This window comes from Heterodontus francisci, chromosome 12 (genome assembly GCF_036365525.1).
Source record: "Heterodontus francisci isolate sHetFra1 chromosome 12, sHetFra1.hap1, whole genome shotgun sequence".
Lineage (NCBI taxonomy): Eukaryota > Metazoa > Chordata > Chondrichthyes > Heterodontiformes > Heterodontidae > Heterodontus > Heterodontus francisci.
The window spans coordinates 27834549-28122906 of NC_090382.1; the positions used below are offsets into that span (position 1 = coordinate 27834549).

At 43.9% G+C, this 288358-nt stretch overlaps 2 protein-coding genes and 1 pseudogene across 7 annotated transcripts; all 3 read left to right on the forward strand.

The window, feature by feature from the left end:
* Positions 1 to 34719: 34719 nt before the first annotated feature.
* Positions 34720 to 85498, forward strand: LOC137375557 (B-cell receptor CD22-like). Its single transcript, XM_068042904.1, has 9 exons — positions 34720 to 34836; positions 35096 to 35214; positions 43062 to 43424; positions 45896 to 46204; positions 57322 to 57600; positions 66214 to 66468; positions 72149 to 72259; positions 74396 to 74457; positions 83903 to 85498. The coding sequence occupies exons 2-9, from the start codon at positions 35163 to 35165 to the stop codon at positions 84035 to 84037; spliced, it is 1566 nt and encodes a 521-aa protein (XP_067899005.1). The 5' UTR covers positions 34720 to 34836; positions 35096 to 35162; the 3' UTR covers positions 84038 to 85498.
* Positions 85499 to 99619: 14121 nt separating this feature from the next.
* Positions 99620 to 222502, forward strand: LOC137375791 (sialic acid-binding Ig-like lectin 14). Of its 6 annotated transcripts, XR_010976059.1 has the most exons (12): positions 99621 to 99751; positions 106744 to 106862; positions 146887 to 147246; positions 147379 to 147672; positions 152439 to 152720; positions 167671 to 167952; positions 174438 to 174677; positions 187278 to 187373; positions 195664 to 195725; positions 204858 to 205058; positions 213070 to 215976; positions 222484 to 222502. XR_010976059.1 is itself a non-coding variant. In XM_068043248.1 (11 exons), the coding sequence occupies exons 2-11, from the start codon at positions 106811 to 106813 to the stop codon at positions 213241 to 213243; spliced, it is 2043 nt and encodes a 680-aa protein (XP_067899349.1). In that variant the 5' UTR covers positions 99621 to 99751; positions 106744 to 106810; the 3' UTR covers positions 213244 to 219165. The 6 variants fall into 6 exon arrangements, 5 of the variants coding, with proteins under 5 accessions (XP_067899352.1, XP_067899354.1, XP_067899349.1 ...); XM_068043248.1 differs by lacking the exon at positions 222484 to 222502 and having other exon boundaries at positions 213070 to 219165; XM_068043250.1 differs by lacking the exon at positions 222484 to 222502 and having other exon boundaries at positions 213073 to 219165.
* Positions 222503 to 233485: 10983 nt separating this feature from the next.
* LOC137375793 (UDP-glucuronosyltransferase 2C1 pseudogene) lies at positions 233486 to 237571 on the forward strand (annotated as a pseudogene).
* Positions 237572 to 288358: the final 50787 nt, after the last annotated feature.

The following is a 288358-nucleotide window of genomic DNA, read 5'->3' on the forward strand; positions in this document are numbered from 1 at the left end:
CTGTGATGGGTGTGGAAACAGGTGATTGTGTGTCAGTGTCCATTGTTGAGGTGTTTGGCTCTGCCAGTGTGACTGGACATTAAGAGGAGGGCTCCTCAGGTGAGGGAAGTGAAGCTGTGAACAAGCACGCTTCAGTCTGGTCCTTCAGCTCATTAGGCTAGGAGATGGGACCTTCAACATCCATGGAATGTGGCACGAGGCTGATGTCCACCTTGGGGCCACCTCCATCTGAAGGTGCCTCCGGGCAATTGTTGGCCAAATACCTTGGGCCCACACCTTCATCAAGAAGCTCCATCTCATCTGACAGTCCTTGATGCCAGCGGAGTGTCTGTTGCCGCAGCCAGTCCAATTTTCAAATGAAAAATGCCGTTACACTCTGCAGAATGACCTGTTGTAGCTGATACAATTGGTCTGAAAGCAAACGGTATTTCTCATTGTAGCTGAGGGGCCTTGGCTGTTCCTCAGTAATCGCAATGGCAGCAGTCATGTCTGAAATGCGCGGCAGTGGCAGTTGGGGGCAAGCTTCACCAAAGACAGGCCGAGATGCCTCTGCACAACAGTAGCATGTTTGCAGGGCAATGTCTGAATGGAGAAGATGCAGCTGTGGGTAGCTCGGCCATTATGTGTCTGCAGTGTGTACTCTTTGGCACCGGAATTCATAGTCACAGTACCTGCATCCTTCTGCTTGACACTTACTCAATGAAGGTGGCTATGATCCTGATGTGACTGGTGAACCCTGCATAGAATGATTGTAGATCTGCTGGTGCCCCTGCAATGACCTTGAAAGAGGCTCCCTGCAGGAATGTGGAATAGGAGCACTCCCGATCCAGGACATCATTGTGGAAGATCAGCACTGAGATGCATTCCTTCATGGATGAGGAACAGTGGAGCAGGTGCTTTATCTTGCCATTCTCTGACTTAATGCGGTTGTTGATGTTGTTCCCAAATGTTAGAATGTTACCGCGTGAACATGATGCCCACATCTTCTTCTGTGGAATCCAGTTTGTAAGCAGGGATGGGTAGAGGTGTGAATTCCTTTGTACGTAACTTGTTATTTTATCCTCCAAAGGTGTATAAACCATTTCCTTGCAGGTCATAAACAACTCATCCCTCAGTTTGCTGATCAATAGGTAGATGCTGATCTTCCTCCTCATGCTCTGCATTACATGGAACTGACAGAACAGAACCGTGGCAGCTGGGAGATGCTTCCTGATCGCATTGAACTCATTGATCTCCTTATCTTCAATGGCCATCCTCGCATGGCTGGCACTGGATCCCATGAATTCGACAAAAATACCCACAATCTCGTCCAGCATCTCAGCCGTCTCATTCCTCACCATGGCATAGAACACAGCCCTACCCCTGCCAACATTGTCCTACACCATCACCTGGCACAGAGGGTAGCCGCATTTGTTAACTTTGTACGTTCCGTCCATGAACAGCAGTTCAGGAAAGGCCTGCAGGTGGACCTTCATGGCCAGTGTAATGAAGGCAATGTAGAGGTTGTTGTTACCTTGCAGAACAACATGCACCATGGCCCTGCCCTGCTGAATTTTCTCCAGTGTATCACACAGTGCATCCATGTTGTCATCCCCTGTTTTGAGCCACGTCTTTACTTTTCTGATGTCACTAAGAGTCACGGTCTTGTTGAATGAATGCTGGATGTAATCCTTCAGCAGTTTGTTCCCGGCCTACAGCTTGACCAACTCTACTACCTTCTGCCTTTCATCCTGGTTCAGTTGCCATCTCCTTGCATTGAAGCATAAACATTCTGGATCTATGACTGGTAGGTACAAGATGGTTGGCAAACAAGTCTGTTTTTGATCGCATCGATTTCACAGTGATGAAGGCCTCACAGCCAAGGGCAAGATACCTGAAAAGTTATGCAGAAATTCAATGAGCACATCCAAGTTCCTCAAGCAATCAGCAAAACCTCAGCCATCCCCAGGTGTGTTGATGGCAGCAGTTTACAGACACACTATGACAAGGTTCCAAAAGATTATGCTGCCTGGTTCGCAGTGCAGAGGTGGTTGCGCAGAGGCAGTTCACCATTCATTGCTCCATTCAGGACGTAACAAAGAAGGCACTCCGTAGAAACTTAAGAGAAATGAAATTCACCATCGGAGAGGGCTGCGTACAAGTGGCTTTGTGGGCACAGCATCTCACTGCCGAAATGTATTTGATGCTGCAAATCTAATCTTGGCTCAATGTACATCAAGGCACAGCGTAACAGGACTAACATATTACACAACTGAAAATGTACTGACTGCAGCATCTACTGCTGATTTGGTCTCACCCCAGTGGACACAGCACAGCCTCACCGAGGCAGACTTAAAGCAGCTGGGAATTTCGATTTGCCGTCTCCCTCTCAAGCATATGGGTGCTACTTTTTTTAATAGACTCCCCATTGCCTGTAAGCACAACAGCAACGCGCAGTTAAGCAGCTGGAAAACTGTTCCTAGTTGTGAATGGATTTCAGTGCAGTGTGCTGGACTGGAGCTCACATTCTGGCTCTACACAGCCCCAGACAGTGGAAATGAAATATATCTCAGAGCAAACAATAGCAGATCAACTCACCTTCAAGCAATCTTGAAAGTAAAATCTCCAAAATGATGATGGCTGACAGAAAACTCTCCTTTTTCCAATAAAAATGCCAGAAAAGACAACGACTATGATCACAAAGAAACTCTCCTCTTTCCACTTTCAGAAACTCGTGCCGAACGTTGACGCATGCCTGAACACCAGCCAAGTCGGGGGGGTGGGGGGAATGGGGCTGGATACACGATGACGTTGCAGTATGTGATGACGTTTGCCCGCGCACGCGCGAATTAGTCCTAGCAAGATGTAGGCTGTGCATGGCAGCATCTTACTGACAGCAAGAGACCATTTGCGTTTGTGCGCAGCTTGGTGCGCTCTGATGACATCGGCGTCCGTTTTGTTATCAGGAGTCACTTTGTATTTTAAACACCTTGTTCAGCTCACCAGCAGGAAATTGACCCCAGGAAGCTATTCTCATTTTCCACTCACTCCAGTGTTAGTGAAGGGTGAGGTAGAATGCATCCCCTTTAATATAAGCTGAAATATTCAAAAAGTATGCACATGATGGGAATTTGCCATCCAGTTTAGTTCCCGACATTTTTGCCTTCGGAGCAAAGGACAGGGTTTTAAATTTTAAAGGACCCACAGTTAGGTTGCCAACTCAGGTGGACGTATTCTTGGAAATTTCATCACATGACTTCCCACCTCCAATTGCTCTACCTCCACCATTGGCCACCCAATATGTCAATCCTCAGTGACCACATACGTCTCTTTCGTACCAAATTGGATGATTCTTGACTGTCAGCCAAATGGCCTTTTTTCCAAATCCGATACTCTTATAGCTTATGAATAAAATTGCTCTAAGTAAATGAGAAAAGCACATGCTATTGTTTTAATACCCCTGTGAATTTTCTGCCAAGTTTCTTGCAGCAGAAGATTATTTTTTAATTCCCAGAGACTCCAGTGAAATCTTGGAGGGTTGTCAACCATAGTGGGAAGCCTTTGGGAAATGAGAGGAGAAAAATGTAGCTCTTGAGGATGACGGGAATTGAACAGCAAAGGTACTAACACATCTATCTTTCAGCAAGTCCTAACTCAAAGCTCACACGTGAGAGTCCTCAGCCACTGACTGGGGAAGAGTAGCTGAAGTGGTTTCCTGTTGTCTTCCACGTGGATTTTAATCTTTTCCGTACCTTTTCCTAAGTGGGTGGCAGCCAAAGCTGAAGAGCCCCTCCTACTCTTCACAATGGGATGCAACCTGCACCCACCAGACACAATTACCTCTGCTGGACATAAGCCCAGTATTGACCTCTGATTGCCACTAGCTGGGGGCAGTCTGGAGTGTTTAGTCTCAAAGGTAGATGTATTACCAGTGATCAGTGGTCACTCCATGCAGATGTGAATAACTGCTGGCAATCAACCCAATATTTAGAGACCTTATTCTAGTCTCTGCTAGCTGGAGCTATTTGGATGGATCGCTTCATGTTCTGGCTCAGAAACAGGAATACTACCATTGAACCAAAGGCTCAATCTGTTACAGATAGCTTGGGGCAAATTCACACAATGGATAGTGGGTTGACTCTGGTCACTATAAGAATATCCATTTCACTCTGACAGAAATACCTGTGTGGGACTGATGTTGATAACATTCTTTGGTGGATAGAAATGAAACTTTCAGATCTTGTTCTAGGTGATGAAATGCAAAACAAGGGAATTGCCCACAATTTCATCAGCAATTCGAAATAAAGTATGGTTTAATGAGTAACACTAGACTAACCTCCCTTCGACAATCCTACAGGTGTCTATTTGTAAAACAGCAAGCAAACCTCCCTCACAAACAGAATGGAAATAAATTGCCTCTGTTCACCAGCCACAGTTAGAGGGAGTCTTAAGCTTCTTGATCCTCCCCCAAGGTCAGACAATGGACAAGTTAAAATAGTTTTACTCCAGTTTAATGGTAGGTGATAAAAAGTACTTTCATTTATAAAGAACCTTCCATGTTTTCATGACATGCCAAAGTGTAGTCACTGTTGTTTAGTCGACAAAATGGAAGCCAATTTGTGTGCAACCAGATCCCAAAAACAGTATTGATGAATTCACTTTAGTGGTGTTAGTTGATGGATGAATGTTGGAAAAGGCACAGAAAGAATTCCCTGCTCTTCATCAAATAGTCTTTGACATCAAGGTTAGATGAGGCCTCATTTTACTTTCGACTCCACATCACAGCACCTCTGACAATGCAGCACTGAAGTATCAGTTTTCTATGCTCAGGTCTGTGGAGTTGGTGCTTCAGCCTCAAATATAAGAGTGCTATCAACTGAGGCAAGGCTGACAAGAATCACTTACTTAAGATGCTCAGCAAAAATAGATTATCTTTTTTAATGAGTGATTCCAGATATGGCAGTGTACTGGAACAGTGTGGATGGATTATTTGCACTACCACAGGAGGACTCCATTGTTATAACCAGGTGTTAAGGGGCGTGGATGGTTCCAACTGTTCACCTCCCAAATGACCACAACAAGTGTTTTTGTTACCGGAGTTTTAACCCCTTGTGTTTTATTTGTCAAATAAACAGACAGTGACAGGTTTTCTTGTAAGTTTAAAACAGAAGATTAACTATATATTGAACAATACTCATTCCCGAAATGGTCACAACCATAGCCACACAAGCATTCACTCGCTTACACTCACACATACACACACACACACATACAAATGCACACAAGAATAGATAGATAGAGAGGAAAAGAGTAAGTGGTTTGAAGTGAAGTATGTGTTCGGGGTTCACAAGAAACCTGTTCAATATTCTTGGTGGACAATTTCTATTTTAAAGTTGCAGGCATAGTTTGTTTGTAGATTTTTTCTGGTGGTTGAGACTTCAGTCTGGATATGGTAGTCACTTTCAGTTCTTTGATGCACCGAGTTGATGGGTAGAATTCACAGGACATTTTCTTTGGTTTTCTGGATCTCTCAGCTCTTGGCCAGACAGGCATTTGTGATATTGTGATTTTTCCTCTCTCTCTTCAGAGCTATTTTTTAAGGTAAGGAGACACAGGGCCCCCTCCCTGTGCTGACCAACAATGGACCAGGATTTGGCTACTTCACACCTTCTTTGTTTCAGAAGAACCTGTTTAATTCAATCAAACTGCAAGTCTTTGGCTGTGGGAGGAAACCAGAGCACCCGGCAAAAACCCACGCGGTCACAGGGAGAACTTGCAAACTCCATACAGGCAGTACCCAGAACTGAACCCAGGTCACTGGAGCTGTGAGGCTGTGGTGCTAACCACTGCGCCACTGTGCCGCCCCTTAACAGACGGTAAGACCGTTTGAATATACAGGGCCAGGTCTTCTGACCTTCAGTGGCTATTTTGCAACACATTGCGCACCGTTTTAAAGGAAAAGTCAATTTTTATAACTCTTCAGTTTAGGTTCTTATTTTCATCACTGCATTTCCTGTGAGCGTGACACTGTTGTGAAGGGATCATTGAGCCTTATTGGCCAGTGGCTGACCTTGATATAAGCAGCTATAGAGACAAACTAAGAATCATGTTGTTCATGGATCTTCATACTCTTCTTTTGGAGAACAGTGCAAAGTAGAGGTAAGATTCTGACATTTAGCACATCCCTGATTTTAGTCTCTCCACCATTGGTGGCCATACCTTCAGCTGCCGAAATTTTGGAATTCTATCTCTAAACTTTTTTGTCTCTCTATTGCTCCCTTAAGACTTTCCTTAAAACATATTTCTTTGACCAGGTTTTTGGTCACCTGTCTTAAAATGACCTATATGGCTCTGTGTAAAATATTCATTGATAATTACTTCTGTGAAGCACCTTGGGACATTTCACTATGTTAAAGGCACCATATCAATACAAATTGTTGTTGTTGTTGATTCTTAGGCTTGTCATGATCTATCCTTTTTTTTTCGTCAGGAAATATTGCAGTCCGTCCAAGGCAGCAAAAGATCAATACTTCTTTAAGGCAGCCAGCTTCATAAGTTACCGAGTGAAAGTGCATCTTGGTTGCCCTGGATACAACCATACAGAGAGGAGGAACAGGACATACAATATTGCCGTTTGACATTGAAAACTGTTTTTTGTTCAGAGACAGTTGACACAGCTGTGTGTTAGCACCAGAAAGGAGGGCTCTCAGACCATTTAAACTGAAGGAAGAAAATTTAGTTTGTTTATTTATCCCTCAAAATTCTAAAAGTTAAACCAGATTGATTCTTTTGAAAGTGGTAGCAAATTGTTGATCTGCTGTGTTCATTGCTGGAAAAGAAGAACAACACTTCAACTGCTGAATCAGACTACTGAATTTCCTATCGTTGAAGAACCTGTTTTTTCCCCATCGGACAACTGCGAAGACTTCAAGCAACCTTGGACTGCTTCTACATTGAAGACTCCATTTTTTCAGGAGTGTAATCTGAAAAGACTTGATTGTTATTTCTATTTTTTCGGGCAGCTAATTAAACAACAAAAATGCGATTAGTTTGGGTATATGTATACGAACGTGGGAGTTAGATTCTTTAAATAAAGTATAAAGTCTTTAGATATTGGTTATCTTAGCAGCAATTAAGATTTTAGTTTTTTCTAATAAACAGCTAATTTGTTGAATCTAAAGATACCTGGTTTGGTTCACCTCATTTGGGGGTTACTAGATTGTTCAATTCAGCTGCTGCTTTCTTTGATTTCTTTGGCCTCCTTGTCTTGAGAGACAATGGGTAAGCATCTAGAGGTGGTCAGTGGTTTGTGAAGCAGTGCCTGGAGTGGCTATAAAGGCCAATTCTAGAGTGACAGACTCTTCCACAGGTGCTGCAGATAAAATTGGTTGTTGGGGCTGTTACACAGTTGGCTCTCTTCTTGCGCTTCTGTATTTTTTCCTGCCAACTGCTAAGTCTCTTCGACTCGACTTTATGGCTGTCTGCCAGCCTTGGCGATCACTGGCAATTGACTCCCACAACTTGTGGTCAATGTCACAGGACTTCATGTCACATTTGCAGACGTCTTTAAAGAGGAGACACGGACGGCTAGTGGGTCTGATACCAGTGACGAGCTCGCTGTACAATGTGTCTTGGGGGATCTTGCCATCTTCCATGCGGCTCACATGGACAAGCCATCTCAAGCGCCGTTGGCTCAGTAGGGTGTATATGCTGGGGATGTTGGCCGCCTCAAGGACTACTGTGTTGGAGATACGGTCTTGCCACCTGATGCCAAGGATTCTCTGGAGGCAGCAAAGATGGAATGAGTTGAGACGTCGCTCTTGGCTGACATACGTTGTCCAGGCCTCACTGCCATAGAACAAGGTACTGAGGACACAGGCTTGATACACTCGGACTCTTGTGTTCCATGTCAGTGTGCCATTTTCCCACACCCTCTTGGCCAGTCTGGACATAGCAGCGGATGCCTTTCCCATGCGCCTGTTGATTTCTGCATTGAGAGACAGGTTACTGATGATAGCTGAGTCTAGGTAGGTGAACTCTTGAACCACTTCCAGAGTGTGGTCGCCAATATTGATGGATGGAGAATTTCTGACGTCCTGCTCCATGATGTTCATTTTCTTGAGGCTAATGGTTAGGCCAAATTCATTGCAGGCAGCCGCAAACCTGTCGATGAGTCTCTGCAGACTCTGTGTGGGAAGTTAATGCAGCATCGTCAGCAAAGAGGAGTTCTCTGATGTGGACCTTCCGTACTTTGATCTTCTCTCTAAGACGGGCAAGGTTGAACAACCTGCCATCTAATCTTATGTGGAGGAAAATTCTTTCTTCTGAAGACTTGAACGCATGTGAGAGCCGCAGGGAGAAGAAGATCCCAAACAGTGTAGGTGCGAGAACATAGCCCTGTTTCACACCACTCAGGATTGGAAAGAGGTCTGATGAGGCACCGCTGTGCTGAATTGTACCTTTCATATTGTCATGGAATGATGTGATGATACTTAGTAGCTTTGGTGGACACCCGATCTTTGCTAGTAGTCCGAAGAGACCATGTCTGCTGACGAGGTCAAAGGCTTTGGTGAGATTAATGAAAGCAACGTAGAGGGGCATCTGTTGTTTGCGGCATTTCACCTGTCGTTGGCGAAGGGAGAACAGCATGTCAATGGTGGATCTCTCTGCTCAAAAGTCACACTGTGCCTCAGGGTAGACACGCTCACCCAGCTTCTGGAGTCTGTTAAAAACGAGCAAAGACTTTCCCCACTATGCTGAGCAGGGAGATTTCATAGTAGTTGTTGCACTCACTGCGGTCACCCTTGTTCTTATAGAGGATGATGATATTGGCATCGTGCATGTCCTGTTGTACTGCTCCCTCATCCCGGCATAGGCAAAGCAGTTCATGGAGTGCTGAGAGTATAGCAGGCTTGGCACTCTTGATCACTTCAGGGGTAATGCCGTCCTTTCCAGGGGCTTTTCCACTGGCTAGAGAATCAATGGCATCACTGAGTTCCGATTTTGTTGGCTGTTTGTCCAACTCATCCATGACTGACAGAGACTGGGCTACATTGAGGGCAGTATCGGTGACAACATTTTCCCTGGAGACAACATTTTTTTTGATTTAGGAAAGCTTAAAGATATGCACGATGCAACCTGTGGAATGATGGAACTGAATTGACAGTACATTGCTCCCACCACAATCAGAATCATATATTTTGATTGGGTGCTTTGTCTTGAGCGGTCATGCCATAACAGGCTGAATAGCAGTCTGGCATGATATCAATGTAATTGTTTTTGTATCGTCACACTCTTTCATTGGAAAATAGCGAGAAGCAATAGAAGGATTTTTAGGTTGATTGACAGGATTTTCACACTTTTCCCTTCCAGAATAATTACATAGGGGAAGGCTTCACAGTCTGAACTGAACACCTTTCCCATGCCAGCTATCCTTGTAGCATTTGATACCTCCCATTCAGTGGGAGGGTTTTATGGGCTCACAAAACTCATATGATGAGGGATGAGGGGGCATCCAGATTCACCTGGCACGGTGGCTGGGATTTTATTCATGTGAACGGGGTACATACAAACATGTGAATTAGGAGCAGACGTCGGCCATTCAGCCCCTTGAGCCTGCTCCGTCATTCAGTAAGATCATGGCTGATCTGTTCTCGACCTCCGGCAAAAGCATGGCCAAGAACCCTACATTGACCCTTCTGTAGGAGGCCTGCCAAATCAAGGGCCAAATAGGCACTTAACTGGACAGCATCGGGCCTTCCACGCGATAAGGACCCCGGTGACAGTAGTCCCGCCCTCTGAGAGCTGCCGGCCAATCAGAGGCCAGCAGCTCTTTAACTGAGCAGCACCACCATCAGGTGGTGGCTGCTGCTGGTGGAGCACCCACCCGAAGCCTAGGAGCTGTGCTGGAACCAAGCCACAGGTAGGTCAGGGAGGGAGGGGTTTCACAGGGTGGGGGTTTTTGGAGAGTAGGGTGTGGGTGTGGGGGTGGGTGTTGACTGCAAGGGCAGGAGGGTGGCTCTCAGAGGACCCGCCTCTTCATGATGCTGGATCCCTCACACAGGCACTAAGTGCGTTTTAACGAGGGACCCCACCACCCCCCCACCTCCCTTCCAGAGCTGGCAAGCAACCTGCACGTTTTTCTTGTGGTGGTCCCCATTCCCCATCCTCATGGGGTGACAGGCCAGCATTAATTGCCCACTTAAGGGCCTCAATTGATGGCCATTCAAAGGCCTTCCCACCCCAGACAATTACAGCAGTGGTGGGAAACTGGTGGGGTCCCCACCTGCCACCATCCCATCCGATTACACACTCTCCCCACCTTCCAACCCACTGCGGGGATGAGCACAAAACTCCCTTCAGCCCCCCGACTCCGGTATCCCACAGGACCACAACAGAGAATTTAGAAATGTTGGGTGCAATTTTAAAAAAAGACACTCAAAACAGAATTAAGGTAAGAAGGAAAATTTCCGATGTCCCAATATGTGTATGGTTGGTGGACTAAATTGCTTGCAACAACAGTTTCTTCTAAATGCCCCACTGTTCCGCCTACCCCCCTTCCACAGTGGTTGCCATATTGACAAGCTCTTGTCTTTCCAAGGCATTAGAGTGCCATTCATTGGGCTGAATTTTCAGGCCCTGCCAATGTCAGGAACGATGATGGATGGGCCTTAAAATTGTGAGGCCATCCGTCGTGCTGGCTACATGACCATGTTCCCTACATTGGTCATTTTAACTAACGCGGGTTAGGCGTCCGAAAGGCTGCCCACCCCCACAAGTTGGGCAGTCAATTAGCCTTCTTAATGGTAGGTAATGGAGGTCGAATGGGATTTTCCAGTCAGCCAGCAGTTTCCCGTCAGGATGGGGGCTGATCAACTGCCTGGAGATGGGCATCCAGCGACAGGCTCCTGGCTGGCCTACAGACCCTCCCGGCCTGTCTAGGTGTTGGTACAGCCAAAGATTGCCCTGTAGAGGTCTTCCCCCAGTCCCCATAATAGTGGTCTGGCTGTTTATTGTATTTTTTATTTAAGTTTTTAAAAAATTGCTGAGATAGCATGTTCTTATTGAAGCACCCTCCCAGTTAATTGTACAGAAACTGGGTGCTCCTCTGAAGCTAAAAAGCTTCTCTCTGATTGGCCCTTCAGCTTCGAGTGATCACCCACCTCCCTCAATTGGACAGGGAATCTGTCTCCATGCCAGTTAAGGGCTTACCCCCATGAAAATCATGACTTTAATCAGTTTCCCACCGGAGGCAGGTTGAGGATCCGAAAACAGTCCCAATTCCTGTTTCCCGCCTCCATGGGGAAAATTTAATCCATTGTCTCTGCCCAGCACAAAGACAATGTAGGATCGACCTGGAATTAAAGGACTGAGGTAACAGACCAAGCAGAGCTATGGTAAGTTGCAAAAGGAGAAGGGGAACACTGAACGTCATTGGAGCCAGAGTGATAACATACTTTGTGCTGTAACCTTTCTCAGAGGCTCATCTGGGTCGGAATCTGTTAACTGTGGTAATAAATTGGTTCCAAAGTTTCTGCCAGATCCAGAAATTACAAAATAAATAAAAGATTTGTGCACAGCACAACGTTCGTGGATAGCTAGCACCATCACTGAGAATGTTTTAGCTTCAAGATCACAGGAACTTCGGGCAGTTAATGAACTTCAGTTGGCATATTTTTTCTCATTTGGAACAAATGCCGCAAATAAGAGAAATAAGACATTTTTCCCTGTCGCTGTTCAATATTTTTTAAGGACAGATGGAATTAAACATGGCTTACTTGATTTTCACCATGGTAACGATAAAACAAATGCCAATGCTGCACGCCTTTTTGAACATTTTAGATAATAATGGCTTTAGTATAAAGTGCACTCCATCCAATGTAGCTGATAATGTCTTTGTTAATTTTGGGAAGAACAAGTCTGTTTACCAGAAGCTGAAACTGCTAATTAACAAAATGATTCAGGTTCGATGCAATGAATGTTCCCTCTAATTTTCCTCTGTACTAGACAGACAACAAACTCTTCTGAATACTACTTTTTTTGGTCCATGGGCAGACTACATTTCAAAAGTCATGACTTACACTATGATGGAAATTTCTCTTGCTAAACTGATGAAGTTGTGAGCGGCCTGTTTATTTCACTATGTGGTACATTCCAATTTGCTGCATGGCCATGCCTGCACGCATCTTACAAGGAACCCTGAATACAAGTTCCATGTGTTATGATCGAGGCAGGAGGATGCACTGTTTCTTCTAGTCCGATTTCTCCATGGGTCACAACATATTATTTTAAAGTCCCCTTTTTTACCTTAACCAAATTGTAACATCCCATTTTATCTTAGCCCCTTGACCGTCACACACACACTTATACACCAGTTAACCGGAAAAAAAATTGCATTAGAGCTCTGTTACAGACAAAAAGGACCTTAGTTTTGAAGAAAACGGCAGATGACACATGTTGTTCCAAAACTGGCATAGAGTCTAACCTCCAAGTACATGTAAAAGGTCAATAAGATCTTCCAGAACAGTTCTTTTCAGGCAGCGTTAAGAATTATTTTTAGCAGGCTTTCTTCAAGCACAGGAAACAAAATGAATTGACACAGTGGACTTCACAGAGTCTTTTAGGGAATTGCTGGAAAGTAAGCTGGGTTGTAGAATATGGCTACTCGACCAGAACCCGACGGGACCCAACAACATGTGTTGGGTTCGGGTCAGGTCGTTCCTCCGGGTCTGGCATTTGGGCTCGGATCAGGTCGGGCCGGGTCGGAGACACTCTATCACCACCACCGGTATGTGGCTCCAATGTTAATGTACTTTTTGGACTTGAAAGGTTGTTTAGTTACAGATTTTTTAAGCTTGTGCAGATAAGCAACAAAGCGAAAAATGGAAGCTAGGTTAACTGATGGTCAGGCCGGGTCAGGTTGGGTCGGGCATGGGAAAAAATGACATGACTCGGGTCAGGTTAGGTCGGGTCGGGCTGGGTTGGATGTGGTTCTGTCGGGCTCAGGTCGGGTTTCATTTGCAGACCCGAGCCAGCCTTTACTGGGTTGTCGTCTCTGTCGTTCCTTGACACTTCAGCAGACTTGACTTTATCGCACTCCAGAAGGTAAAACCACACACACTAACTGCCTGACAACCAAAAAGCTTGTCAGTTTTCTGCCCATCCCAGATGCTCTGCTGCTACTGGGCTTGTCCAATCAAAGGGACACTTGTCACTTCTCTGCCCCGTTACCTGTTGCTGGGGCTGGTGTTCTAGCGAGCCGCATAACTATGGAAGTAGAGAGGGTTTTAAACTGAATATTGGGGGCAAGGGATCAAATTTGGGAAGACATGGTAAATCAATGATTAGAGACAAGGCAAGAAAGAAAGGTAGTAATATGGGAAATGATAAACAGACTGTGACAGGAAGGGACAGAGCACCAATCTAAGAGTAAATCAACAGATAGGGCTAGAGAACAAAAAGATAATAAAAGGACAAAACTAAAGGCTCTGTATCTGAATACATGTAGCATTCGAAACAAAACAGATGAACTGAGAGCACATATAGAAATAAATAAGTATGATCCGATAGACATTACAGAGACATGGCTGCAGGACGACATAGATTGGGACCTGAATATTGAAGGGTACATGGAATTTAGGAAGGACAGGAATCTTGGAAAAGGTGGAGGGGTAGCTCTGTTAATTAATGATGGTATTAGCGCAATAGAGAGGGATGACCTAAGTTCAGGAGACCAGGATGTAGAATTAGTTTAGGTAGAGACGAGAAATCATAAAGGCAAGAAGTCACTTGTGGGAGTGGTGTACAGGCCACCTAACATTGACCACATTGTAGGATGGGGTATAAAGGAGGAAATAATAACAACTTGCCAGAAGGGTACAGCGATAATTATGGGGGATTTTAACCTATATATAGACTGGAAAAATCAGATGGGCAGAGGTAGCCTAGATGAGGAGTACATAGAATATTTTTGGGATAATTTCTTGGAACAATACATTCTGGAGCCAACCAGAGAGCAGGCTATACTAGACCTGGTATTGTGCAAAGAGATAGGATTAATTAATGACCTCATAGTTAAGGCGCCACGAGGTAGCATCGATCATAATATGATTGAATTTTACATTCGGTTTGAGGCAGCGAAGAATGGATCCAAGACTAGTATATAAATATAAATATAAAGACAGACAGTAAGAGTTTCTATAGATATTTTAAAAAGAAAAGAGTTAACAAAGTGAGCATTGGTCCTATAGAAAGTGAGTCTGGGGAATTAATAATGGATAATAAGGAGATGGCAGATGAATTGAACAGATATTTTGGATGGATCTTCACAATTGAGAATACAAGTAACATCTCAGTATTAGCTGTAAGTCAGGAAATGGAAGGGAGGGAGGAACTCAAGAAAATTACAATCACCAGGGAAGTGGTACTAAACAAACTGTTGGAGCTGCTGGCTGACAAGTTCTCGGGTCCTGATGGACTTCATCCTAGTTTCTTAAAAGAAGTGGCTAGTGAGATAATTGATGTATTAGTTTTAATTTTCCAAAATTCCCTAGATTCAGGGAAGGTTCCATTAGATTGGACAATAGCAAATGTAACTCCTTTATTCAAAAAGGGAGGGAGGCAGAAAACAGGAAACTACAGGCCAGTTAGCTTAACATCTATCTTAGGGAAAATGTTAGAAGCCATTATTAAAGACATGATAGCAGGGCATTTAGAAAAATTTAAGGCAATCAGGCAGAATCAACATGGTTTTGTGAAAGGGAAATCATGATTAACCAATTTATTGGAGTTCTTTGAGGGAGTTATATGTGCTGTGGATGAAGGGGAACCAGTGGATGTATTGTACTTAGATTTCCAGAAGGCATTTGATAAGGTGCCACCTCAAAGGTTATTGCAGAAAATAAAAACTCATGGTGTAGGGGATAACATATTAGCATAGGTAGAATATTGGCTAGCTAACAGGAAACAGAGAGTAGGCATAAATGGGTCATTTTGTGGTTGGCGAGAAGTAATGAGTGGTATGCCACAGGGATCTGTGCTGGGGCCTCAACTTTTTACAATTTATAAAATGACTTAGATGAAGGGACCGAAGGTATGCTTGCTAAATTTGCTGATGACACAAAGATAGGTAGGAAAGTAATGTGTGAAGAGGACATAAGGAGGCTACAAAGGGATATAGATAGGTTAAGTAAGCGGGCAAAGATCTCGCAAATAGAGTATAATATGGGAAAGTGTGAAATTGTCCACTTTGACAGGAAGAATAAAAAAGAAGCATATTATCTAAATGGTGAGATATTGCAGAGCTCTGAGATGCAGAGGGATCTGGGTGTCCTAGTGCATGAATCACAAAAGGTTAGTATGCAGGTACAGCACATAATTAGGAAAGCTCATAGAATGTTATTGTTTATCGTGAAGGGAATTGAGTGGAAAAGTAGGGAGATTATGCTTCAGCTATACAGGGCATTGGTGAGACCATATTTGAAGAACTGTGTACAGTACTGGTCTCCTTATTTAAGGAAGGATGTAAATACGTTGGAGGTAGTACAGAGAAGGTTTACTAGACCAATACCTGGAATGGGCGGGGTGTCTTGCGAGGAAAGATTGGACAGGCTAGGCTTGTATCTGCTGGAATTTAGAGGTGACTTGATTAAAACATTTAAGATCCTGAGGGGTCTTGACAGAGTGGATGTGGAAAGGATGTTTCCCCTTGTGGGAGAATTTAGAACTTGGGGTCACTGTTTAAAAATAAGGGGTCACCCATTTAAGATAGAGATGAGGAAAACATTTTTCTGTTAAAGGGTCTTGAGTCTTTGGAATTCTCTTCCTCAAAAGGAGGTGGAAGCAGAGTTTTTGAATATTTTTAAGGCAGCGGTAGATAGATTCTTGATAAGCAAGGGGGTGGAAGGTTATCGGGGGGAGGTGGAAATGTGGAGTAATCAGTTCAGCCATGAACTTATTGAATGGTGGAGCAGGCTCAAAGGGCCAAGTGGCCAACTTCTCCTCCTAATTTGAATGTTCATATGTTTGCATGTTTCTGTTCTATCTTTAACCTGAGTGATGTGACAACCAGTAACATTGTTGCCAATCTGGCCTCCTCTGTGTCCTCTTGATTGCTTTCTTTTTTAAAAAAAATACTGGTCTAACATTTATTCAGTTTATCTATAAATTCCTTTAAAAAAGTATTTTGACAAAAAACAATCACTTTCAAAACACATGTTATTCATAAATGTTAAAATTGGCATGAAAGCTATGCGTTTTGATGTGGAAGGTCTTATTGTGAAAGTGTATAATGAGTTCTCTCTCTCTGATAAAAATGCAGAATCTCTTTATTCATTTTTCAACTTTGTGGAAATGGAGTACAAAGAACTTTCTTGTTGTGTGCCAACAAGGTGGTTGCTCCTTCTGCCTGCAATGCTAGCCTACATTGAAGGCATATTTTGTTTTGGAGAAGGAAGAATGTGACAAGATTATATGGGAAGCATTCAATGACAATGACCAGGAGTTTCTTCCTCTTTGTTACATTTACTTTGGACATAATATGATGGTAATGCTTCATGAAACACTCAGAAAACTAGTACATGAACAGAACTATACTGTGTCAGGGAAGGTTTTTTTATAGAAATTAGAAATGTTATTAGAAATTGCAGAGTAGGAAAGAGGAAAAGTTCTTTGGACTATTAGCTCAGACTATTTTGCACAATGTCTCTATTGAAGAGGAGAAAATATGATGAGGAAACAGATAAGGCCTTTCAACGCAATGCATACCTTGAGAAACGGTATGCTTTGAGGCTTGTGTTTTCCAACAAATGTCAATCCTCTCACAGAATGATGAATTGAAATGCTCTGCTGTTGAGAAGCTGACTGAATGTCTTTGTGTTGAGACTCATTTTGACAAGCGATAGGGATGACTGCTGCATTTTACTTAAAATTAGAGGAGATAGAATTTCTAAGGAGAATAAAGTTGATCAAAGATGCGTGGAAGTTTTCCAACATGTACCACAATGTCAAAATAGCCAAATTTTTATACTTGTATTGTTCACACTTTCAATCCCAGTCTCAAACATATGGTGCAAAAGCTTTAATGACATAGCTTTGGAACAAAGAAAGGAACCAGTAAGATGAAAGTTTTGTAAAAGAAGAGTTATGGATGTAGCTGAACTACAATATGCCTTGCATTGGCTTTCACAAATATGTCAAAAAGTCTCCAAATCTTGCTGAAAGCAGCAAGAAGCCAACTTAAGTGCAGGTTTAAGAAGAAAAAAGCTGTGAGCAAATGTAATGAATTATAGCGGACCCCAAATTTATAAGGTCGGTGCAATAACATTTGTAAATTGCAGCAACTGTGTAATGTGTCCTAACCAAACGTCCAGAAATGCTTCCAACCAGAGTTGGCAACCTTCGCCCTGGTCTCAAAATGGCTGAAGCCAGTAAGAAGTATCAGCGAGCTATCCGGCTTACTGCCTGGATAAAATTGGTGAAGCGTTATGGGATTTTAGCCAACTAAGAGTTAAACCTGATACATTGTATTGTGAAAACAAGCATTTGCATTCATTGAAAAATGATCTGCACAGAGACTTCTCTTATATCACTCATGTACTGTCCTGGTTGCCAAATACTATAAATCACTCTAATTTACATAGGTCAGCTGCTTCATTTCTATTTGATAAGTGTCATGCAGACCCCCCGCAACTGCCAAGAATGAGGCATATTAATTTGGTCAAATGAACGTTGATTTTAAACTGTTGCTGGAACGAGGAAATTTCTTGTGAAACATCAGCCGTGGCTGGAAAGAAAAATTGCATACTAACAGACAGTGCTTGCAGGGACAAAAGGAGCTATTCCTTGCTGCAATTTAACCCACAATGGACTTTGAGCACCAGATATTGTGTGTATAAAGAGATATTCCAGGGTCGGCTAAGACAAGAGAACCCACAAAAAGATGTGGTCAGACCAGCTAGTCACATGACTAACTTGCTTGGCAACCTGAGTTTTCCTGAACTGTACAAAAAGTTTGAACTGAGAAAGACTGTTTGCTCCTGAAGTGAGAAGACCTCTCCTGTCTGCTCCCATCGCTTTCCACAAGCCTCTGGACCCACTGAGTTCATATGAACTTCAAGAGAGAAAAGTCTCCTGTATTGAACAAGGTTTAAGAAGAATACTGGCCCCAATGAAAAGCAAGACCTATCTACAATCAAGGCATTTACAGCAAGCTCGAAGAACAGTAACCAAAACCATCTTTAGATATTGCCTCAAACTTTTCAACTTTATTTCTTCTGCTCTTTTTTGTCTCCATCTGCATGTGTGTATTGCGTATGCATGCTAGCGTGGGCACATCGTGTATCCATTGGTGTTAACTGAATTAGAGTTTAAATTTAATAAAGTTGAACTTTTTTTTCTTTAAACCTAAGAAAACCTGTTTGGTGAGTTTTGTTGCCTTATTGGAAGTTAGTGAACAAGGATTCACAAAGTGGGAGCTAAAAAAAATGATGTGTTTAAAATTAAATCTTGTTATGGTAAGACCAGGTGAAGACTGAGAGGGATCCCTGGACCCCTTTCTCACCTGGTCGTAACAATAAGGCAATAAATTTGAATACTTTCAGCTATGGTCAGAATTAGATTAATGAATTTATTGCCAGTTGTAAATTAAGTTAAACGGACCAGCATATTTGGTATTCACAGCTCGAAAATAAGCACATGTGATAACCAAGTGCCCATTGTGCTCTCACATCCAACACTCCTTCGGACTGTGATGCTGCTTTCAAGTGTACTCAAAGACATAACTGAAGAAGATATTAACAAGGAAGAAAAATTAGTTCCCGTAGGGTAAAGGAGAAAGGTGAAAGGTGATGGGAAACAGTGGGATGACTCTAAGAAACCACTTTGAGAGGGTTATTAGGAGGAACAAAAGGGATGCTAAATATATCAGTCAGAGATTCTCTCGATATGGTAATAGTAAGAGGCGGGCAGAGGGAAGGTGAGATGGGGGCATTTTCACTTTCAACGGGCAGAAAATTGGCGATGGTGGGTCACCACCCCCACCCCCACCCCCACCCCTGTATATACCATGCCGATTTTACTTTCTACTGAGGCCCATCAATCCCGAGGTCCTGAAGGAAGATAATGAGATTGAGTATAAAGAAAAAAAGGAATTGTATTTATATAGCCCCTTTCGTGACTGCAGGACATTCCAACATGATTTACAACCAATGAAATACTTTCGAAGTTTAGTCGCTGTTGTAAACATAGCAGCCAATTTGTTTACAACAAGGTTCCACAATCAGCAAGGAGATAAATGACCATATAATCTGTTTTAGGTATTGGTTGTGGGATAAATATTGATCAGGACTCACAGCAAACTCACTTGCTTCTCTTTGAATAGTGTCATAGAATCTATTATGTTCACCAGAGAGGACAGATTAAGACTCGATTTAACATCTCATCCAAAAGATGGCACCTCTGCTATTTTCGAAGGAAGGTATAGGCAGCATGCCCTCCATGATCAGTGTTAACTCAAGTAAAGCAAGAAAGAAAGAACTTGCAAGTTATATAGCATCCTTAATGAACTCAGGATGTCCTAAAATGTTTCACAGCCAATGAAGTACTTGTGAAGTGCAGTCACTGTTGTAAACACATTAATCAATTTGTGCTCAGCAAGGTCCCACAAACAGCAATGAAATAAGTGACCGGATATTATCCGTGTTTTTAATGATGTTGACTGAGGGATAAATATTGGCCAGGACACTAAGGAGAACTCCCCTGCTCTTCTTCGAATGGTACTGTGAGATACTTTATGCCCATCTGAGAGGGCTGATGGGGCCTTGGTCTCGTGTCTCATTTGAAAGATAGTACGTTCGACAGTGCTGCACTCCCTCGGTATTGCACTCAGTAGCAGATTGTAATATCTGTCGTGAGACTCGAACCCATCACCTGATTTTTATTTCATTAATATTGGATTCGGATTCTAACTGGTCAAGTTCACAGATGACGCCAACTTTGAAGCAATAGTTAAACTCGGACAGACTGTTAATGACCTATTAATGATTTTTAAGTGAGATGGATAAAATATGTAAATGAGAGACAATTGAAGATTATGTTGAATCATCTAGAATTACATTGAATTTACAGACCTTGCAGCTTAACAAGTCTGTTCTTTGTTTATTCTCCACACCAGTCTCCTCCCATTTTACTTCATCTCACCCTACCTACATATCCTTCTATTCCTTTCTCCCTCTTTTATGTATCTCACTTCACCTTATATGTATCTATGCTATTTGCTTCAACTGTTCCCTGTGATAGCAAGTTCGACATTGTAACCATACTGGGTAAAGAAGTTCCTCCTGAATTCCTTATTAGATTTATTGGGGACTATCTTATATTTATGGACCTTATTTTCCTCACAAGATGCATTTTTCACATTGGTAAGACCATAAAGTATTGCTAATTTATTTATTAATAAATTTCTTCTGAATCTATACTTGACATTCCTATTTCTTATTGTCATGCTTTTGTGACATTGTTAAAGTGTAGAGGTAATGATTAAAGTGAAACACATATAGTTTCTTCTATTATGTTTGATCAGTAACACTAGCACCTGCACTACTGTCCTCCCACCATTGGCTGAGTTATTGTACAGGTGTTATCTGCCTTCTGGCTTGATCTGCCCACCATTTTGGCCTATTACAACAAACACAACTAGGTCCTGCTCCAGGTCCAGGTAAAGTCCATACCTGTATGATTAAAGAGCTAGGACAGGTTCTTTGTGAGCCTCTGTACCTTCAATAGCATCAGTGCACAGTGTACAATAAATCCCACAAACAGTATGAGAGAATGTTGGTCAGTATACTGAGGAAAAACGCTCCTGCTCTTCCTCCAATTATGTTATGGAATCGTTTACATTCACCTGAGAGGGCAGACACAGCCTCAGTTTAATTTCTCGTCCAAAAGACCGTGCAGCCCTCCCTCAGTACCTCAGTGTCAGCCGAGATTATGTGAACATGAGCGTTTATGCAAACTAGATGCATCTGATACTCAACTAAACCCAGTTAGGAACCAGGACAACTAAAGGAAACTAAGGCTACTATTAGATCAGCTCAAAGGATAATGGAGAAAAGGATTATAGATAACTGGGGAAGTAATGGGAAAAGCTTTATCAGTGCTGTGAGAAGTCAGAGAACTGTAAAGGACTGTTTTGGGTCATTGAAGGATACTTGAGGGCAGGTTATGAAGGACTCCCGGGTATAGTGGAAATATTAAATTGGCACTTTGCATGGGCCCTCACTCTTAAAGACTATGCTCATGCACCTTGGGACATTTTACTACATTAAATGTGCTATATAGATAAAAATTATTGTTGTTGTTATTTAATGTTGAATTAGGAACCTTAAAATAGAGCAGCTACTCCAGACGATATCCACCCGAGATTCCTCAGAGAGATGGATACATGCTGTATTAGCCCCTTTCCATATTTTTAGTAGCTCACCGCACTCTGGAACAATTCCTTTAGGCTTGAAGGAGGCTAATCTTTAAAAAATGAGACAAGACACATCAAGTAACAGTAGTCCCATTAGATTGACATCAGAAATGGGGAAGATGATTTGTGGAATCATTGATTTTAAAATATATGACTACTTGGATAAAAATGAACATATTAGGGATGTCCAACATGCTTCAAAATAAGGATCATAGCCTCGAAATGTAATTGTTTTTGAAGAATTCATAAAGATGTTGGATGAGGGAACATTGCTTGAATTTTCCAGAAAGCTTTTGACAAGATAACACATAAGAGTTTTCTTTACAAGACCAAAGGCTCCAGTATTACTGGTAATATGTTTATCTGGATTGACAACTGGCAGTAAAACTGTAAGCTGAATGTAGTTATAGATGGATTTGGACCTGCTTGGGCACTGGTGACCATTAGTGTCCTGCAGGATCAGCACTCCGACCATTGTTCTTATCTATTTTTATGAACGATCTAGATTTTGGGGACATGATGTGCTAGACAGAAGATAATACTAAAATTTGTGCAAATTTTAGGCCTGTAGAAAATGTGTGACTGCTTCAGGTGGATCTTAATGTATTGTGGGATTGTGTTCATGACTAGTAAATAATGTTTAGCATATAAAAGTGCAGTGTTATGCATGTGGGCAGGTGAATACTGAATATAGGTACATCTTTCAGGGAAAAGCATTAAAGTAGGTAGAGAAAGAAAGAGATCTGGACATTCTAGTGAACCTCTAAAGCTTCATGAGTAATGTGGTGAAGCAATAGCTAGGGTGTTGAGGTGTATTTATAGGACAACTGACGATAAGACAAAAACAAGTATTTTCTCCTTTTACAAGAGCATGGTCAGGTCTCAGTTAGAATATTGCGTAGAATAGTATAACAAGGGTCTGGCAACTCCATCTAAAGCAATGCTGGATAGATTAACTTATAAAAGAAAAAAGTAGGTACTTTGGAATGTCCTGAGGTTGTGAAAGGACCTATATAAATGCAAGTTCTTACTTTTTACTTTTATATTTACACAGCACTCTCACATCACATAAAAGGAATGCTGTTTGATAGCAGCCATTTTGTATAGCAAAGTCTCAAAATGACCACTTATAGAATCACAGTATCTTACTGTACAGTAGTGGGCCATTTGGCCCATCATACCTGTACCAGTTCTTCGAAAGAATGATGCAGTTTAGAACATTACAGCGCAGTACAGGCCCTTCGGCCCTCGATGTTGCGCTGACCTGTGAAACCATCTGACCTACACTATTCCATTTTCATCCATATGTCTATCCAATGACCACTTAAATGCCCTTAAAGTTGGCGAATCTACTACTGCTGCAGGCAGGGCGTTCCACGCCCTTACTACTCTCTGAGTAAAGAAACTACCTCTAACATCTGTCCTATATCTATCACCCCTCAACTTGAAGCTATGTCCCCTCGTGTTTGCCATCACCATCCGAGGAAAAAGACGCTCACTATCCACCCTATCTAACCCTCTGATTATCTTATATGTCTCTATTAAGTCACCTCTCCTCCTCCTTCTCTCCAACGAAATCAGTTAGTCTCAATCATTCACTCTATACCTATAGCTCTGAAAAGTTTTCCTTTTCAAGTGTGTATCCAATTCCATTTTGAAAGTTACTATTGAATCTCCTTCCACCATTCTTTCAGGCTATGCATTCCAGGGATGAGGAACTTCAGTTATGTGAAGAGACTAGAGAAGCTAGTAACAATTTGCTGCATAAAAAAAAATCACCCATTAGCCTTCTAGTTGTTTTGCCAATTATCTTACACTTGTGTCCTCTGGTTAACAACCTGCCTGCCAACAACCTGCCTGCCACTGAAAACAGTTTCTCTCCATCTCCTCTATCAAAATCCTTCATAATTTTGAACACCTCTATTAAATCTCCCCTTAACCTTCTCTGATCTAAGGAGAGCAATCCCAGCTGCTCTTGTTTCTCCACGTAATTGAAGTCCCTCATCCCTGGTAAGATAAAGCTTTGTTGGATATATAAGAGTGTAGGGGAACTGAATAGCCACAGAAAATCAGAACTAAATTTACACTGTAACCAAGACTGTAAGCTATTGAAAAACCCACAACTTGTGTGGGATTTTACATTTTTTTACAATGCCTTTGAGAGGTCAGTAAGTTTAAAATGGTGAAATTAAAAAACCCAAAGAAATATTTGGAGCATATCCCAGAACAATCTAAAAGATTAACTCCTTCAGGCAGGTTGGCATTTGAGCTACCGTTACACCGAGGTAAGAAAGAGGTCAAGGGTTCCCTTTCAACCTTCACCTGGTCTTACTGTAACAGGGTTTAATTTTAAACACACCATGCTTTTAGCTCTCCCGTGGTGAATCCTTGTTCGCTGCTTTCCATTTATAAGGCAAAGAAACCAGCACAAACAGGCTTTATCAGGTTTAAAGAAGAAAAGTTGAAATTTATTAAACTTAAAATCTAATTCGTTTTTTTTATTCATTCATGGGATGTGGACGTTGCTGGCCAGGCCAGCATTTATTGCCCATCCCTAATAGCCCTTGAGAAAGTGGTGGTGAGCTGCCTTCTTGAACTGCTGCAGTCCATAGAGTGATAAAGCACTGAAACATGCCCTTCGGCCCACTGAGTCTGTGCCAACCAACAACCACCCATTTATACTAATCCTACATTGATCCCATATTCCCTACCACATCCCCACCATTCTCCTACCACCTACCTACACTAGGGGCAATTTATAATGGCCAATTTACCTATCAACCTGCAAGTCTTTGGCTGTTGCAGGAAACCGGAGCACCCGGCAGAAACCCACATGATCACAGGCAGAACTTGCAAACTCAGCACAGGCAGTACCCAGAACTGAACCAAGGTTGCTGGAACTGTGAGGCTGCGGTGCTAAGCACTGCGCCACTGTGATGCCCATGTGGGGTAGGTACACCCATATGCTGTTAGGAAGGGAGTTCCAGGATTTTGACCCAGCGACAGTGAAAGAACGGCGATATAGTTCCAAGTCAGGATGGTGTGTGACTTGGAGGGGAACTTGCAGGTGGTGGTGTTCCCATGCATTTGCTGCCCTTGTCCTTCTAGTTGGTAGAGTTCGTGGGTTTGGAAGGTGCTGTCTAAGGAGTCTTGGTGCGTTGCTGCAGTGCATCTTGCAGATGGTACACACTGCTGCCATTGTGCGTCGGTGGTGGAGGGAGTGAATGTTTGTAGATGGGGTGCCAATCAAGCGGGCTGCTTTGTCCTGGATGGTGTCGAGCTTCTTGAGTGTTGTTGGAGCTGCACCCATCCAGGCAAGTGGAAAGGATTCCATCACACTCCTGACCTGTGCCTTGTAGATAGTGGACAGGCTTTGGGGAGTCAGGAGGTGAGTTACTCGCCGCAGGATTCCTAGCCTCTGACCTGCTCTTGTAGCCATGGTATTTATATGGCTACTCCAGTTCAGTTTCTGGTCAATGGTAGCCCCTAGGATGTTGATATTAGGGGTTCAGCGATGGTAATGCCATTGAATGTCAAGGGAAGATGGTTAGATTCTCTCTTGTTGGAGAGACTTGTGTGGTGCAAATGTTACTTACCACTTATCAGCCCAAGCCTGGATATTGTCCAAGTCTTGCTGCATTTCTACACAGACGGCTTCAGTGTCTGAGGAGTCACAGATAGTGCTGAACATTGTGCAATCATCAGCGAACATCCCCACTTCTGACCTTAGGATTGAAGGAAGGTCATTGATGAAGCAGCTGAAGATGGTTGAGCCTAGGATACTACCCTGAAGAACTCCTGCAGTGATGTCCTGGAGCTCAGATGATTGACCTCCAACAAGCACAACCATTTTCCTCTGCATTAGGTGTGACTCCAACCAGCAGAGGGTTTTCCCCCTGATTCCCATTGACCTCAGTTTTGCTAGGGCTGCTTGATGCCATACTCGGTCAAATGCTGCCTTGATGTCAAGGGCAGTCACTCTCACCTCACCTCTTGAGTGCAGCTGTTTTTTCCATGTTTGAACCAAGGCTGTAATGAGGTCAGGAGCGGAGTGGCCCTGGCAGAACACAAACTGAGCGTCACTGAGCAGGTTATGGCGAAGCAAGTGCTGCTTGATGGCACTGTTGATGATACCTTCCATAACTTTACTGATGATTGAGAGCAGGTTGATGGGGTGGTAATTGGCCAGGTTGAATTTGTCCTTCTTTTTGTGTACCGGAAATACCTGGGCAATTTTCCACATTGCAGGGTTGATGTCGGTGCTGTAGCTGTAATGGAACAGCTTGGCTATGGGCGCGGCAAGTTCTGGAGCACAGGTCTTCAGTACTATTGCCGGAATATTGTCAGGGCCCATAGCCTTTGCAGTATCCAGCGTCTTCAGTTGTTTCTGGATATCATGAAGAGTGAATCGAATTGGCTGAAGTCTGGCATCTGTGATGCTGGGGAGGCCGAGATGGAACATCAACACGGCACTTCTGGCTGAAGATTGTTGCAAATGCTTCAGCCTTATCTTTTGCACTGATGTGCTGGCCTCCCCCATCATTGAGGATGGGGATATTTGTGGAGCCACCTCCTCCAGTTAGTTGTTCAATTGTCCACCACCATTCACGGCTGGATGTGGCAGGACTGCAGAGCTTAGATCTGATCCGGTGGTTATGGAATCGCTTAGCTCTATCTATCTCAGGCTGCTTACGCCGTTTGGCACGCAGATAGTCCTGTATTGTAGCTTCATCTGGTTGACACCTCATTTTGAGGTATGCCTGGTGCTGCTCCTGGCATGCCCTCCTGCACTCTTCAGTGAACCTGGGTTGGTCTACTGGCTTGATGGTAATGGTAGAGTGGGGGATATGCTGGGCCATGAGGTTACAGATTGTGGTTGAGTACAATTCTGCTGCTGCTGATGCCCACAGTGCCTCATGGATGCCCGGTTTTGCATTGCTAGATCTGTTCGAAATCTATCCCATTTAGCACGGTGATAGTGCCACACAACACGAAGGAGGGTATCTGCAATGTGAAGGCGGGACTTCGTCTCCACAAGGACTGTGCAGTGGTCACTCCTAGCAATACTGTCATGGACAGATGCAGGCAGGCAGATTGGTGAGGACAAGGTCAAGTATGTTTTCCCCTCTTGTTGGTTCTCTCACCACCTGTTGCATACCCAGTCTAGCAGATATGTCCTTTGGGACTCGTCCAGTAGTGGTGCTACCGAGCCACTCTTGGTGATGGACCTTGAAGTCCCCCACCCAGAGTACATTCTGTGCCCTTGCCACCCTCAGTGCTTCCTCCAAGTGCTGTTCAACATGGAGGAGTACTGACGCATGAGCTGAGGGAGTGCAGTAGGTGGTAATCAGTAGGTGGTTTCCTTGTCCATGTTTGACCTGATGCCATGAGACTACATGGGGTTCAGAGTCGATGTTGAAGACTCCCAGGGCAACTCCCTCCCTACTGTATACCACTGTGCCACCACCCTGTTGGTGGAACAGGACATACCCGGGGATGGTGATCGCAGTATCTGGGACATTGTCTGTCAGGTATGATTCCGTGAGTATGACTATGTCAGGCTGTTGCTTGACTAGACTGTGGAACAGCTCTCCCAACTTTGGCACAAGCCCCCAGATATTAGTAAGGAGGACTTTGCAGGGTCGACAGGGCTGGGTTTGCCGTTGTTGTTTCCAGTGCCTAGGTCGATGCCGGGTGGTCCATCCGGTTTCATTCCTTTTTATTGACGTCGTAGCGGTTAGATACAACTGAGTGGCGTGCTCGGCCATTTCAGAGGGCATGTAAGAGTCAACCACATTGCTGTGGGTCTGAAGTGACATGTCGGCCAGACCAAGTAAGGACAGCAGATTTCCTTCCCTGAAGGACATTAGTGAACCAGATGGGTTTTTACAACAATCAACAATGGTTTCATGGCCATCATTAGACTAGCTTTTTAATTCCAGATTTACTAATTGAATTCAAATTCCACCTTCTGATGTGGTGGGATTTGAACCCATGTCCCCAGAGCAATACCCTGGGGCTCTGGGTTACTAGTCCAGTGACAATACCACTATGCCACTGCCTCACCGGTTAACGCCTATGGATACAGGCCGCACCCCACGCTAGCATGCATACACGATACACAAGTGCAAATAGAGACAGAAAAGAGCAGAAGAAAAAAATAAAGTGGAAAGGTTTGAGGCAATATCTGAAGAGTTGTTGTTATGGTTCTTTGAGCTCACTGTAGAGTCCTTGATTGTCGGTAGATCTTGCTTTCTTTGGGGCCCAGTATTCTTCTTAAACCTTGTTCACTGTAGGAGAATTTTCTCTCCTGGTGTTCATGCGTCTACAGTGGATTCAGAGGCTTGTGAGAAAGAGATGGGAGCAGGCAGACAGACAGGAGGTCTTCTTCAATCTGGGAGCATTCTGCTTTCTGCAAACTCTCAGTTCAAACTCTGCAACAGCCAGTTAGTCCTGTGACTAACTGGTCTGACCATGTCTGTCAATTGAATTAGAGCAGGGAATAGCTCCTTTGTCTACAAGCATGGTCTGTTAATATGTAAATGTGTCTTACCATCCAGGGGCCTGGCAACCCCTCTCACAGGACTTCTCTTCCTCCCAGCAACAATATGAAATTTAGTGTCCATGTAGCAAAATTAATGTGCCTCATTCTTGGCAGGTGGGGGCCTGCATGACACTACCATAATTGGCCTCAGCTCCCTGGCTAGGAAAAGTCCACACTCCCAATCGATATACAGTAACCCTTGCTGGGAAATGCATGCTCATGGCTGGCAATGAAAGGGTACATCTGAGATTGATTGTACTGCTCTATTTGGCCTAAGATCTTGCAATGTTTGTCGTCCAGGCTCACACATGAGGAACAGACATGTGGGCTGGAATGTTAAGAACCCTTTAGCGTTGGAGGTCATGGCAGGGGGGCCTGGAATATTCTTCCAGGAGAGGCCTGCTATGACTTCCAACATTGAGAAGGCTCTGTAATGATTTACCGGCGGTGGCGAGGCCTCGGAGCAGCCCCTCGCTTCCGCCACTTGGCGATGGGACCTTCATTTAAATATTAAAATGAATTGAAATAAATGCAAAACAACTCACCCTGTCCCGTTGGCCATCCCACACCGATATTCTAGCTGCCAGCTGGAACTCCCATGCCTTTTTGTTTTGGAGTTCCCAGGCATGGCGCTGGTGGGAAGGCGGGAGGAGTGAAAATTTCAGGGCTGTGGGGAGGAGCAGGGAAAACCACTCCAATTGGGTGTGCGGATAGTGGGAAGAGGTTGAGGGTCAAAGGTGCTGAAGTTGTGGCTGGGGGGTGAAAGTTCGTTATTTTACAAATTGGTTTTCCAGGGGGATGGGTTATTTTATTAATTGATCCCTCAGTGGGTGGGGAGGGGTTGGAAAGGGGATTGAAAGTATTTTTGAAATTTTATTTGTAATTTCTGGGCTCTGGCACCTTTAAAAATTTGATGGTCCTTGAAGGGCTTGAAGCCCTTTAAAATTGGCGCCATGGTCCATGCGGTGGCACTGGACGCTGTTGGTGGGGATGGAGTGGCCGCCCCCTCTACATCATTGGGGGCTGCCACTCCGTCACCTCCATTTAAATGAGCCCTCGCACAAAATATCACGGGGGCTCAGCGACGGCGTAACTGCACCCGAAGGCCACCAAGATGAGAGCGCACCACCGCGATTTGCGGCATGTTCATAAATTTCCAGTGGTGGGGTGAGGGGTCACCTGGTGCATATGGACCTGTAACCCAGTAAAGATCACTGCTTTCAGGAACCAAGGAAAGAAAATTTTCATTAAAATTGCCTAAAGTTTTTCATTTTAAATCAGCTTACAGAAAGCACTTATTACTGCACATTGGAACATAGGAACAGGAGTAGGCTATTCAGCTCCTTTAGCCTGTTCTGCCATTCACTGAAATCATGGCTTATCTGTGAGCTAACTCCATATACCTGCCGCAGCCCTAACACCTTGAGTTAATAAAAATCTATCAATCTCAGAATTAAAATTAACAGTTAACAACAACGTCAATTGTTGCTTCAGAAGAGAGTTCCCAACTTCTGCCACCCTGTGGGCTGGATTTTGTGCAACCTGTGGGGCTCCCGGTGCCAGGTCGGAAAGGGAGGGGAACTCTGCCTCAGCCTTTTCGAGCCCACCTGACGTGATCCTCCATTGTTCCGAAAGCTAAGTTTCTGGTTCCGGGATCCCTCTCCCTTTAAAGACAGGGATCCTGCCTGCAAGAACCACTGGCCAATCACAGGACCTGCATCTCAACAGTGTATGCAGTGCCGCTGGGAGCAGTAGCCACTGCCGCTGCAGAGACTTTGGACCCAGTGTCAGCGCTGAAAACCCAGACCTCCGGTAAGTGAGGCAGGGTCACTAGGGCCAGTCCAGAAGGCCCTGGCATGGGAGGGTGGGTGAGTGCTGTGAAGTCTGGGGGGGGGGGGTGCGATTCCATGAGGGTGGAGGTTTTGCTGGTGGGAGTCCTCCGTGCTCCACAGATTACCTACAGAGAAGGGAGCCCCCCCCAACCTGAGACTGCAGGAAAGACACCTCGTATTACTGGGCCCCCTTCCCACATGGTTAATGGTCGGCCTATCCCGGCCCCCCCAAAATCTTTTGGCAGTGGGGCGCCAATGGGCCATCCACCCGCCCCCTTTTTGTCGTGATTCTATGAGCACCCCCCTGCCTCCAACCCCACCTCAGGAGGGCTCATAAAATCCAGCCTCCAGTGTGTAGAAGTGTTTCCTAACTTCACTTCTGAATGGCCTGCCTCTAACCTTTAGGCCATGTCCCCTCATCCTCGACTCCCCAACCAGTAAACCTACCTATCCTATATGTTCCTTTAAATAGCTTGAAAACTTCAATCAAATCACACCTTAGTCTTCTAAATTCCAGGAAATACAATTCTAGATTGTTTAATTTCTTCTTGTAATTTAGCCCTTGGAGTCCAGGTATCAATCTAGAAATTCATCTTAGGGAGAATGTTTATTACCTATGTGGGCATAGCTGGCAAAGCAGACATTTGTTGTGCATCCCTTATTGTCCTTGAGAAGGTGGTGCCAACCACCTTCTTGAACTGCTGTTGTGGTCCAATGCTGTAAGGTGGGGAATTCCAGGATTTTGACCCAGTCACAATGCCCTCATCTCTTCTTTCCTCTTTTCCTTCATCCATCTATCCATACTAATCTTGAATTTTGGTCCAGTTTCTGCATCAACCACTAACACTGGAAGTGAATTCCATAGCCCCTCAACTCTCTGTTCTCCCGCTCTCTTTTCTTTTATCTTCTATCTATGGCCCCTCAATATCTGGGAAGTCTGCATCTATTGAACTTGTTCCTTCCATTCACAATTTTAAACACTTCTCTATCAGCAGCGCAAAGTGGATCTTTTTGTTTAAAAATTGAATCTTATTGCTAGAGTTTGACACATTGGGTGTAATTTTGTCATTGTGTAACACGGGGAATAGTGGAAATAAAAATGGGGAGAGATGGATAACAGGTTGCTGATCATCTATCACCTGTGTATCACGCAAAGTCAACATCTACCACAATATGTCAGACAGCAAAATTGGAACACGCTGAGAAAATCCAAATGCTAGAGCACTCAACAAAAAGTGATCCATTTTCAAACTACAGGGCTGACTTCACCAGAGCAGGCGATACCAGGGACAAACTGGGAGCAGAGAGAAGGATTGGCTCAGACCAGGGGCTGCATTGTATTGAAATTACTGAGGCTGCGTCTGCAATGGGTAGTACAAACAGTTGATTGAGAGTGGCCCACTCTCAGACACGCTCTCCCTTGCATGCTGGAGTGTGCCCATCATGCAAACTGTGCCTCTATTGTGGTTTCTTCTCACATTTCAGAAGCCTTTCTTTGTGAGTGGTGCGGAGCTGGTGGTGTGATACTCTGTCTGCATTGTACCATGCACACCCAAAACCTCTAACAATCCCTTATGGTGCTCAGCAACCTACACCGTAGAAGTGGACAGCCTCCAAAGCATCCTCTGCAGGTTGGGAATTCTTATCAGTTTGTTTTTTGTATTGCGTTAGCTGAAAAAAATTCTTAACTTTAAAGAAAATGGAATTTGAAAAGTGCGAATGAATGACAACATATAGGCAATAATGGAACATGCGATTGATGTCAGAAGTATTAATGATGTCTCTTGTTGTCTGGTTGACTGGGAAAGAAATTGAACATATCTTAATAATGACAAAGTAAGAAATAATTAATGATTTCTGTTAAATGGTAGCACTGTATGGAAATAAAGCAAAATTCAGTCATCGAGCAAGGAAAGATGTCAACAAGTCTTGTGTGGCCTGTTCGTTCAACATTATAAAATGTCAAATTGCTGTGCAGAATTACCATTTCAAAGCCTCTTAGAAAATGACCATTTTTATGCTCTGGCTTGCATTGACTTTTTTTTCTGATATATGAAAGGAATTACTCAGCTTTTGTGACATTTGAGGTTATAATCAGTTGCTCCAATAGACAAACAGATCATACAGCACAGAAGGAGGCCACTCGGCCCCTCATTCCTGTGTCTTGGGATGAGAATTTCTCCCTTTGCTGTCTGTATTTCTCTCCGTCACTGCCCTATTCTTATGACTTGAGAGTTTCCCCTCATTTCAAAGGAGTAAGGATCCAACTGTAAGTATAATTTGCATTTTTACAGCAAAGAATCTTTTTTTACTTTAAGGAAAGCTGTGCATTTTATATAAAGCGAATATTAATAATTCTGCTTCCTGTGGGTATCGCAGATTCTTGCAATGGAAATATTTGGCCTCAGTTTGGTTTATTTGCAATCCAGTTTTATTTTTCGGGGTTGTTTGTTTTACGGTGCATTTCCTCTCTATTGTTAAGATATGCCGTGAATTCACACCAGCAGGATGTCATCTTGTGTTTAACTGAGATTGCCAGTTGGTAAAAGAAAGACTTGCATTGATATAGCACCTTTCACATCCTCAGGACATCCCAAGTTCTTTATAATCCTTGTACCTTTCTTGAAGTGTAATCACTGCTGTTATGTAGGAAATGTGGCAGTTAATTTGCACACAACAAGAAAATCTGTTTTAATGATGTTGGTTGAGGGACAAATATTGGCCAGGACACCAGGTGGGTGTTTCCCTGCTCTTCTTCATAATAATGTCATGGGACCTTATAGGTCTACCTGAGAAAATAAATTTGTCCTTGGTTTAACGTCTCATCTGAAGGACAGCACTTGACACTGCAGCACTCCCTTCGTTCTGCATTCAAATGTTCCCCTAGATTGTGCTCAAATATGACTTGAACCCTCAGAGGTGAGAGTGCTATTAGCTGAGCCACAGCTGACGTCCATTGCCGGGTGTGATACCAACCAACACAAGCCAAGAGGGCCTGAAGTCCAACCCTTGGTTAGTGTTGAGCAATTGGAGGACCACACATCTCCTTAACACTCCCAGCTAAAAAAATGGACCAAACCAGGCAGAGTTCCTGCTCATCATTGCTATTCAATAACCCCTGTTGGATTCACATTGGGTGAATTTGGCATCAGCCTCAGCTGGCACATGAAGAAGGACCACGTGAACCTCCACCAGAGGGGAGTCAGAACCTGTGGATGTCAGTAAGAGTTAGAGGAGACTACTAGGGGGGCAAAAACAGGCCAAAGTGCAGCTCCACGAAGACTGGGATATATTTTAATCAGACTCAGACTTCCACTGAGGAGCCTTATAATCCTTGGAAAGCGATCCCTGGGCCTCATCAGCATGCTTGCTATGAACTGCCAGTGCTGGTCATACTCCTGCAGGCAGCTCGCCCGAGCAACGAAGTCAATATTGCGCCTTGCTGGCAGCCCTAAAGCAAGTCCTGGGAGCGGAATTGGAATGGAGAATTGGGGAAGGGGATTGGAGCAGGGACCAGGGAGGGGGATTGGAATAAGGTGTAGTGAAGAGGGATTGGAAAGGGGTGTAGGGGAGGGGACGAAACCAACTTCTTTGGAATCATGGGTGACCACTCCTACTTTTCAAAAATGTGATTTTTAAACTTGCTCCATTACTCTGAATTTGTATTGATTTAAAGCAATTCTGAGTCCAAGTTTAAAAAGAACAGTTGCAGATACTACAAGAGAGCGTAGTCTCAGAGAGGGAGGGTGAAAAGACAGTCTACAGAAAGTGAATGTATGCGATGGAGTACAAAATGGGTTTTGGGAAAGTTCAAAGTCTCTTATATAACTGGAGAAATAAAATGATCAGTCGGTATGACAAGTAAAAGAAAAACTTGCATTTGTATAGCACCTTATGACTAAAGATTATGCCCCCCTTGTTCTGGACAGCCCCCACCAGAGGAAATAGTTTCTCTCTATCTACCCTATTCACTCCTTTAATCACCTACAACACCTCAATTTTGAAATTGAAGACTTTTTCTTGCTTCTTTCTGCTCAGCCTCGGAAGAGCCTTGGATGTCCCAGGTGGGGCGGTAGTGAGCCACTTTATTCTACAACATGACATTGCAGTGAGCGCAGCTGAAGTATGTAGAGTTGGGTCGCAGATCAGCCATGGTCTCATTGAGGCTACAAGGTCTACTCCTGTTCCTATTACATCATCCCTTAATCTTCTGTACTTAAGGGTATACAAGCCTAGTCTATCTAACCAGTTCTAGACTATCTAACCTCATAATTTAACCCTTTCACCCTGGTCTCATTCTGATGAAATGCCAATGGAATGAAGTCATGCTATGTCATATGAGCAATACATGCATTGATTAAGGAAAGTAGGAGTAAAGGAATTGTGTTTAACTGGATTAGTCTATATATTGTAAATATTAAAGGTAAAATACCGTGGATGCTAGAAATCTGATAATAAAAGCAGAAAAATAAGTAAACACTCAGCAAATCATGAAGCAAGTGTGGTGACAAAAACAGAGTGACAATTTTAGGTCAATGACCTTTCATCAGAACTGATTTAAACATTAACATGCTCACTGATAACAGCCCAATTTCAACCCTTATGTTGAACGGGGCTTCCAATCTGAGCTAAAGTTTCTCTCAGTTGACAGGCCAGCGGACCTCCTGTGAATAATTAGCTGCTAACTTGGCTGTGCCTCGCAAGTAATTGTTAGTTCACAAGGTTAGTTCTAAACCACGCAGACCTAGAATGTTCTGGTTACCTCACCTCCAGCCAGGTTAGAAGTGGCTGTTCTGAGCTCGGGCACTATCATTGGTTACTTGATCTATGATCCCTGTCCCTGATTTTTATCCAGTTACCCAGTTATGTGCTGGTATCAGATGAGAATAGAATCAGGCTCAGCCACCATGCCCTCCACAGTTGAATTGCCTGTCATACAAGACTGGCCACAGAACCCTGTGTAAGGAGCAGCAAAACTGGGGAAGAGTGGAGAATTTCAACTGTGTGTAAGGGTAGGAAAGCACAGAGTTGTTTTTGTTTCATAAAATACATATTTGTAAAATTTCTATTTTGAAAAATTGTTGTTATTTCAGCCCTGCAGGTTCATGACTGCAGGTCCTGCAAAGGGGCTGGTGGCAAGGAAAAAGAATTTGAGAGTACAATGAGAGTTCAGTTCTTGGTCTGACAGATGTGGGAGTTTGTGCAGCATCCATTGTTAAACAAGATTTAAATCATCTCTTTGTTAACTGTGGTCTATTGTCTATTGTGCAGGTATCAATGTGTCTGATTGTCCTCAGCTGCTGTGTGTACATGTCCCATCGAGGGTGAGATCTGCACCATGAGCACATCACACTGCACCCTGGCACTTATAGCTGTGTGTCTCATCCAGGGTAAGTATCAAATTCCACCAATCACTCTGTCTGAAATTTAGAGATCATGGGATGTTACAGGAGGAGGCTATTTGGTTTTTTGAAAGGACCATTTATTCCCACTTGCCCCTCTCCAGTCTCACTCTCACATTTCCCCAGAGCCCTACAATTCTTTCCTTTTCATATATTCGATTCCTTTTTGAAGCGTACGATTGAATCTGCTTCAACACCCTTGCAGACAAAGCATCCCAGATCAGAACAACTTGTTACATGAAAAAAAAATTCACTCAACCACCCCCTCTGGTTCTTTTGCCAATTACCTTAAATCTATGTCCTCTGGGGACCGACCCTCCTGCCAGTGGAAACAATTTCTCCTTATTTTGATTTGTTCTGATCTGGCGCGCGCTGCCTGAAAGGATGGTGGTAGCAGATTTAGTAGCAAGTTTCAAAAGAGAGTTTGATATATATTTGAAAATGAAAATGAAAATTTTGCCAGGCTATGGGAAAGAGGATACTTTCAAAGAGCTAGCACAGGCATGATGGGCTGAATGGCCTTCCTCGGTGCTGTTAGATTCTCTGATTTTATTCTATAATAATCTATCAAAACCCTTCATAGTTTTGAAAGTCTCTATTCAATCTCCCCTTAACCTTCTCTGCTCGAAGGAGAAAAATCCCAGCTTCTACACTCTCTCCACCTGACATAAATATTTTCCTTTGTTATCATTCTTTTTCTCCCCCGCCTCTCCCGACTGTTACTGGGCTACAATCGCATGGGCAATGGTCACCCCAACCTATTTGGCTGTTCTTAATGTGCTAGCTCAAGCTGGGCTGATGAAAGGAGAGGAATCCGTCCAAAATTCACAACCTCAGGAGGAATGGGGAAACAGAACCAAAGCTGCAGATTTCTATTCTCCTGATTACCATCCAGGGACCCTTCTGGAATAAAAGCAAAATACTGTAGATGTTTGAAATCTGAAATAAAAACAGAAAGTGTTTGAAATACTCAGCAAGCCTGGCGGCATCCCCTTCTCAAGCACCCTTTCTGGAATGTCTGAGTGTATGTGGGACATCAACTCAGAACCAGGGATGAGTGTGATCCCCACTGTGGTGGAATAGCCCACAGACTTGGCTCACAAGAAAATAATGGGCAGAGTGTGTCAGAGGGCCACTGTCACCTGACGGACTGTACCCTGATCAGAATAAAGGGAGAAAAGATGGAGAAAATATATGTTAATATACTGTGGATGTCAGTTAATTAATTTTACTAGGTTGTGTTAGTTTGTGATTACCTGACTGTTAATTGGAAAGTGCTCTGTTAATTTGTCATCAGTTGTTTATGTCTCGCTTCATATTTATGTTTACTGCCTTATGGACAGGACCAATTATAGCAAGCCAATGTGGGTGGTGTGGTAGGTCAGAAGATTGGTTGTTCATATGGCATCTAGATTCAGTCTGGTGGATGTAGGGGTGCTGTGTGAACTAATGGACATAGACACTAACTACCCTGATTTAACAGCACCAGCAAGGATAATAAAGAACTTGCATTTATATAGCACCTTTCATGACCTCAGTTTGTTTGGATGTTGGGGGCAGGTGAGTTAGGATATTCCTCGTAGTCAAACAGTCGACTTACTACGCACTATCCTAGGCTCATTTATGAAGGATTGCTAATTGTATTTGTCATGAAGACCCCCACCTGCCAAGAATGAGGCCAATTAATTTCATCCCATGAACATTAATGTTAAACTGTTGCTGGAGTGGAGGGATGACTTGTTTAAAGAGATCAGCAGTGGCTGGCAAAAAAATTGCATTCTAAGAGACAGTCACCTAGGAAAATACGATGGGAATTGCTCACTGATTCAATTAACAGCAATTGGCCTGGGCAATGGTGATCAACATCTTGTCAGTGTAAGACACAGCACTACATCCCCCAACGAGAGCTTTGGAATCCACAAACGCAGGAGTCTGTTAGAAAAAAGTGAGTCACATGACTAACTTGCTGGCCCACATCTTGTTTTGAACTGCTCACAGGATAGCTTGGGTCAGACTGCAGATTGCAACTGAACTTGGAAGAAGAGAGCCACTCTCTCTCTTGCTCTCTCTTGCTCTCTCACTAATCTTGGGATCCACTAAAGCAATTAAACCTCAAGAGAGAAAAGACTCCTACATCGAAACAGGTTTTAAAGCGTGCACTGGGCCCTCACAAAACGGCAAGACTTACCAGCAACTAAAGACTCTACATCAAACTCAAAGGACCGTAAATAGAAACCCAGCTATTGCCTCAAACTTGTCCCCTTTATTCTTTCTACTTTTTCTGTCTCTATCTGCGTCTGTGTTTATCACGTATGCATGCTAGCATGGTCGTGACGCACATTCGTAGTTGTTAACCGAATTAAAGTTTAAGATTAATAAACTTCCACCTTTCTTGATTAAATCTAAGAAAAACTGTCTGATTTTTTTGCCTTACAATTGGAAAGCAGTGAACAAAGATTCACTGAAGGGGAGCTAAAAACACGGTGTTTTTAAAATTAAACCCTGTTATGGCTAAACCAGGCAAAGGTTGAGAGGGAATCCCTAGACCCCTTTCTCACCCGGTTATAACAGAAATTTGGGGGCTAGCGTCCTGGATCTGACTCACAGACAAACGAGAAATTGGAAGTGGAAAGTCAGTTTTTTTTTATTCATTCATGGGATGTGGGCTTCGCTGGCTAGGCCTGTATTTATAGCCCATCCCTAATTGCCCTTGAGAAGATGGTGGTGAGCTGCCTTCTTGAACCGCTGCAGTCCATGGGAGGTAGATACACCCACAGTGCTGTTAGGAAGGGAGTTCCAGGATTTTGACCCAGTGACAATAATCCCAAACAAAAAGAGAAAAGCTTTCAGTACAGGTTTTCTTGTGGTTGTGTGTGCTAGAATATTAACATGTCTGTGACTGAAGCTAGTAGCTCCCCAAACAAGGGTAAATTAACTTGGGATAAGTTAAAAGCACTGTCAAGAGATGAGTTGTGAAAAATGGCTGAGCAGTGTGGGATCACTGTCCGTGCCAAGACTAGAACGTCTCAACTCCTAAGATTAGTGGCCAACCAATTTTCCCTTGAATCTGAAGAAGCAGAAACAGGGTTAGAAGTAGATCTAGACAGGGTATTGCTAGCGAAAATACAACTGGAACAGAGGAAACCTGAATTTGACGAAAGAGAAAAAGAAAGAGAGAGACAGAAAGAACCTTCCAGAAGGAACATGAAGAAAAAGAGAGAGGAGAGAAAGCAAGAGAGGAGAGAGAGAAAGCAAGAGAGGAGAGAGATAAAGAGAGAGCATTCCAGAAGGAATGCAAACAGAGAAAGCTGAGGCAGCTTGAATTAACTAGGGGGTGACAGAGTAATCCTAGTGAAAGTATGGGAAATGTGGAGGAGTGCAATTCAGGGATGGGGACAGAATTGTTAAAACTTTCCCAATTGATCCCAAAATTCAATGAGGGAGATGTGGAATCCTTTTTTGTGTCTTTGGAAAAACTGGCAAAGCAGTTAAAATGGCCAGCTGAGGTTTGGAGTCTCCTGTTACAAAGCAAGCTAACCAGAAAAGCCCATGAGGTTTATTCCATGTTACCAGATGAGAGTTCATCCAATTATGAACTGACAAAAATGCTATCCTAGGGGCATATGAGTTGGTACCAGAAGCCCATTGCCAAAAGTTTAGAACCCTCAAGAAGCAAGCTGACCAAACTTACCTGGAGTTTGAGAGAAATAAGCAGCTGGCTTTTGACCAGTGGCTGAGGGCTCTTAAAGTGCAGCTCAGCTATGAAAATCTCACAGAGGTAATTCTGCTCGAGGAATTTAAAAACTCTCTCCCACTCTACATAAAAGCACATGTAGAGGAACAGAAGGTTCATAGAACCCGGCAGTGCTGGCTGATGAGTTTGCTTTAATCAATAAGCTTAATCAATAAACCTTTCCTAGTCACCCCCACAAATCTGAAAAGGAAAAACGGTGGGAAGGTGATAGAAGCCTAGGCAATCCTGGGAGGGAAAGAAAAGCAGGAGACACAGGCGGCCCTCCTCCAACCAAAAAGGAAGGTGCTGTAAGTAGAAGTGAGACCCGGAGACCTGTGTGTTTCTATTGTAATAAAGTAGGGCATTTAAGAACTGATTGTTGGAAACAAAAGGGAAAACCTGTAGGATTAATCAGGGCACACCCGTGCAATCAAGGATAAAGGACCCTGATGGAAAGCACAGCAGAACAAGGTGTGTCTTTAACTGCAGTAAGAGTCAGACCCAGGAAGCTTACGGCTGCAAGTGCAGGAATATTTAATAGGATTCCTGAGGGTTATCAGGGTTTTGTGTCTGAACAGAGAGTAACCCCATATTCCTCAGATGGGGCAAGCAAGCCCATAGTAATCCTCAGGGACACAAGGGCCACTAGATCCCTTTTACAGGGAAAAGGCCTGACCTCTTCCCCAGAGTGTGCAGTAAACACCAGAATGGTGGTGAATGGTATTGGAGGGCAGTGTATGCCTGTACATTTACACTGGGTGCACTTGGAGTGCGACCTAGTTTCGGGACCGGTGACCATAGGGATTGTCCCTAGTTTGCCTGTGGACGGGGTGGACCTGCTCTTAGGTAATGATCTGGCAGAGGCAAAGGCGGTAGCTTCCCCAGTAGTGGAAGAGAGTCTGCAGAAGGTCAGAGAGACAGGGCAGTGGCAGGAGACGGTCCCCTGAAGTTTCCCTGAAAGTGTAGTGAATGGGGCCATGGACTGAATTGGCACTGCAGGCAGATGACCAGGTCTGTCTGTCTGAGACTTTCTTTGGAAAGTTAGAAGACCCAGGGAATTAATAAAATGAATCTTCCCTAGTTGAGGCTCAGCGAGCTGATCCAGTATTGTGAGAGTTAACACAAGCTACCCAGTCTGAGATTGAAGCAGAGGGTGTCCCTGATTGCTACTATATAAAGAATGAGGTACTGATGAGGAAGTGGAGTTCTCCTCACAGACCTGAGGGCAAGGAGTGGACAGTGTTTCACCAGTTAGTGGTGCCGCAATGGTACTGTCGAAAAATATTAAGAGTGGCCCACGAGATTACAATGGCTGTACATGTCAGTAAACCAAAAACCAAAGCCCACATAAGACAGCAGTTTGACTGGCCAAAACGTCACAAAGATATGGTGGAGTACTGTAGGAGTTGCCACATGCACCAGGTTGAGGGGAAACCCCAACCTACGGTGAAATCTGCACCCCTAAGTCCTGTATCAGTTTTTGGAGGACCCTCCAGCAGAGGGCTGGTGAATTGTAAGGGATCCCTGCTGAGAACAAAAGGGGACAGGCAGGCACAAAGCTGGCAAAAGATTAGAAAGGAAAGAGAAAAAGCGGATCAAGAGGGCAGGTTAAAGGAAGTCCAGGAGGAATCCCAGATCAAAACCCCTACTATCTGGTCAGTCAACCCTGAAATATTTGAATAGTCAGATCCCACATCCTCCTGTGTAAATGCAGACACCAGAAGCACCCCACCAGAATTGCTAACAGCATTTACAGGAATCTGCATAGACAAGGGAAGTCATCAAGATGGCAGAGAAACTGTGAGGGTGATGCCTCACCTAGTCAAAGCGCCACAGGGGATTGCAATAGAATCTTGGCAAATACCTGCAAGCAGAATTGTCCCAGAGGACAAAGGGAAGATTAGAAAAGAATCGTCCACCGCATTCAGGATAAAAGGGAACCAACCATCCCCGAGGGTGAAAAGTCCTTGCATGACTCATCAAAGCACTGAGAGTTCAGAGTGGTTCCACCGACTGCCACCACCCATGAGCAGAACTTCAACCTAGGGCTAGCAGAACTTCAACCCACTGCAGACCTCAACAGGAACAAAGACACCCTAGGCAGTCCTGGAAATATGCAAACTGAAAAACTTTCCCAAAAACCACATGTTTATTGAGATGCCAAAAAGGGCAGTTTAAAGCAGCACTGCTACCAAGAAAAGACAGGCTGTAACAATTTTTAGGATTTCTGAATTAATGAGATGCATATGTATTTTCTTGTACCTACTCTTCTCTCTATTCCCTTTTAATGAAATGCTCTTTTAAGAAATCACATTTAATTCCGCTGGGTGTGGCGGTGTCAAAAGGACCCCCACCTGTCAAGAATGAAGCATATTAATTTTGTCCATTGAACATTAATGTTAAACTGTTGCTGGAGTGGAGAGATGACTTGTTTGAAGAGATCAGCAGTGGTTGGAAAAAAATTTGCATTCTAAGAGACAGTTGCCTCGGAAAAGACAATGGGAACTGCTCACTGATTCAATTAACAGAGATTGGCCTGGGCAATGGTGATCCACACTGTGTCGGTGTAGGACACAGCACTACATCCTCCCACCGGGAGCTTTGGAATCCAAAAGTGCAGGAGTTTGTTAAAAAAAGCGAGTCACATGACTAAACTGCTGGCCCACATCTCTGGTTTTGAACTGCTCACAGGACAGCTTGGGTCAGACTGCAGATTGCAACTGAACTTGGAAGAAGAGAGCCATTCTCTCTCTCTCCCTCTCTCTCTCGCTCTCTCACTAATCTCGGGATCCACTGAAGTCAGTTAAACCTCAAGAGAGAAAAGACTCCTACATCGAAACAGGTTTTAAAGCGTGCACTGAGCACCAACAAAACGGCAAGACTTACCAGCAGCCAAAGACTCTACATCGAACTCAAGGGATCATAAATAGAAACCCAGCTATTGCCTCAAACTTTTCCCCTTTATTCTTTTTACTTTTTCTGTCTCTATCTGCGTGTCTGTTTATCACGTATGCCTGATAGAGTGGTCGTGTCGTATATTCAGAGTTGTTAACCGAATTAGAGTTTAAGATTAATAAACTTTCACCTTTCTTGTTTAAATCTCAGAAAACCTGTCTGTTTGATTTTTTTGCCTTACAATTGGAAAGCAGTTAATAATGATTCACTGAAGGGGAGCTAAAAGCACGGTGTTTTTAAAGTTAAACCCTGTTCTGGTTAAACCAGGCAAAGGCTGAGAGGGAACCCCTGGACCTATTTCTCACCTGGTCGTAACAGAAATTGTAGTTGAGTATTTAATTGTATTCGCGGGTGAGCATTAACTGGGGATTCAATTTTTCTGCTATATATAGGAGCAGACTGAAACTATGGTGCTTGGGTTTAGAGTTTTTTTTTAAATTGTTTCATGGGATGTGGACACCGCTGGCAACACCAGCAATTGTTGCACATCCCTAATTGCCCTTGAACTCAGTGGCTTGCTAGAACATTTCAGAGGGGAGTTAAGAGTCAACAACGTTGGTATGGGTCTGGAGTCACATGTAGGCCAGACCAGGTAAGAATGGCAGATTTCCTTCCCTAAAGGACATTCGTGAACCAGATAGGTTTTTACGATGATCGACAATAGTTTCATGGCACCATTACTGAGACTAGCTTTAATTCCAAATTTTTATTCATTAATTGAATTTAAATTCCACCAGCTGCCATTGTGAGATTTGAACCTGTGTCCCCAGGGCATTAGTCTGGGCCTCTGGATTATCAATCCAGTGACATTACCACTACACCACCATCTCGCCCCACCTCTGTAGATAAAAGCTTATAAAGTCCGTAAAGATTGGGTTCCAGTTCTATCTCCTACCACCAGGCTTTTTAAAATAGAACAAAGATGGCCATTGGGCTGAGGTAGCAGAAGGGCAATGGACTTGTACCAATCTGAAGTCAGCCCCTTGGGAGGGAAGGACAGAAAATGTTGCAGGGACATTGGTGGTCTTGTAGCACTGACCTGTGCCCTTATAAGCGATATTGTCCCAATTCAAAACAGGTAGATTCGGACTTAATCACAGCCAAATGATAAACAAATCATGACCTTCTTATTGTTTCATCCCTGCAGGGTCAGTCTGCCAGTGGTCTGTCTGGGTGGATAATTCTGTTTACGTTTGGGAAGGAGAGTCCGTGATATTGAACTGTTCCTTTCAGTATCCTGACCCGCTCCGAGACCCCTCCACTGTAACTGCCAGGTGGCTGAAGAACTCTCCCTTTCCAAATAACAACCAAGCCGCTGAAATATACAACAGCAGGAATTTAGAGAGAGTTTCGCCTGATGTGCAGCTGATCGGAGATCTGAATGAGAGAAACTGCTCCCTCCAGATTGACAACATACACAAAGCAGACACTGGGACTTACTACTTCAGATTTGAACTGGGTCAGGGCAACAACTGGTCGGGAGAAGATGGAATCAATGTCTATGTATATGGTAACTTGGAAGTTTTAAATTGTATGCGAATTATGTCAATGCAAAACTGGTATTATATAGCACCTTTCACAACTGCAGTAGATCCCAAATGCTTTATAACTATTGAAGTATTTTTATAGTGCAGTCAGAGTTGTAATGTAGGAAACGTGGCAGCCCATTTGAACACAGCAACATGGTAATGACTAGATAACTATGTTGAGTAATGTTGTCTGTGGGATAAATATTGATAAGGATACTTAGTAAAACTCCCCTGCGATACTTCAGAATAGAGCTCTGGGAGCTTTTATGTCCACTTGAGAGGGCAGTCAGGGCCTTGGTTTTACACTTCATCTGAAAGACAGTATCTCCGACAGTGCAGCACTCCCTGAGTACTGCACTAAGGTGTCAACTCAGACTTTCTGCTCAGATCTCTGGAATGTGACTTGAACCTAACTTCTGACTTAGAGGCAACAGTGCTACCACTGAACCACGGCTGACAATCTGAATGGAGGAACATCAAGGTGTGGGATGTCAGTACCAGGGAAATGAAACATCATCTTAGGCATCCAGTGGAAGTATTAAGCACTCCCAGAGTCATTTCGTGCAAGCCTAGATCTTCTAATATGGGTGCAATTAAAATCTGAATGATTAGAAGAAGACAGAATTGACTGGGAGTGTACTGTTGGCATCCCATTTTCCTCAGTCAGCTCATAAGCACTGCTCTAGATTTCACATATGGGTGGGCATATGAAGCACAGAAGTGACAGCACTGGGAATTGTGCAAGAATCTAATTGAAAGGAGTCAGGACAATTGAAGGAAAGTGGAACAATATTGTGACAAAAATTCAGGTGCTCTCTGGAAAGCCTCAAAAAAGCAATTCAATCTATCAGTCAAGGCTTAAGAAGAAATGGGAAAAAGTGGAAGGAGAGGAAACCCAAGGTACACAACCGAATCCACATCAAACAACAGTGCAGCTAGGTATCCTGTTTGTCAGCTTTTGAAGTGGGGGGAGGTGCTACATATTGCAATGTGTGGCTGGTAGACCTCTTTGCCATCCCATAGCGCAATCTGGCTGGGTCAGCATTTCAACGTGCATACCAGGAGATTGTGATGGGTTGGAGTCTGCAACTAATTGACACTCTCATTGGTGGCATGGTAGCTACAGGTGTCCTAGTAATGGATGGCACAAGCCTTCCTCTGGACCTCTGCTGCCCTGTTAAAGTTGTTCTCCCACAGTCAGTACCAAGTGTGTCCAACAACATATGCAGATACAGTTGTTAGCATCTTCAGCATATGTGACCAATCAGGGTGTATTGGGTTTTTGCTCACCCTGTCATGCCCTGCTTTCATTCAGTACCATGGTACTCTGTGATTAGAATGCTTCCCAATGAGGCGAAGATCCAACATCAGGGCTGGTCATGCATTCATGTATAGCAGAGGTGGCTGTTAGTTAGGATCCTCCTTGGAGTTGGGGCCTAGGAATTGGAGCCTTACCTTAACATAACTGTGTCTTTTGAATAATCTTGTGTACATGTAGCATAACTGGATAGTTAATTCATTGTCTAGTACACCAGAACATTGGGAAATGGCATTGAGGACGTCCCTGCTGCCCTGTTGATTTTCAAATAAGGCTCCCATCTGTTACAGATGTGTGCTTCTGCTAGCAATTTGGAAATGGTGATGGAAAATGGGTTGGAAGCTAAGATGGTGAAGTTGAAAGCAGATCAGAAATCCAACGTAAGCTGTCTGATTTACTTTGCTATATTGAGCAGTTCTAATTGGCCTATCGAAATTGCAGAATAGAGCTCCCTTTAACTCTGCTATACTCAGATGCACGAACCACCCTACTGTGCCAGCATGCCATTGCTCCACTTGCTACACCAGCCAAGCTGTGGCCTCTTAAAGTGCATCCATTGATTAGAGTGACTATTTGAGGTATTGATGTGTTCAATGCCTAACTCATTCGTTTGAGATTCCACCATTTCAATTCTCATTTCTAATCTTCAGTCAGTTGGTGCTGAATGATTACGTCATTTATTCTCAGGATAGAATCATAGAATCGAAGAATAGTACAGTACAGAAGGGTGCCATTCAGCCCATCAAGTTTGCACCTGCTCTTTCGAAGAGCATTCCAGTTAGTCCCACTCTGCCACACTTTCCCTAAATCCCTGCAATTCTTTTTGCTTCATGGATTTATCCAATTCCCTTTTCAAAGCTACTATTGATTATCCACACAGCTAGAGTTTCAGCAGCAGATGGGCTGAGGCAGGGGCTGAGGCAGGGGCAGAGACAGGCAATATTATGGAGATAAGCACTGAAACACGCATCTGTAATCAAACCACTGCACGACCAGATCTAGTGTATAGGTGTCTGTTGTACACCCATTGCCTGTTCAGGACTGAGGATGATACTGCATAATTCTTCATTCTTTGAACTAAAAGTTTTGTGAAGCATTTGTTCTGTAAACTTGTTTCATTTTCCTACTGTACAGGTCGGCCTACGAAGCCATACATATCTGTCCCAGCAGAAGTGCTTGAAGGTGACGAATTGGTGACTTTGACCTGTTCCTCCACCAACATTGACCAAAAGGGGAGAGCCACTTTGAGCTGGGATGGTATCTCTGATCTGACGGAATGGGTCCCCAGGACCGAAGAACAGTGGGCTGGATACTCCTGGTCACTCACGAGTAATTTTGCATTCATCCCATCTTACCAGCATCACAACCAGATCATCAAATGTATGGTCAATTACATACCATACCCATACTCCGATGAAACCTACTTAACATTACAAATAAGATGTAAGTTCAGGAGGATTTCAAATTACTCTCAATTACAAATAAAGCTCTGGGGCATATTAATAGCACTGGTTACAAGGACTTTTGTGAAGACTATTAATGGTTTGGTTAAACAAGAGAAATACCATGAAAGAGATTGGTCTTGTAAATCCATATTTGATCAATGTAGGGCAAAAGGACAAATGTGGTCTTTAAATTTTGGGACTGTTGTTGCATGATTAATCACGTTGCACACTGATTTGTAGTGTTGGGGAGCTTCTCCAATTTTTATGGTTAAAAAGACAAGGGTTAGCTGTGGCAATGGATGGAAAGAGAAAGGAGGAAATTGGACAGGAAATAGGCAGAGATCAAGGGAGGAAGGAAGTTAGGGAAGGAAGAAGTAGTGAACGAGGAAGTAAGAAAAGAAGCTGGCAAATATAAACGGCATAGAAAAAGAGGAAGTGCAGGTTCCAGGGAGGGAGAAAGGAAAGAGGGGAAGGAGTTATGTAAAAGCATGCAGTGATAGCCCTGTTACCTATAGGTGGTATAAAAACAAGTAGGGAAGGAAATTGTAGATGCTCCAGTCATAAATTTTCAAAGCTGCTTTGATTCAGGAATTGTCCCATTGGATTGGGAAAATTCCACTGTCACTCCATTCTTTAATGGTAGGATAGATAAACTAGGAGATTATGGGTCTATTAATTTAATGTCTATGGAAGTTACTACAATCTGTTATTAGGAACAGAGTGACTGAACATTTTAACAAATATAAATTGATCAGAAAGAGCAAGCAAGGATTTTTAAAGGGTAAGTCATATCTAATTGCTGATTTTCATTTGAGGAGGTAACTAACATGGTAGATAAAAGAATGTCTAAGAATGCTATTTATATGAACTTCCACATATGAGATTACAAACAAACATGAGAAAGCATGGAATTGGAGGCAGCCTATTAACATGGGTAGATTGTTGGGCTTAGGAGATAGGAGACTGAGAGTCGATATAATGGTAGGTGCTCAAATTGGCAGGATGTAACTAGGGATCTGTAATGGGACCTCAACTTTTCACCATATTTATAAATTACTTAAATGAAGAAATTGGGAGCTGTATATCCAAGTTTGCTGACAACACCAAGCTAGGTAGCACAGTAAGTAGTGTAGATGGGAGCAGAAAGCTGCAACACCAGAACACAAGAATTAAGAGCAGGAGTAGGCCATGCAGCCCCTCAGGCCTGCTCCACCACTTGATAAGATCATGGATGATCTGATTGTGGTCTCAACTCCAATTTCCTGTCTGCCCCCAAAAACCCTTGATTCCCTTGTTGATCAAAAATCAGTCTAACTCAGCCCTGAGTATATACAATGACCCAGCCTCTTCTGCTCTCTGGGGACGAGAATTCCACTAACAAAAGAGCCTCTGAGAGAAAAAACTTCTCATCTCTGCCTTAAATGGGAGACCCCTAATTTTTAAACCATATCCTCTAGTTGTAGACTCCTTCACAAGCAGACACATTCTCTCAGTAACCACCCTGTCAAGTCCCCTCAGGATCTTATAAGGTTCAATAAGATCATCTCTCATTCTTCTACAAAGGGACAAGTGAGTGGGAAAAACTGTGGCAGATGGGGTTCAATGTGGGGAAGTGTGAGGTCATCCACTTGGGACCTAAGAAAGATAGATCAGAGTATTTTCTAAATGTTGAGAAGCAAGACATTACAGAGGAACATAGAGATTTAGAACTCCCTGTACAGAAATCACTAAAAGCTAGTGGGCAGGTTCAGAAAAAAATTAAAAAGGTTAATGGAATGTTGGCCTTTACCTCAAGGGGGATAAATAGGAATGGGGTGGAAGTTATGTTACAGCTATATAGAGATCTGGTTACACTCCATGTAAAGGGTTATATTCAGTTCTGGGCACTGCATCTCAGGAAGGATACATTGGCCTTGCAGAGGGTACAACACAGGTTCACCAGAATTATATCAGCAGTAAAAAAATTAAATTATAAGGACAGGTTGCATAGAGTCATAGAGTCATGGAGTCGTACAGACCTTTCGGCTTATCGCGTCCATGCCGACCATAATGCCTATCTATACTAATCCCACCTGCCTGCATTAATTCCATATCCCCCCTATGCCTTTTTCATTCAAGTACCTGTCCAGATGCCTCTCAAATGTTGCTACTGTTCCTGCCTCCACCACCTCCTCTGGCAGCTCATTTCAGATACCCACTATTCTTTATGTGAAAGATTTACCCCTTTGATCCCCTTTAAACCTCCTCCCTCTCACCTTAAATCTATGCCCTCTAGTTTTAGTCACCCCTACCATGGGAAACAGACTCTGGCTATCTACCCTATCTATGCCTCTCATAATTTTATATACCTCTATCATGTCCCCTCTCAGCCTCCTTCGCTCCAGCGAAAACAGACCCAGCCTATACAATCTCTCTTTATAACTCAAGCCCTCCAAACCAGGCAACATCCTTGTGAATCTTTTCTGCACCCTCTCTGGCTTAATCACATCTTTCCTGTAGTGCGGTGACCAGAACTGCACACAGTACTCCAAATACGGCCTAACAAACGTTATGTACAACTGTCACAGGACGTCTCAACTCTTGTACTCAATGCCTCGGTCGATGAAGGCAAGCATGCCAAAAGCCTTCTTCACCACCCTGTCTACCTGTGTTGCCACTTTCAGGGAACTATGTACTTGCACCCCAAGGTCTGTCTGCTCAATAACACTCCCCAAGGCCCTGCCATTCACTGTATATGTCCTGCCCTGGTTTAACTTCCCAAAATGCATCACTTTGCACTTGTCTGTGTTAAATTCCATTTGCCAATCCCTTGCCCACTTTTCCAGTTTATCTATATCCTGTTGTAACCTTAGACAACCTTCTTCACTGTCCACTATACCACCAATTTTTGTGTCATCTGCAAACTTACTAATCATGCCCCCTCCATCACATCCAAGTCATTAATATATATGACAAACAACAGAGGGCCCAGCACTGATCCCTGCGACACACCACTGGTCACCGGCCTCCAATCTGAAAAACAACTCTCCACTACCACCCTCTGCCTCCTATCGCCAAGCCAATTTTGTATCCAATTTGATAGCTCACCCTGGATCCCATGTGTTCGAACCTTCTGGACCAGCCTACCATGCAGGACCTTGTCAAAGGCCTTTCTAAAGTCCATGTAGACAACGTCCATCGCCTGCCCTCGTCAATCCTCTTGGTCACCTCCTCGAGAAACTCAATCAAATTTGTGAGACATGATTTCCCATGCACAAAGCCATGCTGACTATCCCTAATCAGACCTTGCCTTTCCAAATGCATATAAATCCTGTCTCTCAGAATCCCTTCCAAAAGCTTTCCCACCACTGATGTAAGGATCACCGGCCTGTCGTTCCCTGTCTTATTCCTGCTGCCCTTCTTAACGAAAGGCACAACATTAGCTATCCTCCAGTCTTCCGGTACCTCACCCATGGCTAACGATGATACATAAATCACTGCCAGGGCCCCAGCAATCTCCTCCCTTGTTTCCCATAGCATCCTAAGATACACCTGGTCAGGCCCTGGGGATTTATCCACCTTAATGCGCTTCAAAACCTCCAACACCCCCTCCTTTGTAATGTTGATATGCTCCAGGATATCGGTGTTCCCTCCCTTGAACTCACTAGCCTCCATGACCTTCTCCACGGTAAATACAGACAAGAAGTATTCGTTTAAGACCTCGCCCATTTCCCATGGCTCCACACAATTACCACACTGATCCTTAAGGGGACCTACTCTCTTCCTAGCTACCCTTTTACTGTTAATATACTTATAGAATCTTTTAAGGTTCTCCTTTATCTTATCTGCCAGGGAAATCTGATGGCCCCTTTCGCCCTCTTAATTTCCTTCTTAAGTGTATTCCTTATTCCCCTATACTCCTCGAGGAACTCACTTGATCCCAGCTGCCTATACCTGACATATGCCTCCTTCTTTGACCTGACCAGACCCTTAATATCCTTCGTCAACCAAGGTTCATTAAACTTGACAGCCTTGCCCTTCCATCTAACAGGAACATGCCGGCCCTGAACTCTTCCTATCTCACTTTTAAAAGCCTCCCACTTGCCAGACGTCCCTTTACCTGTAAACAGCCTCCTCCATTCAACTTTTGAGAGTTCCTGTCTGATTCCATCGAAATTAGCCTTCCCAGAATTTAGGACTTCAACCTGAGGACCCGTCCTATCCTTTTCCATAAATATCTTGAAGCTAATAGGGTTATGGTGACTGGTCCCAAAATGCTCCCCCACTGACACATCAACCACTTGCCCAACCTCATTTCCTAAGAGGAGGTCAAGTGTAGCCCCTTCTCTAGTAGGGCCATCCACATACTGCTTCAGAAAACTATCCTGGACACACTAAACAAATTCTTCCCCATCTGATCCCTTAGCACCAAGCCCGTCCCAGTCAATATTAGGGAAGTTAAAATCAACTACTATTACAACCCTATAATTCCTACACCTATCTGTGATTTCCCTATGCTGCTCCAATTCTCTCTGACTATTGGGGGGCCTATAGTATAATCCCATCAAAGTGATCACCCCTTTCTTATATCTAAGTTCTACCCAAATGGCCTCGCTGAAGGTTAGACCCGGGATATCCTCTCTAAGTACTGCCGTGGCGTCCTCCCTAATCAATAGTGCAACTCCCCCTCCTCTCTTACCTCCACCTCTGTCACACTGGAAGCATCGGTACCCCAGGACATTGAGCTGCCAATCCTGCCCATCCCTCAACCAAGTTTTCGTAATAGCTATAATATCACAATCCCATGTACCGATTCATGCGCTGAGTTCATCTGCCTGACCTGTAAGGCTTCTTGCATTAAATTAAATGCAGTTTAGCCTACCAGACCTTCCACGCTCCCTGTCCTGCCCCTGTCCGGCCTTCCTACTAGACTTGCTTGCTTTAACCTCTACATTTGCCTCCACGATCTCATCGGAGAGACTACTACTTTGGGTCACATTCCCCTGCAAGACGAGTTTAAACCCTCCCGAGTAGTACGAGCAAACCTCCCCGCAAGGATATTGGTCCCCTTCCAGTTCAGATGCAACCCGTCCAGGCTTGTATTCCCTTTCCTACAGAAGATTGAGGAGGATTTAGATGATTAAAGGATTTGATAGCATAAAAAGAAAATCCCACCAGAAGAAATAGAGGCCAGACAAGGAGTTATAACCTTGATATTAGAGCTAGGCTGTGCAGGGTGATGTACGTGAAGTGGTGTTGCTTGTACATATAGCTGGTATAGTGTGTATAGGCCTGTATTGTTATGTCTAGTACCTGAACATGAAGTTGTATACCTGTACCTACAGGTGATGTATTTTATATAAACATGGAGCTAAAAATTGGATAAACCCTGTTAGTGGGCACAAGAATTGCAAAGCATAATTACCCTGCACCCAATGGATGTGATACAAACTTCATGCTGCCTGTTCATCTCCATGATTACATTCTGCAGCCCAGTGCGAAATGTGCTGCTACCTGGCTATACACTCAGCACAGGCCCAGGTTCACACAAGTCAAGCTCCAATTTCATATGAACATACGAATTAGGAGCTGGAGTAGGCTACTCGGCTCCTCGAGCCTGTTCCGCCATTCAATAAGATCATGCCTGATCTAATTGTAACCTCAACTCCAGATTCCCGCCTATCCCTGATAACCTTTCACCACCTTGCTTATCAAGAATCTATCTACCTTTGCCTTAAAAATATTCACAGACTCTGCTTCCACCACCTTTTGAGGAAGAGAGTTCCAAAGACTCATGACCCTCTGAGAGAAGAAGTTTCTCCTCATCTGTCTTAAATGGTGACCCCTTATTTTTAAACAGTGACCCCTAGTTCCAGATTCTCCCACAATGGGAAACATCCTTTCCACATCCACCCTGTCAAGACCCCTCAGGACCTTATATGTTTCAATCAAGTCGCTTCTTACTCTCCTAAATTCCAGCAGATACAAGCCTAGCCTGACCAACCTTTCCTCATAAGACAATCCTCCCATTCCAGGTATTTGCCGAGTAAACTTTCTCTGAACTGCTTCCAACGCATTTACATCCTTCCTTAAATAAGGAGACTAATACTGTACACAGTACTCCAGATGTAGTCTCACAATGCCCTTCATAAATGAAGCATAACCTCCCTACCTTTGTATTTGATTCCCCTCGCAATAAACAATAATCTATTAGCTTTCCTAATTACATGCTGTACCTGCATACTAACCTTTTGCAGTTCATGCACTAGGACACTCAGATCCCTCTGCATCTCAGCGCACTGCTATTTCTCATCATTTAGATAATATGCTTCTTTTTCATTCTTCCTGCCAAAATGGACAATTTCACATTTTCCCACATTATACTCCATTTGCCAGATCTTTTCCCAGATCTATATCCCTTGACAGCCTCCTTCTGTCTCTTCACAACTTACTTTCCTACCTATCTTTGTGTTATCAGCAAATTTAGCAACCATACCGTCAGTCCCTTCATCCAAGTCATTTATATAAATTGTAAAAATCGGAGGTCCCAGTACTGAACCCTGTGACACACCACTCATTGCATCTTGCCAACCAGAAAATGACCCATTTATGCCTACTCTCTATTTCCTGTTAGCTAGCCAATCTTCTATCCATGCCAATATGTTATCCCCTACAACATGAGCTTTTATCTTCCACAATAACCTTTGATGTGACACCTGATCAAATGCCTTCTGGAAATCTAAGTACTGTACATCCACTGGTTCCCCTTTATCCACAGCACATGTTACTTCTTCAAAGAATTCCAATAAATTGGTTAAACATGATTTCCCTTTCACAAAACCATGTTGACGCTGCCTGATTACTTTGAATTTTTCTAAGTGCCCTGCTATATTATCTTTAATAATAGCTTCTAACATTTTCCCGATGACAGATGTTAAGCTAGCTGGCCTGTAGTTTCCTGCTTTCTGTCCCCCTCCCTTTTTGAATAAAGGAGTTACATTGGCTATTTTCCAATCTCATGGAACCTTCCCCGAATCTAGGGAAATTTGGAAAATTAAAACCAACGCATCAACTATCTCACTAGCCACCACTTTTAGGACCCTAGGATGAGGTCCATCAGGAGACTTGTCAGCTCGCAGTTCAAACAATTTGTTCAGTACCACTTCCCTGGTGATTATAATGTTCTTGAGTTCCTCCCTCCCCACCATTTCCTGAATTACAGCTATTTCTGGCATGTTACTTGTATCCTCAATAGTGAAGACTGATGCAAAATATCTGTTCAATTCATCTGCCATCTCCTTATTATCCATTATTAATTCCCCAGACTCACTTTCTATAGGACCAATGCTCATTTGTTAATAAAAGCAAAATACTGCAGATGCTGGAAATCTGAAATAAAAACAGAAAGTGCTGGAAATACTCAGAAGGTCAGGCAGCATCTGTGGAGAGAGAAGCAGAGTTAACGTTTCAGGTCTATGACCTTTCATCAGAACTGGCAAAGGTTAGAAAAGAATTAGGTTTTAAGCAAGCGAAGGAGGCAGCGGGGGATGTTTCCCCTGGCTGGGGAGTCCAGAACCAGGGGACACAGTCTCAGAATAACAGGCAGGCTATTTAGGACTGAGATAAAGAAGAATTTCTTCACTCAGAGGGTGGTGAATCTTTCGAGTTCTCTGCTCCAGAGGGCTGTGGAGGCTCAGTCTTTGAGAATGTTGAAGACTGAGATCGATAGATTTCTAGATATTAAAAGCCTCAAGGGTTACGAGGATAGTGCAGGAAAATGGTGTTGAAGTAGAAGGTCAGCCATGATCTCAATGAATGGTGCAGCAGGCTCGAAGGGCTGAATGGCCTACTCCTGCTCCTATTTCTTATGTGCTTATGTTGAGAGGAGATTTGATAGAGGTATTCAAAATCATGAGGAGTCTGGACAGAGTAGCTAGGGAGAAATTGTCCCAGTTGGTGGAAGGATCGCGAACCAGAGGATCCCGTTTCAAGGTAATTGGTGAAAAAAAGCAATGGTGACATGAGGAAAAACTTTTTCATGCAGCGAGTGGTTAGGATCTGGAATGCACTGCATGAGATTGTGGTGGAGACAGATTCAATCAAGGCATTCAGGAGGGAATTGAACTATTATCTGAAAAGGCAGAATGTGCAGGGTAACGGGGAGAAAAAAGGGGAGTGTCAGTAGGTGAATTGCTCTTTCAGAGAGGCAGCACAGACACGATGGACCAAATGGCCTCCTTCTGTGCTGTAACCATTCTATGATTCCATGATTGTATGATAAACAAGCAGTTGGTATACCCTCTATGTGCAGGTGGTGTGTTGAATATAATAATTTTTCAGTGTCTCTCATATCCCAAGAGCAAATAATATTCAAATTTACTATTAATAAACAATTCAATGAGTATTGCTTCAGATGTACTGAATGACTGCCTCAATTTTTGCTAAAGACGATAATGAAATAGACACTTCACTAGAGGTTGAGTTCAAAATGAATATTAATAAAGGTGGATTTGAAAGAGAGAAATAATTGACAAACTAGCAAAATTTTAAAACTAAATGAGGATAAAGCCCATTCCAGGTGTTATGCACCAATGCATACTCAAGGAGACTAGGGAAAAGATAGCAGAGGCACTATATATATAGATGTAAATAAAACCTAAAGTTCTCGAGAAGAGGAGAGTAGTGCCAGAGCATTGGTGGACAGCTACTATGATTCCTATGTACAAAAAGGGAAATAGAACAAAATCTGGGACCGATAGACCAGTTAGCTTAATGGGAAGTGATAGCAAAGATACTGGAATCTATATGAAAAGAAGTGATAGAAAAGCATCTAGAGACAGAAAATATAACAAAAGTTAGTCAGCGTGGATTCTGAAAGGATAATCCATGCTTAACTAAACTGATGTAATGAAAAGATTAGACAAGGGTAGTGTAGTATATGTCATAAACCTGCATTTTCAAAAGGCCTTTGATAAGGTACCACATAGTAGGCATATGTAAAAGGTCAGGGCATGTGGAATCAGTGGACAAACAGCAAATTGACTAAAAAATAGATAACAGAGAGAAGCAGTAAAGGGTAGTTATTCAGATGGAAGATAGAAGAAGTTTTCCACAAAAATCAGTGTTGGATCACTGCTAGTCATAATTTACGTAAATGATTTGGACTTAGGAACAAGTTACTCGATATAAAACTGTGCACTGTCCTGGTCTCCATCCTACAAAAAGGAAAGAGAAGCACTGGAGAAAGTGAAAAATGATTTACAAGCATGGTGGCAGATCTAAGAGATTACAGCTACTGAGAAAGATTGAACAGGTTAGGAATTCTTTTTTAGAAAAGATAAGACTTCAAGGTGACCTGACAGAGGTTGTTAAAATTATGAATGTGTTAGACAGGACAGATGTGGAAAGAAACAATGTACTTGTAAGAGAATCCAAAACTAGGGACTATCAATACACAAGAATTCAATAGGAAAATAAGGAGACATTTCTTCTCTCAGAGAATAGTTAGAATGTGGAACTCACTACAACCGGAAGTGGTTGAGGCAATTAGCTTAAATGCATAAGAGAAAAGGGAATAGAAAGATACACTGAAAGACTGAGATGACGTAGGTGGAATGTCAGGAGATTCGTGTGGAGTATGGACACCTGCCTTAGATTAGTTGGGCTGAATGGCCTGTTTCTGTGCTCTATATTCTTTATAATTCTATGCAGTAGCATACCTGACACCTATAGGTGGTGTATTTTATATAAACACGGAGAGGTATTTCTGGTACCTAGAGATGATGCACTGTATATGAACAGAAGTGGTATCCCTGGTTATGTATTACGTCTGTATATGCGGAACTGTACCTTGTTGCTACAGTTGGTATATTGCGTATAAACATTGTTACGGCCATGAGCTGAGGGGTTTGGATGGTTCCCACTGTTCAACTCCCACCTCACTGCAGCAAGTGTGTTTTGTTATTAGGGTTTAACCCCTTTGTGTTTTGTTTTGTCAAATAAACTGACAGTGAGAGGTTTTCTTGTAGATTTAAAACAGAAAACCAATTATTTATTGATCAATATCCCTTAACCCGAAATTTTCACAACTGCATCTGTTCATGTAATTGCTCACACACATACACACACAGAAGAGACGGATAAAGAGGAAAAAGGGTAAGCGATGGTAAGTGGGGGGTAGGTTTCGAAGGGTCACGGTAAACCTGTTGAATTCTCTTGGAAGTCAAGTTCTCATTGGTTGCCAGCCGGAGATGTTTGTAGGTTTCTTTCTCGGTTGAAAGTTCAGTTGAAGACAGTGGATCACTTCTAATTCACTGCAGTGTAAGTAGAAATATAGAATTCTACAGCAGGCTGTGTTCCTTCTGGCTAGCTGGATTTTCTCAGCCCCTTTAGCTGGAAACAAGCTTCTTTCTGGATGTCTCTCTTTTCGAGGGCTGCCCTTTTAAGGTAAAAATTTTGTCACATCATTTTCTGGAAGGAGACACTTTGGGCACGCCCATGATGATCACATAATGGCCCAGGATGAGAATAATCTGGTTATGTTTCCACTTTATACCTTCTTTTTTTCAAAAGAACCCATTCAATTCGGGAATATTTCAGGATGGGTGCAATATAGGTTTGAACGTATTCTTTGCTCCTGTCAGACAGTTTGACTATACAAAGGCCAACTATTTTAACCTTTGGTGGCCATTTTGCAGCACATTGTTCACTTTTTAGAAGACAGGTCCATTTTTTAAAAGACAAAGACAATTTTTATAACTCTACAGTTTTAGTCCATAATTTTTCATTGTTGCATGTGTGACAACATGCAGCAGTATTTCTGGTACCAACAGGTGGTGAATTGAGTAAACATGCAGTGGTATCCTTGTAATGACTGGTGTTTTATATAAACATACAGTGGTGTTCCTGCTATTGTGTTGGTGTAATCTAGATGAAGGTGTGACAAACATCTAAATTGTAAGTTGCATGAAATCAAAACCTATCTGCAGTTGCACCTATGACATCCATTATGGTGATTTACACCATTAGCCACAACAGACTCCTCCAATCCTGCATTATATCATCACCCAATGGCTATAATGCATTGTTTCACATTCTTTAAATTTCACGAACCAGTGATTGTTTTTGTACTTCTAGATCCTCCGAAAAACACAGTCCTCCTCGTAAACGGATCACAGGAAGAAATAAAAGAAGGTGATTGCATTACACTTGTGTGTGTTGGCAACAGTTTCCCTGAAGCTAACTATACCTGGTACAAGAAAGATCGATTCACAAATGGAACAGAGGTTCTGAATATTGCGAGTAGCAATATGTTATTTCAAAAAATATCGAGGAAGAATTCTGGATTTTACAACTGCATGGCCACAAACTATTTGGGAAGCAGTCTATCTTCAGAAGTGGAAATTGATGTGCAATGTGAGTATTTGGGTTTTTGTGTTCCCAAAGTTTAAGGGATGTATTTGGAGGGTATGGTAGGGTGATGGCTATATGGTACTGGACCAGGGTTTCATCATGTGCAAGTTGTGATTCAATACAACTGGTAACATTCGAGCTGGCACCAGCAAAAAAAGATGGTGAAACATGTTGAGTTGTTGTTAAAACTCCAGTTGGTTAATTCATGTCCTTTAAAGAAGGGGATTTGCCACTCCTGTTTGCTATGGTCTACGTATGACTACCCCTCACATCTTGAGGTCTTCTGAGCCTGCTCTTTTGAATACAAATTGTTGCTATATTGAGAACTACCCATGAGCCTCTATCAGTATAACTCTATGAGCAGGCAGCAACATGTCTAACAAAGTGGTAGGTTGAAGATTACTAGCTTGAGCAAATGTTGGGAGCTCATCTAATGGGTTTGTATGGCAGGGTGCTGTCTTACACAACAAAACCCCAATTCTCCACAGAAACCAGTTCCTGATATCAAGAGTCAAAGGGTGGAGAGCATCACTCTCACGATAAAACCAAGATCAAGCATAGAATGTATCTCATTTACTGGCAGTGGAGGGGGCCGGGGGCTGGGGGTGGGAATAGCGGCTTTGTATGGGTTGAGTCCGACTTTCACTTTCCTGTTGATGGCACAACTAAAGTATGCAATTTATCCCACAGAGAATCAATTGTGTCATTCCACATCCAATTAGTTCTTGACGGCAACATGTGAAACATCCCCGTGCCTCAAACAAATAACTCAAATTTCTTCTCTGCATTGCACCCAAGAGCTCCAATGCACCTAGCAATAATAATAGGTTACTCTGTTTCATATTGATTTGTTCACACTTAGTTTTGTAATCACAAATACTTCTGGCTTTTCAATTCTGCACTGGGGCAGAAAATGAAACATGGACAAAAGAAGTAGATAAACACCTGTCGTTGTGAAGCAATTTAATTTTGTAATAAAAGGGTAGGTTCTACTTTTTCCCAAACGTTTGTAATATCCATTGCAACCTTTGTTTATACGTTTATTCTATATGAAAAATAATGTTTGCCATCAGTAGACATCAAGATGAAAAGTAGCTTTGAAGAGAAACTGGAACATTCCTTCCTCCTTTCATCTCGTGATGGTGTCAACCTCTCTTAGGTTAGGAGTGGAGAGAGGCTACGCATGGCACAACTCTCTCTTTGCAATTGACAACATTAACTGTAGTGTAAGGCTAGCTGTAGATTGGTAGCATTCTCAATTATAAGTCAGAAACTCATGGATTCAAGTCCCACTCCAGCAATTTGTGCTGACACTTCAGCACAGTAATGAGAGAACACTGCACTATCAGAGGTGCTGTCTTTCAGATGAGGCATTAAACCAAGGCCCTATCTGTCCTTTCAGGTGATCCCATGACACTATATCGAAGAATAATAAGAGGTGTCCTGGCCAATATTCATCCCTCATCTTAGATCATTAAAACAGCAGATTATCTGTTCATTATTATATTGGGGGGTCTTTCTGTGTGAAAGTTGGCTGCTGTGTTTCTTACATTACCAAAGTGACTGCACTTGGAAAGGGCTTAATTGGGATGTCCTAAAGTTGTGGAAGAGGCCAAAGAAATGCAGATCTCTTCTTTTTGAACAAAACGTATGTTGCATTGCAAAGACTAGAGAATAACTGGTTTCAAATCAAATACATCACTGCAGCTATTATTTAAAGGGGCAGTTGTTAAACCACAGATGGTTATGCCATAATTATTATTTCATAGCCCTTTACTACTATTGCACTGCTTCATTGGAGCATCCTCCATGCGTCGTTAATGTGATCCTGTTAATCTTATAAATTATGCCTGGGGTCAGAGGAAATTTGTACAAGTTGGCAACATGCAACGGGCATGGAAAGATCTGCTAGACACCAAGACTATCAGACCATTCACAATCCAGGGTTGCCTCTTGAGTGCTCTTGCACCTTGTACTGTAGAGAGGCCTAAAAGGACTCCCGATCTGTCCAGGAGCTGCAACATAATAATGTTGGACTGTCAAATGGAAAATTGGCTTGCTCTGGACTAGATACATTGCAGCAACTTATCAAGGGTACTTCGACAGCGCGTTCCAAACCTTTACCAACTAGAAGAACAAGGGCAGCAGGTGCAAAGGAAGACCATCACCTCTAGTTTCCCCTCCAAGTCACATAACATACATACCTAGACATATATCACTGTTCCTTCATCATCGCTGAATCAAAATCCTGGATTTGCTTACCTAAGGGAGTACATTCACCACATGGGCTGCAGAAGTTCAAGAGGAAGGCTCACTAGCACGTTCTTAAAGGCAACTAGGGGCAATAAAATGCTGGTCCTGCCAAAGACATCCACATCCCAAGAATGATGAATAAAAACTTCCAGCTTGGTGGAAGATACTGGTCATATTTTTATAAGGAGATAGGCTTTGCCGCTCCAAATTTGGTCATTTTTGGGGACGAACAAGGAACAAATATTGCTCTCATGGATGAGGAGCCATTCCTCCATGATTGGATCACACCTGTTGGTATTAGTTTTTCACTTATTTGTTCTTTCTCCCAGGTAAGTGTAGACTCAGGTCTGAGAGCAGCAGCAACTGTTATCAACCAGTGGATGTCAGAATCATAGTATCGTACAACACAGAAGGAGGTCTTTTGGCCCATCATGCCTGTGCCAGCTCTTTGAAAGAGCTATCCAATTAGCCACACTCCCTTTCCACATATCCCTGCAATTATTTTCCTTTTCAAGTATTTATCCAATTCCTTTTTGTAAGTTATTAAATCTGCTTCTACTACTCCTTTTAAGCAGTGCATTCCAGATAAAAACAGGTTGTTGCATAAAAATTATTCTTGGTTCCAGGGATAGTTAAAAGGTTAGGTTGGAGAAGCTGGGGTTGTTCTGCTTAGAAGAAAAGAAAATGAGGGCAGATTTGATAGAGGTGTACAAGATTATGATAGGCTTGGATAAGGTCGACAAGGAGAAACTGTTCCCATTAACTGCTGGTGCAAAGACTAGCGGACACAGATTGATGATTTTGGGCAAGAAATGCATGGAGGAACTTTTTCACGCAGTGAGTGGTAATGACCTGGAACTCGTTGCCCACGAGGGTGGTGAAAGCAGAGACAACCAATTATTGCAAAAGGAGATTGGATGGACAATTGAAGGAAATAAATTTGCAGGGCTACGGGGATCGAGCAGAGGAGTAGAGGAGTAGGGCTGACTGGGTTGATTGTGGAGAGCCGGCATGGCTCGATGGGCTGAATGGCCTCCTTCTATGCCATAATTGGCTCTATGACTCATCTTCCTTCTAGTTAATTTGCCAGTTACCTGAATCGATGTTCTCTGGTTACTGACCTTTCTAACAGTAGAAGCAATTTCTCTATCAAAACCACACATTAATTTTGAGTGTCTTATTAAATCTCAACTTAATCTTCTCTGCCCTAAAGATAACAATCCCAGCTTCTGTAGTCTCTCCACATAACTGAAGTCTCTCCTGTCTAGTAGCATTCTAATAAATCACTGCAGTGTCTCCAAGGCCTTGAGATCCTTGCTAAAGTGTGATGGTTTGAATTGGACACAAAGGGTTGAATTTTGCCACAAGCGTCGAAAATCCAGTGCCGGCACCGTTTCCAGGTCCTGATCCTGCACATTTCAGTACTGCCTTACTTTTATCAGAGGCAGGCAATAGTAGGCTGCCTCCAGGTTTTCTGTCCAATTAGGTATGGCGGACAGGCTGTGGAAGCGGGAAGGCCAAACAGATCACCAGAAGTGAAGGGCAGCCGGCAGCCCCATTGGGAAGGTTGTGTGTTGCTGATCTGTATGGAGCAGGGGAGGGCAGCACGAGATGGAGGTGCAATAATGATAATGTGTCGGACAGCCAATCCCTCCTGCCCATCACCATCTAAAGGATCTGTCTGCAGGTGAGGCGCATCCATTTGCAAGTCTTTGCAGGCGGATGGCCTGAGGATTGCTAGTTTGGTCCTTCAAAGTTAAAACTTCATATTCATTGGATGGCGCTCTGACCTCCTACTGTGCTCTTGCCTCCTGTGTGTAGGCGAGCTACAGACAAAGCGGGGGCCCTATGCTCCTTCAGCAAAATTGCAATCTGTTCGAGAAATGCTCACTAATTACCTTTGGGGTCATAGACCTGAAGCACTCTGTTTTTCTCTCCACAGATGCTGCCTGACCTGCTGAGTATTTCCAGCATTTTCTTTGTTTGTCTAACTTTGGATGCCCCTTCTTTCTCACTCCTAGGAATGTATTTAGTCTGTTTATGAACTATCTCCCCTTTGAAGGCATCCTGTTGCTCATTTACTGTTTTACCTGCCATACTTGCCAATTTATCTGTGCCAGATCCACTTTCAACTCACTGAATTTAGCCCTATTCCAGTTGAGAATCTTCACCTTTGATTGTTTCTTGTACAGTGATTGCTGAAAAGCTATTATACCATGGAAGCTATCATGGCAAAGCATAATCCTTACGTCACCTGATGTTCATTATCTTTGCAGCATCAGTTATGAGAGGATGATCTGTAGCAGGAATCATGGCTCTTTTCAACCCTTAATAAACAGGCCATCAAGGACAAAGGCGAAGCTCTCATTGCCTCTCAGCCTTAGGTCAGCTAGCTGAGGACAGACCAGGGCCTGGACTCCAGAAGGTCAAAGGGAATAAAGGAACTTCCTGATCTTTGTAATGTGGGTATATGCTATACAGTCTGCCTTTTGGTTGTGGCGTTAAACTGAGGCCCCGTCTACTCTTCCAGGTGAATGTAAAACATCCCGTGATACTATTCAAAGGTGTTCTCCCTGGTGTCATGACTAATATTTATCCTACATTACTAAAAACAGATGATCTGATTATTACCACTTTTCTGTTTGTGGGATTTTTTTAATTTGTTTATGGGATGTGGGTGTCGCTGGCTGGACCAACATTTATTGTCCATCCCTAATTGCCCTTGAGAAAGTGATGGTGAGCTGCCTTCTTGAACCATTGTAGTCCTTGGGGTGTGGGTACACCAACAGTGTTATTAGGAAGGGAGTTCCAGGATTTTGACCCACCAACAGTGAAGGAACGGTGATATAGTTCCAAGTCAGAATGGTGTGTGGCTTGGAGGGGGACTTGCAGGTGATGGTGTTCCCATGCATCTGCTGTCCTTGTCCTTCTAGGTGGTAGAGGTCACGGGTTTGGAAGGTGTTCTCGAAGGAGCCTTAGTGAATTGCTGCTGTGCATCTTGTCGATGGTACATACTGCTACCACTGTGCGTCGGTGGTGGAGGGAGTGAATGTTGAAGGTGGTGGATGGGGTATCAATCAAGCAGGCAGCTTTGTCCTGAATGGTGTTGAGCTTCTTGATTGTTGTTGGAGCTGCACCCATCCAGGCAAGTGGAGAGTATTCCATCACACCCCTGACTTGTGCCTTGTAGATGATGGTCAGGCACTGGGGAGAGAGGAGGTGAGTTACTCACCCCAGAATTCCCAGCCTCTTACTGTATGAAAATGTGCTGCCATGTTTCCCTACATTATAACAGTGACTATACTTCAAAACTACTTCACTAACTGTGAAGCACTTTGGGGTACCCTGAAGTCATGAAAGGTGCTACAGAGATGCAAGTCTTTACTTCCTTCCAGTGCACTTACCTCCTGAGTTCTTTGAGTGATTACAATTGGTGAATTAGCTAAGATGTAACAATGTGCCTGAGCAATGTTATTAGTGATATGTTTCTACATCTATATAATCTAAAGCCTTGAATCATTTGTATTATGGCATCAAAAGTGTCATGCCTGAACGTCTGATTGCAGAGACGTCACTTTTTTTGTCACACTTCAGGGTGTCACACCTCAAAAATCCATCGAGCAATCATGAAGTGATCGACTAAGATGAAATTCAATCTGTTAATTTATCAATCAAGTCTTTGATTAGCTCAATGTGAACGAGTCAAGAGCAGGTTGAATCAATTGGTAAGGAACAAGTTAGCAGCTGAAATGTGAGAAAGAAGAAAATGGATCATTTTTTCCCCCCCTAAAGCTACTCCCTCTGAACTGGTAAATAGCAAAAATCGAACAATCAAATAGCTTGATTAATTTTGTGAACTTGTTTGCAGAATCATCTTAATTTTACAGCTATCTGAAAATGCCAGTATAATTAACCTGTATAAGATCAGCAGCCCATAAAACAGTTAATAGTTCAGCATAAAATACTTCTTGCTCACAGAGTTGTGGCCTAACCCTTTGTTGAGAGCTGCAAGATATGCCCTGGAATGCCTATGCATGCTTGAGGACAAGGAGAGAAAAATCCAACAAGTAGGAAAACACTCATGCCGCAGCTGTGGTACCACTTGATACCTAAATCTTTAATTGTCACTCAGATGTGTAATGGAGGTTTTGCTCATTTTAGTCTGTTAGCTTCGATGTCTCTTAAAATGCTGAAATAAAAAGTAGATAGACATGAAATGGCAGCTTTACTAAGGGAACAATAACAGTGATGAGTCAAGATGGGGAGTATTGAATTATGAAGTAATCATTTTCATACCATTGAAATATAATGAATAAACTTTAAATCATTATTAGATGGTTGAAACTAGATAGAGTGGAGCAAATCAGGATGTTTATGATACCTTGTTAAATGGTTGATGAACTTTGAAGTACTTAAATTGTTAACACTTAATGAAGTTATCAATTGCATGATTTTACAATTGATTAGAGGAAAGCCACACCTAATTGCAGGCATATCAGGACACTGTAGTCTGTGTAAGTTAATGGCTGAAATGAATCAGAATGCAATGAGTTTCATGCGCTGGAAGAATATGCACAGGGCCATAAGGAAAGGGATATAATAGAAAGAGCACAAACAGAACAAAACACAGCAGATTTGAACAAGACTGACTATGCTGTACTGCTGTTCAAAGACTCAGATCCAGTAATACTGACCTTGATTCTACTAACTGTAGCTTGAATACTGTGTGTATGATTGATTCTGCTAATATTACACTAAGACTTATTATACATCGTTGGGGTTGCCAAGCCGAATCACTGACAGGGTAACATAGGGTTGAGCGTCCCCAACATTAGGGAACCTATAACACAGCTTTGGGAAATACTGACTGGGAGCTTTCATTCTCAAATTGGATTTTTTTTTCCTCTCTGCTGATACCTTGCTTCATCCCAATTGGCCGGCATCCATGTCGATCACAGTAAACAGGTCCAACACCTTCCCTCTTCATTTAAGCCAAAGGATATTGTTAGAGCAGCTTCCATTTTGGGTCTCATAAACAAAAAATTTGGAGTTGCAAAGGATTTTCTTTCTGATTTTTAGGGAGACTAACAATTTGCAGAGCATGCCAAGACTTGCTGTTTGTAAGCCCCTCCTCCTGACTGTTCAACTAGCAATGGACTGACAACACAAAGCAGCTATTATAAGCAAGCAACCTAGTTGTGAAAATGTATGTTTCTGATGTAAAATCACCAAATCAACATAAGGCATAGACTTTTGAACTTTATCTGAGATAACTTTTATGAGAAAGGTTGTTTATGTAGCAGCAGCGTATCACATTCACAGATTTTATTTATAAAGTTATGATATCTAAGTGGAACAAATCTATTTAATCATCTGCCTTAACAGCAAGAGTCAATTGAGAAACAGTTCACTGTCTCTTTACAAATATATCTCCAATTCATGTGCATTCTCCCTTCCAATACCACAGAAATCAGCTTGTTACTTCTAATTCCTTATTAAGTATTTTCATTTTCTGAAATATATTTTTATAACCTTTATTTCCCCCTCACCCTGGCTGCCTCCCCAGTTTTCATCCCTACCCTCCCTGATGAGGTAACTTATGCTGAGGCACAGTTGATCAACTACGCCAACTCTTGCTCTTTATCTAAAGTTCTTTCGTACACATGCATATGCATAAACACAGATAGACAGAAAGACACGAATGCACATAACATGGACACATATGTGCACACACAAGCAGACACATGTATACACATACCCACATGAAAAGAAATGGACATTCCAGCTGTGTTTTTTTTTTAACCCAGAGGCTCTGTGGCCAGTTTAGTTTAGTTTAGTGATGCAGCACTGAAACAGGCCCTTCGGCCCACCGAGTCTGTGCCAACCATCAACCACCCATTTATACTAATCCTACTCTAATTCCATATTCCTACCACATCCCCACCTGTCCCTATATTTCCCTACAACCTACCTATACTAGGGGCAATTTATAATGGCCAATTAACCTATCAACCAGCAAGTCTTTGGCATGTGGGAGGAAACCGGAGCACCCGGAGGAAACCCACGCAGACACCGGGAGAACTTGCAAACTCCACACAGGCAGTACCCAGAATTGAACCTGGGTCGCTGGAGCTGTGAGGCTGCGGTGCTAACCACTGCGCTGCTGTGCCGCCCCATGGGGCAGTTCTAGCGCTGTTGCTGTTGTTTTGGCTGAGATTAGTTAATTCAATATGGAAGACTCAAACCCAGGACCTCTTTGGTCTGCATGGTCCAGTGTCAACTTTGGGGAGCGCAGTAACCTGATGAGCCAGCAGTTCATTCTTTCTAAGAAAGATCTCCAATGGGTTTAATTTTCTCTTGCAGACAAACCTGACAAGGTCACAATCAGCCAAGAAGTTCTGTACAAGTGCATTGCTGAGGCCAGTCCTCCTGCAGTCATCACGTGGAAGATCAGTGACGACAGTATAAATCTCACTGATCCCAGGGTCAGTATAATGTCAGAATTCAATGGCACTCATTCAGTTAGTACACTGAGACTGGAAACAACAGCAAGCTTTTGTGTTTCGTGCCTAGCTCAGAATAAGCATGGAGTGTCAGTGACGGAGAGGTGCCCACCTGGTAAGTATAAAAGGTTAACAAAGAGTAAGTACCTCAAATTCATTCATTTTAACTAATCCTTGGATGGTCAGCCAGTCCCAGGAAATTTCAGTATTCCTGGGCTGGCTTTTTGTTTCAAGCTTCAACTCACACACTAAAAACAAACTCTAACATTACAATCATAATTTGTCTCAAACATTGGTAATTACTTTACTTCTGTTACACTCAGATTATACATTTAAAATGAACACTCAAAGAAGTAGTTTTAGAACTATGTGCTGATCTGAGTGGAAAATAATGTTAAATTTAGATTGAAGTATGTTTAGACCACACCTGAAGTACTCACCATGAGAAATTCTGGTCTCCACGTTACCAAAAGAATATTGAAGCACTGACGATTTACATTAGCAGAATTGAGTTGGTGCAACTACCAGAATGAGTAGACTAGAACTCTTCTTTTTTCAGAAAAGAGAAGACTAAGAAGAGGACTAATAGAGGTCTTTAAAATTATGAAGGTGTCCAATATGATGGATGTGGAAAAATTGTTCCCACTTGTGGATGACCCCATAACAAGGAGAGCATAAATATAAGATAGATGTTAACAGATCCAATAACCTACTGCCACATGGAGTGGTTGAAGCAGACAGCATTAGAAACACAGAATCACAGAATGATGCAGCACATCATGTCTGTACTGGCTCTTTGGTAGATCTATCCAATTAGTCCCACTCTCCTCTTTCCCCTGTAAATCCTTTACCCTCAAGTATTTATCCATTCCTTTTGAAAGTGACTAATGAAACAGCTTCCACCGGCTTTTCACGCAGTGCATTCCTAATGACAATAATTCACTGCATAAAAAATGTTTTCCTCGTGTCAGCTCTGGTTCTTTTGCCAATCACTTTAAATCTGTGTCCTTTGGTTACCAACCCTCTGTTACTGGAAACAGTTTTGATTTATTTGCTCTATCAAAACTCCACTTAACCTGCTCTGCTTTAAGGAAAACAATCCTGGCTTCTCCAGTCTTGCTATACAACTGAAGATCTTTATTCGGAACATAGGAATATAGGAACAGGAGTAGGTCATTCAGCCCATCCAGCCCGCTCCACCATTCAACTAGATCATGGATGATCACCTACCTCAATGCCACTTTGCCACACTATCCCCATATCCCTTGATGTCATTAGTATCCAGAAATCTATTGATTTCTGTCTTGAACATTGAGTTGCCACAGCTCTCTGGGATAGAGAATTCAAAAGATTCACCACCCTCGAGTGAAGAAATTCCTCCTCATCTCAGTCTTAAATGCCCTACCCCTTATTCTGAGACTATGTCCTCTGGTTCTAGACTCACCAGCCAGGGGAAACATCCTATCTACATCCATCCTGCTACACACTGTAAGAATTTTGTAAGTTTCAATGAGATCACCTTTCATTCTTCGAAACTCTAGAGAATCGGGGCGGCAGAGTGGCACAGTGGTTAGCGGCGCAGCATCACAGTTCCAGCGACCCGGGTTCAATTCTGGGTACTGCCTGTGCAGAGTTTGCAAGTTCTCCCTGTGACCGTGTGGGTTTCTGCCAGGTGCTCCGGTTTCCTCCCACGGCCAAAGACTTGCAGGTTGATAGGTAAATCGGCCATGGTAAATTGCCCCTAGTGTAGGTAGGTGGTGGTAGAATTGAGGGAAAGTGAGGATGTGGTAGGGAATATGGGATTAATGTAGGATTAGTGTAAATGGGTGGTTGTTGGTCGGCACAGACTCGGTGGGCCGAAGGGCCTGTTTCAGTGCTGTATCTCTCTATGACTAATACAGGCCCAGTTTCCTCAATCTCTCCTCATAGGACAATTCTACCATCTCAGGAATTAGTCTAGTGAACCTCCATTGCACTTCCTCTCTAGCAAATATATCCTTCTTTAAATGAGGAGACCAAACCTGTACACAATACTCCAGGTGTGGTCTCACCAAGGCTGTATACAATTGCAGCAAGACATCTTTACTCCTGTATTCAAAACCCCTTGCAATGAAGACAAACATGCCATTTGCCTTCCTAATTGCTTACTGTACCTGCATGTTAGCTTTCAGTGACTCATGAACCAAGGACACCCAGATCCCTTTGGACATCAACACTTCCCAACCTCTCACCATTTAAGAAATACTCTACGTTTCTGTTTTTTTTCTACCAAAGTGGTTAACTTCACACTTATTCACACTATATTCCACCTGCCATGTTCTTGCCCATTCACTTAGCCTGTCCAAGTCCCCATGAAGCCTCCTTGCATCCTCCTCACAACTTACATTCCCACCTAGTTTTGTGTCATTCGCAAATTTTGAAATATTACAATTGGTCCCTCCATCCAAATCATTTTATAGATTGTGAACAGCTATGGCCCCAGCACTGATCCTTGTGGTGTCCCTCTAGTAACAGCCTGCCATCCTGAGAATGACCTGTTTATTCCTACTCTCTGTTTTCTGTCTGTTCACCAAGTCTCAATCCATAGCAGTACATTACCTCTGATCCCATGTGCTCTAATTTTGTTCACTCACCTCCTGTGTGAGATCTTATCAAAAGACTTCTGAAAATCCAATACACCATATCCACTGGTTCTCCTTTACCTATGCTGCAAGTAACATCCTCAAAAAACTCCAACAGGTTTGTCAAGCATGATTTCCCTTTCATAAGTCTATGTTGGCTCTGCCCAATCATATAATTATTTCCTTTATAATAGATTCTAATATTTTCCCTACTACTGAAGTCAAACTAACAGGTCTGCAGTTCCCCGTTTTCTCTCTGCCTCCTTTCTTAAATAATGGGGTTACATTTGCTACTTTCCAGTCTGCAGGAACCTTTCCAGAATCTATGGAATTTTGAAAGATAAGCACCGATGCATTGCATTATCTCTATAGCCACCTCCTTCAACACTTTGGGATGTACTCATCTGAGCCAGGGATTTATCAACCAATCCAGTTAATTTTTCGAGTACTAACTCTTTATTAATACTAATTTATTTCAGTTCCTCATTTTCACAAGTCCCTTGGTTCCCTAGTATTGTTGGGAGATTTTCTGTATCTTCCTCCCTGAAGACAGACACAAAGTAGTTGTTTAGTTTTTCTGCCATTTCCCTATTCTCCATTATAAATTCTCCTGTCTCCGCCTGTAATGGACCCACATTTGCCCTTGCTAATATTTTCCTTTTCACATACCTAAAGAAGCTTTTACAGTCCACCTTTATGTTTCTCTTATTGTTGCATTTCAGCTAGGCTTGATGCATATGTGGCAAAGAAGGGAATAGAAGTTTTTGGGATTAGAATGGCAAGAGGCTTGTATGGAGTATAAATGCTGGCATAGAACAGTTAGGCTGAATGACCTGTCTCTCTCCTATACCTGCATGCTAACTTTTAGTGACTCATGAACAAGGACACCCAGGTCCCTTAAGTAAGGAGCAACCCGGAACAGGCCAAATTCAAGGCAACAAACTGTAGATCCAATTTTTGACTGCTGTTCATTTCACGGTCAGCTCCATCTAGGAGATGGGGATTGGTGGACTTACTTCTACATCATAGGGAATCCCATATCTACTGTAATATCCTCAAAGAAGTCAAAGATGTTTGTCAGATCCTCTCCATCTATATCCTTTTTGGCTGCCTTTAATTAAAGCTGTAGAATAAGGTTCTGACAGAGTTTATGTTGGAGACCATGACAGCAACCCCTCCCACTGTAGTGATGATGATGTAACAGTCACATGGTAATGGGCTTTGGGAGAAGAGAGTAGCAGCATGAAGGATGCTAGCTAGCGAAGCTTGTGGAGAGTGTAAATAGTGATGTGTAAAAAACAAGAATTATTAGTTGACCTTATTCAGACTCCAAGACTTTATCAAGAATGCCCTAACTATGCTACTACTACAAAAACACACAGCAAAAATGATAACTTCTTCAGGCAATTCTTTGATCTATTGTTTAGAATGAGTTACATTTTTGAAACCCCATTGATGTTAAAGTAACGAGCTATAGTTATCTGGAGTTTTTTTTAACATTTGTTCATGGGATGTGCGCATCGCTGGCTAGGCCAGCATTTATTGCCCATGAGAAGGTGGTGATGAGCTGCCTTCTTGAACCATTGCAGTCCTTGGGGTGTAGGTACAACAACAGTGCTGTTAGGAAGGGAATTCCAGGATTTTGACCCAGCGACAGTGAAGGAATGGTGATATAGTTCCAAGTCAGGTTAGTGTGTGGCTTGGAGGGGAACTTGCAGATGGTGGTGTTCCAATGCATCTGCTGCCCTTGTCTGTCTCGGTGGTCGAGGTTGTGGGTTTGGAAGGTGCTGTCAAAGGAGCCTTGTTGAGTTGCTGCAGTGCATCTTGTAAATGGTACACACTGCTGCCACTGTGCGTCAGTGAATGTTGAAGTGGTGAATGGGGTGCCAATCAAGTGGGTTGCTTTGTCCTGGATAGTGTCGAGCATCTGGAGTGTTGTTGGAGCTGCATTCATCCGGGCAAGTGGAGAGTATTCAATGACACTCCTGACTTGTGCCTTTAGATGGTGGGCAGGCTTTGGGGAGTCAGAAGGTGAGTTACACGCCACAGAATTCCCAGTTTCTGACCTGCTGTTGTAGCCACAGTATTTTGTGGCTGCTCCAGTTCAGTTTCTGGTCAATGGTAACCCCTAGAATGTTGATAGTGGGGGAATCAGCAATGGTAATGTCATTGAACATTAAGGGGAGATGGTTAGATTCTCTCTTGATGGAGGTGGTCATTGCCTGGCAGTTGTGTGGCACAAATGTTATTTGCCACTTATCAGATCAAGCCTGGATGTTGTCCAGGTCTTTTTGCATCTGCTTCGTTATCTGAGCAATTATCCCATCTATTGGAGTAAAGCTGCTACTTTTGGCTGCAGAAGCTCACTAATGGAAGATTTTTCAATGATAATTGGCAGTTTTCTTTCCTCCTTTTTTATTCTTCTTGGGATGTGGGTGTTTCTGGCAAGGCCAGAATTCATTGCCCATCCCCAATTGCTCTTGATCAGAGTCAACCACATTGCTGTGGGTCTGGAGTTATAGGTAGGCCAGACCAGGTAAGGACAGCAGATTTCCTTTCCCTAAAGGGCATCAGTGAACCAGATGGGTTTTTAATGACAATCAATGATTGTTTCATGACGCCATTACTGAGACGAGTTTTCAATTTCAGATTTTAAGTAATTGAATTTAAATTCCACAAACTGCCGAGATGGGATTTGAACCCGTGTGATCAGGGCATTGGCCCAGGCTTCTGGATTACTAGTCTGGTGACATTGCCATTATGCCACTGTCTCCCCCATTCCCCAAATATTATATTTGCAATCATATTCAACATCCTTTGATTATTTTTTTACTGTTCAGACTGAAAATCCAGACTGAAAAATGGTATGACTTATAAAGTCCATTGCTATGTTGCCTTGGCATGCAGGCTGGGTCTGTGGTGGTGTTGGTGGGCAGGTTGGGCTGGGGTGGGCAGGAAAAGGTGGAGGAAGGAGGTAGATGTTCCTCCTTCCAATGATATAAACAGAAAGGTCAACATGAGTATGGATTCTATCTTGTACTCATTCCTACCTTTCTAGTTTAGTTATCGACAGGATGGATTCCATTTCACTCCTGCGATCATTACTTCCATGTGTAAGGTACTCAGCCGAGTGCGTCTCACCTAACTCTACGCTTTTGCCATTTTGATCGGTAGGTTCGTTTACAAAGTCGTTGCTTCTAGCTGTTGGGGTCATCGCCAGTGGAGTGGTTGTAATCATCATTTTTGTAATTGTTGCATGGAAAAAGAAGAAGCAAGTGATTGAAGGTAAATTTGCTGCAATGCTAGTGCTACTCTCACCCTCTGGGTCACCAGCTCCCAGGGAGCATTTCAAGTAGGCCTCAAGCCCCCTTCATTTGTATATGCAAAGCACGTAAAATCTGCTTCAAGTGTGGGTAAAGGACGCCTCTCGTTTGACCTCACCAAACATGGCAGTGTTGCACTTCCGGTCAGTGATAGCCATGGTCACTTTTGCTTCTGGGTCACCATCTTAAGGGCTCAAGTCTCACACCAGGCCCACACCAGGCATTTGGGTACATCATCTAAGTGAATGGATTTTGTTCTTTGTTAATTTAGTCAAACACGGTAAAGGGAGGGACATGAAATGTGGATGATATTTGGGGATCTGCTCATTAGTATGATGTGCAATATTCCCTTTCATTTTTTGACTCATTAATGATTGAAAGGTCTGTCATCAGAGCCATCTTGAATTCTTTCAATCTGAGGAATGCTTTAAAAGGCTGTAGCTCTGAATGAAGATCTAAACACTGTGGAAATTCATGAGCTACAACATCACATCAGGAAGGACTGTGAGAGACTATGGGCTGAATTTTTCGGAGAAGCTGTTGCCAGGGGCAAAAGCAAGCGGTGGCCCTGCTCTGGCGGGCAGTGGGACACTGGGGTGGCATTTTGCTTCTGCCAGCCTGTTAACTGGCCGCTGCTAGTGCAGGCGTCCAATTGAGGACAGTGGTCTGCCCCTAAGAAATTCCGGCCCAATCAGAGGGCTGGTAGCTCAACAGCTTCGGCAGCACCACCGCTAGCAGTGGCCGTTACTGAGGCTGCAACACCAGAGAGAGGGCACATCAGTGGCCGGGCACCCTTGAGGATCAGGTAGATATAGGGAGGAAGCCAGGGCCAGGCAAGCAGGCCCCTTCAATCGTGGGGGGTGTGGTCATGGTGCGCCATCGCTGCAGAGGGCAGCTGTTGTCGCCGGGGAACCACTTCATGGGCCAAGGAGCACCCATCAAGGAAGACCCCCGCCAGGAACATGCTGGAAGGCCGCCAGGGTTTACTTTGCAGTCTCTCCATGCCGCCGTGGCCTCTCCTCATGCAGGCAAAATGTCCGCAGGGGCTGGAAGTGGCCCTTAACTGGCTCTATTAGCCACCTGGTGGGCAGCCGAGCCACTGAGGTGCCCACTGCTGGCAATATGCCATGGCGGTAGAATGCCATCAGGCTCCGGTCCCGACGCCTTTCCCACCATATTGCCAGCCCTGCTGCCTCCCAGCCCAACCCCAGTGTGCCTGAAATATCCAGCCCTATTTCATTGAAAACTTTTAATGCTTGTGAAACTTTGTAAGAAGTAGGTTCTAAAGAGGGAACTCTTACGCTTTGTAAACTGATTGTTTTTAAATATAGTTTGCTCAGTGTCTCACTACTTCTATGTACTATTCAACTTGTTCTTTTAAAAAATTTCGACTGTGAGCTAGAAAGTAGCACACACTGAGGTAGATCTTGACTTTGTACGATGGTGTAAAACACATGACAGTGAGTTGGCACCCTGCTTTACATCGCTGCAGGTTTTATTCCCATTTAAGTTAGTGCAAATACAAATGGGCAAATAAAAACATAGAGAGATGTGTTAAATAGGCTGTTGACTCACTATCACCCATTTTATACTGTTGCACTAAGTCAAGACCTACCCCACTGTTGGCAGTGAAGAATAAGACCAGACATGTGCATGAACTCAGGAGTTAGGATTATTTACAAAGTGAATTTGGAATATCTGGTGATATATGTCGACTATAAAAGAGAAAGCTGAGGGCTGACCTGATGGAGGTCTTTCCAACTATGAAGGGGTTTGATAGGATAGACATGGAGAAGATGTTTCCACTTGTTAACTATAAATATTAGTAATGAACTTCATTTAGCTGTATAAGACAGTCACCAAAAAAAATCCAGTGAGGAATTCAGGAGAAACTTCTTTGTTCAGAGACTGGTTAGAATGTGGAACTTTGTACCAGATGGAATAGTTGAGGCAGGTCAGAGAATTGGGGCTAGGAGATTGTAGTTTTAAGTCCAGTACACATTCCCTTCAAGAGTGGGTTTTTTTCCTGGGGGCAAAGGTGCATGGGAGATACCTTTTGATGTTTACTTATTAATTGTTTGCTTTTATATTGTCACAGGGCAAGAGTTGGAAAGTGAGTCCCAACCAGTGATCTATACTGAAGTGCAGACACCAAAGAAGGTTTGTAAAAGTGCTTCCAATTAAGGCAGCCCCTTTTCTTTGCATTAGTGTAGCACCTCTGATGTAGAAAATCATCCCAAATCACTTCACAGAGAGGGGAGATAATAATTGATACGAGGAATGGATGCTGAGCTTAAGATGATCGTTAACAAGATGAAAAGGCTGTTAAATGGTGGGGACTGAAGAGGAAAGGTTGAGATGTTTATTTATTTATTTAGAGATACAGCACTGAAACAGGCCCTTCGGCCCACCGAGTCTGTGCTGACCATCAACCACCCATTTATACTAATCCTACACTAATTCCACATTCTTACCACATCCCCATCTGTCCCTATATTTCCCTACCACCTACCTATACTAGGGGCAATTTATAATGGCCAATTTACCTATCAACCTGCAAGTCTTTGGCATGTGGGAGAAAACCGGAGCACCCGGAGGAAACCCACGCAGACACAGGGAGAACTTGCAAACTCCACACAGACAGTACCCAGAATTGAACCCGGGTCGCTGGAGCTGTGAGGCTGCGGTGCTAACAACTGCGCCACTGTGCCGTCCTTTAGAGAGGGTGTTCCAGATAGTCCGGGCAGTGGGAGGGGGCAATCCACAAAAGGCTAGAGTCAGAAATCTGAAGGGTGTAGGAGATGTTGGGATGGAAGAATTGTGGAGGTAGGATAGAGTACGGATGTCAGAGGCATTTGAAGACAAGGGCAAGGATTTTAAATTTACTGTGTGGGGATTGCTGGATTTAAAACGACCAAGGTCCATCCAGTTTACCTTCTACAATTCTGGTAGTCACATGATACTAGGAAAATGAGTTGTTAACTAATAATGTCGACCAGACTCTACTATTCATTCTACACCAGACCCAGATATGAGGTGAGTGATGCAGAGCTTTGGGAAGCATAGGTTAAAATTATCTGTTGCTCCCTCAAATGCTACACTTCAATTATCTGTTACTTTCCACCAGTTGCAACTGGATGATGATCAGGAGCAGTATATCTTTCACTTCCTAACCTAGGGATACTGAAAGCAATGGTAGCTCCCTACCCCTGCCTCCCACTGCTGCCTTGTGAGTGTGATCAGCAAACTCAATAACAGATCAACAACTAAAATAAAAGCAAAATACTGCAGATTCTGGAAATCTGAAACAAAAGCAAGAAATGCTGGAAATACTCAGCAGGTCTGGCAGCATCTGTGGAGAGAGGAGCACAGTTAACGTTTCAGGTCAGCGACCCTTCATCAGAACTGACAGATATTAGAAATGTAAAAGATTTTAAGCAAGTAAAGCAGGGGGTGGGGCAAGAGATAACAAAAGAGAAGGTGTTGATAGGACAAGGCCCCAAACGCTCCTTTCAGGTGAAGCAGGGATTTACTTGTACTTTTAATTTAGTATACTGTATTCGCTGCTCACAATGTGGTCTCCTCTACATTGGGGAGACCAAACGCAGATTGGATGACCACTTTGCGGAAAACCTCCGCTCAGTCCGTAAGCATGTCCCCGAGCTTCCAGTTGCTGGCCATTTCAACACCCGCCCCCACCGCTCTCATGCTCACTTCTCTGTCCTGGGATTGCTGCCGTGTTCCAGTGAACATCAATGCAAGCTCAAGGAACAGCATCTCATTTACCAATTAGGCACACTACAGCCTGCCGGACTGAACATTGAGTTCAATAATTTCAGAGCATGACGGGCCACCCTTTTTATGTTTAGTTATTTTTTCTCTTTTTTATTTGGTTATTTTATTTTTGTTTGTTTAGTTTGTTTCTGCTGTGCCTACCCACAGTTTCTGGGTTTTTTTTATGTTTGTGCTTGGAGTGCTTTGTGCTTTACAGTCAATTCACACCCTCTCTGTACTAACGCTTTGTCTTTCACCACACTATTAACATAACGTTTGCCTTTGTTCCATGACCTTCTGGTCAGTTATTCTCTGTGACCTTGTCCTATCAACACCTTCTCTTTTGTTATCTCTTGCCCCACCCCCGCTTTACTTGCTTAAAACCTTTTACATTTCTAATATCTACCAGTTCTGATGAAGGGTCACTGACCTGAAACGTTAACTCTGCTTCTCTTTCCACAGATGCTGCCTGACCTGCTGAGCATTTCCAACATTTCTTGTTTTTATAACAGATCAACAACAACTTGCTTCTATTTAGAGTCTTAGACATAGTAACCACTCCAAGGTACTTCAGGGAAGAGAAAAAATGAATAGTCAGCAGAGCTAGGGGAGATGACGGAAGGCATAGCCTAAAAGATATTTTTTGAGAAGGTACTTAAAGGTGGGGAGTGATGTAGATAGAAATAATAGGCGGGAAAGAAATTTCAGAGAATAATGCAAGGAGCTGAAGGTTCTGCCAATAATGGTGCAGCAGGGTAGGATAGATAGAAGGCTGGAGTCAGAGGGCTGGAGGACACGAGTTCACAGAATCATATAGAACAGGAGAAGGCTATTAAGCACATCATGTCTGTGTCGGCTCTTTGAAAGAGCTATCCAATTAGAATTAGAATTAGAATTAGAATTAGAACATTACAGCGCAGTACAGGCCCTTCGGCCCCCGATGTTGCGCCGACCTGTGAAACCATCTGACCTACACTATTCCATTTTCATCCATATGCCTATCCAATGACCACTTAAATGCCCTTAAAGTTGGCGAGTCGACTACTGTTGCAGGCAGGGCGTTCCACACCCCTACTACTCTCTGAGTAAAGAAACTACCTCTGACATCTGTCCTATACCTATCACCCCTCAACTTAAAGCTATGTCCCCTCGTGTTTGCCATCATCATCCGAGGAAAAAGACTCTCACTATCCGCCCTATCCAACCCTCTGATTATCTTGTATGTCTCTATTAAGTCACCTCTCCTCCTCCTTCTCTCTAACGAAAACAACCTCAAGTCCCTCAACCTTTCCTCGTAAGACCTTCCCTCCATACCAGGCAACATCCTAGTAAATCTCCTCTGCACCCTTTCCAAAGCTTCCACATCCTTCCTATAATGCGGTGACCAGAACTGCATGCAATACTCCAGGTGCGGTCTCACCAGAGTTTTGTACAGCTGCAGCATGACCTCGTTATTTCTACTTCCCTACTCTTTCATCATTCCCTACGAATTTCTCCTTTTCAAGTATAGATCTAATTTCCTTTTGAAAGATACTATCAAATCTGCTTCTTCCACCCCTCCAGGCAGTGCATTCCCAATCCTAACAACTCGCTGCTTAAAACAGGTACTCTTCATCTACCCCTCTCCTCAGTTCTTTTTCCAATTATTTTAAATCTGTGTTCTATGGTTACCAAGCCTCCTTCCGCTGGAAACAATGTCTCCCTATCAACGCTAGCTGTACCCCTCATGATTTTGAACATCTGTATCAAACCTCCCCTGAACTGTCTCTGCTTTAATGAGAACAGTTCCAGCTTCTCTGATTTTGCTACATAATGCCTTGGGACAGAAGAGTCCAAGCAGATTGCAGAGGCAATAACTTATATTGTCATAGAAACATAGGAAATAGGAGCAGGATTAGGCCACTCAGCCCTTCAGGCCTGCTCCACCATTCAAAAAAGATCATGGCTGATTGTCTAATTCAGTACAAAGTGACTCTTGACAATGCAGTCGGCCGCTGATGTCATCAGACTGCACCAAGCTGCACACATGCACAAACGAGCTGCTGCTCTCTGCTCATGTGCAGCGTTCCACATTGCCAGGACTGGTTGGCATATGCGCAGATGACGTCATTGCGTAATGCGGGGAAGCGGGGAGAGATCGGGGGGACAGCGAGGAGAGAGCAGGGGGACAGAGGGGGGGGAAGTGAGGAGAGAGCAGTGGGGGGGGGGGGGGGAGGAAGCGGGGAGAGCGCGGCTGAAGATCTTTGTGGCAACGGGTGCAGGTGACCTCTCCTCCTCCTCCCCCCCCCCCCACCCCGCCCTCTCCCCTCCCCCAACCCCACCCGCTCTTCCCCCGCCCGCTCTCCACACCCCCACCCACTCGCTCTCCCCTCCCCCCACCCGCCCGCACTCCTCCATCCCGCCCACCCTCCCTTTCTCGCACCCACCCGCGCTCTCCTCCCACCACCCGCCTGCTCTCTCCCCTCCTAGCCACTCTCCCCCCGTCCACCCCGCCCCCTCTTTTTCCACTCCTGCCCGCTTCCCCCTTCCGCCAATTACCCGCTCTCCCCTTCCCCACCCCGCCTGCTCTTCCCCACTCCTGCCGGTTCTCCCCTCACCCCACCTGCCCGATCTCCCCATCACCCGCTCGCTCTCTCCCTCCTACCCGCCCGCTCTCTACCCCACCCCCTGCCGCTCATACCCCCTGCCCACGCTCTCCAGCCACTCACTCCCCGCATCCCCAGCCCTCTCCAGCCATTTTGTGTTGTCATGGGTTTACGTTGCCTTTGTGTGATTGTTTGAGCAGCACCATCTTTAGTCCTGGCAGCTGCCTGAACATCGCAGACTGTGACGTTTTAGTGGAACAGGCTGCATATGCACACGTGCCAGTGCAGCGCTGCCTAGTGGTTGCGTTGTCAGCAAACACAGCCAATTCAGTACCCTGCTCCCTCTTTCCCCCCATATCCCTTGATCCCTTTGGCATTAAGAAATATATCTATCTCCCTCTTGAATATATTTAATGTTTTGGCCTCCACTGCCTTCTGCGGTCGAGAATTCCACAGCTTCACCATACTCTGAGTAAAGAAATTTCTCCTCATCTCAGTTCTAAATAGCAAATGCTGCATCCTGAGAATGTGACCCCTGGTTATAGACTCCCCAACCATCGGGAACATCCTCCCTGCATCTAGCCTGTCTAGTCCTGTTATAATGTTATAGGTTTCTATGAGACCCCTCTCATTCTTCTAAACTCTTGTGAATATAGGCCTAGTCAACCCAATCTCTCTTTATACGTCAATCCTGCCATCCCAGGAATCAGCCTCGTAAATCTTTTTTGCACTCCCTCCATGGCAAGAACATCCTTCCTCAGATAAGGAGACTAAAACTGCACACAATACTCCAGATGTGGTCTCACAAAGCCCTGTATAACTGTAGTAAGACATCCTTGCTCCTGTACTCAACTCCTCTTGCAATGAAGGCCAACATACCATTCGCCTTCCTAATTGCTTGCTGCACCTGAATGCTTGCTTTCAACAACTGGTGTACAAGGACAAGCAGGTTTCGTTTCACCTCCCCCTTTCCCAGTCTATCACCTTTCAGATAATAATCAGCCTTTCTGTTTTTACAACCAAAGTGGATAACCTCACATTTATTCACGTTATACTGCATCTGCCATGCATTTGCCCACTCACCCAACTTGTCCAAATCACATTGGAGCCTCTTTGCTTCCTCCTCACGGCTCACTTCACTTCCCCCACGGCCCCCCCACACCCACCCCCGCCCCCAAGTCATCAATGTATATTATGAATAGCTGGAGCCCAAGCACTGATCCCTGCGTTACCCCACTAGTCACTGCCTGCCGCCCAGAAAAAGACCCGTTTATTCCTACTCTCTGTTTCCTGTCTGTCAACTAATTCTCAATCCATGCCAGTATATTGCCCCCAATCCCATGTGCTTTAATTTTGCACACTGACATCTTATGTGGGACCTTATCAAAAGCCTTCTGAAAATACAAATACACCAAATCCACCGGTTCTCCCTTGTCTGTTCTATTAGTTACATCCTCAAAAAACTCCAGTAGATTTTTTCATAAACCCATGCTGACTCTGCCCAATCCCGTTTATGCTTTCCAGGTGTTCTGCTATCACATCCTTTATAATAGACTCTAGCATTTTCCCTACTACTGATGTAAGGCTAACTGGTCTGTAGTTCCCTGTTTTTCTCTCCCTCCTTTTTAAATAGTGGGGTTACATTTGCCACCCTCCAATCTGTAGGAACTGCTCCAGAGTCTATAGAATTTTGGAAGATGACCACCAATGCATCCATTATTTCCAGGACCACTTCCTTTAGTACTCTGAGAGGTAGATTATCAGACCCTGGGGATTTGTCAGCCTTTAATCCCATTAATTCCCTAGCACTATTTTTTTTACCAATACTGATTTCCTTCAGTTCCTCCCTCTCATTAGACCCTTGGTTCCCTAACATTTCTGGGAGCTTATTTGTGTCCTCCTTTGTGAAGACAGACCCAAAGTATGTGTTTAATTGTTCTGCCATTTCTTTGTTTCCCATTATAATTTACCTCATTTCTGACTGTAGGGGACCTAGAAGCTTTTAGTCAGTTTTTATGTTCCCCGCAAGTTTACTCTCATACTCTATTTTCCCCCACTTAATCAACCTCTTTGTCCTTCTTTGCTGAATTCTAAACTGCTCCCAATCCTCAGACTTGCTGCTTTTTCTGGCAATTTTATATGTCTCATCTTTGGATCTAATACTATCCCTAATTTCTGTTGTAAGCCACTGTTGAGCCACCTTTCTGGTTTTATTTTTGTGCCAGACAGGAATGAATAATTGTTGCAATTCATGCACATGTTCTTTAAATATTATGCATTGCCTATCCACCATCAAACCCTTTTAGTAAAGTTTCCCAATCTACCATGGCCAACTCGCACCTCATGCCTTCATAGTTTCCTTTATTTAGATTCAGGACTCTAGTTTCAGATTCAACTACTTCATTCTCCATCTTAATGAAGAATTCTAACATGTTATGGTCACTCCTCCCCAAGGGACCCCACACAACAAGATTGTTAATTAATCCTTTCTCTATTGCACAATACCCAGTCTAGGATAGCCTGTTCTCCAGTTGGTTCCTCAACGTATTGGTCTGAAAAACCATCACCTACAGACTCCAGGAAATCCTCCTCCACAGTATTCTTGCTAATATGGTTTGACCAATCTATATGTAGATTAAAATCACCCATGATTACTTTATTTATTTAGAGGTACAACACTGAAACAGGCCCTTTGGCCCACCGAGTCTGTGCCGCCCAACAACCACCCATTTATACTAACCCTACAGTAATCCCATATTCCCTACCACCTACCTACACTAGGGGCAATTTACAATGGCCAATTTACCTATCGCCTGCAAGTCTTTGCCTGTGGGAGGAAACCGGAGCACCCGGCGAAAACCCACGCAGTCACAGGGAGAACTTGCAAACTCCGCACAGGCAGTACCCTTATTGCATGTGTCTCTAATTTCCTGTTTAATGACATCTCTTACACCTCCACTACTGTTTGGGGGCCTATTGACACCCCCCTCTAATGTTTTCTGCCCCTTGGTGTTTCTTAGCTCCACCCATACAGATTCCACATCATGATTTTCCGAGCCAATATCCTTCCTCACTATTGTATTGATTTCCTCTTTTACTAACAGTGCTACTCCACCTCCTTTCCTTTTTTGCCTAACCTTCCTGAATACTGAATACCCCTGGATGTTCAGATCCCATCCTTGCAGTCATGTCTCCGTAATCGCTACTAAATCATAACCATTTATATCTAATTCTGCTGTTAATTCATCTACCTTATTGCGAATGCTCCGTGCATTAAGACACAATGCCTTTAGAATTGTCTTTTTAACATTGTTAGTTATCCTAGCTTTATTTTGCACTACGGCCCCCTTTGTTTCTTGCCGTTGTTTTCTCTGCCTTCCACTTTTGCTTCTTGCCTTTCTGTCTTTCATTTCTATCCTTGTTTCCTCTCCTCTGTCTTCCTTCTCAGATTCCCATCCCCCTGCCATTCTAGTTTAAACCCTCCCCGACGTCACAACCAAACACCTCCCCCCCACACCGAGGAAATTGGTCCTGGTCCTGCCCAGATGCAACCCATCCAGCTTGTACTGGGGTCCCACCTTCCCCAGAACCGGTCCCAATGTCCCAGAAATCTGAATCCCTCCTCCCACACCATTTCTTCAGCCATGTATTCATCTGATATATCCTGCTATTTCTGCTCTTGCTAGCATGTGGCACTGGTAGTAATCCTGAAATTATTTCCTTTGAGGTCCTACTTTTAAATTTTCATCCTAACTCCCTATATTCGGCTTGTAATACCTCATCCCTTTTTTTTACCTATGTCATTGGTACCAATATGTACCACGACAACTGGCTGCTTGCCCTCCCCGCTCAGAATGTCCTGCAGCCACTCAGAGACACCCTTGACCCTTGCACCAGGGAGGCAACATACCATCCTGGAGACTCCTTTGCCACCGCAGAAACGCCTGTCTGTTCCCCTTACGGTTGAATCCCCTATCAATATAGCCCTGCCACTCTTCTTCCTCCCTCCTCTGCTGCAGAGCCACCCATGGTGTCATGAACTTGGCTGTTGCTGCTTTCTCCTGAGCCATCTCCCCCAACAATATCCAAAGTGGTATATCTGTTCGAGAGGGGGATGGTCACAGGGGACTCCTGCACTACCTGCCTTCCTCTACTCTGTCTGGTGGTCACCCATTCCCTTCCTGCCTTTGCTGCATTTGCCTGTGGTGTGACCACCTCATTAAACATGCTATCCACGATGATCTCAGCATCATGCTGGGGCCTTCATTACAAAATTGGGGGGGGGGGGTCATACAAAAGATGCTCGGAGTCCTGTTGTGGAACTACCTCAGCATGCCACAATTGTTTGACCAGTTCCTTACTGGGCAATTGTGCTTAGGCAGGAAACAGCATCAGTGCATCTCCTGCTGGTGGATTGAAGATCACCATTCTGGGTAGTTATGGAGAAGTCATGGCACCTGCATCTCCCTACACATCATGCAGTTGCAGACTCTACTACTAGGTGGTTCTGTGAAGTTCTAAAACTGAGGCAGGAGTGGGATTTTCTGCTGTCAACAGTTTTTTGAATTCATTGTGAGCAATCAGGGTAAATAATGCAAGGTTAGGCTCACAGTGATCAGCCCCACTCAATGGAATGGAAAATCAGATATTGAGATAATTAATTTTAATGGCATTAACTTTCAGTTCTGTACTTTAGTTGACAGATTCTATGATACAGGGATCCTGAGCTCACAAAATGTACCTTTCCGGAACAACTTGCATTTATATAGTGCCTTTCATGTAGTAAAACATCTCAAGGTGATTCACAGGAGCGTTTTCAAACAAAATTTGACACTGAGCCACATAAGGAGATATTTGGACAAGGAACTGAAAGCTTAGGCAAAGAAGTAGATTTTTTATGAGCATCATAACAGAGGAGGGGTAGACAGGCCGAGAGGTTTAGAGAGGAATTCCAGAACTTAGTGCCTGAAGGCATGACTGCCAATGGGAAAGCGAGTAAAATTGGGAATGCACAAGAGGCCAGAATTGGAAGAGCACATAGATCTCAGAGGGCTGGAGGAGATTACAGAGGTAGGGATGGATGAGACCATGGAGGGATTTGTAAAATGAGGATAAGAATTTTAAAATCAAGGCAATGTTGGGTCGGAGCAGCGAGCACTGGGATGATGGATAAATGGGACTTAGTGAGAGTCAGGATGCAGGCTTTCTAACTTTTGTAGCATTTTGAACTGTTCCTCTCTCTGCAGACTCAGGCAACTCAATCTGAGGCCAGCGGCAGGAGAGAAAATGAATTTGCCTATGCCAATTTGCAGCACGAATCAATCGGCCAACAGCAGGCAAAAGGTCAGAGTGACAGAGTGGAGATCCTAGGGACTGTGTGAAAGAATGTGGAAGTAATGCCTGCAATCAGTTCAGGAATACAGATGACAGAAAATCGGCGAAAAATTAAACAACACTGAACAAATTGAGTGTGGTAATTTACGGGTAATTTGAAGAAGAACCCGGCCATATTTTTGTGCAATGAAATTTAAAACAGTTACGGGCCATTAAATGTATAATGTATCAAACCCTTGCACATTGTGTGCATGCCTGTAATTTACTTCCTGTCGTACTTTCTGTCACACTCTTTCTCGTTCCACTTTCTCCCGTAACATCTTCTCTCATCCCACCATTCCCCTTCACACATTTTCCTGTCATATAGTTCCACATCACAATTTCCCCCTGCACCGAGTGTGCACTCTTGTAATTTACTTCACTTTCCTCCTCACACTTTGTTGTTTTCAACCTTATTGATTTGAAGCAGCATCTGCTCTGACTCTTTGTGATCAATGCCACAGGACATCTGCTAATATTCCATAAAAGGATGAATACATTTTAATGTAACTTGGAACATTGTAAATTCTTACAAAGCTATTGCACATTTTAGATGGAAGCTGGATCTACCCTGCTTTTGTACATCATCATTTTTTCTTAAAGTATTGTAAATGTATAAAAGGGTCAGGACCGGATAGTGCAATGGATGAGGCCTTGTCCTTCCACCTTTTGGAGTCTGAGCACAAGTCCAGCTCAAATGGGTAGGATGATAATCTTCTCAGTCTATTGACTGTTAGGGGTACTATTAAAGTGAGTTTGAACAGTCTTATTCCACCTTTTACTTACTGTGAGCCTGCAGCACAGATCTGACAATAATTCACACTTGCTCAAAGAGGCTGAGCATTACTTAGTGAGGCTCTTCTAAGATTGGGGCAGAGTAGCAGGAGCTTGGAGGTAGTTTTGCTCTTTATCTAATTATGCTATATCTGGCCTGTGAGTACTTGATGCTGACACTTGAGGGCTGATGTTCCAGAAGTGCCTGCTCACCAGGAACACGCATCGGGAAATCAATGGGTACTTAGATAGAAAAGCAAGGGCAGTGCGCACGCAAGACTCCTCAACATGCTCTCGCAGTGGGCACCTATCCTCTCTATAGAAACATTCCGAAAATCAACTATTTGACTTCTGAAGTCTTCCCAGCCCTGCAATAACTTCCCTCAACTTTAGCGAGAACAAAATTAGAAAAAAACTGGCAAGAAACACACATAAACATGTCAATTAATGATTAAAAGCAAGTTTAAAGAGGAGCATTCACTGGAATACAAGACTCTACATCAGAAAGTGACGAGTGCATATTAGGTGACATCGCAAGGTGAAGATGAATCATGTCATCCATCTTATTACTTATATACACGAAGAGATCAGAAATGGGTATTTTAGCTACAATTTCTTTTCCTGTTTACAACTCATGCGGCAAATGAGTGCCAGGGCGGCACAGTGGCGCAGTGGTTAGCACTGCAGCCTCACAGCTCCAGGGACCCGGGTTCGATTCTGGGTACTGCCTGTGTGGAGTTTGCAAGTTCTCCCTGTGTCTGCGTGGGTTTTCTCCGGGTGCTCCGGTTTCCTCCCACAAGCCAAAAGACTTGCAGGTTGGTAGGTAAATTGGCCGTTATAAATTGTCACTAGTATAGGTAGGTGGTAGGGAAATATAGGGACAGGTGGGGATGTTTGGTAGGAATATGGGATTAGTGTAGGATTAGTATAAAATGGGTGGTTGATGGTCGGCACAGACTCGGTGGGCCGAAGGGCCTGTTTCAGTGCTGTATCTCTAATCTAATCTAATCTAATCATGCACATAGCTTCATGCACTTCTGGAGCTATGAAAAGTCAGTATTTCTCAGAAATGTAGCACCCACATTAGGCTGGGTCTCAGTGGCCTGGGACTTTCCCTTCACAGAGAGGCCTCTCTTTAACATATGCACATGCAAATATTCTCAGACAGACATATGTAAGGTTCTCGTGTCTGCCAACTCCTCAATCTCATGTTTTTATTTCCTGACATTTACTATTGTGCTTCTCCTCTTCCACTTCCGTCTCCAACTCAATTGACTGGCTTTGTGTTGTAGGGTTGCCAAATCTGCTTGGACATATTCCAGGTGCTTTTATCACATGACCAATAATCGCCTTGCCCTCATGCTTCAACTATTGGCCACCTAACGCATCCATCCTTGCATGGCACCAATTCGAAAGCGAACAGACTGTTCATTACCTGCCTGAATCATTCGTGACTGTCAGTTAAATAACCTTTGTTCCATTGCCCAATATTTATCTTGTGCCTCTGATTTTTCTCTTGGATTCTCTTCGATTGCTCACAGCAGTGTCCTGGAGATTAATCTTTAATGCCTGGGGTCTCCAGGACAATCCGGGAGGGTTGGCAACTGTAGTATTTTGGTCTTTCTATGTTGCTATCTACTTGTATTTCTTTGTATTTCTTTCTCTCTATCTTTACCTCTCTATATATCTAAATACCTATTTCTTTATCTATATATTCTTGTGTGTTTATCATTATTCCTATCTATCTTTCTCCAATCTATCTTTCTCCCTATCTATTTCTCTACATTACTCTTGCTATCTCTTTATCTCTCACAATCTTCTCTTGTTATATGTAATCCATGTCTATATTTCTCTCTTTCTCCCTATGTATCTGTCTTTCTCCCTATCTATCTTGCTACCTCAGTCTCTTTTTCTCTCAATATATATCTCTCTATATATATTTCACTATTTCTCTGATTTTCTTTGTTCTCATTAACCTTTTTTTATTAAGAGTTAGTATAACATTCCACAATAGAACTTATATAAAACTAATCTCGGCATCCATTGGAATAATTTCAATTAAAATAAATGTAGGGAGAAATCTAGAATTAAAAAAACTAACATCAAAAAATACAGGAACCTAAATTAGCAAATAATGTTTGAATAATGAATAAGCATTTTATCAAATCAAAATTAATCATCTTAAGTTTTAATTTGCTGTTGTTTAGATACAACAATTGATTTCAGTTATTAGAAGTGTTCAAAGTCTCCAGACACTGAATCTCAGGAATGAAACATGCTGCCATTTCTGCGGAAAATAGATCTGCATATCAGATAAACATTGTTTTAATATTCTTAATTTGAATAATTACAAAATGATTCAAATCATTAACTGGTCTGCAGAAAGGACGAAGTACATCCCTCCAGCTGTATCTGGCTAGAGTTTAATACAATGAAATACAGGACAGCTGTGGCTCTATGGCAGTGTCAAACTGTATAATACAGAGTGCAAATCTGGGCAGTATTTTTAATTTTAGGGTTGGTGATATTGAGTGGTTCCCAGTATATAGCCTGCCTGATCCTCCTTTCAATGAAAGTCAATGGAAGAGACAATCAGACAGCGTTATAATGGGCAGCAATTCGATATCACCATCTCCCAAAGTTAGAATTACCCAACTTTGTTCCTCACACAAGCTGCCATTGATTGAGAGGGAGCTGGGGCCTGGGGATGGGTGGCATGTTACAGTGTCTTTTTTAATATATATATTTAGTGAAAATACCTTTATGACTGTACAGCTGTGGGCTTTGTCTATGAATTGCACCATGTTGGTCAAAATATTGTAAAAAAAAAATGTGTAAATCGAGTAATTCTGGGTTAATTACTAACCAGAATATTCCACTTTGAGAAATAAATAAAACACGTGGATTATTAGGAGTCACTGTTGTGTCTGCTCAAAACGACAGGTTGTGTTGCCACTTGGTATGCCTATTTATGAATCAATAAAAAGTGGTGATGCTCAGCTTCCCTCAGCATTCACTGGCTGAAGCTTGGGAGAAGATGAACTATATGGACTGTTTGATTCCAGGTTTGATTCCCTGCAGCAGCGTTGGGGCAATAAGTTTTGCTCATAGGATTAGGTCATGGGGAAATCTGATATTTCTATAGTGCGTTTCACTTCCTCAGGATGTCTCAAAGTGTTCAACAGCCAATGAAGTACTTTCTTCAAGAATGATTTAAAGAAACTTGGCAGCCAATTTGTTCAAAGCAAGGCCCCACAAACAGCAATGAGATAGATGACCAGCAGGTCAGATAGCATCAGGAGAAAGAAACAGAGTTAGTGTTTCAGGTTGATGACCTTTGGTCAGAACATGACTCCATCAATGTAATGTGTTTCCAGCATTTTTCTGGTTTTAGTGATGTTGATTGAGAAATATATATCGGCCAGGAAACCAGGGAAAACTCTTTAATAAGACTATGCTCTTTAATAAAAAGAATGACGTGCATTGATATAGCACCTTTCACAACCACAAGACATCCCAAAGTGTGTTGCAGCCAATGAAGTACTTTTGAAGTGTAGTTATTGTTATAATGTAGGAAGCGCAGCAGCCAATTTGCACACAGCAAGCTCCTGCAAACAGAAATGAATATATGGCCAAACAATCTGTTTCTGTGATAAAAACGGAAAGTGCTGGAAAAATGCAGCAGGTCTGGCAGCATCTGTGGAGAGAGAAGCAGAGTTAACGCTTCAGGTCAGTGACCCTTCTTCACTGTGATGCTGATTGAGGGACAAATATTGGACAGGACACCAGGGATATCTTCCCTACTCATCTTCAAAATAATGCCAATGGATTATTTATGTCCATCTGTGAGGGCAGATGGAGCCTCGGATTAATGTCTCATCTGAAAACGGCACCTTAGAAGTGCAGCATTCCCTCAGTAGTAAATTTCTCATGCAACCTTTTATAGCTACCTGCCATCTCAGACTTTAATTTCTCATTTGAAAGACAACACCTCTGACAGTGCAGCACTCCTTCATTGCTGTGTCAGCTGAGATTGTGAAATTCTGCTTCAGAGGTAAGAGAACAGCCCACTGATCCATAGCAGGCAACCAGCAGCCAGCTCCTGATGATTATCCATTGACCCCTGCTGGAAAGTGTATGTGTGCGCACTTAGGACTCCAGCATTAAGCCTAGTCAACATAGTCTAGCAAGAACATTGGACAAACATGGGAAACCAATGGCTTGGAAATTCTTTGGAACAATTGGAATTTCTGCTGCACATCTAGTCGAGCAGGAGCAACTCCAAGGGATATCCCACCTATATTGGCTCAAACTTACAAATGTAGACTTTTCAATATTGGGGTCAGAGTTCCAGTTTATATAATACTCCTTTGTTTTAGGGTAGGTTTTGTGCTAACTTTCTCCCCAACTTATCCTTTCTCTGCAGGCGACAGCTGTGATGTATCCAGCAGCAATGCAGAACCTGTCTAATTGGGCGAATCTACCCACTGAGTGCCAGCAAACTCTTTGATCAAGGGTTGAGGGAGGGAGTGGGGATAGGGTGTGGTGTGGCACATTAACATTCGGCCTTTTTTTCCATTTACCAATATTTATTTTATGCCCCTCTGATTTTATTTTCCTGGGTTTCAAGTGTACATATGTGTGTGGATTAGTCTGCAAGCATTGATGGCTGTGAGTCCATCATCTTTCATAGATGGAAGGATGCCAACCATCCATCTGCACGAAAGACCATACAAGTGTGTCTCTTTGTCTGTACACTTGTACATATGCATTTGTGTTGACACAACTTTTTTCATGCAAGCTCACATATAAATGGGTGTATGCAGGTTTATCTGTGTGTGTGCACGCGTGCGCGTATGCACCTGTGTGGGTGTGCACCCATGTGTGTGTGCAACTCTGTGGGTATTTATGTCCCTGTGTGAGTGTGTGAGTGCACCTGTGTTGGTTTGTACTCCTGTGTGGTTGTGTACGCCTGTGTGGGTGTGTGCGCCAGTGTGGGTGTGTACACATATACTCACATATACTCTCTGTGCCCATTTGTCTCCAATTCTTCTTCTGCATGACTCGTTCTTTCTGGAGGCCATGTACATTGGAAAGCCAGCAGTGTTGGTGGGGTGGGGTGGGGGGATGTGGTGTTGTGAGGGGAATTGGTTGGTGAGGGCCAAAATCGAAGAATGAGTATTTCAACTGCTTACTGATCTCTCTCTGACACTGACAGGTGCCTGTTGCCAGGATTGCACTCTCCTCACTGGGAAATGTGTGGTGCAAGGAGACCTAAAAGGAGAGAGACATCTAATGATATCCAAGCTGGGGTTGCTTCAAGCTGGCACTGGTCTTTTAGAATGGAAAATGTTTCAATTCCTCACATTGAATAGATTTAATGAGCTCAGTTTTCACATACAAATTCACAAAAAAAATAAAGTGATTTTAATTTTAGGACATGACTCTAATTTGTTTGGACTCAACCCTTGTTCAGTTCGTGTCCAGTCATTTCAGGTCAAAATTTCCTGGGGAATGCATACAGAAAATGTAATTTTCTCATGATCAATGAGTGAGTGTATTCTAGATTATGGTCTCTAAATACTGAGTTGACATCCAGTGGGGAACTTACATCTGGCACAGTGGTAGTATTCATGAGTCAAAAACAGAAGATGATGGCTTTGAGTCCAACTCCAGACAGATCTGATGAGTGGAGACTAGAATAGAGTCTCTAAATACTGGGTTGACATCTAGCAGGAGATGTGCATCTGAATAGAATGACCAGATGTAGTTTTCCTGCATTGGCGTCAGTAGCTAACAGCCCCAGTGAGCAGAGACCAGAGTGTTGGAACTGAATACAGAGTTGACGTCATGCTTGTGCCCGTTGAGTAGGAGTGACCTGCGCATCATGACGAAAAGTCTTGCTTGCAGCCCTTCGAGGTGAAGGTGCTCTGAAGATAAAAATTGTAAGGAAGGCTAGGGGAACCAGGTCACCTACTCTTCTCTAGTAAGTGGCTCAAGAATCTCATTTGTGAGACTCAAGATAGAACCCTAAAAAAACAGCCACAGATTTTTCTCACCTTCAATATTCCTCTCCTGGAGGCCATGATTCCAGCTAGAGTACAACTCCATGAGCATTGCCTGCCTTCCATTAGCTCAACCAAGTGAGCATACTGTATGAACTGAACAGCAAGCAGGTTACTTCACCCATGGATGTGGATTGATTCTGTTCTCACAGATTTACACAAACGTCCCACAGGACTCACTAGATAGTATTCAGGTTTGGAAGGACCTTCAGGGCCTAACAGATGCTCAACTAATTAGTACTGTTAGCAATAAACTTGTTAAAATTAAAATAGATGAGGATTTCATCTTGGATAGAGCAAGGAACACTAAAATAGATCAGCTGCCATCCCTGATCATATTCACCTTTAAAGAAATGGTACAGGTGCTATGTGAGCCCTTTGCCACAGGGATCACAACTTAAACCAAGGAGAGCAAAGTATTACTTATCAACCTTTGGAGGCACCGAGGACTCTCGTCTCGGTGGTGCCAGCTTTCCAAGGACTGGAAAGTGAAGGCGCGTGAGCGCCACACGTCAAGTTCAAGATTGGGAACGGATGGTAAGAGCACATTCAAGTGGATGCAAAGAGGTACTCACCAGATTTAAAGTAGGATCCCCATCGCAGAGCTGCAGAGGGGCCGCCACGGAGCTTCGCCGCCCCCGGGAAGATCGGAACCAGCAATCCCGATGTCGGGTTCCGTGGCGGCCACTGCTGCTCCGATTCTCTACCCATCCCCACCTCGAAATCCGTCGAAATCCGTCGTTGGGGGGAAAACAAAATCCAGCCCCTAGAGTACTGCGTAGAGTTTTGGTCTCCTTACTTAAGGAGGGATATACCTGCATTGGAGGCTCAGAGAAGGTTCACTAGGTAGATTCCTGGGATGAAGGGGTTGTCTTATGAGGAAAGGTTGAGCAGATTGGGCCTATACTCATTGGAGTTTAGAAGAATGGGAGGTAACCTGAATGAAATATATAAGATTCTGATGGGGCTTGACAGGGTAGATGCTGAGAGGATGGTTCCCCTTGCGGGGTATCTAGAACTAGGGGCACAGTTTAAAAAGAAAGGATCTCCCATTTAAGATGGAAATTTCTTCCCTCAGAGGGTCATTAATCGTTGGAATTCTCTTCCCCAGAGAGCAGTGAGGCTGGATCATAGAATATATTACAGGCTGAATTGGACAGATTTTTTTGATCTGCAAGGTAGTTAAGGATTATGGTGTAGGAGGGTGGGCATTCAGGAAAGTGGAGTTGAGGCCACGTTCAGATCAGCCATGACCTTATGGAATGGCGGAGCAGGATCAAGGGGCCGAATGGCCTACTCCTGCTCTTATTTCTTATGTTCCCTCAGATTGGAAGGAGGGTAACAGTCCCAATTTGTAAAAAGGAGGAAAAGGCAGAACTGGGTAACTATAGGCCTATTAGCGACTTCAGTAGTAAGTTAGATGTTTGAGGGTTTCATTCGGGATGCCCTACATGACCATGTAGACAGGGAGGGCTTTATCGGGGAAAGGCAACATGGCTTTCTGAAAGGAAGGTTGTGTAAATCAGTTTGAGCTGTAGCTGAATCAAACAGGATTCTAGGTTATATTCACAGGACAATTCATTATAGAACAAAATATGCCATTTTGTCCTTGTACAGGGACTCCATCCCTCTCCCTAGCAACAGTCTGAAATTAAGCCTGTCTGTTCACAACCTCGGTGTCACATTTGACACTGAGATGAGCTTCTGACCTTATATTCGTGCCATCACTAAGACCGCCTATTTCTATCTGCATAACATCACCCAACTTCGTCCCTGTCTCAGCTCATCTGCTGTTGACACCCTCATTTATGCCTTCGTTACTTCTAGACTTGACTATTCCAATGCACTCCTGGCTGATCTCCCACATTCCACCCTCTGTCATCCAAAACTCTGCAGTCCGTGTCCTTACTCCTACCAAGTCCCGTTCCCCTATCACCCCTGTGCTCGCTGACCTACATTGGTTCCTGGTCAAGTAATGTCTTGATTTTAAAATTCTCATCCTTGTTTACAAATCCCTCCTTATCTCTGTAATATCCTGCAGCCACAAAACTCTCCAAGATATCTGCACTCCTCTAATTCTGGCCTCTTGTGCATCCCTGATTTTAATTGCTCCATTATTGATGGCCATGTCTTTAGTTGCCTAGGCCCAAGCTCTGGAATTCTCTACATACACCTCTCTGCCTCTCTATCTTGTTTACCTCCTTTAAGACACTCCTTAAAACCTACCTCTTTGGCCAAGCTTTTGGTCATCTGACCGAATATCTCCTTATGTAGCTCCGTGTCATAATTTGTTTTCTAATGCTCCTGTTAAGATCCTTGGTACGTTTTATTACGTGAAAGGCCCTATATAAATATGTTGTTGTTGTTGTACAAGACCTTGGCTGGGCCTCAGTTCAAATACTGTGCCCAGTTTTGGTCTCCTCATATGATAGGGGAATATTGAGGCCTTAGAAAGGGTGCAGAGGAGAGCCACATGATTAATTCTGAGTTTAAAACATCTGAGCTACCCAGATAGGCTCAAAGAGCTGGGTCTGTATATTTTAGAAATGTCTAGGCTCTGAGCTGCTTTGATTGAGGTTTATTAAATAATAAAGGGTCTAGATGATTTTAAGCAGATAGGCTTAGGAGGACCAGAGATCACGCTTACATGTTATATAAATGTAGAACTAGGTGAGATGTTAAAGCAGTTCTTTTTCCAGAGAATAGTGGGCCTGTGGAACAAGCTGCTGGCTTGTGCAGTGAATTCTGATTTGCTGAATTCTTTAAAGAAGGATTTAGATCTGTCTCTGACTGGGGCAGAGATCACTTTGTACAAGAGGTGAGTGCCTATAATGTGAATCAGAGTGTATGTAGTTTCCTGGTCTATTTTCAACCACCTACGAGTGTTGGAGGTTGGAGGGCAGTTGGAGAGGAATTTTCCAGAGCCAGATAGATTGGGGAGTCTATATTTGTGATGGCACCACTACTGCATGTAGCTGCTCTTTTCCTATCTGCAATTTTTGTCTGTTATGACACAGGCAGACTTACTGATGTAATCCCCTTTTAAACCCAGTGACAGTGTTGAAGCCCCATGTCCTGTGCCAGCTGTGACGAGCCGACCTCAATTCCGACTGGGGATGAAGCCTAGGACCTTGATCAATTTCAATTAATTTCCACCCTCAGTGACAATGTCATGAAAACTTTCAGTCACATATTCTGACAAGGATACGAGAACTGCAGCTGGCTGAGCAGCAGTAATCCACAGCTGTGTCGACTGCCAGTAAGAAGCTCCTTCAGAGTTTCTGGAAACGAAGACAGATAAACATGTGAGATTGACCGACCTCATGATGTGAACAGAGTTGCCTCATTGAAGGATTTTGGTTCTTAGGTTTGGTCAGATCTACATCCTGTGGCTCAGGAGTAGCACTCTCATCTGTGAGCCCGAACAACAACAACTTGAATTTATATTCCATCTTTAATCTAGTAAAGTGTCCCAAGGGACTTCACAGGAGCAATTATGAAACAAAATTTGACACTGAGCCACCTAAAGAGATAGTAGGGCTAATGATCAAAAGATTGGTCACAGAGATAGGTTTTAAAGGAGTATTTTAAAAGAGGAGAGAGAGGTAGAGAAGGGATCAGTGGCTTGTGAACAGAGTTTGTGATGGGGACTGAAGACAATGGCCTCTGTCATGCCAATATTTAGTCGGAGAAATATTTTGCTCATTCGATGCTGGATGTCAGACAAGCAGGTTGAAAAAACAGAGACAGTGCAGATGTTGAGAGAGGTGATCTTGAGATTGAGCTGGGTGGCATGAGGGTACCTATGGAAACTGAGGATGAGTTCATGGATGATGTCATTGAAGGGCAGCATGTAGATGAGAATTAGGAGGAGGTCAAGGATAGATCCTTGAGAGACTGCAGAGGTAACATTACAGGAACAGGAAAAGAAGCCATTGATAGTAATTCTTTCACTACAACTGGATAGATAAGAATGGAGCCAAGTGAGTGCAGTCCTCCCAGCTGGATGATGAAGGAGAGGCATTAGAGGAGGATGGTGTGATCAACTGTTTCAAAGCCTGCAGAAAGTTCAAGAAGGATGTGGAGGAATAGCTTACCATGGACACAGTTATGTAAGATGTCATTTATGTGCCTGATATGAGCTGTTCCAGGACTGTGGTGAGATGGAAACCTGATTGGAGGGATGTAAACATGGAGTTGTAGGAAAGATGAGCACAGATTTGGGAGGCAACAACACATTGAAGGACTTTGGAGGAGAAGGGGAAGTTGAAGGTGGACATGTGTTTTCAAGGACAGAGGGTTTTTTTTGACAGCACATTTGAAAGTGAAGGGGCTAGCAGCTGAGGACAGGGAATTATTTACAATATCAACTAACTTGGGAGCCAGGAAGGGAAGTTGAGTGGTCAGCAGTTTAGTAGGAAGAGGTTTTGAGGAAACAGGATGTGTGTCTCATGGACAAGATGAGCTCAGCGAGGGCATGAGGGGAGATAGAAGAGAAACTAGAGAAAGATCCGAGTTCAGGGCAAAACTTCAGGGAATGTTTGGCCCAGTGGGCTATGGGAAGAGAGGGAAGCGATAGTTGCAGATGAGCTGATAGACTCCAACCTTGTGATAAATAAGTTCCTGAACTCCTTGCACTCCTTGCTGGAAGTGAGGATCGAGAAGGCGAGGGAGAAGGGTTTCGCGAGATGATTTGTAGTGGAGAAGAAGCTGGAAATTGCCTGTGCATTCCAGGATGATCCTGAAATAGTGAGCAGTTTTGGTAGAGGAGAGCAGGACCCAAAAACATTCGATGTGGTCTCAGCCAAATCCGATGATGATTGGTTAAACCAATTATTGGCCATAACAGTTCAAATCTCCGTCTGTTTAACTTACGGGAGTGGAGCTGAAGCCCACATCAGTGGAACGACCCGGGTGAGAGAGAATAAGGGTTTTAATGGGGGCAAAGGCATCAAAGGATGTGAAGGTGCGATTGAGCAGAAATGCTCCAAAAATGTTGTGGTAAATTGAAGGCCAACTGTTAGAAAGTTGGGAATAAAAATTAAGTTTTAAGTGACTTGGGACAGAGGTTTTTCCAGGGGCAGGCACAGAAGGAGGTGAGGTTGGGAGGGTATGGGGGAATGTGGACGGAGAGCAATGCAAAGCAGTGATCAGAAATTGCCTTATCTTCGATTGACATAATGGGAGTTGTGAGTTCACGTGAGATAGTAAGGTCAAGAGGATGGCTGTGAATATGAATAAGGAAGTTTACATGGAGGGAGCGATGAAGGGCTGATAGGAACTCAGCAAAGACAAAGCATGATGAATTGATGAGAAGTCACTCAGTGAAGAGATAGAGAGAGAAGGCAGTGAATATATTTCAGTGTGAAACTCAGGCTGGTACTTGGGTGGGTGGTCAAGGTCAAGAATTTTAAGTGAGAGGTAAGAGAGGTGGAGCAAGGTGAGATGCAAGAGGAGATGCCAAAGGAGTAGGGGACAGATAAGCTATAATTTGGTAATAAGAGCCACAGCACCATCACAGCTGTTTGGACGGGGCAAATGGTAAAAGATGTAGCCAGGAAGGGAGGCTTCATTAAGCAACAAGGTATCATCACCTCTCACCCAGGTTTCCATCAAGGCTATGATGTCAATCATCCACAATATGCCTATGTGCTGCACCTTGACTATACAGCACTGAAACAGGCCAACCAATAGGTCCATGCTGGCTTTTATACTCAAGAAATATTTTTTGTTTTTCCATTACTGATTGTGGTTGTAATCCCAAACGGCAGTACATTCCATATTCATAAGACAAAAGTGGTTGCTGATCACATTTGGCCTAGCTCCCCCAGGGAGCTGAATCAACAAAGGAATTCTCAGATCCACAGTGACTCAAGTATTTCAGACAAGTGGCTTTTATTTTGATGTGACTTGGAGGGATGAGATTGAGCAACATTCACAGCCACAACACCACAGAAATTGTGAGGAAGTAACTTTCCATTTTTGGTGCGAAATGCTGATCTATCTGCTGTGCATTTTAAAAGCCCCAAATTGTTCTCGGGCCTTGGTTCGAGGATGGTGATGGGGGTGTGGTGGTGGGGTGGGGTGGGGTGGGGTGGGGGGGGCGGGTTTGCGAGGGTGCTGGGGCGGGGTAGAGGGAAGTTCCCTGCCCCACCCGCAGCGGACCAAGTTAACTGCCTGTCTACTCACTTCATTTTAATTTTTATCGGACCTAAAATCACTCGGACAGAAATGAATACTGATGGTAATTGTGGATACATGCTCAACACATTCACTTGACAGTTTGCTATGTTAATGAAAGTGTCAACACATGAAAAATATATCAGTTAATTAGAACAATGAGCTTCAGTAGGCTGATTGTAGAATACATCAGTTATAGAAGATTAAAAGGTAATCGGATTGAGGCATTTAAATTGATTAGAGAAATTGATTGGGTACATCTGAATGTTTATTTCATTGCTGTTTGTAGGAACTTGCTGTGCATCAAAATGATTGCCATGTTTCTTATAGTGCAACAGTGACTGCTCTTCAAATAAGCACTTCATTGGCTGTAAAGTGTTTTGGATTTCCTAAGGCCTGGAAAAACATGATATAAATGTGAGTCCTTTCTATTTGAGGTAGTGCAGAGCAATGTGGCAGAGTGTGGGGTGAGACCAGCAAATGACTCATTGAAGAATGATGAAATGTGCTCAGGATTATCAATCTGAAACAAGGCTTACATTGTCTGGCCACCTGATCTAAATGTGGGAATCCAGTTATCAAAATAATTAGGCAGTAGGAAAAGTTTAAATCTAAAAAGCTTCTTTCACAGCCACAGGATGTCCCAAAGCTTGTACTTTTGAAGTGTAACGTAGGAAACAAAATCATGAATTTGCACATGGCAAGGTCCCACAAATAGCATTGAGATAAAGGCCAGATAATCGGTGGTGGTGATATCTGTTGAAGGATAAATATTGTCCAGGATACCAATAAGAAGTTCCCTGCCATGGGATCTTTTAGGGTAGAAAGAGAGGGTAGATAGGACCTCTGTTTAACATCTCATCCAAAAGGCGGTTCCTCTGACAGTGCAGCACTCCATGAATACTACACTTGAGTATCAGTCTAGATTATGTGCTGAAGTCTTTAGAGTAGGACTTAAACCCTCACAGGGTGCACTACAGCAACTCACCGAGTCTCCTTTGACAGCACCTTCCAAACCCATGATGTCTACCACCTAGAAGGTCAAGGGTAGCACATGCATGGGAATACCACTACCTGCAAGTTCCCTTTCAATTAACGCACTATCCTGAGTTATCGTTCCCTCACTGTCAAAATCCCGGAACTGCCTTCCTAACAGCACTATGAGTGCATCTATACTAGATGGACTCCAGTGGTTCTAGAAGGTTGCTCACCACCACCTTCTCAAGGGCAATTGACTACCATTTCTCCTGCCTCCCAACTACCATCTCCTTCCCTAACCACAATCTCAATCCCCTTGACCACTATCTCCCTGCTTTTCCCCAACTCGGCCACCATCTCGCTCCCCCAGTGATGTGTCCCCACTTGGGCCCCCTCTGACCATGATCCCTCCCAGCCTCACTACTTGCTCCTTTGCTGCATCCTTCTCCCGCTAGCTTTTCTGCCCAACAGATAGCCAACCTACAAATGAACCATCCCTGATTTTAATTGCGCCACCAACAGTGGCCGCGCCTTCAGTCGCCTAGGACCCAAACTCTGGAATTCCCTCCCTACGCCTCTCCACCTCACTTTCCCCCTTGAAGACACTCCTTAAAACTTACCTCTTTGACCAAGCTTTTGCTCACCTGACCTAATATCTCCTTGTGTAGCTTGATGTCGTACTTTGTTTTACACTGCTCTTCCGAAGAGCCTTACATTGAAGGCACAAAATAAATATAAATTGTTGTTGTTTCTTTTTGTTGTTGTTGAAGCTGGCTGTCGAACGGGATAGCTGAAGAAAAATTTTAAAAGGTGTTTGGGAAATCCACACTTCCAGGTTTCCTGCCCATAACCTCTCACCGTGGCACCCTGTAAATATCAGGCCACACAGTCTGAACCAAGAATAACTATAAATTAGAATATTTAATGCATTGTAAAATTATGCACTGAAAGCAAAATAAAGTGAGAGGAAGAAAGATGATTAAGAAAGAGACAGAAAGAAAATGTTATTTTAATTTTTAATATTTTAAATGTCCAACAATAATTAAATTCTGAAAGAATGAGATTCCACACTTATAAAATTCAATTTCCCATGCCAGAAAAGCTGTTTGGCAGTTAAGAAAATTTACCTCACTGTTAAAAAATTCACCTAGACCCCAATGTACCAGCCCTAACTTTTTTTTCTGCTGTATTTAGTGGGTAACTAGTGGGTGAGTACAGCAGGTTTCTGGATTTCAATAGTGAGTCTATCGGTGAGATACGAGAGGAGCAGAGTAAAATACACAGCAACTTCCAGACTCCTGCGCTTTCCTGTGCTTGTGCAGGCTCAGGACAACTAGGCAATAATTGTGTGCTCGGTGTCAACTTTTATTTGATAAGGCTTCTCTGAAACACCTTGGGATGTTTTACTCCATTAAAGGTGCTATATAAATGCAAGTTTTTGTTGTTTTTGTTGTTGTTGCTCTAAGGCACGTGTTACAGGCTGTTTTCGAGTTGTCATCATTTTATGCCAGACTTTGTTACTTTTTGAGGTAGGCTCGTACACACAATCTACTTCCTTGTTTTTTTTTGGTGCCAGTTACTGTGAATTGCATGTCAGTGCTGCCCTGTTTTAAAATTGCGTCTGTTTCCTTTTCCTGCAGTACTGGTGGATCTAACTACAACGTACCTTGACTTCAGAGGACTGGTCCACGTAAAGGAAACTTTGTGCCAACTAAGGTGATAAAGGTGAATAGCAAGGAGATTTTCTTCTTTTCATTAATATGAAGTCAGTAAATGTTTTGAATATGTAAAATGTATGTTTACTCTAGGTAAATCATTATGAATACCATGTCGTCACTTTTTGTCTGAGTAAATGTTGAATAACAAAATTCTTACCTCTCCTGATATGATACGGAGCCAGAAAATATGTTTAGAAATGCTTTAGGAAATTCTGAAGAATTATATTGTGTGTTTAAAAATAATATAATGTGGAGACAACTAGAGGGCACAGATTTCAGATAATTGGCAAGAGAAATAGAGGGAGAAATAAGGACGATTTATTTTTTTACACGAATTTCTCTGATCTGGAAAGCACTGCCTGAAAGGGTGGTGGAAGCAGATTCGATAATAACTTTCAAAATTGTATATAGATTTGAAAAAGGAAATATTTCAGGGTTATGGGGAATGAGCAGAGGGACTAACTGGATCACTGCTTTGAAGAGCTGGCAGATGTTTGTTGGGCTGAAAGTGCTGTAAGATTCTATGATAGTTGATGTACAACAGGTTTGGGTTTTCAGATGGAAAATGCTTTCAACAAGACTATTTGACAGTTGGGGTTTGAGGGCGTGTAGAAGGGTGACTTCAGTGCTCGTCAAGGTGAAGAATGCCAGGGTGGGTGAATGAAATACTTTTCCATTCTGCCAGCAGCAGATTGGACTACCCGGCCATTTGCCCCAACAATGAGCTACAACCCCATCGACTAAAACCCATTTGTGTACCCATGCATTCATTTCCATCAGGCCCTCATTGGTCTGGAGTGAGCTTGAAAATATTCAAACAATTTGCACTGAATTAGGGGCACCTATGTGACGTGATCTCATGCCAATTGGGAACAGGAATAAAACTGCCCCAATTCATCTCTCTTACAGCACTGAGACTGTAATTTTTGGCTCCATATCACTGCTAGTGCCAGTCGTCTGGAAGCCCTGAAGCCGTACAATGGCGCAGACCATGCTGCTGGCTACTTGCAGTGCAGCAGGCACAAGTGCCCCATGTTGGGCAAGGCAGTGGTGTGGGCATACCATACGTGCACCAGGTGGGTTAGAAGAGGTCTGATCATCAATCAGTTTTGGCTAATTTCAGGCACTTTTCACAAACATTGTTTGCACCTGTGCTAATCACTGTCAGCTGACCATATGTTCAGCAGCACCAGGAACCGCCTCCAGCGCTATTTAAAGGGCCATTCATCCAACCTGTAGGTGAGGTGCTTTTGATTGAACTCTGCTGTGGCAAAGTTAGTGGAAGTACTGTGGCTTACATTTCAGAGGTTTTGAAGTGACCCATTGTATACATTCAAAGAGACCAGAGGAAATGGTTACCCAACTCCACATGAGGAATGTGGGTTCTGAGTGCCTCTGGGTCTGCAACATGACTGAGAAATGGTGCTGAGTGTTGAGAGGGGTATCTGTGCGAAGAGTGAGGAGGAGGGCTCTCCACAGAAAGCCCTACCCACCACCTGTTCTTCAAGAGAGCACTTCTCATAGTTTCACCTCAACCAGGAGCAATGTCTGAGGCCCGACAAATTCAACAAGGAGGTGGTCACAGAACTGTGTCACCTCCTTCAACTTGACCTAGAGCCTCACACCAGGGCAAGGACGGCACTGCCAGTGCCCATCAAGTTCATGGGGGTCATTGAACTGGAAGCAGGCATCATATCCATCGGGAAGGTGACGGAGGCCATCTATCCCAGGAGATACGAATACATTGGTTTCTCCCTCAGCAGGAAGGAACAGAATGAGAGGCCACATGATTTTACCAGGATAGTGGCTTACCCAATGGTGCAGGGAGTCATCGGCAGCAGACAAGCAGCTCAGCTGGCTCACCATGCCAATATGGAGAGGTATAGGAACTGCAAGGGCTACCGTTGCATCAATGCATAGTCGGTGTGCGACCATGCACAGTACAAGCGCATGTCGGTGAATGCAAACTCTCCTGGCAGCAGTCACGATGTCGTCATCCTCAGTCTGTTGCCCCACCGTCTTCACACCTCCAGAAAAAGCAGAGGGTGTCTGCTTGGACATAAGAGATACCCCCTGTACACCTGGCTGATGACACCTTCCCCTCCACCATCGATCACATAACGGCAACGCATGTATAAAAAGAGCCATGGAGCCACTAGGAGCATTGTGGAACAGACCACTGGTGTACTGAAGTAGCGTTTCCAATGCCTGGACTGCTGGAGGCGGACCTTCAGTACATGCTGGACTGACTATCCAAGCTCATGGTAGCCTGTTGTGTCCTCCATATCATCGGCATCATGAGGGTGCAACCATTGTCACCAGGAATGTGGAGGCCACCTGGTGAGGAGGAGGTATGGAGTATACATTCCTGGACCTCTTTGCTCGGATGAGCTGTCCGAGGACACCTGCTCAGACTTCGCTTCCCTAAGGAGAACTTCCCTTCACCACCATGGATTCATCATTCCCCAGCGTAACACCCATATGGGATACCCCATCACACTGTGTCCTTGGCCAAGATTCTGCACTAAAAACCTTTTCATTAACATCTTTATCCAACAACAGATCTAATTATACAAACAAAACTGAACTATTCACCCTTGTGCATTCCCTTAGTGCCTGTCTTGTTGGTACAGTTGGCCTTGGCGGATGCTCTGAAGCAGCTCAGGGCCTCCTTCACCACAGCATGAGTGTCAGCAGTCTGGGCTGGCTGGCTGAGAGGGCAACGGCAAGGGCATTAGCAGTGTGGCAGTAGTTGGAGCACAAATGGTGTTATCCTGAGGGAGGACAGCAGATCCATGCTCCACGCTACCACTCCCGCAGGATCACACTGAGATCCAGAAGGCAGTCACACCCCTTACGCTAGGGTCTTCTGATTTAGTCCATAGCAAGGGACAAGAGGGTGAGACTGCAAGTGAGGCAGATATGGGGATCAAGAAGGTAGCAGTAGAGGAACCTCAACCCTTGCACTTGCCCACATGTTTGAGGTTCTCGCAGCTTGTATGGATGAGAGTGAGGGCTGCAGGGTGGATGAGCGAACTGACCATGGCACCATGGTGCAGGGAATCATTCAAGCAGTGGGAGTAAATAGGAATGTAGTGCTAATAGGGAACAAGGGGATAAACACAGTTCTCTGCAGCCAAGAGCGAGAGCACAGAAGGCTGCGTTGTCTGCCCGGATCCAGGGTTTGGGATATCTGCGCTGGGCTGGAGAGGAACTTACAATGGGAGGAGGAGGATCCAGTAGTCATGGTCCATGTGGGTACCAACGACATAGATAGGACTAGGAAGGAGGTTCTGCTTCGGGATTATGAGCATCTAGGGCCGAAATTAAAAAGCAGAACCACAAAGGTAATAATCTCGGATTACTACCCGAGCCACGAGCAAATTGGTGTAGGGTAAATAAGATTACAGAGTTAAATGCGTAGCTCAAAGATTAGTGAGGGAGAAATGGGTTTTGATTCATGGGGCACTGGCACCAGTACTGGGGAAAGTGAGAACTGAACCGTTGGGACAGTCTTCAGCTGAACTGTGCTGGGACAAGTGTCTTGGTGAGTCGTATAACTAAAGTGGTAGAGAGGGCTTTAAACTAAATAGTTGGGGCGAGGGATCTTGTGCGGGGAGATGTGGTAACTTAAAGATAATAGTGCAGGGTAGCGATACGGGTAAAGGTAACCAGAGTGTTCCAGGAAGGGACAGATCATATAAAATGAAGAGTGCACCAGCAGTTTGCAAGAATGGTAAAAAGACAGATCTAAAGGCTTTGTATCTGAATGTCTGCAACCTCAGCCTCTAGTGAGCAGGCACACGAACTGTCCATCCCCCTCGCCTGGCTGCAACCACTCATGCTCGGTAACTCACCATGTGCAGATCCCAAGTCTATACTAGCCTCTCAGATACATGCAGTGCCAGTATTTGAGCTGATGGCTGAAAGTGTCAGATCAAGCGACAACGTTTCTTTATCAGAGGTCTGATGTAGCTGTAACCCTTCATCATGAAGCTGCAGTGGTTGTCCAGGCAGCAGCTCTTGGGTATCTGAAAGCAGAAATGCAGAAGGAGAGGTTTGGGCGACGGAAGTGGGGTAGGTGGAAAGCTCAAGGTCCTTGTTGACACCATCTCCAGCTTGCACTACATGCCAGATAGCAGGATGAGGGTGAAGTGGGATTTGAGGAGGGGCATAAAGCAGGAACATGCCATCATCCTGAATGTTCTCAATGACACCAGATGCAAAGGGCCATGATGCGAATCGTCATCTCCTCCAGAGGGCTCAGGGGTGCAGGCATGCCTGTCCTTCACCAGTTCCATGCTGCTTCCTACAGTTATGGGCCACCTTGTCCTGCAAGAGAGAGGGAAGAATATCAGTGAGTGTGTTGCAAAGTATTTGAATGATGTGCCTGTATGAGCTGAATAGCTGGAGGTATGTGGAAGCAGCAAGAGGTGGCCGCATTAATAGGTGTGTAGATGAGCTGGAGTATCTGGATGTTCGGCATGAGATCTGAGTGCCAGGGAATGCTGATGGCTGAGTGGTGGGGGTGTGGTGCATTGAGCAGCTTAAGAGGTTGGTGGAGGGGAGAGTAGGATTTGTCATGTGATGATGCATTCACTGACCTTGACCAATCTCATGAGGTCATTGAATTTCTTCTGGCACCATTGCCAGATCCTCAGGACCAGACTCCAGGAATTGACCATTCTGGCCACCTGCTCCTGCTCCCTTCTCAAGGTGGTCCTTGAGGGCCTCCTGATCCCCAGCAGAAACATTGCATCTCTCCTCCTTTCCAACGACTGGACTAATGCCTCCAGCGCTGCACCAGAAAGCATGGGAGCCTTCTCTCTTGTCTGTTGCTCCATTTTAATGAGTCATAGAGTCATAGATTTATACAGAACAGAAACAGGCTCTTCAGCCCATCATGTCTGAGTCAGCCATCAAGCACCTAACTATTCTATTCCCATTTTCTAGCACTTGGCCCATAGCTTTGTATGCTATGTCGTTTCAAGTGCTCATCTAAATACTTCTGAAATGTAGTGAGGGTTTCTACCTCTACCACCTCTTCAGGCAGTGTGTTCCAGACTCCACCCACCCTCGGAGTGAAAAATATTTCCTCAAATCCCCTCTAAACCTCCTGACCCTTACCTTAAATCTATGCCCCCTGGTTTTTGACCCCTCCGCTAAGTTTCTTCCTATCTAACTTATCAATGCCCCTCATAATTTTGTATAGCTCAATCAGGTCCCCCCTCAGCCTTCTCTGCTCTAAGGAAAACAACCCTGGCCTTTTCAGTTTCTCTTCATAGCTGAAATGCTCCAGCCCAGGCAACATCCTGGTGAATCTCCTCTGCACCCTCTCCAGTGCAATCACATCCTTCCTATAGTGTGGTGCCCAGAACTGTACACAGTACTCCAGCTGTGGCCTAACTAGTGTTTTATACAGCTCCATCATAACCTCCCTGCTCTTATATTCTATGCCTCAGCTAATAAAGGCAAATATCACATATGCCTTCCTAACCACCTTATCTACCTGTGCTGCTGCCTTCAGTGATCTATAGACAAGTACATCAAGGTCCCTCTGACCCTCTGTACTTCCTATGATCCTACCAGCCATTGTATATTCCCTTGCCTTGTTAGTCCTCCCAAAATGCATCACCTCACACTTCTCAGGATTAAATTCCATTTGCCACTGCTCCACCCATCTTACCAGCCTATCTATATTGTCCTGTGCTTTAGCTTCTATTCAAGTCTTTCACAGGCAGTTTGCAGAAGTTCCTCTACAATGAGTACAGCTCCCTTTTAATAGACGCCGGCTGCCTTTAGCTGTGTGTCTTGTTAGTCATACATGTTACTGGGCCCCCTGATGAGCATGCAACCAGTCAGCAATGCATTCTGTGTAAGGCTGCATACTGAAATCATTTAGATGAGGCAGGCAGCATGAAATTTGCATGTTGCCTGCCTCAAAAGGAGCGGGTGGGGGTGTTAAGCACGCATCACGAATCCTGTGCCCGAAAACAGGCCTTGATGAATTTTTTTGCCCTAAGTTCCTTAAAGTGAACAGAGAGAGAGAGAGAGAGCGAGAGAGAAAGAGTGACAGCTTTAACCACATCATTGTGGGATGAAGTGAAACCAAAATATCAAAAGTAGCTGGACACTGTGTCTAGCCTATTGCACCACTCAGCTCCCCTGTTGCTATGGACTTATATTTGTCATGATGCATTTTGTCTACAATGTACTGGACGTAAGGCATAGGAACATAGGAACAGGAGTAGGCCATTCAGCCCATCGAGCCTGCTCCAACAATCAACTGGATCATGGCTGATCATCTACCTCAACACCACTTTCCCACGCTATCTCCATATCCTTTGATGTCATTAGTCTCCAGAAATCTATCAATTTCTGTCTTGAAAGGAAAGATCATGTTTGACAAACCTGTTGGAGTTTATTGAGGATGCTACTTGTAGCATAGATAAAGGAGAACCAGTGGATGTGGTGCATTTGGATTTTCAGAAGGCTTTTGATAAGGTTCCACATTGGACCTCCTCTAGGCTTGCCAACTCTGTTTGGACATATTCCTGGAGACTTCATGACATGACCTCCCACCTCCAACCGTCCTGCCCAGTCAAACAGCCTTTACTCCGCCATCTCCAATATTTCTATGACTAATGAATAAAAGCCTTCAAACAAAGTAAAAAAAAAACAATTTTAATGCCCCTGTGAGTTTTCTCCTGTGTTGCCCCCAGCAGTGTCCAGAATATTAATTCTTAATTCCTGGCGACTCCAGGGCAATCTGAGAGGGTTGATAATTGAAACTGTCTGTCCCTCCCCATCAACGAATTATTTCTTTCCAGTAGTGTTACTGCAACATCCTGAAGGGGCTGGTGGAGAGGAGTGAGAGTTTGAGAGTACAATGAGAGTTCAGTTCTTGGTCTGACAGATGTGGGAGTTTGCGCAGCATCCATTGTTAAACAAGATTTAAATCATCTCTTTGTTAACTGTGGTCTATTGTCTATTGTGCAGGTATCAATGTGTCTGATTGTCCTCAGCTGCTGTGTGTACATGTCCCATCGAGGGTGAGATCTGCACCATGAGCACATCACACTGCACCCTGGCACTTATAGCTGTGTGTCTCATCCAGGGTAAGTATCAAATTCCACCAATCACTCTGTTTAAGCTTTCTTTCCTCTCTCTCTTCTGATGGAGCTGATTGTTGCTGGACTATTGACCCATGGACCATGGGCACCCTCTGGTATCTCATCCATGTGCCTAATCTCCACATGCTAACCTAGGCCGGGCACATGGGAGATGAGTAGTCTGTCCAAAATGTTTTGCATGGCTTACACATCATCAACGGCTTTACGCTGGGGTCCTCAAAGGGGACTGGAGTTGAGTGTTCCCCAGGGGTTTGTTCTGGGGCTTCAGCTTTTCACCATATTTATCAATGACTTGGATGAAGGAATGGAGCATTGTATATCCAAATCCGCAGATGACCCTATGCTAGGAAATACCATTGTCCAAATCTTGCTGGGAAAATCATGGTGTGTTTACATGCAAGCGGTTATTGACAGGCAAATCAGCAGTAAATTCAGGTGAAGAAGAGATATGCTGCGAGTTGTGAATCACCATAATTTTCTGCTCAATTTATGCCGCTCCACCTTTGACCTCGACCTGTTACTTTTAAAAGCTTGCTGGATTTGCACATTAAACTTGAATTAAACTTGCCACAGAAAGGTGGAACTGGTACTTAACAGAGTAAGTATCCTTTTAGTTACACGATAATTGTTAATACAATGCTAATCTTCCCATCCAGCCCAGATAGGGAATTATTTATACTGTTGATTCTCATTTCTTCAAGTAGTAACCTCTGCATAGAGATTTTAAAAGTATTAAATGCCATTTTTTTTCTACTTTTCCTTTCTTGTCCCTTTTAGATCTATAGAACCATAGCAAAATTACGGCACAGAAGAAGGCTATTCAGCCCATCGTGTCTGCACCAGCCCAAAAAACTAGCCACCCAAACTAATTCCACCTTCCACCACCTGGTCCATAGCCTTGCAGGTTACACCATTTCAGGTGCATGTCCAGGTAACTTTTAAAAGAGTCAAGCATTTCTGCCTCCACCACTGTTCCTGGCAGTGAATTCCAGACACCTTCTGGGTGAAAGGTTTTTCCTCATGTCCCCGCTAATCCTTCTACCAATCACCTTAAATCTGTGCCCCCTGGTAATTGACCTCTCCACTAGGGAAACAGGTCCTTCTTGTCTATCTAGGCCCCTCATAATTTTTTACCAAATCTCTTTTTTGTCTCTTTATTTCTCCATCTGTACCTAATTTGCTAAATTCACCCTCCTCTTCTATTGTTTCTCTGTTTCTTTCTTAATCCTTAATTCTCATTGGTTAAGGAGATAGGCTGTTGGCCCCAACGCATTCACGAAGGTGCTAGATATTATCAGCTCACACTTCCAGAAATCTGAAGGACAAAAAAAAATTCAAGCTGAAAGGTGCAAAAAAACTAATGATGCATGCTGAGGTGTCCTGCTGTGGCGTGATTTTTGTCTTGTATGTTGTAGATGGATTCAGGAAGTTACTAAGTGATGTAGACAGACTAAGTGAGTGGGTAAAGCTATGGCAAATGGAGTCCAATGTGGGGAAGTGCGAGGTCATCTACTGTTGATCTGAGAAAGGCAAAACAGTCTATTTTCTTCATGGCGCAAGACAATGAGCTTTGGAAGAGCAAAGGGATTTCGACACAAATCTGAAAGGTAATGCACAGGAATAAAAAGTAATCAAAAGGGCAAATTACATTTTAGGCTTTATCTCAAGGGAGTTGGAATATAAAAGTAGGGAATTGATGCTTCAGCTGTACAGATCCTTAGTCAGACCCCATCTGGAGTATTGTGTTCAGATCTGGGCTCAGCACCTCAGGAAGGATAAGTTAGCTGTGAAGTGGGTGCAACACAGATTCACCAGAATGATATCAGGGCTTAAAGTGTTAAATTCATGAGACCAAGCTGCATTAACTTAATTTGTATTCCCTTGAGTGTAGAAGGTTGGGGTGATCTGATCGAAATGCTTAAAACCATAAAAGGATTTGATATGATAGATATAGAGAAATTATTTTCTCTGGTTTCTCCAGGACAAGGGGAAATAATCTTTGTCCTGCCATTAGCATGCTGGCAGCTGCCACACACATGGCATTAGGTAAGGGGAAATTGGCCAATGGTATTTGATTGTAAAGCTGCCTGGAATATAACACGGACTTTTGACTTTAGATTTAACTTTAGATTTATCAAATATATTAAAAAAATTAGGAAAAATTTAACCTGTCCTTCTGCCAGGACTGTATCTCTAATTATTTAATCAGCTTTACAGAAAATAACATTGAGTAATCTATTGTTTCCTATGTCTTACTATCTATAACACAGTAAAAGCCATGCTTCAAGCATATGTTTCCCTTCGGTCATGCTTTATTGATCATGCTGCAAATCTCTTTCTGTGGCATTTTTTTTAAGTATAAAAATGTTCAATTGGAACATGCAAAGTTTGTCAGCATTTGAAAATTCTTTAACTGATGCAAGAGCCATATTATCTGTATATTGCTTGACCTTATTAACAACATTTTAAAAAAAGAAATCCAGGGTTCTGAGCTGCAGCTTGAGCAAATAAATTCTGAACTCACCCAATGTTTACTTAACGGAAATAAGGCTTTGTAGCCTTAAAGTGAAATATTAGGAAAAGAATAATACATAGTGCGTTGTCAGGTATAATGTTGTTTTGTAACATTGGGCTGCATTTTAAGACTCCATCGCCAAAGTTGGCTGCGGATGTAACAAAATGTGGCCCGCGTTCATGGGAGCCACGTCATGGAGCCGCCATAATTTCAAAGGTGGCGGCTCATTTGCATGGCCATGGCACCCACGTCCCTCGATGACCTGGAGGGGACGGTCTAACCGCCGCAGGCAACAGCATCCGGTGCCAATGTGCAGGCATCCAGCGCCATTTTTAAAGGGCATATAGCCCTCAATGGAGATTTAAAAATTAAAGGGCCAGGTCAGTTCATTTACCAAAAAGCAGAATTAAGTTACCGTTAAATTAATTTCACCTCCCCCCCCACCCCCCTCCCCCCCACAAATGGCATTTCAAAACATTCCTGCTTTTTCTGCCACCCCCCCCACCCAGAATTTGACCTCCCCCCCCCCCATCTTTGCCCTTTACCCCTTCCCATCATCCCACCACCAATCCACAGCGATGTCACCCCCACTCCCCCCTCCTGCACAGAGAAAAAAACCCTCCTCCCCCTCCCGACAGGTGTCACGCCACGTTTCCCCAAACAGGGATTCGAAGGCGCAGCATTGCCGGCCGCCAAAATGACAATCAGTGCGGTGCTCAAAGACGTGACGGAACCCTCATTAAATCAGGTATGTAAATTAGTTTACATATTCAAAAGGGGGTCCCATCGCCGAGTTGCGGGGCAGCCGCCACGAGGCCTCGCCGCTGCCGAAATCGGCATGGGGCCTGTCACCATCGGGGTCGGTGGTGGGCCTCCATCACACCGATCTTCATTGCTCCCCCACCCCCCGCCAACGTTCCCGACGGCAGAGGGGCTTTAAAATCCAGCCCAGTGTATCACCTGTTTGATAACCTGGAATGGTGTCTATATTATAATTAAAATGGAACAGCTGCATACATTTCCTGCTTTCAGTCACATTTGCTTTGTCACACTCTGGTGTCACACATCAAATCATTCAAAATATTCTGCATCATGTTTGCACTTCACTTGCTGAAATCTCATGCTCATGAGCAGCTGAGCTGTTTGACCAAGTTGCAAGCTGTTGAAGCAACCAACTCATTCAAAATCACAACAGAAAATTCTGGAAACACTCCGAGGGTCAGACAATATCTATGGAGAGAGAAACAGAGTTAACCTTTCAGGTCAATGACCTTTCTTCAGAACTAGAAGAGATTCATGATGAATAGCCTTTAAGGAAGTACAAATGAAGGGAAAAGGTGAAGGTGTGGCGAGGAGGAAAGAACAGAGGAAGAGGTCTGGAGGGCAAGACTGATTCAATGACTAAAGGGATGATAATGAGACAGTGTAAAAACAAACAATGAGATCAATATCATGCCCCCCCCCCCCGAAAAAGCGAGATGGTGGCAGTTGTGGGGGGGCATAAAATGGAGCAGGAAGCTCCGGGAGCCCTTCCCGATCCGCTCCTGCTTCCGGCGACGGCGGCAAAAAACGGCCTGCCCACCCCAGGCTAATCAAAGCCCTTAACTGGCCACTTATTGGCACTTAAGGGCCTACGCCCGCCTCCATGGGGATTTTACCCATGGCTGGTCGGGTGGCCCAGGCTTGAGCGAACCGCCTGCCAAAAGCAGGTGGCTCTCTGACGGCCCGGCGTGGGGCCCTCGTGAGGCACCCAAAACTTCCCCGACAGCTTCTTCTTCAAGCTGAGCTGTAATCCGAGCAGTGGCTACCACTCCGGCAAAATACGTGTCGGATCCCCGGGTGAGGCGGAAGCGGGTTCGCCACCGACTTTTCAGTCAGTGGCCAGCTCCCATCCACCCAGGGTTCAATCCCGGCCAATGGGTCCAGGGGAGGTGTAAGTAGTTACAGCAGAATAGCAATTCACTCAAAATATTTTTAAAAACTCTTTTCTGGAACCATGTTGTTTCTGATTGATGTCACCACACAGTTATTAAAAAGGCTTTATAAGATATTAAAATGATAAGATGTGAAACGTCATTGCATAATTTCTCACTTATCTACGCTGCCTTTTTATTTTGTTTTCATTCTTTGGGGAGACGAGTAGAATTTTTTTATACTCAACAGGCTGTTGTCATCTGGTTTGCACTGCCTAAAAGGATGTTTGAAGCAGATTCAATAGTAACTTTCAAAAAGGAATAATATATATAATTGAAAAGGAAAGAAGTTGTGCAGGCCTTGGGAAAAGAGTAGGAGGCTGGGACTAATTGGTTAGCTCTTTCAAAGAGGCATGAGAGGCCAACTGGCCTCCTTCAGTGCTGTATGATTCTATCTTTGGTGTTGACTGTGCAGACTGTACCTATACAGAATCCAGTTTTAATTTTCACACATTTTATATGTATTTTTCCCTTTTTGTTCACTGTTTTACATCACTTTCGAAACTACCTTTCTTTTGCCTGCAGCTCTTGGCAAATGAAAACAAATGGGCAACAATTCAATTCCTCCCTCAGATTTGTTTCCTGAAGTCATTTGGGGTGGCTTACTCTTCAAGCACTGTGCTGTTCTTTTTATTTCTCTCCATCTCAACAACAACTTATAAAATCAAATGTCCATGGCGCTTCACAGGAACATTATAAAACAAAATATGAGACTGAGACACATAAGGAGATATTAGGTCAGATGACCAAAAGAGGTAGGTTTTAAGGAGTGTCTTAAAGGAGGAAAGAGAGGTACACAGGTAAAGAGGCGTAGGGATGGAATTCCACAGCTCAGGTCCTAGGCAACTGAAGGTGGGGCCACCAATGGTGGAGAAATTAAAATTGGGGATACTCATTTAGGATGAGTGCAGATATCTCGCAGCTTTGTGGGACTGGAGGAGATTACAGCGATAGGAAGGAATTTGAAAGCAAGGATGAGAATTTTAAAATCAAGACGTTAGTGAAAACAAAGGTGAACAGAACTTGGTGTGAGTAAAGACATGGGCTGCAGAGTTTTGGATGACCTTAAGTTTACAGAAAGTAGAATGTGGGAGACCAGCCAGGAGTGCATTGGAATAGTCAAGTCTAGAGGTAACAAAGGCATGAATGAGAGTTTTGGCAGCAGATGAACTGAGACAGGGGCAAAGTCAGGTGATATTGCAGAAGTCAAAATAGGTGATCTTAGTGATGGCTCGAATATGAGGATGGAAGCTCATCTCAAAAATATATGAGATTACAAGCAGTTATTAGCTTTATAGACAATAACCTCAAAATCTACATTGATGCCCACATACTGGTACTCTTACCTTAGTAAAAATCTTTACTTTGTGCTTTTAAATTATACCCACTTATCTTTGAATGTAGAAAACCTACCTTTTCAAAGTGTAAAGAAATAAGAAGAACATGGTTATGACCAGGTGAGAAAGGTATTTAGAGGTCTTTTACTGTCTTCACCTGGTCTTATTGTAACAGAGTTTAATTTTTAACACACTGTGTTTTGAGCTCCCCTTTTGTGAATCCTTGTTCACAGCTTTCCAATTATAAGGCAAAAAATGAGCACAAACAGGCCTTCATAGGTTTAAAGAAGAAAATTGAAATGTATTTAACCTTAAACTTAAACTCTAATACAGTTAATGCCTACGGATATATGACATGCCCACGCTAGCATGCACACATGATACACACATGTAAATGGGGACAGAAAAGAGCAGCAGAAAAACAAAATGGAGAGGTTTGAGGCAGTCTCGAAAGGAGGTTTCTTGTTACTGTTTCTGTGTTTCCAGCTCACCGTAGATTCCTTGATTGTAGGCAGCTCTTACTTTTCTTTGGGGCCCAGTATTCTTCTTAAACCTTGTTCACTGTAGGAGATTTTTCTCTCTTGGTGTTCATATTTCTTCAATTGTTTCCGAAGCTGGTGAGAGCTAGATGAGAGCAGACAGGAGAGAGATGTTCTCAGTCCAGGAGCTAACCGTCTTCATAATTCAAATTCCTTGTTGGAAGCTCAAATTCAAAAACCGCCAACAGTCAGTCATGTGACCAAACTGGCCTGACCACGACTGTGTATTCAGCCATTTTAGCAGTTAACCTGGAATGTTAGTCTTTCCACCTTCAATGTCTGGTAATCAAAAGTCCATTGTGGATTAAATTGGAGCAGGGACTAGCCCCTTTGTTCTTTGAAGTATTGTCTGTGGATATGCTAATGTCTCTCTCCAGCCAAAGTTTCCAATTGTTTTTTAAAGCAAGTTCTTTCTTCACCATCAGCCATTTAAAATCAATGTTCATGTGGCGAAAGTAATTTTCCTCATTCTTGGCAGGTGGAGGTTTGCCTGACAACACAAAGAACCAAAGACAAACTGTGCATAGCCTAAAAAGCACAAGACATATACACTGAATCAAGAATACAATACAAGTATTACATAGAATTACAGGGTTTGTAGGATTGGAGGAGGTTACAAGAGTAGCGAGGGGTGAGGCCATGGAGGGATTTGAAAGCAAAGCTGAGAGTTTTAAAATTTTAAACAGTAAAGATTGAGTTGCTGCTTTTTCCTCGTCCTAATATAATCATGAAAAATATGCTTCATGATCTTAATTCCACTTAAAATAATGCAAATCAATCATCCCTGTCAATTTCAGCCTTTTTAAACCGCTGCCACCTCCTTTGTGAATGTCTTTCAGAAAAGTGACATTTAGTAAGGCAGTCATGCAAATACATTAAAATAGTGCTGCAGGAAGAACAGCAGTGAGCTGGTACGGAAGGAAGGTAACTATGAACAGCTGCTTGAACTGCCCAAAATAGCTTGCCAACTTAACAAGGTTTAATTGGACCCTTTGTAATTTACCTATGTAATGGCAAGTTGTCAGCACTATTTGCCGGATGTTGGGAACTGCCCATGATAAGCGAGGACAGAGACTTGGTGGGGACAGTATAGAGATACATTTATTTATTTATATATAAAAAATACAATGTAAATTTACACTTTTGTCATGTTATTTCTGTTGCATAATACAAATTATTGGATAATTGTATTATTTTAAGTGTTAAGAAAACTATTCTGAAGTATCAAGAATAGACTGAAATGGTAGGATATATTCTATAATGTACTTCTATTCATTTTTACAGTTACATGTAAATATTTTAGACATTGTGGATGAGAAATTGGGCTGTGTAGCTCCTATTTTTCAGATGCTAGGTGACCTAAGAAGGAAGTGCTTGTACACAGCTAGCCGGAATTGCGACACCCACTGCTGTATTATTATATTATCAGAAAATTATTTAGGGACTATATTGTTCATGCGTATGTATACATATATATCCATAATACCACATCAACCTGTACTAGACATACATTGTACATACCACCACACTTTTTTAAAATTTGTTTTTGGGCGTTGCTGGCAGACCAGCATTTATTAGCCCATCACTAATTGCCCTTGAACTGAGTGGCTTGCTAGGCCATTTCAGAAGGCAGTTAAGAGTCGACCATATTGTTGTGAGTCTGGAATCACATGTAGGCCAGACCAGGTAAGGACAGTAGATTTCCTTCCCTGAAGGACATTAGTGAACCAGATGGGTTTTTATAACAATTGACAATCGTTTCATGGTCATCATTAAACCAGATGTATTAATTGAATTCAAATTTCAGCATCTGCCATGGTGGAATACGAACCCATGAGCATTAGCCCAGGCCTCTGGATTACTAGTCCACTGACATTACCACTGTGCCAACGCCTGCCCAGAGATGTGTAAAATATAAGAGATGCAAGCTCCAGTATCTGAGTTATAAAGTGTGATTATTTCAGAGCTCTGAGAAGCACCAAGATATAACACCCACTATATTTGGGAAGAACAAACAAGAGGCATTCTTTACCCACACATAAAGCAGGCGTTAGAACCTCTGCATATGCAAATTAGGGGTCTAACACCTGCTTGAGGTCCCCATTCCAGCAGTTTTGCCCTGAGGTAACCAGTGCCATTGTGGGTTCATTCAGGGAGATCAGTCTTAGGAATTGCCTGCCAACCAAGAAGTTGGAGTAGTTCCTGTTGACCAGTAATTTTGCAATTCACAGTATAAAATGTCTTTGTATTTACATTTCATTTTATATAATATGCATTTGCATTCATCCAAATCTATATTCATGTTTAAATATTTAATTATTTTGTATTTTCTACATTGAACATGTTTAGTTCTCACTCCTTACAGATATTTATCTATGTGGATTTCCATTATATTTGCATTTGGTAAGGTGATCTTGATGATGATACTGTAGCTGATTGTGTTTTCAACTGATTATAAGAACACATGAACAATGACAGGCATTGATCAAGGTCCCAGGCTCCATCACCAATCGGTAATTAGGTCTCGGTAATCAACCTGCTCTCGGCTGACATAGTATTTGGGACATCAACTGGGTCCAAAAGGGGAATAAATCAGCCCAAACATACCAACATTCATTGACAAACAGGAAATGACCCTTTGGTCCATCCAGCCTCTCCCCCACAAATGCAATACCTTGTGCTTCACAATATGTACACTCCCTACCCCACCCGAAAGCCATGTGACCTCCTGGGCGAGGCGAAGAAACAGATTAAAAACCCAGGCCAATCAGGGTTCAAAAAATATGAGTAATTCTTCTTCGACCATCGTAGGTGATCAAAACTAGACCAGGATCTCACTCTGGTTCTGATTAATGATAGGCAACGTTTGTACTAGGTGATCTCCACCCCAGCCAGAAACAGGTCCGGCTCTCATTTGAAGGAATTAAGTGAATCAGCGTCCACCACACAAGCCAGTAGCCTGCTCCTGACGCCCATTATTCTCAGAAAAAAACCACCTCATGACATTGTAACTTGAAATTGTGACCTCTGGTGCTCCCTAAACAATTCAATTGAAACAAGCTATCTGCACAAACACAATCTATTCCCTTCATTATTTTGTAAACCTTGATCAAATCACCCTTCAGTCTACACATCTAAAATGCAGTGTCTCAGTACTTTCAGCCTGTCTTGATAACCAAGATGCTTCAATCTGTAAATTAATTGTATGGCTCTCCTCAGCACCCTTTCCAAGGCTCAATATCACCCATAATATGATGAAACCAAAACTCGATACTGTTGTCTTTATTCTGGGTTTAATTTTGATATCCGATTTAACTATGAGCAATGCAGATATCATACTGTGTGAAATAACCAACTGGTTTATTTAAAGAACATTAACAATAAAAGATCTTGTAGATTGGAGCACACATCATAACAGCAGCCTGTGTCCATGAGACAGATTCCAAAATGTCTTTTGGAAGCCTCCAGAAATCTCCCATAATTCTACTTCTGCTCTCTAGCTCTACCCAGAGGTTAAACAATCAAACTGATCAGCCAGACACTACAGATACAGTATTCTAGCTAAGGTCTGACGCAAAACCCTTTGTGTGAGGCAGCATGCTGTAGCAGATTGCAGATATCTTTTGAGTCATGGGGACATTCACAGGTGTTTACCTTGTGGAGAGGACATGCCTCCCATCCTTCTGTGGTAAAACCCTGATGCTTTTTGTCCCATTAAAATCAAGCAACATAGGTCAAAATCTCACCCACCTCCCCCAAAACTTGACAATAGTTGTGACTGTTGATACACTTGAGGCATTTATTATTTTATGAGTTGCTCTCCATGCAGTTGCACATGGAGAGCCAGGACCAGGTATAGTCTTCAAGTAAAGTGGAGCTGAGAGGGTGCGGGGTGATTGTACTGCCTATAAACAACATATGGAAGTACTCGTTTAGTTAGGAAAACAAGAGTTGAAATTAATTTTGGGTGGTGGTGCAAAATGGCCGACAACGAATCAACTGCCTGCTTTTCAGCTGTTTATACTAAAATCTAAGACAAATTTCACCCCTGGGCTGTATATTTGCATTGAATAGGGTTCTCTTAATGCTGAGACTGCAGCTGTTTGTGGTTTCAAACAATCATAAGAACATACAGACAATGACGGGCATTGATTCAGGTTCCAGGCTCCATCATCAGTTGGTAATGAGGTCAGCTGCTCTCGGCTGACATAGTATTTGAGGCTTCAACACTACCACTGGGTCAGAAAGGGGAATAAAGTAGTCCTTCACCCATTTCTCTAACCAAATTTCAACAACTTGCATTTCCATGGCACCATTAATGTAGTTGCTTTCTGAAGGCAAAAGGGAAAAACAGTCAGCAAACTAGGCAGAAGATATTAGGGAAGTGTGTGGAGAAGTTTACTCAAAGAGATGGGTTTTAAGGATGGTCTTAAAGGATGGAGGAAGGCATCTACGAAGGCAGTTTTAGCCATGGGCCTGGCAGCGGAAAGCAGAGCCATCAGCAGTGGGACAAAAGAGAAGCACAAGAGGCAAGAATCAGAGGAAATAGAGAGTTTGGGAGTGGAGAGTTATATGGGGCTGGAAGAGGGGGGTGAGACAATACAGGGACTTAAACACAAGCATGAGAATTTACAATTTTGAGGCACTGAGGGGATGATGAATAAATAGTGCTTGCAGCAGGACAGGATATGAGTAGCAGAGTTTCAGCGGAGAATTTTGTGCTCTCCGCTGCAACAGATCAGGTGGCGTGCAGGGTGATATAATTAGGCGGGAGATGTTTTTCGGATTTCCGACAGTGGGAATTAAGTTGGTGGCTGGTTTGTGGCGTTCCGGGGCTCCCCCAGCACAGTGGTGGATTTCAGCTTTGCATTCATTTAAATAATACGAATACTCATTGCCATATGCATAATTACAATTTAGTCCTACCTGCCAGATTAAGTGAACAGTAAGGGATATTCCCATGCCACCTGGTTCACAATTGTTTCAACGTGGCGTGCAAGGATTTGTGTTGTTGAGTCTCAGGACTGTGCTCTTCTCTCTTTAACTCATCCGCTAAACTAAAGTCAGCATTGGAATGGATGTTTGCCTTCAGGCTCAGCACCAGCAAGGGTGAATCATCTCAGGGAATGGCAGTGAAGACGTGTGTGGGGGCAACATGGAGGAGCAGGGGATGGTAGTCGGAGAGGGAAAGGTGGAGCAATTGGGTGCATGGAGGACCAGGGAAGGGTAGTCTGGGAGGGAAGGCTGGGGCAACCGGGTACATGAATGAGCAGGGGAAAGGACTCGGACAGGGAAGGGTGGGGTTGATTAGGTGCATCAAAGACCAGGGGAGGGTGGAGCATCCAGGTTGTTGAATGGTTGATTTTGATGCTGAAGCTGCATATTGGCAGTTGTGGGGGAGATGGGTGAATTAAATCAGTACAGTGTGAAGATATTTGGCAAGGGCCTAAAGGGAGGGATGAGTGCTGTCAACATCAGGGAACTGTGGGGCAAATTGAGGGTACTGGCTAGCAGAGGGAATGGTCACAGTCAATGGGGGAAAATGGATTCTGTACGGAGGAAGGTCAAGTCTAATGGGTGGGTGTTCGACAGCTTCACATGGAGGGGAATGGGACTCGGCAACAATGGTCAGTTCGATGTGAGGAGGGTCGAGGATAAGAGTCAGCATGTTGATAGCAACAGGAATAGGAACAGTGGGGAGGGATGGCATGAATACATTGATGATTACACTGTGCACAGTAATGGGGAGGCTCAACGGTTACGGAGGGAAGTGAAACAGTAACATTGGGTGGGTCAAGGGTGATGGGTTCAAGCTGGAAGGTTGCAGGAAGAGGTTGGAGGTGGGGGGAACTTGCTCTTAATTCTACGCGCACCATTTTCTGCAACGATAATGGAAACCACATGGACAGTCAAGGTTTGCAAGGAGCGTGGGAGGAGGAAAACGACAATAGGTGTGTCTTCTATCTGGCTGCAATTTGTTGGCAGATATGAGGGAGCTGTTCATTGCCTCGATATTTCAGCTCAGTGTCAGCAAAGGGCTGAAATGACACACTCTGCTTATTTATTGTTCAGAAAAGCCACAGCGGTCATACACCCAATTTGAGAGTTCTTTTCCCTCAACTCATGATGCCTGAGTCCCAGCAACAGGCAGAACAGGAAGGTGAGGATGCTCCGAATGATGACATCCAGGAAAGGTCTTATCAAAGATGGGCACTGGCATGTCATCGCATCCTCAATTTACCTTCAAATGTCAGAGAGACAATGTCAGAGAAACCTAAGGATGTCACGTGAAATGGTAACGAAATTTGTAGGATCCTGCGGCATGACCTACAGCTGTTCAGCTTCACTGGGAATCCCATGCCTGTTGCCCTCAAGGTGACTGCTGCACTCAATTCTTTTTTTCCAATAGCTCCTTCCAGGGATCCATGGGCGACATATGCGGCATCTCGCAGTGTGTGACCCACATATGAATCAAAGAGGTGACCAAAGCCCTTTTTCATCGTGCCAATGATTTCTCAACTTACCTGTCGAAGTCTGTGGCCTTCGGTGCCACCGCTGGTCTCCCTGGAGTGCAATGGGTGATCGGCTGTACTCATGTGGCCATTAGAGCTCCCTGGGACCAGCCTGCTGTCTTTATTAATCGCAAAGGCTTCCACTCTTTAAATGTGCAACTGGTTTGCAACTACATGAGAAGAGTCATGCATGTTTGTGCACATTTCCCAGGGAGCTGTCATAACATTTTGAGGAACTGCTAGCTGCCAGCTGTCTTTAAGGAACCAGCCAAAGTGGACACCTGGATCCTGGGTGACAAGGGTTACCCGCTTTGTACATGGTTGATAACACCTGTACATCATCCCCAAAGCACTGTTGAAGAGAGGTACAATGTCACCCAGGCATCCACCAGAGCCATCGTTGAACATACCATTGGCATGCTGAAAATGTGATTCCATTGCCTTGTTTGTTCTGGAGGGGCTTTTCAGTACGCGCCACAGAGGGTGTCATGAATAATTTCCATCTGCTGTGCATTGGACAACCTTGCAATTAGACATGGCAACTTTCTGCAGGTGGAAGAACAGGAGGAACACCAGTCCTCCTCAGATGAGGATGACAATGACGAGGGCTAGGGAGAGACTTGCAAAGGACAGCAGGGAGAAACTCATGTATGCACGTTTCAACCAACAATAAGCCACATCATCAAGGAACGTTGGGAGGAGAAACATAACAACTCTCCACAGAAATTACTTTTGCATGAGTTCTTATTCATCACTGCAATTTTAACCAAGTGTTACTGCACTTTCATGTGATTGGCATTTGGAATCATCTATGGACTACGATGAATGCGACTGCACAACACTGCAAGCAGCGTTAAGTTATGACCATGGAAAACAAAAGTCAGGCATGACAGTATTGGAAAAAGTTATTAATCATCAATAGGAAAACAGCCATCATTGAAGAGTGAAGAACACTGGCATTTCCTGAGATGCTTTGCAAACATCATTTCATTCCTGATATAGGCCTCCAAAAATTACTGAGTTGGATCAAATTTTGCATGAAATAAAAATATATTAATAAAGTTTTTCAATTGTCATAATTTGTACAGCACACCTTCATGATCAAAACTCTTTCAGTTTCCTTTTTCGACCATTACGTCCAGGTGCTACCCCGACATTAGCAGCTGAGATGGAGGCAATCTGCTCAGTGCACTGCCCCGTTACTGTGGATGACCGTGGCGGGCATCCTCTGGAAGAATGGGGCTTTGATGGCTCCATCCTACTGGGTTCTGCAGCAATGGTGCTTGAGTATTCCCAGTGTGCCCGCCTGCTGGAGGTAAGGGGGTTAATGTCAGGGGGAGGACGAGACGTTGCTGAGAGGAAGGTCCTAGGACAGCTGGCACACGCTCCTCCTCCATCTGTGTGCACAATGGCACCTGCCTGTCTGCCTGAGGGGAAAGAGCACCTGGAGAGGGGTCCAGGTTCCTCGACCCCCTCTCACTTAGACTCTGCTGCAAGGAGCCAACGACAACAGTGATGGAGTGTGGGCAGGTTGCATATGGCTTAAGTGCTCAACCAGATTCGCCATGGAGCCTGCCAGACTCTCGACTGAAGAAGCCATATGCTCAAATGCCTGGGATATGGCAGACGTCATGGCTTGCATGGACTCCTCCATGGCATGCGCAAAGCCACGCATGACCTCAGGCATCTCCGACATATTTTCCACATGGCTTTGCTGCACATCCAGCAGACTTCCCATAGCAACAGACAGAAGATCATTATGAACATGAGGCTGAGCAGGGGGCTGATCGCCAGCAATCCTCTGATTGTCAGGGGACCTGGCTGACACATGCCCCCTCAGCTGCTGGGACGTGTCTGCATCGTGACCACTAGCTTGTGACCCAGCTTCTAATCTTAAACCCCTGCAGACCTTGTGGATGTATCTGCACTGGCGGAGGTGGCAGACAAGGCAGGTGATGGATACCCTCTAGGCATTGGCTTCATCTTCCACTCCAGAGGAGGAGTCTTGGGCCATGCGGCATTCTGTGACTTGAGTGTGGGTACCTGCAGTGGAGTTACAAACAAAGGCACTTCAAGCATGTGCTTCACATAGGTTCACACAATTTCCTTCAGTTTCCACATATGGCGACAAGAATAGAGATGACACTTCATCCTTACACCTTGTGACTCCTGCCTTGCCATCTCAGCTTGTCCTGCCTCCCTCCTCTCTTGCGATCTCCGACGCCTCCTCCTCAGCCATGTTCAGCAGCTTTATGTCAGGGACCCCTCCTCCAGTTCTAGCACACTCATGCTGGTTGTGCCTTTGTTTATCCTGCAGAGACAGTGCAGATTTAATGACATAGAATACAATACATCACAACAATTGTATACATGGATTAACATCACTCATTCTAGATTGGCTTTCGCATGACTCATCCAATCACATAAACAATGCCAATCTTCATCTTGGTGAATCATTTAGTGAATGGTACCAAGGCTTCTCACGCATGCCACTGCATTGTCTTCCCTCTGCCTTAAAGACACGGAGCCATGGAAGAAAACAATGGAGCAGCTTCACCAAGACCACTTACCCTCACCAATATGAGCAAGTCATTGATGCGCTGGCCGCACTGCACTCATGTTCTACGAATTACTCCATGGTTCGAGGCTACCTCCATCCAGGCTGCGTAGATGAGGTGGAAGGATCTTCGCACTCCATCTGCAAGGAAGAGGACCTCCCGCCTTTCCCTGACGGCCTGGAGGAGAACCTGCAGGGAGGCATCACTGAACCGGGGGCTGGTCTCTGCTTACTGGCTGACATGTGATTCACTTTGGTGCAGGTAAAACAAATGATGTGAAGTTGGTAGTGACTTTCACAAAATAAGTGAGACAGAAACATTTTGACTTAATTAAAAGCTTAAATTAAGGTAGTCTGAAGATACGTACATGAAAGGAAGGCTGCTGATCCTTCAGGCTGCAAGTACGGAATGTTTTCTATTTAGTGATCATCACGCTTGGGGCAGTGATGGTGGGTACCACCAATGAAAGGCCATCGCTACTGCATGATCCCATCTGACCCCATGCCTGTTGCCGCATGACTAATTACAAACAAAATCACGTGGGAAACGGAATTTGCGGTGGAAGCGGATGTAACAACAATTTCGCGTCCCACTATCAGGAGCGGTGCAACACTCATAAGAGTCCATCCTTCAACAAGTTGAAGTTTATGAAGAGTGGAAGCCGGTCAAGAATTACAATAATCAAGAACTGAAAATGGTAAGCATGGATGAGGGTATCAGCAGTAGATAGAATGAATGAATCATAGAATGGTTACAGTACAGCAGGAGACAATCGGCCTATCATGTACATGCTAGCTCTCTGCAAAAGCAAAGCAGCTAATCCCATTCATGAGTCCTTTCCCCATAGCCCTGCAATCTTTTTTCTCTTCAGCTGCTTGCCCAATTCTCTTTTGAAAGCCATGTTTGAATCTGTCTCCAGCACACTTTCAGACACTGCATTCCAGATCCTAAACACTCACTGCGTAAAAATATTTTTCCTCATGTCACAATTGCTTCTTTTGCCAAGCACCTTATATCATCTGTTTCTCCACACTTCCGCCAATGGGAACAGTTTATCTTGTTCTGATCAGGTGAGGAGGGGTTTAAAGGCTCCCCTCTTGTCCCTTTCCTTGTTTGACTGCAACAGGGTTTATTTCTTTTAGACAGTGGATGCGCTTATCAATTCAGTGAGTGTTTAACCCTTTATGTACTATGGTCACAAAAGAAGCAATTGGATAGGTTTTCTTGATTTTGAACAAGAAAGAGTTTCGTTTATTGTAATTAAAACCAACACTCGATCTAAATAAAATAATAAACTACATTCCAACTTTCACATACACACACAAGAATCACACACACACATATAGGTTACAGAGTGAAAAAGAATAGACTGGTTGGAATAGAGTCCAGAACAAAAAAATGAATATACAGTCTGTGGAGTCTGGTAATTCAGTGGTCTTCCGGCTGAACTCATGGTCCTGATGCTTCTAGCTAGTAGAGGGGGCCATCTGGTTCAGGGTTTTCTTAGAGACAGTGATATAGATGGCTCTCTGTCTGGGAATCTTTGTCTGCAGCAACAATAGACTTGGATGTTTTGCAGCCCGCAAGCTGGGTGTGAACTTATAGCATTGCCTAGACAGACAGAGAGAGACAGACTCCACTTCTGCCCTTTACTGGTCAAACTCAAGTGCTTGTCTGCTGTAGCCAAAAGAAACTGCAAGTTTTCACACAGATAGAGAAACTGTCTCATGACTGTCCACTGTAATGTCTCTTTTGCATATTAATGAATTCAAGTCTTAAGAATTCCAATTTCTCTCTGGGGTCCCATTGTTCCGGTGTTTACCCTTTGAGGTTTGTCTCCACCAGTCTTAATGTTCCAAGATGGCTTTGAATGTCTTGTTAATGGAGGTGAGGCAGGTAGCTCATTCAAAATTCGTAAACCACTGTTCAGGTGGGATATTAATCCAGATGTTCATCTCCACCTTGACACCTTGATATGTGAGGTATTTCAATGCAAATTGCAGTGGCCATTTTAGCTGCTTTGTTTTTAAAAGTTCAATTCAAGTTCTTTGTCTCCTGCTTTCTTTTTAAAGTTTGGTTTAAGTTTTCAACCGATGGATTACAAAAAAAATCATTTGGCATAGCACATGTTCATAATGTTGTCTATCTACTCTGTCTATACCTCTCATGATTTGGAAAACTTCTATCAAAACTCCTCTCAACTTTTTCTTCTCAGAGGACAGCAGCCCCAGCTTCTCCAATCTATCTGTGTAACTGAAGTCCTTCATACCTGGATTCCTTCTTGTGAATCTTTTCTGCACCCTCTCTAATGACTTCACATCCTTCCTAAAGTGTGATGCTCAGAACTGTACACTATGCTCCAGCTGAGGCCGAACCAGTGTTTTATAAAGGTTCATTATAACTTCTTTGCTTTTGTACTCTATAGCTATATTTATAAAATCCAGGATCCCATATGCCTTTTTAACAGCTTTCTCGACGTGTATTGTCACCTTCAATGATTTGTGCATATATATCCCCAGGTCTCTCTGTTGCTGCACCCCTTTAGAATTGCAGCCTTTAATTTATATTGCCTGCTTTTATTCTTCCTACCAAATGTATCAATTCAGACTTCTCTGTATTAAATTTAATTTGCCATGTGTCCACACATTCACGATGTCCTCCTGAAGTCTATCACTATCCTCCTCACAGTTCACAATACTTCCAAGTTTTGTATTATCTGCAAATATGGAAATTGTGCCCTGTACACCCAAGTCTAGGTCATTACTATGTATCAAGACAAGCAGTGGTCCTAGTACCGATCACTGGGGGACTCCACTGTATATCATCCTCCACTCTGAAAACAACCATTCACCACTACTCTCTGTTTCCTGTAACTCAGCCAACTTCAGATCCATACTGCCACATACTGTCCATTTTAGTCCATGAGATTCAACTTTGCTGGTCAGTCTATTATCTGCCACTTTATAAAACCACCTTTTGGAATTCCATGTGCCCCACATCAACTACATTACCCTCATCAACCCTCTCTGTTAAGCTGCGAAAGGAAGATGTCTGGTGATGTGGATGTATGCGGCCTTTGTAATGAGCAAGACATGTGATCAAAAACCCAACTCAGATTCAAATAAGACGCCATTTTAATTGACAATCTGGTTCAGCCTGAGACAGTAGACAAGCAGAGTGATAGAATCTGTAGCAATCAAATGGAGTGTTTGTCGAGGGCTAAAGGCTTTGATTTTCCCAATGTTTAGCTGGAGGAAGGTAAAACTTATACAGGATTAGATGTCGGAGAAGCAATCTGACAGTACAGAGTAAGTGGAAAGGCTGAGAGAGGTGATGGAGTGATAAAGCTGGGCCTCTTCAATGCACATGTGGAAGCTGAATCCATGGATGAGGTCACCAAGTGGCAGTATATAGATGAGGAGGTTGAGGGGATTAATAGATCCTTGGGGGATTCCAGAGGTGACAGTGTAGGATTGGGAAGAGAAGTCATGACTGGAGATGCTGTGACTTTTATTGGATAGTTAAGAGTAAATCCTGCAAAGGCAGTCTCACCAAAATGGAGATGTTGGAGGAGAATAATATGGATTGTCATGTTGAAGAAGCAGAGACAGTCACATTGATTGTGACTTTGATTTGGGCCATTTCAGTGTTGTGGGAGGGTCAGAAACCTGACTGGAGGGTATCAGACAAAGGAGTTGTGGGAGAGATGGGCATAGATCTGGGAAGGGACAAGTTGAAGCAACTTAGAGATGGGACATGGTTGGCAAGGATAAGGAGATGAGGGTGATTTTTTGGGAGAGTGGAATGTTGATGGCAATTTTTAAATGGAGGTGGGCAGACTGGGCAGCTAGTTTGTTATCGGCCAGCACAGACATGACGGGCTGAATGGCCTCCTTCTGTGCTGTAATTTTTCTCTGGTTCTAAAGGAGAAAAGTTTACAATATCAGTTAGCATGGGCGCCAAAAGGAGAAATTGGGAATGGGGTTGAAGGAACAGGAGGAGGATCCCCAGGAGAAGAGCTACTTGTAAAGGCCAGGGTAAAGTGATAGGAGAGAAACTACAAATTCAGGCCTGGCGTAAGTCCAGGACTGAGCAGATATTTGCCTTTGTGGGCAAGAGGAAGAAGACAAAAGGAAGGGTAGGAACCAGCTGAACAGATAGTTGAAATTTTGATGACAACAAATACTCTGAGCTCTCCACACTTGTATCGAAATTCATAAAATTGTATTAGAAAAAGAAAGAAAACCAGTCAGTTGCAACCTATAGACAAACTCTTCCAACAACAGAAAACGCCTACTGAGGTAGCAATAAGAATGTCTATTACCACTAATTCACTGTAGCAATCAAGCTTAACAATGGGAAGAGAAATAAAGTTCAAGATCTCATATTGCTTTCTGAGCTGCAGCCTGAAATTTACAATAACCTTCCAATCTGCAATTTATCTCACCAAAGAGCATTTCTACTCTGATTGACCGCTCTCTATTTAACATTAGTTGTACTTATAGGAACATATGAACATAGGAAATCGGAGCAGGAGTAGGCCATTCAGCCCCTTGAGCCTGCTCCACCATTCAACTAGATCATGGCTGATCTTCTACCTCAACGCCATTTTCCTACACTATCCCTATATCCCTTAATATCTTTAATGTCTAGAAATCTATAGAGCTTTGTCTTGAACATACTCAATGACTGACCCTCCACAGCCTTCTGGGGTATAGAATTCCAAAGATTCACCACCCTTTGAGTGAAGAAATTCCTCCTCATCTCAGTCCTAAATGGTCTACCTCCTATTCTGATACTGTGTCCCCTGGTTCTAGATTCCCCCAGCCAGGGGAAACATCCCTCCTGCATCTGTAATAATTTTATAAGCTTCAATGAGCTAGTTCTTCTAAACTCTAGAGATTATAGGTCCAGTCTCCTCAATCTCTCTTCATAGAACAATCCCGCCTTCTCAGGGATTAGTCTGGTGAACCTCCATTGCAGTTCCTCTATGGCAAGTATATCCTTCCCTAGGTAAGGAGACCAAAACTGTACATAATACTGCAGGTACGGTCTCACCAAGGCTCTATTGCAGCAAGACCTCTTTACTCCTGTACTCAAATCCTCTTACAACAAAGGACAACATACCATTTGCCTTCCTAATTACTTTCTGCACCTGCATGCAACATCTCAGTGAATTTTAAACAAGGGCACCCAGGTCCCTTTAGACATCAACATTTCCTATTCTCTCACCGTTTAAGAAATACTCTGCATTTCTGTTTTTCCTACCAAAATGGATAACTTCACATTTTTCCACAATATATTCCATCTGCCATGTTCTTGTCCACTCATTTAGCCTGTCTATATCCCCATGAAACCTCTTTGCATCCTCCTCACAACTCACATTTTCACCTAGTTTTGTGTCATCACCAACTTGGAAATGTTACATTTAATCCCCGCATCTAAATAATTGATATAGATTGTGAATAGCTGGACCTCAAGCACTGATCCTTGTGGTACCCCACTTGTCAAAGCCTGCCAACCTGAGAATGACCTATTTATTCCTACTCTCTGTTTTCTGTCCATTAAACAATTCTCAATCCATGCCAGTGTATTACCTCCAATCCCATGTGCCCTAATTTTGTTTACTAACCTCCTGTGTGGGACCTTATCAAAAGCTTTCTGAAAATCCAAATACACCACATCCACTGCTTCCTCCTTATCTATTCTGCAAGTTACATCCTCAAAAAATTCTCTCAGGTTTGTCAAATATGATTTCCCTTTCATAAATTTATGTTGACTCTTTCCAATTCTACCATTATTTTCTATGTGTCCGGTTATCACATCCTTTATAAAAGATTCTGGCATTTTCCCTGCTACTGATATCAGACTAAGGGATCTGCATTTCCCCTTTTTCTTTCTTCCTCCTTTCGTAAATAATGGGGTCACATTTCCAAACTGCAGGAACTATTCCAGAATCCATGGAACTTTGGAACTTTGACCACTAATACATCTCCCATCTCTACAGCCACCTCTTTCAACACTCTGAGATGCAGATCATGAGGTCCAGGGGATTTATCAACTTTCACTTCCATTAATTTCTCCAGTACTACCTTTTTACAAATACTAATTTCTTTCAGATTTTCATTCTCGCTAGCCCCTTGGTGCTTGAGTATTCCTGGGAGGATTTTTTATATCTTCTTCTGTGAAGACTTGGGAGTTTTAAAGGCACATAGGCTCAGCTTAGCAGCAAAATTATACATTGTACACTGCATTGTATAATTCACCAATCTTTACATTAAAAAAGCACATCTAATTTAGGGTGAGGAATGACAAGGAAATTCTCTAATATGAGGATCACCTTCATCCATGTGATCTCCTGGACAGGTTTTGATCACTGGAAGCATTTGAAGGGGAATTTTCCAGAGCATTTCACTTACCTTCACTTACCAGATGTCTGGGGCAATGGCAGGCAGTGGTGGACCTGGAAGGAACAGGGACTGGAGCAGAGCTATAAAATAAAGAGCGGGGCTCAAGGCTCTTCACTTACCTGACAGGCAGGCTCTCTGACTATGTCGGCCGGCACTCTGTTTTGATAAGTGGGGAAAAAAACTAATAGTGACATCACTGAAATTCTGTGGGCTGATTGGGTTGGTGGGCGGCAGCTGTTATTGCCTGTGGATAGCTGACATAGGCTAGAGTTAAAAAAAAGTTCCTTTTAAAATAAAACCCTCGGATAGCCACCTGTAATTTATTAGTAATTACTAGCTGTACTCGTGCTGTTTGCACAGAGTGAGGCTGTAAGTTGAGTGTGGGTATTTTCGCTGGCTGGGCATGGCGGGGTGGGGGTGCGGTGGAAGGTGTTCTTTGGTCTCTTTCTTTTCTGCCTTCTCAGCCTCAAAGGCACAGGGGATAAAGCTGATTGTAAATAGCTGGTAAGTAATTACATTAGCAAAATTTCGTTGTAAAGTTCAGTAATGGCAGGGCAGCTCGGCCAAGCGGAATGTGCCTCCTGTGCAATGTGGGAAATCGTGGACGTGCCATGTGACCTTGGCGAACATGTCTTCAGAAAGTGTCTCCGGTTGCAGAAGCTTGAGCTTTGGGTTTCGGGGCTTGAACGGCAGCTGGAGTGGCTGTGGCACATCCGCAAGGTAGAGGATTACTTGGATGGCACGTTTTAAGAGGTAGCGAGCACAGTCAGTAGGGGACTGGGTGGCTGCCGGATGGACAAAGAGGTCAGGGCAGGTAGCACAGGAGTTCCCAGAGGAAATCCCACATTCTAACTGGTATTCAGTTCTGAGTACCGATGGGAAAGAGAGTTTCTCTGGAGAGTGCACTGAGAGTCATAACCGGAACATCATGGGTGACACAGCTGTGCTGGGATGGAGAAAAAGGGACAAGAGGGCAATAGTGGTAGGGGATGCTGTGGTTAGAGGAACAGATAGGTATTTTTGTGGTCGCAGACATGATTCCAGGATGGTATGTTGCCTCCCTGGTGCAAGGATCATGGATATCACCGAGCAGCTACAGAGTATTCTGGAGGGAGAGGGTACATAGCAGGAGATCATGGTCCACATTGATGCCAATGACATAGGTAGAAAGAGGGATGAGGTCCTGCAAAAAGAATTTAGGGAGCTAGGTAGTAGATTGAAAAGCAGGACCTCAAAGGTTCTAATCTCTGGATTACTCCAGGTGCCACATGCTAGTGAGTATAGGAATAGGAGGATAGAGCAGATGAATGCATGACAGGAAGGAGGGCTTTAGATTCCTGGGTCACTGGGTCTGTTTCTGGTGAAGGTGGGATCTGTACAAGTTGGACGGGTTACACCTGAACTGGAACAGGACCAACATTCTTGCTGGGAGGTTTGCCTGGGGTGGGGGTGGGTGGGTGGGTTAAACTAATTTGGCAGGGTGATGGGATATAGAGTGGAGGTACAGTAGGGGATGATGCACAGTCAAATATAGAAGAGAAACTAAGTCAGTCTGGAAGGCAGAGCAAATATAGGCATGTTAAGGCACAAGCGAATAATGCAAGGCTGGATTGTATCTATTTTAACACAAGGAGTCTTACTAGTAAGGCAGATGAATTGAGGGTGCTGATTAACACATGGGATTATGATATTATTGCTATCACAGAGACATGGTTGAGGGAGGGGCAGGACTGGCAGCTCAATATCCCAGGGTATAGAATCTTCAGACATGACAGAGGGGAGGGTGTAAAAGAGAAGGTGGCATTGTACTATTGACCAAGGAGTCAATTACTGCAGTAAGGAGGGATGATATCTTAGAAGGTTCCTCAAATGAGGCCATATGGGGAGAACGTAAAAACAAAAAGGGGGCAATCACTTGGCTGGGAGTGTACAATAGGCCTCCAAACAGTCAGGGAGAGATAGAGGAACAGATGTGTAGGCAAATCTCAGAGAGGTGTAAAAATAATAGGGTAATAACAGTAGGAGATTTTAATTTCCCCAATATTAGAGGGGATAGTATTAGTGCAAAATGCTTAAAGGGGACAGAATGCTTAATGTGAATTCAGGAGATCTTTTTGAGCAGCATGTAGAAAATCCTACATGAGGAGGGGCAGTACTGGACCTAATCCTAGGGAATGAAGCTGGACAAGTGGTAGAAGTGTCAGTGGGGGAGCATTTCGTGGATAGTGACCATAACTCTGCAAGATTTAAGGTAGTTATGAAAAAGGACATAGAGGGACCGGAAATAAAAGTACTGAATTGGGGGAAGGCAGATTTCAATATGATAAAACAGGATCTGGCTAAAGTGGACTGGGAGCAGCTTCTTATCGGAAAGTTGACTTCAGACCAGTGGGAGTCATTCAGAAAGGAGATAATGAGAGTTCATGTCCAACATGTTCCCGTAAAGGTGAAGAGTAGGACCAACAAGTCCAGGTAACCCTGAATGTCAAGGAATTCAGACGATTGGGTAAGGAAAAAAAAGGAGGCTTATGGCAGATTCAGAGCACTGAAAACAGCAGAGGCCCTAGAGGAGTATAGAAAGTGTAGTGGGGCGGGGGGGGTACTTAAAAAAGTAATTAGGAGATCGAAGAGGGGGAATGAAAAAACGCTGGCAGACAAGATAATGGAAAATCCCAAGGCATTTTATAAGTATATTCAGGGCAAGAGGATAACCAGGGAAAGAGTAGGGCCCATTAAGGACCAAAGTGGCAATCTGTGTGTGGAGCCGGAGTGTTGTGTCTAATACGCACTTACTCTTAAAGAATCCACGGAATCCAATTGGTGAAAGATAGATCAATATTTTATTCACACACTAAATCATCAAGTACAAGCTCTCACTATTTGCACAGTATCAAAACTCATCAAAGTACAAGCTCTCACTACTAGCACAGTATACTACCCGTCAAGGAACGAGGTGATCAGTCTCGGACTTACAGCTTCTCCGAGTCCTTGGCTCAGGGGTGTCTTCTCGACTGTTCTTCCCCAGAGTTCTCGTGCCTTTCCCAGTTTCAGTCAGGGGTTAAATCTTGTTTCCAAGACCCTCCCCTCTTACTTACTCATAGGGATCTGGTATAATGACATAATGATAATTCCTTATTGGGCTCGCTGAGAACCTGTTCAACATTTTACAGTTTCCCATTGTCTACTATAGGTCTAATCATATCTGCTGTCCATGACGACTCCTTCATCTGCTACGTGCAAGGACAGTGTCTAGGATCCTCAATATGTCTTTTCTCTACTGTCTACAATTCCTCAGCTGTCTGTGTGCTGTGGCCTCTTTCTACCCAGCCCCCCTATGCTTGAACACAATTCGTTGTTGTGTGATTAGCCCCTTTGTTTCAACTAAGTTCTTATGTGTTTTTACTGTATGTGTTTTACTGTGTCTGCAGTCCCCCCTTTGATCCTGCAGGGCTATGTCCAAGGGATCACACTCTCATGTCTCTTAGAAAGTACACTTGTGCAATTACAATTTCATTTTCAAAACAAAAGCATAAACAGTGTAATGTTAAAGAAAACACCATTTAAGCATCACTATTACATAATCAATCACTTGTGCGAACATAATATAGTCGTAACTTCATTTTTAGAGTACATTGATCATACATTTATTCATTTTAAGTATCCACCAATAGGTTGTCTTATTATGCTTGTGTTACATAATCAATTGTCTATCTTTTTATTGGGCAAGTTCAAATACTGATTGCCTTTAAGGTAACTGTCCCACCTGTGTTCATACATCCTCCCACATTGCTTAATCAATTTCTTAAGTTTCCGAATTAAGTCCATCACATATAACACCATGATACCCGAAACCACTATCAGGACATGGAAGATAATTCTAAACCAGGGGTATATCTGCACGTTTGACCCCCAGTTCCATAAGTCCTCCCATCAAGTAGAATCATTTATCTCTTCAATCTCATGTTGCAGCTTCTTTGACTGTTGCTCCAGATTGTAGTACACTACAGCAATGGCTTCTAGCTGCTGTTTCTCTTTACCCAAGTGTGTGGGCAATGGCTGAATAGTATATTCGTATTCCCAGAGGTAATTTATCAAGGTCTGTTAATACTTCTGTCACAGTTATCATTTCTGCCTTTTGTTTATGTATGTTTACCAACTCCATCTTCCCTACTCTACTCTGGTTGGTATTTGTGGGTTGAAATAAAACGTACTGTTGCTCACCGGACAAGTCCGGTTATGTCTGTACTGGTATTCCTTCGCCATGGTGGTTAAGCAATATCTCCCCTTTCCCATATAGGCGACATGGGTTAGCCCTGACAATGCTTTGCTAGTTTCTATGGTGCAATTTACAGTGGCATTAAATCCACATTTTGACTCTGCAGTTTTATACATAGGATGAGGACATATGACTACCTGGTTTTCCAGACTACACTCAGACGATGTTGTTCCAACTATCTCTTTTCCAATTTCCACAACATAGGGTAATATATCATAATATTTTATGTACTCTTTTCCCCTTATCACCCCTATATTTTCTACTTCATATAATTGCATCCCTAACTTATCTTTCAGAATTACAGGTATTCCCAATACTACTCCAATACTCATAGATCCTGTATTTACACACTCCTGACCTTTCCATACCTTAGGTTTTCTGAGTTGGCACCTGGTAATTTTATCATTTGTGTGATTAGCTAAGTACTCCAACTGGGTGTCATTGATCCAAACTGGTACCTGTCCCGCATCAATTTGCCTCAAATCTGTAATATTGACAATTGAAGTTCCCGTATTAAAAACTGTAGCTGCGTCATTCACTGAACTACATTTATGTCTCTTTCCCTTTATTATTCCCTCATCACCAAATTCTTGTCTCAGCAATTGTTGTAATAATACCTTGTACAACTCTTGGGTCTTCTCAGGGCAACAGTCAGGTAGCTGGATATATGAGATATTCAATATTACCAGTACCAACTCATGCTGTATATTATCATATACAATTTTATTAGTTTTTATTATCACAAGTCCATTTTCTGGTCCTGCAGTTAAGGCAGGGCAAGGGAGATCAGTCACTTGTGGCTGCTGGGTCATAACCTTACTCGTTGGTAATTCGGATGTGGGGGTAACCGTGGGGGTTGGTGCTTCTTGTCTGTTTAATCTCACGACCTGGAATAGGAACTGTCCTTTATTATTTTCCCCAACACAATAGAGCCAATCGCCCCTATCATTGTATGCTTTCACACATATTGATCGGTTTTTACAGTCTTTATCATCGCACTGACATAAAGGAAACTCGGGGGCCCCCTGGTGGGTCCCTTTTGGGCATTCGACACATATCCACTGTCCGATAGTAACGTTTACAAGAAAGACCCATCGCAATTCGTCCCTGAGTCTGGGACTTCCATCCTCCTGTACATGTAATCCACATCCTGTCCGCCCAAACCCATCCTCTCCTGTAGAGGAACCGTCAACAAAAACTTTGATTGCTGGTTTGATTGCAGGCTCCTTCCCTTGTACACCCCCCAATGATTTTGACACAAAAAGTCCATTGAGGGCCTTTGCTGTCAAAACCTGACACTCATGGGGTTTGCCCTGGTAGACTAAATGGTCCGCCAGGCACGTAGTAGTCCTTACTTAGGAGATCATATAAAGGGGCTGGCTTTCCGGCAAATCCATCAGTATGGTTCCTGCGATACCCAACAAAGCCCAAAAAATGATCTCAAAGTCTTAGTATCTTGTGGTAGGGGGAGTTTGAGGATTGTCTGTACTCGCATCTGCTCTATCTCATGCTTTCCCTGTGTTATTACTATTCCCAAATAGGAAACCTTTTCCTTCATTATCTGTGCCTTTTTAGGCTTAACTTTCACTCCGGCCTTCTGGAGGAGTTGAAGGAGCTCCTCCAGTAGCTCTAAGTGCTCCTCCTTACTCTGTGCCAACTGCTGGTGGAATATCGACGGACTATTATGAAATCCCAAGGGGAGACACGTCCAGGTGTACTCTTGTCCCTGGAACGTAAACGCAAATTTATATTGACACTCTTGTGCCAGCGGTATGGACCAGAACCCATTGCTAATATCCAACACAGTAAACCACTTAGACTGTTTTTTTTTCGAAAAACTTTGATTGTCCTCTTAAATATCAGATAAATTTCCCTTTGAGTGCTTTAAATAACCACTCATATCAATTACATTTTGTTTATTGATTCCAATTTCTTATGCCCAGACTTGATGGTATTGCATTTTTTTTTACATTAAAGACAGAAGTGCTTGCAACTATCTCTCCTTCTCAAGCACTTTGTCTCATTGATAAAGATGCTGTGACATTTGATGTCTGCAATTAAGTTCTTAAATTCTTAAAGCTGCTGGATCTCTTGCTGTGGCATCAGTTCTCATGTGGCCTTGGAACCTACCGTCACCTGCTTAAAAAAAACAGAAAGAATCCATTGTGGCTCTGCCCCTGAGCCCAATGGGTTAATTTGTCCAATTATATCTGTCAATTTAGAAATTTAAAATTTAATAATGTCCAATATATATAAATTTTACTCTCAACAATTCAAAAATTGTGTGGTGGATTAAATGGAAAAACAATAACTGCAGCAGGGTTAATTTCTGGGGGCGGAGCAAAACATTCTCAGCTGCGTCACTTTACGTAACCTTTTTTTTCTGATCGAAAAGAGCGACACTCCATTTGAAACTTTTTTTTTCAATCCTTTTGGGATCCTTAGGGTTTGAAAACAACCAAATAATTAGTAACATTATCAGCTTCAAAGGAAAGCATCTCCATCAGGAAAGACAGCATTTTAGATTAAACTGCAATTGTTTTCAAACTTTTAGCATCTTTTGTAAGAGGTTTCTAATCCAAGGATTTTTAAAAATATAACAAAGATGATTCCAAATTCCAATTCACTGCAATAAATACTTAAAAATCAAAACTGCCAATGTTACATGAACGAATCTTATGTTTGGAATTAAAGTCTCCCCCAAAACCTGACAGAATAAACTTGAAAGTTCATTGTGGCCACAAATGAAATTTCCAGTTTTTCAACTTAGCAGGTCAGTTAACCTTAATAGTATAAACTTAGACTTATTAACTTTATAATACTTATTAACTAGACACAGAACAGAATAGCACGTGCTTTTTTAAAAAATAGGTAAATTACATCATTTTTCTTGTTCTTTCTTCAGGCTCCTTTTCAAATGACTGTAATAAAACCAAAAACTAAAGAAAAAGTTATTTAACATTCTTAAAACAAAAGATTTAACACCAGCTTCTGAAACAAACTTTAAACAGACATAATCTTTCCCATATCTCCTTTGTTTATCCTTCTCTCCCTTAAACCAATATCCAATTCCTGTCATTTGCTACTTAAAACAGTCAGTAAAACATGTCTCTAACTTAAACTCCAAAAAAAAGCAGGAACAGATTTTAAACTGGAATTCCAATTAAAGCAGTGTTGTAAATTTCAAATTTGATTTCTACCAGATATCTTCAGACCTTCAAGGCTGAAGCTTACCTCTTAGATAGGGGTAGGCATAGTGGTATTATCACTGGAGTAGTAACCCAGAGACCCAGGGTATTTCTCTGGGGACTTGGGTTTGAATCCCACCACAGCAGAAGAATTTGAATTTAATTAATAAATCTGGAATTAAAAGCTAGTCTAATGATGGCCATGAAACCATTGTCGATTGTTGTAAAAACCCATCTGGTTCACGAATGCCCTTTAGGGAAGGAAGTCAGCTGTCCTTACCTGGTCTGGCCTACATGTGACTCCAGACCCACAGCAATGTGGTTAACTCTTAAATGGCCCAGCAAGCCACTCAGTTGTACCTAACCGCTACGAAGTCAATAAAAAGGAATGAAACCGGACGGACCACCTGGCATCGACCCAGGCACCGACAACAGCAGACCCAGCCCTGTCGACCCTGCAAAGACCTCCTTACTAACATCTGGGGGCTTGTGCCAAAGTTGGGAGAGCTGTCCCACAGACTAGTCAAGCAACAGCCTGACATAGTCATACTCACGGAATCATACCTTACAGACAATGTCCCAGACACTGCCACCACCATCTGTCCTGTCAGTGGGACAGGACATACTCACCAGAAGTGGTGGCACAGTGGTATACAGTAGGGGGGAAGTTTCCCTGGGAGTCCTCAACATCGACTCCGGACCCCATGAAGTCTCATGGCATCAGGTCAAACATGGGCAAGGTAACCTCCGACTGATTACCACCTACTGCCCTCCCTCAGCTGATGACTCAGTACTCCTCCATGTTGAACACCACGTGAAGGAAGCACTGAAGGCGGCAAGGGCACAAAATGTACTCTGGGTGGGGGACTTCAATGTCCATCACCAAGAGTGGCTCGGTAGCACCACTACTGACCGGGTTGGCTGAGTCCTAAAGGACATAGCTGCTAGACTGGGTCTGCGTCAGGTGGTGGGAGAACCAACACGAGGGAAAAACATACTTGACCTCATCGTCACTAATCTGCCTGCCGCAGATGCTTCTGTCCATGACAGTATTGGTAGCAGTGACCACCGCACAGTCCTTGTGGAGATGAAATCCCGCCTTCACATTGAGGATACTGTCCATCGTGTTGTGTGGCACTATCACTTTGCTAAATGGGATAGATTTCGAACAGATCTAGCAATGCAAAACTGGGCATCCATGAGGAGCTGTGGGCCATCAGAAGCAGCATAATTGTACTCAACCACAGGTGTAACCTCATGGACCGGCATTTCCCCACTCTACCATTACCATCAAGCCAGGAGACCAACCCTGGTTCAATGAAGAGTGCAGGAGGGCATGCCAGGAGCAGCACCAGGCAAACCTCAAAATGAGGCTGCTCTGCAGCCCTGCCACATCCAGCCGTGAATGGTGGTGGACAATGAAACAACTAACTGGAGGAGCTGGCTCCACAAATATCCCCATCCTCAATGATGAGGGAGCCCAGCACATCAGTGCGAAAGATAAGTCTGAAGCACTTGCAACAATCTTCAGCCAGAAGTGCCGAGTTGATGATCCATCTCGGCTTCCTCCTGAAGTCCCCAGCATCACAGATGCCAGTCTTCAGCCAATTCGATTCATTCTGCGTGATATCAAGAAACGACTGAAAGCACTGGATACTACAAAAGCTATGGGCCCTGACAATATTCCGGCAATAGTACTGAAGACCTGTGCTCCAGAACTTGCTGCGTCCCAAGCCAAGCTGTTCCAGTACAGCTGCAACACTGGCACCTACCCTGCAATGTGGAAAATTGCCCAGGTGTGTCCTGCACACAAAAAGCAGGACAAGTCCAACCCGGCCAATTACTGCCCCATCAGCCTACTCTCAATCATCAGTAAAGTGATGGAAGGTGTCATCAACAGTGCCATCAAGCGGCACTTGCTTAGCAATAACCTGCTCAGTGACGCTCAGTTTGGGTTCAGCCAGGGCCACAGCTCCTGACCTCATTACAGCCTTGGTTCAAACATGGACTAAACAGCTGAACTCAAAGAACAAAGAACAAAGAAAATTACAGCACAGGAACAGGCCCTTCGGCCCTCCAAGCCTACCCCGATCCAAATCCTCTATCTAAACATGTCGCCTATTTTCTAAGGGTCTGTATCTCTTTACTTCCTGCCCATTCATGTATCTGTCTAGATACATCTTAAAAGACGCTATCGTGCCCGCATCTACCACCTCCACTGGCAATGCGTTCCAGGCACCCACCACCCTCTGCGTAAAGAACTTTCCACGCAAATCCCCCCTAAACTTTTCCCCTTTCACTTTGAACTCGTGCCCCCTTGTAATTGAATCCCCCACTCTGGGAAAAAGCTTCTTGCTATCCACCCTGTCTATACCTCTCATTATTTTGTACACCTCAATCAGGTCCCCCCTCAACCTCCGTCTTTCTAATGAAAATAATCCTAATCTACTCAACCTCTCTTCATAGCTAGCGCCCTCCATACCAGGCAACATCCTGGTGAACCTCCTCTGCACCCTCTCCAAAGCATCCACATCCTTTTGGTAATGTGGCGACCAGAACTGCACGCAGTATTCCAAATGTGGCCGAACCAAAGTCCTATACAACTGTAACATGACCTGCCAACTCTTGTACTCAATACCCCATCCGATGAAGGAAAGCATGCCGTATGCCTTCTTGACCACTCTATTGACCTGCGTTGCCACATTCAGGGAACAATGGACCTGAACACCCAAATCTCTCTGTACATCAATTTTCCCCAGGACCTTTCCATTTACTGTATAGTTCACTCTTGAATTGGATCTTCCAAAATGCATCACCTCGCATTTGCCCTGATTGAACTCCATCTGCCATTTCTCTGCCCAACTCTCCAGTCTATCTATATTCTGTTGTATTCTCTAACAGTCCCCTTCACTATCTGCTACTCCACCAATCTTAGTGTCGTCTGCAAACTTGCTAATCAGACCACCTATACTTTCCTCCAAATCATTTATGTATATCACAAACAACAGTGGTCCCAGCACGGATCCCTGTGGAACACCACTGGTCACACGTCTCCATTTTGAGAAACTCCCTTCCACTGCTACTCTCTGTCTCCTGTTGCCCAGCCAGTTCTTTATCCATCTAGCTAGTACACCTTGGACCCCATGCGCCTTCACTTTCTCCATCAGCCTACCATGGGGAACCTTATCAAACGCCTTGCTGAAGTCCATGTATACGACATCTGCAGCCCTTCCCTCATCAATCAACTCAAGAGGTGAGGTGAGAGTGGCTGCCCTTGACATCAAGGCAGCATTTGACCGAGTATGGCATCAAGGAGCCCGAGCAAAATTGAGGTCAATGGGAATCAGGGGGAAAACACTCTGCTGGCTGGAGTCATACCTAGCGCAAAGGAAGATGGTTGTGGTTGTTGGAGGTCAATCATCTCAGCTCCAGGACATCACTGCAGCAGTTCCTCAGGGTAGTGTCCTAGGCCCAACCATCTTCAACTGCTTCATCAATGACCTTCCTTCAATCATCAGGTCAGAAGTGGGGATGTTCGCTGATGATTGCACAATGTTCAGCACCATTCGTGACTCCTCAGATACTGAAGCAGTCCATATAGAAATGCAGCAAGACCTGAACAATATCGAGGCTTGGGCTGATAAGTGGCAAGTAACATTCGCACCATACAAGTGCCAGGCAATGACCATCTCCAACAAGAGAGAATCTAACCATCTCCCTTTGACATTCAAAGGCATTACCATCGCTGAATCCCCCACTATCAACATCTTAGGGGCTACCATTGACCAGAAACGAAACTGGAGTAGCCATATAAATACCGTGGCTACAAGAGCAGGTCAGAGTAACTCACCTCCTGAGGCACAAGTCAGGAGTGTGATGGAATACTGTCCACTTGCCTGGATGGGTGCAGCTCCAACAACACTCAAGAAGCTTGACACCATCCAGGACAAAGCAGCCCGCTTGATTGGCACCCCATCTACAAACATTCACTCCCTCCACCACTGACGCACAGTGGCAGCAGTGTGTACCATCTACAAGATGCACTGCAGCAATGCATCAAGGCTCCTTAGACAGCACCTTTCAAACCCGCGACCTCTACCAACTGGAAGGACAAGGGCAGCAAATACATGGGAACACCACCACCTGCAAGTTCCCCTCCAAGTCACACACCATCCTGACTTGGAACTATATCGCTGTTCCTTCACTGTCGCTGGGTCAAAATCCTGGAACTCCCTTCCTAACAGCACTGTGGGTGTACCTACCCCAAATGGACTGCAGCAGTTCAAGAAGGCAGCTCACCACCACCTTCTCAAGGGAAATTAGGGATGGGCAATAAATGCTGGCCTGGCCAGTGACGCCCACATCCCATGAATGAATAAAGAAAAAGAAAATTGTTCATTGCCTTTTCACAGTTGCAAAACCAACTTTTAAATTGAAAATAAAACGCAGTGGCGTAATGGTTGGGCAGCACAGTGGCACAGTGGTTAGCACTGCAGCCTCACAGCTCCAGCGAACTGGGTTCGATTCTGGCTACTGCCTGTGTGAGTTTGCAAGCTTTCCCTGTGATCACGTGGGTTTTTGCCGGGTGCTCTGGTTTCCTCCCACAGCCAAAGACTTGCAGTTTGATTGGTAAATTGGCCATTATAAATTCCCCCTAGTATAGGTAGGTGGTGTGGGGATGTGGTAGGAATATGGGATTAATGTAGGATTAGTGGAAAATGGGTGGTTGTTGGTCGGCATAGACTCGGTGGGCCGAAGGGCCTGTTTCAGTGCTGTATCTCTAAATAAATAAAAAATAATTCAATTTTATATCCCATTCCTGGGTGCACAAACTTAAATTGAAATGAATACACTCCACAATCTCTTTTCACACTTATTCAATTCCAAACAACTTAGAAAATTGAACCCCAACAGACCCTTCACCCGTGTACTGTTTAACTGCAAACTCTATCCACGAGGGCCACTTGCCCTTCAAATATTTCTGGAGCTCCAACTCCACAATAGCCTTGCCAAGGCCATATTTACTCAAAGTTTCACCAATCCGATCCGTCAGACTCGTAACTTTGTTTATAATTTAGTTTGAACGCGGCGAGGCTATTCAAAATAACTTTAAATAGCACTGCATCCGAGTCCCTGTTCAGGCGCCAATTATGTTGTGCCTAATATGCACTTACTCTTAAAGAATCCACGGAATCCAATTGGTGAAAGATATATCAATATTTTATTCACAAACTAAATCATCAAGTACAAGCTCTCACTACTTGCACAGTATCAAAACTCATCAAAGTACAAGCTCTCACTACTAGCACAGTATACTACCCATCAAGGCACGAGGTGATCAGTCTCGGATTTAAGGCTTCTCTGAGCCCTTGGCTCAGGGGTGTCTTCTCGACTGTTCTTCCCCAGGGTTCTCGTGCCTTTCCCAGTTTCAGTCAGGGGTTAAATCTTTTTTCCAAGACCCTCCCCTCTTACTTACTCATCGGGATCTGGTGTAATGACGTAGTAATAATTCCTTATTTGGCTCAGTGAGAACCTGGCCAACATTTTACAGTTTCCCATTGTCTACTATGGGTCTAATCATATCTGGTGTCCACGACGACTCCTTTATCTGCTACGTGCAAGGACAGTGTCTGGTATCCTCAATATGTCTTTTCTATACTGTCTACAATTCCTCAGCCGTCTGTGTGCTGTGTTCCCTTTCTGCCCATCCCCCCTATGCTTTAACACACTATTCATTGTTGTGTGACGGAGCCCCTTTGTTTCAACTAAGTTCTTAGATGTTTTTCCTATATGTGCCTTTACTGGGTCTACAGGAGGACATAGGTGAGGTTTTAAATGATTACTTTTCATCTGTGTTCACTATGGAGAAAGACGATGTAGGTATAGAGATCAGGCAGGGGTTTGTGACATACTTGAATAAATTAGCATTCAAAAGGAGGAAGTATTAGCTGATTCACTGGGCTTAAAGATGGATAAATCCTCAGACCCAGATGAGATGTAACCTAGGCCGCTATTTTAGGCAATGGAGGAGATAGCAGGGGCTCTGGCACAAATTTTCAAATCCTCTCTCGCCACAGGAGAGGTGCCAGAAGATTGGAGGACAGCATATGTGGTATCATTATTCAAGAAGGGTAGCAGGGATAAACCAGGTAATTATAGGCCAGTGAGTCTAACGTCAGTAGTAGGGAAACTATTGGAAACATTCTGAGAGAGAGGATTAATCTCCACTTGGAGAGACAGGGATTAATCAGGGATAGTCAGCATAGCTTTGTCAGGGGGAGATCATGTCTAACAAACTTGATTGAATTTTTCAAGGAGGTGATTAGATGTGTAGATGAGAGTTAAGCAGTTGATGTAGTCTACATGGACTTCAGTTAGGCTTTTGATAAGGTCTCACATGAAAGATTGGTTAAGAAGGTAAGAGCCCAAGGGATCCAGGGCAATTTGGCAAATTGGATCCAAAATTGGCTTAGTGGCAGGAGGCAGAGGGTGATGGTCGAGGGTTGTTTTTGCGAGTGGAGGCCTATGACCAGTGGTGTACCGCAGGGATCGGTGCTGGGACCCTTACTGTTTGTAGTGTACATTAATGATTTAGACATGAATATAGGAGGTATGATCAGTAAGTTCGCAGAAGACACAAAAATTGGTAGTGCCGCAAATAGTGAGGAGGATAGCCTGAGATTACAGGATGATATAGTTGGGCTGGTAAGATGGCCGGAGCAGTGGCAAATGGAATTTAATCCTGAGAAGTGTGAGGTGATGCATTTTAGGAGGAATAACAAGGCAAGGGAATATGCAATGGATGATAGGACCCAAGGAAATACAGAGAGTCAGAGGGACCTTGGTGTACTTGTCCATAGATCACTGAAGGCAGCAGCACAAGTAGATAAGGTGGTTAAGACGGCATATGGGGTACTTGTCTTTATTAGACGAGGCATATAATATGAGAGCAGGGAGGTTATGATGGAGCTGTATAAAATACTAGTTAGGCCACAGCTGGAGTACTGTGTACAGTTCTGGTCACCACATTATAGGAAGGATGTGATTGCACTGGAGAGGGTGCAGAGGAGATTCACCAAGATGTTGCCTGAGCTGGAGCATTTCAGCTATGAAGAGAGCTTGGATATGCTAGGGTTGTTTTCCTTAGAGCAGAGGAGGCTGAGGAGAAATCTGATTGAGGTATACAAAATTATCAGGAGCATTGATAGGATAGATAGGAAGAAACTTTTTCCCTTAGCAGAGGGGTCAATAAAAAGGGGGCATAATTTAAGGTAAGAGCAGGAGGTTTAGGGGGGATTTGAGGAAATAAAATTACAAGCCTAATCGACCCAATCTCTCTTCATACATCAGTCCTGCCATCCCAGCAATCAGTCTGGTGAACTTTCGCTGCACTCCCTCCACAGCAAGAACATCTTTCCTCAGATAAGGGGACCAAAACTGCACACAATACTCCGGATGTGGTAGCACCAAGGCCTTGTATAATTGCAGCAAGACACCCTTGCTCGAATCCTCTTGCTATGAAGGCCAACATACCATTTGCCTTCTTAATTGCCTGCTGCACCTGCATGCTTTCTTTCAGCGACTGGTGCACAAGGCAACCAGGTCTCGCTGCACCTCCCCCTTTCCCAATCTATCGCCATTCACATAATAATCTGCCTTTCTGTTTTTGCCACCAAAGTGGATAACCTGACATTTATCCACATTAAACTGCATCTGCCATGTATTTGCCCACTCACTCAACCTGTCCAAATCACACTGGAACTTCTCTGCATCCTCCTCACAGCTCACACTCACACCCAGCTTTTTGATTTTGATTTGATTTAGAGATACAGCACTGAAACAGGCCCTTCGGCCCACCGAGTCAGAGCCGACCATTAACCACCCATTTATACTCATCCTACACTAATCCCATATTCCTACCACATCCTCACCTGTTCCTATATTCCCCTACCACCTACCTATACTAGCGGCAATTTATAATGGCCAATTTACCTATCAACCTGCAAGTCTTTTTGGCTGTGGGAGGAAACCAGAGCACCCAGAGGAAACCCACGCAGACACAAGGAGAACTTGCAAACTCCACACAGGTAGTACCCAGAATTGAACCCGGGTCGCTGGACCTGTTTGTATCATCTGCAAACTTGGAATTATTACATTTAATTCCCTCATCTATATCATTAATATATATTGTGAATAGCTGGGGTCCAAGCATTGATCCCTGCAGTACCCCACTAGTCACTCGGAAAATGACCCGTTTATTCCTACTCTTTATTTCCTGTCTGCCAACCAGTTCTCTATCCATGTCAGTACCTTACCCCCAATCCCTTGTGCTTTAATTTTGCACACTAATCTCTTATGTGGGACCATATCGAAACCCTTCTGAAAGTCCAAATACACCACATTAATTGGTTCTCCCTTATCTATGCTACGGGTTACATCCTCAAAACATTCCAGCAGACTTGTCAGGCATGATTTCCCTTTTGTAAATCCATGTTGACTTTGTCCAATCCTGTCATTGTTTTCCAAATGCTCTGCTATTATATCTTTTACAATGGACTCTAGCATTATCCCCACTACTGATGTCAGGCTAACCGGTCTATAATTTTGTTTTCCTCTCTACCTCCTTTTTTAAATAATGGTTATGTGAGCTACCCTCCAATCTGTTGGAACTATTCCAGAGTCTATAGAATTTTGAAAAATGACCAGCAATGCATCTATTATTTCTAGGGCCACTTCTGTAAGTACTCTGGGATATAGATTATCAGGCCCTGGGGATTTATCGTCCTTCATTCCCACCAATTTCCCTAACAACATTTCCCTACTAATACTGATTTCATAGAGTTCCTCCTTCTCACTAGACCCTATGTTCCCTAACATTTCTGGGAGGTAATTTGAGTCCTCCTTTGTGAAGACAGAACCAAAGTATATATTTAATTGGTCTGGCAGCATCTGTGGAAAGAGAAGCAGAGTTAACGTTTCGGGTCAGTGTCACTGACCCGAAACGTTAACTCTGCTTCTCTTTCCACAAATGCTGCCAGACCTGCTGAGTGATTCCAGCATTTCTTGTTTTTATTTCAGATTTCCAGCATCCGCAGTATTTTGCTTTTATTTATATATTTAATTGGTCTGCTACTTCTTTGTTCCCCATTATAAATTCCACCATTTCTGACTGTAAGGAACTCACATTTGTCTTCACTAATCTTTTTCTCTTCACATATCTATAAAAGCTTTTACAGTCAGTTTTTATGTTCTCTGCAAGATTACTCTCATACTCTATTTTCCCCTTCATAATCAATCTCCTTGTCCTCCTTTGCTGCATTCTAAACTGCTCCCAATCCTCAGGTTTGCTGCTTGTTCTGGCCATTTTATATTTCTCCTCCTTGAATCTAATATTATCCCTGATTTCTTTTGTAAGCCACAGTTCAGTCACCCTTACTGTTTTATTTTTGCGCCAGACAGGAATGAACAATTGTTGTAATTTATCCATGTGCTCTTTAAATGCTAGCCATTGCCTATTCACTTTCAACCCTTTAAGTAATGTTCTCCAATCTATCATAGCCAACTAGCACCTCATACCTTCATAGTTTCCTTTATTTAGATTCAGGACCCTAGTCTCAGAATCAACTCTCTCACTCTCCATCTTAATGAAGAATTCCATCATGTTATGGTCGCTCTTCCCGAAGCGACCCCACACAACGAGATTGTTAACTAATCCTTTCTCATTACACAATACTCAGTCTAGGATGGCCTGTTCTCTAGTTGGTTCCTCAACGTATTGTTCCAGAAAAACCATCATGTACGCACTCCAGGAATTCCTCCTCTACAGTATTATTGCTAATTTGGTTTGCCCAATCTATATGTATCTTCCAGTTCAGATGAAAGGTCATTGACCTGAAACATTACTTCAATCTCCGTAGATGCAGAATATTTCCACATTTTCTGTTTTTATTTGAGATTTCCAGCTTCTGCAGTACTTTACTTTTATGATTGTTTTGTGTGATTTTCTTTTATTGATAAAGGTATGGAATGTTACTTTGCATTTCAGACTTTCTCGGATTAGATTCCTTCCCCACGAAGGAACTTACTGTACTGAAAAAGAAGCAAAATGAAGCAGCAAGGCCTACTACCACCTCAGTGTCCTTGACCTAAATTTCCCACCTTCCCCTGATGGGATGGACATTGGCTATTCCTGCCCCACCTGCCACATGTAAGTGCTGGTGAGTGGAAAGGGGCCTGTGTTCCTGTCCCAATTCCTGACAATGAGATAATGACTGGATGATCTGTTTGAGGGTTGACTGAGTGATAAATATTGACTAGGACACCAGGTAGAACTCCGCTACTCTTCTTCCGAAAGTGACACGGGATCTTTTACGTCCATCTGAGAGAGCAGGCGGGGTTTAATTTATCATCCAAAAATCAGCACCTCTGACAGTACAGCACTCCCTCAGATTGGGAGTATCTGCCTGGATTATATGCTCAAATCTTTGGATTGTGACTTGAACCCATGACTTTCTGTCTCAGAGATGAGAGTGCTACCACTGATCTTCAACTTCCTGTTTATAAACCTGCCACTTAAATGGAGTGTGAAATTGTGGAAAAATAATGACACATAGCCAGAGACTGCTGTAGTAGATTGCCAGAGTAACAGTGGATTTGGGAGTCAGTGAAATCACAATGTTTTCTGCTCTTTTTCCCCTACAGGTTCTACAGCTACACCTGGTTGGGGTGTTTCGGTTCCGGATTCCCTTTTTGCAGTGCAGGGGACATCTGTGATCTTCAACTGTTCTTTCCAATACCCTGATAAACCCCCAATATCTCCATCCAATATAACTGCCAAGTGGTTAATATCCCCGTGTGACTTAAAGTCCTTAGAACTATACAACAATCAGGAGAAAAACAATAATCATAAAGTGAGTTTCATAGGAGACCTGAGTAAGAAAAACTGCTCTCTTCAGATAAGTGAAATTAACACAACCTACAATGGTGCCTACTGCTTCAGATTTGAAATAAAAGATTTCAACAGTTGGACAGGAAGATCTCCCGTGCATCTCACTGTTTATGGTAATTATTCCTTCCTGATATTTATTTTGTCTTATACAAATTTCAGAATCCAGCTGCCTATATTTACAACATATTTCATAAACTAAGTGCATGAAATGATGGTCAGTCACTTCCCTTTTCCTTCTCTTGCAGCTCGTCCAACAAAACCCATTATCTCATTCTCCACAGAATTGGTTGAAGGGATTAACACCAGTTTGATTTGTTCGTCCTCCAACGTTGCCCAAAATGCCGAACCCAGTCTCAACTGGTATGGCATCTCTGACGAGGCAGCAGAACAACGCAAAGTTAATGAACAAATAGGAAACCTCAGCAGCTATCTTGTGTTCATCCCATCGTACCAGGACCACAAAAAGATCATCAAATGTTCAGTCAATTACAGTAATTACTTGTATTCAGATGAAGCCAACATAACTCTGCAAGTAAAATGTAAGTTTCTGGTCAGAACTGCTTTCAATAGCAAAAATAACTACATCTTACATTTCTCCAGTGCCTTCAATGCAGAAAGATTTCCTAAAGCACTTCACAAGCCATGAGAAAAAAATAGATGTTGAGCCAAAGAGGGACATATTAGGAGAGAGTGTGACCAAACGTTTGGTTGAGAGTTTGGTTTTCGGGAGGGTCATGAAGTAAGTGAATTTGAGGCCATCCAAAACTCTGCTGCCTGTATCCTAATTCAAGCCAAATCCCATTCACCCATTACCCCATGCTCACTGACCTACACTGGCTCCTGGTTAAGCTACGCCTCAATTTAAAAATTCTCATCCTTGTTTTCAAATCCCTCCATGGCCTTCCTTCTCCCTATCTCTGTAACTTCCTCCAGCCCCACAACCTTCTGAAACATCTGGATCAAGAACAGTCAGGCTTCTTTACCATCTCCAGTTTTAATGGTTCCACCATTGGTCGTTGTGCCCTTAGATACTTGGGCCCAAAGCTCTAGAATTCCCTCCCTAAACCTGTGTGTAACAAAGGCAGAGTAGTATTAATTGAGGATTTTAACTTACACATAGATTGGGAGAGGCAGACTCGCACCTGTCAGAAAGGTAGTGCATTTCACGAATGTGTCCTGGATAGTTTCCGATAGCAATATGTCCTAGAGATGCCGCACCCCTAGCCAAGCTATCCCAGTATAGCTACAACACTGGCATCTCCCCGGCAATGTGGAAAATTGCCCAGGTATGTCTTGTATACAAAAAGCAGGACAAATCCAACGCGGCCAATTACCGCCCCATCAGTCTACTCTCAATCATCAGTAAAGTGATGGAAGGTGTCATCAACAGTGCCATCAAGCAGCACTTGCTTAATAATAACCTGCTCAGTGATATCCAGTTTGGGTTCCAACAGGGCCACTCAGCACCTGATCTCATTACAGCCTTGGTTCAAACATGGACAAAAGAGCTGAACTCAAGAGATGAGGTGAGAGTGACTGCCCTTGACATCAAGGCAGCATTTGACCGAGTATGGCATCAAGGAGCCCTAGCAAAACTGGAGTCAATGGGAATCGGAGGAAAAATCTCTGCTGGTTAGAGTCATACCTAGCTCAAAGGAGGATGGTTGTGGTTGTTGGAGGTCAATCATCTGAGCTCCAGGACATCACTGCAGGAGTTCCTCAGGATAGTGTCCGAGGCCCAACCATCTTCAGCTGCTTCATCAATGACCTTCCATCAATCATCAGGTCAGAAGTGGGGATGTTCACTGATGATTGCACAATGTTCAGCACCATTCATGACTCCTCAGATACTGAAGCAGTCCATGTAGAAATGCAGCAAGACCTGGACAATATCTAGGCTTGGGCTGATAAGTGGCAAGTAACATTCGCGCCATACAAGTGCCAGGCAATGACCATCTCCAACAAGAGAGAATCTAACCATCTCCCTTTGACATTCAACGGCATTACCATCACTGAATCCCCCACTATCAACATCTTAGGGGCTACCAGTGCGTGAACATTTATCAAATAGTGATCACAACATGATTGAATTCAAGGTAGCCTTTGAAAGTGAAAAGCACGAATCAGCTACTGGAATTTTAGACTTGGGTAAGGCTGACTTTACCGGGATGAGACAGAGACTGTCCACGGTAAACTGGGTAGATCTGTTCTAGCATCCACAGTATTTTGCTTTTATATTAGGTAGATCTGTTAATGGGTCAAATGACTGAAGAACAGTGGAGAATATTTAAAGAAACATTTAATGAAATACAGAACGAGTATATAACCCTGAGAGGAAAAAGCTCCACTTCACCGAAAAACAGCAATGGACAACGAAAGAGATGAGGGATAGCATAAAACAAAAAGAAATGGCTTACAAAAATGCAAAACACAGCACAGATCCGGCCGAATGGGATCGATACAAAGACCAGCAAAGGGTCACAAAGCAGCTTATAAGAGATACTAAAAGAGATTATGAAAGGAAGCTTGCAAGGGACATCAAAATCAATAAGAAGAAATTTTATAGTTACATAAAGGGAAAACGGGTGGTCAAGAGCAATGTCGGCCCACAAAAAGCTGAAACTGGAGATATGGTCATTGATAATGGGGAAATGGCAGACATGTTGAACAATTACTTTGCCTCAGTATTTCCAGTTGAAAAGGAGGACAACTTGCCGAAGTCCCGAAAAAATTAATAGCTGATAGGAGACAGGGAATTAATACAATTAACGTAAGTAAATCATCAATAACAAGGAAATTAATGGAATTATAGAGTGAGAAATCCCCAGGACCTGACGGTTTCCATCCGAGGGTGTTAAAGGAAGTAGGGGAGCACATTGTAGATGCCCTAACTATAGTCCTTCAGAGTTCCCTAGATTCAGGAGTGGTCCCTCTGGATTGGAAAGTTGCACATGTCACTGCACTTTTTAAGAAGGGTGAAAGGGGGAACCAAGGAAATTACAGATCAGTTAGCCTGACATCTGTGGTGGGCAAGTTGCTGAAGCCTATAATCAAGGATAGGGTGACTGAACACCTGGGAAAATTTCAGTTAATCAGGGACAGCCAGCATGGATTCATGATGGGAAGGTCATGCCTGACAAATCTCACTGAATGTTTTGAAGAGATGACTAAGATAGTGGACGGGGGAGTGTCTATGGATGTTATTTATATGGACTTCAAGAAAGCATTTGATAAAGTCCCACATAAGAGACTGCTAACTAAGGTAGAATCCCATGGAGTTGAGGGCATATTATTGACATTGTGAGGAAGTTGGTTGAGTGGTAGGTGACAGAGAGTGGGGATAATGGGTAAGTACTCTGATTGGCAGGATGTGACTACTGGTGTCCCGCAGGGATCTGTGTTGGGGCCTCAATTATTCACATTATTCATTAACGACTTGGATAATGGCATAGTAAGTCATATATCCAAATTTGCTGATGATACAAAGTTAGGTGGCACTGTAGACATTCTAGATGATAGCATAACATTGCATAGAGATATTGACAGACTAGGTGAGTGGGTAAAACTGTGGCAGATGGATTTCAATGTGGGCAAGTGTGAGGTTATCCATTTTGGATCAAAAAAGGATAGAGCAGGGTACTTTCTAAATGAGAAGAGGTTAAGTACAGTGGATGTCCAAAGACACTTGGGGGTTCAGGTACATAGATCTTTAAAATGTCACGAGCAAGTGCAGAAAATAATCAAAAAGGCTAATGGAATGCTCACCTTTATATCTAGAGGATTGGAGTATAAAGACACAGAGGTCATGCTGCAGCTGTACAAAACCCTGGTTAGACCCCACTTGGAGTACTGCAAGCAGTTCTGAGCACCACACCTTAGGAAGGATATATTGGCCTTGGACGGAGTGCAACGTAGGTTTACAAGGGACTACAGGGGTTAAGTTATGAGGAGAGATTACACAAATTAGGCCTGTTTTCACTCGAATTTAGAAGGTTAAGGGGTGATCTGATTGAAGTCGTCAAGATATTAACAGGAAAAGACAGGCTAGATAAAGATAAACTATTTCCACTGTTTAGAGATTCTAAAACTAGGGGGCATAGTCTAAAAATTAGGACCAGACCATTCAGGAGAGATGTTAGGAAGCACTTCTTCACGCAAAGGGTGGTAGAGGTTTGGAACTCTCTTCCACAAACAGCAGTCGAAGCTCGAACAGTTGTTAATTTTAAATCTGAGATAGACAGATTTTTGGTAAGCAAAGATATTAAGGGATATGGGCCAGAGGCAGGTTTATGGAGTTAGGCTGCGGATCAGCCATGATCACATTGAATAGGGGGACTGGCTCGAGGGGCTGAATGGCCTACTCCTGTTCCTATCTTCCTATGTTCCTATGTCCTATGTCCCTAAACCTCTCCACCTCTCTACATCTCTTTCATCCTTTAAGGTACCCCTTAAAACCTACCGCTTTGACTAAGCTTTTGGTCATCTAACCTAATATCTCCTTATGTGGTTTGGTGTCATATTTTGTTTTATAATGCTCCTATGAAGCACTTTGAGGCAGTTTATTAGGTTGAAGGTGCTGTATAAGTACAAGGTGTTATTGTCATTGTTGTTTCCAGCCTAATGAGAAAGGGTTCAGTGCAGTATCTATTCTGGGAATGAAGTGGGGCAAGTGGAGCATGTTTCTATGCCAGAGCATTTGGAGAACAGTGATCATAATATAACTAAGTTCAGAATAGTAATGGAAAAGAACATAGCACAGATGTAAAACTATTTGATTGGAGGAGGGCTAACATCAATGAGATGAAAACAAATCTGGCCCAGGTGGATTGGAATCAAAAATTGGTAGGCAAGAGAGTAGTTGAACAATGGAATGTCCTTGAAGAGGAGATAATTTGAGTAGAGAGTAAACACATTCTCACAAGGGGGAAAGGAAGGACATCCAAGCTAAAGCTAAAGTTCCCTGGATGACTAAAGATATATAGGTTAAAATGAGAAAAGAAAACTAGACTTAAGAAAATAGTTAGGTCGTTATTACAGTCGAGAACCCAGCTAAATATAGAAAGTACAGAGGAGATCCAAAAAGGGAATAAGAGGGCCAAAGAGAGAGAATGCGAATGGATTAGTGGTTAACGTAAAAGGGAACCCAAAAGTCTTTTATGATAAGGAAGTAAAATTTTACCTATGTCCTGTGGGGACTGTGAATTATGGGGCAAGATTGACTCACCTAATAACTCCCAGTACTACACCACTACCTATGTCCCCCTCCATATATGTCATTAATTCACAAGCTATTTTTCTCTTTCAGATGCACCTAAAAACATAACCATTCAAGGAGATAGCGGATCACAAATGGAGATCAAAGAGGGTGATAAGGTCTCTTTGACGTGCACCAGTAACAGTTTCCCTGAAGCTACATACACATGGTACAAGAGGGAGGAAGACAGAAGCCAAACAGAATCTCTTAATTTCACAGGAGCCACTCTGACCTTCCACAATATTTCAAGAAGAGATTCTGGGTTCTACAACTGTGCAGCAACAAATAGCCTGGGAAATGAGACCTCGGAGGCTTTAGAGATCCGTGTCCAATGTGAGCAACCATTTGTGTTTCGAGGTTTTTTGATCAATTTCATTCTGTGACAAGTTCAATGGTGCTGTCACTGAACATGTTGAACCTTCTATTCCTCAAATCTCATCTACCCACCCTCCCCAAAAGCATGTCTACCCACCCTCCCCTAAATCACCTCACCCTGCCCTTCCCCACATACTCTGATGGTTTAGTTCATTGCTGAAGCTGAGAATGAGAGATGAAATTGGGATGGTAACCCTTGACAAACATTACATGTGTTTAAACAACAATCCATTTCCTACTTTCAGAAGGTCCCTAAAAACATAGCCATATGAGTCGGTAAAAAAGCTAGAAATGGAAGAGGGCTACAAGGTTTCATTAATGTGCATCAGTAACAATTGCACTGATGCTACTTACAATTGGTACAAGAGAGAGGAAGGCACATGCTAAACAGAATCTCTTAATACCATCAGCAACAACCTAGAAAATATCAAAAGAAAAGTCCAGGGCACATGCAGGAAAAAAATACGCTGATTTTTTTTTTCCAGCCCCAGTGAGTGCAACCAGTCTAAGAGATCATATGGACCAAGTGTTATCTGTAAAGCCACTTAATTTCAATATTATGCAGCCTCTAACCAAGTGAAGAACCAGTACAATTCCCTTGTAAATGTACAAAGAGAGTCACCGCACCCTGCCCCAGCCAGTAACCAATCTCAGAGACTCCCTACTCTCTGGGAAAAGAAGAACAACCTAACCTCCAGTCGAATCCGACTTCTTCATTGTTTAAACTCATGTGCCCTGGATTCCACCCCACCCTCTCCCCAGTCTGTCAAACTGGAATAACCTATCAATAGATGTGCTATCCAGCCCTTTCATTATTTTATTGCCTCTATCAGCTTGCTTCTAGACCTTTAGTATCAATATTGCTGTGAATATTTTCTCACCTCAGATTTAGTATTGCCCAATCCTGTACTCAGAACAGCATCCATGCATGTGCAATGCATATGACCGGGGTGGTCTTTCTGGCGAATTTTTTTCATTTCTCCCATCCAGAGGCTCTGTGTCAAATGAGAATGATTTTATTGTGAGGTGTTTTCAGGTGACGTTTAGCTAAAGATGCTTTTAACATTATTCTATGGTGTTCCAAGAAGGGGTTTACTGGGTAGGGTTGTATAGGTCAAGGGCTGGATTTTCATTATAGAGGCGGGAACAGAAAATGGGTTTGGTTTTGGGCCTGAAACCTGCCTTCTCTACAAAGCTGATTCAGATTGAAATTTTCAAGTGGGAAAGCCTTAATTGGTATGCAGACGGGTTTCCTGTCATCTTACAGCCTGTGGGTTTGAAAATGACAGTGGGTCAGATCATGTGTGGGGCTCATGTACACTTCCATGGCAGCCATCGCTGAGGCTGCTTATTGTCCTGAGGGAGAGATCTGCCTTCCACAACACCAGAGGGAAGCAAGATTTCACAGGGGAGCTGGAGGCCTGACACTAGGGGCAGGGTAGAGCCTTGTTTCATTGATGCCCACCTAGATCTAAGGCTGTTTGGGAGAGGAGGGAGGTTCTCTTCCCAGAGGCGGCAGAAGGAAGCCACCTCATTGTGCAGCAGGGGAACTTTTCTGTTCAGTGTTATCCCCATGAGCCTTCTCTTCCTCCTCCGCTCTTACCTCCTGCTCCTCCCCTGATGAGCTGGCTTGTTCCAGGGCCTCACTGTCCTCCAGGTCCACACCTCTCTGGAGGCCCTGTTATGGAGAGTGCAGCAGACTACCACAATGACAGAGACCCTTGCTGGAGGGTAGTGAATGATGTCATATGACCTATCCAAGTACCAGAATCGTATTTTCTGTTACAACTGATGAGGAGGAGGGCACTGTTTTTCTAGTTCCACTTCTTCACAGGTCATGGTATATATTTAAATTTTCTCCCAGTCAATCATAGACACTATTTTTATCCCAGAATAAAACACAACAACCAGGTTTCATAGACTGTTAGAGTTATACAGCATAGAAACAGACCATTCGGCCCATCGTGTTAGTGCTGGCCATCAAGCACCTAGTTATTGTAATCCCATTTTCCAGCGCTTGGCCCGTAGCCTTGTATACTATGGCATTTCAAGTGCTCATCTAAATACTTCTTAAATGTTGTGAGGGCTTCTGCCTCTACCACCCCTTCAGGCAGTTGTTCCAATTCCAAACACCCTCTGGGTGATTTTCTTTTTCTCAAATCCCCTCTAAACCTCCTGCTCCTTACCTTAAATCTTTGCCCCCTGGTTATTGGCACCCCTGCTAAGGGAAAAAGTTTCTTCCTATCTATCCTATCAATGCCCCTCATAATTTTGAATACCTCAATCAGGTTCCTCCTCAGCTTTCTCTGCTCGAAGGAAAACAACCCTAGCATATCCAAGCTCTCTTCATAGCTGAAATGCTCCAGCCCAGGCAACATCCTGGTGAATCTCCTCTGCACCCTCTCCAGTACAATCACATCCTTCCTATAATGTGGCAACCAGCACTGTACACAGTACTCCAGCTGTGGCCTAACTAGTACTTTATACATCATAACTTCCCTGATCTTATATTCTATGCCTCGGCTAATAAAGGCAAGTATTCCATATGCCTTCCTAACCATCTTATCTATCTGTGCTGCTGCCTTCAGTAATCTATGGACAAGTACACCAAGATCCCTCTGATCCTCTGTACTTCCCATCTATTGAATATTCCCTTGCCTTGTTAGTCCTCCCAAAATACATCACCTCACACTTCTCAGGATTAAATTCCATTTGCCACTGCTCCGCCCATCTTACCAGACCATCTATATTGTCCTGTAATCTAAGGCTTTCCTCCTCACTAATTTTCGTGTCATCTGCGAACTTACTCCTATATTCACATCTAAATCATTAATGTACTCTACAAACAGTAAGGGCCCCAGCACTGATCCCTGTGGTACACCACTGGTCATAGGCTTCCAATCGCAAAAACAACCCTCAACCATCACCTTCTGCCTCCTGCCACTATGCCAATTTTGGATCCAATTTGCCAAATTGCCCTGGATCCCTTGGGCTCTTACCTTCTTAACCAATCTCCAATGCAGGACCTTATCAAAAGCCTTGCTGAAGTCCATGTAGACTATATCAACTGCTTTACCCTCATCTACACATCTAGTCACCTCCTTGAAAAATTCAATCAAATTTGTTAGACATGATCTCATGCTGACAAAGCTATGCTGACTATATTTGATTAATCCCTGCCTCTCTATAAGTGGAGATTAATCCTGTCCCTCAGAATTTGTTCCAATAGTTTCCCTACTACTGATGTTAGACTCACTGGTCTGTAATTACCTGGTTAATCCCTGCTACCCTTCTTGAATAATGGTACCGCATTCGCTGTCCTCCAATCCTCTGGCACCTCTCCTGTGGCCGAGAGGATTTGAAAATTTGTGTCACAGCCCCTGTTATCTCCTCCCTTGCCTCACGTAACAGCCTGGGATACATCTTATCTGGGCCTGGGGATTTATCCACTTTTAAGCCCGCTAAGAACGCTCATACTTCCTCCCTTTCAATGCTAATATGTTCAAGTATATCACAATCCCCCTCCCTGATCTCTACACCTGCATCGTCCTTCTGCATAGTGAACACAGGTGAAAAGTAATCATTTAAAACCTCATCTACGTCCTCCGGCTCCACACACAGATTGCCACTTTGGTCCTGAATGGGCGCTACTCTTTCCCTGGTTATCCTCTTGCCCTTAATATACTTATAAAACGCCTTGGGGTTTTCCTTTATCTTGCCCACCAGTGTTTTCTCATGCCCCCTTTTCGCTCTCCTAATTACTTTTTTAAGTACCCCTGACACATTCTACACTCCTCGAGCGCCTCTGCTGTTTTCAGTGCTCTGAATCTGCCATAAGCCTCCTTTTTTTTCCTTATCCAATCCTCTATATCCCTTGACATCCAGGGTTACCTGGACTTGTTGGTCCTACCTTTCATCTTTACGGGAACATGTTGGCCCTGAACTCTCACTATTTCCTTTTTGAATGACTCCGACTGGTCTGATGTAGACTTTCCTGCAAGTAGCTGCTCCCAGTCCACTTTGGCCAGATCCTGTTTTATCATATTGAAATCTGCCTTCCCCCAATTCAGTATCTTTATTTCCAGTCCATCTTTGTCCTTTTCCATAACTACCTTAAATCTTACAGAGTTATGGTCACTTTCCCCGAAATGCTCCCCCACTGACACCTCTACCACTTGTCCGGCTTCATTCCCTAGGATTAGATCCAGTACTGCCACTTCTCTTGTAGGACTTTCTATGTGCTGGTTCAGAAAGCTCTCCTGTATGCACTTTAAGAATTCAGCCCTCCTTAACCCGATACACTAAGACTATCCCAGTTAATATTGGGGAAGTTGAAATCCCCTACTATTATTACCCTATTATTTTTGAACCTCTCTGAGATTTGCCTACATATCTGCTCCTCTAAATCTCCCTGACTATTTGGAGGCCTGTTGTACACTCCCAGCCAAGTGATTGCCCCCTTTTTGTTTTTAAGTTCTACCCATATGGTTTCATTTGAGGAACCTTCTAAGATATCTTCCCTCCTTACTGCAGTAATTGATTCCTTGATCAATTTTGGAATGCCACCTCCTCTTTTACACCACCCCTCACCACGTCACACCTGAAGATTCTATACCCTGGAATACTGAGCTGCCAGTCTTGCCCTTCCCTCAACCATGTCACTGTGATAGCAATAATATCATATTCCCACGTGTTAATCAACACCCTCAATTTATCTGCCTTACTTGTAAGACTCCTTGTGTTAAAATAGATTAAATCCAGCCTTGTAATATTCGCTTGTACCTTAACAGGTCTATATTTGCTCTGCCTTCTATATTTCTCTTCTATATTTGACTGTGCATCACCCCTTACTGTACCTCCACTCTGTATCCCATCCCCCTGTTCCTTTAATAAACAACAAAATTATCAGTTTATCATCAAACAAGTCTTAACCAGTAACAAAGCAAAGCATAAATACACAGATCAAATTATAGAAGTTCCCTACTTAACTTAGCCCCTCATACACACATACATTGATTAACCGAAAAACGAGATTTTTTTCTTTAGAGTTCTCGTACAAAAAAAGTATACCTTGGCCAAAATACTTGCTAATTCTTGAAGGAAAAAGAGTAGATATGAAAAGATGTCAAAAGTCCTTTTCTGGTTTGGTGTCCCGAATGCATATAAATGGCTGTCACTGGGATCTTCCTTGAACAGTTCTTGTCAGGTGATGTTGAAGATCATTTTCCAGGGAAAATGCAGTAATAGGGGTTTCAGGCAGTTTCATACACATGCTTCTCAGCTTCTCAAGAGATGGAAAACTGGCAGGCTTTTTCAAAGAGCTGGAACAGACTGAGCTGAGGTTTTGCTCCCTTGACGAGTTTTCTCCAACTATCTTTTCAAGCCGTTGTCCATATCCCAACTCACTCTCCAAAATGAAACCGAAAACAATGTTGCAAGAGTCAAGCCACCTGACCCCTATAAATCTTGACCTGACACTTCTTTGTAAACATCTTTCCCCAAGTCAAAAACAACCCCGGTTGGGTAATTAATTAAAGACCGGTGCCTTCCAGTAACTGGCCTTCCAGAGAGGTGTGGCATTGGTTCTTTCACTGCTGTGCCTTTTCTGGGGCTCCGTACAGGGGTCAGACATTTCTTGTGTCCACTTGGAGACAGCCATGCACTTTGAGGGATGAATTGACTGGCTGAGGCAGCCTGAACTGATGGAGGATGAAGGAGTCATGGTCACTGCCAGGAAAGCAAGCGCACACATAGAGGAAGCTCTTGTTGTGGTCGAAAAGCAGTTGGACGTTGAGGGAGTGGAAGCCATTCCTGTTGATTGATCTCACTGGCCTGGTCGCTGGGTGCCTTGATGGCCACATGAGCGCAAGCAATTTTGCCCTACACCTGGGGGAATCCATTGATGGAGGCTGAACCCAAAGTCCTTTGTGCCAGCGCACGCACAGCTGTGTCAAAGTGTGTGTATTCCCTGTCCTCCTGAAAAGAGTAACTGTGACCTGCCTGATGGCCTAATGAGATGCTGACTACGAGATCCCACCTAGGTCCACAGTTGATCCCTGCAATCACCCAGTTGTATAGATGTTCAGGGTGACAGAGACCTGATGGCTGCATGTAGGGGACAGCCATGGGGGCTCTCAGGCCTCAGATCATTGTGGATCAGAGTACACAGGATTGAGATCATCTGCCTTGATAGGCGCAGCCTCCTATGGCACTGGCAATCTGTCATTTGCAGATAGCCAAATCTTGGGCTACAGACCTGAGATCTTGGGTCGTGCCTTCGTCCCCTTGTAGCCCATCCCCACTGTCCTTCTGTGGTCTCCTTCTGGTCAGGAGGTTGCATCTGCTGCAGCTCATTCTGGCTGCTCTGTCCATTGTCAGAGTAGCCTGTTCCCATCTGAATTCCCTCACCTGGGCGTTATATGTTCACCAGGCTTTCCACCTTCCCTACCAACCTCAGCTGCCCCTGTGATGTCAGTGGTCTCACATCCCTCTCCAGTTTCCTGCCACTTACCAATGAGATATTTAACCTTTCCAGCTGCAGCAGTAGATACACTGAGGCACGTCTGAAGCAGGTGAGCTATATTTTCTGCCTGTGCAGTATTTCAATCAACCCTTCCCATAGCCCTCATGGCCCTCCACAATGTTCTCATCTTCAAACACTGTCGGATTGCCCCCATGGGGGCCTTCCCCATTCCCAGTCTTCAAACATTGCTCACTGACAATGACAAGCCTGTTAATGAGCTCTTTAATAAGCTGAACAGGCAACTAAATGGAAGCGTGTGCTCAACCCTTTCCCTCGCTGCTGACCTCCCTTAAAAAATTGCGTGTTCCAGATGCAGCAGCTCACAGTGCTGACCTCCATGAATACGATCTTAAATCGTGCTTGCCTCCATACCTGCACTCAGTGGGCTTTGAAAATCTGGCCCCAAAACTCTGGAGCCATTCAAGAGAGGGTTCGATGCTGCGATAGCAGGCTTGCAAGTTTCAAGAGAAGGAAGCTCAAAATGGGCTGAATGACCTCCCTCATTTGTATTTATTAGTAACACCAGCTTACATTCATATTTCACAATTAGTGTAGAAAATTGTGCCAAGGCACAGAGGAGCATTCAGACAAACATCACCATCAATCCGATAAAGAAGATATTCAGATGGGTGACAAAGAGATGGGTTTTGAGGAGAGTCTTAAAGGAGAGTGAAGTCGAGAGATTTATGGAAGGTATTCCAGAGTTTAGGGCTGAGGCAGCTGAATGTACAGCTGCCAATTGTGTTGTGAAGGGATGAGGAGGAATGCACAAGAAACAAGAGTTGAAGGAAAGCAGAGATCTTGGATCATTGTCAGGCTGGAAGCCTTTCCAGAAATAGGGAGAGTGAGGCCATAGAGGAATTTAAATATGAGGATGAAGATGCACTGGTGTTTGAGAACTAATGTAAGTTTGCAAGCGACAGGTGAGCAGGACTAGGTCTGGGATAGGATGGGAGCAGCAGAGCTTTAAATGAGTAGAAGCTTATAGAGGCTGAAGGCAGTGACCTGATAAAATTGAATCATTATTAAGTCCCATCTGAAACTCAGCAGCCAGCACTGCCCTGTTATTTCAAATAATTCCTCTCTTGTTACCAAGACTATTCAGGCAGTTAATATCTTCCTTTGCCTTGTGAAACAACACTTTAGAACAAAACTTTATTTAGAAATGTATAAAGAGAAAGTCATCAAGGCCTGTTTTTGGGCACGGTGTCACAATCTGTTCAGGCAGGCAGCATGCAGATTTTGTGATGCGTCCTCATCTAAATGATTCAGTGGGCAGCCCAGTGTGAAATGTGCTGCTGACGGGCTGCACACTGAAAATGGAGCCCAGCAGTGTGCGTGGCGAGCATATGTTTCAGCTAGCCTGCATGTCTTAGAGGTAGTCTGACTCTCTTAAAGAGGAGCTGCGCTCATCGTACAGAAGTTGCTGCTGACCCTGTGTAATATTTGGAAAGAAGTAAAAGCACAAAAAAATGGAATAACGGGCAAGAGTGAGGGCTCCCAGATTTTCTGATGCAATACTGGAGGCATTGGTCCAGAAGATGGAAAGGAGGAGAGGCACAATTTCTGCAGAGGGCCAGGAGACAATCAGGCAAATCCTGAGAAGGGAATCAAGGGAATCAGAGCAGGTATCAAAGGAAGTCAATTCCCAGAGTCTTGAAAGCCTAGTAGCTGTGCCACAAGAAGTTAAGTGAACTCATACAGGTAGTTAGTGTCAGGGATTGCATCTTCACATAACAACATGTCTTATGAAGAAAGGTTGAGGGAGCTAGGGCTTTTCTTATTGGAGCGAAGAAGGATGAGAGGTGACTTGATAGAGGTGTACAAGATGATGAGAGGCATAGATAGAGTGGATAGCCAGAGACATTTTCCCAGGGAGGAAAGGGCTATCACCAGGGGGCATAATTTTAAGGTAATTGGAGGAAGGTTTAGGGGAGATGTCAGAGGTAGGTTCTTTACACAGAGAGTGTTGGGTGCATGGAATGCACTGCCAGTGGTGGTAGTAGAAGCAGATACATTAGGGACATTTAGGCGACTCTTGGATAGGTACATGAATGATAGTATAATGAAGGGCATGTCGGTAGTTTGATCTTAGAGTAGGTTAAAGGGTCGGCACAACATCGTGGGCCGAAGGGCATGTACTGTGCTGTACTGTTCTATGTTCTATGTTCTATCACCTACCCACTCCTCCACAAATCTCTCATGCTACTCATTGCACCACACCTTGATCACTCACCCATCAGAAATCTCTAGCAGTCGGGATTCATGCATAACATTCAGATACTCCACGTACCAATGCTGCCAACCTCACACCCCACTCTTGCTGCTTCTGCATACCTCCAGCTATTGAGCGACAGCAGCCACAGCAGCCAAACACATTGCAACACAACCACCCTCTCATTCATAAGGTTTGTGAGCTGCAGGCACAAATCATCACATGGGACTATGATGTACAATAACAGATTAGGCTCAAAGAAGGGAAGGATTAGAAACTTAATATTCCTGGCTGGAAGATATTCGGGAAAGTTAGGGAAGGGGGAAAAAGAGATGGGTGGCAGTATTGATCAAAGAAACTACCCATTTGGTTAACATAAAAAAAAATAGAGGATTAGAATAGGTAGGTGCTTGATGGCCAGCACAGACATGATGGGCCGAAGGGCCTGTTTCTGTGCTGTATGACTCTATGCTCTATGAGGAGCTATTACGCTACTGAGTGTATACTATAGTGCACCACATAGTAAGACAGAGATACAGGAGAAGATTTACAGGTAAATTACAGATAAATGCAAGAACTGCACAGTAAGGTTCAATTAACCTAATATTGACTGGACTATTAACAGTATAAAGGGCACAGAGAGGGAGGAATACCTTAAATGGGTATAACATATCTTTCTTGATCAGTGTATTTCCAGCCCAATGAAAAAGAAAACAGTGCTGAATCTAGTTCTGGGGAATTAAGTGGGCAAATGGAGCATGTTTCAGTGAGGGAGTATTGAGGGAACAGAGTTCATAATATCATCAGGTTTTGAAAAGCTATGGAAAAGGAAATGGTGCAATCAAGCATAAAAATATTTGACTGGAAGAGGGCTTAGTTATGTGAGTTGAAAAGGGATCTGGACCAGGTTGATTGGAATCAAAAATTAATAGGCAAAACAGTATCTGAACAATGAAAGGCCTTCAAAGCGAAGATAGTTTGGATACAGAGTAGACACATTCTTATGAAGGGAAAAGGAAGGACATCACAAGATAGAGTTAAAAAGATAAAGTATGACTAAAAATATCGAAGTTAATATGAATCAGAAAAAGGAGGCTTATGGCAATTGTAAGGTTCATAATATAGTAGAGAACCAAGCTGAATATAGAAAGTATAGAGGAAATCTAAAAAGGGAATAAGATAGACAAAGTGAGGTGATGCGAATAGATAAGTGGTTAACATAAAACGGAACCAAAAAGTTATAAGTATATAAATAGTAAAAGAGTAAAGGAAGGGTTGGGCTGAATAGGAGCCAAAAAGAGGTCTTCTTATGGAGGCAGAGGGCACATTGAGGTACGAAATGAATACTTTGCATCCGTCTTCATGAGGGAAGCAAATGCAGCCAATATTGCAGTAAAGGTGGAGGCAGTAGCGATATTGGATAAGTAGATAAAGAGGAAGTACTTAAAAGGTTGACAATCCTTTAAGTAATAAGGTCACCTGTCTGGATGGGATGCATCCTAGGTTACTGAGGGAAGTAAGGGGGGAAATGGCCCTGGGCACAATCCTCCAATCCTTGTTGGATATGGGGTTGGTACCAGATGCTGGAAGTTTGCAAGTATTAGACCCTTGTTTACAAAACGGGGAAAGGGATAAAGCTGGCAACTAAAGACCAGTCAGCCTAACATCAGTCATGGAAAAATTTGAGACTATAATCTGAGACAAAATTAATTGGCATTTGTAAAAATATGGGCTAATAAATGAAAGTCAGCACAAATATGTTAAAGGCAAATCATGTTTGACTAACTTGACTGAGTTATATGTTAAAGTAATGAAGGGGACTGATGAGGTTAAAGCAATTGATGTCAAGCATCAGCAGTTTCAAAGATATTTGACAAAGTAACACGCAATAGACTTGTTAGCAAAATTAAAGGAACAGTAGCAGCATTCTAAGTTAATATCATTCAAACATAGAATATGTACAAACTCAAGGAACAACAAAGGAGAAACGTTATACAAGACAAACAGCAACAAGTTAAAAAAAAAGTTACTTTTCAGCTGACAGGTGCAGCAGCTTTCGAAATGCTTGTCGCTTGATAATCAAGATGAACAGCTAAAAGTGTGAATACATGACTATTACTTCCGTTCAGTCCTTGTAAACTGAAGATGATTGCTCTATTTGTGAAGATGGAGGTTCTGGCCAGAAAGGGCCATGAACAATATGGCTTTTAAGCCACATTACCATTTAGATAATTTGGGCAATCAGGTAAACTTTGGTAGCTTGTAATACATTCAATAATGCAGCCAAGTACTACAAAATGGGATTAGAATAGTTAGGTGTTTGATGGCCAGCAAAGACACGATGGGCCTGTTTCTGTGCTGTATAACTCTACGGCTCTATGACTCAAAAGGTTCAAATTGGCTAAGGGACAGAAGGCAGAGAGTAGGGTGAATGGTTGTTTTGCAGACTGGAGGGAAATATACACTGGTGTTCCAAGGGGTCAATATTAGGACCACTGCTCTTTTTGACATATATTGATGACCTGGACTTGGGTATAAATGGCATAATTTCAAAGTTTGTAGGTGATAGGAAACTCAGAAATGCAATAAACAATAAGGAGGTAAGTAACAAACTTCAGGAGGACATAGAGTGGTAAGATGAAATTTATTGCAGGGAAGTGTGAAGTGGTACATTTTGGTAGCAGCAATGAGGTGAGGCAACATAAGCTAAATGTACAATTTTAAATAGGCTGCAAGAACAGAAAGGTGTTTATGTACACAAATCTGTGAAGGTGGCAGGGAAGTTGAGAAGCCTGTTAAATAATATGAGTTATTCTTTGTTTTAGGAATATAGTACAAAAGCCAAAGTTATAGTAAACCTTTATAAAATGCAGGTTAGGTCAACATTGAATCCAGACCCCACGAAGTCTCATGGCATCAGGTCAAAAATGGGCAAGGAAACCTCCTGCTGATTACCACCTACCACTGACCTCAGTTGATGAATCAGTGGTTCTCCATGATGAACACCAATTGGAAGAAACGCTGAGGGTAGCAAAGGTATAAAATATACTCTGGGTGGGGGAATCCAATGTCCATCACCAAGAGTGGCTTGGTAGCATCAAGCTGGCCATGTCCTAAAGGACATATCTGCTAGACTGGGTCTGCGGCAGGTGGTGAGGGAACCAACAAGAGGGAAAAATCTACTTGACCTCGTCCTCACCAATCTACCTGTTGCAGATGCATCTGTCCATGACAGTATTGGTAGGGGTGACTACCGCACAGTCTTTGTGGAGACAAAGTCCCATCTTCACTTTGAGGGTACCCACCATTGTGTTGTGTGGCAGTATCCCCATGCTAAATGGGATAGATTTCAAAAAGATCCAGCAACGCAAAACTGGGCATCCATGAGGCACTGTGGGCCATCAGCAGCAGCGGAATTGTATTCAACCACAATCTGTAACCTTATGGCCAAGCATATCCCTCACTCGACCATTACCATCAAGCCAGGGAACCAACCCTGGTTCAACGAAGAGTGTAGGACGGCATGCCAAGAGCAGCACCAGGCATAACTAAAAATGAGGTGCCAACCTGGTGAAGCTACAACCAAGGACAACGTGCATGCCAAACAATGGAAACAGCATGTGATAGATAGGGCTATGCAATCCCACAACCAACAGATCAGATCTAAGCTCTGCAATCCTGCTACATCCGGTCGTGAATGGTGGTGGACAATTTAAACAACTGACAGGAGGATGTGGTTCCACAAATATCCCCATCCTCAATGATGCGGGAGCCCAGCACATCAGTGCAAAAGACAAGGCTTAAGCATTTGCAACAATCGTCGGCCAGAAGTGCCAAGTGGATGATCCATCTCGGCCTCCTCCTGAAGTTCCCAGCATCACAGATGTCAGTCTTCAGCCAATTCGATTCACTCCACGTGATATCAAGAAACAGCTGAGGGCACTGAATACTGCAAAGACAATGGGCCCTGACAACATTCCAGCAATATTACTGAAGACTTGTGCTCCAGAATGTGCCACACCTCTTGCCAAGTTTTTCCAGTACAGATACCACACTGGCATCTACCCAACAATGCGGAAAATTGCCCAGCAGTGTCCTGTGCACAAAAAGCAGGACAAGTCCAACCCGGCCAATTACCGCAAGATCAGTCTACTCCCGATCATCAGCAATGTGATGGAAGGGGTCATCAGCTGTGCTATCAAGCAGCGCTTCTCAACAATAACCTGCTCACTGATGCTCAGTTTGGGTTCCGTCAGTGCCTCTCAGCTCCTGTCCTCATTACAGCCTTTGTCCAAAGATGGACAAAAGAGCTGAACTCCAGAGGTCAGGTGAGAGTGGCTGCCCTTGACATCAAGGTAGCATTTGACCGAGTATGGCATCAAGAAGCCCTGGAAAAACTGGAGTCAATAGGAACCGGGGGAACACTCTCCTCTGGTTGGAGTCATACCTAGCACAAAGGAAGATGGTTGTGATTGTTGGAGGTCATCTCAGCTCCAGGACGTCACTGCAGGAGTTTCTCAGGGTAGTGTCCTAGGCCTAACCATCTTCAGCTTGACCTTCCCACCATCATAAGGTCAGAAGTGGGGATGTTCGCTGATGATTGCACAATGGTTCAGCGCCATTCAGATACTGAAGCAGCCCATGTCCATATGCAGCAAGACCTGGACAGCATCCAGGCTTGGGCGGGTAAATGGCAAATATCATTTGCGACAGACAAGTGCCAGGCAATGACCAACTACAACAAGAGAAAATCTAACCATCTCCCCTTGATGTTCAATGACATTACGATCGCTGAATCCCCCACTATCAATATCCTGGGGGTCACCATTGATCAGAAACTGTACTGGACCAGCCACATAAATACCGTGGCTACAAGAGCAAGTCAGAGGCTGGACATTCTGCAGCAAGTAACTCACCTCCTGTCTCCCCAATGCCTGCCCACCATCTACAAAGCACAAGTCAGGAGTGTGATGGAATACTCTCCACTTGCCTGGATGGGTGCAGCTCTAACAACACTCAAAAGATCGACATCATCCAGGACAAAGCAGCCCACTTGTTTGGCACCCCATCTACAAACATTCACTCCCTCCACCACTGATGCACAGTGGCAGCAGTGTGTACCATCTGCAAGATGCACTGCAGCAACTCACCAAGGCTCCTTCGACAGCAACTTCCAATCCATGACCTCTTCCACCTAGAAGGACAAGGGCAGCAGATGCATGGGAACACCACCTCCTGCAAGTTCCATTCCAAGCCACATACCATTCTGACTTGGAACTATATCACCGTTCCTTCACTGTCGCTGGGTCAAAATACTGGAACTCCCTTCCTAACAGCACTGTGGAAGTACCTACCTCACATGGACTGCAGCGGTTTAAGAAGGCAGCTCACCACCACCTTCTCAAGGGCAGTTAGGGATGGGTAATAAATGCTGGCCTAGCCAGTGGCGCACACATCCCAGGAATTAATTTGAAAAAAGCTGGAGTATTAAGTTCAATTCCGGGCTTTAGGAAGGACGTCAATGCCTTGGCTAGGGTGCATAAGAGATTGAATGGAATGGCACCTGGGATAAGGAACTTCAATTATGTGGAGCTACTGCAGAGTCTGAAGTTGTTCTCCTTAGAGCAGAGAAGATTAAGGGAAGATTTGATAGAGGTGTTCAATCATGAACGGTTTAGCTGGAATAAATAAGGCAAAACTGTTTCCAAAGTCAGAATGGTCTGTAAACAGAGGGCACAGATTTTTGGGGATTGGCAAAAGAACCAGAGGCAAAATGAGGAAACATTTTTTTAAATAACGTGTTGTTGTAATCTAGAATTCACAGCTTGAAAGGGCAGTGAAAGCAGGCTTGATAGTAACTTTCAAAGGAGAATTGGATACATTTTTGAAGGGGAAAACAAAATCTAGGTCTGTGGGAAAAGAGTAGTGGAGTGGGATTAATTGCATAGAGCCAGCATGGGCATGGTAGGCTGAATGGCCTCCGCTTTGCTGTATCATTCCATGATTCTGTAAATCTATATGTGATAAGGAAGTAAAATTTTACTTTTGTCCTGTGGGGACTGAATTGCGGCTGAAGACTGATTCACTTAATAACTCCCAGTACTACACCAGTACCTATGTCCCCCTCCATATTATGTGTCATTAATCCACAACTTATTTTTCACTTTCAGATGCACCCAAACATATAGCCATTCAAGGAGGTAATAGATCACAATTGGATATCAAAGAGGGTGATAAGGTCTCTTTGACGTGCACCAGTAACAGTTACCCTGAAGCTACATACACATGGTACAAGAGGGAGGAAGACAGAAGCCAAACAGAATCTTTTAATTTCACAGGAGCCACTCTGACCTTCCACAATATTTCAAGAAGAGATTCTGGGTTCTACAACTGCGCAGCAACAAATTACTTGGGAAAGGAGACCTCGGAGGCTTTAGAGATCCGTGTCCAATGTGAGAAATCATTTGTATTTCGTGACAAGTTCAACAGTGCTGCCACTGAACATGTTGACCCTTCCCTTCCTCAAATCTCATCTACCCACCCTCCCCAAAACCATGTCTACCCATCCTCCCCAAATCACCTCACCCTGCCCTTCCCCACACACTCTGATGGTTTAGTTCATTACTGAAGCTGAGAATGAGAGAGAGAGAGGAAGATTGGGATGGTAACCCTTGACAAAACGTTAATGATTCTCCATTATATCTCATTAAACAACAATCCATTTCCTACTTTCAGATGTATATCTAGTCTATTCCTATTGATCCATTGTTTGAACTCATGTACCCTGGTCCCCCACAGTCCATCAAATTGGAATAATCTATCAATAGATGTGCTACCCGGCCCTTTCATTATTTTATCGACTCAGTCAGGTCACCTCTAAACCTTGAGCATCAATGTTGCTCCCCAATCCTCTTCTCACACAACATCCACACATGTGTATTACATAATGACTGTTGTGGTGTTTCTGGCTAATTTTTTCACTTCTCTCATCGAGATGCTCAGTGATTATTTAGAATGGCTTTATCATGAGGTGTTTTCGAGTGACTTTTAGCTAGAGCTGTTTCTGACTTTATAGTATGGCATTCTCAGAAGGGATCAGGGCATTTAGAAAAAATCAAGGTAATCAGGCAGAGTCAACATGGTTTTATGAAAGGAAAATCATGTTTAACCAATTCTTTGAGGGAATTACATGTGCTGTGGATAAAGGGGAACCAGTGGATGTATTGTACTTAGATTTCCAGAAGGCATTTGATAAGATGCCACATCAAAGGTTATTGCAGAAAATAAAAGCTCTTGGGTAACATATTGGCATGGATAGAAGATTGGTTAGCTAACAGAAAACAGAGAGTATGTATAAATGGATAATTTTCTGGTTGGCAAGATGTAACGAGTGGTGTGCCACAGGGATCAGTGCTGGGGCCTCAACTTATTACAATTTATATAAATTACTTAGATGAAGAGACCGAAGGTATGGTTGCTAAATTTGCTGATGACACAAAGATAGGTATGAGAAGGAGATATTAAGATGGGCAACTAAAAGAACATAAGAACATAAGAACTAGGAGCAGGAGTAGGCAATTCAGCCCCTCAAGCCTGCTCCGCCATTCAATACGATCACGGCTGATCTCACCTCGGCCTCAACTCCACTTTCCTGCCTGTTCTCCATAACCCTTCAACCCTTTACTAATTAAAAATCTGCCTATCTCCTCCTTAAATTTACCGGCATCCATCGCACTCTGGGGTAGTGAATTCCACAGACTCACGACCCTTCGAGAGAAGTAATTTCTCCTCATCTCTGTTTAAATCTGCTACCCCTTATCCTAAAACTATGACCTCCCATTCTAGATTGCCCCACCAGAGGAAACATCCTCTCTAAATCTACTTTGTCAATCCCCTTAATCATCTTATATATCTCAATTAGATCTCCTCTCATTCTTCTAAACTCTGGAGAGTAAACTGCTCAATCTCTCTTCATAAGACAAACCCCTCATCTCTGGAATCAATCTAGTGAACCTCCTCTGAACTGCTTCCAATGCAACTACATCCCTCCTCAAGTAAGGGGACCAAAACTGTACGCAATACTCCAGGTGTGGTCTCACTAATGCCTTGTACAGTTGCAGGAACACTTCCCTACTTTTATACTCTATTCCTTTAGAAATAAATGCCAAAATTCCATTTGCCTTCCTTATTACCTGCTGCACCTACATACTAGTTTTCTGCGATTCATGCACGAGGACACCCAGATTCCTCTGCACCAAGGTACTCTGACGTTTCTCTCCATTTAGATAATAACTTGCCTTTCTATTCTTCCGACCAAAATGGATAACCTCACACATATCCACGTTAAACTCCATCTACCAAATCTTGGCCCATTCACCTAACCTATCCATATCCATTTGTAAATTTCTTATTTCGTTATTGCAACTTACCATCCCACCTATTTTAGTGTCATCTGCAAATTTGACTATAGTACCTTCTATTCCTGCATCCAAGTCATTAATATAGATTGCAAATAATTGAGGCCTGAGGACTGAACCCTGTGGCACCTCACTAGGTACATCTTGCCAACCAGTAAAAGACCCATTTATCCCGACTCTCTGTTTTCCCAATTTTAACTCCCTAGTCACATCCTCCAAGGGACCAACATTCACCTTAGCTACTCTCTTCCCTTTTATATACTTATAGAAGCTTTTGCTATCCGTTTTTATATTTTGTGCTAGTTTTCTTTCATAATTTACCTTGGCTCTTTTTATTACTTTTTTAGTAACCCTTTGTTGATCTTTAAAAGTTTCCCAATCTTCCAGCCTGCCGCTGGCCTTTGCAATATGGTTTGCCTTAGTTTTTGTCTTTACGTTATCCTTAACTTCCTTGCTTAGCTATGGATGTTTTTTTCCCCTCTTGCAATCTTTCTTCCTCTCTGGAATATATTTTGGTTAAGAGGAATTGAATATCTCCTTAAACATCTGCCACTGCTCATCAACTGTCCTACCGTGTAGTCTTCCTGCCCAGTCCACTAGGGCAAAATCTGTCCTCATGTCTATGTAATTACATTTGTTTAACTCTAGAACGTTAGTGTTGGGACTCCAGTTTCTCACCCTCAAACTGAATTTGAAATTCTAGACTGCTGTGATCACTCTTCCCTAGAGGATCCTTAACTATGAGATCATTAATTAATCCCACCTCATTACATAATATAAAATCTAGAATAGCCTGCTCCCTGGTTGGTTCCACAACATATTGCTCCAAAAAACAATCTCTAATACAGTCAATGAACTCTGCCTCGAGGCTACCCTTGCCAATTTGATTAATCCAGTCAATATGCATATTAATATCACCCATGATTATTACTGTAACTTTCTTACAAGCCCCCAGTTTTTCTTGGTTTATCCAGTCCCCAACAGCGGAACTACTGTTTGGGGACCTATAGATTACTCCCACCAGGGATTACTTTCCCTTGCTATTTTTTATTTCTACCCAGACTGACTCTACTTCATGATCTCCAGTGCCTATATCATTTCTCACTACAGCACTCATCTCTTCCTTTACTAACAACGCTACACAATCACCTTTTCCTTCCTGCCTATCCTTCCGAAATACTGAGTACCCTTGGATATTCAATTCCCAAACCTGGTTTCCCTGAAACCACATCTCAGTAATCGACACTAAATCATACCCATTCGTCTCTATTTGCGCTGTTAACTCATTTATTTTATTCCGAATGCTTTGTGGATTCAGATACAAAGCCTTTAAGATTGTTCTAGTATCAAATTTCCCTACACTTGTACGATTCCTTGGTGCAATATGACGTTCACATGTTCTGTCCCTATCTTTTATTTTCTGGTAACAATCAGCCTCATCGCTAACCTGCACTCCTACCTTCTCCTTTAACTTTGACGTCCTAATTTTCCATGCAAATGAACCCTTCCCCCCCCACCTCAAATATTTAGTTTAAAGCCCTATCTACAGCCCTAGTTTTGCGATTCGCCAGGACTCTGGTCCCAGCATGATTCAGGTCGAGCCCATCCCATCAGAACAGCTCCCTCCTTCCCCAGTACTGGTGCCAATGCCCCATGAATTCAAACCCATTTCTCCCACACCAATCTTTGAGCCACGCATTTAACTCTTTATTCTTATTGACCCTGTTCCAATTAGCTCGTGGCTCAGGTAGTAATCCAGTGATTATTACCTTTTTGGTTCTGCTTTTTAATTTAGCCCCTCGCTGCTCATATTCCCTTAGCGTTGGTACCTATGTGGACCACGATAACTGGATCTTTCCCCTCCCACCCCTAGTTCATCTGCAGCCCAGATGAGATATCCTGAACCCTGGCACCAGTTAGGCAACATAGCCTTTGGGACTCTTGATCCTGGCCACAGAGAACCATGTCTATGCCCCTAACTATACTATCCCCGATTACGACTATATTTCTCTTTTCTCCACCCACTTGAATGGCTCCCTGTACCACGGTGCTGTGGTCAGTTTGCTCATCCTCCCTACAGACCCTGCTCTCATCCACACAGGGAGCAAGAATCTCGAACCTGTCGGACAAGTTCAAGGGCTGAAGCTCCTGCAACACGACCTCCTGGATCCCTCTACCTGCCTCACTCAAAGTCACACCCTCCTGTCCCTGACCACTGGCCGAATTCAAGGTAGTTAATCTAAGGAGTGTGACTGTCTCCTGAAACACAGCGTCCAGGTAACTCTCCCCCTCCCTGATGTGTCGCAGTGTCCGAAGCTCAGACTCCAGCTCATCAACTCTGAGCAGGAGTTCCTCGAGCAGCCAACACTTGCTACAGATGTGGTCACTCAGAACCACAATGGGGTCCACCAGCTCCCACATCATGCAGGTACAATAGATCGTCTGGCCCTGCATCTCTATTTTATTTAATTAGATTTTAATTTGTTTTTTTAATTTCCGACTGGTCTTTAGTTTTTAATCTGTAAAATATTTCTCCTATTCACCTTTAATCTGAAATCAACTTAGAATAGATAATTCAAATTAGCAGTTACTTACCAACCAATGAACTTACGGTTTGCCTGTGATGTCACTCTTTGTTTTTTTTCTCTCTCTGTTTTTACTCCCTTAAAATACCCTCTCTGCTCTGCTCCCGCTGTGTTTTCTCTCTCTCTCTCTCTCTCTGGTCTCCGACTCTGTTCCTTTTGGCATGCTTTTTAAAGCTCTGCTCCGCTGTGTTTTCTCTCTCTCTCTCTCTGGTCTCCGACTCTGTTCCTTTTGGCGTGTTTTTTAAAGCTCAGCTCCGCTGTGTTTTCTCTCTCCCTCTCTCTCTGGTCTCCGACTCTATTCCTTTTGGCATGCTTTTTAAAGCTCTGCTCCGCTGTGTTTTCTCTCTCTCTCTCTCTCTCTCTCTGGTCTCCGACTCTGTTCCTTTTGGCGTGCTTTTTAAAGCTCTGCTCCGCTGTGTTTTCTCTCTCTCTTTCTGTGATCTCTGACTCTGACCAAAAGCTTTGTCAAAGGGATGGGTTTTGAGGAGTCTTAAAAGAGTGAGATGGAAAGGTTTATGGAAGGTATTCCAGAGCATTAGAGCCTAAGCAGCTGAATGTACAGCTGCCAATTTTGGGGTGAAAGGAAGTGGGTGGAATGCACAAGAAACAAGAGTTGGAGGAAAGTGGAGATTTCGAAGCAGTCTAGAGCTGGATGATGTTCTGGGAATAGGTTGATGTGAGTCTATTCAGGGATTTGAATGTGCAGGTGAGGACTTTAAATTTGGGGCACTGGGTGACCAGGAACCAATGTATTTCAGTGAGTGCAGGGATGATCGATGAACAGGACTGGGCCCAGAAATGGATACAGGCAACAGAGTTTTAGATAAGCTGAGGGAAATGGAAGTTGAAGGATGGTGGGTGACCTGATAAAACTGGAACTTTATTAAGTCTCATCTGAGACTCAGCAACTCAGCAGCCAACATTATTCAAATAATTCCTCTCTCGTCACCAAGATTATTCATACAGTTTTCACCTCGCTTTGCATCGTGAGCCAATACTTTAGCCAAAGACTTTTTTTGGAGACAGTTCTACAGGTGCCATTATAAATGCCAGTTCCCCACTGACAGGCTGATCAGCTTTACCTGGGCATTCCTAGAATTTAATCTTGCAACATTTTCATGAGAAGATTGCTGCTGCATTTTTTAAAAGAGGATGCAAGAGAGTTGGGCAGGTGCATGGGGTGTTGGTTCAGAAGGGAATTTCACCACCGTGTGCTCTAGGCAGCTACCGCTGGTGCAGGAAAGACAATTTGGAAATGTCAGAGTCTAGAGAGTCAGAGGAGCAAAGAGGTCGGGATGGCAATGGTGGAGGGGATTGGGGTGGGGAAGTCAACCTTGAAGAGAGAGACGATGCCAGAATTAATAGTGATAATAATGTGAGTATAACCAACACAGTTTAAAATGAGATGAGATTGTTGTGCCCCACTCAATTTTCAAAAATGTCTTAGAATTCTAAACTCACACAAACAAGAGTTAGAAGCAAAATATGTGTTGGGTTCCTGAGGCTTCCCCTCCCTATCCTGCACATCCAAACCAAAAAGAGTTTCCAGGAGCATCGAATAACCCATAGGTAGGCAAGGCTATCAACCTTAACCAATAGGCAGCCGCAGATAGCAACTCCAGCCAATGGGCAGGTGAGGCTAGCAATCCCAGCCAATAGGCAGGCAAGGATGGAAACCCAGCCAATGGGCAGGAAAGGTTGGAAGCCTAGCCAACAGGTAAACAAGGACAGCAACCCCAACCATAAAGGCAGAAATGGTCAAATAGTCTGCTGACACTCACTGTCTAGACTCGCAGATAAAAATTGGATAAAGTTTTGGAAGACTGCCAATTCCCATGAAACTGGGGACCAATGAGCCTTGCTCCCTTAAATGAGAGGGAAGGGAAGTAAAGGAGAGAAATCTGTGATTTACTGCAGTTCAACTTCTTCCTACAGACAAACCTGCTGAAGTAAACATCAGCCGAGTTGGGATGAGCTTTCATTGTACGGCCATAGCCAATCCTCTGGCACAGATTACATGGAACTACACGAGCAATGCCAAGCCAGTGATCAACGGCAACAGGACCAATAGCACACTGACTCTGCAAACAATGTCAAACATTTGTGTTTCGTGTCAAGCTCAGAATAAATATGGACATATAAGTTCCGAGAAACAGTGTTTCAAGACATCACAGAGTGAGTATACATAATTAGAATGATTTATTAGTATGAAAAATGAAAGGAAGGAAAAATCTATGAACAAAATCCAAATTACAGCCAGACAAAACACCTGGAATAATTTTGTCACAACACATCACTGCTAATGAATTTATAGTAGTGTTCCTTAGTCAGTTGATGAATGTGCTAGTGTATTTTTATAAATGAGATAGCAGCAGAGTTGGGAGGGAACAATGTACTCTACATCATCCCTGTGCCCCTATCCCAGAGGCTGTAATTATACTGTGACAGTTGCAATAGTAAAATTGAACGGCAGATGCTGATGTAACAATTTATAATGGTGAATGTCAACACAAAATTATGACCAAAGGTTGTGAGGTGTTTAAAACTATGAAGAGATGGGATAGGGTAGATAAAAAAACAAATGGTTTCCAGTGGCTGAGGGATTCAGAACAAGGGAACATAGGAACATATGAACAGGAGTACACCATTTAGTCTCTTAAGCGTGATCTGCTATTCGACTAGAACATTGCTGATTGTTACGACCAGGTGAGAAAGGTGTCTAGGGGTCACTCTCAGCCTTCACCTGATCTTATTGTAACAGGGTTTATTTTAAACACACCGTGTTTTGAGCTCCCCCTTTGTGAATCCTTGTTCACCGCTTTCCATTTATAAGGCAAAGAAACCAACACACCAAGTTTTCTCAGGTTTAACGAAGAAATGTGAAATTCTATTAAACCTAAACTTAAACTCTAATTCAGTTAATGCCTATGGATACATGACGCGCCCACGCTAGCATGCACACGTGATGCACATATGCAAATAGGGACAGAAAAGAGCAGAAGAAAAATAAAGTGAAAAAGCTTGAGGCAATCTCCGAAGGGTGTTTGTTACTGTGCTTCAAGCTCACCTTAGAGTCCTTTTGTAGGTTGATCTTGCTTTTCATTGGGGCCCAGTATTCTTCTTAAACCTTGTTCACTGTAGGAGACGTTTCTCTCTTGAGGTTCCTGTATCTTCAGTGGATTTCAGTTCTGTAAGAAAGAGATGGGAGCAGGCAGAAGAGAGGTCTTGTCAACTCAGGAGCAAACAGCTTTCTGACAGTTCAAAACTCTGTGGCAAGTTCAAATTAAAAAAAAACTCAGGTGGCCCAGCAGGTTAGTCATGTGACTAGCTGGTGTGACCACGTCTGTTTGTGTATTCAGCCATCTTAACAGTCAACCTGGAATGCTAGCTCCTCCACCTTCAATGTCTGGGAATCAAAAGTCCATTGGCCATTGAATTTTAAGCAATGTCTGTAAATATGCAAATGTCTTTCCAGTCAAGTGTCTGGTGGTTTTTTCTTTACTCCAGTAACAGTTTAAAATCAATGTTCATGTGTCGAAATTAATATGCCTCATTTTTGGCAGGTGAGGCCTGAATGACACCACCACACCCAGGGGAATGAAATGTGATTTGAGAAGTGCATTTTATTAAAAGGTCAAGCGAAAATTCTAGGATACAGAAAGAAAAACCAAGCATTTCTCTCATTCATTTCCATCCATTCATAAATCTTAAAGCTTATTAAAATTGTCTTTTCTGGGTGCCAGTGCTGCTTTAATTTCCTCTTTTTGGCATCCCAGTACCCATGTGCTTCTTTGGGGAAGTTTTTCTTCAGTTTGCCCATTTCCATGACTGCTCAGGGTCTTTGTTCCTTTTGAGGTCATTTTTTTTTTCAGGAGAGTGGACAGGTCTATCCTGAAATCCCTTTCAGCGCTTTGCTGAGTCGTGCAAAGGCTTTTGACATCAGAGGATGGGTGGTTCCCTTTTCCATGACTGTGATTCTCTGTTAATCTCCCCTTTGTTCTCTGGGACATTCCTGCCTGCAGATATGTGTGCAGACCCTACTGCACTCCCCTGTGGCACTTTGGCTAGGTGAGGCATCAGCCTCATGGTTTCTCTTACCCCTAGAGGTCTTTCTTTGTCTCTGCACATTCCTTTAAATGCTGTTAGCAAATCTGGTAGGGTGCTTCTAGAGTCTGCGTTTACATAGGAGGATGTGGGGCCTAACTTTTCAAATTTTTCGGGGTTGGCTTATCGGACAGTAGGGCTTTTCATCCGGGATTTCTCACGAGCTTCCTTTAACCTGCCCTCTTGGTCACTTTATCCCCTACCCTGTCTAAACTTTTGCCAGCCTTGTGCCTGCCTGTCCCCTTTTGTTCTCAGTAGGGGTCCCTTACAGTTCACCAGCCCTCTGCTGGAGGGTCCTCCTAACACCAGTACAGGACTTAGGGGTGCAGGTTTCACTATAGGTTGGGGTTTCCCCTCAACCTGGCACATGTGGCAACTCCTACAGTACTCCAACACATCTTTGTGCAGTTTTGGCCAGTCAAATTGCTGTATTATGCTGGCTTTGGTCTTTTGTATACCAGCATGTACAGCTACTGTAGTCTCGTGGGCCCTTCTTAATATTTCTCTCCGGTACCTCTTTGGCACCACTAACTGGTGAACTGCTGTCCACTCCTTGCTCTCAGGTCTGTGAGAAGAACTTAATTTCCTCATCAGTACCTCATTCTTTAAATAGTAGCAATCAGGGACTCCCTCTGCTTCACTTTCAGACTGGGCAGCCTGTGCTAATTCTCGCAATACTGGGTCAGCTCGCTCAGCCTCAGCTAGGGTAAATCAGTTTAATTCACTGAGCGGGTGTGCCTGATTAACCCTAACAGTTTTACCTTTAGTTTCCAGCAGTCAGCTTTTAAATGCCCTGATTTATTACAATGGAAGCACACAGGTCTCCGGGTCTCACTCTTGCTCATAGCACCTTCCTTCTTGGCTGGAAGAGGGCCCCCTGTGTCTCCTGCTTTCCTGTCTCTCCCAGGACTGCCTGGATGGAGATCACCTTCCCACCTTTTGTCCTTTTCGGATTAGTGAGGGCGATTAGGAAAGGTTTTCCCCTGGGAAACCGACTTATATATTGAAGCAAACTCATCGGCCAGAATGGCCGCTTGCCAGGCTCTCTGAACCCGCTGCTCCTCTACATGGGTCTTTATTGAGAGTGGGTGAGAGTTTATAAATTACTCTAACAGAACTACTTCCTTGAGATTCTCATAGCTGAGCTGTACTTTAAGAGCCCTCAGCCACTGGTCAACAGCCAGCTGCTTACTTCTTTCAAACTCCAGAAGTTTGAATAGCTTGTTTTTTGAGCATTCTAAACATTTGGCGATAGACTTCAGGTACTAATTCACATGTCCCGAGTATAGCATTTTTGGTCAGTTCATAATTTGATGAACTCTCATCTGTCAATAAGGAATAAACATCATGGGCTTTTCCAGTTAGCTTGCTTTGTATACAAAGGGACCAGGTCTCAGCTGGCCATTTTAGCTGCCTTGCCAGTTCCTCAAAAGACTCAAAAAATTCCTCCACATCTTCCTCATTGAATTTTGGAATTAGTTGAGCAAGTTTTAGCAATTTTGTACCCAGCCCTGAATTATGCTCCTCCATATTGGCCATACTTTCACTGGGGTTACTCTGTCACCCCCTAGTTAACTCAAACCACTTCAACTCTCTTTCTTCACATTCTTTCCGGAATATTCTTTCTCTCTCTCTCTCTCCTGTCACTCCCTCGTTCCTTCTCCTGTCTTTCAGTCTCTCTGGTCTCTCTCTCTCTTGTTCCATCTTTTGTCTTTCTCTCTCACTCTCCTGCCTTTCATTTTCTTCACGTTCCTCTGGAAGGTCCTCTCTTTCACCCTCTCCTGCCTCTCTCACTCTCTTTCTCTTTCCTCAAATTCGGGTTTCCTCTGTTCCAACTGTATCTTTGCTAGCAGTACCCTGTCGGAGTCTGTTTCTAACCCTGCTTCTGCTTCTTCAGATTCAAGGGAAAAATGGTTGGCCATTAGCTTTAGGAGTTCAGACTTCCTAGCCTTGCCACATAAAGTGATCCCACACTGCTCAGCCATTTTCCTCAACTGCTCCATAAACAGCACTTTTATCTTATCCCAAATTACTTCACCCTGGCTTGGAGAGCTATTAGCTTCAGTTGCAGACATGTTAGTATTCAAGCATACACAACCACAAGAAAACCTGTCTTGAAAACTTGTTCTTTTTTGATTGGGAACAATTTGGATTCCCACTTCCAATTTCTCTCATTTGTCTGTGGTTCATTTCCGGATGCTCGCACCCAAATTTCTATTATGACCAGATGAGAAAGGTGTCTAGGTGTCCCTCTCAGCCATCACCTTGTCTTGCTGTAACAGGGTTTAATTTTAAAAACATCATGTTTTAGCTCCTCCTTTGTTCACCATTTTCCAATCAAAAGGCAAAGAATCAGCACAACTATGTTTCCTCAAGTTTAAAGAAGAAAAGTGAAATTTTAACTTAAAACTTAAACTTGAACTCTAATTCGGTTAATGCCTATGGATACATAACGCGCCCACACTAGCATTCACACGCGACACTCACATGCAAATAGGGGCAGAAAAGAGCAGAAGAAAAATAAAGTGAAAAAGTTTGAGGCAATCTCTGAAGGGGGTTTGTTACTGCGCTTCGAGCTCGCTGTAGAGTCCTTTTCTCGGTTGATCTTGCTTTTTGTTGGGGCCCAGTATTCTTCTTAATCTTTGTTCACTGAAGGAGACTTGGGGTTCCTGTGTCTTCGGTTGTTTTCAGTTCTGTAAGAAAGAGATGGGAGCAGGCAGAAGAGAGGTCTTGTCAACCCAGGAGCAAACAGCTTTCTGACAGTTCAAAACTCTGTGGCAAGTTCAAATTCAAAAAAACTCAGGTGGCCCAACAGGTTAGCCATGTGACTAGCTGGTGTGACCACGTCTGTTTGTGTATTCGGCCATCTTAGCAGTCAATAGGAATGCTAGCTCCTCCACCTTCATGTCTGGTAATCAAAAGTCCATTATGGATTGAATGTGACAGGGAATGATCTTTTGTCCCTTTTAAGCACTGTCTGTAAATGTGCAAATGTCTTTCCAGTCAAGGGTCTGGTGTTGTTTTCTTTATTCCAGTAACAGTTTAAAATCAATGTTCATGTGGCGAAATTAATATGCCTCATTCTTGGCAGACATGACACTGATATATATTTTAATGCCATTTACCCACCTTGCTACCATAACTCAATACCATTGTCTAACCAAAATCTATCAACTTCAGTTTTGAAATTTTCAATTGATCCCCAGCCTCAACAGCTTTTTGCAGGAGAGAACTCCAGATTTCCACTGTCCTTTGTGTGAAGAGATGCTTCCTGATATCACCCCAGAATGATTTAGCTCTAATTTTAAGGTTATGTCCCCCCTTGTTCTGTCATCCCCCACCAGATGAAATAGTTTCTCTCTATCTGCCCTGTCAAAGCTTTTAATCATCTTAATCTCCTCTATTAGATCATCCCTTACATCGCAACATAGGAACAGGAGTGGGCCATTCAGCTGATCGAGCCTGCCCCGCCATTCATAACGATCATGACTGATCATCCACTTCAATGCCTTTTTCCCACACTATCCTCATATCCTCTTATGTCATTGGTTTTTAAAAATCTGTCAATCTCTGCTTTAAGCATACTCAGTGACTGAGCTTGCACAGCCCTCCAAGCACAGACCCCTGCAGTACACCACAGCCTGCCAATGCGAGATTGACTCATTTATTCTTACTCTCTGCATTCTGCCTGTTAACCAATCCTTAATCCACACCAGTATATTACCTCCTATTCCATGTGCTTTAATTTTGCTAACCAACCTCCTATGGGGGACTTTATTTAAAGCCTTCTGAAAATCCAATTATACAACATCCACCAACTCCCCTTCATCAATTCTGTTAGTAACATCCTCAAAAAGCTCCAACAGGTTCGTCAAACATGATTTCCCATTCATAAATCCATGTTGACTATGCCCAATCAGATCATTATTATCCAAGTGTCCATTTATCACATCCTTTAGAATAGAGTCTAGCATTTTCCCAATGACTGATGTAAGGCTGACAGGTCTGTAATTCCCCGTTTTCTCTCTCCCTCCCTTCTTAAATTAGGGGGTGACATATGCTACCTTCCAATCTGCAGGAACCGTTCCAGAATCTATAGGATTTGGAAGATGATCACCAATGCATCCACTATCTCCATAGTTACCTCTTTCAACACTCTGGGATGTAGAATATCAAGTCCCGGGGACTTATCAACCTTCAGCCCCATTAATTTCTCCAATACAACCTTCTTACTAATACTAATTTCCTTCAATTTCTCATTCTCCCTAATCCCTGGGATCTCGAATTCTGGGAGGTTTCTTGTAACTTCCTCAGTTAAGACAGACACAAAGTAATCATTTAGCTTCTCTACCATTTCTCTATTCCCCATTATAAATGCTCCTGACTGCCTGTAATGGGCCAACATTTATCTTAGCCAAACATTTCCTTTCTACGTACTTATAGAAGCTTCTACAGTCCGTTTTTATGTTTTTTGCTAGCTTACATTCATATTCTATTCTCCCTTTCTTTATCAGTTTCTTCGTCCTCCTTTGCTGTATTCTAAAATCCTCCCAATCCTCAGGTTTACTACGATTTCTGGCAACTTTATAACCTTTTCTTTTAATCTTATACAATCCTTAACTTCCTACTTCTGGGGTTTTTGTGCCTTGAAGAAATGTATAGTTGCTGTAAACTATGCACTTTTTATTTAAAGGCTATCCATTGCCTATGTACTATCATACCTTTTAATGTATTTTCCCAATCCACCTCAACTGGGACAGTAACAGGAGGGAGAGAGTTCAGGACACACTCCTGTGTTAAGGATGGGACAGTAACAGGAGGGAGACAGCCCAGGACACACTCCTGTATTCAGGATGTGGCTGGAGAAATGGTGTAGGGGAGTGGGATTCAGATTCCTGGGACATTGGGACTGGTTCTGGGGAAAGTGGGACCCCAGTACAAGCTGGATGGGTTGCATCTGGGCAGGACCAGGACCAATTTCCTCAGGGTGGGGGGGGCGGTGGGGGTGGGTGGTGTTTGCTAGTGTTGTTGGGGAGGATTTAAACTAGAATGGCAGGGGGATGTGAATCTGAGCAGGGAGACAGAGGAGAAGGAGACAAGGATAGAATTGAAAGATAGAATTGTAAGAAGCAAAAGTGGAAGGCAGAGAAACCAAAGGCGAGAAGCAAACGGGGCCATAGTGCAAAATAAAGCTCAGGTGATTAACAATGTTAAAAAGTCAAGTCTAAAGGCATTGTGTCTTAATGCACGGAGCATTCGCAATAAGTCAGATGAATTAACAGCGCAAAAAGATATAAACGGTTATGATTTAGTAGTAATTATGGAGACATGGCTGCAAGGTGACCAAGGATAGGAACTGAGCATCCAGGAGTATTCAGCATTTAGGAAGGTCAGGCAAAAAGGGAAAGGAGGAGGGGTAGCGTTGTTAGTAAAGGAGTAAATCAATGCAATAGTGAGGAAGAATATTGGCTCGGAAAATCATGATGTGGAATCTGTATGGGTGGAGTTAAGAAACGCCAAGGGGCAGAAAACGTTGGTGGGGGTTGTCTATGGGCCCCCAAACAGTAGTGGGGATGTAAGGGATGGCATTAAACAGGAAATTAGAGACACATGCAATAAGTGTACAACTGTAATCATGGGTGACTTTAATCTACATATAGATTAGTCAAACCAAATTAGCAACAATACTGTGGAGGAGGATTTCTTAAAGTGTGTACGTGACGGTTTTTTACACCAATACGTTGAGGAACCAACTAGAGAACAGGTTATCCTAGACTGAGTATTGTGCAATGAGAAAGGATTAATTAACAATCTTGTTGTGCGGGGTCCCTTGGGGAGGAGCATCCATAACATGACAGAATTCTTCATCAAGATGGAGAGTGAAGTAGTTGAATCTGAAACTAGGGTCCTGAATCTAAATAAGGGAAACTATAAAGGTATGGTAGATTGGGGAACTTTACTAAAAGGGTTGACAGCGGATAGGTAATGGATAATATTTAAAGAACATGTGCATGAATTACAATTATTCATTCCTGTCTGGCACAAAAATAAAACCAGAAAGGTGGCTCAACCGTGGCTTACAAAAGAAATTAGGGATAGTATTAGATCCAAAGAGGAGGCACATAAAATTGCTAGAAAAAGCAGCAAATCTGAGGATTGGGAGCAGTTTAGAATTCAGCAAAGGAGGACAAAGAGGTTGATTCAGTGGGGGAAAATAGAGTATGAAAGTAAACTTGTGGGGAGCATAAAAACTGATTGTAAAAGCTTCTATAAATATGTGAAGAGAAAAAGATTTGTGAAGACAAATGTAGGTCCCTTACAGTCAGAAATGGGGGAAATTATAATGGGGAACAAAGAAATGGCAGAACAATTAAACTCATACTTTGGTTTTGTCTTCACAAAGGAGGACATAAGTAACCTCCCAGAAATGTTAGGAAACCAAGGGACTAAATGAGAGGGACGAACTGAAGGAAACCAGTATTAGTAAAAAAATAGTGCTGGGAAATTAATGGGATTAAAGGCTGACAAATCCCCAGGGCCTGATAATCTACCTCCCAGAGTACTAAAGGAAGTGGTCCTGGAAAAAGTGGATGCATTGGTGGTCATCTTCCAAAATTCTATAGACTCTGGAGCAGTTCCTACAGATTGGAGGGTGGCAAATGTAACCCCACTATTTAAAAAAGGGAAAGTAAAAAACAGGGAACTACAGAACAGTTAGCCTTACATCAGTAGTGGGGAAAATGCTAGAGTCTATTATAAAGGATGTGATAGCAGAACACCAGGAAAGCATAAACGGGATTGGGCAAAGTCAGCATGGGTTTACGAAAGGGAAATCATGCTTAACAAATCTACTGGAGTTTTTTGAGGATGTAACTAGTAGAATAGATAAGGGAGAACCAGTGGATATGATGTGTTTGGATTTTCAGAAAGCTTTTGATAAGGTCCCACATAAGATGTTAGTGTGCAAAATTAAAGCACATGGGATTGGGGGTAATATACTGGCATGGATTGAGAATTGGTTGACAGACAGGAAACAGAGAGTAGGAATAAACGGGTCTTTTTCCGGGTGGCAGGCAGTGACTAGTGGGGTATCGCAGGGATCAGTGCTTGGGCCCCGGCTATTCACAATATATATTAATGGCTTGGGTGAGGGAACTAAATGTAACATTTCCAAGTTTGCAGATGACACAAAGCTGGGGGGGAAAGTGAGCCGTGAGGAGGATGCAAAGAGGCTCCATGTGATTTGGACAAGTTGGGTGAGTGGGGAAATGCATGACAGATGCAGTATAACATGGATAAATGTGAGGTTATCCACTTTGGTTGTAAAAACAGAAAGGCAGATTATTATCTGAATGGTGATAGATTGGGAAAGGGGGAGATGCAACGAGACCTGGGTGTCCTTGTACACCAGTTGCTGAAAGCAAGCATTCAGGTGCAGCAAACAATTAGGAAGGCGAATGGTATGTTGGCCTTCATTGCAAGAAGATTTGAGTACAGGAGCAAGGATGTCTTAATGCAGTTATACAGGGCTGAAACCACATCTGGAGTATTGTGTGCAGTTTTGGTCTCCTTATCTGTTCTTGCCATGGAGGGAATGCAAAGAAAAATAACTAGGCTGATTCCTGTGATAGCAAGATTGACATATGAGGAGAGATTGGGTCGACTAGGCCTATATTCACTAGAGTTTAGAAGAATGGGAGGGGATCTCATAGAAACCTATAAAATTCTAACAGGACTCGACAGGCTAGATGCAGGGAGGATATTCCCGATGGCTGAGGAGTCCAGAACCAGGGGTCACAGTCTCAGGATATGGGGTGTGCCATTTAGAACCAAGATATACAGTAAATGGAAAAGTCCTGGGGAAAATTGATGTACAGAGAGATTTGGGTGTTCAGGTCCATTGTTCCCTGAAGGTGGCAACGCAGGTCAATAGAGTGGTCAAGAAGGCATACGCCATGCTTTCCTTCATCGGATGGGTATTGAGTACAAGGATTGGCAGGTCATGTTACAGTTGTATAAGACTTTGGTTCGGCCACATTTGGAATACTGCGTGCAGTTCTGGTCGCCACATTACCAAAAGGATGTAGATGCTTTGGAGAGGGTGCAGAGGAGGCTCACCAGGATGTTGCCTGGTATGGAGGGTGCTAGCTATGAAGAGAGGTTGAGTAGATTAGGATTATTTTCATTAGAAAGACGGAGGTTGAGGGGGGACCTGATTGAGGTGTACAAAATCATGAGAGGTATAGACAGGGTGGATAGCAAGAAGCTTTTTCCCAGAGTGGGGGATTCAATTACTGGGGATCACGAGTTCAAAGTGAGAGGGGAAAAGTTTAGGGGGGATATGCGTGGAAAGTTCTTTACGCAGAGGGTGGTGGGTGCCTGGAATGCGTTGCCAGTGGAGGTGGTAGACGCGGGCACGATCGCGTCTTTTAAGATGTATCTAGACAGATACATGAATGGGCAGGAAGCAAAGAGATACAGACCCTTAGAAAATAGGCGACATGTTTAGATAGAGGATCCGGATCGGCGCAGGCTTGGAGGGCCGAAGGGCCTGTTCCTGTACTGTAATTTTCTTTGTTCTATGAGGAGAAATTTCTTCACTCAGAGGGTGGTGAACCTATGGAATTCTCTACTGCAGAAGGCAGTGGAGGCCAAATCATTAAATATATTCAAGAAGGAGATAGATATATTTCTTAACACCAGAGGGATCAAGGGATATGGAGAAAAAGTGGGAACAGGGTACTGAATTAGACGATCAGCCATGATTTTTTTTGAATGGTGGAGCAGGTCCTAAGGGCTGAATGGCCTACCCCTGCTCCTACTTTCTATGTTTCTATGTTTCTATGAATGCTGCGTGCATTCAGGTAGAGTTCCCTTAACCTTGTCTTCTTGACATTATTCTGCATTCTAAGCCTAGTTGATGCTTACCTTTGTTTTGCCTGCTTTCTAATGTCACTTGCTACTTTTCTACCTCCTGTTACTACTTTACTTCCTTCCAATTTGAGCTACCCCTCAGGTTCCCATCCCCCTGACAAGCTAGTTTAAACCCTACCCAACAGCACTAGCAAATCTCCCTGCTTGGATATTAGTCCTGGTCCTGTTAAGGTGTAGCCCATCCATCTTGTACAGGTCCCATCTGCCCCAGAACCGGTCCCAAAGCCTCACAAATCTTATTCCCTCCCTCCTACATCAATTTTCCAGCCACATGCTTAATCGATCAATCCTCCTATTCCTATGCTCAGTAGTATGTGGCACTGGGAGTAATCATGAGATTACTGCTTTTGAAGTCCTGCTTTTTAATCACCTTCCTAACTCACTTTTCAACTTTCATGACCTCATCCCTCTTCCTATCTATGTCAATATGGACCATGACCTCTGGTCACCCTCCCCCAGAAGGATGTCGTGCAGCAGCTCTATGATGTCCTTGACCCTGGCACCTGGGAGTCAATACACCATCCTGGAGTCACGTTTACTGCTGCAGAAATGCTTGTCTGATCCCCTGACTATCGAATCCCTTATCACTATTGCTCTTCCACTCTTCTTCCTCCCCTCCTGTGCAGCTGAGCCACCTGTGGTGCCACAGACCTTGCTCTGGCTGCACTCCCCTGAGGAACCATTGCTCTCACCAGTATCCAAAATGGAAAACTGATTAGCAAGCAAGATAGACTCAGGGGACTGTTGCACTGCCTGTCTGGTTCTCTTAGACTGCCTGGCAGTCACCCATTCCCTCTCTGCCTGCATGCTCCTAACCTACGGTGTGACCACCTCCCTAAATCCACGTAGTCCTCTGCCTCGCGCATGCATAACACTGACTCCAGCCACCGCTCGATTTCCGAAACCCGGAGCTCAAACTTCTGAAGCTGGTGACACTTCCTGCAGATGTGCCCATCTAGGACACGTGGTGTGTTCATGACTTCTCACATACCGCAGGACGTACATTCCACTTGGCTGAGCTAACCTGTCATACCGTAACTTTAAAAATGTTTTATTACAATGAGAAGTAGAATAACTTGCCAGTTGCTCACCAATCAGCTTGTTCCCCTGTACCGAAGAGATAGGCAACAACTGAAAAGAAAGAGAGAGAGAAAGAGAGAAAGAAAGAAAGAAAGAAACCCTTCCCTCACACACCAAACTCCCACTTTACACTCTGAGCACTCAGATTTAATTTTTTCTTAATTTATAGTTCCCCTCCTTACCAAATTCCCTCACTTACCAAATTCCTTTCTTCACACTCTGTGCCCTCCAACAGCACTCAATCCCTTAATCCTTTCTATTCCATATGGATTTAAGCTTAAACGTAAGAGATTTAGGACAGAAAGCAAGAGGGTTGCAAGACTGTGCAATACACTACTAGAGTTAATAATTGAAGCAGAGACAATGCCAACATATAAGAATAGATTAGATAGGTGGTTGAATAAAAGAGGAATAAAGGGATATGGAAACAGGGGTGTTGAGGGCACATGGGATTAAGGTTATTGCTTATATACAGGATTAATGACAACATGTACTGGTTGGGCCTAACAGTTGTAATGTCTATGAAAATCTATGTAAACGGAGCCCAATGTGAATCTTCAAATGAGGGAAGAGAAAATTGAAAGAGAAATATAACAGCATATTTCAATTAACTATTACAACTACAACTAATGTAAAGTGCTTTGTTCGCAATTTCAGCATCCATTCTGGTACAAGTGATTACAGGATCTATTTCTGGGGCAGTACTTCTCCTGGTCATTGTGCTTTTGATACGAAGGAAAGACATGTTCAGAGGTAAGGTCCCTGCTGCCAGCTGCTTCTTCACAGTGGCACAGAAGAGCCCAGCTATGATCAATGCTCAATCATGGAATCGTACAGCACAGCCTACTCCTGACCATTACTGTTGAAACTGCTGTTCCTGGCACTATTTGGGTGGACTTCTTGCAGGATGGCACTTCCATTACAACTGCCCAATCACCCTCCAGATCTTCTATCTCCTCAGTTCTTTGGTGTCCTACGCTGATCTTCTCTACCAGCTAGTTTGTTCCTTTCTCTTTAACTATTTATCTTCCTCTATCTACAAGAACTCTTGGTCCAACAGAACGGTAGGTGTACCTTCTAAACACAGATTGCAGCATTTCAACAACCTTCTTAAGGGCAACTTCTCTCCCAAAGATTGACTTAAAAAAAGCTTTTGGTGCATCTCGCATTCTCAACAGATGCTTGCTTCCGAAGTGAAATTCATAAGCACATAGACCAGTGCACCATCAAGCCTATCCAGTACCATGTCCTCTCAGCAACAACAACTTATATTTATATAGCACCTTTAATGTAATAAGTCCCAAGCTACTTCACAGAAGCATTATAATACAAAGCATGACACCAGGCCACAAAAGGAGATATTAGCTCAGATGACCAAAAGCTTGGTCATAATAAGGAGCGTTTTAAAGGAGGAAAGCGAGGAGTAGAGGCAGAGAGGTGTAGGGAGGGTATTCCAGAGCTTGGGGCCTTGGCAACTGAAGGCATGGCCACCAATGTTGGAGCAATTAAAATTAGAGATGCACAAGAGGCCAGAATTATAGGAGTGCAGATATCTAGCAGGGTTGTGGGGCTGGAGGAGATTACAGAGAGGGACAAGGCCATGGAGGAATAAGAATTTTAAAATCAAGATGCTGCTTGATTGGGAGACAATGTAGGCCAGAAAGCACAAGGGTGATAGGGGAATGGGATTGGTGCAAGCTAAGACATGGGCAGCAGAATTTTGGAACACTTCAAGTATAGGGAGAGTAAAATATGGGAGAGCAGCCAGCAGTGCAATAGAATAGACAAATCTAGATGTAACGAAAGCATGAATGAGGGTTTCAGCAGCTGATGAGCTGAGACAGTAGTGAAGTTGGGCGATGTTATAGAACATTATAAACCTTTTGGTTGGTTTCCACCATGTCAATGTACCACTCTCCTGGCCCACCACTACACAGGTAATCATTAACTTCAGAGTTCTAAGATCCAGTGTCTAAACATCAATGGTCAATGGCCTTTCTTTCTGAGAATGACCACAAGTTATTAAGAAAGAAAGAACTGGCATTTATATCGCACCTTTCATGATCTTGGGTCCACAAAATTGCTTTGCAGCCAGTAATGTACTTTTAAAGTGTTGTCACTGTTGTAATGTAGGAAACCTAGGGCGGCACAGTGGCACAGTGGTTAGCACCGCAGCATCACAGCTCCAGTGACCTGGGTTCAGTTCTGGGTACTGCCTGTGCGGAGTTTGCAAGTTCTCCCTGTGTCTGTGTGGGTTTCCGCCGGGTGCTCCGGTTTCCTCCCACAGCCAAAGACTTGCAGGATGATAGGTAAATTGGTCATTGTAAATTGCCCCTAGTGTTGGTAGGTGGTAGGAGAATGGTGGGGATGTGGTAGAGAATATGGGGTTAATGTAGGATTAGTATAAATGGGTGGTTGTTGGTCGGCACAGACTCGAAGGGCCTGTTTCAGTGCTGTATCTCTAAATAAATAAATAATTTGCATTTCTTCATGGACAGATATTTTGGGAAGGTTGCAGTCATTGGTTGCAGGCCAATCAATGACTGGCAGATTCTCCCACAACAGGTACAAGTGAAGGTGTAGTAGCTACTGGGGGGAAAATGGATCTATCCTTCTCCTTTTCTCTTTCATGCTGGTTCTTTGCTCAGTCTCAAAGGTGTCTGTAGCCCTCCTGATGTAGCATCTCCAGGCATCACGATCTATGGCCTGCGCTTCCCCTGGCAAAGGCACACAGTGAGGGAATTCTTCAGGGAGTCCTTGAAACGTTTGTATGGGGCCCCTCTGTTCCTTTTACCTGTGGTCAGCTCTCCATGCAACACAATCTTGGGCAGGCAACTGTCGTCCATCCAGGCAATGTGACCCACCCAACGCAGTTGGCTTTGCAGGAGGATGGCCTCAATGCTGGTGATGTTGGCTGTTTCCAGGACTTCAATGTTTGAGATGCCGTCCTGCCAGTGGATCTTGAGAATGCTGTGGAGGCAACGCTGATAGAAGCACTCTAGAAGGTGTATATGACAGCGGTATAGGAGCCATGAAAAAGAAAAAATAATTAAACATAAAAAGGGGGGACACCATGCTCTGAAATTATTGAACTAAATGTTCAGTCTGGCAGGCTGTAGTGTGCCTAATCGGTAAATGAGATGCTGTTCCTCGAGCCTGCGCTGATGTTCATTGGAACACTGCAGCAATCCCAGGACAGAGATGTGAGCATGAGAGCAGGGGGGAGTGTTGAAATGGCCAACAACTGGAAGCTTGGCGTCATGCTTATGGTCTGAGCGGAAGTGTTCCGCAAAGTGATCACATAATCTGCGTTTGGTCTCCCCAATGTAGAGGAGACCACATTGTGAGCAGCGAATACAGTATACTACATTGAAAGAAGTGCAAGTAAATCGCTGCTTCACCTGAAAGGAGTGTTTGGAGCCTTGGATAGTGAGGAGAGAGGAGGTAAATGGGCAGGTATTAAACCTCCTGCGATTGCAGGGTAAGGTGCCATGGGAAGGGGACGAGGTGGTGGGGGTAATGGTGGATGGCGAGGGTGTCGCGGAGGGAATGATCCCTTCGGAATGCTGACGGGGAAGGGAGGGGAAGATGCGTTTGGTAGTGGCATTACTTTGGATGTGACGGAAGTGGCAGAGGATGATCCTTTAGATCTGGAGGCTGATGGGGTGGGAAGTAAGGACAAGGGGAACCCTGTCATGGTTCTGGGAGGGAGGGGAAGTGGTGAGGGTAGCGGTGCGGGAAATGGGTCGGACACAGTTGAGGGCCCTGTCAACCACAGTGGGAAGGAATCCTCGGATGAGGAAAAAGGAAGACATATCACAACCACTGTTGGGGAAGGTAGCATCATCAGAGCAAATGCGTCGGAAACGGAGAAACTGGGAGAATGGAATGGAGTCCTTACAGGAGGCAGTGTGTGAAGAAGTGTAGTTGAGGTGGCTCTGGGAGTCGGTGGGCTTATAATGAATATTAGTAGACAGCCTTTCCCCAGAGATGGAGACAGAGAAGTCGAGGAAGGGAAGGGAAGTGTTGGAGATGGGCCATGTAAATGTAAGAGAAGGGTGGAAATTAGAAGCAAAGTTGATAAAGTTTTCTAGTTCCGGGCGGGAGCAGGAAACGGCACCGATACAGTCATCAATGTACCGGATAAAGAGTTGGGGGAGGAGGTCTGAGAAGGATTGGAACAAGGAATGTTCGACATATCCTACAAAAAGACAGGCATAATTAGGACCCATGCAGGTGCCCATAGCAACACCTTTTACTTGGAGGAAGTGAGTGGAGTTGAAGGAGAAGTTGTTCAATGTGAGAACAAGTTCAGCCAGGCGGAGGAGGATGGTGGTGGATGGGGACTGATTGGGCCTCCGTTCAAGGAAGAAACGGAGAGCCCTCAAACCATCCTGGTGGGGGAATGAAGGTGCAGAGAGATTGGACGTCCATAGTGAAGAGGAGGCGGTTAGGGCCAGGAAACTGGAAATGGTCAAAATGATGTAGGGCATCAGAAGAGTCACAGATGTAGGTGGGAAGAGACTGGACCAAGGGAGAAAAGATGGAGTCAAGATAGGAAGAAATAAGTTCAGTGGAGCAGGAACAGGCTGAAACAATGGGTCTGCCAGGACAGTCCTGTTTGTGGATTTTGGAAAGGAGGTAGAAGCGGGCTGTTCAGGGTTGTGGGACTATGAGGTTGGAAGATGTAGAGGGAAGATTTCCAGAGGAGATGAGGTCAGTGACAGTCCTGTGGATGGTAGCTTGATGTTTGGTGGTGGAGTCATGGTGCAGAGGGAAGTAGGAAGAAGTGTCTGAGAGTTGACGCTGAGCCTCTGCAAGGTAGAGGTCGGCACGCCAGACAACAACAGCACCACCCTTATCTGCAGGTTTAATGACAATTAGACCTGAGAGAACGGAGTGCAGCAAGTTCAGAGGGGGGCAGGTTAGAGTGAGTGAGGGCAGCAGAGAAATTGAGACGGCCGATGTCTCGCCGACAGTTTTCAATGAAAAGATCAAGAGCAGGTAAGAGGCCAGAGGGAGGGGTCCAGGTAGAGGGGGAATGCTGGAGACGAGTGAATAGGTCTGCTGGTCAGGGGAAGGACTCCTGGTCAAAGAAGTGAGCACAGAGGCAAAGGCGACGTTGGGAAGACCAAACGCAGATTGGGTGACCGCTTTGTGGAACACCTCCACTCAGTTCGTAAGCATGACCCTGAGCTTCCAGTTGCTGGCCATTTCAACACATCCCCCTGCTCTCATGCTCACATCTCTGTCCTGGGATTGCTGCAGTGTTCCAGCGAACATCAATGCAAGCTCGAGGAACAGCATCTCATTTACCGATTAGGCACGCTACAGCCTGCCAGACTTAACATTTAGTTCAATAATTTCAGAGCATGACGAGCCCCCCTTTTTATGTTTAGTTAATTTTTCTTTTTTTCTTTTTTCTTTTTTATTTGGTTACTTCATTTTAGTTTTTTTTACTTTGTTTAGTTGGTTTCTACTGTGCCTACTCACTGTTTCTGTTGTTTTTTATGTTTGTGCTTGGCATGCTTTGTGCTTTACAATCTATTCACACCCTCTCTGTCCGAACGCTTTGTCTTTCAGCACACCATTAACATACTGTTTGCCTTTGTTCCATAATCTTCTGGTCAGTCATTCTCTGTGAACCTCTTTTGTTACCTCTTGCCCTACAACCCACCCCCCCTCCACACAACGCTTTACTTGCTTAAAACCTTTTACATTTCTAATATCTGCCAGTTCTGATGAAGGGTCACTGACCTGAAACAGTAACTCTACTTCTCTCTCCACAGATGCTACCAGACATGATGAGTATTTCCAGCATTTCTTGTTTTTATTTCAGATTTCCAGCATTTGCAGTATTTTGCCTTTATTTTGGCTGGAAGAGTTGTGCCACCTCGGAAAAATGTGTTGTTATACATTGCATGTCTGACTGAAAGTGGGCCAGGAGAGCACAGACATCAGCGAAAAGAAGATCGAGGATGGGTTTTTCTTGTGTCTTTGGGCGAGCATGAAGACACCTGAGGTTGAAAAGGACTCCCTCAGTCCAGAAGCGTATGTAAACTCTCTCCTTAAAGTCTTCCGAGGCCTGCTGCAGCATCATGCTGAAAAAGATGGTGAATAGGGTCGGGGCCAGCACACATCCCTGCTTCACGTCTTGGGAGATACGGAAAGAACTTGAGAGGTCACTATTTGCTTGTCTGTACTGATTTTCATGAAACTGCTTCACCATGGCCAGGAACCGGGTTGGCATCCAAGTTTTTCAAGGATTTTCCAAAGTCCATCTCTGTTCACAGTGTCGAAGGCCTTGGTGAGGTCTACGAAAGTGACGTACAGGCTTTTGTTTTGCTCACGACACTTTTCTTGTAAATGGCTGTGGTGCCTCTGTTTGTGGTGAAACCACGCTGGCTCTCTGGGACGTTTTTTTCCGCAATGGTAGGCACAAGCCTGTTCAGAAGTATTCTAGCCAGGATCTTCTCAGTAATAGAAAGGAGGGTGATCCCACATTAGTTGGAGCAGTCTGATTTTTTTCCTTTGTTTTTGTACAAAGACTTGCAGATGGATATGTAAATTGGCCATTACAAATTGCCCCTAGTATAGGTAGGTGGTAGGGGAATATAGGGACAGGTGGGGATGTGGTAGGAATATGGGACTAGTGTAGGATTAGTATAAATGGGTGGTTGATGGTCGGCACAGACTCGATGGGCCGAAGGGCCTGTTTCAGTGCTGTATCTCTAAATAAATAAATAAATAAAATAAAGGTGATGATGACGCCATCACAAAGATTCTGTGGAAACCTGCCCTGTTCCCAGCAGGCCATGAAAAACTCATGGAGCTTGGTGTATAGGGCAGGGCCACCATGCTCCAAGTCTTTGGGTGGAATTCCATCGAATCCAGGGGCTTTGTTGTTCTTGATCTGGTTCTTGGCGGTCACAGTTTCCTCCAGAGTGGGCTCTCTTACATTTCTTCTTTGATAGGCTGTTGTTGGATGCGATTGATGGCAGTATCATGCACTGTACACTTGGCACTGAAGAGAGTTTCAAAGTGCTCCGACCAGTGATCCAGGACTGAGTCCTTGTCCATGTGTAGGGTTTTGCCGTTGGCACTCCTTAGGGGGTTTTGTGTTTGATGTACTGGTCCATAGACAGATTTTAGTGCTTCATAGAAACTTCTTATATCACCAGTATCAGCGTACAGTTGAGTTTTTTCTGCAAATGCGATCCACCAATCATTTTGGATGTTGCTCAGCTTATATTGAAGGGTGCATGCTTGACGGTAGGCTCTCTTTTTCTCTTGGCTGGCCAGGTGAGCCTGATGAGCATCTCTTCCATGCCAGGCTGTCATGACTCACTCTGGCGTTGAAATCGCCTAGGACGACAATTCTGTGCTTGGGAGGGGCATTCAGGATGAGTTGACGGAGATCTGTGCAGAACTTATCTTTGTCAGCTGGTTAGCCAACAGGGTTGGAGCATAAATGCTGCTGAGGGTTGCATGCTGCTGGTCTTGGAGGGGCAGGCGCAGGGACATGATGCATTCAGAATGGCCGATTGGCAGGTTTGAAAGTTTAGTGGTGATAGTCTTCTTCATGATGAAGCCGACACCGAAGAGGCGTTGTTCACCTTCAGGTGTACCTGGCCAATAGAGGGTGTAGCCAGCATTGTGTTCTGTTAGACTACCTTGCTCTGAGAAGCAGACCTCACTCAGGGCCGCTATATCACTGTCTAGTCTGGCTAGCTCATGGGCAACTAGGGCTGAGTGTCGTTGGGGGCGGCTGTTGTCCCCAGAGTCCGAGCATTGTTCTCACATTCCAGCAGGCGTGTTTCAGAATTTTTCTTCTTTTCCCACCTTTTAAACATGGTTAGGAGTTTGCGTTTTCTTCTCTGTCGTAGTGTGACCACATTAAGAGATGCCCGTTGACCGCGGCAAGCCAACTGGGTGGCAGGGAGATGAGCATTTGTTTAGGCCACCTGTTCTAGGCCCCTCTCCAATTTCAGAGCAAGCAATGCTGTCCTTCAAAAGGCTGCTAGGTCGTTCAGGGTGCTACCAGGTGATGATGTCGTCTCTAGGTCATCATCAAAGCAAACAATATCCTGAGTCACCTGCATGCAGGATTGGAACTGAGGCTGCCAGTGCCATCTTGTACCTACCATTTTCGTCCTTTTCCCATCGCTACAGGACTTACTTGCGAGTTATAGTTGGGGTGGATGGATTTCCTTCCTGCCTACAGTGTGGTGCTTTATGATGGAATACTGTTTTCGCTGACTGACCCCACCCTTTAGGCCTGGAGCTCATCCGTAGGCTTGGATTCAGAGTTTCCCTCTCCTAGGTGGGTGGCCAACTAAGGCTTGAAAGGGCCCTCTTTTCCTTACTATTTTATCCATAGCTGGTATACCAACAACCGTAGTCCGTGCAATATGGTGTGGTACGCCTTTGGTCCAGAACATGACGGTCACTTGAGCCGCTTGGAATCCTTCAGCCCTAGCCGTTACCTTTATCAAGGAAGACACCTGCCGGGGGGGTGTCTTGTCATCATTTCTCCCCTTACTATGTTTCCCCCATCAACTGAGATGGTGTGCCTGGGTGTGGCGCTTGGAGCCAGCAGTGAGAGTTGGATGTAGATGAGGACAGTGATTCCAGTCCATCCTTCAAATAGGATGCAGCTGACTGAAAATACAAGGGTTCTTCCTCTAGCTGAACACATCATACACACTAATTTGCACACAGTCTCACAAACAGCAATGTAATAAGAACCAAATTATCTGGTGTTGGTTGAGGAATAAATATTGCTCAGGATACTGGGGAGAACTTCCCTTCCATGCGATCTTTTAATTTCCACCTGAGAGGGCAGACAGGGCCTCAGTTTAACATCTCATCGGAAGGGCAGCAGCTCCAACAGTACAGCACTATCTCAGTACTGCACTGGACAGTCAACATGCGTTATGTGCTCAAATTCCAGGAGTGAGACTTGAACCCATGAACCTTTGGCAGAGCCAAGAGAGCTACCCGCTGAGCCATGGCTGATACATTCATTCTGTTTTTATTTCAGGGAAAAAGCCAGAAATTGATTCTCAACCAGTCCTCCACAATGGACCACAGGACCCAAAACAGGTTTGTGAAGATTTCGTGAAACTGAGTGCATGCTGCCCCTGTAACGTAGTTAACATCTTGGAGAGGATTATTTGGAGAGGGGTTAAACTGTAAGTCAGCTGTATGCTTGCAAAGTCATGTGTAACTCACTCCCGCTTCACCTATGATCCTCAGTAGTCTTACTGCTTCATTGGTGTTTTGACTTCCACTCACCCGCATGGTGCTACCAGAGCTAGCATTTTCATGCTGTTTCCTCTCCTCCTGTTGCTGTCTAATGACCTACCTGATGACCACGAATAGAAAGTTATTCATGTACACCAAGTCTAATGTAGGGAAACAGAGCAACCCATTTGCACACAGCAAGGTTCCAGAAACAACAGTGAAATAAATGACCAGATAATCTGCTCTTAGTAATGTTGGTTGTGTTACGACCAGGTGAGAAAAGTGTCTAGGGGCCACTCTCAGCTTTCACCTGGTCTTACTGTAACAGGATTTGATTTTAAACACATCGTGTTTTGAGCACCCCTTGGTGAATCCTTGTTCACCGCTTTCCAATTATAAGGCAAGGAAATTAGCACAATCAGGCCTTATTAGGTTTAAAGAAGAAAGGTGAAATTTTATTAAACTTAAACTACAAACTCTAATTCAGTTAACGCCTACGGAAAACACGCCGCGCCCCACGCTAGCACACATATGAGATATGCACATGCAAATAGAGACAGAAAAGTGTAGAAAAAAAGATTACCTGGAACAGTTTGAGGCAATCTCTGAGGAGGTTTTTTTTAGCTACTTTGTTTTGAGCCCGCTGTAGAGTCCTTTTGGAAGTTAATATTGCTTTTCATTGGGGCCCAGTATTCTTCTTAAACCTTGTTCACTGTAGGAGACTTTTCTCGTTTGGGGTTCATGTATCTTCAGTAGGTTTCAGTTCTGTGAGAAATAAATGGAAGCAGACAGGAGAAGCTACAGCAAGCCAGCCAGGAGAGGTCTTTTCAGTCCAGGAACAAACAGCTTTCTGAGTTCAAATTCTCTGTGGTGAGTTCAAAAAAACCTGCAACAGCCATTTAGTCATGTGACCAGCTGGCCTAATCAGTCCTGGTCCTTGTGGATTATCTTGACCTTGGAATGTCTCCTCTCCACACAATACCTGGTGATCAAAGGTTCATTGTGGGTTAAACTGGAGCAGGGAATAGCCCCTTTGTCCTTTCAAGTACCGTCTTTCAATATGCAAAAAATGTCTTTCCAGCTAGTCGGCAGCACTTGTAATAGACCTCCTCTTCTTCCTAGCAACAATTTGAAATTTAATGTCCATGTGACAAAATTAATATGCCTCATTATTGGCAAGTGGGGCCTGTAGGCCAGTTGAGATATAAATAGTGGCCAAGACATCAAGGAGAATTCCCCTGCTCTTCTTCAAATAGTGTCAAGGGATCTTTTACATCCACCTGAGAGGGACAGACGGAACCTCAGTTCAATATTTCATCTGTACAGCTATTGGGATTTTTGCATCAATATGTCCTTGAAAATATTAATCATTAGTGATCTTTTTGTCCTAGGGCCCATGTTCAGAGCAAAAAAAAGTCGCATCAAATTGTTTTCATAAACTGACAACTGTAGAGAAATACAAGTTCTTACTGTGGAAACTGTATACTGGTCTTCGTAAATAAGCTAATTATTCAAATTGAAGCTTATGTTTTGACTTGTTAGAGTGCATATTTGGTCCTTCGAGAAGAGAATTCACACGCTGCATATCCTATACAGACTATTGATTCTTTGTTGAGATAACTTGTGTTATATAATCATTTAACTCAATGGTCGGAGCAAGTTGCACTCCTGATTATGGGGAATGCAAGGCTCACTTACATAAATGACAGGGAAACCCGACAAATATCTGGCATAAAAACCCAAATATTATCACGGCGCCCTCTAAATGGATTTACATATACAGTATACTCCATCAGTGCTCGCTGCACATTACACGTCAGTGCGTATTGTGAAATGGGCTGAGGTCCAGAAACAGAGGCCATGAAATTCGGCTCAGTAGCGTTCAACTTTTTGGCATGAGTATTGTTTTGCCTCCAAAATGGCGTCCGCGGAACACACGCATACTTCTGGTGCTAGCCGTGCCGGATGCCATTTTGGTGAGGGTGTTTAACGCATACACAGGGAGTAGCCACCAGAAGTATGCAGAGGGGAAAAATCATGATGTCAATTAGCACTGCTATTTTCAACCTCAAACCTCCAGCTAATGCCCCTTGCTTAATCTCGCATGGTTGAAATATAATCAGCAACAGGAAGGAACACCTCCACCAATGCTATTTAAAGGAGTTGTCAACTACTTTCAGGCTAGTTGCTGTTTGATTTCTACTGGCTCTGGAAATTTCCAGAGATGTTTAAAATTGCCAAAATCTACAAAGTGTGGTGTGGTATGTGCAGAAGAACTTGGTCCTGACTTCAAAGATTCTACACAAATCCCATGCTCCCAGGCATGAGTGTAGTAGTGTGCATTTCCCTTGGACTACAAAATGACAGAATGAACTAAGGCAACACAGAGAAGGACAACCTGCTAGAGAAAGAGGAGGAGAAGGGGGAGAAGGGCTCTCAGCAGGAGACTATATCTGCCCAGAGTATTCAGGAAACATTTCTCCTACCTGAACCTCAATGTGAGGAACAGTGTGTCAGACTGTTTATGAATGTCCTCACTGAAACCACCTGCAGCTACAACCACAATCTTAGAGCAGGGCGAGGATGGTGTTGCTAGTGGCTGGGAAGGTGACCATGGCAATGAACTTTTATGCATCTAGCTCCTTCCAGGCTGCAGCAGGCACTATTTGCAACATCTCCCAGTTCGCCATCCACTTTTGCATAAGGGACGTCGCTGAGGCTCTGTATTCCAAGACAGCTGACATTTCATTCTCCCTTACCAGAGGAAAGCAGGCAGAGTGAGCACACAGCTTTGCGAGGATTGCAGGCCTCTCCATGGCACAGGGTGTCATTGACTGCATACACATTGCTTTGCGGGAACTGATTGTCAACTCTGAGATGTACCACAACTGGAAGAGATCCCACTATGTCAATGTCCAGCTGGGATTGACCATACTCAGTGTATCATGCAGGTCAATGCCTGGCATCCTGGCAGTAGTCATGCTGTCTTCATTTTGCAGCAGTTTGCACTGCCATCAGCATTTGAGCCACCACGACAAACCAGAGAGTGGCTATTGGGTGACAAGGGCGATCCGCTGATCACCTGGCTCATGACTCTGGTGTGCGAACCACACACACGCGGGCAGCATGTGGAGAACAAAAGCTATGCTGCCATACAAAATGTGATTGAGCAGAGCATTGACATGCTGAAATCATGTTTCCGCTGCCTGGACCACTCTGGAAGAGCCTGCTGTACTCACCAGAGTGTGTGTCAAGATTCATGGTGGTCTGCTGCATGTTGCAGAACCTCACCATTATGAGGTCCCAGCCATTGCCCCCAGCTATCCAGTGAGCAGCTGAGGAGAGGGAGCAGGAGGAGGAGGAGGAAGGTCGGAGGCAACCGAGAGAACCATTTTATAACCTGGCTGTCTGTGATCGGTTCAAAGGACTGTGGTGCCAGGAACCACAACCCCAATTCCCCATTCAACAACAGTCCCAAACTTTACCTTCCCTCTGTCGTTGTTATCATAGTGTCCGCTTGGCCATAATGCAAAAAGAAAAGCCACCACAATACAAAAATCCCAAATCAAATTTTTAAATCAAACCATGCCATATTGCATACAAATATCAACTAATCACCTTTGTGCGTTCCTTTAATGACTGTCTTCCAGGTGCCTTTGCCTGACCTAGTTCTCCTATGCAGTGCTACCCCAGTGGCTGTAGCATGGGCTGGTAGAAGGCTTCTGACTTTCAGTGGAGGAGACTACAGATGGCCTTGCAGGATGACCTCGAGAAGCTTTGGCCCTAGATGGCCCGGCTATGGACTGTACAACCTTGGCAGAGGCAGCAGCAGTCTGTGTTGGCTGGCTGACAGGCAACAGAAAGGGGACAGCCAGAGTGACAGTAGTGCGAAGACGAACGTTGCCATCTTGAGAGAGGACACCAGGTTTGTTCTCTATGGTGCCACTCCCACTCTGCCAGGGTGGCACCTCAGCAATCCTTGCAATGCTTTGAGGGACAGATTACTGGACTGCTGTTTGATCCTACAAGCTCCTTTGAACTGCAGTCACGATGACAGCAATCGGAGCCTATGTGGCAGCAAGCTGAGCTTGCTTAACTTCAGTCTGGCCTTCCAATGCAACACTTGGGCATTAAATGATTTCTGATTGTGCTGCATTGGAAGCTGAGACATCGATCATCAGATGCTGAATCGTGGATGGGTCTGTAATTATTCTCATGGAGTTGTCCACCACTTCTATGCCGGAGAGAATGGGCTTCAAATTCAGCGCAAGGCCCTGTGCTAAGTTGGTGCTGGATTCCCTGGTCCTTGATATTGACTGCAAGCTTTCTGACAGGTCTGCCAATGAACCAAACATTTCAATGTGCATTCCCAATCTTTTTCTTCTCTAGGTCACCTCAACATGAACTCATGTGTGATGTTGGCCTTTGGCGAACTGGCACCTTGTCTCCTGCCATGGTTGTAGGCCACTCGTGCCCAGTGTCTCACCACCTGCAGATTTCACCTCTAAGCTATCCTCCAATGCACAATGTCAGTATTTGAGATGGTGACAGTTAGTATGAGAGACAGTGTTCGTGTTTCTTCTTCATCATTGTCTTGCTAATCTTCCACCTCTTGTTCTTCCACCATTGCCTGGCCAGATTTCAGTTCTTGGGTATCTGAAAGGAGAAGGGCACAAGACTTGGGTTGTGTTGAGGGGAGGTGGGGAAAGGAAGAGCTGCATCCTTACACCATCTGGAGTGTGTAAATCAGAAGGGAGTGTGGAATGAGGGTTAGATATGCGCATACTGTCACCTTCGATGGTTTCAGCCCCACCGCTGGCTATGGTCATGGCCACTCCACCGATGGCGAGCACCATCGCCTTCATAGGGATGAGGACATGCAGCCATGTCTGCCACCCGCCAGTTAGCTCCTGCTGCCTCCAGTTATGTGCCACCTTTTCCTGCAAGAGAGAGGGAAGCCTGTCAGTGACTGTGATTCAATGTGTTGGGTGATATGACTCCCATTGTTGAATAGCTATCAATGTGCGCAAGCTGTGAGATGTGAGTTTGAGGCTTGCAGCAATGCTAATTGTATGAGGGTAAGGTGAAACTATCAATGCGAAGTATGAATCATGATTGATAGAGATTGCTGGTCAGTAGGTGATGGATGTGTGCTGCAGTGAGTAGTGTGTGAAGATAGTGGTGCGATTGACAGAATATGACATTTGAAGATGAATTCACTCATGTTGACCATTCCTGTGAGGTCAGTGAACTTCTTGCAGCACAGCAGCCAGCTTCTCATTGTCAGACTCTTGCTATTGACCGCCACGGATATTTTCTCCTGATACTTTCACCCAGTTAGTCTGGAGGGCCTCCTGGTCCCTTGTAGATAGAGGACCTTTCTCCTCCAGTCCACCTCCTCCACCAAGGCCTTCAGTGCTGTGTCGGAGAACCTTGGATCACTCACTGCCCTGTTGCACCATAGTTTAGTGTTCTTCTTGCTCACACTCCCTTCTGCAACCAATTCCAGCACCTGCTCCAGTCAGAATGCACCTCCCTTTTAAGTGGTGCAGTCTTGCTTTAAATAGTGTTAGCCTTGCATGAAGAGGTAAATAGAGGTAAATGGGTATGATCTAATTGGCATAACATAAATGTGGCTACAGGGTGGCCAAGACTGGGAACTGAATATTCAAGATATTCAGCATTTAAGAAGGTTATGCAAAAAGGAAAAGGAGGTGGTGTTGCGCTGATAATAAGGGATGGGATCAGTACATTAGTAAGGAAGAACAAAATGTGGAATCTGCTTGGGTGGAGCTAATAAACAGCAAGGGGCAGCAAATATTGTTTTAGGCCACCAAACAGTAGTGGTAGTGTGGCGCATGGTATTAATCGGGAGATTAGAGAAGCATATAGCATGGGTAATACAGTAATCACGGGTGACCTCAATCTGCATATAGACTGGATAAACCTAATAAGCACTAGTGGTGGAGGACAAGTTTCTGGAGTGTGTTAGGGGTGGTTTTCTAGAGCAGTATGTTGAGGAACCAACTAGAGAACAGGCTATTTCAGATCTAATAGTATGTAATGAGAAAGGGCTAATTAATAATCTTGGTGTAAAAGAACTTTTAGGCATGAGTAACCATAATATGAAGAATTTTACATTATGTTTGAAAGTGAGGTAGTTTAATCCGGCCAGGGTGTTAAATTTGAAATCATGAAAGTATGAAAGGAAATTATGAAAGTATGAGGGGCAAATTGGCTGAGGTGGATTGGGAAAATATATTAAAAGGTTATGACAGTACATAGGCAATGGATAGTCTTTAAAGAAATATTACTTAGTTTACAGCAACTATACATTCCTTCAAGGCACAAAACCCCAAAAGTCAAGGCAGTCAACCATGGATAACAAAGGAAATTAAGGATTGTATAAGATTAAAAGAAAAGGCCTATAAAGTTGCCAGAAATAGGAGTAAACCTGAGGATTTGGAGCATTTTAGAATACAGCAAAGGAGAATGAAGAAACTGATAAAGAAAGGGAGAGGAGAATATGAATGTAAGCTAGCAAAAACATAAAAGCGGACTGTAAAAGCTTCTATAGGCAGGTAGAAAGTAAATGTTTGGCTGAGACAAATATGGGTCCATTACAGGCAGAGTCAGGAGAATTTATAATGGGGTATAGAGAAATGGCAGAGAAGCTAAATGATTACTTTGTGTCTATCTTCACTGAGGAAGTTACAAGAAACCTCCCAGAATTAGAGATCCAAGTGATTAGGGAGAATGAGGAACTGAAGGAAATTAATATGAGTAAGAAGGTTGTATTGGAGAAACTAATGGGGCTGAAGGTTGATAAGTCCCCAGGATCTGATATTCTACATGCCAGAATGCTGAAAGAGGTAGCTATGGAGATAATAGATGCATTGGTGATCATCTTCCAAAATTCTATAGATTCTGTAGAGGTTCCTGCCGATTGGAAGGGAGGGAGAAAGAAAACAGGGAATTACAGACCTGTTAGCCTGATGTTAGTCATTGGGAAAATGCTAGAATCTATTCGAAAGGATGTGATAAATGGACACTTGGATAATAGTGATCTGATTGGACAGAGTAAACATGGATTCATGAATGGAAAATCATGTTTGACGAACCTGTTGGAGTTTTTTGAGGATGTTACTAACAGAATTGATAAAGGGGAGTTGGTGGATGTGGTATACTTGGATTTTCAGAAGGCTTTTGATAAAGTCCCCCACAGGAGGTTGGTTAGCAAAATTAAAGCACATGGGATAGGAGGTAATATACTGGCATGGATTAAGGAATAGTTAACAGGCAGAAAACAGAGAGTAGGAATAAACGGGTCATTCTCGCATTGGCAGGCTGTGACTAGTGGGATACCACAGGGATCAGTGCTTGGCCCCAACTGTTCACAATATATATCAATGATTTGGATGTGGGGACCAAACGTAATTTTAGTTTAGTTTAGTTCAGAGATACAGCACTGAAACAGGCCCTTCGGCCCACCGAGTCTGTGCGGACCATCAACCACCCATTTATACTAATCCTACACTAATTCCATATTCCTACCACATCCCCACCTGTCCCTATATTTCCCTACCACCTACCTATACTAGGGGCAATTGCTAATGGCCAATTTACCTATCAACCTGCAAGTCTTTGGCATGTGGGAGGAAACCGGAGCGCCCGAAGGAAACCCACGCAGACACAGGGAGAACTTGCAAACTCCACACAGGCAGTACCCAGAATATTTCCAAGTTCGCGGATAACACAAAAATAAGTGGGAATGTGAGTTGTGAGGAAGAAGAAAAGTGGCTTCAAGGGGATTTGGAAAGACTTAGTGAGTGGGCAAGAATGTGGCAGATGGAAAATAATGTGAAAAATGTGAGGTTATCCACTTTGGTAGGAGGAATAGATGTGCAGAGTATTTCTTAAATGGTAAGAGATTAGAAAGTATAGATGTACAAAGGGACCTGGCTGTCCTCGTCATTAAGTCACTGAAAGCTAACATGCAGGTGCAGCAAGAAATTAGGAAGGCTAATGGTATGTTAGCCTTTACCGTAAGAGGGTTTGAGTACTGGAGTAGTGAAATCTTGCTTCAATTATATAGAACCTTGGTTAGACCGCACCTGGAGTACTGTATGCAGTTTTGGTCCCTTTAGCTTCGGAAGGATATTATTGCCATAGAGGGAGTGCAACGAAGGTTCACCAGACATGTTCCTGGGATGGCGGGACTGTCCCATGAAGAGAGATTGGGGAAACTGGGCCTGTGTTCTCTAGAGTTTTAAAGAATGAGATATGATCTCATTGAAACCTACAAAATACTTAAAGGGATAAACAGGGTAGATACAGCTAAGATTTTTCCCCTGGCTGGGGAGTCTAGAACGAGGGGGACACCATTTCAAAATAAGGGGGAAGCCACTTAAGACAGAGATGAGGAGAAATTTCTTCACTCAGAGGGTTGTGAATCTTTGGAATTCTCTACCCCAGAGGGCTGTGGAAGCTCAGTCATTGACTATGTTTAAAGCAGAGATTGACAGATTTCTAAATACAAATAACATAGGGGATATGAGGGTAGTGTGGGAAAAAGGCATTGAAGTGGATGATCAGCCATGATCGCATTGAATGGCAGAGCAGGCTCGATCAGCTGAATGGCCTACGCCTGCTCCTAAGTTCCTATGTTCCTGCGAACTTGGGTCCTCGACTGAGGCGTACAGCCTCTCAGCAGTGTGTTTAACACTCGCTGCACGCAGTTATCATGCAAATTGGAAGCAATGGGTGTGGGTTAATTCCACATTGCAGACCCACGCCTGCTTTCGGGCCCTGTCCAATTTCATGGCCAGAGTCTCTGACCCAATCTTTCAATATTGTTAACCCTTAATTTGGCTGAACCCGATTAGAAAAAACTTATGGTAATGTTATCTGCACCAACATCTCTCCAATTATGTGGATGCTTAAAAAATCTTGTCTTTAAAAAATGAGTTGTAACTGATATCTCATTGGCAGGGCAACCAGATGAGTGTTTCCGTCACCAACAGAGTATATGACAACTTGAGTATGAACGAAAGTTTGGGTGAGAAACAGGATGCTCCGAGGAGGGATTCTGCGAATGCCTTGGTATATGCTTCAATACGGTTTGACAAAAAACCTAAGGACCTGAAACCAGAAAAACCCAACACAGAACAACTTATGTATAGCAACATACAGGTAACTTCATGTACATAGAATTTTACAGCACAGAAACAGCTCATTCAGCCTAATAGATCTATTCTATTGTTTATGCTCCACACGAGCCTCCTCCCACCCTATTTCACCTCACCCTATCAACATATTTTCCTTTCTCCTTCATGTAACTTAACTAACTTTCCCTTATATGCATCCATACTAATCACTTTAGACACTCCATATGGTAGCAAATTCCATATTCTCAGTATTCTCTAAGCAAAGAAATTTTTCCTGAATTTCTTATTGGTTTTATAATGACTAACTTAAATTTATGACCTCAAGTTTTGGGGTTCTAAACTTATGGAAAGATCTTCTCTACATCTACCCCATCAAATTCTTTTATAATTTTAAAGACTTCTATTCGGTCACCTCTTAGTATTCTCTTTCCTGGAGAATAGAGTTCCTACCTCTTCCTTCTTTGTTGATAACAATGACCTCTCAGTTCTGGTATTGTCCCTCTAAATCTTCCATGGATCTTTTCCACAGTTCTCCAGTTCTCTATATCCTTTTTGTAATATTGTTACGGACAGGGGAGAAGTGGTCTGGCAGACTAACACTTTTCACCTCTCGACTGACAGCAGTTAGTGGTTTCAAAATGGTGTTTTAGCTCCTGAGTGTTTTTAAGGGTCAAATAAATCAAGAAATGACATGTTTTCTCCTAGATTAAAAAATATAAATGTCTATTTTAGGCAATAACCAAAAAATGTTTGCAACCTCTCCCACACGCATTATACACAAACAATAAGATTGGGAGTAGATGGTAGTATGCAGCTAGAGGCCAAATGTTGTAAAGGAGTTTGTTGTTTTGAGAAACCTTTAGAAGATTTTTGGGAAGAAAATTTTTCATCGGTGTAGGCCTGAATGTTCATTCCTTGAAAAGGAGGAAATGTTGCAGGCTCTTTGTTTTTAAGCCTCTATCCAAAGTCAATGGGAAAATTCCTGGTTCACTTCTTGCAGACGGGGAGTTTGGAAGTCACCTTGCAATTTCTCTGCTGCTGTAGATAGAAGATGTAATCAGCAGGGCACCTGCATAGCTAGAAATGTCTCAGAGCGGCTCTCCCGAAAAAAAAAACCTTCTCTGGATGTTCTGCTGCTGCTCTCCCCTTCTCTAAAAGGATACCTTTTAATGTAGAAACTTGTCAGGTTTGAGTGTTGGTCAGGTGACAAAGGGCTCTTTCTCCTGTGATGATTCATACAATGTTCCGGGATCTGGGAACTATTGTTCCATGGTGGCATCTGAATGTGGTCCATTCTGATGAATAGGTGCTACTTCACACCTATTAACTTAGTCTTGGCTGTGGAATCAGTCAATCTACACAAATCTTTGTCAGCTCCATTCCTGAAGATAGGAGTTGTTTGCATGGAATGGATTGTTGTCCTTTCAATGTTTTTTTTTCCCCCAGAGCTAATTCATATGTGGATAATGGGTTTCATCCTCAACAGACAGATGTGTTTATTGACAGTACAGGAGAGGTCACCTAACCTCCATTCATTTTGTCTGTAGCATAAACGTGGCTGTTTGCAGTTCAGTTCAATAGTTGACTTTTATTTCATAATTCCCCCAATTTGTTTCATATTTCATCACTGTTCCTTTTATGAGCATGACTACATGGTGACTAGAACTACGCACATTACTCCAATTATAGTCTAATCAAGGTCCTATACAAGTTTAACATAATTTCTTTGGTTTTGAATTAATTTCAAATGAACTCCAGTGCTTGTTTGCATTCTTATGACTTTATTAAACTGAGTTGCTGTTATTAATGATTTTGAATCAGTACCAGATCCCTTTGTGCCTCTACCCTATTTAGACTCTTATTTTCCAAGTAGATGTGTCTCCTTATTCCTCCAAACAGACTGCACAACTTCACACTTACCTATATTGAAAGTCATTTGCCATTTGCATACCCATTTTGCAAGTTTGATATTGTCTTCTTGAATTTTGTTACAGTCCTCGTCAGTACTAATAAAATACCCAGGTCGTTGTCATCCACCAATTTTGATTCCAAATCATTTATGTAAATCATGAACAACAGTGTTCCTTTTTGTCATTCTGTTCTTTGTAGTCTGTGTACTTAATGTATGCCTTTCCATGTAGATTCATTTTACCCTTATCTCTTTATCCATCCAGGAAGCTTCATTATTGGTTAGTTTGTTCTTGATTTGTTGCAGAATATATTTTTCCTGAACTCTATTGATCATTGTTATAAATATCTCCCTTTTCCTTTTAGAAACCAAATTAATTTCTTTCAGCATGGCTACCAAGAGTTTTATTCTGCATTTTGAAACCTTTACATATCAGACATCTGGTGATTTGCATATGAGCAGAGGGCTGTGTTTTGTGTTAGAACAACAGAACCATAGAAAAGTTACAGCACAGAAGAAGGCCATTCAGCCCATCGTGTCTGCGCCGGCTGAAAAAACTAACCGCCCAATCTAATCCCAACTTCCAGCACCTGGTCCATAGCCTTGCAGGGTACACCACTTCAGGTGCAGGTCCAGGTACCTTTTAAAAGAGTTGAGGGTTCCTGCCTCCACCATCGATCCTGGCAGACACCCACCACCCACTGGGTGAAAAGGTTTTTCCTCATGTCCCCTTTAATCCTTCTACCAATCACCTTAAATCTGTCCCTCTGGTAATTGATCTCTCCGCTAGGGGAAACAGGGCCTTCCTGTCTACTCTATCTAGGCCTCTCATAATTTTGTACACCTCAATTAAGTCACCCTTCAGCCTCCTCTGTTAGAAGGAAAAAAACCAAGCCTATCGAATCTTTCCTTATGGCTGCAACTTTCAAGCCCTGGCAACATTCTTGTAAATCTCCTCTGTACTCTCTCCAGAGCAATCATATCCTTCCTATAATGTGGTGACCAGAACTGAACGCAATACTCCATGCTGTGGCCTTACCAGCATTTTATACAGTTCCAGCATTACATCCATGCTTTTGTATTCTATACCTTGGCCAATAAATGAAAGCATTCCAGATGCCTTCTTCACCACTCTATCTACCTGTCCTACCGCCTTCAGGGACATGTGGACATGCACTCTAAAGCCTCTCAGTTCTTCTACGCCTCTCAATATTCTCCCATTTATTGTGTATCCCTTTGCTTTATTTTCCCTCCCGAAATGCATTACCTCACACTTCTCCGGATTGAATTCTATTTGCCACTTTTCCGCCCACTCAGCCAAACCATTGACATCATTCTGCAGTCTACAGCTATCCTCTTCACTATCAACTACATGACCAACTTTTGTATCATCTGCAAATTTCCCATCATGCCTCCCACATTTAAGTCTAAATCATTAACATATACCACAAACAGCAAGGGACCCAACACTGAGCCCCATGGAACGCCACTGGAAACCGCTTTCCATTCGCAAAAACATCCATCAACCACTACCCTTTGTTTCCTGTCACTAAGCCAATTTTGGATCCAACTTGCCACATTTTCCTGTATCCCATGGGCCTTCATTTTTCTGACCAGCCTGCCATGTGGGAACTAGTCAAATGCCTTACTAAAATCCATGAAGACTACATCCATTGCCTTACCTTCATCAATCCTCTTTGTTACTTTCTCAAAACATTCAATCAAGTTCGTAAGACTCAACCTTCCCTTACCAAATCCATGCTGACTATCCCTGATTAATTCATGCCTTTCTAAGTGGTAATTTATCCTGTTTCTCAGAATAGACTCTAATAATTTACCCACCACCGAGGTCAGACTGACTGGCCTATAATTATTTGGCCTATCTTTCACACCCTTTTTAAACAATGGTACAACGTTCGCAGACCTCCAATCCTCTGGTACCTCTCCTGTATCTAGTGAGGATTTGAAGATAATCCTCAGAGCATCCGTTATTTCCTCCCTGGCTTCCTTTAACAACTAGAATGCAATCCATCCGGCCCTGGCGATTTATCCACTTCCAAGGATGCCAGGCCCTCAAGTACTTCCTCTCTCATTATGCTTATTGTATCTAATATTTCACACTCCTCCTCTTTAACTACCATATCTGCACCATCCCTCCTTTGTGAAGACAAAGACAAAAAACCCATTAAGAACCATGCTCACATCATCTGCATCCACGCATAAGTTCCCCTGAACATCTCTGATATGCCCTACCCTTTCCTTAGTTATCCCCTTGCTCTTAATGTACTGATAAAATATGTTTGAGTTTTCCTTGATTTTACCTGTCAATAATTTTTCATGTCCTCTCTTTGTTTTCCTAATTTCCTTTTTTACTTCACCCCTGAACTTTCTATACTTCTCTAGGCTTTCTAAAGTATTCAGTTTTTTGTGACTGTCATAAGCTTTATTTTTCTGCTTAATCTTACCCTGTATGCTTCTAGATAACCAGGGAGCTCTAGATTTGGCCGTACCACCCTTTATCTTTGTGCCTCCCACTGGTTTGCCACTGATTTTTCTTCAAGCAGCTGTACCCAGTCCACTTTCACCAGAGCACCTCTCTGCTTTGTAAAATTTGCCTCCCCCAATTTAGAACTTTTACTCCTGTTTTATCTTTGTCCTTTTCCATGATTATGCAAAAACTATTATGGTCACTATCTCCAAAATGGTCACCCACTGCTACTTCATCCACTTGCCCAGCTTTATTACCAAAGACTAAATCTAGAATGGTGCACCCTCTTGTTGGGCTTGTTACGTGCTGGCTAAAAAAATTGTCTTGTGCCCTCTGTGCCCTTCACACTGTTTGTATCCCAGTTGATATTACAGTAGTTGAAATCCTCAACTATTATTGCCCTATCATTGCTCAGAAATTTGCCTACGTATTTGTTCTTCTATCTCCCTCTCACTATTTGGGGGTCAATAGTACACTCCTAGTAGTGTCGCTGCCCCTTTTTTATTTCTGAGCTCAACCCATATGGCCTCATTGGATGAGTTATTTAGCATCATCCTTCCTCACAGCTGTTATTGATTCTTTAACCAATAATGCTGCACATCCTCCTTTTTTATTCCCCTTCTCTATCCTACCTGAAAATGCTGTATCCAGGGATGTTGAGCTGCTGTTCTTGCCCCGCTTTAAGGCAAGTTTCCATTATAGCAATGATATCATGCTGCCATGTGTCTATCTGCACCCTCAGCTCATCAGTTTTATTTGCTATACTCCTTGCATTTAAATAAATACCTTTTAACACTGCCAAATTCCTGTGCTGCACACTTTTTAACCTTTGCTTCTTCTGTCTTTCAGATTCACTGGCTAATTTTCTGCCTCTCTTACCCTGCTCTGAATTTGTCCTATCTGAAACGGCCCTCAGGTTCCCATCTCCCTGCCAAACTAGTTTATACCATCTCCAACAGCAGTAGCAAACCTTCCCGCAAGGATATTCGTCTCACTCCTCTTCAAGTGTAGACCGTCCGGCTTATAGAGGTCCCACTTTCCCAGAACAGGTCCAAATGTCCCAGGAATCTGAAGCCCTCCCTCCTGCACCATCTCTGCAGCCATGCATTCACCTGGTGTATTCTTCTTTTTCTACACTCACGAGCTCATGGCCTTGGGAGTAATGTGGAGATCACTACCTTTGAGTTCCTGCTTGCTAATCTCTTCCCTAACTCCCTAAACTCAGCCTGCAGGACCTCATCCCTCTTTCTTCCTATATCATTGGTACCAATGAGGACTACGACCTCTGGCTGTGCACCCTCCAGAATGCTCTGTAGCCGCTCAGTGATATCCATGACCCTTGCAACAGGGAAGCAAGATGCCATCCCGGAATCACGTCTGTGACCACAAAAACGCCTGTCTGTTCCCCTAATTATAGAATCCCCTACCACTATTACTCTCCTGTCTTTTCTCCTCCCTCCCTGCACAGCTGAACCACGCATGGTGCTCTGGTCATGACTCTCACTGCACTCTCCAGAGGAACCCTCTCTCCCATCGGTACTCAGAACTGAATACCGGTTAGAAAGTGGGATGCCCTCTGGGGACTCCTGCACTACCTGCTTTGACCTTCTTGTCTATCTGGCAGCCACCCAGTCCCTCTCTGCCTGCGCTCGCTTAAGCTCCAGGGTGACTACCTCTTGAAACGTGCTATCCGCGTAGTTCTCTGCTTCACGGATGCACCACAGTGACTCCAGCCGCCGCTCGAGTCCTGAAACCCGGAGCCCAAGCTTCTGCAGCTGGTGACACTTCCTCCAGATGTGTTTGTCAAGGACACATGCTGCGCCCATGGCTTTCCATATGCCACAGGAAGCACATTCTACTTGGCCGAGCTGCCCTGCCATACCTTAGCTTTACAAAGTAATTATTGTTAGTGTAATAAGTAGAATAACTTACCAGCTACTTGCCAATCAGCTTTTTTGCCTGTACCGTGAAGGCTGAAATGGCAGAAAAGAGAAGAAAGAGACAAAAGAGCACCTCCTTCCCCTTGTCAGTGAGGTCCCTCACACACCAACTCACAACCTTACACTCTGTCCAAACAGCACTTTCTAATTAGTAATTACTAATAAATGACACCAGCTAAAACCTTAGTAGTACTAACCTTACCAATTATAAGGGAGCTATTTGAGGGTTTAAAATTCTTTTTTTAAAAATTCTGATTTTTATGCTATTTACAGGCACTTATCTAACTGTTGTTACTCACCAACCATTCAGCTTATGGATTTCCCATGATGTCACTGTTAGGTTTTTTTTCTACTTTTCAATCCTAGCCTGCACTGACAGTCAGGGCCAGAGCTAGAGCCTGCCTCTCCGGTCTTCAGGTAAGTGAGGGCCTCAAGCCCCACTCTTGATTTTTATAGCACCCACTCGGGTTTGGATTCCTCCCAGGACTGCCAACTGCCTCTCCGATCTTCAGGTAAGTGAGGGCCTCAAGCCCCACTCTTGATTTTTATAGCTCCCGCTCGGGTTTGGATTCCTCCCAGGACTGCCAACTACCTCTCTGGTCTTCAGGTAAGTGTTGTGGCTTTTGCGTATTTTTTGAGGTGGTAACAACAAGAGTGGAATTAACGGCCATAATAGGGTGACATGCACAAGAATCAGGACATTCCCGAGGGCAGAACAACTGCCCATTTGTCGATGCATAACTTTCTTTGTGCCAGTACAGAAAGCTTGTTTAACCCTGGCCATTTGCTTTAGGTTGTAGCTCATACATATAAGCAAATGTGACTGTTGTCGTCCCCAGGTTCACTCCTTCTGAAGGGGCAGGAAGCACCATATTGTCTGCCCTGAGGGGCAAGCCGTGCACCCAAAATGTGCCCCTAAAGGCAGGATCACCTGCCAGCCCCTCTTCTCTGACCCTACATAGAGTTAAGATTGGAGGGGACAGGAGAAAGGATTAAATAAGTTGGTTAATAAATGAGAAAAGGAGCCTGAACTCAGGTTTTCCCAACAACAACCAGTATTTATATAGTGCCTTAACATAGTAAAACACCCCAAGGCGATTCACAAGAGCGAAATCAGACTAAGTTGCACATCAAGTCAAAGACATGTAACCAAAAGCATAGTCAAAGAGGTCCATTTTATGGAGTGACTTAATGAAGGAGAGGGAGAGAGTTATGGAGAGAATTTCAGAACTTAGGGCCTAGGCAGTTGAGGGCACATCCACCAATGGTAGGGTGAAGGAATCAGGCGACGCACAAGAGGCCAGAGTTGAGCAGAGAGTGCTTGAAGTGTTGTAGAACTGGAACCAGTTACAGAGATAGGGAGGGGCGGGGCCATAGAGTGATATGAACATGAGGGAGATCATTTTGAAATCGAGAAATGCTGGACCTGGAGCTAATGTAGGTCAATGTGTACAGGGCTGAAGAATGAATGAGGCTTAGTGCGAGTTAGAAAACGGGCAGCAGAGTTTTGGATGAGCTTATGTTTATGGAGCATGGAAGATGGGAGGCCAGCCAGGAAGCCCATTGGAATAGTCGAGTTTGAAGGTAGCAATAGCTTTGGTGAGGGTTTCACAGCCGATATGGTAGGGTAAACAGCAAACGTTTCATGTTAAAGAACAGCACTTTCATTACAGTACTAAATAATTTTATCATCTGTCAGCAGGACAATCAAGTGACTGGATCCACTGGCGGTGCTGTGTATGAGAATGTGGACAAGTTTAAGACCATCAGTAAGGAAGCAGGAGGTACCCAAAAGGATTCAGAGGACTCCATACTATACGCCTGTATAGTGGTTAAGGACAATCCGCACAATCCAAAACCAGAAAAACATTAAGCACAACAAACTGTACATGGTGTCATATGGAAAAAATAGGTTCAGAAACAAAAAATATATTTTGTGCAAGATAATTGGACTTTCATCCACATCTACTCTGAAAATTCTTCTCCAGTGTTCTGTATATTCTTTTTTTAATTCCTTCTCTTGGTGTGAGCATCGCTGGCAAGATGGCTTTTATTGTCCATTCCCAATTGCCCTGAGGTGGGCCTTCATCTTGAACCTTTGCAGTATTGGTGATGATGATGCTCTCAAGATTAGTGCTAGGTAGGGAGTTCCAGGATACTGGCCCAAGTACGGTGAAGGAATAATCATGGATGAGCAAGTGAGGTTGGTGTGTGCCCTGGAGAGGCCTCAGAGGTGATAGTGCTGCTCATAAAATGACAACCATAAGGTTACCTCAATTCACATGAGTGTTACAAGGACAATAAATAAATAAAATAAAGTAAGTCAGCCGGGTTCCTGCTCCTAATGGCTGTCTAGTGTCCCCTGCTGGAAAGTCATCTGAAAGGCAATATAGGGCCTATGTTCCTGAGCGAGAGAGGGGGAGACAAACTGAGAGAAACATAGAATTACATATAAAATAGGAGCAGGAGTAGGCCATTCGGCCCTTCAAGCCTGCTCCGTTATTCATTATGATCATGGCTGATCATCCAACTCAGTAGCCTGTTCCTGCATTCGCCCCATACCCTTTGATCCTTTTAGATCCAAGAGTTATATTTAATTCCTTCTTGAAAACATACAATGCTTTGGCCTCAACTGCTTTCTGTGGTAGAGAATTCCAAAGGCTCACCACTCTCTGGGTGAAGAAATTTGTCCTCATCTCAGTCCTGAAAGGTTTACCCCATATCCTGAGACTATGACCCCTGGTTCTGGACTCCCCCACCATCGGGAACATCCTTCCAGCATCTACCCTGTCAAGTCCTGTTAGAATTTGATAGGTTTCTATGAGATCCCCCCTCATTCTTCTGAACTCCAGCCAATATAATCCTAACCGACTCAATCTCTCCTGATACGTCAGTCCCCCCCATCGCAGGAATCAGTCTGGTAAACCTTCGCTGCACTCCCTCTATAGCAAGAACATCCTTCCTCAGATAAGTAGACTAAAACTGCACACAATATTCCAGGTGTGGCCTCACCAAGGCCCTGTATAATTGCAGCAAGACATCCCTGCTCCTGTACTCGAATCCTCTCGCTATGAAGGCCAACATACCATTTGCCTTTTTTACTGCCTGTTTTACCTGCATGCTTACCTTCAGTCACTGGTGTGCGAGAACACCCAGGTCTTGCTGCATATTCCCCTCTCTCAGTTTATAGCCGTTCAGATAATAATTTGCCTTCCTGTTTTTGATACCAAAGTGGATAACTTCACATTTAACCACATTATACTGCATCTGCCATGCATTAGCCCACTCACTCAACTTGTCCAATTCACCCTGAAGCCTCTCTGCATCCTTCTCACAACTCACCTTCCCACCCAGTTTTGTGTTATCTGCAAATTTGGAGATATTACATTTAATTCCCTTATCTAAATCATTAATGTACATTGTGAATAGCTGGGGACCTAGCATCGATCCCTGTGGTACTCCACTAGTCACTGCATGCCATTCGAAAAAAGACCCATTTTTCCCCACTGTTTGTTTCCTGTCCGCCCACCAATTTTCTATCCATTGCAATACACTACCCCCAATCTCACGTGCTTTAATTTTACATGCTAATCTCTTATGTGGGACTTTGTCGAAAGCCTTCTGAAAGTCCAAATAAACCACATCCACCTGCTCACCCTCATCAACTCTACTAGTTACATCCTCGAAGAATTCTAGTAGATTTATCAAGCATGATTTCCCTTTCGTAAATCCATGCTGACTCTGTCCGATTCTACCACTGTTCTCCAAGTGCTCTGCTATAAAATCTTTGATAATGGACTCTAGAATTTTCCCCACTACCGACATCAGGCTGACTGGTCTATAATTCCCTGCTTTCTCTCTACCTCCCTTTTTAAATAGTGGGGTTACATTAGCTACCCTCCAATCTGTAGGAACTGTTCCAGAGTCTGTAGGCAGAGAAAGAGAGAGATGCAGAGCAGGAGAGATAGCAGAGAGAGCGACAGGGAGAGACAGCAAGGAAGAGAAGGAAAAATAGAAACAGAGAGAAAAATTACAGAGACAGAGAGAGACAGGAAGAGAGACACAGAAGAGAAAGCTACAGAGAGACACAAAGACAGATGGAAGGACACAAAGGCAGAAAGACAGAGAAAGAGACAGAGAGAGAAAGATAGGAAGGAAAGTATCCTTGGAGCAGCTGTCACACACACATCAAACACCTCAGTCTCCTGAGACAAGGGCTCATGGCAGTGGGCAGCAGTGGTCTGGGCCTAATTGGCAGGTGTAATCAGACCACTTGTGACATCATAGTGTGCCAAGCCCAACCACTCACCCACTCAAAGAACAACAAGCCCCGCCATTCAGTTCAACACTGACACATTCTGGAATGGAAACAAGTATTATGGAAAGGAAAAAAAGCTTGAGATTTCTGATAAAGATTGGATGGAATTTGAGAAAATTATAAATCACAGCCACGTCATTTGTTTATTTTCAGGACTGAATTACTTTGCCCTGAGTCTTATTAAAATGAAACAACAGCTGTAACTAAACTGGGCAATGCATGTTTGTGGATGGACTTTGCCTCTCTTCTCCCTGCTGGACTCCATGTAGCTGACTGTCTCAAATGTTGGTAAGGAGAGTTGTTGAAAAGAAATCTTTGCTTTTTTTAGGGCTTGTAAACAACAGCGCAGGCCTCGTTGAATGCCTGTGTCGGGAGACACATATCGGCTCTATATGTACTCCCAGGGTCAGAATGCAGCAAAGCAAGCAGTGTGCCCATCCAGTAAGTTTGCCAACTCTTGGCTGACACATTCCTGGAGGAATTGTCACATGACCCTCCCAACTCCAGCCACCCCACCCCTCATGCTCCTACCTGTCGTCTGACATGCCCATTCTCTTGGGCCACTGCCTTTCCACACTGATTGGAAAAGCGAAATCTGCAGAAATTCTTACCCAATTGGATGATTCTTGACAGTCAGTCAAGCAGCCTTTTACCCAAATCTCCAAACTTTTTATGGCTACCTTTAGTGATACACTCAGTGTAATTAACAAGATTTGAAATTGCACCACCAGGAAGTGGCAGGATAATAAACACCCAACACTTTCCCGGGAATGTGTCATTTGATACATGAAGACTAATGATGGGACTGTGTAAGGGGTCCAACTCTCGGACACTTCCATTGCACAGTTCTGTGGGATGTCAACTGCAACCCTAGAACTTACCAACATTTTCAGGAGAGATAGTGAGACACCCCTTCCCTCCATGTGCAGAGTGAGTATTAATGCCGTGAAATGTGTAATTTGATGCAGTCAGGTCATAGACTGACAGGACTGCATTGAAGTTCTGTACTGACGTTCTCTACATGGCTAAGTACAGAACTCAATATTGTACAGATCTTCAACACAGCACAGCCACTAATGCAACACTAATGCAATACTGCTAACACAGCACTAACAACACACTATACAGGAGCAGCACAGGACAAGAAGAGGACTTATACCGCATTATTGCAGTGCTAACACAGGACTAGCACTGCATTAACACAGGATTAAAACAGCACTAACAGAACTAATACCACATTAGCACAGGACAACACAGGATTAACACAGCATAAGTGCTAACACAGGACTAGCACAGGACTAACATAAGTCTAACACTGGACTAATGCAGCACTAACACTAAAATAGCACAGGACTAACACAAGACTAACACTGCATGAACATATGACTAATACAGGACTAATGCAGCACTAACAAAGCACTGATACAGTATTAGTTTTAGGCTGGGAGGGTGCTATTAAATCAACTGCAGGCCAAAATTACAGCAGAACAATCCATATATGGAAACCTTATAGGCTGCGTTTACTGACTATCCAACCACTAGACGATGCAGTACTGACACATGCGCAAATGCAGCCTCTTTGACAGAAATGTCACTGTCTGCGACATCTTAGGCAGCTGACAGTAATAAAGATGGTAATGCTCAATTTTACACAGAAAAAGAATTGAATTCAAACGCCCTCACCCCTCAATGGTCGTGATCACCACCTCCACACCCCCCCCCCCAACAGTACCCCACTCCCTCCTGTGATCGTTGCCTCAATCGCCGTATTTAGTTTCCTGCCGCTCCCTCCCACCGTCTCTCCCATGCCCAGCTGGTCGCATTCCCTCCCAATGCTCACTGCCTGCTTCGTTGACCAGGGAAACGGCAGGTTGGGGTGGTGGGGGAGTGAGCGGACTGCTAGCAGCAAGACAGGAAGTGTGCGGCGGGATGGAGCAGCGAGCATGCCGACATGGGAGAGAACGGTGGGAGGCAGCGGAGAAGAGAAGTGGTGATTGAGGCCGCTTTCCAAAACTAGCGTTGGAGGCTGCCGTTTGTGTGATGACGTATTTGCGCGCATGCGCACATTAGTACTGGCAAGCTGACAAAGCTCGTGTGCATTTTGCGCACGTGCTAGGATGAATACGTTCCACGCATGTGTGCAGTTCGGACCGCAGTGATGACTTTTGGCGCTTGGCTGCATTGTCAGGAGACACTCCAAGCATTATCATACATGTGTGGGAGCTCGAGTTGGATTGCTGACATCTATAGGTCTGATTTAAGGGGCACCTAACATTCCTGGGATAGTGCCATCCGAAAGCTGAAAGAGAATGAGCCATTGGGATTTGGAGAATTTCAGGAATTCCTCCACTTGTGTGAAAGAATGCCATCAGTCATTTACATCAATGCTGGCCTTTCACATTCATGGAAGGACAGCAAATAATGGGAGATCGCTGGGGAAAAATTTCTCCACTGGTCCCCATGAGGCAGTTCTGACGAAACACCCATCGGAACACATCTGTCCTCTCACCAAAACACAGGGATGGGCAACAAATTCAGGATTTGCAAACGATGCTCACTTCCCACAAAAGAATAAAAGAAAAAAAAATTCAAGGATCTACTGACCCAGTGTGCCCCAGCTTTTTACCCTCATGGTCACATAAGTGTGTATGTGGAATTACATAGAATGTACTGCACAGAAGTAAATGTCATAAATAGATGAAAACTAACTGTAAATTATGCTTTGTGCATTTGGGTGTTATTGTCAACCGCCATTTTGTACAGAATGCTTTTTTTTTTACTTCTGTGTTCCACTTGTTAAAATGGAGGTGGGCGATCATGTGGGACAGCTACTTGAAGGGGTCCAGTCATAGGACCCAGAAGCTCCCTTTTCAGCCTGCTTGGATTTGAAACTGTAGCATTTGAGGTTACAGCTTGTTCATACCACAGCTGCCTTGTGAAAAACCAGAGCTGCCTTCAAGCTGCATTTACGTCTCTCTAACAAGAGAGAATTTTCTTCCAGCAAGAAAATTAAAAAGAAGCCACAGTCTGCAAAAGCAGCAAGAAAAATCAAAAAGAAGACACAGTCTGGAAACAGCAAGAAAATTAAAAATACACAGTCTGCATAAAACAGCAAGAAAACTTGTTTTCTGCCAGCTTTCTCTCTGTCAAAAAGGTGACTTTAGCAATTAAGCTACCTCTATTTACCTCTGAAAGTGCAAGAAGAAGTAAATGTAAGAAAAGAGGTATTTCCATCAGCTCCTTCCCCAACTGGTATTTCCAGCCGATGATCTCCAGTTTTGGACTTTTTGGTAATGAAAAATGGAGTCTAGTTTCCATTGAAATTCATGTTTGTTTAAAGTTTAGCTAATTATCTATTTAGTAAATGTCCTTGCCTTTTTTATGCCTTTACCCTTTCCTTGAATGTTTATGAGCGTGTGTTGTGAAGTTAAACCCCTTCCTGAGTGTGTGTTAATAAACCCTACTTCTTCGATTTTAGCAACCATGTTTTTGTGGCGGTCCTTTATTAGTCAAGGTTTAAGGAAGAGAAAAATTCAATCACGAATCTGTTTACAGACAGATGGCTGGAAGTACAGAGAAATTTGTTTAAAAAAATGTAATTAATCAACTACCTGTTTGTAACATGAAGCCCAACTGGTCTATAGCAGTATTGATGTGCCATACGAGTCTCCTCCTACCCGTCTTCATCTTACCTTATCAGCATAACCATCTATTCCTTTCTCTCTCTTGTTTATCTAGCTTCCCTTTTAATACATCTACGTTATTCATCTTAACTACTCCTTGTGCTAGCGACTTCCACATTCTAACTATTGCCTTGGTAAAGAAAATTCTTCAGAATTCCTTATTGAATTTATTAGTGACTGTCTCATATTTGCTACCCTTAACTGATCCTGATTAGTTTTATTTACCCAGCACCCCTTCTGACTTTAAATACTTAATCACGCCCCTATTTAACTGTTTTGCCGGTACATTAGCATCATCCTTGTTCAGATATTGCCTATGCTCATCAAAGCCCATCAGTCCCAGACCTACTACCAATGCCCCCAAAAAGTGGAATTCCTCTTCCTGTCACAATATGTTTAGCCAAGCATTGATTTCTCTAATCTTCCTGTCCTTCCCTGTTCTATCATGTCATTGGTGAAAGTAATCCTGAGTTTAACACCCATGAAGTCCTGCTCCTTAACTTGTTTCCTAATCTCCTAAATCTATCCAGCATGATTCCAGATCTTTGTTTCTGTCATTAGATCCCACATGGAGCATGATGATCAATTGCTTTCCCTTACCATTTCAAAATCTTTCTCTGAGTTCATGATGGCTGACTTCACATTGTAGTTATTTTTGTTTTGAAAATTTAAGTGAAGGGCCATGACCCCTTCTAGACACCAAGGAGAAAATAGTCGGAGAGAGAATGATTTAAGCAGGGGAAAACAAGAAATCCTTAGATTTATGTAGCACCTTTCATGATCTTAGGATGTCCCAAAGCACTTTACAGCCAATGAAATGCAGTCAAGGTTGGAAACATGGCAGCCAATTTGGACTCAGTAAGATGCCAAAAACAGCAATCAGATAATGATCAGGTAATCTTTTTTAAGGATGTTGGTTGAGGGATATTGATCAGGACATCAGTGGAACACTCCTTTTCATTGAATAGCACTGTGGGATCTTTTACATCCTCCAGAGACAGCCTCGTTTTAACATCTCATCTGTTACGATCGAGTTGGGAGGAGTGCACAGTCTTTTCTCGTTCCACTTCTCCACAGGTCACAACAGATATTTAAATGTTTACCCAGTTACTGCTGCGGTCAATCATATACACTACTCTTTATCCCAGAATAAAATACACCAACCAGGTTTCTTTAATAAACAACAAAATTATCATATTATTATAAAACAAGACTTAGTCAATAAAGATGCAAAGCTTTTAACACACCGTTTGAAATATGAAAGTTCCCTTTTTTAAACTCCACACACACACACTGAAAAAAATACAGGAATTCTCTCTGCAGAGATCTGTTTCAAAAAAAGACCAAAAAAAAAATACTTTGGTCAAATACTTGCTAATTCTTAAAGAAAAAAGAGAAGATATGGAAGGAAATCAGTTGTCCCTTTTGGTCTGGCATCTGGACATATGACGACAGGTTACTGGGATCTTTTCAGAAGAAATTTGTTCTGGAGATGTCAAGAAATTGTCTGGTAGTCTTTCCAGGAGGCATGTGGCATCAGGGGTTTTAGCCAACACATACTTGAATCGCAGGATTTTTCCATAGACAAGAGAAATGAGGATCTTAAAGACTTTACTTCTCAGGGTCTCTTTGAAGGGTGCAGACAAAATGAGCTGGGGGTTTCTTTTCCTTGGCAGGAAAAACAACAACTGTCTTCAAAACAGTTCACACCCCAACTGAACTGAAAAAAATCCAAATCCCAAAACAGAAAGTCAACCTCTTGACCTCCATAAACTTTGATATGTGACTTCTCTGTAAACATCTTCCCCAGGTCACCAAGGTTTCTGTTACTTATTGAGCTTAATGTACACAGTTTCCAGCAAAGGTTGTTTTTTAGCACTCCTTGATTCTTCCAGTAAGTGTTTTCAGTCAAGTGTCCTTTCAGCATTTCTTCAGGCTGCCAAAGAATCCATCTACACAATTTAAATGTGAGTCGTCAAAAAAATACTTAACAAAATATATAGAAGCATCTTCATAACACATCCAAAAGACAGCACTCCCTCACTATCGCACTAGAGTGTCAACGTGGGCAGTGGTCCAGCTACTGTGATTTGCCTCAGCTCTCCAGAGCTAAGGAGTTAGTGGATGAGGTGGGAATCATCCAGAGTTTAGTTTAGTTTAGTTTAGAGATACAGCACTGAAACAGGCCCTTCGGCCCACCGAGTCTGTGCCGACCATCAACCACCCATTTATACTAATCCTACACGAATCACATATTCCAATAACATCCCCACCGGTCCCTATATATTTCTTTACCACCTACCTATACTAGGGGCAATTTATAATGGCCAATTAACCTATCAACCTGCAAGTCTTTGGCATGTGGGAGGAAACCGGAGCACCCGGAGGAAACCCACACAGACACAGGGAGAACTTGCAAACTCCGTTCTTGCTCTCTCTCCTCCACCACTGGAAAGTGCACATATGGGGATGTTGGGAGGAGAACGGAATTGAACTTAGCTATATGCTTCCTATGGTTGAATAGTATGTTGCCACCTAACCTAACCACTTCACTGATTAACATCATCACCTCCTTCACTCCTTTTAAACCCAAATGTGCTGCACCATTGATCCTGGATCCAGACGCAAGATTCTCAATGAAACAAAATACAAGTATACTGAGCACCAAGAATGTTTACCAGTAATATTTGTAAAAAAAAAAGATCAAAGTTATTTCTGGATGACAGTTATTTTCAAGGCAGAATTTGATGATGTATGCAGGCAGTTTTGGACTCTAATAAATCAGTAAAAATTGTAAACCATATATTTTTGATTAATTTTAGGAGGAACAAAGATTTCAAAAAATCCAAACAGTATATTTTAAATCATCTACTTGAAAAGGAAAGAAATGCAGGGCTATGGGAAAAGAGCAAGGGAGTGGGACTACTTTGGATAGCTGTTTTAAAAAGCCAGCACAGGCATGATAGTCAAATCGCCTTCATCTGTGCTGTTAGATTCTACGATTTTATGATGTTGAAGTTTCACTACTGTGCCACTGCTCTGAGCATATTATTCTCTGCTTCATATTCCATTAATTCTTTTGTTTCCTTGTTGCTTTTCCCTCTTCACACAGTTGGGGGTCACATGCCGGGGGTGGTTCCATGACAGTGTGATCCAGATGAGGTCAGTGATGCCCATGTTACAGTTCGGACACCTTCCCAAGGCCTTTTGAAAGCAAAAGTCAGATTTCCCAGGCATGCCTGCAATCCCTGTGAGAATCTGGCATAGAAGCTGCCTCAGGGCGAACAGTAAACCTGGCTATTGCTGGGAAATGCACTGGGAACAATCCATCCTACCAACAAACTGAGGCAGTGTGGGGTATTTGTTATTTTCTATATTACACAGTGTTATGCATCCATTGAATTTCAATGAAAACCATATTCTGCTCATTCATATATTGCATGTAAAATAAATCCAGTTTCATGGTTTCTAATTACCTTTTATTATTAGCCAGTTCACCACCTGAAAGATGGGAGAAATACACAAAAGTGTGTGTAAGATTACAGTATCCAGTTCATGGTATGAGAGATTTTTTTGCTACAGAACATATATCGCCATTCCTAGTTGTCACTGGGTCAAAATCTTGGAACTCCCTACTTAGTGCCATTCATCCCACAGACTGCAACAGTTCAAGAATAAGGCTCACCACCATCTTCTTAAGGGCTACTAGGTAGGGTGACCATATATCCCAATTTCTGCAGACAGTCTCCCAGATGAGGTAAACAACTTCCCCAAAAGACTCCCCAGCATCTACTGGCAAGCTGTTGCTGTCTGTCCTCCTCGCTGATTTACTAGTCACTCGCACAATGGTGCAGAATCATGACGCAATGGAATGAGGAGCAGATGGAAAGACAATCAAAAAAAATTCAGGCAACCTTCCAAAAAGAAGAATGCACAATCAACACGGCCGGCTGGACTCCTCAAACCGCACACCCAGAATCCACCGTACAGACACACCCCACACTGTTCGTTGGTGTGCAAGACCTCGAGATAATAGTGCTAGCAAGTCTTGCTTCTTTCTCTTTCTTGTCTCATTCCCCACCCCAACACCCCCCCCCCCCCACAACTTGGATTTATTTTTCATTTTTTTTAGTAAACTGCCTGTGGTTGAATTGACTGTAATTTTGTCCTATTGCGCAACATCATTAAAAATGAATTAAGCGCTCAATAGGAGTATGGTAAAGGATAAGGACAACAGTAAATATGTTGAAGAGAAATATCCAGAAGATTTTTATCATTGTTATTACTATTAGCTATAATATGGAGGGTATAACACTATTGCAGTTGCCATAGCTATGACGTTGACTGAATGGCAATTATCTAAACATAAATGCAAGCTTCAGGATTTGGTACAACTGGAAAATGGTGTTATCAAAAAAGCATAATTGCTGCTTTAACAACCAGCTTCAGAAGAATTTTCCTTAATTACAACCAACCAGAAAAGAAACATCTGTACTATGTTCAATGTGCCAGACAGTATTTTCCCTTTAGAGTGGAGGCAGGACATCTCTAAAAGAACATGAAGTACCACTAAACATAAAGCTTCTCTTACAGCAACTGCTAGTTCAAGTCTGGTTACCAATTTTTTTTTTTGCAAAGTTAAGCCAACGCAAAATGACTATGACCTTGCTTTGCAAGAAGGAATACATGCATATGATACCATTAGATCGAATCCGTGTTTAAAGTCAACTTAACTTAAATTTTTTTTAAAAATCAGCAACCCAAAATTCCTGCATGTGCCATGTTTGAAGCAATAGTTGCAAATATTTCTTCTCCATAGCTAAATGATGAGCTGATTGAAGAGCTGAAAAATATTCAACATGTGTCGCTGTCTGATGTTGATGCATCGAATAACAGACGAGAAATTGCTTCCTGTTTTTTATCGCTATTTTATGGCTTACGAAGGCAGTTCACGTGTGCAAACAAAATTTGTGGATTTGTCAAACCTAAAAGGAGAGATATCAGAACTAATTGAAACTCACATTTCAAAATGTCATGAATAAATATGGAATTGAAAATAAGGTTGTGACATTATCAGCAGAAAGCACAAGCACAAACTTAGGTGGATTACACAGAAAACATGCATGCCAAAGTAAAGTCGAGCTTAAAAAGGGAAGTGATAGGCCTTGCACACCCTGCTCACAACTGTGCCCAAGCTGCAAGGGAAGCAATCCTGATAGACATTGAGAGCATCCTATTTAAGATCATATATTCACTGTTCACATGGAAAGATTGAAACGTTTTTCTGAGTACGTGGAACAAGAATATCAGAATATCCTGGGATGCAGTACTGTCAGATGGCTGTTGATGTTATCTGCTTCAGAAAAGATCCTTCAACTTTATGAGTTATTGAAGTCATTTTTCTTGTCAGAGGGAAAATGACCAGTTGGTCTTCACAAAATATTTGCAGATTTATGCGCCAAACTCTGGTTTGATTTTATCCATGCAAACATGAAACCTTTTCAACAATAAAATCATGTGAGGGAGATGATCGCTGTTTAATGGAGTCAGCCGATATCTTCAACAATCTCAGAAAGAAGGTGGTTACAAGATATGAAGAAACTTTTGTACCTGTCATAGAGTCATAGAGAGATACAGCACTGAAACAGACTCTTCGGCCCACCTGTCATAGTGAGGAAACTACTTCGAGACCTAGAAGCAGTGAGGGTCATGCCAAGTCAATGCTATCATAATGTGTTAAGATCTTTTCCCAATACAGTCATAAAATACATATGTGCATGGGCAAAGCATACAGATGAGTGAGAGAATTGAAGTGTCTGCTTTCAAAGAAGGTTCCTTTAAGATCAGAGCTTGAAGCAGTAGTCTAGTTACTATGGAAGAAATGCCTGATTGTGACAATTAACGAGGTTGTGCTGTTTGATGACATAACTCTGAAATGAGTTTATGACAAGTAAACTGTGTCAGTGGAACGACACTGAAACAACAATCACAGTATGAAGGATATATTTGACTTGGACGTGGTGCAGTGAAAGTTCACTGGATTGTTTCCAGGGATGAGGGGCTTGTCCAATGCAGGAAAGTTCTGCAGATTGAACCTATACTGTCAGCAGTTTAGAAGAATGAGAGGTGATCTCATTGAAACAGACATGATTCTGGTGCAGTTTGACATGGTAGACACTGAGAGGTTGTTTCCCCTGACTGGAGGATCCAGAACTAGAGAGCCCACTCTCAGGATAAGGGGTCAATCATTTAGGACTGTGACGAGATATTTCAGAGGGTTGTGAATCTTTAGAATTCTCTACTCCAGAGGACTGTGGGTGCTCAGTAGTTGAGTATATTCAAGATTGAGATAAGTAGGCTTTTGGTCTCTCAGGGAATCAAGGGATATGAGGATTGGGCAGGAAAGTGAAATTGGAGTCAAAGATCGATCGTATTGAATGACAGAGCAGGCTTGATGGGTCATATGGTCTACTCCTGCTCCTATTTCTTATGTTTTTATATATGTGGCAGCTGTTTTGATGTAATCAAACAGCTCTGGGAATCCTCAGTATCACACATGCATATATTTTTTTAAAAGACAGAACTGATCCAGTGCTTGCCTGGTCGTATGCTTCGGTCAAGAATGGTTTCTGTCATGAACTTCCTGTGAACAGCAGAAAAATCCAGACACAAGATTGAAACTGTGAAAGTCATTCTGTTGAAACAAACTTCATCTTTCCTTAGTCTGAGTTCTTCAACAAGCTAAGCATGGAAATTAAAATTCCATTACAGGTACACTCATCAGAGAAATACAGCTATTAATCCAATGAGCTTCTGTAGTCCTACCAGCATCATAAATACTGCAAGCACAATGTATCGTGTGTTTTTAGGGATGGGAGTTTTTTGTCTATTAGTAATATCAGTGTCCCAGACATTATTGGGAAACTGAAAATTAAGAGTGATTTTTTTGTATTACAATTTGTATAAAACCATTTTGTTTGCAGTTTTATAATGTGCCACTAGGTGGCAAAAGTCATTTTTGTTAATTCTCATTAAAATCATAACACTTGTGATATCCACATTATTGTTGACCGGAATCATTAATAAATCTGTGAGAAATAAATGACTTGGACAGTGATGTGAAGAAAGATGCATACAGACAGTGGCTACGAAAAACTGGAGTTCCCGAATAGTGTTATTGTAATCTTTTTAAAGTGTCTGAATGTGCTTCAAAAGTGTGACGTCACAGTCGTGGCAAATATATACACATTTGTTTTGCCGTTGTAGTATATATGTGCGACTGTTAAAATTTAGGCTGGTAAAACATTTTGCTTCACAACCTATATTTTCCATCCTGGTTGCTCTGCTGTGCTCCCACCCTGTGTGTTCCAGGATTCACTTCAGAAAACATTATCACCCAATAGTAGCGATAGGGAACAAATGATGGCCCTGCTGACAATATCCACAGCCCGAAGAAGGATCTAAAAAATGTCGTGTCAAAAGCAGTGGAACACTGATTCTTTAACTGACAGTTAACTCTTTGGATGAATTTATGCACAGAAGATTTAAGGAAAAATATCAGACACGATTTCCCCCCTTTTCATTCTTAGCTGAATCCATTTCCATTTCAGGCTTCAACTCATCTATGTAGGCCTGTGCTTCCCCGGCACCATATGTACTTTGGCTGGGGCCTGCTTGCAGAAGCAAAAGAAAAAAAGGCTTGCATTTATATAGCACCTTTCATGACCTCAGGATAACCAAAAGCGCTTTATGGCCAATCAAGTACTTTTGAAGTGTAGTCACTGCTGTAATATAGATAACACAGAAGCAAATTTGCACACAGCAAGGACCTACAGACGGAAATGTGGTAATGATTGGATAATCTGCTTTAGTGATGCCAGTTGATGTTAAACATTGGCCAGGACACCAGGGAGAACTCCCCTGCTCTTTTTTGAATAGGGCCAGGGGATCTTTTACATCCACCTGAGATAGAAGACAGGGCCTTAGCTTAACATCTCATCCATGAAACAGCACATCTGACAGTTGTCACAGTCTTTTTTTTTCTCCTTGGAAATATTGTGTGTGCCTTTAAGACTGTAAAAAGATCAGTGCACCTTTAAGACAGAAGATTCCGGAGACTCAGTCTGCCAGTTGCATTCTAGTTGCCAAGCAACAGCAGCAGGAGAGAGGTCACGTGATTCAATGTTGCAGTTTGGACTTTTTAAACTAGCTGGCAGAGACTGGTTTTAAGCAGAGAGAGTTCTAAGGTGATTTGAACTGAAGGAACTGTATTATTCCTCTCTCAAAATTCTGCAAAGCTTCAAGCCATATTAATTCCATAAAAGAGATAAGAAAAGCTTTTCTTTCCCAACAAATTATTGGTATGTGCTGTGTACATCACTGAAGGGACAGTTTAATGCTGCAACAGCTGAACTGCTGAATTCCTACCTTTGAAGGACTTTTTGTTCCATCAGACCACTGTGAAGACTTCAAACGACCTTTGACTGTTTCTACATTGGAAGACTGCATTCATCAGGAACGTAACTTGCAAAGACTTAATTTTAATTTTATTCTCAACATCCAGCTAATTTAAAACCGCACCACTGTTAAATTTGAGCAGATGTATGTGAATGCAGGAGTTACATTTTTAAAGAAGTTATAAGGTCTGTAGACATAGGTTTATCTTAGTAGTGTTTAAGATTTTAGTTTTTTTTTAATAAATAGTTAATTTGTTGTTGTCTAAAGATACTTGGTTTGGTCTGCTTCATTCGGGGGATACTAGAGTGTTCAATTTGGCTGCCTTTCCAATTTGGAAAGCTTAAAGAAATATGCTGCAACCTGTGGAGTGACAGGACTGAATTAACAGTGCGTTGCTCCCATCACAGTCATAACACAGTGCAGTACTCCCTCAGATTGTCAGCCTAGATGATATGCTCAAGTTCCTAGAATGGGTCTTGAACTTACAACCTTCCAACTTAGAAGGGAGAGTGCAAACATTCAGCCACAGTTAATTAGACATAAACAAATACTCATTAATGGGGGTAATAACAGATGTAAGAAATGAGCAATTTCATATCATATGAATCATTCATTGCTTCCCTGAATGTTGGGCTAAGAGTGAAGGAACACTTGCAGGGGAACAAGAGGGTCTGAAAAGCCCTCAAGGTCCCCTCCATCGGGAGGGCTCAGGCAAGGTAATTTGGTTGGAAATGTGAAGACTGCCTCTAAACATGGCACTTGTACAAAGTGTAAATGCTTCCTGTTACCTTGTCTAATTTGGTGAGATCATTGAACTTCTAGCACTGAGTAGGCAGGCAAAGCTTGCTGGAGGTGGAACCAACTGCCAAAACCACTTTCTTTGGTGTGGTGGGGGGAGGGGGGTGTTGCTGGTGGTGGAGGGGAGTAAAGAGGAGCAGAGCAGTTTAATTAAAAGTATTATTGAATGAAGAATATAAACTGTGGGGGTTTCAATTCGCAGTTGTTGTCTCCTATCTCCAACTAAAACTAAGGGCTGGATTTTCAAATGTCCATGGGAGCGAGGTTGGGTATGGGTGCATTTGAAAATAGCACTCCCGGATGGAGTGTCAGCCGATGGAACACACTGCAATTTTCAAATCAAGGGCAGAGGGTCATGGGGGAGGTGGTTGGGAGCTGGCAATCCGCTCGCCTCTAATTAAAAGCCCGTTATGCTTGTTGAAGAGCTTGTTAACGGGCTGGAGAGGGCCAGTAGGAAATTTTCAAAGTGACAAACGGGAAGAGTAAATGCTCTGTGGCATGTTTAGTTTAGTTTAGAGATACAGCACTGAAACAGGCCCTTCAGCCCACCGAGTCTGTGCCGACCATCAACCACCCATTTATACTAATCCTGCACTAATCCCATATTCCTACCACATCCCCACCGGTCCCTATATTTCCCTACCACCTACCTATACTAGGGGCAATTGCTAATTGCCAATTTACCTATAAACCTGCAAGTCTTTGGCATGTGGGAGGAAACCGGAGCACCCGGAGGAAACCCACGCAGACACAGGGAGAACTTGCAAACTCCACACAGGCAGTACCCAGAATTGAACCCGGGTCGCTGGAGCTGTGAGGCTGCGGTGCTAACCACTGCGCCACTGTGCCACATGTTAGTGCACACATGTTGGGAGCACTTCAGGGAGACATAATGTGCTGTTACTGCTGAATTAAAATGGTAAAAAAAAGGGTTATTCAAACTGAGGTGTTAAAGCGGTGGTGCAAAGTTGCCATCACTTGAGCTGAGGAGGTCAGGTACCTTGTGATCAATTGTTTGGCCACTTGTATGCACCATGAGGCTGCTGGCCCTCTGCTCTCCTGCCTGCTCCAATGTGCAAGGAAATGGCAAGCACAGTCGTGGCTGCCGTATGCCTTTGAGCATTACACTCCAGAGTCAGTTCCGACTTCCAGGCAGCACCTGGCACCACTAATTGAGTGCCAGCCTTGCCTCTGGTCCAATTAAAGGCTTGGCATATTAAAATAGCATCGCGTCAGCAATGCAAATGCGGCATAGGGTCGGGAGCCACTAATGATTTGGCTGTCGGGTTCCTGACCCTGGATTGAAAGTCCAGCCCTAGATTTCAGAAATTGAGACAGAGTTGTAGATATTCGAACACATCAGGAAGGGAGAGAGGTTTTTGGAGCAAGGGTTCCTAAGGATTTTTTTTTTATTTGTTCATGGGACGTGGGCATCACTGGCTAGGCCAGCATTTATTGCCCATCCCTAATTGCCCTTGAAGGCTAGTCATTCCACTGAGAGCTAAGGAGCTGGCAGTGAAGAGGAAGGGGTAGTGGTTGTCCACAGGCCAGGGAAGATAAGCATGAACATGCTCAAGCTGAAACACCCAGAGAAAATTGCACCTCCAACAAGTTTGAAGCAGCCATTTCCTTTGGGCAAGACGAGGACTCTGACAGAACCATCAACAAACAGGAGATTGCTGAAGGGAGTGAGATAAACAATCCAGCAAGGACTGCAATTGTTGTAGGGGACTCAACAGTTAGAGGGATGGACACTGACTTTTGCAGTCCAGGCCCATTTTCCCAGATATATTGTTGCCTCCCAGGTGTTAAGGTAAGGGGTTCCTTCCTCAGGGCAGTGCAAAGCAGGAGGTGTTACTAGATATTGTTAAGAGTAGCGGAATAGATCAGGTAGGTGAATTAAATGTGGATAAATACTTTGGGAGCAGTGTGCATAATATGACAGGGTGTAAAGGCCAAATCGAAAGGGAAAAGGTTATTACAGAGACTGTTATGATCAGGTGAGAAAGAGGTCTAAAGTTCCATTTCAGCCTTCACCTGGTCTTGCCATAACAGGGTTTAATTTTTAACGCACTATGTTTTTACCTCCCCCTTGGTGAATCCTTGTTCACCGCTTTCCAATTATAAGGCAAAGAAATCAGCACAAACAGGTTTTCTTAGATTTAAAGAAGAAAAGTTGAAATTTATTAAACATAAACTTAAACTCTAATTCAATTAATGCCTACAGATACACGATGCGCCCCACGCTAGCATGCATATGCAATACACACATGCAAATAGAGACAGAAAAGAGCAGAAGAAAAATAATGTGGAAAAGTTTGAGGCAATATCTGAAGAGTTGGTGTTATGGTTCTTCAAGCTCACTGTAGAGTCCTTGATTGTAGGTAGATCTTGCTTTTCATTGGGGCCCAGTATTCTTCTTAAACCTTGTTCACTATAGGAGACTTCTCTCTCTTGGGGTTCATGTGTCCTCAGTGGATTCAGAGGCTTGTGAAAAAGAGATGGGGGCAGACAGCAGAGAGATCTTCTCAGTCAAGGAGCAAACAGTCTTTCTCCATTCAAACTGTTTGCACAATTCAGAAAAACCCAGGTTGCCAAGCAAGTGAGTCATGTGACTAACTGGTCTGACCACATCTTGGCTCTGTGGATTGTATCATCTTAACAAGGTTTGGAATGCTCCTCTTACACACAATAACTGGTGATCAAGGTCCATTGTTGGTTGAATGTGTCAGGGAATGGTCCTTTGTCCTTCCAATTACGGTCTGTTAATATGCAAATGTCTTTTCCAGCCACAGCTATCTGTTTAACAAGTCCTTTCTTCACTTCAGTAACAGTTTAAAATCAATGTTCATGACAAAATTAATGTGCCTCATTCTTGGCAGGAGGGGGCCGAGCATGACAGAGACCAAGTCAGCAGATTGGAGGCAGGTGATTTTAGAAAGATGGTGAGGGAGCTAACTGAGGCAAGGTGGAAAGAGAAATTAGTGCACAAGACTGCAGATATTTTTAAAAAAGAAGATTGCAAAGCTGTAGAGTAAATAGATCCAATTAAAATGGAGACTATTTCAAGGTTCAGGATGGCATGGATAATTAAAGAGGTTAGAAATGAACTAAAATTGAATAAAAGGTCATATTGGTGTGTTCAAATTGATTAAAATAAGAAAAATAAGTAAAGAGGTTAAAAAAGGGATAAGGAAAATAAGGGAATATGAAGGGAATCTGTAACCCACTGACCACCCATTTCTTGCTTGAAAAACAGGCAACCAGCAGTTGAAAGGCAGGAGGTCCCCACCTGCTCCCAATGGCCCGTCTGATTTAGCTTTCAGGTGGACCTTTAAATGGGTGTCTGCCACTCCGGCCCAAAACATGTGGGAGGGCTGTTTAAATACACAAGTTGGGGTCCTACTTTGACTGCAGCTTTCAAAGAATAAAGTACAGAACATCATGATGCATGCAAGCCAACAATCCTCCCAACATTGCCATCCAGTAAAGAGATCGCTGGTGACCTCTCCAAAAAAAGGATACGTCTTGTGCTTTTTTAAAAAAATTACTTTTTGTAAGGCCAGGAGGTTAGCTGGAGTGTTCCTCTGGGCCCCACAAAAAATATCCCGGCCCATTATCGAACACTCCCTCCTCACCCCACCCCACCCACCCCACTCCCTGTCGACAACTCTAACTACACCGACAGGCTTTAACTGGCATGCTACAGCTGCCTTCAGACATACACAGCTCGTGGATGAAATATTAAAGAGGCCTTCCTCCTCACACCAACTCCCACTCACCCATCACCCCTGTACTTGCTGACCTACATTGGCTCCCATCCCATGCAACGCCTCGAGTTTAAAATTCTCATCCTAGTTTTCAAAGCCCCCCCATTAGCTCACCCCTCCCTATCTCTGTAACCTCTTCTGGCCCGACAAACTACCAAGAAATCTCTGCTCCTCTAAATCTGGCCTCTTGCGCCTGCCTAAGTTTAATCACTTCACCATTGGTGGCCGTGCCATCAGCTGCTGAAGCCCTAAGCCTCTGGAATACCCTCCCTAAACCTCTCTGCCTCTTTACCTTTCCTTCCTCCTTTACCTTTCCTTGCTTCTTAAAACCAGCTCTTTGATCAAGCTTTTGTTAACTTGTCCTAATATCTTCATATGTGGCTCAGAGTCAATTTTTTTCTGGGCTGTTTTACTGTGATAAAGGTGCTATATAAATGCAAATATTTGCTGTTGTACATAAATGCAAGTTTTTTAAAGGTTAATTGACATAACAACAAAACAACTCGTATTTTATAGCACCTTCAATGCAGTAAAACATCAGAAGGTGTGGCACTGAACAACATGAGAAGAAATTAGGACATAGAGGTTTGTTTTAAGGAGCCTCTTAAAGGAGGAAAGAGAAGTGCAGAAGCGGAGAAGTTTAGCAAGGGAATTCCAGAACTTAGGACCGAGGCAAGCTGAAGGCATGACTGACAACAGTGGAGCGATTAAAATCAAGGATGATCAAGAGGCCAGAATTGGAAGAGTGCAGAGATGTCCAAGAGTTGTAGGGCTGGAAAAGATAGAGAGGGGTGAGACGATGGAGGGATTTAAAAACGAGAATGAGGATTTTAAAACATGAAGCAGACTCTGAGGGCAAACTTACAACTGAGCATCCAACAGAGCGGGAATGATAATTGGTTGAAAGCAGTCTTTTCCCTTCTGAAAATTAGTTATTAGATTTAGTTTCGAAAGCTCCACGGACGTGACTCACTTCTGTTTGGTTGGGAGCATTTCATGTCCTCGAAGACAGGGAGGTGCCTGGGTGTATATATTCGAGAGAATTGCCTCTGCACTGATCTCATGGAACTCAGCACACCACAAGCTGCAGTCGACTGTGGGTCCAGCTTCCCACACTGGGTTTATTCTGTCTTCTTTGGTAAGTCATTTAATTCATTTAAACACAAGTTTAATGTTTAAAAAAAAAAATTAGAACTAAATACAGCTTTTATTTTATTCTCACTGTACCACGAGGAGTTTCTCAACATCTCTGCTGAAGAAAGAACTTGCATTTGTGCAGTGACTTTCAGAACCCTACAATGTCCCAAAGCACCTTATAGCCAATTATGTACTTTTTGATCTGTAGTCACTGTAATGGAGGAAATGGAACAGGAAATGTGAACACAGCCACAAACAGCAATGAGATAATTACCAGATAGTCTGCTTTCGCAATGTTAATTGAGAGATAACTATTGACCAGGAGACCGTGCTGTCTCTTTGGGGTCATCCAGGCATGCACAAGACCACGAAGGAGAGGCAGGCAGCCAGAGCGACCCCTCTCTCCCCTCACCGCCACCCCACCATCGGCCCCATTCATCCTGGATCGGTGCCAGTTCAAACATGAGACAGGCAGACTTTAGGACGTATTGAACACCAGCTTAGAATTGATCACATGGTACTGATTGCTGGAAGTACTGCTGAAATATGTGTCTTGATGATTAATTAGTTTATTTAACCTATCAATGCATATAGTTAATGATCCAGATGTGGGATACAGGAACCTCTCAACGTTTCCTGTTAATTAGACTTTTCCCCTCACCCTTCAGCTCGAAAAATGTTTCCACCACAATTTGCTGGAAATGCAAGTTAACAACGGCACAGTGAGGCATTTGAGAACTTAATGAATGATGGGACCAACAGTCCAGCTCCTTAACCGATGAGATTTAAAGATTGAAAAATAAACAGAGGAATGACAGCAGAGGAAATAGCGTTAATTAGAGTCAAGTCAAGTACAGAAAGAGAAATAATAGAGATGGAAAGAAAAATTAGATTAAGAGAAAGAGCAAAATGAGACAGCAAGATAAAGTAAGAAAAAATAAAACTTTTAAATTTTGAAAATCTCTGAGAACAACTTACTACCTACAGGAATGAGACTCCACAGTTTCAGTTGTTCCCTTTCTCAGCTGGAGCAGTTGAGTAATATTACAGAAATGTAAATCATGTCATTATAAAGGTACTTACACTGTCAAGTTCTAGCCCTAACTATCTATGGCGAGTTTAATTGGCAATCAATGCACAAATGCAGCAATTTCTTGAAACTCATGGAGAGGTTGAGGGCGAGCTGCTGTTTTCACGAGGCTAACAGCAAAGCGGTGCAAATAGCCAGTAACTTGTGGTGATTCACAAACCATGGCTTAGCTCTTCCTCACCACAAGTTGCTGCATGGTTTACCCACTAATAAAGGCATGCATATTTAGACTCACTGTTATTTTGCCGGCAAATTCTGGCCCATTATTAAGTAACCAGTGTAATTATTGAAACTACTGGTCAAATTATAGAACAGGGCTCCTTCAGACGGAATACATTTACTTTGCTTTTTGTCTGGTCATACTGATGCTTGGCTGATGTTTAACTAATAAGTACTTTGCTGCGGTTAAAAACCAAATGTAGATAATTACAAATCTTTGAACTAAATAGGATGAGCTTAGACAAGTAGATCATGTGCTGTTTGAGTGAAGGCGTTTCTCCCACTGTACTGCTATATGAGGTACCAACCAAGAAACCAGGGTCCTCATTCAGGAAAACTAGATGCGTGCAAAGGAAAAGGTCTTTTTAAAGGATTAGTGAGCGGAGGATGAAGGGCAGGCTAAGTCATTAGGTGACTGGAAGAGTGTTAATTCAGGGGAGTGGTGGGGTTGTAACTCAGGTTGGACATATTGCTGGAGGCCCGGTTGGGTCACATGACATTTGATCACATAGTTAATTTCATGGCATCTGATCACATGAAACTTGCCTATAGTTTTCAAAGGTTGTTTGCAATTACCTCATAAAACTTGGGCCCCCTAAGATCAAGTACCTTTGCTCACGGTTCTGTTGTAACAGCTGTCGTGCGAAAAGTTTTGGAAATCGGGAGGTTGCTCGCGAGCAGGTGAATTAAGTACTCGGGACAAATGGAAACTGCAAATTCCACTTTTCTCCCAGGTTGCTGGCAGTAGCGCCCGGGAGATACAGCTTCCATTCCGGCAGACTCCTGGACAATTCAGAAGAGTTGGCAACCCAACTGAAGGGTCAAATAACCTGTCAACATTCACTCTCCAGCCTCAAAAAAGCTTAGTCATTAGGTCAATATAGTGGGAAAACATTTGGCGTCTTTGGCTCAATATGTTGAAGAAGGGATAAAAAATCTCCAAAGGATGGTAATGCGGGGGAATGATGGGGGCATGGTGATTGGAGAATGGTGATGGGGGCATGGTGATTGGAGAATGGTGATGGGGGCATGGTGATGGGGAGTGGTGACTGATGTTGAATTGCTAATACTTCTGTTAAATTCTTCAACAGGACCTGCAAATCAATTCTATGCAAATGGAGTATTGTGGATTGAGGAGCCGACTACAGATTGCATGTGTTTTTGGTGCCATCATCAGCCTCCCTTTCCCAGTTACTTATGGAGCTAAGATATTGGTTGTACCTGTTGATGGAAGCCATTGGATCAACATGAAAATTCTAATTGAAGAACTGCGACATCATGGTCACAACATTACTGTGCTTTATTCCTCAATGGCTTGGTACATTAAAGAAAGTCCAGATCTTTATCAATCAATTGCTGTCCAATTACATGGTGGAACTACCAACTTTGATGATTCAAGCGGTATACAACGTTTTCTTCAAAAGGTGCTGACAGCCTTAAGGCATGGCCTGACGCCATGGGCATTTATTCAGGTCCAGCATCAGATGATATCTTTCCTGCGTGAATGGCACCTTTGGGCTGGAGAGTTCATTACTAGAATTTTTGAAGATGAGGAACTGTTAAAACAGCTTGCAGAAGCAAACTTTGACTTAGTACTTGCGGACCCAGCTCTTGGTATTGGTTCAATCCTTGCTTATTATTTGAAAACTCCTTTGGTGTACAATGTTCGCTGGACCACCAGGGGAGAAGCTCATTTCCTCGTTGCCCCATCGCCGCTTTCCTACATCCCTCTACTTGGGTCATGTTTGACGGACAAAATGAGTTTTCTCCAACGACTTCGAAATGTTTTACAACATCTTCTTGAACTATTCATTTCTGAATTTTTTATTCACCCCATATACAATGAAGCCTGCCGGCGATATCTGGGTGCGGACACAGACATCAAAACTGTTCTCCTCCAAGCAGATGTATGGCTGATGAGAGTAGATTTTGTGTTTGAATTCCCAAGGCCCACAATGCCAAATATTGTGTACATTGGAGGCTTCCAGTGTAAATCACCAAAACCTTTACCTGTGGGGCTTGAGGAGTTTGTTCAGACCTCAGGGAAGCACGGGATTATCGTCATGTCTCTAGGGAGCCTTGTCAACTCTTTGCCACTGGACATTACAATGAAAATAGCAGAGGCCTTTGCACAGGTACCTCAGAAAGTAATTTGGAGACACAATGGAGAGATCCCTCCCAATATAGGGAATAACACACTACTAGCAAAATGGATCCCTCAGAATGACTTGCTGGGACATCCTAAGACACGAGTCTTCGTTGCCCATGGTGGGACAAATGGAATTTATGAAGCCATCTATCATGGGGTGCCAATTGTTGGCCTCCCTTTGTTTTATGACCAGTTTGATAACTTACTTAGACTTCAAGTCCGTGGAGCGGCCAAAATGGTTGATGCTGCGACCATGCAGTCAACAGATCTACTGCAGGCACTTAACGAAGTCATAAGCAACAGATCTTATCGAGACAGCATGCAGAATCTATCTGCTCTCCACAGGGATCAACTGGAGCCTCCAATGGACAGAGCTGTTTTCTGGATTGAGTATGTCGCACGGCACAGAGGCGCGGCCCATTTACGCTCTGAATTTTACCGCCTCCCCTGGTACGCTTACTATTGTGTAGATGTGGTTGCCTTGCTCTTGTCCATGTTTCTAGTGGCTGCGAAGCTGATGGTTCTAATCTTGAAGAAGCTTTGTAACATCATAGGGAATAAGAAACAAAAAACTCAGTAGAATTCATCTATTTGATATAAGTATTACTTTGAATTTCACATACAAAGTTTGATCCCAATATTAAACAGACCATCTTTCCAGATTTCATTACATGTACCAATAGGTATTACTTGGTAACGTATCACAAGAGTATCAAAAGTAGCCCTTTGTGTGTAGGTACTGAGGAGGAAATTAAAAGAACATAAGAAATAGGAGCAGGAGTAGGCTATTTGGCCCCTTAAGCCTGCTCCGGCATTCAATAAGATTATGGCCGATCTGATTATGGCCTCAACTCCACTTTCCTGCCTGCCGCCCATAATCCTCGACTCCCTTGTAGATCAAAAATCTGTCTAACTCAGCCTTCAACATATTCAATGACCCAGCCTCTACTGCTCTCTGGGGAAGTGAATTCCAAAGATCAATGAACCACTGAGAAAAGAAATTCCTCCTCATTTCTGTCTTAAAAGGGAGATCCCTTATTTTGAAACTGTACCCCAGTTCCAGATTCACCCATAAGGGAAAACATCCTCTCAGCATCCACCCTGTCAAGCCCCCTCAGAATCTTATATGTTTGAATAAGATCACCTCTCATTCTTCTAAACTCCAATGAGTATAGACCCAACCTGCTCAACCTTTCCTCGTAAGACAACCCCTTCATCCCAGGAATCAGTCTAATGAACCTTCTCTGAACTGCTTCCAATGCAAGTATATCCCTCCTTAAGTAAGGAGCCCAAAACTGTATGCAGTACTCTAGGTGTGGTCTCACCAATGCCCTGTACAGTTGCAGCAAGACTTCCCTACTTTTTTACTCCATCCCCCTTGCAATAAAAACAACATTCCATTTGCTTTCCTAATTATTTGCTGTGCCTACATGCTAACTTTTTGTGATTCATGTAACCAGAACCCTCTGTACCGCAGCATTCTGCAGTCTCTTTCCACGTAAATAATATTCTGCTTTTCTAATCTTCCTGCCAAAGTGGACAACCTCATATTTTCCCACATTATACTCCATCTGCCAAATATTTGCCCACTCACTTAACCTACATATATCTATTTGCAGACACTTAGGGCTAAACTTTATGCTCCTCTGGAAGGCAGGTTTTTAGGATGGGGGTGGGGGTGCGGAAAATTGTTGTGGAGTTGTCCGCCATGGAACACGACACCGTAACTCTGCATTCCAATTCTGTCGGATGCGGCGAAGTGCTGTGGCAGCACATCCGCACCACCATGACAACATTGGCATTTAGATATGTTAAACACTGTTTAGCATTCTTCTGTATCTAATTTATACCAATCATAATCCTGTAATCCTGTGTTGGGTGTCTGGCACTCACGTGCCTTCAGTTTCACGTCTTTAAAAAGCTGGTCACACCAAGGCGAGAGTCCTTGGTAACTCGAAAGGGTATTTTACTTTAACGCTGTTATCTGGGGGAAGTGGGTGGTTGGAAGAACTCACCAACTGCATTGTCTGTGAAGTAGGGGGATGATTTGGGAGAACCCGGCATGTCGTGTGTCTGTGGGGGGTGGGGGGGGGGAGTGGTTGGGAAAATGCAGAAAGTGTAGAGGTAGTTTTCTTTCGGAAGGCCAGTGCAGGGCACTGAAATGTTGGTTTGCTCACGATGGCTCGCACTTTTGGAAATGTTGCGGGTCCAACATTAATCCATACCATGGAGCCAATGTAGGCTTCCCGTAATCTAAATTCCAACATCTCTTTGCACAGATTGGTAAACTTAACATTAGAAGGAAGCCAAAGATCCAAGGAGGATAGAGATGGGTTTGATTCACCCTGCTTTCTTGGATCCCCATGCTGTGCTGAGGCAAATCCGTCAGAGGTGGGCCAGGAGGCAGCTGTGGTGCAAGAGGAGCCTCCCAGATGTCAGCAGCAGCAGCCGAGAATGTAACGAAGAGCAGCAAGTATATAGAACTCACCTAATATACCTGCAGATGTCTGAGCGGAACTGCCAGAGAAGACTGTGACTGTCGCAAACCTCTGCACGCTGCTCAATGATGACTGGTAGTCACCCTATGCTTGTGGCCCTGTAGATTACTGTGGCCCTAAACTTTTATGCCTGTGGATCATTCCAAGGATCCATGGGGGACATGTGTGGGGTCTCTTAATCCGCAGTGCACTGCTGCATCAAGGAGATGGCGAATGCTCTGTTCAGGAGGACTGGCGACTAATTGCACTACAGGACAGACCCTGAGAGTCAGGCCGAGAGGGCCATTAGATTTGAGGTCATTACGGGATTCCCATAATTCCAAGGTGTGATTGACTACATGCATGTGGCCATCAAGGCTCCCACAGACCAACAAGCTGCCTTCATCAATAGGAAGGGTTTTCATTCCATTAATGTGTAACTTGTATGTGATCACAGAACGCGCTTCCTACAAGTGTGTGCCCGCTTCCCAGGAAACTACCATAACTCATACATACTTTGCCAGTCCCAAGTGCCACATCTTTTCACTCTCCCCGCTCACCTTCAAGGGTTGATTCTTGGGGATAAGGGCTAGCCATTGAGGACATGGCTTCTGATGCCTGTAATGAACCCCAGAAATTATGTGGAAGCGGGTTACAACACCTGTCATGGCTCCACCAGAGTGACCAGCTAGCAGACCATTGGTATGCTGAAGATGCAGTTCCGCTGCTTCGATAGATCTGGTGGAGCTCTTAATATGCCCCACAGAGGCTTGGGCGTATCATTGTGTTCTGCTGCATTCTACATAACATAGCATTACAGAGGGGGAAGACTTTGCAAGAGGAAGACATGTGGGAATATGAAACTTTCTCTGATGAAGAGGGCACACAAGGCCAAGCAGCCATGGAAGATCCTAGCAATGTGATGGAGGGCAGACATCTTGAGCGGCATGCAAGGGAGGCAAGGCAGAGGCTTATAATGGAGCATTTCCAAAATGCATGACTTGCAATAAATATACTTCTGACAAAAACTCACACTCATGCATGTAGTGTCAAGTTTTCTGCCTGCGTACTATCTTGCTCTGCAGCATGAATGGCAACATCTAGTTCAGCCAGTGCCCATGTGATATCATTTGAGTAATAAAACAATCATGCTCATTGGCATGTTAATGATGTCAGTGGTCACTTTGCCAATGTAGTAAGGCATTTAAGCGGATTGCAGGAGTCAGATTCACGCCATGGTGGAATGCAGTTATCCATCAATGAAGGCTGAGGATTTGTACCCATGAATTTTTAATTACATTAAAGATGAGATATCTATTTCACCCATGAATACCCATGTGTGTCAAGGTGTCTATACATTTGCGTGTGCTCCTGCGTGGTACATCCCCTGCGACAGCAGTGGACTGGAGGCAGGCTGCCTATCATGATGCCCCTTGGCTTGGCACAACTTTGGCAGGAGTCCTCTGGGTACCTGAGGCCTGGAGGGCCCCGGCTGCCTGAAGATGTGCACTTAAGCGTCGCGGATACTGGAGCTTGGCTCACTGGATGAGGAGCCGGTGTGCACACTCGAATCGTCCTGAGGGGATACCTGTGATGTGGTGCAAATTCTCTCCTCATCCCTCTCAAGGCTCCTTGGAGCCTCACTGCTCACCGGAGAAGGACTAGGAGCTGGAATGTTCTCTGGCCTCCTGGTCCTTCTCTTGCCTTGCCACTGTTGAGTGGACCTCATGACCAAGGTGAGGGTTTGCAGGTCATGGTTCTCCAAGGTGGTCGTCAACACCTCAACGATGAAGCCATGCGCTCATATGCCTGGGACATGGCAGCAGTCATGGCATGGATGGACTCCCCCACCGTCCGCTCAATGCTGCACATGGCCTCTGGCATCTCTGCCAGATGTTGCCTTACCTCTCCCTGTGCTGCCAAAACCAGAGGCTCGTCATCAGCCTGGGGTCAGCTTGGGCCTGGCCACCCACGGTCCTCTGACTGTCAGAGACCTTGGCTGCCTCAGCCAGCTGCTCAGGCCTGTGTGTTGTGGTCTCACCAGATTGTGACCATGATTGTAAAGCCAAGCAGATTCCCACCAAGGTGAAAGTGGTGGAAAGTGCAGGAGAGTCATGGGACGATGCATCCTTTGAGTCCTCAGAGGTTGTCGTCGGTCTCTCGGGGGTCTGTGATCTCCTGTAAATGGTGACCTGCAAGATGCAATGAAAACAACATACGTGTGGGTTAGGTTACACGTATCCCATTAAGGACAGCATGCCAGAGCTAATTCACCATGACCATTTTTATCTGATCAGTAATAATCACTCTCTTGCACTGGGACCCCAAGCTCCACGTCTGAGATGTCGCTTTCTCCTTGGCTCCCGGCTAGTTGAGGTGCCTCCTTTTCGGCCTGACTTCAAGGATGCAGGTCAGGCACTCAGTCTCTGATCCTGGCTGTCTCCCTCCTGTAGTGGGCCCTCTTCTCCTTAAAGAGCAAAGATGCAGATATTGAACATTGCCAAAACTCAACATCACGTTTCTACTAACATGGGCACTTCATCAACACCTGGGGGATGCTTTGTCTGGCATACTGACTCAACATGTCTTGGATCTAACTTGCTCTGAGGTATTAGCGAGGGAGACTTGATTCACATATGCAACCAGTCATCTGCCATCAATCTGCTCTGACCTTCCTGCCTTTGAAATGGCAGTGGCACCCGGCTATAAACTGAGAGAGGGGCATATGTCAGGTATAGGCAGCTGGGATCGAGTGAGTCCCTCGAGGAGTATAGGGGATGTAGGACTGCACTTAAGAAGGAAATTAGGAGGGCGAAAAGGGGCCATGAGATTTCCCTGGCAGATAAGATAAAGGAGAATCCTAAAAGATTCTATAAGTATATTAAGAGTAAAAGGGTAGCTAGGGAGAGAATAGGTCCCCTGAAGGATCAGTGTGGTAATCTATGTGTGGAGCCACGGGAAATGGGCGAGGTCTTAAATGAATATTTCTCATCCGTAATTACCGCGGGGAAGGTCATGCAAGCCAGTGAGTTCAAGGGAGGGAACACCGATATCCTGGAGCATATCAACATTACAAAGGAGGAGGTGTTGGAGGTTTTGAAGCGCATTAAGGTGGATAAATCCCCAGGGCCTGACCAGGTGTATCCTAGGATGCTATGGGAAGCAAGGGAGGAGATTGCTGAGGCCCTGGCAGAGACTTTTGTATCATCGTTAGCCACGGGTGAGGTACCGGAAGACTGGAGGATAGCTAATGTTATGCCTTTATTTAAGAAGGGCAGCAGGGATAAGCCAGGGAACTGCAGGCCAGTGAGCCTTACATCAGTGGTGGGAAAGTTATTGGAAGGGATTCTGAGAGACAGGATTTATATGCATTTGGAAAGGCAAGGTCTGATTAGGGATAGTCAGCATGGTTTTGTGCATGGGAAATCATCTCTCACGAATTTGATTGAGTTTTTCGAGGAGGTGACCAAGAGGATTGACGAGGGCAGGCGATGGACGTTGTCTGCATGGACTTTAGCAAGGCCTTTGACAAGGTCCCGCATGGTAGGCTAGTCCAGAAGGTTCGAACACCTGGGATCCAGGGTGAGCTAGCAAATTGCATACAAAATTGGCTTGGTGATAGGAGGCAGAGGGTGGTAGTGGAGAGTTGTGTTTCAGATTGGAAGCCGGTGACCAGTGGTGTGCTGCAGGGATCGGTGCTGGGCCCTCTGTTGTTTGTCATATATATTAATGACTTGGATGTGAATGTAAGGGGCATGATTAGTAAGTTTGCAGATGACATCAAAATTGGTGGTATAGTGGACAGTGAAGAAGGTTGTTTCAGGTTACAACAGGATATAGATCAACTGGGAAAGTGGGCAAGGGATTGGCAAATGGAATTTAACGCAGACAAGTGCGAAGTGATGCATTTTGGGAAGTTGAAGCAGGGCAGGACATATACAGTGAATGGCAGGGCCCTGGGGAGTGTTCTTGAGCAGAGAGACTATGGGGTGCAAGTACATAGTTCCCTGAAAGTGGCAACACAGGTAGACAGGGTGGTGAAGAAGGCGTATGGCATGCTTGCCTTCATCGGCCGAGGCATTGAGTACAAGAGTTGGGATGTCATGTTACAGTTGTACATAATGTTGGTTAGGCCGCATTTGGAGTACTGCAGTTCTGGTCGCCGCACTATAGGAAAGATGTGATTAAGCTAGAGAGGGTGCAGAAAAAATTCACAAGGATGTTGCCTGGTTTGGAGGGCTTGAGTTATAAAGAGAGATTGGATAGGCTGGGTCTGTTTTTCCTGGAGCGAAGGAGCTGAGAGGGGTCATGACAGAGGTATATAAAATTATGAGAGGCATAGATAGGGTAGATAGCCAGAGTCTGTTTCCTATGGTAGGGGTGACTAAAACTAGAGGGCATAGATTTAAGGTGAGAGGGAAGAGGTTTAAAGGGGTTCAAAGGGATAAATATTTCACACAAAGAATAGTGGGTATCTGGAATGAGCTGCCTGAGATGGTGGAGGAGGCAGGAACAGTAGCGACATTTAAGAGGCATCTGGACAGGTACTTGAATGAGCAAGGCATAAAGGGATGTGGAATTAATGCAGGCAGGTGGGATTAGTATAGATAGGCATGATGGTCGGCATGGACGCGGTTGGCCGAAGGGCCTGTTTCTATGCTGTACGACTCTATGACTCTAATATGCAGTAAGACCTGGGTGTTGTCGCACACCGGTAGCTGAAGGTAATCATGCAGGTGCAACAGGCGGTAAAAAAGGCAAATGGTATGCTGGCCTTCATAGCGAGAGGATTCAAGTACAGAAGCAGGGATGTCTTGCTGCAATTGTACAGGGCCTTGGTGAGGCCACACCTGGAATATTGTGTGCAGTTTTAGTCTCCTTATCTGAGGAAGGATGTTCTTGCTATGGAGGGAGTGCAGCAAAGGTTTACCAGACTGATTCCTTGGATGACGGGACTGACGTATGAGGAGAGATTGAGTCGGTTAGTACTATATTCGCTGGAGTTCAGAAGAGTGAGGGGTGATCTCATAGAAACCTATAAAATTCTAACAGGACTTGACAGGGTAGATGCAGGAAGGATGTTCCCAATGGTGAGGGAGTCCAGACCCAGGGGTCATAGTTTAAGGATACGGGGTAAACCTTTCAGGTCTGAGATGAGGAGAAATTTCTTCACCGGTGAGTGGTGAGCCTGTGGAATTCGCGACCACAGAAAACAGTTGAGGCCAAAACATTGTATGTTTCAAGAAGGAGTTAGATATAGCTCTTGGGTCTAAAGGGATCAAAGGGTATGGGGGGAAAGCGGGAACAGGTTACTGAGTTGGATGATCAGCCATGATCATAATGAATGGCGGAGCAGGCTCGAAGGGCCGAATGGCCTACTCCTGCTCCTATTTTCTATGTTTCTATGTCGTACTATGTAGTGACAACCAGTTCACACTGAGCAAATTTGGAACCTGCCACTTACCTTTGCTGAACACAGAAGGTCATTGACCCTCTTCCTACACTGGACCCAGTTTCATCGGGTGACCCCACAGCTACTAACCTCTTCTGCAATCTCCGTCCAGGCTTGCTTGGACATGTGGGAGGACCTCTTCTTCCTATCATTGGGGAAAAGGACCTCCCTCCTTTCCCTTGCAGCCTGGAGGAGAATAAGCAGAAAGGCATCACTGAACCATGGGGCCAACCTTGCTCAGATCTCTGCCATAGTTAAAAGGATGCTCAGTGGGGAGGCTTGCTGAGTTTTTGGAACAGCACTGAAGTGTTGCTTCAGTGATCTTCTATAGATTTCAGAGAGACAGTGAATGCAGGGCTGGCAGGCTTTTAAAGATGGTGCCAGCACCTGGTCCTACATCAGGTGATGCTGTGAACGCCATTTCTGTTTCCACCACGCTACATAATTGGGGGCAATGGTTGCCTCCATTATGCAAAATGGCCGCCAGCCACGTAATCACGGTGGCGTGGTAGATCATGGGACAAGCAGGAGTGCCACAGTTTTGCACACCCACTGCCGCTCCTTCTGGCACGATCATAAAATTCAGCCCTTTGTGTCTTCCTCACAACTTGCTTTCCGACCTATCTTTGTATCACCAGCAAACTTGACGACAATACACTCAGTCCCTTCATCCAAGTCATTAATACAGCTTGTAAATAATTCAGGCCCCAGCACTGATCCCTGTGGCACTCCACTAGTTACAGTTTGCTAACCTGAAAATGACCCATTTATCCCAACTCTCTGTTTCCTGTTAGTTAGCCAATCCTCTATCCATGCGAATATTATCCCCAAAATCATGAGCTCTTATCTTGTGTAGTAATCTTTCAAGTGACACCTTATCGAATGCTTTTTGGAAATCTAAATATACTACATCTACTGGTTCCCCTTTATCCACCCTGCTTGCTACATCCTCAAAGAACTCCAATAAATTTTTCAAACATGATTCCCTTTCATAAAACCATGTTGACTCTGCCTGTTTGCATGATAATTATGGCCCGATTTTCCTTTCCCAAAACTGATGAATGCTGAGACATTCGCCGCCATTGAGGACTGCAACAAAACTCCAACATCCAGTGATCTCACTTGCACCAAAACCTGGAAGTTGTAGTGAGCCTCAATGGGCTCCGGAGGAGCATATGTCGATGGTCCCGCTTTTTTGATCCTTACAGCGACAGGGACCAGTAGTGGGAGAATTTTGGCTATTTTCCCACAACTGACATGGAATTTTACATGCAGAGAGTTAGACCTGATAATCACAAGCACAGCAGGTCCTCAGAGTGTGTTTTTAAATGAGAGAGGGGATGGGAAGGAAGTGTTGAACCTTGTTTTGAAGATTTGTTAACCTGAGTAAACTCTAACTAACTACAGACAGGGAAAATAAAATAACCTGGCTCCTTTTGATAAAGACCATCAATCTAGGTGTCTTCGCTGTGCTTTTCCCCGTCCATCAACTGCTGTTTCTGACATCAGTGGGCCTGAGGAACCGGCAGGCAGTGGAGGGATGGGGCAAGAGAAACCGAGGGTGGGGGAAGAGGAGCTGGGGTGGGGGAGCCAGGTGGAAGAGGAGCTGGGGCGGAGGTGGGTTGGGGGAAGCATAGTTAACGTCACCTGAGCTTCACAATCATCTCTCCGCAAGGGTTTCGTGCCCACCCCAAACATACTCCAAGTTTAAATAGGGGTTATAGAATTGGAATTTCTGTGTGGGGGGTGTGGTTTCCCTTCTCTCACCAAAACCTTGATAGGAGATTGGAACAAGCCCAGGAGAAATAATAACAGCTATTCATTCTCGGGGGGTTTTGATATAGCAGTGGGAGATCAGGAGAACCATCATTGCAATTGCATCCCAGATATCACTGAAATAATTAATAAAACTATTTCACTTTTAATGTGGCTTGCAGTCTTTCATTCTTGTGTACAAAAGAATCAGCAGCTATTTAAAAAGTAAACTGAATACATAATGTTCTGTGCAAAAAATGTACAAGTTAAACAAATAGCTGTTCTCCGATTGTAAATGAGTAAAATAGAAAATATTTGTGCCCAAATGCGTAGCTCACTGGAAGGGTTGAACAACAACTATCTGACATGCTTGATTGCAGCAGCTCGTGTACGGCTGATGGTTGCTACACACCATTGGCCTCCTGGTCTTGTACAGCTTGCAGCTGCTCCCCATCCAAATCTATAGTCAGGTGCTATCCGAATTTGCTTAAAGGGGCTGGTTGGTGTGAGGCAGGAGGCTCCCAGAGCCTGAGTGAAGGCATTAAGCAGAGGACAGACTTGATGGACTGGAGGCTCTAACTTGTCTCCCTCTCTGTCTTTGGTTCTCTCCTTCTCAGTGTCGAGGATCTTTTTGTGTCTGGTGATTCAATCCCTCACTCTGGGTCTGGTCTTTCAGAGGCTTCCCCTGTCTCAGTCTCTCTGGGTCTGGGTCTCTCTCTCGCCCTCTCTTTGTGTCTCAATGTGTGTCTAGGGGTTCTCTCGCTTTTTCCGTGTGTCTGGTGTTTAAGTCTCTCCCTCTCTGTCTGTACCTCAATCTACTCCGTCATTGTGTTTCTCTCCTGCTGGGTCTGGTGGCTGTGTCTGTGTCTCAGTTTCTCTCTATCTCCTTCTCTCAGCCTCTCCCTTTTTGTATCTGACTCAGTATCTCCACTCAGTCTCTGTATCTCCCTTTCTGTCTCTCTCTGTATCTGTCTCCTTCCCCTCTCACTATCTCTCCCCTTCTCCCTCTGTCTCAGTATTTAAAAGCGTTTAAACATTCATAACAGTTTTAAAAGGTGCTATAACTGTTTTCAATACATTTTACATCATAATAAAAAAACTCGCCTGCCTTTGAGAGAAAGACTGACCTCAAGGAGTGTGTTTTCAGTTTGGGGGCTTGGCTTCGCTGGCAATGTACCACACTGAAAAACCTTGCTGTTTCTCCTGAAAACTGGCAGTGCAGCAGCAAGAAGAGGAAGTTCTTGCTGCATCCATCAAACTAGATAAGTTTGTTTTCCTCTGTGCAGTCAATGGAGAACACCGCCACTCTGCCACTGACAGCAAAATCCAGGCCTATGCACGGAATGAAAGATTTCATAGGAGACAACATTCCAACTATCATTTCGAAGTAATTATACGAATCATAAAATCATACAGCACAGAAGAAAACTATTCAGTCCATTGTAACTGTACTGACTCTTTCAAAGTGTTTATCCAATTAGTCCCACTCCCCACAACTTCCCCATAGAACTACAAAACCTTTCTTTTTAAGCATATATCCAATTCCCTTTTGAAAGCTATCATTGATTCTGTTTCCACCATCCTTTCCGGCAATGCATCCCACATCATAACAACTCACTGCATCACTGCTGAATATTACCCAAAATGCTGCTCTGCCCGAGAGCCTTGACATTTCCCTTGCTGCTTTTGAATTTATCCTTTCCTGAATCCTCCCGCTGCGCTCTCTACCACCGCCTTTATTGTTTAAAGCTAATACAATAAAGCAGATGATGGTGAGCAATGTAGAACAAAGAAAATGAACCAGGCAAGGTGGAGAATGGGAGATTATCTTTTCACGGTTCCTGTAGAATTGCACATAGACATTTGAACAGCCTTTGGCAGCATCATTCAGAGAAACCGAGCTCTGTCTTCCCACTTGCAGGACATGCTCGACTTCCAGCCTCCTCAATTCACCAGAATGCAGCAACTTTTCATTATTAATCATTTGGTGTTTGGTATTTTCGCATTTGTAGTGCTACTGAATAAAGATTACAATGGTATGGGAGGGGACTGTAAATTAGATAACTGGGGTAAATTTTCCAATTTTCCACCCTCCTACCTCAGATGGGAATGGAACAATTAATGAGAAATCACTGGCATCCCCAACAGGCTGTTTAATTTTAATGGATGAGAACTGAGATTCTAGTCATGCTCATCGCCACCATTTAATCTCCCGTCTTTTCGACATCCGCCCCTGGATTGTGAAAGACACAGGTGAAGTGAGTGTAACAGTTACAGTGCATTCCTTCATGGACATGAGGTGGAGGCTGACAATCTAGGGAGGCAGCAAGATGGTAGTAATTGGAATTAGGTATCAAGAGCTATTTGCAGGTTTGTTGCTGGATTTTTTCTTCTGGCTGCTGGTGTAATTGTACGTGTTCTTGGAGATTTCCTATACTTGCCTAAAATTTGAATCGTCTCCAAGGAGTGGTCTGGCTAGCTCTGAAATACTTTACCCTCATTTAAAAGCTTGTGCTGAAACAAGTTCCTTCCAGATATGGGTGGCCTGGTAGGGTTTCCTCTGGTAGTTGAAGACTGGGAGAATGAAGAGCAGCCACGCAGGATATGACAAACTGCTAGAAGAGGGAGCAGGAGGCCATATCCATTCAGGGTCTTTCGGGAGCAATTGTCTTACCTCAACTTCAGCGACGACCAATGCTTGAGACATCTTTGCTTTGCAAAAGAGGTCATGGCACTAATCTGCCAACTGGTGTAGCCACAACTGCCACCTGGTAGCAGATCAGGGACAACATTGCACATGATTTTCAAGGTGACCACAGCCCTTAACTTTTATGCGTCTGGCCCATTCCAGGCTGCTATTGGAGATATAAGCAAGATCTCCCCCTCTGGCAAGCTGGCACTTGTGCTGCCCTTTACCTCCACCCTGGCTCCTGTGCACGTGGAATCATAGAATGTTTAAGGCACAGAAAGAGGTCACTTGTCCCACATGTGTCCTGTGTCTCACTATGGGCATGTCCCTTCTTTATCCTAGTCTCTGAAATATACTCAGTGTCAGTGTCTGAGCTGGTGGCTGTGAAATCAAGTGATGGTCTTCATCTTCACTCACTTCCTCCACTGATTGGCAAGGCTCAGTTCTTGATACCTGAGATGACAAAGGGACAAGGGTTCGGTTGAGGTGAGGGGAGAGGCGAAAGTAAGAAATGCAGGTGTACACCATCTGCAGCTTGTGACTCAGAAGAGATTATGGGATGATGGAGAAGTGGGAAAAGAGAATGAGGATTAGGAATGCAGATAGCCTCATCATTGATCGCTTCATTGCCAACTGTGGCCAAAGCCTCAGCGATGCCCTCTCCCTGACAGCTAGCACTGTCTCTTCCGGTGAGTTAAAACATGGAGGCGTGCTTGTCTTCCTCCAGTCCTTTCTGCTGCCCCATGGTATGCACCACTTTCTTCTGTAGCCAGCTTAGGCCACCAGTGTTAGGGAAGATCTATAGACAAAAAGAATTAAAACTTTAAAATAAATACCTAAAACACATACCTGTGTAATTAAGAAATGTATAACTCTTAGTTGTGGTAGTACTAGCATTGTGTTGGAGCTGTGGAATGTGGGATCTCCCAGACTCCAGCGCGATCCAGGACAAACATGTCTGCAGAAAGTGCAAGCAGCTAGAAGAATTCCGGATCAGGATTACTGATCTGGAAGCCAAACTGCAGACATTGTGCAACATCAGGGAGGGGGTAAGATACCTGGACACTTTGTGCCAGAAGACAGTCACATCCCTTAGAATAGGGTCATCTGATTTGGTCAGTGGTGAGGGACAGGAGGGCGTGGCCGTGTATGAGGCAGGTAAAGGGAGTGAGCAGACAGTAGTGGAGGAGATTCAGCTATTGCAATTGTCAAACAGGTTTGAGATGCTTGCAACCTGTGTGGACGAGAGTGGAGGCTGCAGGGTGGATGAGCAGACTGACCGTGGCACCATGGTACAGGAGCAAAAAGTAAATAGTGGTAGAAGGGGACTGTATAGTGAGGGGGATTGACACTGTTCTCTGCACCAAAGTGCGAGAGTCCAGAAGGCCGTGTTGCCTGCCCGGTGCCAGGGTTCAGGACATCTGCACAGGGCTGGAGAGGAACTTACAGTGGGAGGGGGAGGATCCAGTCATCGTGGTCCATGTAGGTACCAACCACATAGGCAGGACAAGGAAAGAGGTTATGCATAGTCAGCATGAGGAGCTAGGCACCAAATTAAGAAGCAGAACCTCAAAGGTAATAATCTCTGGATTATGGGGTACTGGAACCAATACTGGGGAAAGTGGAGGCTGTACCGTTCAGACAGTCTGCACTTGAACCATGCTGGGAACAGTGTTCTAGTGAGCCGCAAAACTAGGGAAGTAGAGGGGGTTTTAAACTAAATAGTGGAAGCATGGGATCAAATTTGGGATGATGTGGTATATCAAAGAGTAGAGACAAGGCAAGAGAGAAAGATATTAATATAGAATATGATAAACAGATCGTGACAGGAAGCGACAGAGTGAACAAATATGAAAAAATCAGCAAATAAGGCTAGAGGTTACACCATTAATAAAAGGTCAAAACTAAAGGCTCTGTATCTGAATGCAGATAGCACTTGAAACAAGCATCTGATAGCTATTACAGAGACATGGCTGCAGGATGACCGAGATTGAGACCTGAATATTGAAGGGCACATGACATTTAGGAAGGACAGGAAGCTAGGAAAAGGTAGAGGGGTGGTTCTGTTAAGTAATGATGGTATTAGCGCAATAGAGAGGGATGACCTAACTTCAGAAAATTAGGATGTAGAAGTGGTTTGGGTAGTGTCATGAACAGATGACAATGAACTGAAAGGTGTCATGAACCGATGAGAATCCAATTGTAAATTGTGTTTTGTGCATTTTAGTATTAACGTCAACTGCCATTTTGTACAGCACGTTAAGTTTTAGCTGTATTCTAATTATTAAGATGGAGGAGGGAGATCATGTGGTATAGCTTGTCCACCCTATCCAGCCTGCCTGGATTTGAAACTGTAACAGTTGAAGGTACAGCTTGTTCAGAAACCACAGTTGCCTTGTTCAGAGATTATCACAACTACCTGAAGCTTCACACCTCTCTCTACACTTTTCTATGAGACCTTTCCTACAAGAAGCAGGAAGATTAAAAAGACACAGTCTACAAGACGAACACCTGTTTTCTGCCAGCTTTCCTCTCTGTCTAAGTAAAAGGTGACTTCAGCAAATTAAGCTACCTCCATTTATCTTGAGTGCAAAAAGAAGAAATTTACAAGAGAAGAGCTTTTTCCAACAGTTCCTCCCCAATTCAGCATGTCCAGTCGGTGATCTCCAGTTTGTTTAAACTTTTTGATTATCAAACTTGGACTCACGATTTGACTGAAATTCATGTTAGTCTATTTAGTAAATGTCCTTGCCTTTTTATGCCTTTAACCTTTCCTTGTATGTTTGTAAGTGTGTGTTGAGAAGTTAATCCCCCGTCCCCAAGTTTAAGTGCATGTTAATAAACCCTAACTCTTTGATTTAACTTTAAGAACTGGTGCTGTGGCGGTCATTTCTTATCAGGGTTTAAGGGAGGGAAAAATTCAATCACTCATCTGTTTACAGACAGATGGTTAGAAAAACAGAGAAATTTGCTTTTTTAAAAATTAGCTACCTGCTCGTAATAGAAATTGGGAGCTCAAGTCTACAATAAACCCACAAAAGACCAAATATAAGAAACGAACTGAATCAGAAATTAAAATAAACTGATCGGCAGCCAAATGGGAAAATCTGGTAGCCGCAAAGATTGTTAAAACAAATAAATGACCGCAGCAAAAACTCTTACTTTTACATTGGAAAATGGCACATTTTGATTCAAAGATGTTTTTGGAGCAAGGTGGTGTAACTGCTGAAACATTGGCAACCCTGAGTACAGACCAGTTAAAAGCTACAGCTAGGGAGATACAAGTGAAACTGCCCAACAAGGTGAAATGAACTGAGGTCCTAAAAGTGCTGGCTGAGCACATAGGACACAGTCCCATTCCGGAACAGGTAGATGAGGGGATTAACTCCTGAAACTGACCCATCTCCCATGTCCAGAATGGAACAGGCAAAACTCAGGATGCAACTGGAGTTTCAGGAAAGAAAAAGAGAGGAGAGAGGAAAGGAAAGGGTTTTCCAGCTACAAAAATTGGAAATGGAGTGGAAGGCTCAAGCAGAGAGTGAGGCGAGACAGTTGGAGGCTGCTGGGGAAAATCTCACTTCACCCAGTAACCACCCAAATATCCCTAACCCAGAATCAGGCTTTGAAGCTCTGAGGTATGCTAAGTTCATACCAAAAATTGGAGAGAGTGAGGTGGAATCCTTTTTTTGCCACTTTTGAGAAGGTAGCAGGACAGCTATGTTGGCCATAAGAAATGTGGACCATTATGATTCAAGGTCAGTTAACAGGGAAGGCTCAAGAGGTCTATTCTATGCTGACCCATGAAATGTCTCCTAATTACGAGCAGACCAAAGCTGCCATCCTTAGTGTTTATGAGTTGGTCTCAGAGACATATCGCGAGCAATTCAGGAATGCCAGAAAGAAACCCGTGCAGAGTTATCTCTAATTCAAAAGGTGAAAGCAAATCGCTTTTGACCGATGGGTCCGATCTGTAAAATTACAGTGCACCTATAAAGAATTACACCAGCTAATATTGCTAGAGGAATTCAAAAATTACCTACCCCCAACCTGAAAATGCACTTGCAGGAGCAAAGAGTCTGCACTGCTAGAGAGGTTGCAGTCGCTGCTGATAGCTATTACCTCACGCTTAGACCTGGCAACTTGGCAGATCCTTACAAAGCCACCCCCAAAAACAGTGGGAGAATAAGAAGGGAGAGTGGGATAGAAAGGGAGCCACACCTGGAAAGGGGAGGGCAAACAAGAGTGCAAAAAGGTCACCCCACGCCCACAAAGAGAAACCCTGGAGACCAGTGTGCTCCCACTGCAGCAAAGTGGGACACTCCAGGTCAGAACGCTGGAGGCTGAAAGAAAAGCCAGTGGGTCTAATAGGTCTCTGCAAGGGACCTCCCAAGGAGGATACCCCAGTAAAGAGTGTAGCAGGACAGGCAGAGGCCCTCACGGTGGAGCCTAGACCCTCTGAGGGCATTACCCTATGCGTTGCTGAACTGGACAAAATCCCAGAGAGTTACCGGAATTTTGTCCTTTAAAGAACTGTGTCCCCCTATCCTTCCCAGCAAGTGAGCAAGTCCATTGTACTGCTCAGGGATACAGGGCCACTCATTCTTTAATGTTAGAGCACAGCCTAATTCTTCACCCCGAAACCTCCATGAAAGCCAAGACCCTGATCAGCAAAGTGGGAGGAGGTTACCTGTCTATTCCCCTCCATCGGGTCCACCCACAGTGCGACCTAGTCTCAGGCCCTGTAACCGTAAGAATTGTCCAAGTGTTACCAGTAGCAAGGATATACTTCCTACTAGGGAATGACTTGGCTGGCAGCAAGATAATAGCAACCCCTATAGTCTTAAACCAGCCCAGCAAAACCAGGGAAACCGAACAACTACAGGATGGAGTACCAGGGAACTTCTCCGATTGTGTAGTGATTCAGTCCCAAGCTAGATAGGCCAGATTAGTTGAAAGGGAATCAGTGCCCCAGCTGGATGAGCCAGAGGCCAGGTTAGCTAAAACTTTCTTCAAGAGCCTGTCCGAAGGGAAGGAAGTGCTCAGCCGAGCCTCCCTAATTGACGCTCAGCAGGCAGATCCTGAAATAAAGTGCATAGCACAGACTGCTTGTTCTGAGGCAGTGGCCACCCCGATCCCTGAGTGTTACTACATAAGAGATGGGGTAGTAATGCAGAAGTGGAGACCTCCTGGGAGACCTGCGGAGGAGGAGTGAACAATGCTCCACCAGTTTGTAGTGCCCCCACAATACCAGCAAGAGATTTTACAGATAGCCCATGCTACCCCGATGGCTAAACATGTGGGTACTCAGAAAACTTTAGCCCGAGTAAGTAAACTCTTTTTCTGGCCTCACCTCTGGTCCGATGTAGCTGAATTTTGCAAAACCTGCCATGCTTGCCAGGTTGCAGGCAAACCCCAGGTATAATTAAACCGACCCCCCCTCAAACCCATTCCAGAATTTGGCGAACTCTTTGACCAAATATTGATAGATTATGTGGGGCCACTACCCAAAATTAAGCCCAGTCAACTGGTGAGTGTTTGCCTTTGGCGCCATCGCTGTGTTCCCCAGAGTACAAGCGTTGATCGACTGTACTCATGTGGCTATTACAGCTCCTTGGCACTAGCCTGCTGCATTTGTGAATCACTCTTTGAACATACAACTGATTTGTAACCACAAGAGAAGAGTCATGCAGGTTTGTGCTCATTTCCCAGGGAACTGTCATGACTTAAACGCTTTGAGGAACTCACAGCTGCTGGGAGTTTTTGACAAACCAGCCAAAGTGGACGACTGGATCCCGGGTGACAAGGGTTCCCCACTTTGGACATAGTTGATGACACCTGTACAGTATCCCCAAAGTGCAGCTGAACAGTGATACACTGCTGCTCACATATCCACCAGAGCCATCATCAAACATACCATTGGCATGTTGAAAATGTGCTTCCGCTGCCTTGACCGGTCTGGAGGGGCTCTGCAGTACATGCCACAGAGGGTCTCAGAAATAATCATTGTCTGCTGTGCATTGCACAACCTTGCAATTAGATGCAGTTATATTTTGTATGTAGAGGAACAGGAGGAACTCCAGTCCTCCTCAGATGAGGATGACTATGAAGAGGGTGAGGAGGAGGAATCAATGTAAATGATGTAGCTATGGATAAAAGGGCCATGGAGGGCCATGCAAGGGACATCAGGGAGAAACCTATATTTGCACGTTTCAGCCAACATTGAGGCACTTCATAAAAGAATGTTGGGGGGAGATAAAAATCCACTCTCCAAATATGTTCACACACACCTGAGGTCTTATTCATTGCTGTAATCAAAAAGAAGGACTCTTCTGACAACAGGACATGAACCTGCAGTGGAAATGTGTCGGACGACCTGTATGTTATCAACTTCATTGGAAGCAACCTGTGTCTCCATTGGAAATATTGTCCTGTCTTTTTTCTTTTGGGCCTCCTTATCTCGAGAGACAATGGATACGCGCCTGGAGGTGGTCAGTGGTTTGTGAAGCAGCGCCTGGAGTGGCTATAAAGGCCAATTCTGGAGTGACAGGCTCTTCCACAGGTGCTGCAGAGAAATTTGTTTGTTGGGGCTGTTGCACAGTTGGCTCTCCCCTTGCGCCTCTGTCTTTTTTCCTGCCAACTACTAAGTCTCTTCGACTCGCCACAATTTAGCCCTGTCTTTATGGCTGCCCGCCAGCTCTGGCGAATGCTGGCAACTGACTCCCACGACTTGTGATCAATGTCACACGATTTCATGTCGCGTTTGCAGACGTCTTTATAACGGAGACATGGACGGCCGGTGGGTCTGATACCAGTGGCGAGCTCGCTGTACAATGTGTCTTTGGGGATCCTGCCATCTTCCATGCGGCTCACATGGCCAAGCCATCTCAAGCGCCGCTGACTCAGTAGTGTGTATAAGCTGGGGATGTTGGCCGCTTCAAGGACTTCTGTGTTGGAGATATAGTCCTGCCACCTGATGCCAAGTATTCTCCGAAGGCAGCGAAGATGGAATGAATTGAGACGTCGCTCTTGGCTGGCATACGTTGTCCAGGCCTCGCTGCCGTAGAGCAAGGTACTGAGGACACAGGCCTGATACACTCGGACTTTTGTGTTCCGTGTCAGTGCGCCATTTTCCCACACTCTCTTGGCCAGTCTGAACATAGCAGTGGAAGCCTTACCCATGCGCTTGTTGATTTCTGCATCTAGAGACAGGTTACTGGTGATAGTTGAGCCTAGGTAGGTGAACTCTTGAACCACTTCCAGAGCGTGGTCGCCAATATTGATGGATGGAGCATTTCTGACATCCTGCCCCATGATGTTCGTTTTCTTGAGGCTGATGGTTAGGCCAAATTCATTGCAGGCAGACGCAAACCTGTCGATGAGACTCTGCAGGCATTCTTCAGTGTGAGATGTTAAAGCAGCATCGTCAGCAAAGAGGAGTTCTCTGATGAGGACTTTCCGTACTTTGGACTTCGCTCTTAGACGGGCAAGGTTGAACAACCTGCCCCCTGATCTTGTGTGGAGGAAAATTCCTTCTTCAGAGGATTTGAACGCATGTGAAAGCAGCAGGGAGAAGAAAATCCCAAAAAGTGTGGGTGCGAGAACACAGCCCTGTTTCACACCACTCAGGATAGGAAAGGGCTCTGATGAGGAGCCACCATGTTGAATTGTGCCTTTCATATTGTCATGGAATGAGGTGATGATACTTAGTAGCTTTGGTGGACATCCGATCTTTTCTAGTAGTCTGAAGAGACCACGTCTGCTGACGAGGTCAAAGGCTTTGGTGAGATCAATGAAAGCAATGTAGAGGGGCATCTGTTGTTCACGGCATTTCTCCTGTATCTGACGAAGGGAGAACAGCATGTCAATAGTCGATCTCTCTGCACGAAAGCCACACTGTGCCTCAGGGTAGACGCGCTCGGCCAGCTTCTGGAGCCTGTTCAGAGCGACTCGAGCAAAGACTTTCCCCACTATGCTGAGCAGGGAGATTCCACGGTAGTTGTTGCAGTCACCGCGGTCACCTTTGTTTTTATAGAGGGTGATGATGTTGGCATCGCGCATGTCCTGGGGTACTGCTCCCTCGTCCCAGCACAGGCATAGCAGTTCATGTAGTGCTGAGAGTATAGCAGGCTTGGCACTCTTGATTATTTCAGGGGTAATGCTGTCCTTCCCAGGGGCTTTTCCGCTGGCTAGGGAATCAATGGCATCACTGAGTTCCGATTTGGTTGGCTGTATGTCCAGCTCATCCATGACTGGTAGAGGCTGGGCTGCATTGAGGGCAGTCTCAGTGACAGCATTCTCCCTGGAGTACAGTTCTAGGTAGTGCTCAACCCAGCGGTCCATCTGTTTGCGTTGGTCAGTGATTATGTCCCCCGATTTAGATTTGAGGGGGGTGATCTTCTTGATGGTTGGCCCAAGAGCTCTCTTCATGCCATCATACATTCCTCTGATGTTTCCGGTGTCTGAGGCCAGCTGAATATGACTGCATAGGTGTTGCCAGTAGTCGTTTGCGCAACGCCTAGCTGTTCTTTGTGCAGTACTTCTGGCTGCTTTAAGTGCTGCGGATGTTAAATCGCTGGGGGCTTTCTTGTAGTTCAAAAGTGCAATGCGCTTAGCGGCTATGACAGGTTCCAGCTCTTCATTATGAGATTGAAACCAGTCTGCATTTCTCTTCGCACTTTTGCCGTAGGTGGTCAAAGCTGACTCATAGATGGCGTCTCTGATGTGGGCCCACTTGGTCTCAGCATCCCCTGTGGGAGTGTTTTGAAGGGCTGTTACAAGTGAATTTAGAAATTTTTGTAACAGCTGTGGGTGAGAAATTCTGCTCGTGTTGATGCGCGGGTGGCCCTTCTGCTTGGAATGATGCAACTTCTTTGGTCTGAGTCTAACCTTGCTGCACACCAGGGAGTGGTCGGTGTCGCAGTCCGCACTGTGGAAGCTGCGTGTGATTTGAACACTGTTTAAGGCGGCTCGCCTTGTGACAATGAGGTCTAGCTGGTGCCAACGACGTGATCTTGGGTGCCTCCATGAAACCTGGTGACAGGGTTTAGTGTGAAAGAACGAGTTGGTGATGCAGAGGTTATGATAGGTACACAACTCAAGCAGTCTCTGCCCGTTCTCATTCATCCTTCCAACGCCATAGCGCCCAAGGCAGGAGGGCCATGAGTCATGGTCGGCCCCAACCCTGGCATTAAAGTCCCCCAGCAGGAATAGGTGTTCGGTGTTGGGGATGCTGCTAATGATGTTATGGAGTTGTTCATAGAACTGGTCTTTAGCTTCAGGTGCGGAACAGAGTGTTGGAGCATAGATGCTGAGTAGGTGTACTGGACCAGAGGTGGTGAGCAGTCGGATGGACAGTATGCGTTCCGAGCCATTTGAGGGAGGCTCTATCATGCTGAGCAAGGAGTTTCTGATGGCGAAGCCCACTCCATGCTGTCTTGGTTCTTCAGGATCCCTGCCCTGCCAGAAGAAGGTGTAGTCTTGCTCTGCTAGAGAGCCACTCGCGGGGAGGCGAGTCTCCTGAAGTGCTGCAATGTCCACATTGAGTCTACTGAGCTCGTTGTTAATGATGGCGGTCTTCCGAGAATCGTTGATTTGTGTAAGGTCTTCCGACAGGCCAGGACACATAGTTCTGACGTTCCAGCTTGCAAAGCGAAGGGCTGGTACCTTCTTTCCTTTTTTCATGTTGTTTGGTGCGGTGTGTCAGTCCACCTTTCGGGCAATGACCCTGAGCTCCAAGCACCCATTGAAGCAGGCAGACTGTGGCGGGACAGAACCTTATTGACCGGGGGCTGCCCGGTTTGAGGCGGGCGGTAGCTGTCCAGTGAGGTGCAATGACCTCTCCCACCGACAAAGGCAACCCGTGGCGCCCAGTTTCTACGCCAATTTATCTGGACTTATAACCCGTAACTGCTGCCTTCCGTGTTGTTTCAGTCGCTGTGAGGCAACTATGGAGTGACCTCTCCATGGCGCATGCCTGGGCAAATTTATGGAGGTTGAGAGTTGCCCAGTCGTCAAAACCCCCCTCTCGGCCTTTCTGGTGGGGTCCAAAGGAGTGCAGGACACGACGTTTGGCACCAGTATGGCTGCAGGAACTGCCGGAAACATGCCAAAGGTGACACATGACCGCCTACGGGGTTCCGCTCCGGATTTTCTGTTAGGGTTGTCCTGTACCAAGGCATTAACCCACACACATAGGAAGCTACAACTTTGCAGCACTTTGATATGACCGGCAGATCAAATCTTTTCTGGGTTATGATGGAACCAGAAACAAATCTATACAAGGAAAGTAAGGGGATGATCACAGAACTACAAATGTAAGGCATGTTGTGAAGAAACTGAAACTGAAAAATCTGCAAATAACAAACAGCCATCATTGAAACGTGAAGGCTCAAATGTCAATGACAAAAGGACGCTGGACACTTTTGCAAGCATCAATTCGTTCCTCCCATAGGCCTCCAATAATCATTTTCCTTCTCAACTGAAGCAAAGCAAATGATTTATGAGAGTGCATCAAATATTAAAGCAAACATATGGATTGAGGTGTCATAAATATGTGTACAATACGTACAACACCTTTGTGATCAATATTTTTTTGTGTTTTCTGCCACTACATCTTGGTGCTACCCTGACATTAGCAGCTGAGGTGGAGGCAGTCTGCTCAGTGCGCTGCCCCGTTGCTGTGGATGACTGTGGCGAGCGTCCTCTGGAGGAACGGGACCTCGATGGCTCCATCCTACTGGGGGTCTGCAGTAATGGTGAGTGAATATTCCCAGTGTGCTCGCCTGCTGGAGGTAAGGAGGTCAACGTCAGGGGGGAGGAGGAGATGCCACTTACCCTGGTAGTGTCCTGAGAGGAAGCCCCGGGGCAGCAGGCATGCGCTCCACCTCCATCTGGGTGCACTATGGCACCTGCCCGTCTCCCTGAGGGGAAAGAGCACCTGGAGAGGGGTCCATGTTCCTCCCCCCAACCCCTTGCTTAGATTCCGCTGCATGGAGCAGTTGGCAATAGCGATGGAGTGCAGGTCAGAGCACATATGGGTTGAGTGCTCAGCCAGACTCGCCACGGAGCTCGCCAAACTCGTGAGTAAAGAAGCCATATGCTCACATGCCTGGGACATAGCAGACGTCATGGCTTGCATGGACTCCTCCATGGCACATGCAAAGCCAGCATGACTTCAGGCATCTCCAACATATTTTCCACATGTCTCTGCTGCACATCCAGCAGAGTTGTCGTAGCAACAAACAGAGGATCATCATGAGTGTGGGGCCGAGCAGGAGCCTGGTCTCCAGCAGTCCTCCGATTGTCAGGGGACCCGTCTGGCACATGCTCCCTCAGCTGCTGGGACATGTCTGTGTCGTCACCACCAGCTTGTGACCCAGATTCTAATCTTAAACCTCCCGTGGACCATGTGGATGTATCTGCGCTGGTGGAGGTGGAAGACGAGGCAGGTCACAGTGCACCCTCTGAGGCAATGGCTTCTTCTTCCTCCCCAGAGGGGGAGTCTTGTGCTTTGCAGCGTTCCGTCACTCGAGTGTGGGCACCTGTAGTGGAGACACAAACAGACACACATTAACCATCAGCTCAACATGAGTTCACTGACTTTCACTGACATATAGCTGCAAGACTAAAGATGACACTTCATCCTTATGCCTTGAGGATCCAGCCTTGCCATCTGCAACTGCTCTGCCTCCGTCCTCTCTTGCTATTTCTGCCACATCCTCCTCAGCCGGAATTAGGACTCTGATGTCTGGGACACCGCCAACTGTCTTTGCGCACTCGCGCTGGTTGTGGGTGCGTTTATCCTGCAGGAAACAATGCAGATGAAAGAACATGTCAAACGATGCATCACACCCATTGTAGACATGCATCAACATCACTCACTGCAGCAACTCAACAAGGTTCCTTCGACAGCACCTTCCAAACCCATGACCTTTACTAACTAGAAGGACAAGGGCAGCAAATGCATAGGAACACCACCACCTGCAAGTTCCACTCCAAGCCTCACACCATCCTGACTTGGAGCTATATCGCCGTTCCTTCACTGTCGCTGGGTCATAATCCTGGAACTCCCTTCCTAACCGCACTATTGGTGGACCAAGGAATGTAGTGGTTCAAGAAGGCAGCTCACCACCACTTTCTCAAGGGCAATTAGGGATGGGCAATAGATGCACGGAACCAGGGAAGAAAACTATGGAACAGCTTCAACAAGACCACTTACCCTTGCTGATCTGAGCAAGTCATTGACACGTTTCTAACACTGAACCCAGGTTCTGCACGTCATCCCTTGGTTCGAGGCCTCCTCTTCTACCTCCATCCAGGCCACCTTGGTCAGGTGGGAGGGTCTTTTGATTCCATTTGCAGGGAAGAGGACCTCCCGCCTTTCCCTGACGGCCTGGAGGAAAACCTGCAGGGAGGCATCACTGAACCGTGGGGTGGGAGACTGCCTGAAGTCTAGCTCTTCTTGTAGAAAGAAAAAAATGATGGGGAGTTGGTGCTGGGTTTGAAAAAGTAAGGAAGGAAAAAGCAGTTAAAACTAAGTAAAAGATTTAATTGTAGTAACTCTGAAGACACTTACATACTACGACAGCTGCTCCTCCTTGACACTTGGAATGCAGAATGATTTATAGCCGTGGCCCTCATGTGCTTAACTGAGTGACAGCAGGTTCCACCAATGAATGTCCGTCCCCACTGCATGATCACACCTGTCTCCCGTGCCCATAGCCGCACTGTTGATTTGCATGTAAAATTGCACGCAAAATGAGAAAAATGGCGGAAGCAGAAATTCCACCAACTTCCCGTCCCACTGTTGGGAATGCTACTGGCCTCATAAAATCCTGGCTCTGTCTCTCTGTTCAATGCCTGGTGGTTTCATACCGCCCATTGGGCAGAAATGTATTTTTTGTTTATTTGTAAGATCTTCACAACAAAAGAATAGTCAACATTCCAGCACGTGGTGAAAGACTCCGACAGTATGGAGGCAACAAAAGAAATTCCCCACTCTAGCTGTGGATGGTATTTTCTGAAAGACAGCATTATTGCAAGTGTCCACAATTCCCAGGTTTAGAGGCGAATGAGTTTATCATGACTGACCGATTAGCAGATAACCCTTTCTCTCCCTGGAATAGGTAAATAAATTCATACAGAGAAGACATAAAACCCAAGGGGACAAACAATCAGATGATCACTTGATGCTTAATAGAGGAAGAACTGAATATATGGGGTTAAAGCCACTACAGGTTTGGAAGTATACAGAGTGAAAAAGATCCTTTGGTGCATCCACCTTGTCCGACACAATATATACACTGCTCCACTGACACCCCCAAACCATGTGACCTCCTGAAATAGGTAATAAAACAGATTTTAAAAAGTTAGGACATTTTGAGGGGAAAAAAAATAGAGAAATTCTTCTCCAATCTTCCAAGGTGATCAAAACCAGTCAAGATCATTCTGGCCCTGATAATTGTATGCAATGCCTACCTATTATATGAGGTGATCTCCTCTCCAACCAGAAACAGGTCCAACTGTCACTTGAAGGAATTCAGTAAATCTGTATCCACCAGAGGAGCCCACAGACTGATTCAGAAGTCCACTATTCACAGAATCTCATATCTAACCTGGATTTAACATTGTACAACTGAAAATTATGACCCATGTAATCCCTCACCTATTTAATTAGAACAAACTGTCATCACAAACATGATTCCCTTCATCATCTTATAAACCTCAAATCACCCATGTCTACACTTATCTAAAGTATAGAGTCTCAGCTCCTTTGACCTATCAAGATAAACAACATGTTTCAAGCAGGGAATTATTCTAGTTGTCCTCCTCTGCACCATTTCTGAAACCTCAATATCACCACCAGATGAGGAGACCAAAACTGGGCATAGTATTCCAACTGAGGCCTGAGCAAGGTCTTGTATAAAGTCCTATAAATGAATCCTAATACCCTATTCACTCGAGCGATTGATTCATTGTATTGTTTGTGAACCTTTAATGATCTCTGCACAAGTTTGCCCAGATATTTCTTTCATTCATACCAATCATTTATTGAACATTACAAGGATAGGCAGTGAGCTGTGCGAGCAACCCACCCTTGAGAGAGGGAACACTAGATTAAGATATTTAAGTCAGGCTCCTACAGATCAGTCTGAATTAAATTTAACAGATGCCAACCAGATTTCCCAGGATTCGGGAAATCGGGTAGTGAAATACAGGCGGGAGCTTTTTTTGTCATTCATTCATGGGATGTGGGCCAGCATTTATTGCCCATCCCTAAATGACCTTGAGAAGGTGGTGGTGAGCTGCCTTCTTGAACCGCTGCAGTCCATGTGAGGTAGGTACACCCACAGTGCTGTTAGGAAGGGAGTTCCAGGATTTTGACCCTGTGACAATGAAGGAACGGCGATATAGTTCCAAGTCAGGCTGGTGTGACTTGACTGGAACTTGCAGGTGGTGGTGTTCCCATGCATCTGCTGCCCTTGTCCTTCAAGGTGGTAGAGGTCGTGGGTTTGGAAGGTGCTGTCTAAGGAGCCTTGGTGCGTTGCCACCTTGGAGCTGCCAGCTCCAAAAGGTAAGTGCTTTAAATAGCACCTCTTTTGGGCCAGGAGGAGCAGGAGTCTCCCCCCCACTCCCTCCACTGACCATTCACGGAAGGCTTCGGCCTCCACTCCAGAGCCATCTTCAGGCACCAACCCCCCCACCCCACGCACAATGATGTCGAGGACTTCTTAAAATCCAGCCTCTAGTATTTGGATGGACACTGTTGTAGTAAAGCACAGATTTCTCTTTCAGTCAAATCATCTGCTTCACTCAGCTCTTCCTGTATTGAGCATCTGTAAGACTGCATTGAGGCATGACGCTGTGAGATAGTGAAAAGACAGCAAGATACCAGATGAGGTGCTGCCACCAGGAGGTGAAAAGCAAGGTTGCAACAGTCACGAAGGAACTGTGTCTCTCTCCTCAACTCTCCTTCTATGTATCTTTAAAGGTCGTTTTAACTTTGATCCACACCTCTGGTATCGTAGCTTGTCAATAATAGGTCCTGCAAATACCACCCATGATTGATTGACACTTGTTATTTTCTCGCCGATTCCACGAGGTAATCAAGTTAAGTCGGCAGGTATTAAATCTCGAGCCAATTCCAGCCAACCTGGAGCCAACCTTTGTTGCTATGGTCAAGTTGCCATGGTGATTTATCCATTTTTTGTGTGGTATTTTATGACATTTAAATGAACAACCCTTTTCATCCTTCAGTCTTTATAACAGTTTGGTCTTTAGATTTTTGGAATCAAATTAATATCAAGCTTTCGTTTATCAGATGTATTTTTACAGCAGCAGACAACAATGGCTTCAGGCTTTTCTATATAGAGCTGAAGGAAATTTTGAATTTTTTTATTTATTCATGGGATGTGGGCGTCGCTGGCCAGGCCAGCATTTATTGCCCATCCCTAATTGCCCTTGAGAAGGTGGTGGTGAGCTGCCTTCTTGAACCACTGCAGTCCACGGGAGGTAGATACGCCCACAGTGCTGTTAGGAAAGGAGTTCCAGGATTTTGACCCAACGACAGGGAAGGAATGGCGATATAGTTCCAAATCAGGATGGTGTGTGACTTGGAAGGGAAGTTGCAGGTGGTGGTGTTCCCATGCTTTTGCTGCCCTTGTCCTTCTAGTTGGTAGAGGTCGCAGGTTTGGAAGGTGCTGTCTAAGGAGCCTTGGTGCATTGCTGCAGTGCATCTTGTAGATGGTACACACTGATGCCACTGTGCGTCAGTGGTGGAGGGAGTGAATGTTCGTAATTGGGGTGCCAATCAAGTGGGCTGCTTTGTCCTGGATGGTGTCGAGCTTCTTGTGTTGTTGAAGCTGCACCCATCCAGGCAAGTGGAGAGTATTCCATCAACTCCTGATGTGCCTTGTAGATGGTGGACAGGCTTTGGGGAGTCAGGAGGTGAGTTACTCATTGCAGGATTCCTAACCTCTGATCTGCTCTTGTAGCCACGGTATTTATATGGCTACTCCAGTTTCTGGACAATGGTAGCCCCTAGGATGTTGATAGTGGGGGATTCAGCGATGGTAATGCCATTGAATGTCGAGGGGAGATGGTTAGATTCTCTCTTGTTGGAGATGGTCATTGCCTGGCACTTGTGTGGCTCGAATGTTACTTGCCACTTATCAGCCCGAGCCTGGATATTGTCCAGGTCTTGCTGCATTTCTACATGGACTGCTTCAGTGTCTGAGGATTTGCGAATGGTGCTGAACATTGTGCAATCACAGAATCACAGAATAATACAGTGCAGAAGAGGCCCTTCGGCCCATCGAGTCTGCACTGATGCATTAAAACACCTGTCCTGTCTACCGAAGCCCATTTGCCAGCACTTGGCCCATAGCCTTGAATGTTATGATGTGCCAAGTGCTCATCCAGGTACTTTTTAAAGGATGTGAGGCAACCTGTCTCTACCACCCTCCCAGGCAGGGCATTCCAGACCATCACCACCCTCTCAGTAAAAAAGTTCTTCCTCAAATCCCCCTTAAACCTCCTGCCCCTCACCTTAAACTTGTGACCCCTCATAAATGACCCTTCATCTAAGAGGAACAGCTGCTCCCTATCCACCCTGTCCATGCCCCTCATAATCTTGTACACCTCGATCAGGTCACCCCTCAGTCTTCTCTATTCCAGCGAAAACAACCCAAGCCTAAACAACCTCTCCTCATAGCTTAAATGTTCCATCTCAGGCAACATCTCAGGCACCTCTGCACACCCTCCAATGCAATCACATCCTTCCTATAATGTGGCGACCAGAATTGCACACAGTATTCCAGCTGTGGCCTTACCAAGGTTCTGTACAACTCCAACATGACCTCTCTGCTTTTGTAATATATGCCTCGATTGATAAAGGCAAGTGTCCCATATGCCTTTTTCACCACCCTATTAACCTGCCCTTCCGCCTTCAGAGATCTATGGAGAAACACGCCAAGGTCCCTTCGTTCCTCGTAACTTCCCAGTGTCAGGCCATTCATTGAATACTTCCGTGTCACATTACTCCTTCCAAAGTGTATCACCTCACACTTTTCAGCGTTAAATTCCATCTGCCACTTTTCTGCCCATTTGACCATCCCGTCTATATCTTCCTGTAACCGAAGACACTCCACCTCACTGTTATCCACTCTGCCAATCTTTGTGTCATCCGCGAACTTACTGATCCTACCCCCCACATAGTCATCTATGTCGTTTATATAAATGACAAACAATATGGGACCCAGCACAGATCCCTGTGGTACGCCACTGGACACTGGCTTCCAGTCACTAAAACAGCCGTCTGTCATCACGCTCTGTCTCCTACAGCTAAGCCAATTTTGAATCCACCTTATCAAGTTACCTTGTATCACATGTGCATTTGCTTTCTTGATAAGTCTCCCACGTGGGACCTTGTCAAAGGATTTGCTAAAATCCATGTAAACTACATCAACTACACAGCTGGTCACATGCTCAAAAAATTCAATCAAATTTTTTAGGCATGACCTCCCTCTGACAAAGCCATGCTGACTATTCCTAATCAAATTTTGCCTGTCCAAGTGGTGATAGATTCTCTCCTTCAGAATTTTCTCCAATAGTTTCCCGACCACTGACGTGAGACTCACTGTTCTGTAGTTCCCTGGCTTATCTCTACAACCTTTCTTAAATAGTGGGACCACATTAGCTGTTCTCCAGTTCTTTGGCACCTCCTCCGTGGTCAGAAAGGAATTAAAAATTAGGGTCAGAGCCCCTGCTATCTCCACCCTCGCCTCCCACAGCATCCTGGGACACAAATCGTCCAGACCTGGAGATATGTCCACTTTTAAGCCTTCCAAAATCTCCAATACCTTGTCACTCCCTATGACAATTTGCTCAAGAACCTCACAGTCTCTCTCTCATTTCCATATCTACATCCTCATTCTCTTGGGTGAAGACAGATGTGAAGTAGTTGTTCAACACCCAACCAATGTCCTCTGGCTCCACCCACAAATTTCCCCCTTGGTCCCTAATGGGTCCTACTCTTTCCCTGGTTATCCTCTTCCCATTACTTATAGAATATCTTGGGATTTTCCCTACTTTTACCAGCCAGAGCTTTCTCATATCCCCTCTTTGCTCTCCTAATTGCTTTCTTGAGCTCCATCCTACACATTTTGTATTCCATTAATGCTTCCGTTGATTTGCTCTTCTTGCATTTGCTAAAAGCCTCTCTTTTCCTTCTTATTGTACCCTGAATGTTTCTGGTCATCCATGGTTCTCTGGGTTTGTTGTTCCTACCTATTACCCTAGAGGAAACATGTTGGGCCTATACCCTCCCCATTTCCTTTTTGAATGCCCCCCACTGCTCTTCTGTAGATTTCCTGACAAGTAACTACCTTGGCCAGATCCTGCCTTATTTTACTAAAATTCGCTCTCCCCCAATCCAAAACCTTTTTTTGCAACTTGTCTATTTCTCTCTCCATAACAAGCTTAAATTGTACCATGTTGTGGTCGCTATCACCAAAATGCTCCCCCACCAACACATCAACCACCTGTCCGGCTTCATTCCCCAGAATTAGGTCCAGCACTGCACCCTCCCTTGTTGGATCCTCTACATATTGAGCTAAAAAGTTCTCCTGTATACATTTTAAGAACTTCACTCCATCTAAGCCCTTAACACGATGACTATCCCAATTAATATTGGGAAAGTTGAAATCACCTCATATAATTACCCTATTATTTTTACACACCTCTGCAAATTGTGCACATATTTGCTCCTCAATTTCCCACTGACTATCTGGGGGTCTATAATAAACACCTAGCAATATGGCTGTCCGTTTTATATTCCTAAACTCTAAACTCATAAAGCTTCATTTGAGCCCCCTCCAAAAAATCATCTCTCCTTATTGCAGTAACTGACTCCTTAACTAATATTGCAATGCCCCCTCCTCTTTTACCCCCTCTTCTGTCTCGCCTGAAGATTCTATATCCCGGGATATTGAGCTGCCAATCCTGCTCCTCCCTCAACCATGTCTCCATGATGGCTACTATATCACAATTCCACATGTCAATCATTGCCATTAACTCATCCGTTTTACTTGCAATACTCCTGGCATTAAAGTAGAGGCCTTCCATCCTAGTCTTACTCCCTTGAAACTTACTTCCGCTGTATTCCCTCTGACTTGTGCGCTTTCCTGTGTTTAGCTGTGTCCCTATTCTGCTAGGAGTCTGCGTCCCCTCCCCCTGCCAAATTAGTTTAAACTCCTCCCAACAGCACTAGCAAACCCACAGCAAGGATGATAGTCCCCCTCTGGTTCAGATGTAGACTGTCCCGTTTGTACAGGTCCCACCTTCCCCAGAAACGGTCCCAGTGGTCCAGGAATCTAAAACCCTCCCTCCTGCACCAACTCTTAAGCCACGCATTCATCTATGCTATTCTCCCATTTCTATACTCGCTAACATGTGGCACTGGGAGTAATTCAGAGATTACAACCCGAGAGGTCCTGCTTTTTAGTCTACTGCCTAACTCCCTGAATTCTTGATGCAAGACCTCATCCCTCTTTCTACCTATGTCATTGGTACCAACATGTACCATGACCTCTGCCTTATCGCCCTCCCCCTTCAGGATGCCCTGCAGCCGTTCAGTGACATTCCGGACCCTGGCACCAGGGAGGCAACACACCATCCTGGAGTCACGTTGACGGCCACAGTAGCGCCCATCTGTTCCCCTGACTATAGAATCCCCTATTACTATTGCTCTTCCTCTCTTTCCCCCTTCCTGTGCAGACAGGCTGCTTGCGGTGTCAGAAGCTTGGCTCTGTCCACACTCCCTGGAGGAACCAGCCTCATCAGCCTCCAAAATAGAATACCGATTTGCAAGCGGGACCCCAGGGGACTCCTGAACTACCTGCCTGATTCTCTTGGACTGCCTGGTGGTCACCAATTCCCTTCCTTCCTCAAGTCCCTTCAGCTGTGGTGTGACCACCTCTCTATACGTGCTATCCACAATGCTCTCAGACTCGCAGATGCTCCACAGTGTTTCCAGCCGCCGTTCCAGCTCTGAAACCCAAGCTTCCAGGAGCTGCAGCTGGACACACTTCCTGCACACATGCTGGTCCCGGGGACTGAAAATGTTCCCGAATTCCCACATGCAGCAAGAGGAGCAAACCACAGCTTCAAGCTCTCCTGCCATGACTAAACCCTTTAAATTTAAAACTTTAGAAGATTATAATTACAAAAAACAACTAAGTCTTGCAAAAACAATGACTTACAATTCAATCTACTTTGAAAAATATCCACCAGGACTTACTCACCAGTCAGCTGTGCTCTTTGGAAACTCTCGGCTCCCCTCACTCTGAGGACAGGTAGGAAATTAAAGGAGCTCCTCGCTCCCTCCTCACCGAACTTCCTCAGTCACCGGACTTCCACTTCAACACTCTAATGCAACCCAAGTCATCACTGTAAGATGGCCCACTTTTATACTGACTGACTCTAGCCCCTGAAAACTGGTTTAAGCCAATTCTCTAATTAACAAGGTACAGCTGCAAGCAGAGCCTGAGTGAACCCTGTTTAAAGCTGGTCTAAAACTCACCTTCTCCAACCCAAACAGCAACTGTTAAGTTAATCTGCTAAATAAAAGACAGACTAGACTTAAGATAAAATTAATCCTTAATTATCCTCAGTCACCAAACTTCCACTTTAACACTCTAATGCAACCCAAGTCAGCACTCCAGTGCAATCATCAGCGAACATCCCCACTTCTGACCTTATGATTGAAGGAAGGTCATTGATGAAGCAGCTGAAGATGGTTGGGCCTAGGACACTACCCTGAGGAACTCCTGCAGTGATGTCCTGGCGCTCAGATGATTGACCTCCAACAATCACAACCATCTTCCTTTGAACTAGGTATGACTCCAACCAGTGAAGGGTTTTCCCCCTGATTCCCATTAACTTCAGTTCTGCTAGGGCTCCTTGATGCCACACTCAGTCAAATGCTGCCTTGATGTCACTCTCACATCACCTCTTGAGTTCAGCTCTTTTGTCCATGTTTGAACCAAGGCTGTAATGAGGTCAGGAGCTGAGTGGCCCTGGCGGAAACCAAACTGAGCGTCACTGAGCAGGTTATTGCTAAGCAAGTGCCGCTTGACGGCACTGTCGATGACACCTTCCATCACTTTACTGATGATTGAGAGTAGGCTGATGGGGCGGTAATTGGCAGGGTTGGATTTGTCCTATATTTTGTGTACAGGACATACCCGGGCAATTTTCCACATTGCAGGGTAGACGCCAATGTTGTAGCTATACTGGAACAGTTTGGCTAGGGTCGCAGCAAGTTCTGGAGCACAGGTCTTCAGTACTATTGTTGGAATATTGTCAGGGCCCATAGCCTTTGCAGTATCCAGTGCCTTCAGTCGTTTCTTGATATCACGCGGAGTGAATCGAATTGGCTGAGATGGGTCATCAACTTGGCACTTCTGGCTGATGATTGTTGCAAATGCTTCAGCCTTATCTTTCACACTGATGTGCTGGGCTCCCCCATCATTGAGGATGGGGATATTTGTGGAGCCACCTCCTCCAGTTAGTTGTTTAATTGTCCACCACCATTCACGGCTGGATGTGGCAGGACTGCAGAGCTTAGATCTGATCCATTGGTTATGGGATCGCTTAGCTCTGTCTATTGCATGCTGCTTACGCAGTTTGGCATGCAGGTAGTCCTGTGTTGTAGCTTCACCAGGTTGACACCTCATTTTGAGGTATGCCTAGTGCTGCTCCTGGCATGCCCTCCTGCACTCTTCATTGAACCAGGTTTGGAACCTGGCTTGATGATAATGGTAGAGTGGGGGATATGCCGGGCCATGAAGTTACAGATTGTGGTTGAGTATAATTCTGCTGTTGCTGATGGTCCACAGCGTCTCATGGATGCCCAGTTTTGCATTGCTAAATCTGTTCAAAATCTATCCCATTTAGCACGGTGGTAGTGCCACACAACACAATGGAGGGTATCCTCAATGTGAAGGCGGGACTTTGTCTCCACGAGGACTGTGTGGTCGTCATTTCTACAAATACTGTCGTGGACAGATGCATCTGCGGCAGGCAGATTGATGAGGACGAGGTCAAGTATGGTTTTCCCTCTTGTTGGTTCCCTCACCACCTGCTGCATACCCAGTCTAGCAGCTGTGTCCTTTAGGACTCGGCCAGTAGTGGTGCTACCAAACCACACTTGGTGATGGTCATTGAAGTCCCCCACCCAGAGTACACTCTGTGCCCTTGCCACCCGCAGTGTTTCCTCCCAGTGGTGTTCAACATGGAGGAGTACTGACTTATGAGCTGAGGGAGGGCGGTAGGTGGTAATCAGCAGGAGGCTTCCTTGCCCATGTTTGACCTGATGCCATGAGACTTCAAGGGGTCCTGAGTTGATATTGAGGATTCCCAGGGCAACTCCCTCCTGAATGTATACCACTGCGCCGCCACCTCTGCTCGGTCTCTCCTGGCGATGGGACAGGACATACCCAGGGATGGTGATGGCAGTGTCTGGGACATTGTAGGGTGTGATTCCGTGAGTATGACTATGTCAGGCTGTTGCTGGACTAGTCTGTGGGACAGCTCTCCCAACTTTGGCACAAGCCCCCAGCTGTTTGTAAGGAGGACTTTGCAGGGTCGACAAGGTTGGGTTTGCCGTTGTTGTTTCCGTTGCCTAGGTCGATATCGGATGGTTCATCCGGTTTCGGTTTTTTATTATTGACTTCATAGTGGTTAGATACAACTGAGTGGCTTGCTAGGCCATTTCAGAGGGCATGTAAGAGTCAACCACGTTGTTCCGGCTCTGAAGTCACATGTCGGCCAGACCAGGTAAGGACAGCATATTTCCTTCCCTCAAGGGAAGTGAACCAGATGGGTTTTTACAACAATTGACAATGGTTTCATGGCCATCATTAGACTAGCTTTTAATTCCAGATTTATTAATTGAATTCAAATTCTACCTTCTGCTGTGGTGGGATTCGAACCCATTTCCCCAGAGCAATACCCTGGGTCTCTGCATTACTAGTCCAGAGACAATACCACTACGCCACTGCCTCCTTGATAGCAGGTGGGCAATTTGGCCATTCGAAGTAGTGGCGGGATCAAGAGAAATGGTGGAGAGCTAAAGCTAGGTTTCATCAGCATCAATATAGAAGCTGAACCCGTAACTGGGGACAATGTATAGAATGGAATAACAGAATTGTTACAGCACCGGAGGAAGCCATTCAGATGCTGTGTCCATGCCAGCTCTCTGTAATAGCTACTGAGCTGGTCCCAGTCCCCTGCCTTATTCCATAGACCTACAATTGTTTTTCTTTTCAGGTAATTATCTAATTCCCTTTTGAAAGCTACTATTGAATCTGCCTCCACCACACTTTCAGGCAGTGCATTCCAGATTCTAACTGTGTATGAAAGATTTTCCCTCATTGTAAGATTTAGAACCTTACTTAAAATTTGTTCTTGGACCAGACAATAAGAATTCGGACATGGAGACACCTAATGTAGTGATAGCAGGGTGATTTATTAATGCTAAAAGCAATACTTAACAAATCCAAGGCAGTCGATAGCCTAGTCCAGATGGCCTTTACTCTCCACCGGCCCCAATGACACAGATGGCTCGTGACTCCTCTTCTCTTGTCTCTCCCTTTGTCATCTTCAAATCTGTCCACCAAACTTCTCCAGGTCTGTTCTTTTATTCCTTGTAGCTGGTGGCTCCTCCGGTGCACTGATTGGCTGGTTCATACATATTACTGTTTCGATTGGTCCCACCATTTTGTTTGTCAGTACTTTCATTTGTACACTAATTATGATCACATGTGCAAAACTATGTGTACAAACAGTCCATTATAACCTTGAGGTCCATTAGATCATTCATTTCTGGCGAGACTCATTCTGCTATTCTGTAATATTTTGATCATAATTATATAATTTTTGATATCTGTTCTTTTCTTTCCCTTTATCTGTTTGTTATTGGTCTGTATCACAAAATAATTCTGGTTGACTCAAACTGTATAGGCAGCAGTTTTTCCAGGAAGATATACAGCTAAAGTTAACTCTCCATTTACCAAAAGCTCACATATATAAAATTCATAATGCAAAAGATATGCCAATAAAACTGACAGAATCCACACTTTTTTACATCATGTTGCCTCTGATTCTTTTGCGAATCACCTTAATTCAGTGCCCTCTGGATTTCAACCATTCTGCCAATGGGAACAGTTTCTTCCTGTCTACTCTGTCCAGACCCCTCATGATTTTGAATACCTCTATTAAATCTCCTCTCAACTTTCTCTTCTCCAATGAAAACAGTCCCAACTTCTCCAATCCATCTTCGTAACTGAAGTTCCTCATCCCTGGAACCATTCTCGTGAATCTTTTCTGTACTCTCTCCAATGCCCTCATATTTTTCCGAAAGTGTGGCGCCCAGAACTGGACGCAGTACTCCAGCTGAAGCTGAACTTGTGTCTTATACCGGTTCAATGTAACCTCCTTGATCTTGTCTGCTATGCTCCTATTAATAAGCCTAGGATACTGTATGATTTATTAACTGCTCTCTCATCCTGTCCTGCCACTTTCAATGACTTATGCACATCTACCTCAGCTCCCTCTGCTCATGTTCTCCGCATTGAACTTCATCTGCCACTTGTCCAACCATTCCATCAACTTGTCTATGTCCTTTTGAAGTTCTACCCTATCCTCCTCACAGTTCACAATGCTTCCAAGTTTCATATAACCCATAAACTTTGAAATTGTGCACTGTACATCAAGGTCTAGGTCATTAATATATATCAGGAAGAGCAAGGGTCCCAACACTGACCCCTAGGGAGCTCCACTACAAACCTTCCTCCAGTGTGAAAAACATCCATTAACCATTACTGTCTATTTCCTTTCACTCAGCCAATTTCATATCCATGTTGCTACTGTCCCTTTTATTCCATGAGATATAGGTTTGCTCACAAGTCTGTTGTGTGGCACCTTTTGGAAGTACACCACATCAACAGCATTGGCTTGATCAGCCCTGTCTGTAACCTCTTCAAAAAACTCCAGCAAGTTAGTTAAGCACAATTTTTCCTTAGCAAATCCATGCTGGTTTTCCTTAATTAAGTGCCCAGCACTGGGACTCCTGTCCCTTGAAAGATTGGGATCCCACCTCCAAGAGCTGCTGGAACAATAAGAAAACCAGCAGCTCAGGACTATCGACAGTACCACCGGGAGCAGTGGCCACTGCTGGTTCTACAACAGGCCTGGGACCAGGCCCAGCGCTGGAGACCCAGGCAGAAGGTAAGTGAGGCAGGGCCACCAGGTCTAGTCCGGCAGACCCCGCCAATGGGGGTGGAGAAGGGCCGGCAATAAATCCAGAAAGGGGGTGTGGGTGTTATGGGAGGTGGATTGTTTGCCAGAGGGGGCCCTCCGTGTACTACAGATTGCCCATGGAGGGCACCAATCCCAAGGCCGAAGGGAGGTTGTCTCGTTTCACTGGGTGACCTCCCCACGTGGCAGAGGCCCCCTGTAGTATAAGAGTCTGAAAGGGTTAACGTTTGGGACAGTGAGAGTAACACCTCCCACTGGTGTGGGATGATGTAAGCATTCACAGGTGTAATGGGCTTGGGGAGAAGCAAGAAGCATCATGCAGAGTAAGATCTAGACAGGCGTATGGAAAGTGTATATAGTCCATGTGACTATAATAAATGGGTTACTGTTTAGATTTACAACAACTCCGAGAACTCTGTAAACCAAGCTCAACCTAGCATCTGAAATGCTGGCAACAATATACAATATGGTGGCAATGGTGAACATATCCAAAAGATTTTAAGAAGCCTAACCTGGTACAATAGTGCCAAAAGACTGCAGATCTCGTGGCGAGGCTGCCTAGAGCTCCAGAGCTGCTTCATAGATGACAGAGAGACACAGAGAGTAAATGAGTCAGCTGCACAGGCATTCAGGCTGCACCACAGAAGTGTGGTGGTCTGTGAGTAAAATCCGAGTCCAGCGAACGCAGGTATCGAGTCACAGAACCGAACAACAGTTGAGGATCGGGTGAGCAATCTTTAGAAAAGGGTGGAAATGTTGTCTAATGGCACACTGAGCAGGAAAAATGGGAAAAAACTGAATCCTCACAAAGGTCGGATCCGAAGTCGGCAGCCATACTCGAGCAGTGAGGAAAACGCATGGAAACCTCTGAAAAGAAAGGGAATCCTCCAAAAATTGCAGGAATACTTCCATAGCATGAGCAAACATTTATCAAAGAAAGAAAATTACCTACAGAGTTTAGCAAGTATATGGATCCAAAAGATATGATGCCAGAAAGGTTTAAGAATTTGGAAGGATCTAACCAGGTTCAGAATTGGTCTCTGTGGAGGAGAAGATTTATAAGGTACAGAATAGCTTCCCAGCTGGACAGCAAGCCTGAAGCTGAACGAGTTAACACTTTTCTGTACTCGATAGGTCCAATTGCTGATGATGTGACCGCAAGGCAGGGCGTCAATGAGGATTCCGATAAGTTTGATGATGCTTTACAAGCCTTTGGTAAATATTTTAATTTAAGAAGAAATAAGATTTTAGAAAGCTTAATAGAAGGGTCCAGAAACTGGGTGAATCTGTGGACACTTTAATTAACAATTTGTACAGACTGGCTGAAGGATGTGAGTATGGAGAACTGAAGACAGAATTCATAAGAGACCGCATAATTCTGGGCATTGCATTTATTACAGTCAAAAGAAGACCTCACCCTGAGAAGGCGATACAGATTGTCAGACAAGCAGAACCATAGGCAAAACAGAGTGATCCTGAGCAGGGAAGAGAAACCTTGGGTCAGAAAAACTCCAATGACCGTCCAGTTGCTGAAGCCCAGAACTGAAAATCTCCAGACCAGAAGGTACACTTGGGGGGTAAAGTGCAAGATGGCATGAGACCCTGCCAGCACTGTGGCGCCATAAAAGACCCACAGGCACGCACAGTGTCCTGCAAATAAGCAGAATGCTTTAACTATAAGAAGGTGGGCCATTTTAGAAAATGTATCAACGCAAAACTTCTACTTTTAAAGATTCCAAACAAAAACTCTTCAACCAAAGAGCAGTCAATGAAATGGAACTAGCTCCATTGAAGGATAAATCAGGAAATTTCCTCGAGGCGATCAATGACCCTAACCGGGCATTCCGGAAACACTGTGGCCTGAATTTTACAAGCACCCCGACATCGAGGGTCATGGTGGGGGAGCCCGGAAAATCCTTCTGGGAGAGGCCAGCCACAGGCTTCGATGCTGGGAAGGTCCTGACCCATTTCACTGGCAGCGGTGAGGCCTCATGGGGGCCCCGTCCCTGCCACTCAGCGCCAGAACCTTAATTTCAATATTCAAATAAATTTAAATGAGTGAATAATTATTCAGCTTTCCAAGACAGCTGTCCCACGCCGATATTCTGGCCAGTTGCCGAAGTCCCGCGCCTTCAGGTCTCCGTTCAGAGATCCGAGGCGTAACACTGCTGGGGAGGGGGTAGGAGTGACATTTTCAGGTCAGGTTGTGGGGGCGGGGGGGTGGGGAATGACAAAAACTTATGCAATTGGTGGCGGGGATGGTGGGAAGGGGTTGAAGGGTAAAGTGGAGGAAGTTCGGGGGGAAAGGTTAGAGTCGACTTTTTAATTTTTTTGGTTGGAAAGAGCTATTAAGATATTGATTATTCATTGAGGGGGTGGCGGTCGGAGAGGGGATTTAAACTGATAATAAAGTTTTAACTTTAATTTTTCCCCACCTGTCATTTTAAACATTAAAATTAAACTGAAGGGCCTGAAGCCCTTTAAAAATGGCGCCGCCGCCTGTGTGGTGACGCCAGACGCCGTTGCCTCGGATGGTATGCCCGCCCCCTCAATGTCATCAGGGACAGGCGGTCTGACCCCTCCATGCTAATGATCTGCCGTGCGAAATATTGCGGCGGCGCGGCACACGAGCACTTTTTGAAGCTCGTCGCCACTCTTTATGTTTTACAGAATCAAGAATTTTCTCTTTTGAACAGAAGAACATGTTTAGATCTTCATCTTATCAAAAAATCAAGCAACAAGATTCTAAGAGCCACTTTCAAGCAAACTTTCCAAAACTATTTTTGAGGCTAGGAAGACTGAAGACTGAATACAGCATTACGTTGAGAAAAGATGCTAAACCAATATGTATCGTTATGCCGAGAAAGATACCAGATCCATTGCTGAAGCAAGTCCAAGTACAGCTAGAAGAGATGACGGGGATGGGAGTCCTTTCTCCTGTCACGAAACCAACAGAGTGGTGTTCGGGAATGGTTCCAGTTCCTAAACCAAACAGTCCTCTTCACATTTGTGTGGACCTAACTCAGCTTAAGAAGGTTGTCGTAAGGGAAATTCACCCAATGTCCTCAGTAGACGAAAGCTTGGCAAAGCTATCCAAAAGTGTAATGTTCACGAAACTCGATACAAATAGTGGCTTTAAACAAATTTCAATGAATGAGAAGTCAACATTACCGACAATATTCATCACTTCGTTTGGAAGATTTTGTTTCAATCGTTTACCATTCAGTATCACATCTGCACCTGAAATATTCCAAAGGACTACGTCAAACATTTTACAAAGCCTTAAAGGAGTAATATGCCATATGGATGACATCTTAGTCCATGGTGAATCCATCGAAGAACATGACCCTCAGGGGTTAGAGAAGTTTAGAATCATTTACAAGATGAAGGCCTGATACTTAATGAAGATTGTGAATTCTCAAGAACGCCTCTTCATTTCTTAAGACGCATTGTTAGTGGCAAGGGCATAATGGCAGACTCGCAAAAAATGAGAGCCCAATTCCAACGTCTGTCCAAGATCTTCAATAATTCCTTGGAATGGTTAATCAGTTGGCAAAATTTTTGTCCAGTCTAGCGCAAGTTACTGATCCCTTGACAACTCTTAAAGAAAGATCAAGCATGGTGTTAGAATGTACGTCAAGAGCAGGCATTTCGAAGGATCAAGCAAATACTGGTTTCAGCAGACATATTAGCACCCTTCACTTCCAACCACAATTGCAACAGATGCCTCATCTACATGGCTAGAGGAAGTCCTTTTTCAAAAACAGTCAGATGGCTGTAGAAGACCGATCTATTATGCATTGCAAGCATCGTCTGAGATGGAGACATGGTATGCTGTCATAGAGAAGGAAGCTCTCACAGTCACATGTGCTTGCATCTCAGCTTATATTATTGGATTAAAAGTTCTCATTGAGACAGACCACAAACCCTTAAATTCCTTACTGGATGAAAAGGAACTTGCTAGAATGCCTCCAAAAATTCAAAGGTTCTGGTTTAGGCTAATGCGGTTCATGTACGAAACAGTATAAGGCAAGATGCAAACTTCCATAGATGCTTTATCTAGAGCTACTGTTACCATCCTACACAGCAGGATGTTTCTTTGTGGACAAGATTGAGTCATAGTCAGAGTATACTGCATCACAATGGCCGGCACGTACACAAAAGTTCCACGAAAGTCATTAGGCTCAGAAGCGAGGTGAGGAATGCATCCAAATATGCCAGTATTGCACACAAGGTTGGCCACTGCAATGTCCCGCTGGTAAAGTGATGAAAATTTTCCTTAAGTACTGGAAGCACGTCACTGTTGTGAATGATTTGCTGGTGTATAAACAGGCTGATGATTCCAGTCTCACTCCGGACAGATATCTTGGAAAGAATACATCAAGGCCACATGGGTATTGTGAAATGCAGAGCATGGGCTGAGTCATCCTTCTAGTGGCCAGGGATATCCAGAGATATTGAACAAATGATCTCTAATTGCCAGGTACGTGCAGTGCACTGACTAGACCAGAGGGAACCCTTTATATCAACACCATTATCCAGCAAGATGACACCCATCAAGGATATTATTTAGTACATTCTCCAGAAGGTACTATAAAAGGAAATAGGAGAAACCTTATTCCTACTCCACAAAGACACAGTGGCACAGTGGTTAACACTGCAGCCTCACAGCTCCAGTGACCTGGGTTCAGTTCTGGGTACTGCCTGTGCGGAGTTTGCAAGTTCTCCTTGTGACCGTGTGGGTTTTCGCCGGGTGCTTCGGTTTCCTCCTACAGCCAAAAACTTGCAGGTTGATAGGTGAATTGGCTATTGTAAATTGCCCCTAGTATAGGTAGGGGGTAGGAGAATGGTGGGGATGTGGTAGGGAACATGGGGTTAATGTAGGATTAGTATAAATGGGTGGTTATTGGTCAGCACAGACGTGGTGGGCTAAAGGGCCTGTTTCAGTGCTGTATCTCTAAATAGAAATAAATAAACATCAATCTATCATATATTTGGGTGAACCAGATGTTGATCCTGAAGTTTAGAGAAAACCAGATATTATAAACCACAATGAAGACCATCCAAGGCAATGACCAAGAGTTCAGAGAAAGAGAAAAGATCTTCCGAGACCTACAAGAACATAAGCAGGGAGAGTCATGAAGATAGGAGGTTTTGTGGGAACGAGAGAGACTCACGGTTGGTGTGTTGCCTCCCAGGTGCCAGGGTACGTGATGTCTCGGATCGTGTTTTTGGGATCCTCAAGGGGGAGGGGGAGCAGCCCCAAGTCGTGGTACACATAGGCACCAACGACATAGGTAGGAAGACAGATGGGGATTTAAGGCAGAAATTCAGGGAGCTAGGGTGGAAGCTTAGAGCGAGAACAAACAGAGTTGTTATCTCTGGGTTGTTGCCCGTGCCACGTGCTAGCGAAGTGAGGAATAGGGAGAGAGAGGAGTTGAACACGTGGCTGCAGGGATGGTTTAGGAGGGAGGGTTTTGGTTTCCTGGATAATTGGGGCTCTTTCTGGGGTAGGTGGGACCTCTACAAACAAGATGGTCTTCACCTGAACCAGAGGGGTACCAATATCCTGGGGCGGAGATTTGCTAATGCTCTTCGGGGGGGTTTAAACTAATTCAGCAGGGGGATGGGAACCTAAATTGTAGTTCCAGTGTGCAGGATGTTGAGAGTAGTGAGGTCAGGAATAAGGTTATAAGGACACAAGAGGGCACTGGCAAGCAAGAGCTTGGTTTAAAATGTGTCTACTTCAACGCCAGGAGCATCCGGAATAAGGTGGGTGAGCTTGCAGCATGAGTTGGTACCTGGGATCTCGATGTTGTGGCCATTTCAGAGACATGGGTAGAGCAGGGACAGGAATGGATGTTGCAGGTTCCGGGATTTAGATGTTTCACTAAGAACAGAGAAGATGGTAAAAGACGGGGGGGTTGTGGCATTGTTAATCAAGGAAAGTATTACAGCGGCAGAAAGGACGTTTGAGGACTCGTCTACTGAGGTAGTCTGGGCCGAGGTTAGAAACAGGAGAGGAGAGGTCACCCTGTTGGGAGTTTTCTATAGACCTCCAAATAGTTCCAGAGATGTAGAGGAAAGGTTAGCAAAGATGATTCTTGACATGAGCGAGAGTAACAGGGTAGTGGTTATGGGGGACTTTAACTTTCCAAATATTGACAGGAAATACTATAGTTCGAGTACTTTAGATGGGTCTGTTTTTGTCCAGTGTGTGCAGGAGGGTTTTCTGACACAGTATGTAGACAGGCCAACCAGGGGCGATGCCACATTGGATTTGGTACTGGGTAATGAACCCGGCCAGGTGTTAGATTTAGAAGTTGGTGATCACTTTGGTGATAGTGATCACAATTCGGTTAGGTTTACCTTAGCGATGGGCAGGGACAGGCATATACAGCAGGGCAAGAATTATAGCTGGGGGAAAGGAAATTATGATGCGATTAGGCAAGATTTAGGATGCGTAGGATGGGGAAGGAAACTGCAGGGGATGGGCACAATCGAAATGTGGAGCTTATTCAAGGAGCAGCTACTGCGTGTCCTTGATAAGTATGTACCTGTCAGGCAGGGAGGAAGTTGTCGAGCGAGGGAGCCGTGGTTTACTAAAGAAGTTGAAGAGCTTGTCAAGAAGAAGAAGAAGGCTTATGTTAGGATGAGACGTGAAGGCTCAGTTAGGGCGCTTGAGAGTTACAAGCTAGCCAGGAAGGATCTAAAGGGAGAGATAAGAAGAGCAAGGAGAGGACATGAGAAGTCATTGGCGGATAGGATCAAAGAAAACCCTAAGGCTTTCTATAGGTATATCAGGAATAAAAGAATGACTAGAGATAGATTAGGGCCAATCAAGGATAGTAGTGGGAAGTTGTGTGTGGAATCGGAGGAGATAGGGGAAGTGTTAAATGAATATTTTTCGTCAGTATTTACAGTGGAGAAAGAAAATGTTGTCGAGGAGAATACTGAGATACAGACTACTAGGCTAGATGGGATTGAGGTTCACAAGGAGGAGGTGTTAGCAATTTTGGAAAGTGTGAAAATAGATAAGTCCCCTGGGCCAGATGGGATTTATCCTAGGATTCTCTGGGAAGCCAGGGAGGAGATTGCAGAGCCTTTGTCCTTGATTTTTATGTCGTCATTGTCGACAGGAATAGTGCCGGAAGACTGGTGGATAGCAAATGTTGTCCCCTTGTTCAAGAAGGGGAGTAGAGACAGCCCTGGTAATTATAGACCTGTGAGCCTTACTTCTGTTGTGGGTAAAATGTTGGAAAAGGTTATAAGAGATAGGATTTATAATCATCTTGAAAAGAATAAGTTCATTAGAGATAGTCAGCACGGTTTTGTGAAGGGTAGGTCGTGCCTCACAAACCTTATTGAGTTTTTTGACAAGGTGACCAAACAGGTGGATGAGGGTAAAGCCGTGGATGTGGTCTATAAGGATTTCAGTAAGGCGTTTGATAAAGTTCCCCACGGTAGGCTATTGCAGAAAATACAGAAGAATGGGATTGAAGGTGAATTAGTGCTTTGGATCAGAAATTGGCTAGCTGAAAGAAGACAGAGGGTGGTGGTTGATGGTAAATGTTCATCCTGGAGTATAGTTTCTAGTGGTGTACCGCAAGGATCTGTTTTGGGGCCACTGCTGTTTGTCATTTTTATAAATGACCTGGATGAGGGTGTAGAAGGGTGGGTTAGTAAATTTGCGGATGACACGAAGGTCGGTGGAGTTGTGGATAGTGTCGAAGGATGTTGTAGGTTACAGAGGGACATAGATAGGCTGCAGAGCTGGGCTGAGAGATGGCAAATGGAGTTTAATGCGGAAAAGTGTGAGGTGATCCACTTCGGAAGGAGTAACAGGATTGCAGAATACTGGGCTAATGGGAAGATTCTTGGTAGTGTAGATGAGCAGAGAGATCTTGGTGTCCAGGTACATAAATCCCTGAAAGTTGCCACCCAGGTTAATAGAGCTGTTAAGAAGGCATATGGTGTGTTAGCTTTTATTAGTAGGGGGAATCGAGTTTAGGAGCCACGAGGTCATGCTGCAGCTGTACAGAACTCTGGTGCGGCCGCACCTGGAGTATTGCGTGCAGTTCTGGTCACCGCATTATAGGAAGGATGTGGAAGATTTGGAAAAGGTGCAGAGGAGATTTACTAGGATGTTGCCTGGTATGGAGGGAAGGTCTTACGAGGAAAGGCTGAGGGACTTGAGGTTGTTTTCGTTGGAGAGAAGGAGGAGGAGAGGTGACTTAATAGAGACATATAAGATAATCAGAGGGTTGGACAGGGTGGATAGTGAGAGCCTTTTTCCTCGGATGGTGATGGCAAACACGAGGGGACATAGCTTTAAGTTGAGGGGTGATAGATATAGGACAGATGTTAGAGGTAGTTTCTTTACACAGAGAGTAGTAGGGGCGTGGAACGCCCTGCCCGCAACAGTAGTAGACTCGCCAACTTTAAGGGCATTTAAGTGGTCATTGGATAGACATATGGATGAAAATGGAATAGTGTAGGTCAGATGGTTTCACAGGTCGGCGCAACATCGAGGGCCGAAGGACCTGTACTGCGCTGTAATGTTCTATGTTCTATGTTCTAAGCCTCCTGACAGATTGAATCTGTGCTGCCAGAGACTTGGGGGGAGATGGCGTAGTAAACACATACTATGCCAAATGATAATTTTTTTTTAATCCTTCAGTTGGAAACCTGAATTAAACTTTAAAAAGAAAGCAGGAGACAAAAAAACTGATAAAAGGATCACCACTAGCAGCTAAAATGACCGCCGCAATTTGCATCTAAATACCTTACTTACCAATGTATTGAGGTGGAGACATAGGTCTGGTAAAATCTCCAACCAGAACAATGGCTTGAGCATTTTGAATGAGCTGCTTGCCTTGCCTTCATTGACAAGATATTCAATACCATCTTGGAACATTAACACTGGTGGAGACGAACGACTCAAAGGGTAAACAGTGAAAAAATGGGACGTGGGAGAGATTGGAATTCTTAGGTCTGATCTAATTAAAGTGCAAAAAAGAGAATACACTGGACCATCATGTGACAGACCTATCTGTATGAAAACTTGCAGTTCCTTCTCTCTACAGGAGACAAGCACTTAAGTTTGACCGGTGCAGGGCCTGAGTAAGGTCTCTCTCTCTCTCTCTTTCTCCAGGCCACCTGGCAAATTCGAATCTTGCCTGCTGGCTAAAAAACATTCAAGTCTATCACTGCTGCAGACAGAGACTCCGGGAACAAAACCATCTACATCACTGTCCCCAAGAAAACTCTGAACCATTAGGCCACCTCTCCCAGCCAGAAACTTCAGGACCATGAGTTGATCTGGAAAACAACTGAATTACCAGATTCCACAGACTGTATATTCTTTTTTATTGTTCCATCTTTAATCCGACCAATTTATTATTCTTCATTCTGTAACCTATTTGTTTATGTATGATTCTCATGTGTGCGTGAAAGTTGGAGTGTAGTTTATTATTTTACTGAGATCAGGTATTGATTTTAAGTACAATAAACTAACCTCGTTCTTGTTTAAACTCAAGAAAACCTGTCTGATTGGTTCTTTTAAGATCATAGCATATAGAGGGTTAAACACTCACGGAATTGGTAAGCATATGCACTGTTTTAAAAGAAATAAACCCTGGTGTGGTTAAACAAGGAAAGGGGCAAGAGGGGAGCCTTTTGACTCCTCTTCGCCTGATCATAACAATATGTATAAAAATATATATGGACAAAGATTTGGGGGGAGATGTCGGATGAGGTTCTGAAAGGGTAAATGTATGGGACAGTGAGAGTAATACCTCCCACTGTGGTGATGATGTAAGAGATCACATGTGTAATGGGCTTCGGAAGATGCAAACAGCATAATTCAGGTTAAGTGCTGGACAGGCTCATGGAAAGTGTATATAGTCCATGTAACACCCCCCACCACTATCGCTGGCTTAATTCCAGTGGCAGCAGGAAGTGGCCCGAAAGTAGCTAATAATAGACCACGTAAGGGCCTCAATTGGCCACTGGTGGGAAGGCCATCTTCAGCATTTCCCACCACCCCACCCCCCGACCTAATCATGTTGCAGTGTGAAGGCAATGAGCCCTCCACTCCCCGCCTTTCATCACAATTCTATGGGCCCCCCGTTTCCTAGACTGGCTCCAGGACACCAATTAAATCCAGCCCAGTGCAGTAAGCCATTACAAAATATACATATGGGACACCGAGGATTAAATTTTGTCTGGCCAGCACGAGCGGGAGTCGAGGCGTGGGGGACTGAATAATAGTGACGGACATGCTTGCCCAGAAACCAGATGCCATGACATTGGTTTCAGATTTTGTCAGCAGTGGGAAAGCTCCAAGGCATTGTTGCTGCCCTGATGTGGCAGGACTGTAACTTAAATTGCAGAACAGCTAGTTGCAATTAAAGTGAACACAATTAATGAAAGGTTTTAATTTTAGTCAACGTTTCACGGGCATCATGTGCCTTCTGATTCCCAGCTGTTTAAGGTGGTGGCACCGAGGCGAGGCCTCACTGAAGCCTCTGAAAGGCAGCCATGGGAGTGGTGGATAACGGGGGAGAACGAAGGCCATTGTTGGCCTGCAGTGCTGGACACTCTGCATGGGTGGGATCACTAACGGGTGCAAGGATTCAGTGGGTTCTATCTTGGGTGCAAGGGTCAGGCGGGCTTTACCAGCCTGCAGCAGGAAACTATAAATCGGGACCAAGGCTCGAGGCCCACACTTACCTGGGAGTTGGAGAGGCACGCATCGGGAACTCCTTGGAATCAGCGCACGCTGAGTTTGAAAAAAATCCGTGACATCACAGGAAAGTCATAAGCTGATTGGTTGGAGAGTATGTAGTGTAACTGTCTGTAAAGAGCTAGACACATTCAATACTTTTAGGAAAGATGGGTTAATAATTGGATGATAGAAAAAAGGCAGAAAAAAGTTAAAAGTTTTTTTCTTGAACTCTTAAGTACCTACCTTATACACACAGAAGGAGCTGATTGCTGAGTAATTTTACTTTCTACTTTCTAGTCTCCAGTTTAAAGTAAATAATCTGAAAGCAAGCTTAAGGCATGGCAGGACAGCTCAGCTGTGTGGAATGCCCATCCTGTGATGTGGGGAGTCATGGATGCTTCAAGTGGCCTAGACAATCTCATGTGCAGGAAGTGTCTCCAGTTGCAAAAACTTGAGCTCCACATTTTGGAACTTGAGCGGAAGTTGGAGTCACTGTGGTGCATCCACGAAGCTAAAAACTACATGGATAGCACGTTTAACAAAATGGTTATACCGCAGATTAAGGGCATGCAGGCAGAGAGGGAATGGTTGTCTAGAAAGACCAGTGCAGAAGTCCTCTGAGTCTATCTCACTTACTAACCAGTTTTATGTTTTGGACACTGGTGAGGGCAATGTTTCATCAGAGGAATGTAACAAGAGCCAGGTTTGTGGTACCACAAGTGGCTCAGGTGAGCAGGTGGGAGGGAAGAGTGAAAGGGAAGCAGTGGTAGACAATTCGATAGCTAGGGGAACAGACAGGTGTTTCTGTGGCCATAGACGTGACTCCAGGATGTTATGTTGCCTTCCTGATGCCAGGGTCAAGGATGTCACGGAATGGCTGCATGACATTCTTACAGGGGAGGGTGAACAGCCAGAGGTCGTGGTCCACATTGGCACCTGTGATATAGGTAGAAAGAGGGATGAGGTCCTGAAAGCAGAATTTAGGAGCCAGGAAGGAGATTGAAAAGCAAGATATATAAGGCAGTAATCTCAGGATTACTCCCAGTATCACGTGCTAGTGAGCATAGAAATAGGAAGATTGAGCAAATGAACACATGGCTGGAAAACAGTTTGGAGGGAGGGGGTTTAGATTCCTGGAGCATTGGGACCAGTTCTGGGGAAGGTGGGGCCTGTACAAGATGGACGGGTTACAACTTAACAGGACTGGAACTAATATCCACGCTGGGAGAATTACTGGTGCTACTGGGGAAGGTTTAAACTAGCTTGTCAGGGTGTTGGGAACCTGTGAGGGAATTCAGATAGGAGAAAAAAAAAATGGTTATGGGAAATAGAAAAGCTGTGAATGAAAGTGGAAAGCAACAGAAACAAATGCTAGAACCAAGCAGGGTCAAAATACAGAATAGCATTGAAAAGACAGAATTAAAGGCACTCTATCTGAATGCACACAGCACTCGCAACAACGTAGGTGGGTTGATGGCGCAAGTAGAAGTAAACGGACATGATTTAATTGCCATTACGGAGACATGGCTGCAGGGTGACCAAGACTGGGAATTGAATATTAAAGGATATTCGACATTTAGCAAGGACGAGCAGAAAGGAAAAGGAGGTGGCAGTGCTGATAATAATGGATGGGATCAGTGCATTAGTGTAAGAGGATCTTCGATTGGAAGAACAGGATGTAGGATTTGTTTGGGTGGAGCTAAGAAACAGCAAGGGGTAACAATTATTGGTAGGAGTGGTTTATAGACCACCAAACAGTAGTGGTAATATAGGGCATGGTAGAAATCAGGAAATTAGAAGTGCATATAGCAAGGGCAGTGCAGTTATCATGGGTGACTTCAATCTACATATAGACTGGGTGAATCTAATGAGCACCAATGCTGTGGAAGAAGAATTCCTGGAATGTGTCCGAGATAGTTTTCTGGAGCAATATGTTGAGGAACCAACTAGGGAACAGGCTATTTTGGATCTAGTATTATGCAATGAGAAAGGACTAATTAATAATCTGGTGGGAAAACATCTTTAGGGAAAAATGCCCATAGTATGATAGAATATTCCATTAACTTTGAAAAAGCTGTAGTTCAATCCGAAACTAGGGCCTAAAATCCAGACAAGTGCAGTTATGAAGGTATGAGGAGCAAGTTTGCCGTGGTGGATTGGAAAAGTACATTAAAAGGATTGACGGTAGATAGGCAATGGCAAGTATTTAAAAAATCAATGCATGGTTTTCAAAAAATATATATTCCTTTAAGGCAAGAGAACCCAATAGTCAGCCATGGCTAACAAAGGAAGTTAAAGATAGTATCAGATCAAAGGGGGAGGCTTAAAAAATTGCCAAAAAATTCATAAGCTGGAGGATTAGGAGAATTTTAGAATCCAGCAAAGAAGGACCTGGAAATTGATCAAGAAAGAGAGAATAGAATAAGAATGTAAACGAGCAAGAAATATAAATACTGATTGTAAACGCTTCTATAGGTATGGAAAAAGGGAAAAAATTAGCAAAAACATATGTGGGTCCAATACAGGTAGAGACAGGAGAATTTATAATGGGAAATAGAGCAATGGCAGATAAGCTAAATAATTACTTTGTGTCTGTCTTCACGGAGGAAGATACAGAAGTCTCCCTTAAATAATTGAGATCCAAAGGTCTAGTGAGAATGAGGAACTGAAAGAAATTAGGAGGAGTAAAAAATTAGTATTGGAGAAATTAATGGGACTGAAAGTTGAAAATCCCCAGGACCCAATGATCTTCATCCTAGAGTGTTGAAGAGATGGCTACCGAGATAATGGATGCATTTTGATTTTTGATTTAGAGATACAGCACTGAAACAGGCCCTTCGGCCCACCGAGTCTGTGCCGACCATTAACCACCCATTTATACTAATCCTACACTAATCCCATATTCCTACCACATCCTCACCTGTCCCTATATTCCCCATCACCTACCT

Excerpts from the sequence above, each read along its gene's own strand:
- LOC137375557 (XM_068042904.1), top strand. The coding sequence starts at position 35,163 with ATGAGCACATCACACTGCACCCTGGCACTTATAGCTGTGTGTCTCATC. Across the intron at positions 43,425-45,895 it reads AATCAATGTCTATGTATATG|GTCGGCCTACGAAGCCATAC; the intron begins GTAACTTGGAAG and ends CCTACTGTACAG. Across the intron at positions 46,205-57,321 it reads CTTAACATTACAAATAAGAT|ATCCTCCGAAAAACACAGTC; the intron begins GTAAGTTCAGGA and ends TTGTACTTCTAG.
- LOC137375791 (XM_068043248.1), top strand. The coding sequence starts at position 106,811 with ATGAGCACATCACACTGCACCCTGGCACTTATAGCTGTGTGTCTCATC. Across the intron at positions 167,953-174,437 it reads TTTAGAGATCCGTGTCCAAT|ACAAACCTGCTGAAGTAAAC; the intron begins GTGAGAAATCAT and ends TTCTTCCTACAG. Across the intron at positions 174,678-187,277 it reads GTGTTTCAAGACATCACAGA|CATCCATTCTGGTACAAGTG; the intron begins GTGAGTATACAT and ends TCGCAATTTCAG.